At 47.1% G+C, this 233,655-nt stretch overlaps 11 protein-coding genes across 14 annotated transcripts; 3 read left to right on the top strand and 8 right to left on the bottom strand.

Moving 5' to 3' along the window:
• Window positions 1-81,164: 81,164 nt before the first annotated feature.
• Window positions 81,165-84,618, bottom strand: LOC128720100 (DNA repair protein complementing XP-C cells homolog). The gene is made up of 3 exons (XM_053813746.1): window positions 84,443-84,618; window positions 82,299-84,378; window positions 81,165-82,208 (listed from the first exon to the last, which is right to left on the bottom strand). The coding sequence occupies exons 1-3, from the start codon at window positions 84,616-84,618 to the stop codon at window positions 81,285-81,287; spliced, it is 3,180 nt and encodes a 1,059-aa protein (XP_053669721.1). The 3' UTR covers window positions 81,165-81,284.
• A 367-nt stretch (window positions 84,619-84,985) lies between these two features.
• On the bottom strand, window positions 84,986-85,837 carry LOC128731662 (uncharacterized). The gene is made up of 2 exons (XM_053824798.1): window positions 85,497-85,837; window positions 84,986-85,436 (listed from the first exon to the last, which is right to left on the bottom strand). Exons 1-2 carry the CDS (start codon window positions 85,835-85,837, stop codon window positions 84,986-84,988), a joined length of 792 nt encoding a protein of 263 aa, XP_053680773.1.
• A 167-nt stretch (window positions 85,838-86,004) lies between these two features.
• Window positions 86,005-87,147, bottom strand: LOC128731549 (calcyclin-binding protein). Its single transcript, XM_053824673.1, has 2 exons — window positions 86,929-87,147; window positions 86,005-86,848 (listed from the first exon to the last, which is right to left on the bottom strand). Exons 1-2 carry the CDS (start codon window positions 86,950-86,952, stop codon window positions 86,165-86,167), a joined length of 708 nt encoding a protein of 235 aa, XP_053680648.1. The 5' UTR covers window positions 86,953-87,147; the 3' UTR covers window positions 86,005-86,164.
• An 806-nt stretch (window positions 87,148-87,953) lies between these two features.
• On the top strand, window positions 87,954-89,252 carry LOC128720735 (dual specificity protein phosphatase MPK-4). The gene is made up of 2 exons (XM_053814430.1): window positions 87,954-89,085; window positions 89,149-89,252. Exons 1-2 carry the CDS (start codon window positions 87,954-87,956, stop codon window positions 89,250-89,252), a joined length of 1,236 nt encoding a protein of 411 aa, XP_053670405.1.
• Window positions 89,253-93,761: 4,509 nt separating this feature from the next.
• Window positions 93,762-98,126, bottom strand: LOC128722219 (high affinity copper uptake protein 1). The gene is made up of 4 exons (XM_053816074.1): window positions 97,920-98,126; window positions 97,497-97,825; window positions 97,009-97,038; window positions 93,762-95,335 (listed from the first exon to the last, which is right to left on the bottom strand). The coding sequence occupies exons 1-4, from the start codon at window positions 98,124-98,126 to the stop codon at window positions 95,134-95,136; spliced, it is 768 nt and encodes a 255-aa protein (XP_053672049.1). The 3' UTR covers window positions 93,762-95,133.
• Window positions 98,127-113,209: 15,083 nt separating this feature from the next.
• Window positions 113,210-116,861, bottom strand: LOC128721611 (probable serine/threonine-protein kinase cdc7). Its single transcript, XM_053815380.1, has 3 exons — window positions 115,286-116,861; window positions 114,354-115,102; window positions 113,210-114,305 (listed from the first exon to the last, which is right to left on the bottom strand). The coding sequence occupies exons 1-3, from the start codon at window positions 115,404-115,406 to the stop codon at window positions 113,655-113,657; spliced, it is 1,521 nt and encodes a 506-aa protein (XP_053671355.1). The 5' UTR covers window positions 115,407-116,861; the 3' UTR covers window positions 113,210-113,654.
• A 5,211-nt stretch (window positions 116,862-122,072) lies between these two features.
• Window positions 122,073-123,769, top strand: LOC128720289 (zinc finger CCCH-type with G patch domain-containing protein). The gene is made up of 2 exons (XM_053813951.1): window positions 122,073-122,120; window positions 122,191-123,769. The coding sequence occupies exons 1-2, from the start codon at window positions 122,073-122,075 to the stop codon at window positions 123,724-123,726; spliced, it is 1,584 nt and encodes a 527-aa protein (XP_053669926.1). The 3' UTR covers window positions 123,727-123,769.
• A 77-nt stretch (window positions 123,770-123,846) lies between these two features.
• Window positions 123,847-125,711, bottom strand: LOC128720248 (uncharacterized). The gene is made up of 3 exons (XM_053813907.1): window positions 125,626-125,711; window positions 125,325-125,552; window positions 123,847-125,262 (listed from the first exon to the last, which is right to left on the bottom strand). The coding sequence occupies exons 1-3, from the start codon at window positions 125,709-125,711 to the stop codon at window positions 123,882-123,884; spliced, it is 1,695 nt and encodes a 564-aa protein (XP_053669882.1). The 3' UTR covers window positions 123,847-123,881.
• Window positions 125,712-126,406: 695 nt separating this feature from the next.
• LOC128720835 (cytochrome b5-like) lies at window positions 126,407-128,490 on the top strand. Of its 3 annotated transcripts, none has more exons than XM_053814534.1 (4): window positions 126,407-126,678; window positions 126,815-126,903; window positions 127,060-127,116; window positions 128,120-128,490. In XM_053814534.1, the coding sequence occupies exons 1-4, from the start codon at window positions 126,559-126,561 to the stop codon at window positions 128,214-128,216; spliced, it is 363 nt and encodes a 120-aa protein (XP_053670509.1). In that variant the 5' UTR covers window positions 126,407-126,558; the 3' UTR covers window positions 128,217-128,490. The 3 variants fall into 3 exon arrangements, with proteins under 3 accessions (XP_053670509.1, XP_053670507.1, XP_053670508.1); XM_053814532.1 differs by having other exon boundaries at window positions 127,060-127,134; XM_053814533.1 differs by lacking the exon at window positions 128,120-128,490 and adding an exon at window positions 127,337-127,673 and having other exon boundaries at window positions 127,060-127,134.
• Window positions 128,491-129,877: 1,387 nt separating this feature from the next.
• LOC128720833 (fizzy-related protein homolog) lies at window positions 129,878-143,659 on the bottom strand. 2 transcript variants are annotated; one of them, XM_053814531.1, is made up of 6 exons: window positions 143,547-143,659; window positions 143,261-143,457; window positions 143,130-143,206; window positions 132,796-133,029; window positions 132,563-132,697; window positions 129,878-130,799 (listed from the first exon to the last, which is right to left on the bottom strand). In XM_053814531.1, the coding sequence occupies exons 1-6, from the start codon at window positions 143,657-143,659 to the stop codon at window positions 130,107-130,109; spliced, it is 1,449 nt and encodes a 482-aa protein (XP_053670506.1). In that variant the 3' UTR covers window positions 129,878-130,106. The 2 variants fall into 2 exon arrangements, with proteins under 2 accessions (XP_053670506.1, XP_053670505.1); XM_053814530.1 differs by having other exon boundaries at window positions 143,130-143,457.
• A 2,625-nt stretch (window positions 143,660-146,284) lies between these two features.
• Window positions 146,285-231,156, bottom strand: LOC128720101 (uncharacterized). The gene is made up of 23 exons (XM_053813747.1): window positions 231,134-231,156; window positions 229,885-229,990; window positions 229,350-229,802; window positions 228,877-229,290; window positions 228,673-228,809; window positions 228,375-228,524; window positions 228,090-228,275; window positions 227,857-227,930; window positions 206,858-206,905; window positions 193,303-193,412; window positions 193,057-193,222; window positions 162,450-162,669; window positions 161,940-162,197; window positions 161,645-161,756; window positions 161,317-161,509; window positions 161,030-161,238; window positions 159,184-159,314; window positions 158,838-159,082; window positions 149,727-149,950; window positions 149,347-149,650; window positions 149,069-149,284; window positions 148,683-148,999; window positions 146,285-148,591 (listed from the first exon to the last, which is right to left on the bottom strand). Exons 1-23 carry the CDS (start codon window positions 231,154-231,156, stop codon window positions 148,301-148,303), a joined length of 4,587 nt encoding a protein of 1,528 aa, XP_053669722.1. The 3' UTR covers window positions 146,285-148,300.
• Window positions 231,157-233,655: the final 2,499 nt, after the last annotated feature.

Raw genomic sequence — 233,655 nt, 5'->3', positions numbered from 1 at the left:
TATTCGTCGTACGATTTGTTTTTGCTGCTGTCAAAAGTCCGTCTTATCAGACCGGTAAAAATATGCATGTTATAATCCCGACTACATTCACTAGGCAGTCAACCACAATTTGCTTGCTGTTGTATGCAAAAGAAAAATTAAACAGCCAATTTATTTGTGTTCACGTACGAAAGAGCAACCAACGGGATACAGTGTACTCAATAATTATCAAATAACACTTCAACCATTTTTCACATAATTCAATAGAACTGTTTGCGTCAGTGGCGATTGCGTAATCAACTGCTCGCATTGAATAGGTTCCACCCACACGAAACAGTTTGAGTAGCTTTAATCATTTGAATAGTGTAGAGCGACAAAAGAATGGAAATATATTTATTGATTTTCCACCCACATTTCTTGCTACTTCATTCAACCAACGTTTAGAGCTTTGTAAAAGAAGCCACAAAACATATACTCCATTACAGAAGCGTTCTTTGGAATGAGTCATTTACTTCACTGGAAATCATTACAGCACTTTATCACAAAGTTCACTACCCACCGATTCCCATGAATATAGAGTTATTGAGCTGATAGTTGAGTTAAGAGAAACACATTTTAGAAAGTAGAATATACTCTTAGAAATCTTTGGCTTTGGTATAAGTCAGTAAATTAGACTTTGATAGAACAAAAGAATAAGACGCACCCTTATCACCAGTGCTGGTGATATCGATGTAAAGCGCACATATACATAGCCGCACCGCAGCCCATCGGTGCTCCGTCATGAATGCGCAACCGTGGCTGGGGTTTTGTTTTTCCACCGAAAAACCACCATTTTTATTATTGCGACACTTACGCCACAACAACGGCCCAACGCACAGCGGTGCTGCGGATTCCACGCGTAAGGAAAACTTCGTAACACGGCACGATATTGCCCCTGATGAAGCTCTTTCGGCATCTTTCGACATCTGGGGCTACAGCGTCCAAACCGGTCCCCAGACAGTAATCGAAATCGGCTCCCAAGCACCAGTCGCGCGAATGTTAGTTACTACCACACCGTGTACAAGAGACATCTTCCCGTGGGGCGTCGTGACAGAAAGTTGTGCAGTTGTTGCTCATGTTAACGCTTTGTTGTGTGCTGTTCGGTCTGCACGTTTTTTTTTTGTTTGCTCTCCTCGAAGTCAAAAAGTAACGGTCTTGAGTTACAAATTATCTCTCCGGTCCCGCTGTGTCGAGCATGAATGTAACTCCGCGAAAACTCCATTCGCGTGTTGGTGGAAAATTAAAATAACTCTCCGGTAGGTGCGCTCAACAAAGCGCTCCGCTGCCCGAGGCTGACTAAATGTCACAGCTTACCGGAACTGAACCCAAAAGGGTCGATCGCCTTATCGGTTTGATCTGAAGCCCCGGGCGACGGTTCGGGACTCGGCAGCGGCTTAGCTTTGCGCCTCCTTCGGAAAAAGGAGCCCATCCGGAAATGTCCAGCAACAAGCGGCCACGGTAGCTATCGTTGCCATCAACTGCTGGTCCTGCCACCCACCAGTAGTAGAGTGAGAGAGCGAGAGAGAGAGAGAGAGAGCGAGTACATTACGAATCGACCGGTAGATGATCCGCTACGGCTGCCGGAACGCTTTCAGGGTTTTGTCCGGTGTTTGGCTTCCCGAGCCCTTCCGGTACGTGCACTTCGCATCGGGTGGTGGTATTTGCTCAATTCTCCACACGCCAATCACCACTCCACCCCGGCTATGCGAGTGTATTTACATGCTATTTGCTGCTAAATATTTGTCCTTTGTTTCGTATTTTTATCTCCATGCTCCTTCTGCTTGGCACGGACACGAGTCGGACCCGGTGTCGATGTCGTCCTTCCCGGCTCGAGGCTCCCGGCTTTCTTCTTCACTCACACATCAAGCAACAAGCCTGATCTCGGTAAATACGCCACATTGAAGGCAGCTGCTCTGGGAGCAGTGAGATCGGTGCTTCATTCATTTTCCCCCCTTCACACACTTTGGCCGGCTTGGCTTCGGCATTGTGTGGTGAGATTCCCGTTACAGCACTTATCGTCCTTCCCGGCAACCTGGCACACACGCTACGCCCTTCACATGCTCTCCGAATCACGGTTTCCCCCACGGTGCCAAGGAACACGAGCCCGAATCGGCTTGCGGAACGACATCCGCAGCCAACAGAAGCCACCGTGTTCCGGCGTCCTAAGCCGCTCGGTCCGGAATGCTAGATGCTTGTTTCATTTATTATCTCTCACTTCGAGATGGCTTCTGTGGGGGTGGAGAGAGAAAGGCTTTTATTCCCCGGGTGGGCTGGGAACGTACACCATCCCGTGGGAACAGCAAAAGCGATACATCGCTCGGATGCACACGGTGTGATGTTCACGGCGGATGATCGTGAAGTGAAAGCCGGGCCGACGGACACCAAGCTGAATGAAGCTACCAAACAGATGCATTTAGAGTGGCAAATTATGCACCAACCGGTGGGAGGCCAGCACCGAAGATGACGGATGGTGATGGGAACGTACTTCCGTTAACACCGATTGCAAAACGCGCCCACCGGAAGCAGTTCCCATTGGTTGGCACACCGAACACTCCAATTTGGCCGAGTAGTATGACTCTTCGCAGATCATCGTAGGTTATTTGGCCAATATTTAGCAGCAAGAAACGGTGAAACATTGCATGTAACACGGCTTATGACCGCATCAAGCGCTTCATATTTTGTATTTGTTTGGCGAAGGCTACGATTTGAGGATCAATTCGACCAGGTGTTTGCAGCTCGTGGTTGCCTTGTGATTGACACACAAAAATGACATAATCGGAAGCAAATATTACATTTAACGAACAGCAATTTTCTCCACTCCCTCCACTCGAACGTGTGCCAAAGCTTCAACCTATACCCTGTGTGCCGGCATTGAAGCTCAAGATTTTCATTAAATTTAATGTATGCAAAGTAAACCCCATCAGGGTTTTGTCTTCGCTCACTTGCACGCCCCCAGCTACTGCGAGCTGATTTTTCCCCGGGAACAGCGGGATCGGCTGCGCTGGAAGCTGCTTAATTGCATGGAACGTGCCTTACGATGAAGGATAGCTGATAAACTGTCACCGGCAGGACAAATGAAAGGGCCAACAATTTGTGGAAGGGTTAATTAAAATTCGTACCCTCCACCCATCTCGAATCCTTCCTTCGCAGCGAGCACCTGCAGCGAGGCGGTGCTATTTCTCTTTCGTATTTATTTCGGATTTAGAAATTCATCCTTCTCACCTCTGAGCGGGCGTTGGGCAGCATTTTTATATGTTTCATCTCTGCTCTGGCGCCCTCCGTGTTCTTTGCCAGTCGCCCGCATCGTCGCTTCACCAGGCCGCCCTTTAGACTGAGCTGCTAAACACGATCTCGCAGCCAACTGTCCGTCTCCGGGACGTGAACCCGTTTGAAGGTGCAGCCAGAAAAAAAGAAAGCAAGAATGAAAAGAATCACACCCTCCACCAGCTGCCGTTCTCTCCCGTGAGGCTCCCGAGTGGTCGTGTCGTAAATTTCGCCGGCATCCGGCACGATAAGGGAAATAAAACACCGAAAGTTTTCGTTGTTAATTTTCCCGCCCGGCAGCGCTTGGCAACCGTGGGCTGCAACCCTGCAGCATAGATACGGCATGTCCGGTCACAATGCGAGGTTTCCTTGTCGGGCCACCCCACTCGGGGGGTCGCTAGTTCCGCCCTTCGGCATGCCTCCGGCGAATGAAGGATCAAGGGTGAAAATTAAGAAAAGATTAAAATACTTTATCGCCCACTTGCACAAACACACACACACACACCGGACGTCACGACTCATCTAGGGTCCACGTAGGCTCTGACAGTGTTGGTGCAGATGCGCCTGGCCTACTAGGACCTGCCTCGTCCACGAAGTCCGCGAAGGGACGCGCTTCTTATCTGCACAGCGCCCTCTAGCGGAGAGAGACCTGGCACTCGAACGGGGACCTACCGGATGGCTCTAGGATTCCAGGGTCGTGCGAAATTTTCATCGAAGCTCACAGCACCACTGCGATGTGGAGTAAATGGTGGCGAGACGATCGCTCCAGGGCGGATCCTTGCCTTGGCCTGATGATGGATGAAACGAAAACATGACCTGTTTACCTTTTGCGAAATCCGAACCGGCGGAAAAGCAACACAACAAAAACCGAAATGGCACAACTAAAATAAAAGAAAATAACGGCCCACCAAAAAGGGTGCGCTGGGTGTCGGTGCCCTATCAGGGGTTGCGCCGTGGCGGGTGGGTGGCCCTTAAATGAGGAGCAAATTTTCACCGAATTGACATAAAACCTTCCACGTTGTTTTTTCGCGCTGTTTTCGTTCGCACTCGTCTCCCGCGCCTCAGCTAATACCCGAGCCCGTGTACCGAATTTCCATTTCCTTCGAGCAGCATATTGGATTGTGATGCCTTCCCGGGCCGTGTTTCGGTTCGCTCGGAGGCGGGACCGTTCGCCCGCTCTGAAGGGACCGTTTGGCCACCGGGCCCAAAACCGGTGCCTCACGGAGGATAAATATTTAAACAGTTTTTCTCATGAAAAATGAGCAACCGACCGACGGATTAGGTCGGAAGGACCATTGCCACCGCACCCCACCACCAAATAGTGCTTCCCTCTGCCACGTGCCAGCTTTGGGGCGGTTAGACCGGGCAAACACACGGTCATGTCACATGCACACACACACACACACAAACACACCCACACTCGCTAGGCTAGCTGACGAAGGAAAGCGCCGAAAAGATTTGTCTGTTTAGACAGCGCACGATCGAGTGAATGGCTCGGAGGCGAATTCGCCAACGTGTTTCATCAGCTGACATTAGACGAAAAAATGGCACTATTTGCTGGAGCCGTCTGAGGCTTGAGTAAACGGCAAGGTCTGCATTATGAAATGATAACGAAATGTGAGCTTTAGATAGCATCGGTATTTGGTGCTCAGCTATATCCAAAACATATAGAATATATGTAAATAAAAAACTGCGCAAAACAACTGTTTAAAAGGTATGTTTCTAACACTTCCACCTATAGCAATTTTTTTCTAATTTTTCCTAGTAACTAGATAACGTATTTAACTTTTTTATAACTTTTTTTGCTCAATCAAGTCAGTGGCTGGTGCTGATTGAAATCCACTCATCAACTGGAGCTATTGTACACATACACATTTGAAGTCTGGTGATCTGATTCGAAGTGAATCTGATTTGAATTCATTTGAATTTTTCTTTTTCCAATACAAGCTAAAACAATGCAAGCTAATGAAGCGAGGCAAAACTCTCGTACTGTATCCAAGCGTCACTCATCTGAAGAACGTACTTAAAAACCATTCGAACACAATTGGCCTTGAATTACCCTTTTTTGAAGTACTTTTATAGATTCGATGGTGACTGTTTGCTAGCTTATTTGAATCTCGCAAAACATCCTTTCAATACTTCGGTATGCTTCTGTGCTTTCGTTGGTATTATTCCTAATATAATTTCGTTCGTTGGTAGCTAAAGTCACACCCAACACGTGGGCACAGCATGATGGTACGCTAAGCAAACCCGAAAACGACTGCAGCAAAAACAATCAACCTCCCAAGCTATTTTGGGTCATTCTCGGAAAGTAATTCAACAAGCATTTCCGAAACGGTACGAATTGATGCTCCACCTAAGCATCCTCCTAATGAAAACGGATATTTGAGACGGCAGTACCTGAGTATCGTACCACCCACAAGCCAATGTGCCCTGAAGTAAATTGGTGCTTCGAAAACGTTGTCAAACTGGAGCAAAAAATAAATGCACTCTCCTTAAAAAACACCCCTCTCGAGTGCCGTTGTTGGGAGAAATTCTGCATCACGTTTGTTATTGGTTCGTTTCAATTAGACATCCTGCCTACGTGCTGCGTCTTCCACCCGTTCCTCGTTATCCTGTGGCCCACCACTCTAGCTGATATCTTCAGTACGCGCGTGCTCCCTTTAGGTGAGAAAAATCGCTCCCAAGTCGGTATCCTTTTCCGGTGCCGTCAAAACACGCCCCACGTATCCGAGCGTGTTGCCTTGTAATGGGAACCGGCCGTATTGCCACGGCATTGTGGCGACATTGTAGCAGTTAATTTTAACGGGCTACATAATCCGCCCGTAATTATCTAAATAAATGCTGATGTGCTCCCGACGTCGCTCACGGGACGAGCCGGCTTGTCCTTGCCGTTGCCATTCCGTTAACGGCTATGGTCGACGGCCAAGAATATGGGCCCGTTGGCGAGTGGCACGGGACGGAAGGTTCATATCCATAGTTTATGCTCTCATTTGCACTCGAAGCGCTTAATAATCTCGCATCATCTCTGGCACCATTTCGGGTGGGTCCGACTATCCTGGCTGGCCTTTCACATGATCATCTAGACGCCCCTGGAGAGACCTCTGCTTGGGGTCGTTGGTGTTCCTTTCAGCTTCGTGCCATGCTTTTACGACGCTTTCTCGTAGAGCGTGATATTGCACACAGGCTTCTCCAATCTGCTGCCAGTGTTTATTCGCGTTCTAATTTGATATTTTTTTTCTTTATTACATTGCTTCCATCGGCAATGTGCGTGTTCGCTGGAGTTTCGATTTTCCATGTATGAAAAATGATACCCTGTACACGCTTCACATCTTGCCGTTCGGATGAATTATCCATCGATCCGGTGATGGGCTTAAATGTCCCCGGTGTCCCCGTTAATGTCACACGCATGCCGGCACCAGAACTTGAACCGGTGTTGGTTGCGCGCGGCACGTGCGCGTATTCGCGTTCCGCCCGCTCGCACACTGCTAAATGGCGGAAAACGGCCCCAAAGACAGCAGTCATAAATCCACCCTAATTGCCCCCCGAAGCATCATCAATGGCAAAAGGCGCAAAGCGCTCAGGTGGTGGGTGGGCTTGTCGGGGCGGATGAAATGTGATAAATGCGCTAGAAAGAGTGTTGTTAAGCCGATCCAAAGGATTGCTCGACGAGTCGCAGCGTTGTCGCACCGATAAGTGCGAAGTACGAGCCGAAAAAGACGTTTCGTTGGGACTATCAACAAATTTTCCTCCTGTGCCATCGATTGCAAGCTTCCGATGTGGATGTAATAAATTAAGTTTTTCACACGTTCGTTCCAAGCCAGCAGGCATGTATGAAAGAAGCAAGGGATCGAATCCAATGTCTTGGCTATTCTTTACATGGTAACAACAGCGTTGTTACCTAAGTGAGCTCTTATGGCTCTCAAAATTCTAGTGAAATAAACGTTTACGTTGACGTTTTAAACGTTTCAAACCTTGTTTTCATTTCCTTTGAAACATGACACATGTTTGTGTAAAAAAAACAAAATACTACAAGTAAACATTTTACTACTGTGGCCTACTGAAAAATTTGTCATAAATAGCTTACTTTATTACTGGCTATTTGTCATAAAATGAATATTATGAGAAATTTAATGTACTTTTATCCATTCCGGTTATGTGTAACACGACAGCAATTCAAACAAACTGCACAATTATGAATAAGTTTTTTCGCAACGTAAAATGATCTAAAATAGGTTAAATTTACAAAAGTGTAAACGTAGCTTGAATTCACAAACATCCCTGTTGATTTTTTCCAATAGAGCTGGTAAGAACAGATCAATCTTATCAAACAACCAACAATTGCACGCATAGACAAAATCTGTAGATAGTTTTTTCTTCGTTTCTCGATTTTGATTCGATACTCGATTCCATCCTGCGAACATGATAGACTTCGCTTTGGCTTTACTAGGAGTAATGTTATTTGGTATTTCGGCCCTTAAACATTAGCACATAAACGATCTATCAAACAAATATCTTGTGCTCTCATATACTAACGTGTGAAACTTTTCGAAATGCTCCCATCTGCCAATCTTAGGAACCATACAACAAATCGATGTAACGTCCACTAAAGATGTATCTGTCAAAATGTAAGCATCAAATTTGACCATTTCTGGATGTTTTCCTTCGACAGCTTGGAGTAAGATGTAAAGCCATCCCACTTACAAGTGCTCTATTCACCCTACACGTTTCCGGTCCTTGGAAAATGGAATGCTGCCCGAAAACTATTGAGTTGATTGCATTGCTTCCGCCTCACTCACTCGCGCCACTTCCAACCACCCATCGGCTCTGGGGCGACCTTACGAATAGGAAAAGGTCATCCCCACCGGGAAGCCGACGGTCTCAAAACTATCGTCCGAAAACAATCCTCCACAAGCCCTCCAGCCTTCAGTCCGATCAGTAGTGGTCGGTGAATTATTCGGAGCTTTCGCCCCACTAACGGTCACTATTAATCACCGCACCGGGAAAGTTAACGAGTAACGTACCATGGCTCCTACCGGGGAGCTTCGAACGCCAAATGAGCCTGCGCTGCCACCCTCTGCAACTGACATCCTTTTCCTATGTTCTGGCTGGCCTAGCCCGGCTCGGTTTTCTTTTCGCCCGTGGCCAAGGAAAAACTTCGCCTCCGCTATCCCATTTCATCCACTCGGGAAAGTGTCAGATTTTTCCGGTCAATTACGACGTGAAAAAGTGATGCAATAGTTTGGTCAGGATTTCGACCCGGCTGGATCGGGTTGCCGGCAGTGCTTTGCCTGACGTCGAAAATGATGCCCACCGATCGCACCACGGTTGCCCTCGGATACCAGAGGTTATTAATCCAGAGCTTTAAACCGGAGCCGTTCAACATCGTGGTCATCTCTGTGCGTCCCGGAGTCAGCGTACCGGTCGAATTATTTATAGCTCCGCCACGTAACGATGGTGAATGGGAGAAACAAGGAGGAAAACTTTTTCACTTAATTTTTCGCCAAACTTTGTATTTTATTATTCGATTATTTCTCTATCCATCCGACCTCGGTCAAGGTATTTGCTCACTTCTTCCAATGTTTTGTCAGGCAGGTTGCCTTTCTTGTAAGCTGAACAAATAAACAAGGAAGCAAACTGTTGGCCACAGAGGCAAAAAGATCAAGGACTTCAAAGCGTTTGAATAAACAAAAGGCAACCAAACCAATATGCCAACCGCCCTGTAGCTTGTCTGTTTGATTTGCATTGGGCTAAATGGAGCTGACGCTTCTTTGCAAGGATACGGTTACTTTTCGCTTATCGGACAGGAAAAGCAAATAGTTTGAGAGAACTTTACACAAGATTTTGCTAAAGCTCCAATCGATCTAGAAATGGGTCAAATACTGAAAGCCAAAAACAAGCATTGTTTTTTATCTGGCCTTGGAGAGTCTTGCTTCAGTATTTCCACGAATTTTTATACATTGTATCATTGTTGTTGAAAAACGTCACATAGTTTTATTGAAATTATTGCTTTTAAGATACTTGAAAGCGTCACATAGTTTTATTGAAATTACTGCTTTTAAGATACTTTTGTCATGGAAATAATAAACATTTTCAAATATATCTGATGTTTACACCTCGTCATGTAAGAGACGTACGTAAATCAAACGTATTAGAAGGCTTTTTCTTTTAATAACTATCACTCATATTCTTTTCTCCATCCACTCTACAGAAACATGCCTTGGATCTTTCATCCTTACTTTTGGACACGTTATATCAATACCTCCACTTAACAGTAATGAAAAACAGTAATAGCACCAAGATGGTTTTTAGGTGCCATATGGAAAATATTATGTTACAAAAAGTATGACAATCATCAAGCAAAACATTATCATCGTTAAAATATACAATATGATGATACGATACGATATTGATAATATCATATCACAATATAGAAAAAAGGGTGTACAATAAAAGGGATAATAAGAGATAATTCGTATTTAAATAAGAGCTCATGAAATGCTGAAGTTATATTGTCTAAGTATATTGATAAAAATCTTAGTTTCTAAGCACTAATTAAATAATTCAGCTTCAAAGTAATATTTCTGCTGATCAAATCGTGAAAACTACCCTATCCCTGATTCCACGAAATTTACCTTATCAAGGAACAGGAGAGCATACCTGCTTAGAAGGAGCATTTTGTATAATAAACTCGATTAAAATACCCTGTATATCCAGCACGATCTCGAAGAAAATTGTCCTAGATTCCATAATTTGCTTTTTATTTTTCTGTTTTTCTTAGCTATCAAGCGATCCAAGAACATTAACCTTTCCAAAAATCCACCTAGTCCTACAACTGCACCCGGTCTACCTATTTATTGGGTACGTTTATCCACTGACTCACGAAACCATTTCGATGTCAGAGTTTGCTTTCAAACAAGCTAATAATAATAATAATAATAATAATAATAAGACAAGGAGGCTACTGCTGCTGGTACCCGATCGCAAGAGATGTTGTTTGTCACTCAAAGATTATTTCGATAGATGTTTGAGTATCCCTTTTCAATTTCACGCATCTGTAAAGTTTAGTGGCTAGCGCCCTTTAGCGTTATCAGTACATATCGTCGATCGCTCCAGCGCATGATAATCCGCATCCTATCTTTTTTGGCATTGATCCTTATGTTATACGCGCACAACGTGTTGACGGCATCCATCTACGTGTCAAAAAATCGTGTGGTTTAAATGGTGCTTACGTTATTTGAACGCAATGATAATACATTTTGAAAACAAAACAAAGGAGAAAACTATGTTTGATATATTTTTGAGATGATAACATTGAGTATCTTTATTATATGAAACCGTCGAAAATCAAAGCGATTAAATTATGTATGAAAATAGTCTCGTTTTCGATAAAAAAGAATAAAAAGAACCATGATAATTTTGGACATATCTGATTAGCCACATATATAGCCAATTTGCAGATCTAAGCAAGACATTTCATTTTAGTGAGCTTTTTCATATCATCTACACGTTATTTATTGCTGTATCCCGATCTATTTGAGATAACCACTACAGGAAAATAAATGCAAAAAAACAACCGATGAAACATTCCCGTCATGAGACGGGTGATGTATATAAAACATAACACATCAAACAAACGTTTGATCGCCGGTTCTTCCGAAAAGCATTACGAATCACGCTGCTTTCCGACAACGGACGCTCAACCCCGCAGGTTGTCGCCTCTCCTGAAGCATAGCAACTACAGCGCAAAGAATTCGTCCATTTACGACGAATTGAAGCTGGATGGATCCTCCGTAACCGGATCCGTTTGCAATCCAAGAAAAGCTCGACTTCTTGTAAAGCGAGGCAAGAAAATGGCAGCGACCGGAAACGTGCTTCGAAAATGTTTCCCGGCACGTTAAATCGGCTCACTTGCCAGCTAAAGGATTCCACTTGATCCTAGAGATCACTTTTCTTCTCGCTGCTCTTGACGAGCGAGACGAATGTCCAGTGCGAGCAGGCACTGGACAAAAAAAACGGTTCAGGAAAATCGACCGTCTAAAACCGAGAGAATAAAAACAAAGTGAACTTTCAAAGAGAACCCCACCTAAGATCTCTGGTTTGGCACGCTATTGGTTTGTAATATGGCGAATCTCAGTACGAACGAGTGTGAAACGTGATGCCTTCGTACAAATCAAGGTGTGGTTTCGAACGAAAACGGCCAACGAGTCGCTCGTCAGCGATCGTTCACTGTTTGGCAAGCGAACCGGTTGGAAAGGTGTTCGGGAAGGATTTACTTTGAACTTTGTGCTTTTTTCGATTAAACCTTGCTGTGTCCCATGGTAGAGTCGTCGAAGAGATGATTTTGTTTTATTGTCATTCAACATCTCATCGCATTTTCAATCAATTTGCTAGAAGAACGTCGAATTTTTCTGTAACACTAAACCTTAGCTGTGAATCGGCTTACGTGAAAAATCTAACGATTGTACACGGTGTAGCTATGTTTTAGGCCGAAGAGAATCAATTCTAGCAGCTATGCGGTACAATCCAACAGACGGAAAGAGGCCACTCGAACGTGCTTTAACGAATATAGAAAATTACAGATCTCTTGAGATAACGACTACGTTGCGGGTAGCATTGCTTTGTATTTTCATCATTGACGCTCTTCATTGGTACCTTGATTTTGCAATTTTTTTTACGAAAATAATCGTAAGAACTCGCCTGTATATCGAAATGTACAAATATCCATCGCTCAAAACTCGATTCATTATGAAAAAAATTAAAAGGTTCTACACCTAGCAGCAGTTAACATTTCCCTAAAATAAAATAGTGCATCAATCGCGTTGTACAAAGAATAATATGTCTTTTTTTCAATACGTACGATACGATACGATACGATAAACGTGATGTAACTTTTTTTTACTAATGCTATTGGAAACATCAATCCATAACTGTCTCGATCTGTCATGCAAATATAACACCCACACTCAATAAAAACTCAATCTCAATCTTGAATCATCTTCTCCTTCCAAGGGTTCACTTAATACCATCATCACTTAAGATCAGTGTCAAAACGGTGCTACTAATTCAGCAGAGACGACCACGTGTCACTTATTACGGTTGGTCAAAAGTAAAATAGATGCGAGCTTCGATTTTTGCTGAACTTTTTGCGCCATGCATCGAAGATATTTTCTAAAATAGAAGCTTCGCAAACGCTCGGAGCATAAATGTTAAACCTGCTCAGATTCGATCCAAGATCCCTTCACAATCCATCTCACCCTATCCCCAACATTCGCTATTGCATCGGATCATCATCATTCACCTCATCACTCATCGGGTCTCAACGTGTCATCTCGTCGCAATTTTCCAACCAGCACGCCTTGGCACTCGAAACTCATACAATCGTCAATTTCGTATCCCACTTCTCGCGTCAATATTATGTGTCGTGGGTACGTTCGGTGCGGCCAGAGGCACGGGTTCGCTGCCACCATTAAAGTCATTGAGCGCTGACAGCGAGAATCCTTGGGTGGATGAATAAATCTTACCATTTTTCGCCCCCTTTCTTGCATCTTGTGGCGTTTTATTTTATTTTGTGGCTCATCTTTTACGGCTTCCAAGGTGCCTGCTAGGCCCAGGAACGCGTGTGATGGAATTGCTTCATATGCCGACCTCGAACGGCCGTATCAACACCGAACCGGTGGTTAGCCGGTGACGTATAGGGTCGCCCATAAAAAAGGCAATCTATCCTTTCCCGGGAAAAAAAAACACGGCTCGTCCCGCACGAGCAGCATGGAAAAAATGTTCCCGAACCCAAATCAATTCATGGAAGATTGATTTGATGAGCTGCACCGAATCCCGGGACGTGAGATAGGCAGAAATGCCCCGCCCTGCCAGCCGGATGAGCAAATAAATGTAACCAAACGACCGCAACTGACAATTGACAGCTACCGTTCCCGGGATCGGTGGATTACGAAAGTGCGAAAGTGAATTTGGTTTCCGCAATGGCAAACCCCCGAGAGGTTGCTTCCGCTCCGAAGTCCATAAAAAAGAAGGATGACATCTAGAGTCACGATCCCCCGTCAAGTCCTGCTTCGACGAAGGGCTCCCAGCTGTTGGCATAAAAGCGCTTCCCAAACGACGATCCATGCAGCAAATGTTTACGATGGCGATAAGATTGACCCCGGAACTGTCACCGCAATCGAAGACCGATGAGTCCCGGACGTCCCGATTCCTGCCCAAGTCGGTTCCGTGCAGCTCGGCACTCACGCACCATTTGATGGGACTGAAGTTTGTTTATGCTCCGGACGCGAGATCACGTAAGGGCAGGTGCGTATTGCGTACGCTCGGGAAAGGACGTCATGCATGTGCTTTTGGCGGATGGGCGCTCAATTTCCGGGAAAATGTTACAAAACGCGTCAAACTGGGCGCTCGTAAAACGTGAACTCATTTGTGCGCCCTTTTAAACACATACTGCGTGGAGCCAAACATTCCCCGGTAGCGTAATGCGTACAAATTATGTTTATTGGCACTTGAAACCAGAGAGCCAAAGCTCATTGCGAAGCACCGTTGTTGGATTGTTTGTACCAGATCGTATTCAACCAGCGCTGCCAGACAAAATCAAAGAGACTGTTTGCAGCATTTCACAACGCACCGAAAACCGTTTCCAGCGCTAACCAAGCAGAAGCGAACCGAACGCACAAAAAAAGCCAGACTAGCCCACGGTCAATTGAACTAAACCACCGAGAACGTAGAACGTAGAGGTGGGCTCGCCTCGAAACGAGAATCATTTTCCGATCTTAACGAAGTGTGCGGCGTTGTTCCGGCACGGGTTGCCATCGCAATCTCACGGGCTACCAGGCGTCTCCATGGAGCTTACCCGTGCTCTCACGACCGAAGCCGCACAGATCCAATCGAGCGTATAACTTTTATGCGAAGCAATTGCAGGAAGATCAGGCACAATTTGTGATTTGCGTTGATTTGAGCTGATTCGTTCGGTTGCTGGTTGCGGGTTCCATTCGCCTAACGGGCTGCGTGTTTCCTGTTTCTTGCGATAGCCTTTCGTGGGTTACGAAACACGTTTAGCTGGGATCTAACTGCTGACGGTGCTACCTTCCATACGGCGTACGTTTCTCTAGATTATTTTATTGCATACTCTTAATCCTACACTGCTGCTGTTGCGACAGTTTTCGTACGAGCAACAAACTTACAGTGACCGGTTATGGCAAAATTAACCTTTTCCTTCATTTCCTACCGTAAATCGAATGACGTACTTATTCGCATCAAACGGCGAAACGGAGCACCCGATGAATATCCTAAACAGAGTGAAGCAATCGGATTCAGCAACGTCTTACATCATATATCCCGCATTGAAGACAACGAAATGTGGCCCAATATCCATTATGCATCCCACAGCGAAGCGCACAGCTTCCTGTTGACGATCGCAGCTACTTTCCGCGCGCCCTTCGCCACATTGGCACGTTTCGTCGTCGGTCTGCCCGCCGGCGAAAGCCACAATTCATTGAAATCCATCTTCGCCCGTCATGGGAATCTTCACCGCATCCGTCTGGCTTGCAGTGCGATCCAATTCAGGCTCATCTCAGCCTGCCACAGTTTTGGCACGGCGCACAACCGTACTTGTATGCGGATGCGCTGATCCATCACTGAAACGGCATCAAATATTAACACTCGTCCCGGGAATGGTGCCACTTCATCCACTTCCGTTCTATTACGACCGATGCAGCCGTTTGAAGATGCGATGCCAGCGCTATCCCTGTTGGCTGCAGTGGTACGGCGTTGACGCCGAGTTCATGCACCATAACCAACGTTAGAGCAGCAGTGTGTCTTGAGTAGGCAAGTGTGTTTTTTGCTCCTTATTTACCACGCCTTGTACGGTAAGCCACTATTTGAAGACTTCTTCAGGCATATTGTATGTGCTCGTTTGCGTGAGAAGGTGAGCTTTTCGGTTTGACCCAAAGCTTGTGCCATCGAAGGGACAAATGAACCTCCTATCTTTGAAATCTTCCTCCTCTGATCGTGGAGCATGAGGCGTATGTAGAACTTCTTAAAAATGCAAGTTGTTCCCTGGTGTACACGGATTTTGTTTTCCTATTATAAGAAAATGATACTCAAGCTAGGAAGGGTTTTCAAAAGATATGAAACAACGCTTAGCATGAGCCACCAAAAATACTATTTGATACAGTCTCGAATCGCTTCTATTATGAAAGCCATGCTAATATTATTGGAAGCAATTTTCCACTTCACAATCTACATACTTTCCCGAGATGCCACTTTTTCAGCCGATCTCTGTTTCGGTACCTGCACCAGCATGCACCAGCTTTTTTAAACTACTTTTGATATATTGATGGCCCACTAAAGACAGAATCCCTACAGTACGCTAAAGCAGTGGAACATAAATTAGATCTTTATGTTTTTAAGGCTTTTGCTACTATCTGTTGAGGGCACCATATCCCTTATTCAAGATAGCTCTCTCTCCAAGCCCTCTACATTCGTGTTGTCATATGATGTTCAGTTATGGCCATGCCTGTGTTCATGCTAGATTACTACTGGGATTAAGGAACTATTTCTTGCACTAAAAAAGAGTCATATAGCATGGGACACAAATTGAAACGAAAAAAACAATTCTGACCATCCATTTCGTGCCTGCAGCGTTGGATTAGTTTAATGAAGCTGTTAATTAAAAAACACTTCATTCTCAAACCAATCGATCACACGCTAACCGGTTCAAGTATCCATCCCGACCGCGGCTTCGTTGAAAAGCCTCGTACGAGTAGCTCACTCTGCACAATTGGCTTCCAAACTCTGCAGCATTCCCTCTTCAAGGAATGTTGCAGAAATCTTGCAGCCAGTCGCTTTAATGAGCCAGCTTCACCAGCTTCACCCACCGACAACACCACCCGCGCACACCCCACATAAGCACGCAAGAAATGCCACCTTCGGAGGTGGTGGAACAGATCTAAAGCAGCGGCATCGGATTCCGCTTCTTGGTAGGATTAGCATAATTATCGCCAACCAGTCGCAACCACGACTGTGGCGCGCGCTAAGCACGGGAGTATGCAATAGAGCCTGCCAACCGCATCCTCAGCTTCTGCTTAAAAATAATACAGCATCTCTCCCGCGTGGCAGTGGCATGTTACGCGGCATTCCAGCAGGCACTGCCAGCCCACTCGAATCCGGACCATCGAGCGATAATGATAGACTCAGCGGTAACACAATCCAACCAGGCTGGGTGTTTGGAAGGATGGAACCGATGGACGCCGCTCAACTTGTGCCCTTTTCCTGTCTCACTCCACAAGAACGCTCACAACGTCTTAACCTAACGAAAAACCGCCATCGTGCTGCTCACCGAGCGCCCGACGTGTGTCTGTTTGTCATGCTGAACCGTCACACCCTTCAAAATATCTCCAATCGCGCTCTGGGCACGATTTTTCTCCTCCCACAGCTCGCCCCAGAACGGGATCGGGTCTTAAACGTTCCAACTCCGCAACCGAAGCCCCGGAGCTGGCGAAAGATAACCGCACGAAACTTATGCCACACGTTTGCGGTCGTGTAAGTTTCGGTGGAACTCTGGCTCTTGCGGTGCGTGCAGCGGATGAAAGTGGAGGAGTAATCCTACCGAGGTTCATCGTCGTTGTGGTTCGAGGGCACTACGGAACGGTCCTTCAACCTTTCTCCTGCCTGATCGGATCAGATTTGACGATCCAGCCGATATTTGTGCGGCTAATCGATAGATTCCGTCTAAGCGGAGCTCTAAACGACGGCCTGGCTATATAAGTAATCGTAATATCACCTACGGCGTGTTACTGCAAAAGAGCAACGTCATATCTGCGGGTTTCGAGCCAATTTACGGCTTCCAGCTCAGTTTCAGTTTCATCGTACGCTCGATATAATCGCTTTTCGATGCCTGTCTGGCGCCAAGGGTATTGGTTTTCCTTCTTCCATACATCAATCGTCACCTTCATTTCCAATGCACGCATAGAAAGGACATAATGAGAGACAAAGCCCGACCGCTGCATCGATGTGTAATTAATGTTAATAAATATTCACCCACGCTGGTGTGACTTGATAATTATGTGAAACACACGCTCGCGTGTGTGTGTCTGCGTTATCCTCGCACGCGGTAACAAAGAAATTACGAGAATAGTTTGCAGTGTTTAGTGACATCCACACGTGCGTGCGTTTTAGGTTGCTTGTTCCGCAGATTAGAGACGCCTTTATCAAAATGCACCAAGCGTGTTACCCCACCCACGGGCAGTGGTTATAATTCGGAGAATTTAATCACTTTTACGTCAGCCTAAAACAGCTGAACATTTTCCATCGGCACGAGGCAGCAACCAACAACCAACCGGTCGATTCGGTGATGGATAAGGGATTAGATTATGCCCTGCGACGCAGCATCCGTAACACAGTCAGCCAGATAATGCAATCTCATTAGACACCCTCAACCGTACAGCGATGGAATTTCGCTGGCTTTTTAAGGCTCAAACGCATCAGCGAAGCGTTGACACGTGACTCTGAGTAACTTTTTTTTCCATTATTTTGCTCTTTTTTTTCATTTGCTGCCGGCGAGACAAACCGATCAGCGGCTCCCTTCGGAGCATTAATTTATGATAATTGCTCCTCACTTGCGCTAGTAGTGCCGAAGAAAGCACAAACGCGACAGGCGGCGAAAAAAAGCCTCCGCGTGACGAACAACAGCACAAAAATTAGCTGTCGCTCGCGGGGACGCAAGCATTCATGGTGTCACGCTTTGGGTGTACTTTTTTTGTTTTCTATGTAGCCGAGGCAGGAATATCTTTTTTTTTTGCGCTTGCTTGCTTGCTCGCGTATTATATTCGGTTAGGCGCGCCCCAGCACTGCTCTGCCCGGTAAGTGATGATTGACATAATTCGCCCGGACATGTTTATCTGCGCTCGTTATCTGAGCCTATTGAAATTGACAGGACACCGTCGAACGCGCGCCGGCGGCTAAAACCGACAAAAATGATGACAGTCCGGGTGGTTCCGGTGTGTCCCGCGAACAGGACTGGGGGGGGGGAGGGGGGAGAATCAAACGTTTGCGTCCTGAATTTTCGATCAGCCCAGCAAGAAGCCCTGACCGAACGGTCGTGTGGAGGGTGAGCTTTTCGCGGACACTTCGCTCCACCGGCAGTACCTGCCAGTCTTCCTACCGTGTTGCGACTAGTTAGGCATGTATCTGATTAACTTGCTACAGCAAGCATCTTAAAATAGCACTGCGGCCAACGATGGAGCTAGATATGAGCAGTCGCTTGAGGGTGACATGTTTTTCTGGCTCTCGCTCTCTCATTCCGTCTTCTTCTTCTTCTTCTTCTCATTTTTCTTTGCTATAAATTCGGCACAATTTATCCCGCCAGATGGTGAAATGCGCTGCTGATGGAAATTGGAGCTGATCCACAACCATAATTTGCATCCAGTGGGTGGAAATTTCACTTTCCGGTCTAAATGTTTTACGTGTTCCTTTGTCAAGCTTTATCATTAGTGGTATCTGCTTCTTGCAAGAGCTTTAAAATTCTGAGGAATTCGATTCGATTCGTTTCTCTGACACATTTCACAGGAATAATGACAAAAATACAAAAATAAATGATAATGCTGAGTGTTTGATCATCATGTTTGATGTTGTTTGGTTGCTGGATGCACTCTTCCGGAATAAAAAATTAAGCAAGGCCTGCTATTCAGACGAACCAGATAGCCTATCATTATTGGACATTAGGAGGTTTTGAAATGGCATTTGTTGTCACTGATTTAAACCGACAAAAAATGAACTGCAATAGACTTTATCAAGCGAATCAGTCTGACATATTTGTTTAAGAAAAATCCCTAGTTTATTTCAAATTTTCCCATTGGCAGTCAAACGTGTGCAAAAACTGGCAAATACGCCTCCTAATCAACCGTAGAGCACGTCGATCGGTTGCAATTCCGGCGTGCGTCTTCCATTCACCCTGTACCGGTGGGAAACTGTTTTGCATGCATTAATTATCGCCAATGAGCTAATTTACTCCTAACTCATCAGCGCACACCCATCGCTGGCACTGGGAATCGCTCATTTATGCGACGTGGCAGCATGAAGAGCAAAGCGAGCAAGATCCAACACCACTGTAAACCCACCCGTCGTCAGCGCACGCAGCCTAGCAGCACAAATTTATCATCTCGCTATAGCAACGCGAAAATTAATCGAAAGAAGCGATGCCAATGGCCGGTAGCAGACGAGGCCAAGGAACACCGAAAGGGCACGCTAATGCCCCCAAAATGTGCCCCTGTGCCGTCGTACCGTGTTGGTGGGTTTTCTTCTTCCCGGTGGAGTGGAAAATGTTATCGAACCTCACGCTCACACGCGCTGGCTCTGCGTGCTCGAGTCTCGAGTCGCGAGCCGCGGCAAGTCGGAATACTAATTAGCCGCAAAGTGCGTGCCTTCGTTTTGCGTCGTCGTTCGTCGTGCTTGGGCTTGGTGATGTATACATTAGCCGATACCCAAAAATCGAAACCACCGTCGGCATGAGGACCTGGGTGGCTGGGAAAGGGATCAGAATAAATATTATCCTTCGGCACGTCTTGCCACCTCGGCTGGGCGGGCTCGACTACTGCGGCACGGATCAACGGCTCTGCACGCTATCTCGACTGAAAAGGCGTCGAAATCTAAAATCGAAAATGCGGCTCACGTTGTGGGCCACCCTGCCGCCATCACGATACGGGCTGGATTTTCCAACGGGCCGCAATCACCAAACCGCGTGCGAACATCACCCGCCCACCGAAGTTGGCCAGTTTGTTGATCCGATCATGGTGTTGTGGGGCGTTTGCGAAGCGCTCTGCTAATTTTGCACCCAAAATTTCCCAAATTTTCACATTTTCCTTCCATATATCCCTAGCCTCGGTGCGTCTAACTGTGTTACGCATAGGGCTGGTAATATTTTTCGAACGTCAAAGTTCCGCGTCAGTTTTACAGATTGTGCTGCCTACTTAGGTAAGCAAACAAACAAACACTCGTGCAACTATCCCTACTCGCTTTGGCAGTTCCGTACCATTATTCCGCTGTTTCCCAAAAGTCCACTACCATACTGTAACGGTGATGAAAAGTTCATAAAGTTTGCTCCCAATTACCGCACGCACCGGATGAGCTACCGAAGGTTAAATTTTGTTTCAAACGATAACAGCAACTCTTTTCTTCTTGGAACGATAGCAAATGGACAAGTGACATAGGACGTGAATTTAATTAGATCCATTTGGGTGTTTCTGAGAACCGTTTGGGCATTCGATTTTTATGACGCCATCCCTTAACGTCGGGCGACTTGCAGCTCTTTGCTAACCATGGTCCACGTTTGGAGACAGGCTTAAGCACTATGTCACCGGTGAACAGTAAGAAGAATATGAAACGATCGAAATCTCAAGCTCAATCAGCTGACGCACAATGAACCATCATCAGCAATGGATTGACGGGTCATTCCGATTCGCAACGGAGAAGCTAAATTTTCTGTTCAACAATGAATGTAAAAACAATCGGGCAACTTACGAGCTTTATCGCATCATCACCTACCAAAACAGTTGGTGAATCATCAGCCCATTAATCATTAAAAAATATCAATATCTGGGAGCGGAAGACAAATTCAAATAAGAGAGGAGGGAGTTCAACATAAATAGTAATATATAAATGTTCATCTAAATTGAACAATTTGCTCAGAACCTCGGAAGTCTTGAGGTCGGAAGTAGGCCATAAAAATTCTTACTAAAATTCTTCCTTTATTTCCATCGTTTTCCAAAGCAAATCAATTAAACCTTTACCTTCTCAGATGCGTATGGACCTTAGCAACACAATTAGAGCACTTTAGACGACCTGCTTTCGACCTTTGCTTAAGATGGCCACAAAACCAAGCAGCAACACTGGCCCCGGGATCTATCAACACCACGTGCAATACCCTTAGAACGCTCCTTTCCAACAATCCTACTCACTTCGAGTTATTCTAAGCAAGACACGCTACCGGGTACATTTCGCCTTTCTCACCCACTACTACCACTAGCTAATGGAATTAATTTGCATTCCTGTCCGATCTCGTGCGGGGCAAATTCCGAACCGTATGAATGGTGCTGCTCACACGTTTGGATCAGATGTTCAAAGTTATTCGCGAAACGTCGCGTCGTGTGCTTTGCACGGTAACGAGAATGCGGTATCGATGCATCTTCAAAGCAGGGCTGGTCGTCTGCGTTGCTTAACGTTGCCTGAACGCGAAAAATGAGGAATCACTTCTGCATCTTATGACGGGAACAGGATACGCCCAGTAAACCAGATGCGCTTACTGTTCCCTGAAGCACCCGTCCAGACTGAGACGCTTTGACTGAGAAAAAACTCAAATGGTCCACCAAAAGCTCGGCAAATGCGACAAACGTCTGCTCGCTCAAACGAACCACATCCGAGGCGATCTTTTTATTCTTCCTGTGCAAGCCAAAAACACTATCAGGGCTGCTTTGCTGGCATTGGCCGAATACCCGAGTTACCCGCTCGATAACGCGTATGAATTATGGAAGCGATTTATGACTTTGATGTTTTCCTTTCGTTCTCGCTTCGCCTGGCTCTTTCCTTCCGTTGAGTGCGCGTTTGTGTATGTGTGTGTGCGAGTAGGGTATGTGTAGGTGCGGATGAAACGGGAATGCAATTCGAGTGCAATTTGCATTCCCCTTCCGGTGGTGGCCGACGGTGGGCGTCTTGGTTTCAACTCGATTGCGCTCGAAGGTGTGTTTCTGGATGGCCCAAGCCGAACATGGTGCCGCCTGCCGTATCACCGTATCGCACCGATCATCCATAATTGAGCGCTAATTGCATCGGGATCCGGTCGAACGGAAGCTCCACCCGACCCGGATACAGCACTCGCTGGTGCACCAGCAGACGTTTCATCGCCGGGATCTCAGGCTGGTTGGAATGAATTTTGGAATTTGATTCAATTTCCCGAGCGAGCACGTTCCGCCCGCCAGGGTCCTGGTCCAGCATTTGGGAGGTTCGTCCCAAGTCCTGTGTCCGTTATTGCCGTCCGTGCACGTCGCATCGTTCACCGATGGGGTGAAAGTGAAAAAAGCCTTCAACGGGTTCTCTTCCGGCGCGTTGATTTCACCTACCCAACCGAACATCGTTTGATCAGGCCATTTGCGTGCGTCGAGTGGCTAATTGAGTTTGAAATCGATACCCGATCACTAATGACTGCCCGGTGTTGGTGAAATCGCCCCTTGGGAGTCCAATGAAAGGAGCAGCAACCAGGATGCAAGATAGCAAAAAAAAACGTCTCAGGCCAGGCCTGGGGACACATGCAGCGGAAAACGTTCGTTAATTTTCAGTCAAACCCACCGTCGAGAGGATCGTTAAAGGTAATTCTTCTCAATCACTTTGTTCTGGCAAAGAGGCTCGAAAATTCACCCACCCCAAGCGAAAAACGAGCCGTTAGGAACTACATTTGTTCGGCGCATTAACATAAGTCAAAGAAGTTTGCAACGCGCGCACACACACACACACTCTCGAGAAGCCGCACTCCGTCCGGCTCCTGTCAGACCAACTTCATCACGACAGCTGTTGCGAAACCAGTCGAGATCTACGCGGCAGCAGAAACTTTCCCTCGGTGGCCGTGCTTGTGGCCGTACTACCATGTGTTGTATATTTATTTGCCGGTCATTCCGGGTGGGTGGATTTTTTCATCCACTCCACCCGAAGCTCGCCGAACGCCATCCCGAGGCACATTGACGAGCAAACTTGTCGATTAGTGCGCCACAACGACTACAAAGTCCAGCGCTTCCCGAAGCGCAGAACTTTCTGCCCGTGCCGCAGTGAGAACTGAATATGCTCTGTATCGCTGTATCGCAATATTGCGCATTTTCACTGGACGCGTCCGAGCTCGATAAAGCTTGCAAGCGGCGAGACGGCACTCGTGCCCTCGCAGGATGGAGAAAAACTTTCTCCACACGCTGCCACCGTAGAACCGGGGTAAGCCACTGGAGGAGAAAAAAATGCCTCGAACTTTCAGCACCACCGAGCGGCACAATAAGGAATTGTGAAAGCATGCAGATGTATTGACTCATCTTTTCCATGCATTGTCTTGGCTCCATGGGGGAGAGGGAAGGTGGGCGGAAAGTGTGGGAAAAAACTGGCCCACATTCACACGCACAACCGCACAAGCCACACAAGCGTACGTGATTTTCCGCTCATTCGCACGAGCGAAAGACGCATCAGAGCGGTGGAGTATCGGAGTACTTAGTGAAATTAAATCCTTCCTCAACGTCCCGGGGATGCGAAGGGTCCCGGGGATGCCCCAAGGGTAGTTCCGTATGATTTAATCATGCGGGGGAGGATAAGTTTGAGCCGATTACCGAGATTCGAAGTGGATGGGAAAGTTTTTGTTTCCTTGCGCATTTGTTTATTACAGGCAATATTTTGCAACGCAGCGAGAACTTCCTTAGCAAACAAAACCGTAGAAGTACTGTGCATCAGTTGCATTAAAACGAGGAATCTGATCGACCCTGCCGTTCGTGAATCGCAGCGAAGGTTGTCGGGTAATAAAGGAATATTCCGTTGGGTTCATTCCGCGTTTGTTTTTTGTCAATAGTTCTGTTATAATGTAAACTATTGGTTGCTATTTTTCTACCGAAATTAAAATTACACTTGAACTCGCTTCGCGCATGTCTAAGCTTGATAAGTTTTAGCTCGTACTATATAGAAAATATAGCTTTTTTCAATCATAATCTCTGACGCAAACACAAACGTGTACTGTTTAGCGAGCAGCGTCGTTTGTAGAAAAGAAATACAATTTCATGTATATTTTGAGAGTGTGTTGCGTTGAGTGTGTGTTATTCAAGAGTAAAGTCATTTGAAAACCCATTGGCAATGTCGGTACGTAGCATATCGATTTGATTAACGCATTTAAGCGTGCTAAAGAGACTTATCAGGCGCTACATCCCGCGGTAATCTCATTTTAGGTCTATCTATGTAGGAGTTGAAAAGTAGAGCTTAAATATCATACAAGAGGCAATTGGTAAGGCAGTGGAATGCAAGAGGCAAGAGAAAAGAAGAAGTTGAAAAGAATCCATCGTTGTACTTGAACGTTATTGCATTTTGCAATCATACACCACGCTCGCTGGAGTGGGATCCAATATCTCAAAGCTGTTTTTTCAATCCCTACGCATCTAAATTGGTAGCAAAGAAAACGTTCCATTTCCACCTCAGTTCGTTTATAATGCTCCGACCCATTGTCGATAAATATTTGAGTTGAGATCGAGTTTATCTTACTAATGCAAAATTGGTTTTTTTGGCGCTAGTCTTGACTATATTTGACTTGGCCGTTCTCGCTGAAAACTATTAATGCATTTCATTAGCAAATTTCACGCTAACTTAAGCAGTATCTCTCTTTTAAGAGCACTTGGCGGCTTTTGCATCTCAGTGGAGCTTTTATTCCCAGCACTCTGCTATCCAATATTGAAAGCAACGATTGAATAGGCATAGTAACCATTCGTTCTTTCGTACAAACGCTAGCATTCTAGAGGCAAACATTCTTGGGAGCACTTTGCAACAAATAATGCACACGTGGATGGGAATCATCTGCTCGTCGCCGAGTATAAATCCGTACGGGAAAATCTCAGTTCCTGCCTGAGAGCACCCAGTAAAGTGTAGCAAACAGAAAGCTCTCAACCAACCCAAGCACCCGACCAACATTTTAGTCCTCTCGCCTCGTTCTCAGGGGGTCGAGATAGTTCAATTTTCAAGCCATTGCCGACGCGCTTTCGCTGCCGTCCCGTACTGGCGAAAGCAACTTGCCGTTAATTGAAATCTACCACGCGCTACCAGCGAGGTTTGAAATGCATCCGGCTGGTCAGCGCTGTGTGGTGGGCTAGTGGGGTGCACCTTGCATTGGCTACACGGCTGTTCCGAGTGAGCCTGCCATGGCAGACTACCACGATGACGACGAACACCATCTAGCATCGAGGTTATGCCACGGAAGACGCGAGACAGCGGTGAACGTCGTTTGCAACGGAACGTGGTGAAAGCTTGCGGTTGACTTAGAATCGAATCGGAAAACTGCACACCACCTAAACGGTGGAAGAATCCATTAGCAAACATGTTAATTTACGCGAGACATTTACTGGAGCATTGAAGAACCAAGGGTAAGTGCCATTGTTCAACGAAATATGCGAGTACTTCTGGAACATAACATCAAGTGGATCTTTTAACAGTGGTTTTTGAGTCCACATTTGAATTCAGCAAGGGGGCTTTATGAATGCTTTAGAAAGTCTTTGCATTACGTCCAGGATCCGATAAATATTATTCGCTAATGGAAACTCATTCTTTTCGTCTGACTCAATGCAATTTTTTTGGAACTTTTTAACCCTTACAGAATCAGTATCTACTTGGTTTTAAAATGTAATAGAGAAAATAATATTTGTTCTGTGAAAATCAGATACAATCTGAAAATTATTTTATTAATAAAACTCAAAATAAAGAGAAGAAGAATAAAAAATATATTATTCCGCCAGCGTATTTCTGTAAATTATGACAGAATTGTTTTCGTAAAACTATGCTTATCTTATCTTATTTATAATACAAATTAAAAAATTGGTAATTACGTAGCACGCATTACGCCAGCAACATATCTACCATTTCTGTCATCAAATATTACCAATATATAATATATGATTATATTCATTGTAATGTTATATAAACAAAAGCCAATTCTAAAAAAATGAATTTTGCTTCATTGGCCTCAAAAGAAATGTCATCTATCAATTTAAAAATTGGTTCTATAGTGTTTCAATATGTGAATTATTATTCATTTTATTATCAAAACATAATCAACAAAAACAAATAATTACTCACACTCACATGCACTTCACTTAAAGCATGCGCATGCAAAATTCGCAGCTAAGTTCGTTTGGCTCGTCAAAAATGCCTTTCCTTGTTTTTTGCACAATTCAGCTGGCAACACCAAAAAACTTTATCTTTCTTTGGTGGACAGCTTTGAGACAATTCTGTCTACCACCAAACACTCACCGACCAAGCGCACTGACACTACCGAAATTGCAACCCAACCGCAAGGATTCCTTTACTCCATACCCGACATTTACATTCCCCATTCAGTCGGTTCGCGCTGGAAACTTCCACCTAAAGATATCGTGCATATTTTAGCCATAAATTTTAAATGTTTTTCCACATGTCAGTCTGCAAAAAGGCAACGCCTGCCGGTTACGCGCCCCGTTTTCCACCGGCAGGAGTTTTCGTTTTCCATTGCTCTTCCAAAGTACGCAAAAAAAACAACAAAACGCTGCACGACGGAGAATTTTGCGTGGCTGATTTTCGTTTTTGCTCTCACGCACCACACGGTCACTGTGTTCGTAATCGAAACGATCGAAGTGAACGATCGTGAGCTGGTGTTTGCCAGCCGATTAGGGGTTGCTGGGAGGTTGCCTCGTGGTAGGTGTATCCAAAATTATACCCTACGCTCATGCACCAGCCTCATGGTGGAGTCCTCACGTGCGAATGTTTCGACGTTGTTTCACTCGCTCCGTCGTTCGGACGGAAACCTTCGCAAACGAAACGACGAAGAAAAACAGCCACCCCAGTCGAACTTTTCCTTCACTGATATTTTTCCCGCGAATTTTGAACCTCTTGAGAATGGCGCCAAACCACACCCGGCAAGCCAATCATAACGCTACCAACCACGTGCGAGGCAACTTCAAGGCTAAATTCACAAGCCCGATGCTGGGCCCGATTGCTGACGTACCGAAATGAATCATTTCTCGAAGCCGAACCCCACCACATCCGGTGGCTATCGCTTGACAGCAAGGCGACAGAATGAAATGCAAGTTTTGATCAGTTTTCTTACGCCCAAAGTGCGATTGTTGTTTGCTCGCTTCCGAGCCAGAAAGGGTTACCATCGATGCTACGGAACGATGCAACGATGGTGGTTCTGTGGTAAGAGTTTTCCCTACCAGGCGCCCCCACCGAAACACCTCGAACAACATCGAACATCAAACTAGCCCGACACCAACGATGTTCGGAAGCGATTCCTGTCACGTACCGCCTGTCAAGGGTGCGTCGGAAAGTTTCAATGGCTTGTGAAAAAGGTTTGCCACCGGTGCTGCCAATACGGCATTCAAAGCAGCCAAGCAAGATAAACAAAACGGCACCTATGTTGGTGGTATGATTCTGGCGGCTAAGGGTAGCTCGAATGGTGCCAAGCCGGAAGATGTTTACCTGCACCACCTTTAAGAACGAAACTCTGATGTATATGGGTGGTATTATTTTTACGTTCGATTTGCAAGGCATCTCATTATAAGTCAAACTTTGACTGGTATGACAATGTTTTTGATTATCAAATTAAATAGCCTATAAGCATTCAAAAAAACAGCTAAACTCATTGAAACGTGAACAACACACTATGGTTCGTACATTACTTCGTGCATAATTTTGAATAATCAAGCATTTTTACGCACTTATGCAATTCAATCAAAACTCGTTAAAAACGATAACGGCAGCACAGCTTTAACTGTGAAGTACTGATGTTTTGTTAAGGTTTACATAAAAATACACTATTGTAAAGCGTTATTTCATGGTCGAACGTAAAACTCCCAATAATTAATGCAATTTTCATTCAAACGGTACTCGTGTCCTTTCTACGCTACCGAAGCATGCAGCGCACGCGAAATGTCAACTATCCGATCCGCTTACCGGTCATTCCAAAAGAAGACAAAAAATTTCAAAAGTCGTTCCAACGAATGGGTTCCGCTGCCACGGGTAATCAACGAAGTGTGTAAACTCGAAGGCCGGCGTCCGGTTCTACTTCGATTCTGCGGTATAAATTGTCCCACCTTCCGAACGACTCCAGCAGGAAAACGAGCACTCTAAGTGCACTGAATTGGGCTACTTGTGCGCACGAGCTAAAGCTAAAGGACCATAAAATAATTAGTTAGTACTGTAAAGGACTCCATTTGCGCAATTCCGTGACCGAATGCCAAATTCCACTGCTTGCATTCCACGGTGTCGATGTCGGGGAAAACAACGGACCTGAGAAAGTGAACTGGACATTAAAACTAGATAAAAAAAAAGAGACCAACCCACAACTGCACCATGAAACGCAGAGCCAGGAAGTTGCTGGAACGAAAACTTCTCACCGGGATGCCTCCATTGACAGGTCCCGGGCCCATCCCCAGGCCACCCGTTAACCGTAATGGCCAACTAATGTCGTCTTAATGCAAATCATAGCCGACACTGCGGCAGGGTTGTTTGTTGCCATGGAAAGTTGAGCGTGGAACTTAGCGAAAAAGTAATTATCTCCTGCCCACCCGCCTCTTGATAGAGTCATTCTTGTGGCGCAACGGGAAAGGGTTGTTTTCGTTCATTCTCTTCGATCCAACGCTAGGTGAATGCAGCCAGCTGACCTCCCCTCAGGGCGGATATCAGCCACAGATCGGGGGTGGTTGATTTCACACCGGATGTGCTGACCTGAATGGCTGTCAGGGGCGAGAAAAAAAAGGGACAGATAAGTGGGCACCCTCCAAGCGTACGCCAATGATCATTATTTTCGCCCGTAGGATCTCGCAGTTTGCCGGTTTCGGATCGTGCGTCCTTGCTTAAAAGCAGATCCGCGCTAAAAGGCGTGGAAGGGTTTTTATGTTCTTCTATTCTCTATGCCTGCCCAGCTGAACTTTCTCAAGTCATTTCTCTTACACTTTGTGTCATCTTTGCGGTCTCGTAAAGCCTCTGCCTTGCCGTTCAACCGCGTCTTGCCGGCTTCAGTGCGCTCTTGGCCAACCAACTTTGCCCAACTCCTCAGGGTATCGTCACGATCGTGTCCGCGGTGGGTCTGCGTTGGACAGGCTGTTTACGCGAAGTCGGCAAGTCATCTTCGTGCTCTCGGTGCTGCGGTCGCGGTCACAGGGCCGGGCTGCAGTTGCAGCGAAACTGAATTAAAACTCAAAAATTGAAAAAGTTACCAGTGGGTTAAGGCTCCAGCCGTAAGACGAGCTGTCCACTGGTGGAAAACGATGCAATCCATCGCCAAGATATGGCGGTCGTCGATGGCGATGCCGCAAGCTATCGGACAGCATCAAGAAGAGCTGTGTCTGATAACAAAAAAAAGACACTGGCACCGTAGTGCTTAAAACGCCCTTTTCATCCACAAATAAGAACAAAAAATATAAAGTGCATCTCTCTGATGAACGCTAGAATCGGTAGTGCAACTTCGACACCAGACATTACCACTTTCTTCTAGAAGAACTTTAATCGCTTTCGACACTCGCGTGTCATGAATACTTCTGCGCCTCTGGACTCGTTCATTAAACGGATAGTTTCCACTAACAAAACCTGTGGGCGTAATTATCCTTCTCATCACCTATCGCCGCTACACTCTGCTGTCCAGTTCGCCCTCCTTCTGTCGCGCGTTCATGAAATGCGCCCAATAACGGCTGAAACCGGATGCTGATTTGCAACTGATCCTGCAATTGCGGTAGGCGGAAAAGAAACTCTCACACCCACACCCGAGTGCATTAAGGTCAATTGCACGGTAGATCGATCGCCTTGCAAGAGATATCGTTTACCCGAAACCCGGAAAACGATCCAACCGCCGGGTGCGGGCAAGACAAACGAATGCATAAAACCATGGCGCGCGCGTATCTCATTAATGCACTCGCGGCTTTGCGCTATCAATCATCATAAATCATTTAGATCGCGCTGCATTGGCCCGTATTGAATGACAGATCGATGCGAGCCGATTCGGGGGTCTTCTCGGCGGGCTGAAAGGTCCATTACACACACGCACAGCATTACCACCCATCACTGTCCCAACCTGCCCGCTATGGATTGTGCTTTGCGAATGGATGCCAATTGTGCACTAATTAGATTTATTATGCCAGCAGTGCGAACGGCCCGATACGGACGCTTGACACACATACACACGCATACATTCGGTAGGTGGCCAAAAGCCTCCGAATTACGGTGGCACCTCCTCGTTTGCCAGCGGGTAAAGCGCGATCCCATTTCGGCCCGAATCGATACAATGTTTATTCGCGCTAATTTATTTGCCACCGCTCTTAATTATGCCTTAGCAAACAGGACACAATTTACTGGCCACCCGGGCTACGTTTGGCGGGATCGTACCGTGGCGGATCGTACTCGCACATTGAGCTACTGCAGTTTGGCTTGGCTGACTTCGACGATAGCTTCCCACTTTGAGTGCGTTTCGGTTGTCCTTTCTGAGGCCCATGCGTCAGTCGTGCCGGACGGACGGATCGAAGCACGCACATGCAATCGAGTGCAATTGTTGAAACTTTCCTGCGGTGGCCCGGTTTCATCGTGCAACGCAGTTGATTGTGTATGAAAAACCACGGCAGCGGTTGGAAAGCCGGAAAGGCAAGTGGTGCACAAACGGCATTCAAACATGTGTTCGAGATCAGCTAAAAAATGTATGCCTACCCGTAACAAATAGGCTTTACAAATGAGGAACGTACAGCACCACCCGCCCTAAAAGGTTGCTATGGAAACGAAACGCACGGGCGACTCAGGCACCAAACACTTCCGGTAGATATTGGTTTCATGCTATAGTCGGCTTTTTTATGCAAAATGCATTCTACGCTTACAATGCATTTCGGTGAAGATAATTTAACCGCTTCACTAATTTACTGCTATCCATTTACAGTTTCTTGGCAGCTGTTGAGCAGCCCCATGACGTGAAATCATTACTATATGCATATTGTGAGATCGCATTCAATAAAGACGCCTCACAGACTCGCACACTTTGCAGTAGTAGCATACCGAAATACACATCCATAAATCATTGCAAACCACCAGGATACGCTGCACTTGCATTCGACTGGTTGAAAGAGTATTACCACTGTTTGAATAAATAAATGCCAGCCCATTCCCGGTCTCCCGGAATCTCGACATCTTCCGGCAGGCTTGATGAATCTACTTCCACCGCTAGACCGTCTGTCTAACTTGTCTCTCTTCGCTGCAACCCACTTGCGGTGAAACAAGTATCCACTCAAACAGCAGCATTGCATCGTTACAACTGAAATAGAAATCTGCTACAGTGACGATAGTCTGTCTTATTACACAAACACTTCCTCCGGGTCGATCTTCCAGCCAGGCACTATCATTCGTATATTCCTGCTGCTCCAAACGCCGTTCCGGTCGCTGATTGTGATTCGTTCTGCAAAGTTCGCCAATATTTATTGAGTTCGCTTGGCGGGTCTATTTATCTTAGTTTAATTTTCAGCATAACCAGCTTCTTCTGGCACCATTCAAACTAACCATCTCATAGTAAAGCAGCGAGTATTTGCGTTTCAGCTTCGCATGGCATGAAACTGTCGCTTTAGGAGTTTAAAAAATAATTAGTGCCATTTTCATTTCAATGTTCCATCGTCCATTAACAGGATATATTTTATGATTGCAGCTCTTGATACGCTGTTAATAAGTTTCCAAGACGAGCTAATGGATCATCATGACCTTCTTTTGTATATTTTAATTTTCTCACGAAACTCCCCTTTACAGCCACTTAAAAAACGCGTCTGTCACATTTCTGATGATGTTTTTGTCCGTTTGAACGCTCTCTGAAGTTCTATATTTATTTCCTTTGGAACTCATGCATCCAGCTCCCTTTCGACAACGTGGAAGAATCCACGTTCGATTTCTATTTTATCGTCTAAAAATAAAAGACTTCCCAGCTCGCTTATCTTTCCTATCCAGCGATCGCACAACCCCGGCGTTTTGCTATCGCTCGCGAAGCATTTGTTCAGCAGGACTGTTAATTAAGTTTCCCTTCAACCCACAGCTCCGGGTGGCTCGTGTCTTTTCCCTAAGACTCGTTTCGACACGAGCGAAAGACTGCGCCCATTTCTTGTGCCGTGACAAACGCCATCCCAGCGTTGGTGGATTTTTCTCTTCCAAATCACTCCTCGATTGGCTGTTCGATGGACCATTCAATTCCATTTCCAGGCTCCATTCCCTGCTAAATGGCTGACTTACGTTCCTTTCATTTCACTCACAGCCGGCCGACTTATTGCTTCTAGTCTTTGTTCGAGCTGGATGAAATAATCCCGAGGCGGTGGAATAAAACGAAACCAGATGGAGAGCAAAAACAAAAAAAAAAGAAACCACGCCGGGAAGGGAATTTAAATTAAAAATATCATTATCCCCACACATCGTGCCGGTTAGATGATGCATTATCCTTGCCCGACTGCTGGCAGTTGGTTTCAAGCAATCCGCCTTTTTCTGATTCTGATTTAATGCAATCAATAATCCATTTCCAGCCGGGCGCAGCGAGATCGAATTACTCCCGATGCAATATGCAACTGGACGAGTGCTGCTTCGTTAGGCAAGAATTATATTCATTAGAATAAAGCCATGATCAAAGCCACATGAAACCTGGATAGTGCCATACGGCTAATACGACAATTTAAAGCAAATTGAATGAGCCGATCGTCGACGACTAAGTGGCTCTAACCAGCTTCTGAATTTATGGTGCCCGTAGTGCGCACGATTCGTTGACAGTAGTGGAGTAGACGTTGAAACTGCAAGGTATGTTACACCAGTCGAGGCTTTCTTTTCAACGGAGCAGTTTTTTAGCGCCAATAAATTGAATTTTTTCAGTAAATCTTTCTCAAACTTCGATGCATTTTATATTATTTTAAAGTGTCATATATACTTCGATGTATTGCATGTGCAAGTTTTCCAAAAGTTTCCATAAACAACCATCGCTGAAAATCCAACGCGATAAATTTGTTCAATGACAATGCTAAGATAATTCACATTTCTACTTTCATGCCTACAGTAGCGGCTATATGGAGTGCAAAAGTGACCACTTCACGCTTGGTGGCATCCAATCAAAAGCTTTGCCACTAATCTCAAGCTTGCCGCATGAATTCTGAAGCGTGTTCTGAAAGAATTAGCCCATTTGGGTGGGGCATCCACTACGACTTCACACGACTGTGAGCGGATTAAAGCTAACAAATCGCGTCCTATTACAATCGTCACTGCACCGAATATAATCACATCGGATTGAGACCACCCTTGCCAGCTAGCCGCTCGCACCCTTGCGAAACGCCTACGTGCATGCGCGAAAATATAGTGGTATCTTGGTCGAACGCCACGTAGGCCGCTACTTCATGGAAGTGATTGCTGGTGCACACTAAAATAAAGCAATCCCCACGCCATTGCTTTAGCGCGAGGACACAAAAAATCGTTGATAAATGATTGAAGCAGAAAGGCAAAAACACTCAGCGGTCCAAGCTCAGCAGCGTAAGCATAGGCAGCGCTGGTGGGTTGAAAATGGCAACCAACCGAGCAAGCAACATGCTAGCGAACATTCTGGCGATCCGGTTGGCCTCACGCAAAAAAAAAAGTACGTGAGACTTCTTGTCAACTTTTTAGTGGCGAAGAGACAAAACAGAAAAGCAAATTTGCCACTTGCACTCGGCACACAGCTTCAAGCGGCCCATCCTGGCACACAGTATCTCCGCGCCAGGGCAGAACGAAATGCGAACGTGGAAGCTCGTGTACGTGAGAAGAATTTAATTTCGCGGCGTGCATTCCGGCAGCAGACATTGTCCATGTACCGCTGCACAACCGGGCAGCCTCTCAATGGCTCCGTTGGTTGCTTTCGTTGATATTTTTTCTTGTGTTTTCCTGCCCCAAACCACCACTGGGCGAAGGATGAGCATGGGGCTAAGTGTCAGTTTCGCTTACACGCCACAATGAGGTAGCCAACGCTTTCGACATCACCGGGATGGGTGAGGGATAGCGAGAAATGAAATAGTGCCCCAGAGCCCTGCGGAAAACTTCCGAATGGCCCGACCTTCTATCTCGCGGATGAGACAAACGGTAAGACGGGCGTCAACCGTGCATCGGGTGATGAAAAATGTCGCTACCAAGCGCAAGCCCAACCGACTTGGGGCCATTTTGCAGCACCAGTCGCTTCCGACGTAATGGTGCCGGTTGCAGAGCACTTGATTGGGCATCACTCTCTAAAATTTTTCCCGCTTACTGCACCAAACAAGCGGAAAATATTAATCCAAACCAACCCAATCGTGCGAGCACACGAAACTGGCAGAGAAAAATAGAGTGTGATAAACAACGAATTGGATAAACTACGAAGAAAAAAAAGTAAAAATGTAGTGCATGCACGTTTTGCTGTGATGGATAAACCAGACCAGATCACTATATGCTAGTTTGATTCGCATGATATGGTAACATCATCCATCAAATAGCTGGTTGTATAGAAGCTTGATGTGAGCCGATACGTTTACTACACAAGTAAGCTATAATCATTATTTTCACATAATAATAATATCACATTTTTATAATTGTGGAAAAGTTTTATCCATTGATTAACCCATTTGTATAAAGTATATATCAGATTGATTAAAACCAAATATAACTGTACCATCAGACGCACTGGCGTTACTACAAATATGTTTTTGTGCTATGCAATATAACAGCGCACTGTCATGTAAATGCATATAAAAGACGTTGATTTTTGCATGCTTTCAGCTAATCCTATTTAACAGTCATTTTTTTTTCATTTTGAACATGCACATTGTGCTTGAGAAAAGTTTGATAGCTTAATTCGGATCGAGCTCATACGTAAAGCATTCACGTAAATTTGCATATTATGTGCAAAACCATTTGCTTCATTTACCATGTTGCTAGCCGAAGAAAACCCCCATGTATATTTACACCATCAACAGCAGCTGCAACTGCCGATACACGCTTAGCGACTGCGAAAAATATTTTAAAACTTCCAGACAAATATGCTTTGCGATACACCTAGCCATGCATTGACTAAAATTTCACTGATTTGGGAAAAGAAACAGCAGCAACATGAAATCTCATATGCTACCAGTTGTCAACGAATGCCATGCCTAATGAAGGTCGCCCGTCCTTTGAAGCTGCCTGCTGTGACCGTCCGTAGCGAATAATGTTGTTATAAATATGAACGAGCCGAGCCCGAAGCCATTACTTTGCCGGAATTTATGCATTCACATCGCATCGGATACGGTCGGTTCGTACACCTGCAGCATCCGGTGGGCCTTGTCACGGTGTTCTCTCACCAATATGTGCTCGTGTGTGGCAGAGAAAGCAGAAAGTAAAAGGAAGAACCACACAAAAAACACATGTCATAGCAACTACCCAGCACCTTGGATGAAAATCGACCATCAAAGGCCGCTGAGAAAACCATCCAGAGCCCGGTCGGATCGAGGTGGTCCTTCCAAAGTGAAGGAGAATGAGTTTTGAATTCGAGATGAATTCCGGTAGAAGATAAATATTCATCACCGGCAGTCAACGAATCATCGGACGGCGTCCTTCGATCGCCCATTTATGGGGACCCCATTTCCGGTTCCCGTTTATGAGCGCTCGTAATCAAAACGAACCATCCGTGTGGCCAACCGGTGCGCTCGACGGAAAAACGATGCAAACCTAGCGCTAACGCTGCTTTTCAGATTCACTTTCAGTTTTTGCAACCCAACACCTGTGATCGATTAACAACACCATTGTGAAAGGTTCCCGAGATAAGGTCGATCTATCAAGCCCGGCTTTAGGTTGGTGAGGTTCAGAGAACAAATTTTCACATTACCAGAGCATTGTTTATTTATGTAAAATAAAAAATGTAAGAGTTGCAAACAAAATATGATGTAATTCCTGTAATAATTTATTATGTTTAATAAGCATATCAAAATGACTCGCATTTATGATTGCCATTGAAACAATTTACTTTCCCTTGACGATCCCTATCACCATTAGTGGTTTCATTTTTAGTGATTTTATTTTCATATGTTTCGTCTACTTACAGCTACTATTTTCGCCTCCCAAATTTGTTGTTTACGATGCAGAAACAGACTAAAAGAAAACTCTTGTAATCACATAACGACTGTCTTGTAATCAGATAACGACATTTAATAATATATTTCGCCGCATGTTGTAGACAATTCGGCGTGTGCTTGTTTACTTACCTGACGTAACGCACTGACAGGTAGGAGACAAAATAAGCGTGCCGTTACCGAAGGGATAGAGAATAAAAGATAGCAGAATCAGAAAAAAAAATATCGCAAGGAAGACGCGAGAAAAATATGAAAAACGGCCATCGCGAGGGACCCATTTTCAAATTAGCGGGGTTTTAGCCGCGATACGTGAAGAAAGACGTGAATTTTGTTAACTAAACGCCACCCCCACCCCCATCGTCGATTGATTTATTTGGAAAATAAAGACAATCAGTGAAGTTAAAAGAACGCGTCAAACGAATTTTTTTCACTAACAGTGTTCGATGGGGCCGATCTCCAACACCGCATTTGAAATGCACTTCATATTGTTTTTTGACTTGATTGATATCCAGTTACTATACAATATTTTTCATGGAAAACATGATACATAACATTCCATCCGTTAGGGGAATCAGTTAAGAGTATCAATTGCAAAGCAGCTGAATGCATTTTGTTTCAATTTTCTTTAACAAGCATTAAAAACATTTTAAGCAATCACTAACGTTCGATTGAATCCTCTCTCTGTCGGCGAAATAATGCAGATGAGTACTTTGAATTGAAATTTAATTGTACTTATCGATCGATGCAGTGACTCAATGCACCGTTTCAACTTTTCCAATCACGCAATAGCTCTCCGAAACCGATCCATTTGTACTGCAATTATGCTGCACAAACAAAGAAAAAACCGCGCCAATATACCACAAGAAAATGAATCGTGCTATTTCTGCCTTGCGAGCACAAGCATACTTGATGATAACGGCGAAGAAAACGCGATGAACAAAAAGCACCCTGAAACGATTCATCCGATTCTCAATTTCACCAATGCAAACAAAGTGCAACAAATACCGACCGTTCGAAGGGAAAACGATGCCGGCGACGGCTTCTCCGCTCCGGTGGGCGGATTGGATTAGCCAAACTGGGAAAGTCAACCGGTGGAAATGGTGGACGAAAAACAATACTCGAGTAGCGGCCAGCAAACAAGTGAGCGTGGGGGCATGCGGAAAGCGGGACCGTGAAAAAGCAACAACGCAACGAGCGAAGAAACAAAAAATAACCAGCAAGCAAGAACACGCTTGCGTCCCGGGAACGAGCGCGCCGAGATGGAATTTCTTCGAAACGCGATATTATTCCGCATTATCTGAATATATATTATGTTATTTGTACGGATTTCCTTTTTTCCCTAACCACCCACCCACCCACCCACCCGCTGGTGGCACCACGCTCCACCACCGGAGCCCCGGCGGGCCCGATCGGGGAACGCTCCCCTATAAATATTTATAATGCTCGGCAGATTTGCAGCAAAAAGCACTGCCACTGGCTCCGCGCTCGCATAGCTCAGCCACTTGACATCCTTTCCCGGGGATGCTTGCCGTGGGTTTCGTGTGGCTCACGTCAGCCTACAAGGCAGTGGTGGGTAATCCGGCGGCCACGCCAGAGCCGCTGCTTCCGCTTCCGGCCCAATGGTATGTGTGTAGTGCGAGCGCAAGGCGCGAGCGTTCAAACGAGCCATGGCAAACAGGCGACTCCCGAAACGTCCCGGGAAGTGCCCCAAACCAATGCCCTGGCACGGGCCACCATTCCGGGAGGGGCCTTCGAACGAGAAGAGGGCAGAGCAGAGGGTATGAATTTATATATGAACCCCTGAAGTACGGTGGAGAAAAAAACAAGTGGTTTCAGAAGCAAGAAGCTGGTATGTGTGACGCGACTACACCGTTTGACTTCCGCCCTTGGCCAGGCAATCGCATGAAGTCCTTTCGATTCGATTCAATGGCCGTTCCGTTTCGTTCCATTTCAATCGGCCTCTGAATAGCGAGCGGGCAAGGCTCCCGAGGCCTACCGTAACGATGGTAAGCCGCGCTAGTTGATATGGTGATGTGTTTGAGCGACTGGTCGAACTGGAAAAAGCACAAAAAAATATGGTACAAAACGCCAGCGCCGGTGGGATTGAAATTCAAAACATTCCGCGTGGTTTAGTGGGGTTTGAGGAGAGAGCAAAAATATGCTTTACATAAAACGCGCATTACTAGCTGCTTTGGGCATGAAAGAACAACCTCCACGTCAGCGACAACACCACGAACATATGATCGGTTTTAAGAACGCCGAATGATGCGTTTTTTTCAACCCCAAGAAAAGAGTCCGAGTGTAAAGGTAGCAACGAAACACAACAACGAACAAAACGCGGTGCCGAATGCGTTCTGGATGCTCGTTGTCTCAGCCCAATTCATCATATCCACGATGCACGGTTTCTCGATTGGATGAGTATTTGCTTCGGCTCACCCCGCCCGGGGAGATGATAAATTATCATTCCATTCGCCGGAACACTGACATCATTACATTAGCGCCGACGTCATCGCTTCCATCGCCCGTCACACGCATCATCTTTCCGGCGCGTAATAAAGCAAGCACAAAGAGCCCAAAAGCCAACCCGGTCAGTGGCATCGCACACTGGCGTCGGCAACCAGGCGCCTCCATCGAGCTAAGGCGTCCTGCCGGTTGGCGAGCAGCACGCGACCGGCTGAGAAAGCCGAAAAAAAAAGAAACTTGCGACCCTCGACAGTGACCCTCACGAGCCCGATAAGGAGTGGCTTTCGAGGCAGCGCTTTGTTTGTTTCCATGAAGGATGTGCAAGCCGGCCGTGCGCGCTGCTGGAAATAATTGGAATTGGAACCGGAGAGGAGCAACGACAACAGCAACAAAAAAAATAAATCAACCAACTCACATGGCAACCAACAAAAGAAACCGGAAGCCACATACGTGCGCGTGCCACATTCCCGACGCGATAAGAAACGCATGTTCGGCCCAGCGGAAAGTAACACAAACCGGGGCCGGCCGGTCCGGTGATTCCAACCCCAGCTTAGCGCTAAATGATATAAATTGCTGCCCCTTATAATGTACGCCCCATGCCGGGAAAGAGGTATCTTCGGCAAGCCACCTGCTGCCCTGAACCGTACGCAGCTTCACACAGCTTGGTTCCACCGCCAGAACGAAGACGAATCGGCCATTGTTGGGTTTTACCAGGCCGCAGTCTGACTGCGAGAACGAAATCAAGAAAAAACGAAGTATGCTCTACGAAATTCCTAGCTTCCCTGCTGGTCATCAGCATACAATTCACTCGCCTTTTTCGTAATGATTTCACCGGCGTGAAGAAGCGGTCGCATCAGCTCTGCATGGAAAGAGATAAATTAGGCAAAGCTTCCGTTGCCATACATGCCTTACATACACGGACAGGCTATCTAAAATGGACGGAACTGTGACGATAGTGACCACTCACTTTTCGACAAGAACACTTCGCATAAAAGCGGAATTGAATCTTGACATCGAGCAGCTTGGAATCGGGATTTGTACTATTACTTAGGGACCTATAGAAACGCGCGGTAAATATAGATTAATATCGATAATTATTTAGCACAGGCAAAAAAGTGAGATTGCGAACATTACCGACGCGCTACATTTAAGGGTTGCCTATGAGTGCACACCCTGATGCAGCCCCGGCCGGGCTCAACGGGGGCTGGCCTCACAGCAGTGCTTCGTTTCGTAATTATTCGCCATGCCAAATCGAATGAGCATTCTACATGCACTAAATCCTGGCTCCCGGGGTGGTTCGCCTCGCTGCCCATCATCCCCATCGTTGTTCCGCCCCGTACGCTTCCAGCGAGAGTACGGGCGAAGCACTCAGTTAAGATAATTTCCACTCCGTTGCCTGCCCACCATGTGGTTGGCATGGAACCGGCACACGGGGCTCGCACGGATAAGCCCGTGCTCCTATGGACAAAGCGTCCCTTTCTGGTACTGGAGAAGGATGTGCCGGGTGGTGGGAAGCCGTGTGGTCGGCGGTTTGTCGAAAATAAATGTCGGACATCATAAATGAACGCCGGCTGGACGAGGCGGCACGAGAAAGAGATTCATTTCCGACGGAAACCGGAACTTCCGTTTCGCACCGACGGTGATTAATTGTTTGCGTCTGCGTTCGCACAGCTGCCGGCCCTGCGCCCTGCGACTTCACCCTTAGCTGCGTGGTGCGAAGCACAAGAAGTAAGCGTGAAACAAAAAGTTAATAGGAGTTTTCGCTGCGCAGCGTAACGGCTACGCTGTAACGGATGCTGCACTTAGTGGGAGTGGGACCGGAGACGGTAGAGGAACAAAAAATGGTTGGCTTTATGACAAATCTCTGCCCGCAGCGCCTCGGGTGGCTCTGAACTCATTTGAAGGATGTTGGGCAAAAAAAAAACCAGAGTAGAGGAGAAACGATCGGGACGTATAAATTGCTATAGTTTCCTTGGTTCCGGTCGCCCCCCTAGTAGGGATCGGTTACGATGGAAACTTCGCCATCAAAACACATCCATCTAGTGTGCGTTGGTAACGGTTTAGCATCGTTTTGATGTGTTTGGTTTTGCTTTCCAATGCGTTTATAGCACACACTCGAAGGCGATCCTGCGTAATCTGTTGTTTCTGGTTTCGGTTTTTTAACTGCAGCAATCCCTACTGCAACTAACAAAGTTTCCTGTGCTCGTGTCTAATCTAATCCCTGCTAGAGACGCGTTTCAACGGGAAAGCTCCGATTTTATTGCACCATCCCAACGCCCAGGCAAACCCCCCCGGGGGAAATCACATTTGTATTAATGACCGGGTTGGGTCGGGTGGAAAATCGATGATAGTATGCCAGCGGCGGCGAGCGGAGTGAAATCAAAGAGAAAAATAAAACAACCCCCAAAGGATAATGGCCACCACATCGGGCGACGCGGGAATGGAGTTGAGAAAATTCCATCCACCATCCGATATCGCAAACCGTTACGGTCGTTCCCGAATCCGGTCGCTCGGAACGAAAGTTAAGCTCGTATTTAATTACCATTATCGTTACACATACGCCCGAAAATTAATACGGAACCCTTCGTGCGTACGCACCCCGCGTTCACTCGATCCAAAGCCATTTGGAACGGAACGTAACTTAGGACCTCGCTGAGCTATCTAAATCGAAATCAATATCGCGATTGCTGCTGAGCCGAGCTCAAATCGCGCACGAGATCGAAGCTCCTTGTGCGATTGGGCGTGGTGTCGGAAAAGCGAGAAGGATGAAGCCCTCTTTTTCGTTCCACCGATGGTAGACGCGATAAACGCCACGCAACGACTCACGTGGTGCTAATAGCTGCTTGAAGCCTAATTCCTACTGCTAGAAGCCCCCGTACGTCAATGAAGCGAACCAGTTTAATCCAACCGGACGCATTTTCGTGCCACGTTGGTGGGATTTGTTTAATGAATCCTTTCGCTTCACAGCTAACGCTAAAGCAGTCTGAGCGGTAACTCGATGCAACGGAAATCTCATCGATCCTCTAAAAAGGCTTCCTGAGTTTCATTACTCTTAACGTTCCTCCGATAGCTTCGCCTTTGCAAAGTTTTAAAATCCCAGCTCATTGACTAACATCAATGAAGTGTTTGTGAATTACGAATTATGGTTTCTGGTTTTTTAACTCCTTCGTAACGCATTCTTTGGAAATTGAAATATATTGCAAAGCTATAGTAAGTTGTTACAACAAGTAAACTGTTAACAATGAAAAGGACAAAAAAACTTGAACTCCGCATTTCTACAAAAATCAATTCAATTTTCACCACGCGACAAAACGGCACAACTCCCGCTGCACTAATTTGTTCGCCTAAATAGCAAACATAAATTTCCAATCCCAGCCACACCCAGATGATTTACGTTGCAAACCTTCTTCCCGCCGAAAGCAACGTCCTAATGGTGCCACTGACATGGGCGAACATAAAGAAAATATCATTAATTCATAAGACACATTTACATTTTCGTCCTAATTTGTACGCAAATCCGCAGCATCATTATCATCCCCCGTTGCACGTCTCCATTATGTCGATTTTGTTCTGCCTTTCCGCTCGGCGTTGCGCTGCTTCGCCCTTTTCGTCGTTGGGCGGCTGGCAACAAACCAGAGATGACTGTTTTGTTTAGCTTTTTGTTTTCATCCCCATCTTCACATTCAAACAAGCAACGAATCTGTTTTCCAGCAGCAACGCTCCCGCCTAAGCTCTTAACTGCAATCGAAACTTTTGTTTATCTTACTCAATCTGCGCAAAGAACTAAATCAAGAGTGCGATGCCGTACGATTCAATAATAAAGTAATAAACAGATGCCTTTGGGCGGATTTCTTCCTGCACACACGAAATGTTAATGGATGCTATTCAATTCGTGCTGAACAAGCGCTTGTCATGCTTTTGAATTCATGTCGCCTTTCGATCAATTTCTATCGATACAGCTTCGATTTAAATCGCATGTCACAAGTTTGTATGTTCCGGAGCATTCTACTGCAGTCGTTTTCTAGTGCCATTCTTCTCATGAAGGCAACAAGTAAAGTCGTCATCAATCTTTGCTCATTTACACCCTTTATTCACACCACAGCCGCAGTGAAATAGAAATGAAATCATGTTTCATTAAAAATTTTGCGATCGTCGTTAGAGGTCGGGATTTTTCTCAATCAGCAGCTCCACTAACGTCATTTACGCTAACTCACTAGCTTAACGGGAGAATATTAGCCCTGAGCCTAGATACTGGGAATTTTTAGCATGTCATTTCCTGATTCTACGTGGCTGTCTCTGTACTTAACCATTCTTACCATCTTACTTGGCCGATGGTCTTTCGAACGTCACTGGCTCGAGGAAACCTGCCATGCTTAGGATAATATCAATCCCTTTTATGATGTGTCTCCATGGGGCAAAAGAACGACTCATTTTTTCGTTCGACATTCTCCAAACATCGCATTTCATTTTTCTTTTCTATTTCTGAAAACGAAACGTTTCCATTTTCGACCGCGTAACGCTGAAATGCTTTGAATTGAAATTTTCGAATATTGCGCCTTTGTTTTTACCGTCTTGTGATTTTGTGCGTACACATTTTTTGTTCCTTTGCCGCTAACGAATGGGCATGTTTTACAGACACAACGCACACGAACCGCTAATGAAGGCAGAGCCCGCAGCGCCCTGTGATTCTACGATAAATCGGGCAGAAAACAGCACGGCCTAACGAGACCGCACCACCTCTCGGCCTCGTCCATCGGGTCAACCCGCGCTCTGGTGATGACGCTGCTAAAACATCGTTTCAAGGCGGCCATTGCGAATTGTAGGGCCACCAATTGACTTGTCGAGTACGCGCTCTCAATGAGTACGTCGAAGCGGAAACCAATTCACCCTGAGGCGACACCGCATGTGATGAGATGGCAAAAGTGAACAGCAATAAAAACTCGCATGAAAATGCGCACCAGACAAGCGACACGCAGAATATGATCGGTATCTATTCGAATGATAAGCCTTGGAAAAACCTCTTAAGTGGTGATAATTTTACAGCAAAGAGTCCATTCCAAGGCAGGTTCTTTCTTTTGACAACAGTTTTAGCAAAAGAAACTAATACAAACAGCAGATTTATATTGTATAACCAGCTTTTTTAGAGATAGAAATCAAATAAGCTTTGAAAGTGAAATCACATTAATAACTGATAGCATAAAACAAGAGCATCATGGTTTAATAACTTTTAGAATTCAAATACGTACAATACACGGGTGATACGTTGGAACGATAATTTTGCTTAGCAAATAAAATATTTAGTGAAACGAGGTACTATTAAGAATACTACCAAGGAGTCCTAAAAAACATCAGGTACTCTTCTGCATTAAAAAGCTTCCATGTACCACTCCATGGTGTTTTTAGGTACCAACTGCTATAAGCTGCGGCGCTTGCGTGGATAGCCACCGATGGCAAAATTAGCACCAATAATTCTGATTTAAGCATCCAAATATTGTTTGAAGAAATCTAAAATATACCAAAACGTGAACATTAATATTTTATTCTAAAGTAAAATGTACGAGCGCTCATGTTTGTACAATGGTTAAAAAAGCTACTGTATTAAAAAAAGGTTTCTGTAATTTTATTTTATAACAAATGTTTCTATTTCAACCTTAACTCAAGTTCTTGCAACAGCAATCAAGCAAAGCGTAGTACACAAGCACGGCATTCATTTTCACACACTATCTTCATTACTTCCTCCAAATTCAACTCACAGTGTAGTTAATTTGTGCTTCCAAAAAACAGAAGGCTGCCTCTCGAATTCAACCGCTAGTACAATCGCTTCCTCACATGACAAAAGAGCTGGGTGAAACATTGAACGAAGCGAACGAACACAAACAACCAGAGCCTTTGAAATGCTAATGCTCATTAGCAAATCGGAACTGTTCCAAAGCGCTCCACCAGAGGCAACTCTCGACGAAGCAGTTGGGCGGTGACGCCCTCACCGACCACAACGCGTCCGTGCGTTGTTCAGATAACACCCAAGAACGTCACGGTGGTCCCAAACGTCGATTCATCGATTCCGACCCTAGCCGAGAGGCAAAACATTGTTGCCAAACCGCAGCCACCGCAGCCAGACCCAGTTTGGGTCATACTTCGGAGCGCAGAAAAACGCTCATCGGCGCGGTGTGTGTGTTTGTCCAGCTCGGGCAGGGCAACGTGCCAACTGGCTCGGTTCTGACTGGTGCTTCGAGTCCGCTCTGTGATGATTTAAAAGGAGCTTTTCCGGCCCGGCGAAGACAAGCCTAAAAGCTAGAATACTCCACACCGATCGGCCGTGGTATCCGTGCCAGACTGTGTTTTTTCCCGCGTCAGCACGTACGCCATCGCCAAGCTCTTGTTTCTCGCGTTCCAGCAAACCAAACAGCCATACACGAGAGGGAAATTCGATGCCCACTCGGCGGCCGGACTGAGCAGACGTGGAAGGCTTTTCCACACATCTTTTCGAGGCTTCCTTCCGGTCATCGACCAGCGCAGGGAAAATGGTGGCAAAACCCCGATCGTACCAGTCGATGGGTGTATAAATAACGCATTCGCATAAATATAACTTACGCCCGTTGCGCAGCGTTGCGGTCTGATGCCGTGAGTGAGAGCTTTTGCGAAACCCGACCGAAGGAGCTTTGCTTCTCGGGCTGAACAATTTTTGGGAATTAGCCTGATGTAATCCTGTTAAAAGGCCATGGTTGGGCTTGTGGGATACGATTGGTGTGAGCCATTGGGGACGCATAGTAAATGTCTAAATGACCTCTTCTGCACAAGGATTTGACCCATGTTAAGCGAACGCTTTTACGAATGTTTTTGACAATTCGATTACCACTCTGCCATTTGCAGGGGCCTATTCTCAACGAGTACATAACTGCATGGGTTTAAGGTATCGTCGACGCTTACAGTGTTACAGTAATCATTCACACAAATTACATAAGATGAAGAAGAAAGGCCATGGAGGCCATGGTGTAAATTTACACCATTGTGTACTGAACATTGAACATTGTATATTGATTTGGAGCAGCATATATCTCAAAAGGATATGAGCTTAGAAATCTTTCTAATTCATTTTGCACTACCTATTAGATTTGATATAAGGCTATTCTGAATCAGACTTTCAATTTTGAAAACATATTATCATTTTACTGAAATCAATTGCACGGTGTTGTCAATGAAATATTTGACATTAATAAAAACTCATAAAAGTGCATAGAAAAGTGCTTTCAAAACGTAATTGAGAAGATGGCTTATGCGCTGTAGGCTCCAACTTGCCAAACTAAACATTCCGTCCAACTGTAAGCACCCTGAAATATGAGAAGGTACTATCCTCCGTTACCAGTCGTCTCCGCACAATGAAAACTTTCCAAAAAGTCACACCATGCGATTGCAAGACGCTTGCAAGAAGCTGGATCAACATTCCTTTTAGTTGATCACGCAAAATTAGCCTTCATATCGCTAGCACCAGCCAACGACGACAGCAGGAGTGGGGGCAGAATTTTCCGGTCATCCAAAAACTCCTCCCGAAACAGAAAAGTTTTCCCACGGCCATTAAATCTTTCCCACCTTCAAAAGCCCTTCCCCCGGGGCTCGGATCTGCTCTTGCACCCGCGGGTCCGTGTTCCGAATTCCCGGACGATGATGCATTTATGATGCATAAATTAGCCGCCCAAGCGTCGAGGCGGTGTGACCCTGCGCGTCGGTTGACACAAACCAAGTGCTTCTATTATTTTATTGCCTGCTCGACCATCCCGGTTTCAGACCCGTGAAGTCTCCCGTGGAGCTCACCTTCGCCGTGAATATTATCGGTTGAAAAATTGCCCGACTGTTGCCAACTTTTGCCCGCACTTTCCGACTTTGCCGACACACCGGTACACCATTTTTCCCCATACCTAGCACTGCAAAATGGTCAACCGGCGCGAAACGTTACACCGGAGCCAGCAATGCACGAACCTCACGAAGCAACATAATTAATTTCTGTCGTAATATTTTCAACAAAAGATAAACACACTAAATTGTCGCCGGCTAAAAACGACTTGGCGCAACGCAAACTTTGCCTTTCCCGGTGGGTGCGATCTTCCGCGTACGTACCACCCAATCAACAGCCCAAGAGGGTGGAGAGGTAAGTTACTGTACCTAAAAAGGGACTTTTCCGCTCGGGTCCATCCGTTTTCACTACTTTGTCAGCAACACAGTCTGCACATTAGCAGCAGCCTCACAAATGTGGGCAATAATCGTATAGCAGTGAAGCGATCGACCCTTTTCATCCGCGATCCGCCGTTTGGAATTGCGGGCAACGACATTTCAAATCATACCTCATGGGTAATGATGAGGCTTTTAGGCAACCGAATGTCGATCCTCATTTAGGGATAAGCTGGACGTCCCGACAGCCTTTCAGATGCCACCTGAGGGTAGCATCCTGAAACCTTTTCCCAACCGCAATTTTTCTGGAAAAAATATGCCCATCCGAAATGATGCCAATAATTATTTACTGGGAGGTACAAATATCCTAAAAGCTGTCCATGTTCCATTGAAGCTAAAAAATGAGCAGCTGCCTCATTTGGAGTTGCACTTTACTATGATCACTTAACGGGCAATAAGTGCTTTTTTTTTCATTGCCATATTGTTTGGAAGACCACATTCATGGTAGTTTTTAATACATCACTGTGACGAGCGCAGGGTGGCCATAAAATTATTTCAATGACTAACATTTACTTCCTCTTCCTAAACCACAGGATTGATTGAATTATTCGTTTTTTTACACCCAAAAGGGGTGGTAATCGATTGAAGCCTTCTCCCGTTGCGCACAAGAACGACTAATTGAATTGTTTCATCAATGAACATTAATAGTTATGTACACCATTTTTGTGAAAATTGTGGATGTACATTATAATTTTTGCATACACCCTATTATACATAAGCTTCGCGTAAAAAGGTTATGGCCGTATATTATTTATATGATATAATTGACAGTGCACCAATGCCAATGAGAGACAACACGATCAGCGCGAGCCGTCTCTTTTAATGTAGTAAATATTTGAATCACACATGTTATTCGTCGCCATAGCAGTTTAATTTCATAACACAGCAATCTCTCGCTTTGCCACAAACAATTAACTTTCAAGCAGTTTTGTCAAAACGACGATTTTTATCAAACAAAATACTAAAATACTTGTAATTTTGATACAATTGTTCCAAGCTAGTTGTTGATCTCATCTACGATACCTCAAAAACATTTTTTTAAACATACTCGACCCATGAAGCTCTTAAGTGCTTTATCGCTTTTTTAATCATAATGTTACGTACCTGCTGTGCGTTATTTTATAGACGATCAGATTGTTTTAAGCTTGCGGCAACATTTTATTAATTACTCCAAATTCCTCCACATACTCCTTACTAATATACCACTTTTTAGTTTTTGTCTAGTTCTACATCTTTTATACGTTACCGTTGATTCGTTCAGCTTTCCTTTGTGGTTCATTCTCATTTCTACATCGTTTTACCCTTTTCGTCTCAACTTTTAGGTCCACATGGAAACAATTCGATTGTTTCCCAAAATGCTTCCACTCCGAGCCGATTCCGTTTGAGCAGCCTCCGTACTATGACCGCGTTCATGGTGGTACCAGCGCATTCCAATTTACTTCTGTTGATCTTACAATCTTTGCTTTACCCGCAACTTTCCCTCTATGCAATCGAGAACACACCGGTAGCATCATATTCTTCGGCACGATGTCAAGTTAACACAACTACCAAAAAAAAAAGAAACAACGAAAAGACGCCCTGCATGCCTGGAGCTCGTAGAGAAAGAATAGTGAACCCAACGAGCTAGTGAGCAACGCGCAAAAAAACCCCGATTGCACCAGGTCCCGTAGAATGGGTTCGGCACTGCGTCACTGCCAAAAACTTTCCATCAAAACTTTCCAAACAACGGTACAGTCATTCATCAAACTTTCCGGGTGCTTCCTCCTGAGAAGGTGCTCCAATTTCCTGCCATTCAGCAAGCGGTACACCAGGTGTGTGTGTGTGTGTGTGTGTGTGTGTGTTTCCTTGGCCACGTGCGTCTCCATCCGTTCTCGCTACCCAAGCATTCTGCCACGAGTCGAGATGTTCTCCCGTCGAGCGAGAAATCTTGTTGAAAAAGTAATTTATGTTGCTGCACTAGTTTGGCTCCCCGTTCATCTTCTTCTCCAATTCTCGCACTCGCTTTGTTTGTCGCTTTTGCTACCCAGCTACTCGTTCATAGTGACAGCACATCAAACGGAGGCCAGTTTTGATGCTGGAGCTGAGATGGCACCCGGAAAAGAATCACGAATTACGTGCATTACGAGACATTTTACCTCCCACCAACACCTTTTCAGGGTGGGCTCTCTTCTAGGCTATGGTCCACTTTTTAGAGGCTGGTTTGGCCCTTTTCGCAACCACCGTAGGGTGCGCCATAGCATTCAGCCACTTTACCACCAGTTTCTCAGCATGGCATTTTGCTTTTACTGTTCGTCTTTCGCGAACACTTCCAACAATGATACCATTTTTGGTATGAGCTATCTCTTCGGGTTCGCATTTGTTTTAGTTTTTCACGTTATTTGTTTAAGAGAGGTAAAGAAAACGAGAAACTCGAACACTAAATTACGCCATCGCACCCCATACGGATGCGCAAATTGGCGTAACGAGATTAATTTATTTCAAACCCGCATGTAACGAAGTTGAAAGAATGCATCCATTCTCACTTGCGCTTGTGTCGGAAAGCAATGCTCGGTCACCTCTCGGCTATCTCTGGATGTAGCATTCTTTAACAGTCAGCATTACATAAGCGTTTTGGATAATATTAGCATACTGTATGTAAAATAAACGAGCTATGTATTGTGTGGTGTAATTTATTTACTCATTTGGTCATTTATTTTACATTCACTATTTGTTATTTGTTCATTCATACAACTGCAGTTTTGATGCCAACAACGTCGAAGCATTGCTGGCAATCGATTATATTTTTCATTACATTTTCATAATGACATGTTTTTGCCGTTTTGTTGCCTTGCCTTGCTCTAGTTGTATTGTTTTACTCAATTCAAAATGTTCTAAATTTCTATCATGTTTTTTTTTTACAATTGAATGAGCTCATTTACACCACATTGATTTTACTTCCCTGTAGCGATCCGTCAAATGTCTGTAGATTTCGAACAGAATTTTACGTTTGTTGGTGGAAAAAAAAACCCATCATCAAATAATTGCGAGCAATAAAACTAAAGCGCATCGATGAATTCACTTTTATTTGCCTGGCGCAGCATCCTTCCCTCCTTGATCCACCCATCCCACCCACACCCCTCTTTCTCTCACAGTCCTGTGTGCAATGCTTTCGTTCGTTCCAAAGTGCAACAAAATGTTTTTGCTCTCTGGGAAAACTCATAGTCTAATCTTTTAGCCGAAGCCCCCTCTGCACCATTTTCATTGTTCCCGTACGTGCCACTCACACTTCGCCGAGGACAAAAAAGCGACCCCCCTTCGTAAAAAATAAAATAAATAAATGAAAGCTACACATTCGCGATTGCTAGCCATACTCCCGCTCCAGCTCGCAATCAAATTAATGACATGCATTATTTATATTTCCTCGAATAACGGATATAACGCGCGCTCCAAGCGCAGCGTCTCGCCGAAAGGGTTCCGACTTTCGTCATTATCCGCCCCTTGTTGGTTCACCCTACGATGGTTGTCGTTTCGGTGTCCTTTTAAAAATGGCTTCGACGGGAGCCACCGACGGAAACCGCTCGAGGACCGAATGGAGCGAGCGTTGAGATAAATTCGTCTCGCTATTTCCGTGCCGTTCCGGCTGGATTGTTTATGCCTCTTAGCGCAGACAAACTCATCCATTGCCACATCGGCACTTGTCCTTCGGCGGGGCAGCTTGCCTGAACAGGGTTTGGCGCCCGCGGGCTCTGGCAATCGTTGCATCATTGGCCGCTCGTGGAGAGCTGAGCTTGGTTGCCGATGGTTACCGGGCATTAGCTTGCCGCCTGACTGTGCGCGAACTTCGCGTTCAATTTCCTCGTCTTTCGGAAGGAAAGCGATCCTGGCAGGGAAAGAGTGATCGGAAAAATAAACCTCCCCACGGTCGTGTGGGACCGCCTCGCCAGTTGAGCTGGCTGTTTGTTTATTATTTTATTTATCATCTCGTCCCGTCTGCCTCAGGCTTCCCGGCTGGCGATCCTCCTCGATCGTCGGTTTGCCGAGCGCAACAGAAATATAAGGAAGCAAAACTAGCCAAAGCGCACGCTAGAGTGAACGAGTGAAAAGACTAATTCTGTTTCCTTCCACCACACACGACAGGATTCCCAACTCGCCTTTCGCATCCGTTTGCGCGTGTTTTATTTCCACATCGAAGGATAAAAAAATCCCGATCCACACGCGAGAGCAATGCCGCGTTTCCCGCCGGAAATGACAATGTCATCCAATGCATCAGAGCTGTGTGCGTGTAGCGTGTGTATGTGTGTGTGTGCGCGAAGAGAAAGCTACTTTATTGCAGCTCAGATTAGAATGGAGATGAGCAATAAATTTGAAATTGTTTTCCGTCGTTAGTTCACCACTGGACTGAAACATCGAAGCGTTTCCGGTTGCGTTGGTGGCATGAAGACCCAGCCTTACCATCATCTTTTTTTTCCACCCCCAACACCTTTTTTCAAGGCACACATACACACACACACACACACGCATATCCATATCCTAGCTAGCAGGCGGACGCACTCCATCATCCGCGTGGAATGTCACGCGGCTCTGACGCCAAGGATCGCTTTCGAAAATAATCGCAATTGGAAGGGAATGGGTTCGATGCGCATGTAGCTGCATTTTTTTGCGCTTTGATTCGGTCACTGCAGAACGGATGCATTTGTATTTGTCCATCGCACCTTCGCATGTGCCGTTAAACGATCGGAGCCGTGTGCACCGGGACGGCGCGCCATTTTTTTTCCCGTTCGTACCAGATTCGGAATTGTCAGGGTGGTATGAATTTATTTTTACCTTTTCCATTTCTTTTATATTTTCATACGACATTCCACAAAGGCAATGCTAGGTAGAACGAAAATACTGATTGAAATTCAATCAAAACTGAAAGCCGTGGCAGATCCGATCTCATTTTGACACGCGTTTTTAGTTACAATCGATACAATAACTGCGTAATGGTTGGTAAGAACAGGCTGTTCGGCATTCACGTTCGCGAAAAATCGCACTGTTTCATGGGTTCTCATAAGCGTGAAAATAAATACAATGTTAAAATATATGGTTACAAATTTTCATGAAAATATTTCCACGAACCTACCGTTTGAGTTGTCCATCATATTGTCATCCTTCGAAAAGCATTTTTTTATTTCTGGTTTTATTTCCATCAAGTTCAAAGAGTGGAAACTGTTCCGTACCCGCTTGATTATTTTTCATTATTATTGATTTATCATTGATTATTTACGCCTTAAATTGTTTATGCTGATCACAACACCTTCTGATAGGTTTTGCTCTTCTTTACACCTAATTTATATTCAATAGCTTACGAATCCAAATAATTACTGCGATTAGTGATTGCTTCACGACAACTTTCAACACCCGGTAAATAAAAACTTGTCCAAATTTAACTGTTGTGGTATGATTTGTCTCTGAACTGACTAAACGTTTAGCACACTTTCTTCCTCTGTATTACGACTATATTTATATACATTCGGCAACAGCCGAAGCAACGTGAAAAATGGTAATGCCCCATCATAGAAAGTATCTCAAAACTTTCCTTCGAAAAACCGCAACCCATGTATGCACGAAAAGTGTTAGTATCTACACAATTACTGTTAGTTCGAGGATGTCTCTCAGCTACAGCAAAAACGTAATTGCTCCTCGCTTACGCACAGAGGACGATGCTCATCCGCACAAGCCTGCCCATCACCATCCATTTCGGTTCCTGCCTGTGATGCGAGTCGAACATAAAGTAATTTATCATTCCATCAAACAGTACCGTCACCGTCCAGCGCTGGCTACCGGCACCAGGTCCCTTCGCTCGATTTGGCCAACAACAAGCCTTCCGTGGCCCCCCTGACAGTGTCTTCTGGATGGATGCGTTTCAGTTGTGCCATCGGTGTGCCACCGGTTCGCTTCCGGCACCCGAAACAAATCTGATGCCATTTTCCCTCGTCACTCGGTTCCGGCGGGCTCGAGAGCCGGCGTAGTAAATCATTTCACTCATCGGCACGGCGTTTGATGAAGCATTAACGTAATTAGCGTGAACCCGCCTGCCCGAGTCACCGCGAGTGCCGGAAATGGACCGGGGCTTCGTCATCCAACGGACGGTCTCGGAAATTGGCCATCTGCGTGGCCTGGGAAAACTCCCCCAGCGGCAAGCAACGTGTGGGTAGTCCCACCCACGCGCACTAACACACCCAACGACCCAATGGAATTCAATAAATTGTTGGCCGCCACCGGCACGAGAAACCAACGGGTAGAACCCAGGGCCGATCACCGTCCAAAAGGATGCACCCGATCGATGTACCCGGAAGGGACAGCATGCATGTTCTTTCACAATCGCCAGCGGATGTCCCAGAGTGGGTGGAATAAATGCTGCGGGTTTGTACCGCTGTGTGTCCGGGTGGTCGATGCCTCGTTCTGTCGGTGATAGATTTATGCCTTACAAACCCGCTCCCAACGGGAAAACCCCCGCTTCTTGGGGGCCCGTGATGCGCTGGGGATATGTGTTTCCTTTTCCCGGGACGAACGATTTTAGCGTGGATGAGACCGGCGCCATCGGTGCACCGCACTAGCTCTTCGTAATCGTTCGCTTGGGCACCGCTTATCATTCGCAACCGGCAACCGTATAAAAGCCACTAAAAGCGTAGTAGCTCCAAACAGGCCAACGCCATCAATCATAATCCGGGTGCTTTGACCCGACGCTGTATTCAACGTGAATGGTTTCTCTGCATGGCATCGTTGGAAAAACGCAGGTGAAACGTCACCATTTTTCGTAATGAATATGCAGATTCGTTCGATCCATGCTGAAATCTTGTAAATTTCAAACATTTCACGCCAGCAGCTCGACAATCAAGCGGGCGAAGGATTAATTTTCCTCACTACGATGGGAGTGACCATGAAGTGGCGCCACATAAAGCAACTTCATTACATCCCTTCGACAGGGACCAAAGATCCGTTGTCATTTCCACCGATCAAATACAGCTCGACTATTCAGCAAGCCATTTCTGGCTTTCCGTTGCCATGCTGGGATGGCCACTTTGCTTCCCATTACCGTTGCTCACCATGTTCGCTTCATTGTTGGTGGAGACGGTTCGCAAACGCTGATCGGGTCAACGATCAAAAGGTTAACTAGGGAACCGGGCCCCCATACCGGTGATCCATTGGCACCATTTCGAATCGATGCCCTCGAAAGGTTCGGTCACCAAAGGGACCGTGTGATCCCAAACCTGTTCCGATCCGAAACGACGCTGAAGTGTTTTCTTTGTTTCGCTTTCTTTGTGCCCGAAGCTAGGACAATGTTTACCTGGAGCCTGAGATCTGCTCGATACTCACAGGAATCGAGTTTCGTGCGACCGACCGGCAGTCAAATCGTGAGTACCGGCAATCAGTACCGGAGAAGTCAAGTTGTTTGATTGTCGTTTTTCTCAACAGCGCTTCCAGTGCTTTGCTTAACGATTCATTGTTCGGATTCGTTTCAATATCGATAGACTAGGCCACGGTATCTAGGGCGCTATAGAGTCACGTTAAGAAGCGCTAGTACTACTTTTACTTCAGTATGAAAATCGCTACATATTTTCAAACGGTTGGAGAATGTATCAACGCCACCTGGAGTGAAGGGGCTCGAAATGCTCATAAAACATACACTGTACACAATCTATAGTTTACTTTCCGCGGAGTCTCGTATTCTAGTTCGTTCGATTAACATGGGAAAATGTTCTTTCTCCGTTCATAACAAGCGTCCACAGTTGCGTACGGCACACTTCTACAAATTATCCCAAGTTGATGGATTTTCCCCTTTCAAAAACATACATTTGATCGGTACGATTTGTTATTTGGCATATCTACGTCCAAACTCCACCTGAGGTAACAAAGCAAAGCAATGAGCGCCGAATACTATCCAATCATGCCGACCGGATGCTCGCTCGCATGATGCCCGGAACCTGAAAGTCAGCAGCGCCATCTCGAGGGCCCCGGTACCCCATACAGCAGTTTATGCTTATTTCCGGTTGCTTTTAAAACGATAAATCACCAGAAGTATGCCGGCTGTGGCAGCGGAGCAAACCGAACAACAACAACGGCAACAGCACCAATAAAACTCGGGCTCCCCCGCATTCATTTCCCATGCTCGACAGGTTGCTGTGCCTGTCACCAGAGCTGCACGAGCTCTTAGGCACTTGGGCCGGACAGATGAGTGAGAAAAATGGCAACAGGAGATTTCACTCAGCTTCAGCCGGGCTCGTGCCAGTAACAGTGGGAAGGGACAAGAAAACGTGCCCCAAATGGTTGGAGCACGTTTCGAACGGTGGCACAAGTGTTTGGGGATATATTATTAGAAAAGTATGCAGGCCGCACATAAATTAACCCCAACTTATTGGATCGAAAATGTGTTAGGTCTTTGTTTCGTCTCGTCTTTCTTGGGTCAAGACGGCCGGAGCAGCATACCAGGTGGGACGGACAGGCCATCCGGTGAAACTTTAAAAAATTCACCACCAATGTCTCGGCAAGCTTACGGTCCAGACTCGGGTGTCTCGTGACGACATGAAAACTTCCGCTCAAAAGGACCGAAACAAACCACATGTACATCATGTTTCCGGGGTCTCGTAGTCATTAGGCACGAGGCGGAGGGCGGTTAACGAAGAGCAAAAAAAAAACAGCACAACTATGCTGCTATTCTTTCCCAAAAAGTCCCCGCAAGCATGGGGTGCAGATTTATCCCTATTTGTTGGATGGTTCCTGTTCCCTCCAAACCGGAAAAGATTAGTTCGAAATGCGCCTGCATGGTATGCATCACGCTCAACGGGTGATCCTTTTAGCTAGCATCAAGTCGTTTGGGCAGGAAAATGTACTGTTGACTAAGAAGAACGGCTTTGGGTTGTGGGCTACACCGAAACAGGAGGCAAAGATAAACGGAAGAAGCAAAATAACTCACCTAATTGCAACGTCGCCCGGATCCGGTGCGGCCGAACGATGTACCAACACCATGACCCGGAATTACCGCTCGAACCTGCATCGAAACACTTCCGAGCCAGCATGGTAGCAGATGTTGTGGCTGTGTAAACACTTCCCGAAATTTTAACTAATGGTAATGCCATCAGGCTTGCGTCTATCGATACCGAATCATTCGCATGTATCAGGATTTCGAACATGGATGACTAACACACCAACCGGATGGCATTGTGGTTGCGGCAAGGCTTGGGAAACATCAACCAATGGGAAATTGAGCATTCATTTTTTACGCACGATCACACAACAGCTCTGTAAGTGGTCGCCATTTTTCAACAAGTCCTTTCGTTCGTAGAAGTTGGCCCTTTATGGCGTTTTCAAGTGCACGCTTCACTGAACTAGCGATATGCGATGCAAACGTTAATTTTTCACTACTCCTTCATCAATAAAGCAGTTTCGTTTCTCGTATACCAGTACCCAGAGCAATAGCTCTGCAAAATTTCCTCCGTGCGACAATTTTTCAAACTCGAAAGCAAAAAAAAAAGCCTCTCAAATATTACATAGGAAACAAATAATTTGAAACCTCGTCCAGATGTAACGAAACTTTTTGTTTTGTCACACCGGACCGGCTTTCACCTCAGCAAGTGCAATAAAACTGGCGCATAAACTAATTTTCCACATCAACCAACTCATTGCCGAAACGTTTCGCTTCGTCTATAATGTACATTTTGATTAGATTAACTCCACTTCGCCTCCTCTAGGTCTCGCTGGAGCCTCGCGTCCACGGCCATGGTCGCCGGGACGCCAAACGGTGACGTATCTTATTCCCTTTTATGCCGGGCTCGGGTCGTTCGGGAGAACAACATAAAACAAGGCAAACATGAAAAGCACTACACACCGCACGCCCGAGGTGATTGAAGGGATCGAATAAAATCCATCTGCCGGCGCCCAAGATTTGTGTGCGCCGCCGAGCCACCGAGGTGGGCTGAAATTGTGTTAACGTTTTACTTGAAAGCAACTTTTCGCCTCCCGCAGCAGCGTTTGTGTCGCCAGCGGAGCGAGAAAATCGGAAAAGATCAAAGCAGATCAGCGGATCGACAGGTCCGGTGGCAACGCTTTCGAGCGTCCGACTGCTGGGCTTTTCACCAGGAAAATTTCTTCGCTGTTTCACCGTACGGTCGGTCCAGACAGGAGACGGCGTGAAGAAAAAAAAGCAGATCCTCAAGTAAATCGCTCAAAAATGCGGCCAAAGCCAAGCCATAAATTGATTCACTGACTAGCGCCGCTAGTGATCGATCGAAGGGTGCTGTAGTTTTTCCTACAACCTCGAGCAAATATGCCTTCCGCTCGGTTTAATACCTTAAAACCGAGCAGGATCGTGAGCCTCTTACCAGAGGGTGAGCGAATAGCACGTCCCTGGGCCGGATCCGATGCGAAACCGTACCTAATCGTTCGTGGCTTAATTGGGCCGGCATCATACCGAAACCGTCCAGGTGGCGCTCTTGATCTACTGCATGCGGGTGGTCTGCAGACAATCTGACATACGAGTGGCTCGGAAACAGAATATATTCTACTAAATCGTCCCAGGCTCCGATTGCTGGCTCGCATCATTGGGCTACTCCATATCAATTTATCAATTACCGGACGAAAATTGCTCTCCGCAAACGATACGCCTTATTGCAACTAATCCCACAGCCCCGGAGTTTCGAAGCCCGAAAATGGGGGCCTCGCCTGTGACCCAGCTCGGCTGGAAAGCTTTTCTTCAGCTACCCGGCGGCACCGACCGACACCGGGCGCATAAGTTTTCCCTGCCAGCACACGCAAAACACGCAGGCTCCGCAGCGCTTGGCTGGCCCGGGAAAGTGAGTGGAAAAATTATTACTTAAAGCAGATTTTAAGTGCCCTCCTGGTGCCGTTATCCGAGCTGCCAGTACGGGCCCAACCCGGTCCGTCCATTTGTTATGCTGCTTCGCACTGCGTAAGAACAACTTTCCCTGCCACCGGTGAAGCACCGGAGGCACACTGTATTCGCACGCACCAACCTGGTAAAAGGGCTCTCCGGGGAGGAAGGCTCGACGTTGAAAAGCCAAAGAAAACCGACTCCACCGGCACTGCGGAGCGTAACGGCCGCAACAACACCCGAATCGAAGCGAACGAACCGAGGGAATGTGGTGGTGCGCCAAGCCGAGAAGGTTTCCGCCACACTCAGGGCAAGATAAGTAAGAGTAATGCTCTCCGACGCAAACATGGTGTCCGACTATTTGTGCCGCTCGGTTTTGCGAGCTCCTTTTGCCGTTTGCGGATTTTATTTCCCTTAACGTGCCGGAAGATGAGAGGCGGCTTCTTCGCGATGCTGGGCTTCGATGGAGTGCTTTGCACGCGCGGCTGTATCGCGCCGGTGAGCCCTAATGGGGCCTAATTTTACCGCACAAATACAATTAATTCAACAGACAGTTGATAAAACGCTGATGAAGATGGAGCACACATCGCGCCCGCGCCAAAGGCCGAACACGCCCGCAGGAAGCACATTATGTTGAAGCGGTATAATGTGACCATAAGCGTTCGGCAGCCTACCGACTGGGTTGGGTTGATTACTGCTCGCTAGAAGGCCGCGAGCTACGCGGCTCAATTTATATCAATGATGACGAGATGCGCATGTAACGCGAGATGCGCATGAAACTGTACAGCGAAACTGCTCCAAGCAGCACGGGTAACAACATGGAACGCTGAGCTACTTTTTAAATCAACTTTATTTAATCGCAATTCATGGACTGAGCTTACGAGAGAAACATGACAGGTGTACCTTTTTTTTTGCTATTTGCTTAACTGAGCATATTTGTCCGATTATCGTTTTCTGAGCTTCGAAACCAAAGAGCTTTTGCAGTGCATATGACTTTTCGAACTAATTGTTCGAATGAACGCTTTAATCAACTTGCGTTGAAATGCAAATTTCACCTTTTCATGGTGTATTTTATGCATGTAATTTCCATGAAATGCAATATTACGCTTGGATGGATGACCAAATGATGTATGACTTTAATTCGCTTGAAACAAATTCTGACAACTCAAATAAAAAAAAATGTTTCCTATTTTACTTTTATTCGACGAGAGGCTTTTAATCTCTTACGCGGAAATGAAACTCAATGTTCGCGTCTCCACAATCAAGGTTATAACTTCTCAGCTAACAACTTTATTGATTTACCTACCTACCAGGCACCTAACAAAAACACCTCTGCAGTATAGTACTCTTCGAGCAATTGCTTCACGGTTGTACTTTTCCAGAAACATTCCCAGTACCACATGCGATTTAGGCTTTGTGGTCGCCTGGCCTATTACTACTTGCCATACCTGCTACTGTTTAAAACAGGTTAAGGTTTAAGGTCCAACAGCGTACGCAAGCACAGCCAAGTGACTCGAAATTGCTGCCCAATGTTAGGCGTATTTACGTGAAATCATACGAAATAATAAAGTTTCGATTGGTAGCGTTCAACGCCAATACAATACCCATTATTGCATTAGATCCAGAGCATTCAATTTAACATTCCATTTCGTACGCCACGAAACGAATCGACCTCATAGGTTATTGATGACGTTGGTTCTACGGTAGATTTTTTAACAGCTACCAAACACCACTCGTGTACTTCCGCTGACTCAAGAACCGTATGGCCGAAGCTTGAGCCGGTGACAATCGAACTGAATTGAGCCCAAAAACAAAAAAATACAAGCAAACACGATCCCGATTACGGTCCTCGACGGGTCAGTGAGCAATGCTCGACCGCCGGTCTCGGGCCGCCTTTTTGGCGTTACCGTTCGGCCTGACTCCTGACTCTCCATGGTATGGCATGGTAAATAATTAATGTTCCCCAATGGCTGCGCAAACAGTACGCACATTTTCGCGTGGGTGAATTGCCTCGAGAGCGCTCCACGCCACCGTTCGCTGGCAATCAAACAATTAACCTGCTCTAATGGATGCAGTTTGTCTTCGGGAATGAACTGCAAATTGAACGCCGTGAATGGACCGAACGATGATCAAAACGATCCCGTGCCGGGCGATGCCGCCATCGATGGCATAAAACGGATCATTTCTCGCGCGCAACCACCACTACTGGGAGGCATTAAACATTTTCCAACCAAGCAAGCAACACGGACGCGAACGCGTTTCCCGGCCACCGGACTAGCAGTAAAACACCGCTCGCAAAGACGTTTCTAAGATGTTCATAAACCCACCAAACTGGTAGTCAAAGGAAAAAAAAGGGGGCGAAAAAGTACCAGCAAAGAACACAACGAAAAATCGCATAACCCAGCACAAGCACCGGCGTCGGGTTTTTGGTTTCTTCGCGCTCGCAGGTTGCAGGTTTGCTTACGCCCGTGGTGGGGCGCGAAAAAAGCAATCCCGTTTGGGGTGAGCAACAATAACATTAGCAGCTTAATTTGGCGTGGAAAAATCATTAAAACATAATTTATCGAAGTGGCTTTCGAGTGCCACCGGCGCGGCGCACACCGTGCCACCCACGCCCGCCAGAAAACCACCCACCGCCGTGGAAAAGCGCCCCCAGACATGCCGATGATGATGTTGCGCCGCTGGACAAGGATGGGTGGGGCGCATTGTACATTAAGCGCCCGAAGGTACCTAGAAAAGAGGATGGCCGGAAGATTGTGGAGAGAAAAAAAAATGCTGCGCGAAAATGTTTCCATCAACCTGGCTTCGCGCGCGCCCGTCCGCCCGCCAGCGTGTCTTGACGTATGGGAGGTGGGAGGTTGGGTGGTGAAATGATGTTCTCCCCGCTCCACCGGAACGGCCGTGTGATAAAGTTTTCTAATAAGGAAATTATTTCTGCAATATTTTGCCCCTCCCGGGCGGGTTTGATTCTGCTTGCGTGCTTGTTGAACACGGTTCCCTTGCATTGAGCAGAGCAACAATACAAAAAAAACGAACGGACGTGTGGATAGGAGGGTGTATAGATGACGGGCTGGGGGCATGAACGTTCATCTACCCACTGTGGTAAGGAACAGGAAAATAATCAAAACTGAAAGCATAATCGTTGCTCGCGTTCTCCGGCGAGCCGCAACGCGTGCTGTGGGTTTGGTTTGGTTCGTTGTAAAATAGATGCAAGGGCGGAAAATTGAACGCTCGTCGGAAGTCCGATACTGCCATAGAAGCCGTCGGGAGCTAGATGGATCTACCGCATATGATTACAAGGAATCGTGCGAAATTACGTACCGCGCAATTCGTCGCGTATTCGGTTTCGTCAAACATGATGTTTCACCCCACGCTCTGTGAAGTAGAAGCTTCAAAAGCCCGCGGTTCTAACAGCTTCAAATAATTCACGGTACGAGTGATTTGACATAATCAGACTAAACTCAATGGAAGTAATGAGATCAATACAGGATGTTTTCACTGCTTTGATTTGATTAGAAAATGATAGAGTAACATGCTGTGCATGTTTCTTGAAACTATCTTTTTATCACTTTCTACTTTTCATAGGATTTTTGAATATAGCATTTGATGTGCACAAAACTATGGAAGCTACAACAGCTTGTGCGAAGAATGTCACATAAAAAGAATTCTAACCACAAAAAGAGCAAATTTTAAAATACTTTGAACCATGTCTTCTTATGACAAAAAACTGTGAATATTACATCACATTGAACTGACTATTTTCAGAGTCCTTTCAAATAAATAAACCCTAACGAAATAGTCACAATTATTTCATGTTAAAAACACAAATCATCCTCTATAATTTGCAATTGCCATAGATATGCAATATATATTACATATCTAACCGAACGTATAGATATTTCCAAGCTATTTCTTTTCCAAACGATACCTTTTTTCTTCTCAGAATTCCACTATCGACTGAGCAGGATGCAAAAAAAAGTTCGATAAATAGCGGATTCTGGTGGCTACACCAATCATTTGAGGTACTGCTAAACACCGCCTGTATTCTACGCACGCCCTAATTTTCCAGAAATGAAAAATTATAGAGAAATAAGTTTTTATTGGTTGGTTGGCAGCAGCAAGGAAATAGCACCCTTTACGCAAAAGCTACCAGGCCAGACCGCCAGCTGTTCGCCTGCAAATGGCATTTGCTGATTTAATTTTTCCCTTTCCTAAGCGAATCGTTACGATTCGCAGCCGAGCGAATCACTTGTTTACGATAATATTAATCGCTGCTCATCGCACCAGAATCGGTCGTTTTGCGATGAAGGGCAGTTAAAACGGTGAGCGCTTCTTTTGCCCCAGCGGTCATCACACCAACCGAACGATAACGCTCCTTGACGCCTTATTGACGAGATAATTCCGACCGGGAGGGACTCGACCATCCGGACCACACGCCATCGGAATGAATCCGCTTCGCAACGGTTCCGCGCGTCAGATAATGGGCGCGCTAATTGCTACGCAAGCTCATGGCTCGTTTAAAGGACTAGCAGACGAAAAGATGCCCTAGCGCAAGAGTTTAAACCGATGGCCCACCTGTTTCGGTGCCAGCTGCATGGAAAGCATATGAACTGCATTCATTCGGTTCTATCACCGCCATTTGGGGGGAGAAAAAAAAATAAGCGCAAATCAATTCTCGTCCCCACAGGGCTGGCGCTGGAAGTTTGCGATTTTCACACACGCGTGTTCTCTCGCCCATAATGGCCGCAAAGTTAGGCTGCCGAAGTTCGTATCGGTTGGCCACACACGATACAAATTTAAATCATCCTCACACCACGTTTCGATACTTAAACTCGCACCACCCGGGTCCACCGTTTTTCGCGTGAAAGAAAAAGTTGTGCTAACCTCCGGCCCACAAAACCCAGCCGTCGAAAAGGAAAACTTCAATCACTTCTTCGGCGAGGGTTTAAGCGTCGGGAGCGAATTATGCTTCGCCCATTCTCCTCGTCCGTGGGCCGGAAGGATGAACTTTCTGTTCGTTTTACTTTTCACTCTTTTTTTACACTTCCTGCACGCTCCTCCGATCTCCCTTTGGGGGTGTAGGTTCAATCGAACGGAAATCAACCACGGGCTGGCTGAAAATTCACCCCAGCATCCGAGGCACAAGTTGAACTTTTTCCTACAGCGACGCCCAAATCCAGTAGCCGGGATGGGTAGCGTCGGGGCCCCGACGAAAGCCCAAAACTTTCACCCGAAATAAGTCGAATGGGAAGCAAAGTTTAGACACATCGATTCTCACACCCCATCGCCGGGTGTAGAGGGTGAGTTTGTGCCCTTCAGCTCTGGCAAAGGGCACCCTACAATTGCAATTCCTCGCGTTTTCTGAACGATTGGAAAATTCCGCCGAACAACTCCGACGGCAATTGGTCAACGCAGGAGCCAAATAGTTTTGACAGCTCGCAATCGAACGGGCGGTTTCCCCCGGGACAGAAAACGTTTCAACGGAGCATGCCATACGCTGCCATGGGAACCGGAGCCACATAAAGGAAACCCTAAAGGCTTGGATTGCTTTGCTTGGACTCCTAGCTCGATGAAGGGCTACTGCAAGCTGCATTAAATATTTAGCTACCAATTCGTGAGAATTGCAAAGTGCTTCTTAAAAAACAACTGCTTCATAACTTGTTTAGCTAATTAATCCCATTCGGGGTGGGCGAAAATCTTAATGATGCTCGCAAACGCAGCCAACATCATGAAAAGCCTCGTTCATTAGGGGCGCCTAGCTGGCGGGCTTACGGCACTAACGCACTGAATCATGTGGAAAAACGGGTGCAAAAACAGCCGCAGGCCCCAAGCACCACGCTGAACCCTGCAGCTCTGGAGCCCTTTCGCAATCAACTGACCTTTTTAATTCGGGGTAATTTTGTTTTTTGTGTGTGTGTGTGTGTGTATCTTCCCTCAATTCGGTCCCATCGCAAGCAGCCCTCAAATAATTTAACCCCAAAACAGTGTAGTGAAAATTTCGTAATCCGGGCATGTTTCGAGCGAATGAAACCACGGGCATTCTGCCCGAAAATGGCGCATCCCTCCGAGCCACCGGCGGGCATGATTAACATTCGGGGGAAGACACGTGCGGTTTTGCCAGGCTGCTCGTTTTTTTTTTTTTGCTCCGTCCCAGAACATCTTATTTCCATCGATTTAAGGGAGAAGCAAATTCGTTCTAGACCACGTGCACACACACACATACACATACACATACTGTGAAAAATGTCAAAAACAAAGGACCCAGCATTACACTCGTAAGCATCAACCGCACGGCAGTGGAATCCATCCTTGCGGGAGCCCCGCGTTCAATCAACGGGGCCTTTCCTCGCTCTCAACAATTGAACTGGAATCCCAGCCACGCTCGCACCACCCCTTACTTCCGGTTTCCGGTGGTCGACCATGGTAAGAGAAAGTAAGGGACGAAAGTTGTGTCCGGTTTATCGAAATGTTCCGGTTCCGGCGGACCACACCGCCGTCCAGACCTTCCTGACCGTGGAAGCTTCGATCCAAAAAAGCTCCCCACGGTCCTACCCCCGTTTACACTGGCGCTGGGAACGAACGTGAATGGCGAAACGGGTAAGGGGTGGGGGGGTGAGGTCGCTTTCAGATCAAAGTTAAACAAAATTAAATTGTTTTACCCATGAACCATGTGATCAAAGGCAATGGAAGCGAATGGCAAGCCAGCCCAAAGGGTCCGAGCGACGAGCGCGCGGTACACGGCACGGTTCCGAGTAGGAGAAGGAGCAGGCTGCGGTTTCAGGACTGTTTTTTTTTTCGCCTCTCACTGCTGCTGGGTTCAATTGGAGTAAAACTGACGCCCGAAAGCCCCAACGTGGGACCCTTTTTCGGGGGGCTCGATGCTTCGATGGCTCAAAATCCGAAGCCACAAAAACTTTGACACTTTCCACAGCCCACGGGGTGGGCCGAGTGGCCAGGACGGGGTGGCCGAGTGAGACGCCGGGTCGATTCCGATCGGTTCTGGGCACTAGCTTGTATCGACGGACCGCATCTGCTCGACCAAAGCGACCCAAGCGGCAAGATAACGAAGAATTCCAATTAACTTGCCACAATATTCAATTATACTTTGCACTCGCAAGCTCACACGGCCGGTCAGCCGGATTGCTTCCGTTTATTTCTGCCCTGCGCCCTTTAGCCAGCGACACACTGCGCACAGTAATTAAGTTGAGAATTTTCCTAACGAAAACCGGCCCAGACCTGGAAGCCCGTTCCCCATTCACGGTGGCACTTATGCCGATACGTGCACCAGGTTTGGTCCGTCAACTCGGCTAACTCAATTGCACTGCCGTGCACTTGCGATGCAGTCCGATGCACCCCGGACGAATAATTGTTTATTCAATTAGGACGAATGAGTTACTATGTGTTTCTTTTCGGAGGGAAATCCACTCGGACCGGAATCCGGGAAGGAGTCCGTTCGTTCAACCAGTGCAATCTAACGAGTGTGGTCGTATCGAGAATCATGGCTTGCGTAGAGCGAAGTCGCTCACGGATGCGGAAGCAGATACGTAGCGAGGATTTCTTCAATTGGCGTGCATTTGCTTTAACTTCATGGCAAACTTTGTTTGAGCTTAAATGCCGCTCTAAAGCTAAACGGTGCTCAATTCTTGTTGTGTAGGTGAAGTAGTATAGGTGAACGATGTTTAATCTCTTTTTAAACATCATTTTTTGGAGCTGACACCTATTTGTAGCCAACTAACCCAATGCCAAATAATTTTTAAATACATGCATATCACGGATGCATTACAAATTCTTCAATTGCGAGAAACATTCCACTCGAATGCAGTTAAATTTCACACATCCGCTCTTTTGACAACTGGTAAGATTCACGACTCTTTTGTCTTTCTACCTCTGTCTAACGTATCTGATCCGGTCGAAAGTGTTCGCCGACAATGTTTATGCATCTCAAACGCACATAAAAACGCTGCCAACACTTTTAATCGCCACCAAAATCATCGAAACCGGCTGCTTCGTGTGACCCAGCACCAGCACCGGCTCTTGTTCAGCACTGCTTTAACGGCAGCCCGGACGACTAGGTGATTTTTTGTCTTCCTTTTAGTATTTTTTGTTTCGACCCATCATTTCAATAATCGTTTTCCGAACCATTCCACCGAGCTTGTACGCGACGGCGGTGGTGATCATTACACGCAATGAACCGGGTTCCACTGAATCGCCCTTACAATCGCCCAAGATATCGCCCAAGAAAAAAGGACGGAGCATTTTCTTGCTTCACTTTTTCGAACCCTTTGTGAATCTGCCGTCCCGTCGCTTCATTTGAGGTTACAGTTTTACTGGAAATGATCGTTTTTATTGCATCGATTAGATTTGACACTTTTGCAAAAGGTCGCCCGCCCCCTCCAACACCGGTTATGTCGGTTTGCCAATGTGTTTTTTTTTTTCGTTTGCGGTTTTCCCATCCTTTCGTGTGTGTGTTTCGTTTCTACCCTTCCCAGTGGGCACGAAAGGCGGTGGGACAATTTTTCTAGCAGCTCGGGCAAATCAGCCTCGCGGGAATGAAAGGATGCCCAACGGTTCTCGGACAGAAAAGGTCACCGAAACGATCCTTCCCCTGAGATGGTCCACTGATTGAACCGTCGTATAACGAGATGTGTGTGTGTGTGTGTGAGTGGAGTGTTCGTGAAAAAGGGATTTGAACTGTCCCTACCCGTAACGATGATGCCCTCCCCGTTTTCTCATCCTTCATCGACCCTCGCCATGCCACCAGAATGTGGACACTGAATGGAAAAACAATTGTCAAAAAAAGAGACTGGCAGTCAATCCGATCTCATTGCGATACGTAGGGACACTGTTCCGTGGACCGGGGGAAGATGGAGCTGTGTCGTTTGGAAAATACTCACCCTCCTAACCTAACCTCAATTGTACCCACATTGCAGTGAAGCTCACGTCCTTTGCATGGAAAATCCATTTCCACACCACATCGACTGCAATCATAAGGATGCTCTCAGCTGGTTTTCCCCGAGTGCACTGTCCCGGGGGATAGCCTGGCGGAAAATTCCCACGCTCGGACCGACCCGTGCCCGTAACGATCCGCACACTTATCAGAACTGTCCGAGACCGATGTGGCTAGGGTGGTTGCGGTGGCATTTTTCTATATTGTTTTTTTTTCTATCCCACCCCCTCGTGAAGGTATCGCGAGAAATATGGCAATCAGTTTCGAATTTAATGTTTCACCGCTGGCAGAAATATCCCCTCGTTGTGAAGGATGTCAATTTGAAATGTATCGATTGGCTTGAGCCTGAAATAGAGGATGTATTTTTTTAGAAAACATTTTTGGGTCATAAGTGCCGTCTAAATCAAAATATCTTACGAATCACTCAATAAAGCACGCTATCGTGGAAGAAGAGGTACGGAAAACCGATAAAAATTCCGAAATTAACTACCCTTTTGCGACAGAGGGTAACACAGGAATTCGGGTTTATTTGGGTTGTCATTCCTTCCGAAAGGAACCAGAATTGGTTTTAAAAGATGAAATTTTTTCACGCGTTTCTTTGTCGTTAAGCTGGACCAATAATGCGTATGAAAGATCACTTTTACTAGACTGTAACGGATATTTGTGGTAAAGTGGTGTAATAAACCGTTCTTCATATTACTACACAATATAACGTGACAATTCAATTCAAGTATTTTCTAACTGAAGCACGTTGCATAATATGCCCTAGCTATGCATTTGTTCTAATGTTACACAATAATTTAAGGTAGGTATATATATATCACAAATCCATATATTGTGTAATTTATCCCCCACTTAATTATTTGAAGAAAAAATATTCTGCTTCATTAAGTGATGCATGTTCAGATTGCTCATCTCAAGTAATGCTTTGCAGCTCAAAAGCTTATATTCAATTTTTGGTAACTTGCTCAAGCCGTAAAGCCGGCGTGTAACCCCCATTCCCGAGAATATAAAAAGCGATTATAAAAGCATTTTTAATCCGTCAACACTTTTACTGACTAATGAAGGAAAAGGGTATTAGCATCAACTTGAAAAATAAACTCTATGCACCCGTTTTACAGAGAATAATTGATAAGCGCCATAAGAGTTCGGTAGCCACGCGAAGGACATGCAATCGCACCACATTTACGATGACTTCAAGCTTCGCTCACGACCGAACGCCCCACAAGCGGTCGGATTCATGACCATCCACCATGGTTTCCGGAACGAACCGGGAAATGCGGTAAATGAAGTATAAAAAATAATCCGATTCCCCCATCGTCGACGATCCATCTTACGAATGGCCGGCAATCTCCGGGCACCGGAAGTGGCCTTCTCTCGCAAACTTGCAGGATGTATAGTGGCTTTCCGTTCAACTGATACGCCATCCATCGTGGTTCGCTCCGCTTTACGACGGCCAAGTGACCCTCATTCACTGGTCGGACTCGAAGCGCAGTAAAAGCGCTCCGAAAACGAGCCCGATCATCAAATAGATCCCCGATAAAGAGGTGGAATTAAAAAAGGAAAGCCATCGCGCGGAGGCTCAATGGTTGCTCATTTTACGTCGCTTCCCAACACCGCGATGGTGCTAGGGCAGCATGATGAATGATGTAAATGATTAGATAATTTCCAACGGTCTCGAACGGTCACAAAATGCCCGCCTTGCCAAGCTTTAGCTCATTTTTCCGGCACTCGAATTACCACGGCACCAAATTACCCTTCTGGCCGGCGAGAACTGATCTACTGTTGCGTGGCTTTTCTGACGTCACTTGCGTTTGTTGGGCTTTTGTCACGTAGAACGGTTTTCTCCGCGTTTTCTACAGTTTGCGAAACCATCGATCGATTGGCTGGTGAAGGAGCTTCCGTTTCGCAACACCGGTTTGCCGGCGGAGAATGGATTCCTTCCTTCCGGTGCACTTCTACCGTGTCAATACGCTAGGAAGTAATTTCTCACTGTAAGCTCGATTGAAACTGTCGACCTTCAAAGAAGTCGGACAATGATCAAGACTCATTTGGTTTAGTATGAGCATTCAAACCGGCAGCGTTCTTAGACTGTTTTTATTTCTTTCCTGCAAATAAATCATTTCAAATACGCCACTGAATGTATACTTATCACAGTTTTAGAGTTCTTTTAATATTTAATCTTAAAAAAAATTCAAAAAGTCAGATTAATCAGCTTCGTTTGCTGAAATTTTAAGCAAAAAAAAATGTTCCCATCGATCAATAATTACGTTGTGATAATCGACATCAGCAACGTGCTGGAATGCACACCGCGAATGTTATATATAAAACCGCCAGTCGCCACAAATCTCGACAACAGCCGGCTCATGTCATCCTCGTCGTAGTCACAAAGGACGACCAGAGGGTCGCCGAGGGACACCAGGACGAAGAACGAACGCCCTTTCGAACAAAACCACTCCGCCGAACCTGGGGCGAAAGCTGCGGGCGAAACGAAAACCAGCACAAAAATTACAGCATCGCTCCAAAACCAGCTCATTGAACGGCGCAAATGGCTTCGATAACGCAATAACGATTAAATTAAAACAAATGAAGGGTGAATTTTTGGGTTGTCCTGGTTTATTCGGTGATTTATTCTCACACCCCCTCTTTGCATCCCATTCAGCTCCTTGCGTCTTCCCTTGCGTGTTTCGGCATTCATTTTTCCGTCCTGTGGTTTGCAGGGGGTCCATTTTCCTCCCTTACCGAACGCCCATGGTTTGGGCCGTTTCGAGCCAGGCCCTATTGGTTGCGGGTTTGTTTCAGCCCCGCCGCGTCCACTCACACTGCCTTACCGCCCATCATCTGGTGTGAACGTTTTCGCATGTTTTTGTTTTTCCTTTAATTTTCATACCCCGAATCGAACCACTCAGTGAAAAATGTCCTGAAATATGATCGAAACAGATTCACAATGCTTTCGAAAGTGCTGCAGGATTGGCGATAGTCGCTTAATATTAAAATTCAAGCTAATTACACAAATCCTGTGCAATAACCTTAAATTTGTATTTGGCTCAAGTTTTCAACAACTTCAAATTTTTAAGAAATAATACCATACTTTTCCGTTGATTTTTGGGTGGATTGCTAGTGGAAACGGTATCATCGTCTCATTCCACATCGAACCAAAGATTAAACGAGAGAGAAAAACAAAACTGTCGCCACCTATCATGCCAATCGATAAAACGGTACAATCCTCACTCACTATCGGACCAACCTGAACCAATAATGACCGTAATGAAGTGGTATCATAAAGCATTGATAAAAATAACAATATTATTGTCAAACCGATTATTATTTCTGTGTGGGCCGAAATGAAATTGTGGCTCCCGGAAGCCCCTTCAGGACGGCTAGCAGGGCTCGGGAAGAGTGGTTCAAACGCGAAAAGAAGGGAGCTTGGGAAAATGAAATTTTCATCGAAACCACACCATTAGCGAAAATCAATAGTTTCAAAATTAACAAAACGCATGCAAAAAAAATCATACGCAACGACTGTTCACTCAAGCTTTGAGCCATTTTCCATGCTGGATGCATCAGTATGGAGTGGAAATAGCCACCATTTGTTGGTCACATTCCACGAACCCACGTGCCGCCAAAAAGGCTTCTTCAAATATCGCGATAACGATAGCGCGGAACGATGGTGGCCGAAGGATCACGTGGTCTTTTGCAACCGCCTACTCAGTCGGTCAGTCAATTTGTATTATTGGTTTAGACAAAACCCGCCGTCACCACCGATAATGATGCATCTTGGTCACCTTGGTGATGGTCGGTTTGGGCGTTTGATTGGTTTGCCATGACCGGTGATTGCGTTCAGGTGATTGTGTCAGATTAACAGCCCAAAAATTGCGTCACCAGTTGGAGAGTGATTTGGATGAAAGCTACCATCTAGTATTATTGTTTCTTTTTTCTTTCTGCAGAATTGCGTTTCCTCGTTATTACCAATGCCACGTTTGAAAGAGAACCATTATCCTTCATAGGGTGATGCAGTAAAACACCAATCAAACCCTCCGGCCATTTATTACAAAATGTCGCGTCAGATGCGGGATGCTTCAGCTTTCCAATTTTCACACATATCCGCCCTTTCTTCTGCGTAATCAATGTCACTTTATCACCAGCACTACTACGAACAGCCAGATGGAAATAAACAAACGATCGAGTAACACCTTAAATAAACACCCGACAGGGTCTCATCTTATTCGGATCGATTTTCTTTTCTACCATCAGCTTCAGACAGCGGGCATGCCGACATCAAACTAACCCAGCAGGCTCTGATTGGAAGGCAATTTTCTTCAGCTGTGCTGTTATAAGTGAAAGAACGCGCGCGTCCATCCAGCAGTCCATACCCGCAGGCAAGGCGAACGTTCGAAGGAACCTCAGTGTGCAAACGAAAAAGAGTGTCGTCCGTGTTTGGGTGAAGAATTCTTAAAAGAAAATAAAAACCTATTACCTACACCCGCCATCGGCTGGAACTAGCGGGATCCGGGAAACCCACCGCCCCAAAGCAAGGGAGTGCGAGAGCGAAGCAAACTTCCAAATTGACAATTTATTACTTCTGATAGCGCCAATATTCCGCACGACCAGTGAGAGTTGAAAGGCTCAGGTAAGTGTACCGGCTGCACTTCATTCCGATCGCACCAGCGTCAACCGACGGCGGAAGCGATAAAAACAAAAGCAAATCGACGAAATAATCCATCTGCGAACGGATGGAAATTGATACCATCTTTCGATGCCGCCCGTTCCGGTGGGAATGCTGCTGTGGGGCCACGATTGATGCACTGTTTTCCTTTACCTTTTTAGCCTTTTTCCCCAGCCTGCCCCCGGTGAGCGGAAGGAAAGAATAACACCCTGGGCAACCGAGAAAGAACGGGGCAAGAGATTGCGTTCTGGCGTTCCCGCGTTGCCGTGGAAACGAACGTTCCCTTAGGTAAGGCAACGAAACTATCGGTTCCAGCAACGGCTGCTGGTAGGAATATGCCACTCACCGCACACCCTACCGCGGGGCAACCCGGCTTTTATTAACTTCCTTTTTATTTCTTCCCCTCGAACCAGATAATCGGTCTCTCGCTCTTGGCAACCCGGTCTAGGACGACCGGAACGATGGCAGCCGCCGGATCCGTTCATTTTATTGATAGCGCAACGATTTCGAAGCAAATATTTGCCTCGGCGCGCTACAATCTGCCGCTGTTTCTGTGCAAAAGTTAGTGAGAAAATTATCCCTCCTCCACGTTGTACCGCGCCGCACAGGGTGGGCTATTTTTTGGTTTATTTTTTTTTGGGGTTCTTTCAATCGTGTTACCGGCGAATTTGTCCATTCGGTTCGTCCTCCATCCAACGGAACGATGCAGCCATTTGCAATCGGTTTCGCATCGCAACCGAGCCGCCGTCGCTCGAACTCCCCGGGGGACATTGGAAACGAAACGTGAAAAGCAATCTAGTCGGAAGTCGGTGTTGGAACGTTTCGGGGGTGGACAAAAAAAATGGCACTGCCGGTTTGAAGGCCCGTAAAAAGGTGGTGCACACCCTACGAGCCGGCGCGCCACACCTTCGATGAGGCGGCATTTGTGCGAAACATTCGAGCAACAAATTCGGCGGCAACCGTTCTTTGGGGTTCGGGAAAATCCACTCACGCCCTAAAGCTCGTGATTTCGGGCGACGTGAGCCCGGGTGAACGGTGCTCTTTATCACGCTTCTTTCCTTCCGGAACTGCCCGCGGCTAGCCGATTCCGGTTGAGAAAGTTTGTTTTTCTCATTTTCAGCCACGGAAGGACGCGAAAGTGATGCTTGCAGTGGACGAGCGGCCACGAGGGTAGCCACCTCACATCAAGCGCACGGAAGTGCACGAATACCGCAGAATGAAATAGATCTCCGGTCCGGTAGTCCGTCGGAAGGCATCCTACCAGCGTATGTGGGCGCATGGGCGATTCTCCCACAGATTACACGCTTTGTTTAGCATTACGCTATCCGGAATTGCGGCGAACGTCCAAGGCGAGAGCTTACACCGACGGGTGTACGAAACGGGTCCTGCAAGAGGCAGCAAGACGGCAAATAGGCAAACTTTTATTGCACCGTCCACTCGGGGGCGATTTTCATTATTCATCCGCCAGTTCCGCTACCGTGTGGCTCGTTTTGCCGAAGCCACAAATTGCGCCAAACTTTTTCCAAGCGAAGGACACCGTCGTCGTTCGTCTGTTAATGAAATCACCTTGTTAATGCATCGCTGTGCTCTGCTTCTCTCTTTCGCTCTATTTCTTTCTCTTCTTGGGTTGGCGTAGGTATTTTAATGAGGAAATCCGGTTAAAGTTTTTTCTATCTTTTAACTTATATTTCTTTGCTTTTTTTTTTGCTTTTTTGATAACCTGAGCGAAAATGAAAGGGAATCGCTAATAACATGCTTTTATGTTTTCCCATTTTTTGCTTCATGTAGAATTGAGTGTTCCTTCAAAAACTTCAGATAAGGCCACGCAGGCAAAATGTACGCCAGACGAACAACGATCGATGCTCATCCGGCGCATGGCGAAGTATCACGTTGGTGAGCAAAAAGGTGAGGTACAATTTCATTCTTGAAAATTTATTTTGAACCAAACTCCACCTTTAAAATTAAACATGTATCTGAGTGCCTTGTAATTGGAAAAACTAACCAACGAATTTGTGCTCTTGCAGCTATGCTGGTAGGCCCACGCTACAATTCCCATGTCAACATACAGCCCTTTGCCTTTGGCCACGTTCTAGCAAACGATACGAATTCGACATTGACCCGCGCCAGACCATCGATCTCGTTCGAACGGAACTTCGCCACGTCGTGGCCCCGGCGGGATGTGGATACGGCGGCCAAATTCGTCGGAGCCAGCCTGGCTACGATCGGCGTCGGCGGGTCCGGTCTCGGAATTGGGACGGTTTTCGGAGCGCTGATCCTTGGCTACGCGCGCAATCCATCGATGAAGCAGCAGATTTTCTCCTACGCCATTCTCGGATTCGCGCTGTCCGAAGCGATGGGGCTGTTCTGTCTGATGATGGCCTTCTTGATGCTATTTGCCTTCTAGGGCCCGAACCGCCACACTTGAGTGCAGAATCGCCGATTTTGATTTTCAATCGCAATGATTTTTTGTTTTCAATAAAACAACGTTATTAACCCACCCAGCGGGGTCGTTGGAAATTTAAACCACGCTGCTCGTGTTCCGTCTCAAATGCCGATTTGATCCAATCGGATAAAGATTGTATTTGGCCACAGCACTGTCTTCCACATCCAATCGGGCTTGCAGGAATACGTATCACCAAACAGCACGTTTAACTCGTTTTTTAACGAGCCAAATATTGGAACCCTTACTTTATGGGCTTATTTTTATGAGATCATTTTATTTGCCTCCTCCCGCGCCGTTCGTTAGTGGACGATAGCTCAAATTCGGGACCGATTTCGAATACCTCCCCGTGATGGTTCATCATTCGGGTGGTTGCTCTGTAGCCGTACGAATGTTGGTGGCGCCTGGAATGGTCGGTTTTAGTAGTAAATTGCAGCTTTGATGCTCGTTCGCTTGTTTTACGAGCTTCGGCGCTTGGTGATACATCAAATGGTTCGATATCGGGGTTGTACGTACGATGCGGACGTAAAACCAAACGCTTACCCGCTTGCGTTTCCCATAAAAGCTGCTAATTGGCAGCATATCCGGATCAGCTGCCTTGTTTAAATCGCTGGTCAGCTTAAAGAATATATACAAGTTGAAACATCGCATACTCATAGCACCGATCATGAACATCATTGTTAGAGATGTTTAAAATAACTCAGGCTTTTTATTCCATATCCTACTATTAAATATTTTTGAATACCTTACAAACCATGTGATTAATCAAACTTCCTCATTTTCAATTCATATCGATCATTCGCTTTCTACCTCCTGATGTAGATAAGCTTACATTGTCCATTCATGACCTACATCATTCGACCTTTAAAACTCTTCTTTTTGTAGTGATCCATTTCGTGCCACCATGCTCACATTTCCGTACCTATTTTACCACTTTTCCCCAGATTCAGGCCAGCGACCGGTTAACGAACCAACCTGCGCTAATAGACCACAATCCGACCTACACGGTAACGCCCGGCGTCGATGTAATGCGCACCGTCAGAAGTGGCCTCGCTGCCCAAAACCGCTCCGAAACGCACGCACCGAGTGGTCCCTTCCACCGGGCAGGTAAGCATACCGGGCGACCTAATGTATTCAATCGCAGCGAAAACCTACCAAAACCTCCAGTCAACCGTGGCTCGATAGCCCCCACACACCGTAAGGACAAAAGCTGGCTTCCGGTGTAGACGAATGCGACGAAAATCGACACGCTCGGTTCCGCTGCTCCCCGAGGACCGTTCTCAGGCTGCTCACGTGCGGCACTCAATCAAATTTATCTAAATTTTCCCCACCGTTTATTAGCATTTATGTTCTGCCGGATATTTTTATCACTCCCTCCGGAGAGGTGAGATCGCGCAAAGCGAGCAAAAAAACATCTCCAGCCCGTTCTGTTGATGCTAATGCGGTCGCTTCAGCACGACGATCACGGGCGGGCGCGCTTCGGGCGTTTCGAATTTTTCCCCCAAAAGCGATCTTGCGAGCCCGTGTTTGAGCCAACCGAGAGGGGGAAAGATCCTTTCACCCTTAGCGGGATGGGAGAGTGGGCTCAGAAATGAAATTCATCTTCCCTAGCCTTCCGCCGCCCGGGGGCACGTTCGGTTGAATCGATATCCATCATCTTTCCCGGCACGCACCCGGCCCGACCCAGAACGACCAATTTTCCAGCCCGCTGTGGACGAATAGGCCATTTCGGTGCAGGTTTCCCATATCGAGGCGCTCTTTCCCACGACCTCTCTCTCTCTCTCTCTCTCTCTCTCCCCTGGTCACCTTCGAGCCGTCGCCACGTGCTAATGTTTATCACCTTGATCCGATCGGATCCGATTGCGTTTTCTATTCGTCTTTCCGGTCTGGTTGGGCCGTTTGCTTCGAGTGGGTTGCTGCCGCACAACGTGGAAGAAAAAAAAAGCAGCAACGAAAAGCCCTCACTCACGCACACCGAAACGGTCGCACAATATTACCTCTTTTAGAACCATCGCCTAGATTCTTCTTTTCAGAGCCTTCAGAAGAGAAAAAAAAGAAGAAGCTTTGCTTCTTTAAGTGCCCCAGTTTGCCTTTCCCAGGTTGGATCGGGCTTCTACATTTTTATTTCCTGTTTCGGGGGGGGATTTTCTTCCCAATCTCTTCCGCTTTCCCGGTGGGGTCGGCCGCTTACCTGCCCGCAACGACGATGGCGACGATGATGACGGTTTTTGCGGTAGATATCGATTAGGGGAGAATATCGCCGATTTGGCTAAGGTATCAACAGGTTCCGCAGGACGACTGGTTCACCATCGTACCGAAGGTAGGTTTTCCTCGTGCCCACAAACCGTACGGCTCGCATCTGATTGCGTCCCCAACGCTGCCTGCTTAGGGAACCCAATTTGCCGGTGGCGTTGGGTTTCTTCGTTGGCAGAAGAAATAAAGATACGCGAGAGAAATACATGCCCCCTTTTCCCAGCTGGATTTCCGGCCAATTTTTCATTCGATTTATTCAACCAACCGATAGAAGGGTAGAGCTGAGATAGTGTAAAATCGGCTGGATTTAGGATATCTTTTTGCATTCGTTTATTTTTTTTTTGCTTTTTTATTGATCTTTTTTTTTGCTCTTACTAAAAGCTTACTCTCTTTCATTTGGGGAAGAGTTTGCGATGACATTCGATTGGGAAAGCTGTTTGGAAAATTGACAGCAGCCTATGATGGATGTGGGCAACAGGATCAGCCTGTTCGGCGTTGGATGACGGACGGATGTTGGTCCCAACGACAGAGTGAATAAATTTTGGCCCAAGCAAATAACACCGTCACAGAGCATTGTGGCAGTAGCAGCAGCAAATTCAGTCCTGACATGATTAAAGACCCAAATGACCCTAAAGGAGCCATGGGAAAATCGGTTGTTAACGTTAGAAGATTTTTATATACCGAACGCGCGAGTGCAAAATACGTATTCAATTTTAAATGAGAAATTTATATCATCCAACCATCAGGACTGTTAGTAGATAAATATATTTCGCCTCCAGTAGCACAAAATTGCTACAGCACGTGCACGCTCAAACTTCAATAGGATTCAGTTTTTTTTTACCAACTTTCCACCCTCCGTAATGCGTCATAATCCTCAATAAGGATTATGCAACTGTAATTCTCTCGCCCGTCATCGCCAATAATTGCCTAATGGAGTTATTTATTATGCTTCACCCCCCCTGATGTCTCCACCCACCAGCCGGAAAAGCGCGGGCGGCGCTGCACGAAAAATTCACCCCAGCCAGCCAGACGAAACCGTCCGTCCGCCCGGTCACGGCGATCGGCGAGATCAACCTGCCGACGGAGATGAATAAGTTATTGCATCCGCGCAAATACTTTGTCGGAAAAATACGGCCCGGTGAGTACGCTGCCGTGGTGCAGGAGTGTGAGTGAATGCTTTTTATTTCGCGCTTTATTTCCGTCAACCGATCCCCACCAGCCACGGTGGGTTTTTCTTTTACCGTCCTCTTATACGCCGGTAGTGCTTTCGGCTAGCACTCGAGCTTTATGCCTGGTTTGTTTGCGTTTCCCTTCCCGGTGCTCGAACGCTCGAAGCGCTAGTTGGCAAAGGTGAGCAACCCCATCCGTGTGGAAGGATATTTGATCCCATCCTTTCTTTTTTGTGTGTGTTGCAATCGTTCTACATGTGCTTCTTGGCGGCTCAAATTTCCACATACCGTTCGCTTGAGCGCACGCAGTGGTGCGCTTTCGGACACCGTGCATATGCTGATGAGCATGTGTGTGTGTGTGTGTGTGTGATTCTGAGAGCTTTTTGTTCCATTTAGCAATAAGCGGCTTTTCCTGACTAATGGAGCCCACATTCCCAGGCGCTCCTGGTGGTCGGATGTCGGCTTCTCGGTGGTTAAAAGCGATAAAATACAAGCCATACTTTAAATAAACATAAACACAGGCAGGCACCGCAACAGCATAAACTGACGATGCTTTATGTGACTCGCGATATCGACGGCCACGATGCTGCTGGCCGCTAAGTGGGGCAAAGAACGGTTCGGAGCAAATCGCTGAACCGCATGAGGTGAACGGAAGAGTCTGCTTTCTAAAAAGAACGATCGGGCGAGGGCAGACTGGCAGCCCGGGAAATGTGTGACGTAATGGAAACATGCTAAATGGAAAGCCGTGCATCGCCGGGACACGGGGTAGCAGGGACCAGTCTGAGAGAGAGAGAGAAAAAATAAATAAACGAAGGAAAAAAGCCGAGGTTTGATTTATAACCGAAGCAGTATGAATATGAAAGCATTTCTCGTATGTAAGTAACGTTACGGATCCCGGGGAACGTGGCCGGGAGTAACGGTGCGTGCAAACGTCCGACCGCCAGTTCAAGCATACGTACGAGCGCACATACACATCATTGAACCTATTGAATGCCGGTTTCGATCCAGCACCAGCAGCAGGATGAAGGCGTGCCCCAAGGGAGGTTGAAGATCGGGAGGGAAAAACTTCAACCCCCTGTGCCTGCCCAGAGTAAGTAACGAAATGGATTAAATGGCCGGGGCGGAGTGACGCCGAGCGAATGAAAAGTCTGAGCAAATAAAGCATATCCTGGTGCGATGATGTACGAGCACAGCCCTTTGGGGATGAATAGCAAGTGAAGCTGGAGACGAGAATACGGGCCGGTCGAAATTAGACCGTCGTTGGGTACGGTCGGGGGTAGAAAGCGATTAACGTAAGTCCGCCCGGTGAGCTTTTGACTGCACATTTTTCGGATCCTCCATCCATCACTCGCCCAGCGTACGAGATGCTCTTCACGCTGCGGACATTGATATCACGGGTACGTGGAAAATGGCTAATATTTTTGCAAAATTTTCATCGGCATCCCCATCGCCATGCTGTACGCGTCACACACTAATGATCACTGCCGGTTCTAAGCGCCAACCGACGACTCGGCTCACTTTCATGTGTGCCAGGACCGCGCGGATGCAAATAAATTGGAAATCATTACCGATTCCAGTCAGCCACGAGGCGGGGCGCTAAGTGACGCTAGGCTGGCTAGCGCGTACGTGTGCGCCCGAATCGGCTGCGGATCGGAATACTAAATATTTGGAGCACTTAACATCGGGGACGCTAGGATGCTCCCTTCATCCTGCTTCAGCGCACAATCCCGGATTGCTAGCACTCCGTGTGTGTGTGTGTTGGTATTTGCTTTCTTTTCCTTTTTATGTGCGTTGCTTGCAGCCATTAAGACGCCATGCGAGTGCGAATGAAGCTTTATCACCGCTTTGACAAACGCGGATGAAATACGGCGTATGATATTTTCATTGGTTTAAAATTGGCCGTACAAACGCATTTTCAAATCATACTCCATGGAGTCCCATTGAATGGCTTAACTCGAAGGAATTCATGCTTGGGAACGCACAAACAACGGAAAATCGTTTACCACAGCAGTATACGCATCGCAGAAGAAAAAAACAAACTGGACGAAGTGTAACAAATATTATTCGCTTCCGTTCGATCCCTGTTACAAAAACACACACTAGTTGGCAACCATGTCAACTTGGATATGCGAGGCACAAAAAAACCATAGCGTGAAAACAAAAACCCAACCCAGCCCAGTATCGGTTCGTGGACCCGCGAGCCCTTCATTAGCATTCTCCCTTACGCTTCCCGGTGGCGTTGGCAGCCGCGTAAACTTGGTAGTGGAAAGCTCGTTGACGTGAGCGGGATTACTTCTCGCATTCCCCGGGGAAAAGTGAGCTTTGTGTCAAATCTTGCGACAGTATTGTTGATTTATGATTCCTCCTCCGCTATGGCTGCTTGTGTTGTCGTTTAAATAAGGCATACATTACAGACGACATTTTTGGGGGAAGGAAAATTTGTTTTTGTGACCACCAAATCATGATCGGATTGCAAACACGGGCTTTCTCACAGCGAATAATACGCTCGTGGATCGCCCTTTTCTCCCTGCCTGGAGCAAAAGGCAGAAAGGGGGATTTAAGGGCAAAAGGACGATTTTTTTTCCTGATTCAACTAACATCCACAGTCAATTCAGGATGGCCATTTGAAATCATAAACCATTTCATTAGTAGTACTCTTTGCCCTATTCAACGAAAGTCAGCGCTTTTCATGAGTAAACTATGAACAAGCTTACATTGGCTTATTATGATTAGCATTTATGTTGGCAATCATTACACGTTCTTTACATTGTTTATAGGAGAACGAAAGCTTCAATCGGATGAAAAAGGTTCAGATTTCAGCAACTATGTACCACAACAGCCTCCAGTTTTCGCTCGAGATGTGGCGCGGGTCAAAAACCACCCCACACGCTACTACACGTACGACTCGTACTGCCGCGAGCCGTTCTTCCGCCCACCACCAGGACGGTACGAGCTCCGGGCCGGGCTACCCCCCATTCCCTCGAGACGGTACCAGAATCGCAACAGACAATCCCACATCCTAGTTTTGTCGCGCTTTCGAAAGCCATTCGGTGGCATAGGTGGAACGATACCAATGACACGAAAGGTTACGCTTCGTTTGAATTCCATCAATATTTCCGAGCGGCTTCGAAAGGGACGGCGCAACATGAAGGTCGCGTTCTTGAGTGGGAGCGCCCGGTTCCGGGATCGCGACTTCTTCCCCATTGGAGGGCTGGGCTCGCACACGACGGCTGCCAGTGGAAAGCGACACCAGCACCCAGGCACATCAAAGCAATCTCCCGATGCCACCAGCGTGCACCATCCGAAGGGAGGATCGTTCCAGCCTGTGCCAGAAAACAATAGGAACGCTTTAAAAAAGCACATTGAAGCATGGATGTTGCCGTTACTGGAAGTGCCCGAAAAAGAAGCGGATGGTGAAAAACCAGCCAAAAGCGAACATGAAGAATTTATCGAGTTCCTGCTAGCGCAAGGCCAGTACCAAAAGGGACCGTCGCTTCCCAAAAACAGGATTCCGACCAGATTCTTTACGGTTCCTACTCGCACATTCGATAGCAAGTAGCAGGAGCGCGGAAATGATTACGCACGCTCAGCTGGAAGGCATTTATAGAAAATCGAATTGTTGGTAAAGCAACGGAGCTTCGTGCCGTAGTTTCATTTGTTAAACCACTAAGTACTCAAAATAATTATCGTAAATTTCAGTAGCTCTTTCCAAACTATCGTAGTTTTTTTTTCATCATTTGCTTATCGTTTAATTGGTAGCTTTTGTATAACAAGATAAGCTAGCATTCCGTTTTGCAACATCATAATAACAGGGTTGAATTATCGTAAGTACTAAGGCTTGTTATTCCTCTAACGTTAATATTAGATTCACTTGAACGTATTTAAAATAAGCGTATGCTATAAGCATACTGTATAAACGCAATCGAATTTTCAACGGCAAAGTGGATTATTTGTTAGATGTTTTTATTTTCGAATTTTTTTATTTTTATCGAAAATATTTGACTGAGCGAATGTCAGGAATGTAGAATAACGAACAAAGCTCTCTTAACGTAATCTGTTAAGACTTCTGGTTTTGTAACAAAAACAGCCTTGTACCTCTTATTACGCATCCGTGTACATCGTGTTAACACGTACTGCATTCCGTATTTACATATTATCAAAATTATATCGATCTTTTAGCTTTTTGCGTATGCTCAACCCCATTATCAAGCGTCTCCAATTGGCGTATATGCGTTTCTGGCGCCGTTCGTCTTCTTTCCGCTGGAGCTCGACCTGCTCCTGATACCACTCATCCAGCACTTGATCGCGAAATTCGGCGCACACAACGAACCCATCGTACACCGCTTGGCAACCACTATTTCGGTATTCAAATCCAGTAATTGCCTGAGCGCAGTCGATCCGCAACCTCCGGCATATTCGATTTAGACCCGGCAACTGCAGGTGTACCGTCCCCTTTGGTAGCATGCAGGGTTGAAATAGATCTACGTTGCCGTATGCGCTACGCGGTACAAGCCCGTCTTTCGCAACTGGTGGTTCGTAATCTTTCACCTGCCATTCGCCAAACAGCTCCACCGTTTGGCCAGTGATGGCAGCGCCCGTGAACCGGTCATACTTTGCTTTCGCCTTTACCACCTTATACGGTGCTTCGTGCAGACGAACTGTCTTGGCCTGTCGCAGCCAAGCTTCTCGCGAATGCAGCTGATGCACGCAGTCCCGCAGGTAGATCGGTTCCTCACGGATATGTCCAAGAATAGGTGCATCTGGTGGATAGATGGCTTCGTTTCGAAGCAAATATCGCTCAATCGCATACTTGGGGTGGTTTTTAAATTCACTTATTTGCTCTGGAAAGGGTCGTTTGTTGAGCAATCGATCGAATTTAACATCCTCAATCAGATCGCGCTTGTTTCGTTTGCCATGGTAAGGTCGAAGGGCTTTCTCCAGCCACGGATCATCAACGCGAAGCTTGCTCTTTTTACTACCGAGCCGAGAGATGTAGCGTGGAGAGACGTCCTTAATCGAGCCATCGTTGTTCCAGGCCAACACATACACAATGGGTTGGGTCGCTTGTTTCTGAAAAGCAAAAACATGAAAGGAGACGAGAAAGTAGCTATGCGTTAACACCATGCCAATATACGTCTGTTAGCAGTGGGGTTTACTTACTACAATATCCTCCAATTTGTAAACGCTACCGTTCAGCACATCGATAGTAATCCACTTGTCCTCATGCTCACAAAACACCTCCACCCAGTAATCCACCCCCGTCTTTCCCTTTCCCTTTTTAACGTCGCAGCCATTTCGTCCGCTAGCCAACTGTTTATCCTTTTTGCTTGCAAGCTTTGCAGCTCGGGCTCGATAAGCTGCAAGAATTCGCTCGCGCCTCCGTTGTACCTCGTCCACGTGGGGATGTTGATCGTCTTCCCTGCTGGCAGATTGCGCGCTACCTAGTGGCACTCGGACGTCTTTCGATTGGTTACTTGCTACCCTCAAGAAGGAACCTGGCAGGAGTTTGAGATTTCGTTTCTGTTGGGGTTTAGCTGGCTCATCCGCTCCTCCGTCAAGCTGTGGTATGGAAAACCCGGGCGCTCTCCGTTTACCCTTTGCCACTGATGCGTTCTTTTGTTTCGCAATCAGAGAGCGCAGCTTTTGTTTCGCGACGTACACCATGCTGTTTGGGGGCGCCAGCCGGAAGTCTTGCAGTAACTGTCTTTCCATTGCCATTTCCGGTCCCGTCCGTGGGTTCATTTTGTACAGCTGATCGGTCGGGATATGTTTCGGTGGAACGGGGGGAGAAATCACTAGCCGACAGTAGACACCGAGCGTTCGCAGCATTAGAACAAACAGCAAAATATAGTCGCGCTGGCAGTAGGCTGCTTTTTTCGCAATGGCAAAAATGAGAAATTTGTCCAATGCAGGGTGCTGCCGCTGACGATAAAACATCGTATCGTCTTTGAGTGTGATTGTTCGGCGAAAATAGCGTGTGATCTCCTGGAAATATCGTAAATTCGTGAGCCCGTTTGGGCGGCTACTTGCACTCGTTTGGTCCCTCACTCCAGGGAGCAGCTTCTTCTGCGCAAGCCGTATCAACGATGGTTTCCGAAGTACGTTGTTCACGTACGTACCATGCCCGATCCAGCAGAGCAACGAGACCTTATGCATATTCTGTTGACTGGTTCGCTTTTCTCTATTCATAAACCTTTTAAGCGCTGTTAGCACGTCGAATGTGCGCTTGCGTGCACCAGATTTACCAGCAACTTCCGGTACGAGCTTAAGCGTGATTTCGATATCCTTACAACCGTCTGCAAGCTCCAGTGGTTTCGTCGGTACGACCGTTACAAAATCGTTTCTACCAAATCCAGTGGATAACGAATTTTTACCACGATTTGGAAGTTTCTCTCCCGTCACTAACAGGCTGTCGATGTCTTCCTGTTTTCGCGATTCCAATGCAGTGTTTTGTGGCGACCCTTTGGATGTTCCTGCGATAGAGCCATTTTCTTTTGACACCAATGAGTGGGCTGCCTCTGCCAGCCGTACCATGTGTACGTAAGCTTCGCTAGATTGATTGATTTGCTGAATGAGCTTCTTACCAAGCTGCGCATCAGAATGTTCTAGGGTTTTCACAGCACTAGCAGGAGCGATTTTTGCCGCCTTTGATTCTAAAACAGACTGTTCCCCTCTGGTATCCTCCTCATCCGAATCCGTCAGCTCAACGCCTGCGTTGCAGTCAAAGTACAGATCCACCGCTTCCCGTTGTTCAGTTTCCTTCTCGGATGGTCGGAAAAATTCTGAATCTAAATCCAGTTCACTAGGGTCGACAAGATAATCATCACCACTGCTTTCCGAATCATCCCCAGCGTCAACTCTATCGGATGGGTTACGTTTTTTTCGGCCTACAGCATGTTGCTTTGAAGTGCTTGGTTTTTCCGCACTTGGTGTGACAAGGGGAGCTAAATCAGGTCGATATTTGCGATACAATTGCTCCACCGTAAACGTGGTTAGTTTGATTGGTTCCTTATCGGTGGCGGATTTTTTCCGCGCTCGTTTTAACTTCGGTCGGGATACTTTTCTTTTGACTTTCTTCGTCGATGTCTTTTCATCTTCGCTTTCAGAGTTCTCACCACTTGTGTTGGCACCAGGACACAACAACTGCACCGGGTCATGACCGGGTGGGTCTTCGGGCAAAATAATTCCTTTCTTTGCAGCAATGCGACGAGATATCCGAGCTGGTCCGGCAAGAACGAATCTGAGCAGAAAGTATACCATTTTATAGCCATAGTGTACAGCGCAAGGTATTACGAATTACTTACGTCTTTTTTATCGGTTCTGTGGTACGTTTTCGTTTGACTCCTTTCACGGCGGATTTTAATTGTTCACCTTTTTCTGGCGTCCAGTCATCTTCGCTGGCAGAAAAATCTTGCACTGACGACGCAAACGAATCATCTTGATCATTATCGGTTTCTTCCTGAACGCTGTTGGATTCCATTTTAAAGGAAGATGGAAATTTAAACTATATATATATATGGTTTACGCAAAAGTTGAAATGCATAATCCACACATAATACACATATTATCGACCTTTTTAAGCGTTCAAAGTTATTTTCCGATGAAATCCCGATTTTGGAGTATGTAAACAAACATACGCGATCGCCGGTTGACATATAGTCTTTGGAGTCAACTGCAATAAATCTACAGTAACAGGACTCGATATAAGCGAGTAAATTAGTTTAAAAAACAATTAATTTTAACTATCTCTTTTTTATCAATTTTTATTGCTATTTAACACCACATGTAGCTCATGGGTTTTATAGAATCTTTCTCTGTTTTCTCTTTAAATGATAAAACAAAGTGGCTCACTGCTTACGAGCGATTTTGTACACCTTTCGGGCCAGCTCGACCGTTGGCGCAAAACGTGACTTTGCAGATGTAATTTTTTCGTTACTTTCCTCTTGATTTTTGTGAACAAATTCAATCATATTTTCTACGAACGAAGTCAGTCCGTGATGCAAGTACTGGAAAACACGCATTTCATGCTCGTTTCCTGGTTTACCGAGATAGCTGTACAGAGTGCTCTCAAGTGTATCGAGCAGAGCTTTCCTCTCCGGTGTTACATATTTTGGGCGACTTTGTTCCATCATTAAAATCATTTCGGGAATTTTATCATAAATTCTGTTGGCCAATGTTTCGAACGCAACCCGTCGCAAACTAGATTGAAGCCCGTCGTAAATCTTTTGTGAATTTTCTGACACTTTGAAAGTGCCCTTTCCTGCTTCCGATTCAGCATTACGTTTGTTTCGAGGTTTTCTGTAAAAACAACATTTAAATAAATACCGAATAGCAGCATTATATTTTACGTGTGCCTACTCAAGATTGTCTATGAACATCTTTATTCTCTTTGCCTTTTCTTCCGTCATTTGTGATCCAAAATTAGCAAGTGTTTCTTGCAAATGCAGTCGCTTTGGACGAGCTAACTTCTCGACCCATTCCGGCAAAGCATTACTACCGTCATTGTTGACGACGGGTTTACTAGACGCTTGGACAACAGTTGCACTATCATTTTCTAGATTTGCCGACTGTCGCGTTTCGAAGGATCGCGAAATTTCAGAAATTTGTGATATGCTTTGTTCTATGTCTTGTTCATCAATTTGGTTTTCTAGTTCCTGCTGATCTTCCTCAAGTTGGGTATCATTTTCCGAGTTGGCCATAACTGAGCGTGATGTAAAATTTCAACTAAAAATTTAGAAATGACTTGTTCAATCCAGATTTCAGATGATGTTTGATCAATGTTGATTCGTTATGATTTTATCAATGGCTTCTATGATTATTGAGCTCTGTTCAGTGAAAAACAAAATTACAGACTTAAATGATTAGTTTGGAACGCTTTCATGTTATTTTATTATGCCTTGGCTTACAAATATTTTTTCGTTGGCCATTATCTGAACGAGATGAAACGAAGTTTCTTTTCGAACAAAAGTCCTTAACCATTTCCAAATCCTCTGTTAATTTTCGCCTCCTTGAAACACCTGTATCGTTTATTCGAGTGTTGGCGTCTTCTGCTTCGTTTGCGATTCGTGCCATGCTTTGTTAATCATGCGCTTCGTTTCCGGATCGCCAGATTCATACAATTGCTGCATGATGTTCATCAAACCTGAGGACGGATCGTCGGACGATGCTTTCTTGCCATTCGACAGCCGCTCGTCCTTGAGATCCTGCAATCGTTTAGCTGTCAACGTCAAGTGTGCCCATTTTTTTGGAGCCTGCTTGGCGAGGTAGATGGCCACCATGTCCGACTTCACGCGTCGGTAGCTTTTTTCCGAATCGATCTGGTTGAGCAGGTTATTCACGACAAATATGTAATCCTTATTGTTCAGGTCGCTAATAACGAGCTGGAAGGAGTTTTCGGTAAATTCGACGTTTACATTATCCTCGGGTACCTGCTGGACGCCGTTAACAGTGACGAATATTTTGATAAATTTGTCACTCTGATCCCAAGCGTACTCCTTCAGCTCCACCTGATACCGCCGGACATCGCCCGACACGGAGGTCTGAACCGGTCGGGAAATACTTTGTTCGCTGCTGGCCTGAGCCGCCAACAGGTCACGCTGGCGTTGAATGTCCGTTTCCAACTTGCGAATGTCGATGGCCAACATCTGTTGCACCCGGCTTCGTTGAGCGCTGCCAGCAAGTTTTCTCATCTCCTCCAGGTCCAACGTGAGCTATCGCGAACAAAGAACGTAAATGAAACTAAAGATGATGCGAACCAATGCACATCACCTAAATCCTATCTTTCACTTACATTTTCGATGGCTTCACGGGACATTGTAGGGCGGGGCTATTTAGACTGTTTTTTTGTTGTTGTATTAAACGATACACGCGTGATAGAAACGAACTGCGTTTCCTGAGAGTGTCTCACGTTTTTAACTCACGCAATAAAATCAAGCAATGAAACGAAGCGTCACAGGTTTTGACATTTTGGCTTGTTCTCTAAACACCCCTTCTTGACGCTTCGGGAATGTTCTGTCCTACCAGGTCCAACAGCATAAGCTCTAGATTATTCGAGGAGCATCAAAAACAATACATTTCACCATAAACTCACTACTCAGTAAGCGATAAATTGAAAGTAAATCTACATAAATAGATTTTTTATTTCTTTCAGGCTAAATATACGCGTTTTAAATTCCCTCCATGAACCAAAAACGTTGTGTTTGAGTCTTTTGTTCTTTATTTGTCAACAATTTTGACATTCGTCGTTCGTTGTCTTTCGCGCGCGCTGGAACACACGGGTGTACTGATAACAACTGTCAGGACCTTCGAAGGCATCGATTTTCCCCGCGATTCGCTCACAAGTAAACAAAACAAACTATTCGTTGGCGTATCCCTCCCATAGCGTCGTTTAACATCGGAACCGGAAACTGGGTACTCGTGCTCGACGACAATAACTAGGTGCTGATTGACCGATAGAAGAGCCATTGACAGGCGCTTCTTCATTCAAGTGCTCTACGAAACCATCTGGAGGCGTGCGCAATCAGCGAAAAACAGGCGCTAGTATACTTCATTGTTTTCTGCGAACGTGTTTTTTTTTCTGCCTACACTGCTATCGACCAACTTTAGGAGAGGGTCGTGTACGTGTGTTGGAATTGGGGACGGGTTTTCCTGGTGTAGTGTACTCGGTTAGTGGCGAGAAATAGGCTATCATTTTGAGTCTCTAGTGCGCCGACCGAAGCCCGCCAGTACGTCAGTGCAAGTCCCCGTGAGTGCCACTGCCATTCGCATCATCCAGCAAGAACCGTAGTTTAATCCAAGATAGGTCAAACGAGAAGCATGTCCATGAACGAGGGCATCGCGGTCGTAACAAAGGTAGTCCCCAGTGTTCGGCGTGCTCCGGAACCATCCGCGATACTTACACGCGAGGACCTCGATGCGGGTCCGGTCAGCTTGGACGAAATCGAACCAGGGCTGTGGCTGGGAAATGCGTCAGCTGCTGCCGACATTGGAACACTGGAAAAACGCACCATTCGCAGCATCCTTTCGATAGACTCCGTGCCCCTCCCGGTGCACATAACAGACCATCCGAATCTTCGCGTGCGTCACATACAAGCGGCGGATGTACCGCGGGAGGATTTGATACGCCACTTTGAGAACAGCAACCGTTTCATCGCGGACAGTTTGACCGAGGGTCGACACGTGCTCGTCCACTGCTACTTTGGCGTGAGCCGCAGTGCCACGATGGTAATCGCGTATCTCATGCAGAAGTACCGCCTTGGGTATGAGGCCGCCTTTCAACGGGTAAAGGCGAAGCGCCGCTTCGTCATGCCCAATCCAGGATTCGTGAATCAACTCAAGCTGTACGCTCGCATGGCCTACACAATCGATCGTACCAACGAACGGTACAAGTTGTTTCGTTTACGTCTAGCCGGGGATAACGTGCGGAAGGCGAAACGGCTTCCTACTGACTGCATGGACGTGGTTAAGGCTGATCCAGGTGTGACACAAGAATCACCAGAACCGTACGTTTATCGCTGTCGAAAGTGTCGCCGCGTGGTCGCAACCAGAAGCAATCTCCTGTTGCATAAACCCAAATCGGCTATGGTGGCACAATCGCCGGTAAAAATTGGCCGTGAAGCGGAAGCTACATTAGAGGAAAATGCCGGTGAAGAATCAGCCGATCCAAATGAAACCGATGTGAATAATACTGCAGCTGCCATGGATCCTCCCTTGGCAACGGGGACGTTGGATGAACGTGGAGCGAATGAGTTGACAGAAAAACTGCGCCGTAGTTCGATCAGCAGCGAGCATAGCAACCGATCCGCCTCGGAAAAGGACTCGCCAATGTGCAGCAAAATATTCTTTATCGAACCGCTGGCCTGGATGACGGACGTTTACCGCAACACCCAGGGTAGGCTGTACTGCCCAAAATGTACCGTTAAGCTGGGGAGCTTCAACTGGGTGATGGGTAAGTTTTCGGTTCATTCTTTAATGGTTCAATTGTTATAATCATCTATGTTATTTTTTCCAGCGACCAAATGTCCCTGTGGTGCGGAAATTTTCCCAGCGTTTTATCTTGTTCCTTCGAAAACGGAATATTCGACCGTGGTTCAAAATGTGCAAGTTACTGTTTAAAACGGACTGCGCAAAGATTTACTCACCAAAGAGAGGAGAACTGTGATGAAAGAAGCTCGCTCTTCATTTTATTTTCTATTGATATGGATACTATTTATTAGAAACTCATCGATTTCCGTTTGCCTGAAGCGGTTTATCAAAATTACAGTACGTATGGAAAGCAAACTTAAATAATGATCGAAGTGGAGATGCTTTTGAAATAGCTTCGCTTTATCACTGCCATAAAAACTGGAAGGCAGTTTCCACAATTCAGTTACCAATGTCATTTAGATCGATGCATCGATGCTAAAAATAGGTCAATTGATGTATTTACCAGTCCTTGCTCGCTCGATATAAAGCTACTGAAGATGATTCGCATGGCACTGGCATTGAGAAGAGAAACCCGTCATTCTAGTTTGAGTGATGAGCAAACAAGAAAAGATGCCCTTGGCAATGCATGGTTTTATACTTTGCAGAGCAAGAGAGTGCGAGAGAATGAAGCAGCATGCAGTGCTACTATGCGAATGCAAAAATGAACCATAATTGCGCCAGAGAAGAGCATCCAAAGCAGCTATACATCGTAATTGCGAGCGGTACATCATAATTGCGGTGTCACAATAGACACCGAAAGACCAACGAAGGATAAGGAAGGTCTTCCCTAATCGTAGATGTTGGCAACGCGTGTAGGCATATTTTCGTATATCTGTCTTGTTATCTAACTAACCTAGTTACTCTTTTTTACGATACAAAATCACACTACATAATTTGCTGAACCCCGGACCTTCAGGAGGCATGCTGACTTCGTTACTATTTTCCCACCGTCAACAAGTGGGAATAGATACGGCTAGGCTAACAGGGAGAACATGTTTAAATTGCGTTTTTACCCAGGCATTTCTAAAATGGTCTTACATACTAGAAAAAGCACAAAAACTTGAAATATACGATATCATATGACTGGTAACGACATGTAATCAAACGTAGAAAGCATTTGTGCATGATTCATGCAAAACCAATAAATTGGTTACACTTTAGAGTCAAGAAGTGATGAGATAGCGTCAATCGGCGCTTTAAAAAAAATACAATAATCTATACAACTAACTAGTGTGCTTATATCGTTGGCAAACGGATTAAATACCCTGTCGTGTACAAAAACAAAAGTTGCTACAAACATAAAGTCTAGTAAATGCGATATTTGCAAATTTCAAATGAATCTTACGTTTTGAAGCAGACAACATTCCGTTTCGGATATACGGGTTCGCGAGTTGTTCGTACATAAATTGTCGGCCGGAAGCTACAAAAAACTCTCTCGTAAGAAGTGAAGCGTTTAAATACAACACCGTACAAAAAGTTCTCCCATACCATAAAGTAGTGTAACCGAAGCTTCGTTTCAGTTTAGGAACAATTTTTTGAATGCTTATGTTTCTTGAAGCAACTGGTACGGCAATATTTAGATTGGCTAGGAGAATAATCGACTTCGATTCTGATCTCCCGAATTGACCAGTACGAGTGAATTAAAAAACACAACTAAAAAAATGTGTGAACCTTCCGGCTAATGTACACATCGTAGTGGCTCTAATTCATATACATATTTGAAAGAATAATAAAATAGCCAAGCTGTAATTGTAGGACATATTAGCTCCATATTAACATTGACATCTTGCTGCAAGTAAACGACAAACCTAAGCTTTTCTTTTCATCGTACGCCTGACGTAGTGAAAGCAAAATAATTAGCGACAGCTATCATGACTCGAAAACCCAACAACAATCAAAACGAAAATCAAACATGTTCAAATGATAATAAATATACAAAAAATAACACAGCGTCTTGTTTTTGTCTAAATTCAATCATCGTCAACTGCTTTACATACAATCTCAAAGTTGTTGGATTTTTCTGCTGCTGATGATTAGAGCATAGCATAATTCTTGTCGAGCAATGAGTAGATCGACTCCCACACGTGACCTTAACAAAAATTTACAGCTACGACGATTTGCACCAAACTGGGCACATGGATTATCATCCTCTTAAAAAGTTAAATTTCACTCCTACGCAATTCTGTTGTAAAAATTTCGAAATATCGACTAACGAAACCAGATGATGAAAACCACAAAATTCCGGAAACAACGATGTCGCCGGAGAATGGCGGGAGAAGAAATTTTCAACGTTAAATTTTGCAGCCGAAAACCCGACTATTATACCAGGAGGACATGGTTCAAAGAGGCTGCTTTTCGCCTGGTACCCATTCGCAAACAGTGATCTCACTCCCACGCATTTGCCAAATTTGGTTGTTAGCTCTCTCTAGCGTTATCGATATCGTAATTCCATTTCGGCGCACAATTATCCGCATCTTCTCGTCTTTTGCATTGATCACTCATTGTGCTAAGACCACTGTGAGATTTGCAAGCGTTAAGAGTGGCCATAAAATGCGCATTAATATTCCGGTTCAAAACAATTAGCTATAAATGCAAGGTAAATTTTTAACACAAATAAAATAAGCTGTGACAAAAATCTATGTTTTCCATAGCATTCAGAAATTGTATTTGATGAAATGAAATTCAAATTGAAACAGTGAATAACAACGGTATCCGTTAATCACGCCTTGCTCCATAGTGCAGCGTAGATCGATTGGCCCAATCACGTCGCTCGTCGAGAAAAAGAGAGGAAAGGACCTTCTCACTCGTTTTGGGTCAAAGCTTTTGTGGTTTATCGGTGTTGAACCTAATAACGAGATCAGTGCTAAGCATGCCTTGGCCGCGAACGGTTCTCGCACGTGGAAGCATTCAAATAACTGAAGAACTATCGCCGTATTTTATACCGCGTCGCAACGATAATAACAAAAGTCGATCGGCCATGATATTTGTTGAAAGTTTCTTCATTTTTTCATGCCACAAAAAAGAACCCTGGTCATCTAGATATTATTTGAAAACAATGTTCAAAAATACAAATTAAATGTTACACATTTGCTTACTCACGACTGCATAATTTATCCATAAAAACGAAGCTTTTCCTTCCAAACCTACAAGCTCGTACCGAAAACAAGCGATTCAAAAGAATCCTACCGAGTGGCGCGCCGCTGATCGGAGAAGATTTTCGACAACAAATTTTGCTGTCCAAAAACCGACTATAATACTAGGAGAACATGGTACAAAGAGGTTGCTTCTAACCTGGTATCCATGCGCCACCAGTGTTCTCACTCTCACGCATTTGCCAAATTTGAATGCGCGTTCGTATTACCGTTATCGATATCATCAACTCATATTGCCTCTCGTTCTGGTGCGTGATTATCCGCATCCTATCTCTTTGCGATCGGTCGCTTATGGTTTTAACCGTACTATGGAATTTCGAAGGCCATAATTCATGAGGCAATATTGAAATTTAAATCATTTAGCTGGATTGCCAAGATGCATTTCGAACATAAAATCATGTAAAAGCTGAATGCCTTCAATGTTTGGAGCATAAGTGAATGATTAGTATAGCATTCATGGGCTTTGTTTGATGAAATGAAATCAAATTAAAGCGATGAATAATAACAGTATCGATTAATCACGCATTGCTCCATAGTGCAGCGAAAATCGATTGGTCCAATCACGCCGCTCGTCGAGAAAAAGAGAGGAAAGAATCTTTCTACTCGTTTTGGGACTAACCTAGTTAGACGGCTGTTGAGTCCAAACATTGTTAGCAGAGCCGAGCATGCCTTTGCCGCGACCGGGTTCCGTACACGGCAATTTTTGCAAAATGCCTGAAACACCACCGTTTTCGGAACGATTTTTGTACCGCAGCGGGTAACGATAATAACAGGAGATCATGCAGCAGAGAGGTTACATACGCTCGAGCTAAGCGGCGATATGGTTGTTCTGCTCACTCATCGATCAGCTAGTCGTCTCGCACTGCATATAAGGCGATCGGGTATATATCTAGCGCCAAAAAAAAAATCATTAGTGTGACCTGTGGCTACTAGTCAAAGCAGCCTCTTACCAGCCTGCAACCCTGTTACAAACTTCGACAATCCCAGCTCGTTTTCAGCCCACGAAATTTTTCGCTTTCGCTTCAAAACAAGGATGTTGAAAACGAGATTTATTCAAGCAGAAGCACGCGCACACGCAAGAACTGATTTCCCTGTTGCATTAGCAACTAATGAATGAAAATATATGAAATAGGGTTGTAAAAGTTCTGATTTATTTTGAAAAAAGGATTTTAAATGTTCTGATCAATTGAAATTAAATATTCTTTCAACAAATCCATGCAGCTAAGTTCTGCTTGATATGATAAGTAGGAATAAGGATTCAAAGGGCGGCTTGATGGGGTGAATGAGGAATTGGACATCAGAAAATTTAGATAGTAGGTTTTGCGTCTAACAATGCGAAAAAGACTTTAAAATAGAAGGAAAGTTAAAAACAAATTGATCGAAAGACGGCAAAACAGTATGTGGAAGAACGTTGTCCAGGAAACGGCGAGGGAAGAGAAAATTCCATATAAAAATCTCATTGTCGATATAATATTGATATTGTAGTCAAGCAAAAGAGACATTTGTTTTCATCGTGTCATATGTATTTTGTGTATATGTATATATTTTTTGTATAAAAAAGAGAATAAACCACTATGATTTGTTCATTAAAATCTAACAATCTAAACTAGAAGAGATAAAGTTCTCACAGTCGAGTGAGGATGTAATAAAAATGAAACGTTGACGAAAGCATGCCGCACTATACGGACCGAACACGCCGACTGGCATTCAAAACTAACTTAACTTTAAGATGCTTTTAATATCGCTCGCCTTCATGAACGATTCGAAGTTTTTTTGTTGTATGCAACGACTCACAGGAACGAATGAACCAGTAAGAATGTTTTTTTAACAGTACGGTGGTTTTCTATCATTTAGCTTACATCGATTGTAGCTATTGTTTAAAATTTTGGAAGATTGGATATAAGTTTACTATCAAGCAAAGAACTGAACAAAGAATTGAACAAAAAACTGTTATCATGAAGTCAAGCATCAATTGCAGCCAAAAATCAAATAATCAACATTATGAAAAGTATAATAACAAATCCTATCGCGCGCTATTTGTAGTAGCTAGCCAGCAACAACTAGGTTACAGTTGCCCAATGGATTATGCTTCAGGTGAAGATCCCTAAGTGTCGGGTCGGCGAATTATGTTAACAGTTTGAAAGTGTTCTTAACACGTTTCCCTTTTCTCTTTTCATAATCATTACGTAACATCGATGCTTTTTCGTTCGTGAAAACTATCCCCACCAACAGGCGTTCGGTTAAATTCCTCTCTAAAAACGTGTTCACAGTTCGCCACTTTGTCCGATGCTCGTAGCCCTCCGTTCTGTACAAAAAGCTCAGTAATAGGGTTTTCTATTGGCGGTTGCTATAATATGATGCCTCATCTCGATTACGCACTCTGTCCCATCGACGGGGCACCATAGATTATTTATGTATTTACAATTTGATTTCGCCAATTACCTCTGTGCTAGGAAATTCGTTTCGCAACATTTTGTGCTAAACTGACCGCGATATGCCTGCCGTATCCTTTTTCCATTCTGGGTATCACACAATCGTACAGTTCCGCCTGGCAAGGGAGTGGGCGGCAGAGTAGTAAAGTTTCGGATACCAGTAACTGTGCTAGCCTACATTCACCTGTACATTCAACAGATGATTCCACATTGAATTCCTAACTGATGCACGATTGCAATTTCTATCGATATTCCCAGAATCGGAGTCAACGTTCCAAACGCTTGTCTTTTATCCGGTAGATTCGTAATAAGCCTATGCTTGCGAAAAACAGCCCAATGCCTTGCCATTGTCATCATCCCGGCAATAATCTACCATAGCCATTGCACTGACGCATAAAATTCGAACCTTGTGCTACGGTTGAACGCTCTCTGCTGTAGCGATGCCATTTAGTGGCAGTGCTCGGTAACGTCGACGATGACTGATTTCTTCCAACCGAACAGGAAATAACCCAGAGCGGCTCCCAGAACCACCGCCAGGCACAGCCACGTGTTGTACGTCATGAAAATCAGCATCAGCAGGAAGCTCAGTGTAACTTGTAGGATGTGCAGGACCGTTTGGTAAAGGTGCATGAGCGACAACATTGTCGGCCTGAAAGGAAACGAGAACAAATGTAAAATAGAGGTTAATTGCTACCGGTACTCGCCGAGCTGTGCTTTTTCGGTGACATATAATAAAGGCATCCAGTGTTTGAAGTTTGGATTATGAGAAAATTACTATCAATAAGTCGTTGTGCAGCATGCATGTCTCGTTCGTCAAGTGCTATATTTCTGGGTATCATTTAGACCGAGTTACTAGAGCTAGCAATTACTGCAAGTTCCCATAGTACCTAGTGTTGCAGCAAAAACAAGCGCCTATACTACTATCAAATTAACTTAAATTAATATCACGCAACATGAACCGCTTGAACACGACGAAAATTAGCAAATACTGAAAACGCTCGTTTGCGTCTAACCAGAAACGGCATTGAGAATGTTTCATTGTCCAGCCACACTTGCAGGCCCTCCTAATTAAACCAATCCGAAGGAGACTGATGTGATATCACGATTCATGACATTGATGGAGTATCCTTTCGAATGTTGGGAGGCAAAATTAGTGGTTAATCATACATACTCCGGTGGGATAGATCATTTCTACCCATTCCACCTATCAATTTAGCTTCCACCGGCATCCATTATTACAAAATGAAGATGTATAGAACACATCAATACGCGACTTTCGCGAACGAACACTTCCAGAATAAAAATTCAATTCCAGTGCGGTCCTATCGTAGCGGTGACAAAGCTGCACGCTCCACGAGAGGATGCAAGTTTGCTCTTGCTGGTAGCTGGTTGGAAGCAATTTCGTTACCATGCACTTTTTTACGCCCAGATCGCAACCGGAGCAGATAGTAAATCATTTCTAAGCCTCTGCTTGACTGACTGCCGCGGAAGTACGAGTGTCCCAGGCACTGGATCTAATGGCGTAGCTGACATTAGAACCCGTGATGGAGCGAGCAAACGTTTTTTTTATGCTCTTTAATGCAATGGATAAAGTTTCGCGCGCCAAGATTGCAGGCCAACACTGGATCCAGGGAAGGACCAAAGAGGCGAGATTTACGTAACTTTTTTTGAAAACATACAGCAAATAGTGAGGAAGAACGAAGGTGTGGCGAAAATTTTCCGCATATATACAGCAAATAAAAACACTTTTCCTATAATGCGATTAAATTTGTTAGTTATAACTACAAAAAAAGAAAAAAAACCGTAAAACTCAACAAAAACATTCGTACCTGTACTGGTTTCTTGAGATAAGGCAACACAGGCCAACGCAAACATGCATGCAGCATAACCCACAAGAAATAAGCGCGGTACGGGCAGGGAAAGCGATGAAATGAAAAAAAAAGTATGCAACAGGGCAGATATAAATGGGCGATGGAAATGGGAAAAAAGCGAAAAAACATACAAAAAAAGGCTTCGGGAAAAAGCTTTTGCCACGTCCTCGAGTCAGTGGACAGACAACGGTTACAGAATATTGTTATTTTCAACTTCTTGCTGCTCGCTGCATATGAAAAACGCTTAACGAAGAGATCATTCCCACACAATCAATTGCATGTTAGGAGTGTTGTGCTTTTGGGGCACTGCAAAGCGTATTTCACGATTTTTTGCCTAATGTACGACTGCTCTCTTTGTCCAGTGTTTTGAAATGTGCAGAAAGTTTAAAAGAAACCTTGTCCATCGCCTTCCTTAATTAGTGGCGGCTTATTTGAAATGTAGGAAACTTACGGTTGCTTGTGGATGACTTCTCCAACCATGCTGTAAAAACATCAATCGAGGGTTTTTACGGAAAGCCAGGAGAATCGGTTGATATGCCAGGACGATGTTCAATGGAAACATAGCGGGATGTATGTGAATATGTACATAAATGCGATGATAAGCCACGAAGATGTCACGGAGAAGATTGTCGGTTGGTTTTGTACAGCACGCACCGGAACCGTAATGATATGTGTAACACGATGTACAGCATCCCATCGATTGATTCCGTTCGACAGCAGGTACAAGACAAAGGGCATAAGAACGTAGGGAAAAGAACGTAGAACGAACAAAATACGTGAGAAAATGCATCAAAAGCTGTTTGCTGCCCCGCAAGGATGGATAAAAAAGGACAGTTCACTCGAGGGACGTGTCCTTTTCGCTCGCATCCAACCCGGATCGCAATTCAATCGACGGCCATCACCCGTCGATAACAACGTCCAAGCTACGCGTGAACTTACTGCACGATTCGGGCGCTATCTTCGTTTAGACCACTTCCTACTTCACCGGCACCACCGTTGAGCCCATCACCAGCGCCCGTGCCGCGTTCGGCGACACCAGTCGATGCACTGGCCACTGGCACGCCATTACCGTTGCTCTTTTCCGTCACCGTGACTGGGCGATACTGGAGCGCGTTGTACGTCCGCCAGAACAGATGCTCCCGGTAGTACTTTAGTCCCTCGTACAGCGCGGCCATCACGAAGATGACCAGCATCGACCAGAGCAGCCCGCTTAGACTGCTGATTTTCCACTGCTCGAACAGGATCGTCTCATCGTAGCCCCCGTGGAACTGCGGGAGTTTGTAGAAACGAGAAACGGTGTTATTGGAAAATGCAAATAATCAAACGAGCACTCTCATGCTGGCCGTCGTTCTTCTCACTTACCGACATCGACATCATGTGGTTCATCATACCGGCCGCTCCACCCATCCCGTGGTGGCTATGATCCATCGTCGACGCGCCGTGATCCATCGTGGAGTGATCGTGGATGCTGTGGTCCACAATACCGGCGCCGTGATCGGCATGTCCACCACCACTGCCGCCTGACATGTTGCCGTGATGGCTGTAGTCGTGATGCTCCGAGTGATCCATCAACACTGCCGGTAGGTCCGCTATATTCGCTCAATCTGCTTTCACCGGGTCTCTGGTATTTTCACCCAGCAAGCTGCTGAAGCCTGTAATCGGCTAACCGGCTCAACTGGCAGGATAATCTTTTACTCGAGAAATGCCGTCGTTTGAACGCTGCAACAACAGAATGTGAAAATGTTTGATAATTGAAAAAAAAATAGAACAAATTTCGTATATTTGACAAAATCTCAGTCACGTGGGTCTAGTAGATGTCAATTACCAAACCCAATCCAAATGAGAATTATAGTTGTTTGCCAACACCCTAGCATTTATCCGCAAATGTTACTCGTTAAGCTGCACCGTAAGCATTCTTCACAAAACCGAATTTAGGGCTGATTCGGTGGGTGAAATGATGCAGAGGGAAAAATCCATCGCAAACATTTATTGATTCCACTCCATTTGTGTCCTTTCTCGATGGGATGAAAGATGAAGCGGAATTTCGGCTGTTTTTTTTTGTTGTTGCCGCTGGCATTCCTCTACGGGCTGGCATGGATGCATGCAGCACCGTAGATGGCAGAAGTCGGAGCTTTTCACTCTGTTTTGAATTGGTCGATTGCCGAAGTTAAGAAATTTAGAAAAGAATTCCGATCAATTTGGGGCGAGCCAGAATGTTGGAAATCCTGTTTTGCGCACAAAAATTGCCCGTCTAGCGTAAAAAGCAGGAAAGTAGTAGCTACGATGGCATAAAAAGGCGTTAGACGAACAACAAATGTTTTACGAAGCGATAGAACGATAGAAAAACGCAGCCTGGCTAGATATTTCCCTTTCAATTTTTGCTACACCCCGATTCGTTTCGCTTTTTCGTTCGCTCTTCAATAATTCAATGTCCGCTTTGGAGACAAGCTTCATCGGTTTTTTTCAGGAAAATAATTACGCAGTTTTATCTCATTTGCATGCAACCGTGGTTCACTAGTATGGCACTAGGTGGTCACCGTGTATCGTACGGAATAATATGATAAGGAGAAGGGTATCCTGTCGATGGTAGCTTGTCAGCGATGGGTAATCGAAATATTTGGAAAAGAGTTTAGAGAAGGGATTAACATCAATCGATCGGTGGCGACTTTTCACCACCACTATCCGATCGTCGATGGAGTCGACGAAATCATTCAATTATATAGCGGAAAATGCATTCTGTTCGGCATGAGAGAGTTTTTAATAGGTTAATTCACATACGCTGCCTTCGGTAGCATAATTTGCCTGCATACATTAAAATAGCACGACAGCGTCAGTTGGGAGACGGAATCAGGTATTCCGACAATATTGATATAATATGCAGCTACGTACACTCTAAAAGATTATCTCTCTTGCATAATCAGCCAAACCGTGCACCACTTTTTTGCAATTAAATTCGTAAATTTCGAAAAGCTGATGTGGAACTTGATACATATTCGACCATCATACTGCGTTAGATGTAGGAAAATGCTTTACGGAAATGCGTTGACAGAACAGATAGTTAACCATAAATGCCGGTTTATCCATAAATGTATAAAAATGGAATAGTACTTAATATGAATCGCTATCAAATACATAAGCCGTGTTGAATCGATTCAGAGTTGCTTTACACGAATATGGGCGACTTTATCCATTTAAAATAAAAGATATCAATTTTCAATTTGATAACATATGGCCCCCAGCTGTGTTTTACTAGCAAGAAAATTGAAACTCATCCCCAGTTTAGCCAGGTTCAAGCTCATCCGCATCGCACTTTTCGCAGCATTCAAACAATGTTGGGCTTGCTGAGTAGCAGGCAAGTGGCATAAAAAATGGATATCAAAAGACGAATAAAAAGGAACATTCTGCTCCATGACAGGCACGAGGCACACGATGAGAAAGATAAAGCCTTCAATCCCAGCAGGGATCATCGGAGGACTAGCTAAAGCAAACGACGGACATACACCGAGGACGTTCGGTACCTCACGGGCACTAGAGATTACGTCTTTTCTAGGCGTAGGAGTGCAACATAAATTTAAATTCATTAGAGCCTTCCGAGCAAAAGGCGTCGAGTAAATTACTCCACCCAACGGGTGGGATTTGGCTTTTTTTGTCTCGTTGAAGTACAATCCATGGAGGAGTCACGTGTGAATACGCCGGAATACAGCAACATCTACTTGGCGCATTAGACTGCACTGGAAATGAGTTGTACGGATTTTTTTTTGTTGCACATAGCTTTCCCACGACGACGAGAGCAGCACACTAGCACAAAAACATGACACACAGGAACCAAGCGCGACAAAAGCGAATCGAGCCAGTGGTCGAGATGGAATGGTAGGCCTGAGGTAAATACAACGGGCACAGGAATTGTTTCGATTTCGCTCAATTAGGGGCAATTGTTTTGTCAAGCGCCCTGAACCGACGTGCCGTTGACACGGCAGCGACTGTGAGTGGACCGTCGTTCCGTTCCTTAACCACACTTTAAACTAGGTCCCCGACTTTGATTTGAATGTCTGTGATTTTTTTTTTGCGTACGCCTAGCCACTTCCGGACGCAAAGGGCGTGTACGTTGGCTTTTCGCAATCCCGCACATGTCGAAACGTGTATCGTAGCGTCGATAACCCACAATTAATGTGCTCAACGGATGCGTTGTGGTGTAGACCGACGATGCAGGCGGGTCTCCCACCGCGACCACGGAATGCACTATCCGCTGATTTGTACGTGGCCGGCATGAGCATGCACACAAACAAGGTGGCTACAATCAAGGGTGTCGTTTTTATTCGAAATATCTTTTCCTGCATGCTATCGCGGCCGTGATCCATCTGCCACACTGCAGGTTTCATGATCCCCCTCTCCTAGGTGAACCTACGTGCGGAAATTGGATACTATTAATTCAAACTCAATTCCACGTGGTTTTTGCTCCTATTTTCCTACCCTTTCAAACGCCCAGCTGAATCTTCATTTATGAGCGAATTGTTCGACGGTTGCTTTATTTGCAAGGGAAATTATACCGCGTTGATATTGAGTGTGTTTACGGTAATCGAACGTGCTGGTGCTGGAATCTGCATGCTCGAGAGGATATCCGTCTACCACCAGCAGATGTAGTTGTAAAGAATAAAAAAAATGGCACCAAAATGAGCGAATAAACTCTTTGTTATATCTCACTGTTAAATGAAATATATTATTCAAAGATAGCACGAAAGCAATGCAGGTGATAAATGATCGCTATTTTCCCACAAGCTAACCGAGGCTATGTCCAACATTCCGTTGCTATTCCCACCAAAATCAGGGTGTGATCTAGGTTGGTATTCGCCTAATAGTAATCGAACAATATTCAAACCGACACACAGATCCAATCTCTTTCGCCGTACTCAATTTCACATCAACATAGCGGTTGAGTTGGAGCGAAAAAAAAACGTTACTCCCCCTTTCAAACGAGATCGTGCTCCAACCTCGCAGCCAGCATATGCCTAGGAGACGGCCTAGCCGTGAATGGTGGCTCGAAAATCGACCAAACTGGTTGGCCTTGGACGGGGATTGTACCAACGCTGGTGCAGTCGCTAGCGGTGTTACGAAGTAAGACACTGTACAGTATGGTTTCATCGAAAAGCAGAAAAACGGAACAGCCTTGGTTTGCAAAGCTTTTGAGAAATCCGGGAAAGTTGAGGGAAGTTTGGTGTGTTCGCTCGCTGGATTAATTGTGTCTTGTTGGGAGGGTGCAACATGATTCGCCCTTTGCTCTTGGCGGATTCAACCTCATCAGTTACCTATTTGAACATCGGTATGTTCGCGAACAGGTTGTTCCCGATACATGGCTTCTATGCATTTTCTGTACTGCACGCTGCTGTAATTTCATTTCAATGCGAAGGATACGAATGACTCTCATAAGTCATGAATCAAAAATTACAAAACTCTTCGACCTGTCTCGAAAATGCAAATCAATGCCTTCTCACATTAGGATAAGTTAATTACCACTAGAAATTATAATTTTTAAAATACCTGCACTTCCGAAAAGCAACATGTACCGTATTTTATGGAGTATAGTGTGCACTTTTTTTTGTTTCAAAACAAATGCTGATAAAATAGTACCTGTGCACTATTTTCAGTAGTCATCAACTCATCAAGTGAGATTAAGTGAATAATTTTGTGCAAAGAAAGATTTACCGGATGAGACAGCTTATTGAAAGCTGATATAAAATTTTTCCAAAGTTTTTTTACTCTAAATTTGGTTGTAAAATTTAGGTGCGCGCTATACTCAATAAAATACGGTATCGAATTTAACAACAGCAACATATTGGAATTCAACTATAATCCAAGAAGGATTTGTACAAGACCCTATATTGGAAATGTATTTGAGAACCCTATATTATATGAAGTTATAGTTTTGATCTGGTTTAAAGCTACGAATGAAGATTTTTGATTTAAATATTATTTCATTTTGATCCTAGTGTAGCAAAAATTTCAGATCACACAACCACGCAGTAATTAAGATCTTTTAGAAAAAAAGGAAACGGGGAAAATTTTTCAAATTTCCGTACACCATACGACATTCATTATGCTGTCACCGGCTAGGAACATGAAGATCCGTATTTAAGAGAGATACGCCAATCGGGCAGGCGGAAAATCATTTCCTTTGAAATCCGATAGAAAAATTGTATTCCATTACGATTTGTTACATTCACCGTTACGTTATCGAGAGAGTAAACGTAGCCGCCATAACAGCAGCGATATTTTAAATGTGTATTCCGCACTCTTGTGTTTGCTTTAGCTAACCCTGTTTTCCATGCACATTTATATGAGCCCATACCTCTGTCAAAAAACACAAAGAAAACAAACGCATAAAATAAAAAAAATGTAAATCTCGTAACATCGACTATTTGAATAACTTTTTAGTCTATTTTAGCCGTATTGCATTTTATCGTCCATAGTAAGCATGAAAATTCAATTTTGAAGGTATTCTATTCGAGAACAACGCAAACAAATGCATTGCAAATATGCGAAAATTAAAAAAAAAAACATTGTGCTGCATGCGCAAATGCTCGCAAGGTTGTCTACCAAATTTTAAATCACCATAGTAGAATCAAAATTCAAACAACACTAACAAATAAAAACTAAAAAAACAACAACTGCTTTCTTATTGAACTGAGTCTAAATTTAATAGCCTTATTCAGTGAATGGTAGTTGGAAAAATATAAATATTTTTTTACGAACAAGAATCACATGTCTTTAGCAATTTTTTATGAACACTTACGATAAATTTGGGTTCTCTCAAACATGAATAAATAAACTAAAATAATGACGTGCACCATCCGAAAACAGAAAATGCGTCGGTACGTCTGTATCCACCCGGAAAAGAGCTATGCCAACGCTCACGTTGCTATATCTAATGAAAAATTAACATCATTCCTCGAAGCAGGGTGTGTTTGTTTTGCTTCTAAGTTGTGCAATTTGCAGAAAAAGAAAATCTCGCTCCGCCTCCGACGTAATTCGCAGCCTTTCACAGGAGGAGAACGTTGAGAAAACAATGGTCGTTCTTTCGTTCACAGCCGAGCCTCGCTTACTAAGCAGATTAATGAACTTTTCGTAAAGGTAGCAAACCATAAAAATGACATTATCCTACCGTTTCTTGGTCCGCGACGTAAGCACACACACACAAACACACACACAGTATGATCCTACGTTGGGCCGGTTTGAAAGGGCGCCAATTTTTCCACGAACTCCTAACACCTGCAAGAGCAGCGTAACCGTCGCGACAGGGAGGCTGGCTCTTTTATCGCAGCAATTTGTCCGGACACCGCGTTGCACTCGTGATGCGCCGTCCCGTAAAAGATCTCGTACCGAAAGTTAGCTCCCCGGTTGCACATTTAAATAAACTTGTGGCCCTCGGAAGCTGAAGTCGCTGCTAAACACACCGTAGCCTCGGATTACAAAAACACGAGTTCGAGCGGAAGGTTTGCACTGGTTCTTCGCAGAAGCACCACTAACGATGGATTGAAATCCAGCAGCGTTGTTATTTTGCGATATTGCTAAATATCACACAACGGCGCATTTCCCGATGCCGGAAGTGGTCACTCGACGTGGTTGCTTAGAGATTAGAAAGCAAGGTGGGACCGCGGCCTGAACGTCCTACGTATGCCATCGATTCACACAGTCGCGTTCTTGTCCCGAGTGCGGACTGCACGTCGTTGTGGGGTCTTGGCTATCAGTAGGGTTCGCTTTGGAAGCGATTTAGTTTGTTATCGGGTTGTCTGCCGGCCGCAGAACCGCAATACAGTACGAGAAGATCGTTGCCGCACAGCGCTTATCGCGGGGTGCAAGAAAAACAGTACACAATCTCATTCACCCTGGACTGCCGATTCCACCTCCAACGTTTAGCTGCGTAAGGAGATATGACCAACAAAAAAAAAAAAAAAGAAACACACGTTCGACGGACAAGGCAAGAACAAAGCGACCACAAAGCCTATATTTGGAGTGTGGTCACTGGCTCAGTTGGCATGAATTGCATTGCAGTTCCAAATGCCATTAAAATCGCAAAACTTCACCACCGGTGTCATGCGAGCCCGGGGGAGGTGCATGGTTCAGTTGCTTTATTAGAAAACTTGCACAGACCGGTAGTGGTTGATTCAATACCATTCCCGTTCATGCATACAAATGCAACCTTCGTTTAGCGAATCCTGCATACCAAACGTGTCCGGCACGAACAACGAACAGCCATAGAACTGTTATGGATGCCACAGAAGAAGCATTAGTTTGCTGAATGTGGGACACTTTTAGGCGCGGAGGCGTTGCTATTGGCGTTATCGTTCAAGAACAAATCGACATTCGGTTTGTTGGGAATTTCATTAATTCAATAATGTCGCTTACGCTATGGGTCAAGCGCGAGCATTTTTATCAAGCTATGTGTGTGCCGATTCAATTTTTTCACAATATTCACCCTTATCAACATGGTCCATCAAATGGTAAACATAGGCGACACATACGGCCGATGCCTTTTCAGATGCCACGCCACATTTTATCAGAACTAACCCCAAGCCGACCCCTCCCTAGCTGCCCATCCCAGTGGGCAGCACGGCGGTTGGTCTCATTGGTTTCGTTCCGAAATTCCCTTGCAAAACCACTTGAACATTTCATATCACAATCCGTGCCATTTACACACCCGTATCGCTTGCTTACTGTCGGTATTATCAGCTATCCCACCAGTGCAGCACTGTAAAGAGGGATGATCATGTGCACTACACATCGGCTACTGCTGAGCAACGAGACGACTGTGAACGAGAGCTGAAGGTTTATTTGGATGTCCTTTATGCTATTCTTCGCCCCTTCTGGTGTTACGGATTATCGGAACCAGCTTTTGCGGGTTCGATTTGCTGAGCACGCATTTTTGACACGCAAATTTGTTAAAAAAATAAAATGCTCAACGTTTATCGGCTCAGTGCAGGATTCAATTCAAATGGGGGACAGCAAGTATTTTCAAGGGGATGTTTGTTCACGCTTGACGAATGCATTATACTTGCATTTTTTTTCTCAGACATGTAAACAAAATGCTAGTACAACCACATCAGAATGCTTTAGCAGGACTGTTTATGGTCGTTTAACTATGGCGCAAATTCAACTATGGCCAAAAATTTTGACCGAAAACGAAATGTTTATAGCACCAAGGAATATTTGGCACGAATGACACTGGTAGGGATAGTTTTGCAGCCGTACTGTAGCACGTTAAGTATTGCATGAACCATAATACAATAATCCCCATCTCGGACACGGGCAACTGAGAAGAAAACACTCATCCGTGCAAGTATAACACGGATGAAACCTATCCAGGAAATTCCAGGGTGTGGTCTAGTCTTTTTTTCAGTAAAATCAGGGAAATGAAGCATATGAAAACGAATGTTTGAACCACATCTGTTGATTGTAGTTCATTTTATTGCGTTTCTGCTTTCCCATTTGCTCGTACGTGCACGCTAGTAAGCAATCATGTTGAAATTATAATAATTTTTGCTTACACTAGCTGATATATCCGATTTCATTTGCATCAATGATTTTTAAAGGAGGGCAGGACATGCCTATTAGAGACATTCATCTCATCTGAATCCAAACTCCTTGAGAGGAGTAATAAAAATCTATATCAGCATTACAGAATTTAGTTGCTGTGAATAAGCAAGAAAAAAAGTCAACCGAAAAAGCATTCATTTAACTACATATAAATCTTCTTTTTAAACAAAATTAAAACCATGCTATGTTGTGTATTCGAAAATAGGTTAAACTATAACTGAGTCATGTAAAGAAACGTATTTTGAAAACGATTCAGCCATGAGAAACAACAGGGAAAACCGTACTCTCAAATGCAAAATGTTGACGATAAATTAGAATCAAATCCTTTTTAATATACATCCATCCAAACCACACACACTCCTTCCTTTTCTATACAGTCTACCAAGAATAACTTCACTAACAAAGATAATTTAAACCCAAACATTTTATTTCAAAGTAAATCGATTTTAATGTATTAACACTACGTTTTGTTTGGATAAAAGATCTTATTTTAAACAGTATAACGAGATAATATGCCATCATTAATCAACCTTGAACAAAACATCGAAACCCTTTCACTGACCCAGCCCATGTCACAAAATCGAAAGAAACAATCTCTCATTCGAAAACGCGTGTGCCACGGATCGCAAGAAGAAGAAAAATATGACCCAAAAATGGTGCCTCTAAGCGGGGAAAATCAAACTTAAGGTACGCCGAACTTCGCTGTTAAACTAATTTTGTAACGGGTTTTTGAGACGCTCCGTCAGCTACCTTTTCAATTGAGTTAATTTCCTATACGGGTACTTGAACTCTTACGTGGTCAACCAACCCACCTGAATTTTCTTTTTTTTTAGACCAGACCGAATTACTAGTGTAATAAATTACCTGTAAAGCTTTCAGTTGTTAAAGATAACAATTATCAAATTCTATAACGAAAATTTAGCAAATGTTGCTCCATGCTCACCTTGTGGCAAATCCAATCTACGAATCCGGAAGCATCTTAAACTTTCCGATGTAACAGACTTTTGGAAAATACTTTCGATTCACAAATCGCACAAAAAATTGTTTGAAACCTACGTTAAAAACTGATGCGAAGATTAAAGGGAAGCATTGGACTTAGTTATGTATACATCTTTTGTGCCAAAGATACAAATGAATACCCAAATTTATTATTTTGCAATATATATACAGGTGAACATCAATATAACAAATATGAATTACGTAACGAAAAACGCATTTTTTTTTTAATAAGGCATTTTAACCAAAACATATCTAGTAAAGTTAAAACATAAAGTAATCAAAGTAATTTAAAAATATCAAAATCTACTTTCGTAAGCCCTCTTCTACATCAGCTCCTAGCCGTTCTACAAAATAAGGAACTTTTATTAGCTGAATAAACCTGTTTCAAGCTCGTATTAAGTTTTTCTCGTAACTGCTTTTCTCCTAACATTAATAATCGTTCCGTTATTAATGGCTCCAAAAACTTGTCCCAAGGTTTTATTACCATTTTTTTGAAAACGAATGGTAGACTACACCCTGATTTTAGAAAAAATTTAATTATTTTTCAGCTATATATAAAGTGCCGTCTATCATAAAATTTTTGATGAATAATATAAGTCAAACAAAAATCGCACAAATTGATAAAATATGTTTCTCACCGAAATACCCGTGAAAAAGAAGCAAACAATTTGCGAAACCAATTCTGCTGATTTCTGCCATACAACCGGTCAGCAAAGTTTGACCAGTACGGCAAAAACAATCGTCTACTTTTTTGCTTAAGCTTACTTATGTTTTTTTATTGCCTTCAAGCGTGATCCGATTAAAACCCTGCTGCACACGAAAATGGGTTGGGCCATAAAACTCGACACGTTGCGCAAACGGCTTTCAGAGCATTTGCTTGGGAGAAGGTAAGCCTTAAGTACAACTATGATTTGGTTATTTGTTGCTTTTGTCAACTCAAACTTTTCAGTTTAAAAAACTAAAAGAAAAATACCTTAAATTATTCAATTATTCAATCATTCAATTCAATTATTCGACCCGTTGGATTTAGTATAAGGGCAAAAATTGATTGCATACAATATCATGTAGAAACGTTGTTCGAATTGATTATATTTAGATCTTTAACTTATAACATTGATTGTTGAGGCCACTTATAAGAATTATGGTATATGTTTAAAAAATTAATGACCAAAGATAGAACACTTTAAACAAAAACGACCTGTTCAAAAAGAAATCTAAAGAAGGATATCCTGTAAGCATCAGCCGGAAGCACATTTTCTTCGTTCTCAAACTATCTCTCAGTGAAAAACTAGTCATTAAGAAAGCAATAGCTGGCGTACCGTGCCACGAAGAATCAAACTCAGCAAGAGAATCTGTAATATTTCTTGGTGTGCGTCTGGCCATGTAACGCAAATGAACTGCGCAACGCAAAGCACCGTGAAACCGGTTCACGTGCAAACCATTGCATAATGCCAAACACGCGCTTACTTTGGCAACGTGCGTGCGAGTTGACCGGCTTCCCGAACGGGATGAATGCGAACGGATTGCCATATTAACCTGAATTTAAGACATTTTTCAGAAAGAGTCTTCGTTTTCGGTGATTGTAGTTCATTTTATGCACATTGTAAAGCATAGAAAATGCTACAATTAAATATATCAAACATATCCAAGAAAAGGTTTGCCGTACCTATCCCGTGTTGCCGTTGCTATTAGCGCGTATTAGAGTGAATTGTTTGCAGGATTTTATTCGGTTGCTGAATCTAATTAGTATGAAAATAACGATTTGACAACGCTTACGACTCCCCTGGAGCAGCAAACATTGCAATTACCGACAGACATCGCTCGAAAGGAGTTCAATTTTCAGATTACGGATCTGTCCACGTGTGCAGAGTAACGAAACCATTATCAGAAGCAAACATTGGGACGTGAGCTTTGGGAGCAAAGGTAATTGGAGTACTACAATACACGTAGCAACCACGCCGTCTGCTTGGCCGCGCTGTAACCGAACCGGTGGCTCCGTGGAGTGGCCAGAAAATTGCAACGGGCAATTTGCAGCAGTCGGCAGGTTGCATCATCGATGGTGAAGGAGGAAGGAAATCTGTGAAACAAAGTGAAGGGTGGGGAAAAGTGTACTATCTTGAAGCGAGAAAGAACGAGACAGCTGATAGGCACGCTTCGCTTCGGTGACGTAAGAGTGCAAGGCGAGATCTTCTAGCCAGCGCGTATTAGCAGCTATCGGATGATGGAAATTCCGCTCGACAACCGGTTGTTCGCACCTCAGACTGAGCTTCGAGGAGAAGGTTTATGTGGGGCTTCACGTTCATTCGTACCGATCGGGCTCTTTTATTTTGTTCCCTTCTCATCCCGTGGAAGAACAATGTAGACGTCAAAACACCTAGCATCACCGGGTCGCGAAAAGGCAGTCAACGCCGCGAATCCACTATGAGGGAAATTTCCAGAGGCGAACTCATCTTGGCACACTTTGATGTTGCTATGGTGAGGCCCGTGGCGAGCTACCTACCTTACGTGATCTAGGCATCAGATTCCGAGAAACAAGCTCAACACTAATTCAATCGTTGACCAAGCGTGTTCGCTGGCCCGTAATACCGACTAGAATTGCTTGGATGCTCAACACCCGTAACCATTGGAAGTCCATCAACATTCACTTGCTTTAAGGCACTTGATGCACCGCCATACTAGTAAGCATTGTACGTAGCGCCGTGACGAATTAAATCCGATTACGTTATCGCACGGTAAAAGATTTTGGTGTAAGATTTAGCTCACGGCGCAGTGCAAGATTATGGCATTTTCGGGAAGCAATACACTGCGTATTAATCTGTTTCAAGGATAAAATATCCACCGTCGATAACCTTCACCGTACAGGCACATTGCCCATGGGGATAGTAATGTTAATCCCGATTTCCTTATTTGATTATTTATGCTCCACTGCCGCTAATGCACGGGACAAAAACACAGCTGGAAAACTACCATCATAGGCCGAAATAAATAGCAAGGACGAAAATGTGTCACGCTTAATGGAGGCACAGATCTAGCCGAAAACATGTGACAACATGCCTACCAGAATAGGAGAGTCACTAAAAAAACACAACTTACTTTTGGCTCTTCGCCGCACGCTCCACTGAGAGGAGGTCACTGCAGATGCAAACGTAATACGTAAAATCACCGATCACAGTAAAAGTTGTCGGTAGACACCATCGCGAATACACCCGCTGTTACTCAGAACCGGCTACTCGCGTTCGATACCACGATTCGGGGATTTTTACTTCGGTTGTAAATTCCACGCAGAATATTCGTCTTGCCAGCGCTACTATTACAACCAGCTGGCACTAGCCGCACGAAGCACGATTTGACAACTAATCTGCTATTACAATAGGAAGCTGGTCCGACATCGTACGGTTCTCGTGGGATTGGGGAGCTTTACCTAGCGCGCATGACAGCAGCTGATCGGAGAGAATTTGACAGCACTCTACATCGCATGGTCGCGGGCAATGCGTAGCGCTTATGTATCTACCATCATAGAGCCATGCTCAAAGCAGATTTATAAATATTAAAAAAAACCGTTCCTTAAATAAACCACGTGCTCTACTGTTCGAACAAATCAAATGGTAATATGGGTAATACTTATTAGCAAAAAATTTAGCTTTTCATTGGACTTAAATTTGTTTTTCTTTAACACTCATCTCATGCATAATATTGCTTTTTACATAAATTTATTTTTTTCAAAGATTAACTGCATATGCAACCGACCAATTGTGACAATAAAAGTTTTAAATTAATTCATTTTGTAGGGTTAAAGAAAAAATATTGACAATAAAATCGGTATGTTTTTGTATGCAAACACCATTGACATTTTTTTTTCGAGAAGCCACCACATGGGACAAATGACCAATACTTGTGCTAGTCCTTTCAATAATTGCGATAACTTAAATCACGGACCAAAGGCGCACCCATCATGATGGATTATATCAGAGTCGGATAAAACCTCGACCTTCACATTGTTTTCTTTCTTGATAAAAACCCAAGTTTACAACGGAGTAAAACCAACTTGCCATTTCATGTTGTCGATATTGCGTTTAATTTACCTACACATGGGATATGCTCCCGCCATATAGTTTAACGAACATTACGTTTAAAATACATACATTCAAATTGTGCTACTTTTGTCTCCCTGTCTGTAGTAGCATCGTCATGTTTGGACGACGAAAAAACGTGCGTTTTCATTCCTTGTGTTGCAATTCAGTTCAAATTGATTTGTTATCTTGCTTCAAACGCTACGAAACCAATTTCTCCACTGGTCTTGTCATTTCATTTCAGTTCTGCATCGATATTCAATACATCTTAGTTCTGGATCCATTTGCTCAATTTGCCCTCTAACGAGCTCACTATACATCCATACCGAACATTGTTTCATTCACTTGCACATTTAATTTGGAATCTTATCGAACGTATCCCTTTTCTTGCCACAACCGATGAGATCTTATCTCTCAAGAGACGGGATGGAAATTAAAGGTTGCTGCTAAGACCGCAGAAACTGACGCACATGGCGCGCGGAATAACTGAACATGACTTCTCGCAGGAAAGCCGCGAATGAAGGTGATAATGTTGATAATCATATTGGGTGGGTGGGTGCGTGTATGAGTTACAAAAATTAAAACAATACGATTTGCTACCACAGAACGCATAACGCGCAAACGGACAGATAGTTTTCCCACAAGGACAACGGAACGGTTTACAACATGCCGGCTTCGTGTTCCAACGACAACATATACAAATATATATATATAGAGACAGATATACATACATCATAGATACTTCATCTCAGCCACTATTAATTCTACGTTGATGATGATGCGTTTCTCTTCCCAGTTCCCCATTGGCTACACTGCTTGTGAGTGAGTTAGGTTTTATCTTGTTTGCTTGCTTTGTCTTATTCATTTTCCCCCATTGGTTTAATATTGTACTTTTTTTGTATTTATTTTCTGTGTCACCTAGGCGTTGTTGGCAAACACATGACGATTCTTGCTTCATTTGCTATTCTTTTCGTAACGGCTGCCCACTCTTTAGCCCTTGATTCATCTGCGCTGTATTGGCCACATTTTGCGCCTGCTTGCCTTCCCTACGCTACACAGTTGCAGATTACCCTCGTTTGAAAGTACGAGCTTGTGAATGTAAACTTTTTGTACACATTTCCTGTATGATCGAGTAAAGCTTGAAAATTGCATGGAAAAACGAACTAAGCTTTTTAAAAATGCCGATTCATAACGCACGCCGAGAGGCGTGTTGTGCAGCCTCCTTCATATTTGTTCGAATCGTCTTCCTTAATTTCTTCGGTTGCGTTACCACTGGTTCTCCCACTCTTTTGTGTTTTAAAATAAATAGGTTAAAATTGACGCATGAGGGCGTATATATGCTCAGGAATTTACACTTAGCTTCGATTGCCCTTTCGAGATGAAAAAAACATGGAAGAAGTTTGCCATTCCTGGCATAGATAAAAAATAATAAATAACTCACTTCGCGTGGAAGCGTCGCGCTTGCGCAAACTAGAACATTGTTTCCTAAACAAACTTGCCTTAAAAGAACGTTACATTAGTATAAATAATGAAAACAAAATTCAACAAACAAACCCTGCTGCTGCTGCCAGTTCCATGCTACCCTTCCTAAAATCGGAAAGGGAAACCAGAGTTGTGGGGGAGGTTGCCACGGGTGATTGATAAATGGCAACGTAAAATTAGAGCAATTACCATCTACATCTTTTCGTGAATAGTCTCGGTTCATAATTGTTAATGGAAAAAAAAACATTGCTTTAACGTGTGCAAGCTTGCAGGCTTTTCTCGCCATCCCTCCAGCCACGGAAGGGACGAACAGGAATGTAGAGCGCGCGCTTTGTTTTCTCGACCACTTTCTCTATTGCACATCCACGGTCGGGAGTGTTCTGGGTGCGTATCGTATGGGGATTCCGGTTGTTTTAGCCGCGGTGATGCTGTTGCTGGTAAGAGAGCGGCAATAGCGCCGGCAGAATTGCGCGGATGATCAAGAGCGAGCACGCTAAGAACAATAGTGGCCGCGTTGCATCAGAGCGTGTTATCTACTCGGTGGTAACTTAAAGAAGTAGTATACTATGCGAAGATAATCTCTGAAAATTCACATGCTTGCAGCATTTCTTCCATCACGCTCTTAACCGTTTCTCTCTCTCTCTCTCTCTGTCTTTCGTTTGCTGACCTTTAGTTATTTTATCGCTATACTGGCATTAATTGACCGATCACGGTTCAAATTCCACATTATTCTACATTTTGTCCCATCTCATCGGGCATTCCGTTTGTTCGTTCTCCTCTTGCCCGTTTCATTAACCCCTCTCTTCTTTTGTACCAGGTGGTGCTGGTGTAGCGTAGAATGGCTATGGTAGAACCCTGAACACGTGCGGTCTTTATACTCATTTCCACCATGATCATGATGGAAGAAAAAGAGAATGGCGATGATGCATGGTTGGAACACGTCGCTGCTGCGCACCATTCAATACTGCACCTGGAAATAGGGATGCCGAAGTGCGTCGGCGGCGGTGATGCGATGATGCGGGTTGATCTCCAGAAGCCGTTCCAGCAAATCGTACGCATCGTTTCCGTACTCGTCACAATCGGTACTGACTTCAGCGACCCGCTCCTGACAAAGGCAAACGTCCGGCGGTTTGCAGCAGTTGTCGCACGCGAAATTATCCTCATCCTGGCCGGGTGGCGGACTGAGCCCACCAGCATCCGCCTCGCCCGAGGCTGGCGGTTCCTGGTTGCGGCGGTGATACAACCCCCGGAAATGCTGGCAAAAACGCCGTAAGTTGTACGCCCGGCATAGCATATTTTCCGGGTTTACCTGCAGCTTCCGATCGAGGGCGAGCGCAGTTTCATTTAGCCGCTCGTACCCAAACACGGAGATGATCTCCGCCAGCGAGTGCAGATCGTCCTTGTTGCTGAACACCGGATACAGCTTAGCGAGCATGCTACAGAAGATGATACCGACGGCCCAGATGTCGACGGCCGTCGTCTGGTCCGGGTACTTCAACAGCACCTCCGGTGGCCGATAGCCGGGTGTACCGGCACGTGGTGCAATGATTTCGCGCTTCACCAGGCACTGAGTGCACACCTTCGCGTGCCCATAGCAGACACATTGCGACTGCTCTACGGTCCGCCGAGTTGTCACAGCTCTCGGACCTACCGCAGCAGCAGGGATGCGCTGATTGTCTAAGGCGGTGTCGTTGGCACCCGTTTTAATGAGATCTTTCGAGTATGGTGACCGATAGGACTGTGTCGTCGAGCGGCGATGCCTCAGCACGCTGCCAACACCGGCGCCGGGCGACTTCACGAGATCTTTTGGTCTGCTATTCGAGAGTTCCTCCTGCCGACGGCAGCTTTTCGTTGGGTCTCCACCCTGGCGCTGGAAGGCTTTTCCCGGACAGCCTATCTGCAGCGACAGCTCACCGGTACCGGTTTCCTGTGCGAGTCCAAAGTCCACTAGCATACAGGTACCGCCGTTCTCCCGGTTGTACAGGAAGTTGCTCGGCTTTATGTCCCGGTGGATGACGCCATGCCGATGCACGTGCCTCAGCGCGACCAGCAGCTCGCGCAAGTAGTGCTGCACCTCGCCAGGAGTCAGCGTGGCGTAGAACTGATGGAACGGCTTGTGCGGGAAGTAGTTCATGACGAGCTTCGCCGAACCCTGGTCCATGAAGCCCTCCACGATGCCGACCACGTTGCACTTGCCGCCCATCACCTCCATGCAGCGAATTTCGCGCTCAACCCGCAACGGGTGGCTCGTTGGCGTGATGTTTTTGATAGCGAACAGGCGCCGCTTGTCGAGTGGCAACGACTGATCCCTGGATAATGATGCCAGCGAAACCGTGCTGAAAGTGCCCTGGTCAATCTTGCTGTGCAGCACGTACCGACTCCAGACACCACCCTTCTTCTGGCCGTCTGCACGGGTGTGGAGCATCGAACGAAAAAAAAAACCGCGCATGGGAGAGAGCGAGAGAGAGAAAGAGAAAAAAAGGATAAATTTAGTAATGCAGCTTGACGGCGGACGACCTTCGGCGGAAATGCGCGCAAACGCACGAGGATGACAGGAGCACCTGTTCCCGCGGAAGGAAGCTAGCTTACCTTCGGCGTTGTTCCTCGACGAATCCACTGTGTCCTGTTGCTGTCCTCCTCCTCTCTGCTTCTTGGCATCCTTCGCGGCGAGATCTACCGACTGCGGCGGTTGCTGTTGCGTGATATCCATTTTCCCGCCTCACTAGCTAGCCGAACACCTCTCGCTGCAAACACTACACAACAGACAAGTCGACGAAGGACACGAGCAACCGCCGTCACAGCCTGCTACTACTACTGCTACTGCTACTCCTACTAACCAGCAGTGGTTTGCCGCCGTCTTATACTTCTCTACTATTTATTCACGAGCCTCTTAGTTGGTTGTTCGCCGCTGTTGGGAGGTGGCGTTTTGTACTCTTTTATTTTGCAGAACACCAAACCGCCGCGTGTTTTCGTTTTCCAACGGCCGGTGCGTTGGTGGTGGCGGGCTTGCGTGTCACGGAATTGTGCGAATGATCTAATATCACAAGATGAGCGTACACATGCACCTGCAACCCGGGACACGGAACGAAGAGGTGTCTCACGGGGGTGGGGGCCCACGTTCTATTTTGCAGCCGCGTGGTCTTCTTCCTGCGCTTCTTCCGCTCAGCGGTTCCTTCTTCTACTGCTGCTGCACTGGTTTGGTTGGTTGCGATGCGTTTTCCTTTTTAATTACTTTCTTGTTTGTTCTCTCTCTCTCTCTTTCTCGCGCGTGCTCGCACGATCTGTTGCGCACCGACAATCTGGGCCAACGAAGCTCGAACCAACGTGTTGCTTTTATCGGTGGTCGTGTCAATGGTGTCCCGGCCAGCTACTTACTTCCGCAGGTGTTTCGCTCCTGCTTGTCCGTTTTTGCTTCAGCGTTATGATGCACTTTAATTTTTTTGCCTCGATTCTCTGCCCACCCACTGCCCATGGGAAAGTCGAGGTGGAGTTTTCACGGCACGTTTCGCGCTGGTGGTGGCAATTTTAACCGACACCTTCGTGCGTCCTTCACGCTGCTTAAATCGCGCAGAAAACAACAACAAACCCGCTGCTGGGCTCGTTCGGTTGCATTTATCTGTTGCCTTGCGCCGAAGAGCCACTCGCCGTGTCGTCACACGTTGTTTTTTTGCTTTGCTTCAAGCACCACAAGGCTGGAATTCGCTACAATGCACCGTGACTGCGAAAGGTGCGGTGTGCGTTCATAAGTGCATTTGCGTGTGTGAGCGTAGAGAGCGTATCGATGCTGTAATACAGCTTAGTTCACGCTCATATCGGACCCCCTACTGCAACGCCTTGGGAAGTTTGTGTATGTTTGTTTGTTTTTTTTTTACTTTATTGCTCCTACGAGACTTGAGCAAATAAAAACAACCAACCGAAAAAACTCAGCTGCTTGTCGGAGGAGGCATCGAAAAAACAAACTCGCACGTTCTCTCAGTTAGCGCGGAGAATTGCAACGGCTGCGCGCTCTCGCTCGCACACGCGTGCGCCACCTCTCCTTTGACGTTTCGCTTGACGGCTGTTTGTTGTTGGGTTTTGTTTTTGTTTTTGTGTCGTCTCTCTCTCTCTCTCTATCTTTTCTCGTTGGGGGTCGTTTGGTTGGGCTTCGGTTGCAGGCGATTGGTAATGTTCCTCTCATGCAATCACAGGCGTAACAATGCGCCCCAACCGCATAAGGCTGCACAAAATCGGTCGTGATCCTGTGTACGGTCAACGACAATCGAAGACGATGACCACCACCACCACCACCACTACTACTACAGGCGATACAAAACGAGGCTGAGGCACGCGGTTGTGTTCGCGATGCACCGAAGCAGCAGCAGCCCGAAGCGGGAGTAAAGATGCGCGTGGTGGCGAGATTACAAATTCGCACACCACCGAAACTGGCCCACAAACACCACGGCGATCTCGGTCGATCCCCGGTGGGGGCTGGGACACTCTAGCACCAATCGATGGATGCACGGGGGCAGTGGCCTACCAGGCGGACGCGTTGCATCTGTGTCCGACCAGCGCCGACGGTAGCGATAGTGGTGGTGGCGGCAACGACGACGACGGTAACGGCGAACGCGGTGCAGCAGAACCTGCGCGAGAGCAGGAGAGCAAATTTGATCGATCGCAAAACGACGGGAATGATGGAACGCTGGTACGCGTGAACGCCCGCGGCTTGCTTAGCTTCTTGGATGGTGATGGTACGTTACGGGGTACCCGATGGAAGTGAGCGTTCTCAAGGCGTGTTGAGCAACGGAAAACAACAACAGCAACAAAAGAGACTTTGAGAGCTGTCAAGGTCACCGGGCAGCAGTCGCCGATCGAACTAATTCCGCTGCGTTGCTGCTGCAACGTGCCCGTGTATGAGAAAGGCGAGAGAAAAGCGGATGCCGAAAAGCGACGAGCTCATGGACGGGAGCTAAAGCGCAACATAGGTTAGCGAATCTCGAAAGCGATGCGAAATCGAAACTGCACGGGTTTCTTCTCCTCTGCGGTGGTGTTGCACTCGTCGCTCGACAAAAGGAAATACAGACCGTCCGCATGTAGTGTTGCTGCTGCCTGGCTACTGTGTCGATTTCGGGCACAAACACATACAGTCGCATGCACAAACCCGTCCGGAAGAAGAGTTGAAAATTATGAAGCCATCGCTCGCTGCAATCCGTGGTCCATGTGCTTTTCGTACCTCGTGATTCGTACACGTTTCACCGCTGGGTGGTCATGCTGGCCAGGATGATGACACCCGCAACCTGCTGGGGTGGGGGGATGGGCGAGATGGCGAGGGGAATGCGATCGAGAACAATCGCAAAAGGGCTCGTTCGTTCGCTTTTACGACAACTGCACGGAGCGCAGAGATGCCAAGATGCAGTTGCTTTTCCCCACGTTCTCGCGCGCACGGTCACACACACACATGCGCTGTCAAACGTGCGAATGTCCTTTTGGCAGGAGCAAAACGTGTTGACGTCGTTCAACACGCGGTTTCCTCGTTGTTCCTGGAAGCTGCAACTGGAAGAGGACGGGGCAGATGTCACTTTCCTTTTCTCAATCTCTCGATCGATCGTTCGTTGTTATTCGTTCCTTCTCTCTCTGGAAAGCGATCGACAATGTACAGGAAAGCTGAATCGTACAGGTTTCCTCCAATCGTTTTTCTTCAAATCGAAACGGACGAAGCCCAGCCGCTGAGGCTGGCCGTGTGTGAGTGTGCGCGTATCCCGAACGTGTGGCCACAACACGCGAGTGGGTGGTGGCAATTAGCTGGCCCCTTCCGGTTGCAACCGCGAGCGCGTGGTTTGCACTTCCGATCTCTTCTTGCTCGCACTGGCGCTTTTTGCTTCACCACACTCTGGCACGTGGTGGCTGCTGATGACTGGCGTTGATCACTACGAAGACTTAGCGTAAACTGGGGGAAAAAAAGGCTGCAACAATGATACACTGCGGCACGTGGTGAAGTTGGGCACTGTGTTGTCTCGCGGACGTTTATCCGTGCATTGCTGCGTCAGAATGTGCTTTAAAGCAAACTGCAACTCGCAAAGCTCGGCTGCTGGCTTTTCGCTGTCAGTGTTGGACCCGTCGTGTGTCGGTACACTGCTGCTGCTGACTCGGTGTGGCGTGGGACATTAACTAGCACTAGTGCTAGACGTGTAGCGACATAGCTGCTTCTCGTTTACACCGTCGATTACTAGGCGTTACTGCTCGCACACCGATGCGCTTTTCCTTCGCATCGCGGTTTCCACCCACCCGTGCGCCTCGTGTGTCTCCTGTGCTTCCGCGCCCGCAGCACTCCTTAGTACATCGATATCAATCTTTCTTGCTCGCTCGCACTCTCACTCTCGCGCTCTCTCTCTACTCCTTTACCTCTGTGCTCTCGCATCCGTGTCTCTGGCCGCGGACTCACGATTCAAGTACATTCACGAGATTGATTCGACTGTTGGCCGCCGTCTCTGTTCGTCGGCACTGCAAAATGCAATATTCGAATCCCCTCTGGGGGTGGGGTGGGTTTCTTCCCGTTTTCGGCCTTTGTCAATTGTTACACGGTTGCTCTCCCTCGTTGCAGGCGAGTCAATAAGGCAACACGTTCAACACCTGAGCGTAGCTGCGTACCAGTCGCATACGATTGCACTGATTACGATGCAAGCAACACAAGCAAAAGATGCGACCGCACTTGCTTGTTGCTAATGTGCGTGCGTGTGTGAGCGTTTTTTTATATTCTCGCCCAGCCTAGCCTGATGATTACGTACGAAATTGCGGGACGATAACGACAAAGATCGATAAAGTGCAACTGCAATTCTTCCTCCTCTTCACAGCTTGCACCGTACATTCGCCACCGTTGCTTGTTTGTGCACCAATTTCTGCTCGATCTTTGTTAGCCAATTTTTCACGTCCCTGCGTGCCCTTCTCTCTCTCTCTCTCTCTGTCTCTCTCTTCCCCAGGTTGCGACACCCGGAGGAAACCGTGCCGTGCTGGAAAGTCAACAACTCCCGAACACCGTCAGCAGCGGACCGCGTGGTTAGCGAGACATGCGTTCCCGTTGCGCTAGAACGCAGTAGCTGTCAGAAAACGCGCTTAACGCGGGGATGATATCCACGCTGCTTGTTCGAAGTTTTTGACGTTAGCGCAAGCTCTCCGAGCGCGCGCGGTCACAGCCGAGAACAAAGAAGGCTGGTTTTTTTTCTTTTTTCTTACTGTCCACGCCTGCGTTGCGCACGGCGTGGGGGGAGATAACACGCGGGAAGACCGCAGCGTAGGCAAGCGCCCGCCCGCACACGGGAAGGAAGGGGAGAGAGAGAGAGAGAGAGAGCGAAAGAGAGGATAATAGGCGGAGGTTGGCTCGCGCGAAAGAGAAACTCGCACTATTGCGTGAGGGGATACGTCAGTGAAGTCAGCGTCACTTTGGAACTTTGCTGCTATTGTTGTTGCTGGTATCGCTGGCGCTGCTCGATGCGAGCGAAAAGTAAAACGATGCAGGATGGGCTCAAGCAAACAAACGACGACGCATCACTTGAGACGAATGGCTTGTGATGGGAAAAGAAATTCACGTACGCACACCCACTCCGTTGGCTGTGGTGTGGGAAAAAGACGAATACTTAACGCCGTCGCTAGAGCCACTGCCACCCGCTACCCTAATGACGCTTCTTGACAGCGAAGCTGGTAGACTGCGCTGGGCAACCGCGTGGTTTTCTTGCTTCGGGCTGCAGATTTGAAGGGCAGGGTCAATTTCGGTCTGGAGCGTCGACCGGAGGTATATCAACACGGTGATGACTAGATGATGGTGATGCTTGCTTACGACACACAGGACACAAAGGTTACACAAATCCGTACATTGCACGGAACACTCCGGGTCACATTCACTAAAGCTATTGTCTATTGCTATTGTTGCAATAAACAATGGGTGTAGTTGGTTGAAACGCGCAACATAAAAACACGTCCCACGGCTGACGCGCTTGGTAGGGAAATGTGAATTTCCCGTTCAACACGAGAACGGATGCGATGAGGGAAACGTCACAGACACGAATGTAATGAAGAAACGCGCGAAGAGAGTAAGCGCGCGAGAGAGCGAGAGAAAGCCAAGAGATCGATAAAAAAAATAGAAACGTTAAACTATCGCACAAAAACTGTCCCGTGTGCCCCGGAACGGATGGACGTGGTTGGGAGGCAAAATTCGATTTCGAATGTCCTTTCTGTATATCGTTGTGATGATTTTGCTGCTATTTGAACACAGCTGGGTGCTCGGGGAAGAAAGCACCAAGAGAGGCAGAGTTAGAACGCACGGGAGCGGAGAGAAAATAAAGAAAGTTAATGAGAACAGGAAAAACACACAACACAGCGATGACTTCAGTGGTGCGTGATGTAAGCCGCACAGCTGTTGTGCGAGCGAGATAGGGACCAATTGATTTGGAAAACGGAAACGAAACCCAAATGGAGAGCGAGAAATAGTTTTACTCTTACCAAACAAACAAAGCGTTACGAGAGAATGGGAGAATAGTTACTCTCGCGTGTCGCCGTATTAGTATTGACAGCCGGGAAGAGGAAGTTGTTTTTTCTTTCATTTTGTCTGTTCCCGGTTCTCTCCCTCTTACTCTCTCTCTTTCAACAACAAAAACAACCTCTTCCGAAACATCTGACGTCTGTCAACGATGATGCGTTTTGAACAACAAATTTTGCGTAATATCAACATATGTTTTTGCTCCTTTTGTCAACAAACCTGTTTGGCCTTGCGACATTCGTACGTTGGCTATTTGCATTCAAGCGCATATGATGTTCATTGATTTGTACTGTCTGATAGTAACTCTTGAAATTTTGCATTTTGAATTTGATAAAATGCAGTCACGGATTCAAAATTTTCGAATCCGTGACTGCATTTTATCAAATTCAAAATGCAAAATTTCCGAGAAGGAGAAATATCAGAAGCTATAATTATACAAAGATTTATTGACATTGATAAAAAAAAACTAAAATCACTCAACTAAAACTAAAATCACCGAATCTACTAAATCAAGAGCTTACTAACATTAGTCATTGCATTTAAGCTGTGCTTCGCGTTTCCTCGAAGCATGATATTTCTATACGATTGAACGCATAGTCTTATTGCAGGTATTTATAGTTTATATTACGCATGTGATAAAACTCGATTGAGCATAAAATAACTTCCAGTTCTTACAAATTCATCTATATTCTCCAACTGTTTTCTGGAGCTAGAGGAACAAATAAAAAAAAACACAAATGACAGCTCTTAAACGTCAACAAAGGAGTCGAAAAAGTAAGAGAAATACAAAACAATCATAGTTCGCTTATTATTCAGGAAAAATTGTGATTTACAGTGAATATTGAGCTTATATCGACCGTCTAAGTAGCAATGAGCGTCGATGAGTTGAGAGAATCAATACAACAATATTCAGCGCAGGTAAAACTAACAATATACTAATGATTTAGGAGTCTGAATCGACTACTGATTCGGTAATCTGGGTTTTCAGCTTACTCAGATCACACAAGCCTTGCAACTTACCAAAGATGAAGACGAGAAAGATGAGCTGGAGAAGTTGAAGCTTGATCTTACGGAACTACTTAACCTCACCCAGGAAACACTTGAACACACAACTGACGACGAAGTGCATTCAAGACATGAGACCGAACATACAGAACGTAGCAAACCTGCACTAGAATCGACAGCAGGCGGTTCCATTGACGATGAGTTTGCACAGTTTATGAAAGAAATCAACCAGCTTGATACCGACCAGTGCCACCGAGAGGGAGAAAGTCAATGCGTGTCAGATGTCACATTGAATGACTCGTTGAATCTGGATGAACTGCTCGGTAGCAAATGTTTGGCACCACACGAACACACTTGGGGCTCGACTGTGTACCACAACGCCATGGTATGCAGTCTAGATACCTCCAACTTAGCTCAAGCTACCGCGAAGGTCCTATTCACGAACCCCACTCATCGCGAGATGATACCGTGTGCGTACTTTCTAGACGGAGAATGCCGTTTTGAGGACGACAAGTGCCGCTACTCACATGGTGAAGTGGTCCTGCTCAACGAACTGCGTGACTATCGTCAGCCTCAGTTCGAGCGATTACGTCGCAAAGGAAGCCGAGCTCTCGTAAAGCAATCCTCGCGTCTTTGGTGCAAGGGTACTGTGTTGGAGGTGGACTTTGAGGCAAAGCGGTGCAAGATCCAGCTGGAGGATGGCAAACGCGAACACATAGAAGTACCGTTTGAGGATCTTTGGCCATTGGATGATGATGATGATGGCCATGATTCCGAAGGGAAAACTAGCTCCAGTGAGGATGAGGCTGATGAAGAGACCATCTGGAAGGCTCAGCTGGTAGAGAAAAGCCTCTTTCATGCTGCGCCCGACAGGCGGTTGGGCGAGTGGGAGGAACACACGCGTGGTATCGGTTCTAAGATTATGCAAAAAATGGGCTATGTAGTTGGCACCGGGCTCGGCAGAGAAGGTGAAGGGATAGTGGTTCCGGTAAGTGCACAAGTCCTACCGCAGGGCCGCTCGCTCGATTACTGCATGGAATTGCGGGAACAGGCCAATGGAGACAAAAATTTGTTCAGTGTGGAGAAAAAGCTCGTACAGTTGAAGAAGCAGCAGGAAAAGCGTAACGCTAGAGATTTCGCGCGACGAAGCAAAGCTAATGGGGCTAAGGACGTGTTTAGTTTCATCAACGAGCAGGTATTTGCTGGTGGCGGAAGTTCAAATACGCGCCAACATGCGAAAAATCCAGCTTTGACCGGACGCGAGCTGAAGGATCATTCATCCAAGAATCTGAACATAGCTAGCCTGAAGCTATCGGAGGAGATTCGTCGAACAGAAGCCGATGTAGAACGACTAAAAGTAACGCTTGCGAGGCATAAACCGGACACGCCCGCATTTGACAACATTCGGCGGCAGATTGATGCGAAAAAGGCCGAAATTTCTCGCCTGCAGGCATCCGAGTATAACATTTCAAAGGAGCAGCAACTTCGAAATGACAAACGCAAGATGACGGTATTTTAAAAAGTAATTATATGCTAATAAATAGGAACCATGCACTCCAATTTGCACAATTTACTTTTTAGCGAATGTGTTTTTTGTTCTTTTCAACTTTTAATTCTTAATCTAAACAACATTCGCAGATGGAAGAGATCTTGTCGATTATTATACACCGTTTGCTAATTGCTCTCACGTTCCAGCGCTGCCTTTGTTTCTCGTTTGATCGTTTGGGCTATAATTCTCAGCACTTGAGGATCTGTAATTTGGTCACAGAGCTGCTGATAGCATCCGTTCATGATGTCCTTCACCAATGAGCTGCTGGATGCTGCACGTTGGTTGCACTGCTTTAATGTATCGACTTCCTTTTGCAGTTGCTCTAGCTGCAATTTGGCCTCTTCCGACCTACGACTCTCCTGCATTAGTTTTTCCTTTAAATCGTCTCGTTCACGATGGACTTCGTCAAATCGGCCTAGTGCCTCTTCGAGATCTTTGGTCTTCTGTGTATCCGCTTGCCTCACGTCAGCGAGTTGCTTTTCCGACATCTCGAACCTTTCCTTTTGACGCTCAACTTCCACACGGCTCAGTTGTAGTTTTTTCTCTAGGATAACGATATCTGCCTTCAACCGTCTTTCCGATTCCTCTATCGCATGTAATTTTTCTTCTAACTTTGCGTCCGCATCCCGTCTGCCATTTCGTTCTGCATCTTCTAGGGTACGGACTTTACTTTTTAACGCATGGTTGGCGCGCTTCAGTTCTAGTAGTTTCTCCTCAAGCTCCAACACTTCTGCGTCTTTTTCTGTGCTGCAATTGGAACGATCGCTCGAACCCTGTAAACTTAGCAGATCGATCCGATCGAGCACGCGATCTAATTTAGATTCCAGTTTTGTTATGTTCATACGCATTTCCGTATTTTGCATACGATTTTCGCTCATGATTAGATTGAAATTAACATCCGCAACGACTGAGGTGCCCTGCTGTGTTGAGCCCAGCGTAGACGAAGGAATGTTGCTATTAGGCACCATCCCGGTCAATGGAACCATTTGCATGTTAAGAGCCGACACCACATTAGGTCTTCTAATTGGTCTTGCCGGAATCGTTTCTATTTTGGAATCGGACGTATCGGACGAATCCGAACCAGGAGCATTCATTGGAATTGGTGGTGCTTTTGCTCTTTCCGGTAAAGGCATCGCCTGGCCACCCATCCGCGCCATTCGCGCCGCAAGTTCAGTGCGGGTTTGCTTCGATGGCTCGGGATCCTTTTCCGCCTCAGACATTGGTTCCTCGACCAGTGGTTCCCGTTCAACGCAACACCAAGCTTCGACAACAGCAAGCATTGCTTGCCGGTCAGGTTCGCTTTCAAACAGAACGCTCCAGAAATCGCTCGAATCATCTGTGCGGAACTGGATGTAATCCTGTTTCACGAACACTTTTGTTTCACGGCTTAATGTGACTGTACCAAGGACATCCGTTTTCGTACGATACAGCAAGAGCCTGTGGCCGTTGGTAGACTTAAGCATAGCTAACCCCACCTTACCAAGATACAAGTTATCTCCATCGACTCTGTAATCGGTAGCGTCATTTAGTACACAAACTTAACCATCAATCAAGGGCAAACTACTCACAGTTTGTAAGCCGTGACAACGGAAGCCCGCACGATGACCCACTCAGAAGGCTTAGTTGTGTCCTCTGCCATTTCGTCGCCGGTTGGCTCGGACGGAATGTACCTGAAGTTCGAAGGCCCATATCTATCGGAAACTTTTATAGGTTTCGGTGCTTTTGGAGCAGTCGCACGATCAGTGTTGCTTATGGCAGCTTTTGGCGCAAGACCGAATATTTTAGCCAGCGTAGATCTTATCATCAGCGTAAGGGAAAATCATCATAATTAGTCATCGTGTTAGTTGTTTTGTGCAATGAGTTACTCACTTGCCACTGTTATTGTTGGTTGGTTTAAAATAATCATCTTCATCATCCGATTCGTGGACACCAGCCCGACTGGGGTCTCCGAACATTGGGAATGAGTAATTGGCAAAAGAAGTGTAATATAGTTTTAAATTTGCACCAAATGATCACTTATTCGTTTGTTTTGTTTGATTATCAGATGGTAATATATGATGTTTGACAGCATGCTACAGGGTGACTGTTTCAAATGCCAACGCAGAATACATTATTTGAATGCACTATGACGGAGATGTTAAATAGAGCTGTTAAATTTAAGGAGATATACAATAATGTACAGACAATAAGATTATCTGGCCTATAGTAGCCGGGCTTGCAGTTAAATAAGGTTGATAAAAATCACTTCAAATACGGAGTAAAACACAAGGGGCCAGGAAGAAGAAGTCCTACATCGTACTGTTTATAAATATTAGTAAAGAAGAAGAAGGATTTAAAAAATCATCTTCGAATGAAATGATACACTAGCATTAGATAGTATTAGCTAAGCATCCTTGTGACAATTATTTTAGTAGCTAGAAAGGGCAATACACTGCCTGTATGAACTAATCAAGTAGTAAATCGTGTACCATACACAGTGTACTTTCGCTGACAATCGACAGCTCGCACAGAACTATATAAACAAAGCACGTTGCACGTATACAGAGCCATATGATTTTTTTAAAATAAAAACATAGCATAGTACTCAACGAGGGTAAGAGTAGGGCTGCTACCAATTGAGTAGATAGTAGTATCCAAGTTGTGTCAGTAGTATACCGCCATTGTTCGTGGCATCATCGGAAACTATTTAACCGTGTATTGAACTGATTTCAAAGAGCCAAGTGATTTCAACCCTAAATTTTGATCGTTATCGACACGTTTTTTGTTTTGTTAAACAAACGTGACCACCAAACGCTATCAAAAATGGCACCTACGGAACTGAAACAGTACAGTCTTGCGGAAGTAGCCCAACACAATAAGCCTACAGATGTATGGATGGTCATTCACGATAAGGTGTACGATGTAACCAAGTTTCTTCAGGAGGTACGTGTGGTTTTGTTTATTACAATATCATACCTATCGCAAAAAAAAACACGATAGATGAACGATGGCCCGCTTAACCTACTTATCATCTTTTTCTATTTTACTGTCTTCCCTTTTACCTGGTCTTCCCCTATAGCACCCAGGTGGCGAAGAAGTGCTGGTCGAGTATGCTGGAAAGGAAGCAACGGCAGAATTTGATGACGTTGGTCATAGCTCGGATGCGAAGTACGTTAAAGACCCCTACACTGATTTGATATGGTGTTTCACATTCCTTGATTGCCCTCGATATGGACGTTCAAGGACAGCAAGTCACGTGACCTAACGGACGCAAATCGCAAACTACACCTGGTTGTCATAGACTTCTACCAATTTTACTTTTAGAGAACAAATGAAGCAATTTCTCATTGGCGAACTCATCGAGGCGGATCGGAAAGCGAAAGCTAGGATCACTGCTGGGTGAGTAATAATTTGGCACGGCAATGACGAACAGTGTACTCAACCTTGGCCAACCATGGTTGAGAAAAATTCTTTGTTTCACGTAGAAACACTCTGCGCGTTAATGTTTTCTATTTCCACCGATGATTCATTTATTTCTCCCGCATTTGCCTGCAAAAAGAGCGCGGCATTTACAAAGTTTTCTTTGTTTCTTTCCATGTAGTAGGGAAGATGCTGCCAGTACCGTTTCGTCGTCGTCCTGGATCGGATCTTTAAAGGCAAAATTTTTCGGTTAATTCCCGGCTAAAAGCAGGTTTCTTCTTTACCACTTTTGCCGTCGATTGGCGACGTGGCAGAGTCACGCTTGTCTAGGCGTGTAGAGCTAAGCTAGGATAATTTAAGTTCAATGTGGAAAGCACAAATACCTGATAATCTGAAAAAAGGATCGAATTTCTATTGTCAAACATTTTTTAGAATCACATATTCCATTAGCTGTTAGGTATTTCTGGTTTGGTGTATTTTTTGTTATTTTCTCCCTAAGGAATCAAATAAATGTCACTGAGGGGATTTTATGTTTTGGTTTCAATTTAGTTTTTCTTTAATTTAACCATTTCAAATAATACCTATAATGAAAAATGCTTTCGGTTGTTTAAAAATACAACATCCTTGCCGTAATGGAGCACGATTCCGTTCGCCTGTTATATGGTGAAAATTTCGTTATATGGTGAAATTAAAGAATACATTCCGACTCGGTAACTCCAATCATTGGATGCTATAACACAACACGATGAAGTGCATGATGTGGTTGTTGTAGTTTTAGGAATTAAATTTATCGTTCAATGCCGTGTGATTTTTTCGTTTCACTTCATTCATTTCGCGGATATTTGTAGTTTACTTTCATTCACATATTATCCCTTATCGCTTAACGATTAGGGACAGTTATTTTGCATGCTGCAAGTTTAGCTTATACCTGACTTGCGTTTTGCGCTCCTTCCTTTCATTCTAGCTTAACAAAGAATCAACGGACGGCTTTGATCGCCGGTTCGGCCATGGCAATCGGTGCGGGATTGGCGTTGATATTCAAGGTGGGCAACAAGAAATAGGATACCGTCCGTCCCGATCCTTTCACTAGCTGCCGAATATCGACATTCCTCCAAAGGGTGAATTTTCCAGGGAACTTGCAGGCGGTAGCTGTCATACGAATCGGAATCGGAATCCTAGCGGGCACATCCAGTGGCAGAGTAGTCGAATTGTTATCGAGTGTAATGATTAATTTATAGCTTTTTCGAGTGCTTTAACTTGCCCAATGAAAACGTTGCGCAAAAGATCGAATTCGGACCGTGCCGGATTCGACGTTTGAGAACAATAAATATATTTTCCATAGCAAATTGGCTGAAATCATTGTTCAGATGTTCCGTGCATATCTGTACAGCTTACGCTCCGCTTTCTTTTCATAGCATTTATTTCGACCACACGATTTTTTTGCGACCATCCTGCAACTTGGCGTTACTTAATGCTAGTAGAACCTTTCAAGTATCATTACTTCAAAGGTAGGCAGTACAATGAAGACACTTTGCTTCTCCGTTATAGCTTACGTTACATGAAAAACAGTACGACTAATATACAAAGTAATAACACACAAGACATAGTTCGTTAAATTAAATATCGTCGTTTGAACATTCAACGAAAGGATCAATGTGCAGCACCATCAATATTCTGTTTACTGTAGCGTAATCCTTTCGTTTAAGATTCGATAACTAAGATTCAAGCTGCTCAAACTTCCTCCCTATGTTTGACCTCACTTTGTTGATTTTCTTTTGCTATATCTTTCGAAGAATTCCCCAAAAATCATACAAGTCATTCTTAGTATCGTTAGTTATAATAAATACAAACAAGATATCTCTTCCTATGCTCAACAAACAACTATTAATTGGCAGCAGGTATGTTTCATTATGTGATTTGAAATTTTACTCATACGAGACAACCAACCACAGAAAGCAATAAATCTAATTGTTTTCGGGACAAAGAATAAATTTTAAGAACATTTTATAGCTTCAAGAATTTACAGCTTCACAGGTTTAAAATATACAATGGCAATGCAAGCGTGTATTTGGTTCGAAAGATTGCATATTTTCAATGGTGGTTCGCACGTTGTTGCAATTGTTGACCAGGGGAAAAGAAATTTTTAATTACTGCTTGGACTGATACCTTCCACAATCAGTACATTAAATGACCCTCGAACAATGTTGTATTCTTCACTAGATTCAAACATTCAACACGGGAGATCTGTTCTTGGGGCATTATCTTAACGTAGAGCATAGAAGGTAATTTACGTACAAGAATTGATGTATATGATCTCACATATACTCGGTAGTAACCTAAGAAGACAGGAAGAAGGATGAGCTCACGCACAAGCATACACATTGACCGAATTCTAACTCAATTCTATTTAATTCACCAAAAAGTCGATGCGACTGTGCGATATATTACGTATATTACTCCTCTCTAATGGGATGGAACGGTGCATAGAGGATGTAAGTTAAAATGCAACATATCGCCTAGCGAATGCAACATTTACATAATCAAAAAAAAAATACCTAGGATCTATTAGAAGAAAAACGTAGCGAATAACAAATATACATAAAAAAAAAACAAAAAGATTTACATTACGCGCTGTTTTTCATCTATACAATGTTGGCAAGCTTTCTGTTTGCCCACCATTAGGATATACCGAATGAGACAAATGAACATTCCAGAACAGGAAATTTAAAAATGTGCTAATCAAACCTACGCCGCTGCACGTATGAGTTTGAGATATTTCTTAAAACGAGAAAAATACCCTATAAAATAATAGTAGTAGTATGAAAAATAGATTATCCAAAATCGACCCGTGTCGGCAATACGCGTGATAGCCGATTCCTGTACAAAGTGTGCCGAGATCTGCGGTCGGGTGCGTATTGGATCGCAACAATTTAGCATGCCGGTGTCCGGTTTTACCGAATGTTAGTAAACAAGTTGAGAACGCTCTTATTTTCCTTCTGTGAGCGCGCCTTGCTGAACACGTTCCAGAAGCGCAGCGTTTCGTCGCCGGCCCCTGTCACGATCGCCTCGCCGTCCGGGCTTAACGCGAGGTAAAGTACACGGTACGAGTGGCCAGTCAGCTTGGCCACCTGTGTCAGCGAAGGATACTTCCACACCAGGATCTGATTCTGGGAGTAGCCGTGTGTGGACACGAGCTCGGACGAATGCTTCGACCAGGCCAGGTTGCACACCTGCGACCCAGTATCGACACACTGCATCGGTTGGCCGGTGAGCGTGTTCCAGAAGCGGATACATCGGTCGGCAGTGCCGCCACCACTCGCTAGCAGTCCGTGATGATGCGGTGACCACGCGATTGCTTTCACCGCTGCCATGTGCTCCGAGTACGAGTGGACGGGCGAGGATGAGTGTTGATTCCACACGTACAGCCGGTTGTCGTTACCACCGCTGGCCAGGTACTGGTTGTCCGGGGACCACTTGAGCCCGCACACCTCCTGACGGTGGCCGGCTAGCCGCCGTTCCGGAACCAGGGACGGTGTGCGTGTGTCCCGCTGCATGATCAGACGATCCCGAGACCCGCTCGATAGAACGTCCCCGTTCCAGGCCAGCGCTCCTACGCGGGCTGAGTGGCCCTGCAATTTGTTCACCTGTAACAAGACAGCACAAAAAACGCAACACTTAGAAAAGGAATCGTGCGCCGCAGCACCGCATCTAACAACTTTGAAGAAAGACCCTCTCAAACGACTAAAAACTGAACTTGCGGGGGCTAAAGTGCGCCGTGTCTCTTTAATTTGCACAAATAAAACAACAGCAGCAAAAAATCCGGCCCACCATAATGTCCAAAGTAGGTCACACGCACTTTCCGGATGTTCAATTTTGACATGTGCAAAAACTAGCCCCCAACAAAATAAAAAAGAACTTATTAGATTCACGTCACGCCGCGACCGAGCTCTGCCCTGCCGTGCGTGGGTTTGTTCTTTTTCTTGTTCACGCGTGATTCCCGGTGCGTGCCGGTGGAATGGAGGGAATGTTTGCAAATTTTATGTTAGTTTTTGTTTTTTTTTCCACACACATACACACACACATCAACCCTACGCACTTTCCACCGGGAGAAGAGATATCGCACCACGGATGACTGTTGTGCGCAAAACTCAACTAGCGCTGGCCAATCCTGGGGTTGGAACGTGCAGGTGGGTGAAAAAGAAGAAATTCCTTTTCGGTAAGTGGTGGAATTAAAATTCGCAAACTCACGCCCGGTGTCGTGTTTGCGTCTCTAGCTGTATCTCCCCATTAGGAAGCAGTACGGTGAAAGGTGGTCTATTTGCGAATTTTTGCAACTTTTCACACTTTCCTTTTTATGGCCATACAATGAAGATGAGAAAAGGTGGGGGGAGAGATTTTTTACGTAGTTTTTAGTCATCATCTGGACAAACTTACAAAGAGGTTGAGAATGTTACACGCCAAGATTATCACTTTTTTGGCGATCGAGCTATACGACACACTCCCACAAAAACCAAACGTTGAGATTGTTCATTTTATTCAAATGATTCTCTATCCAAAGTTTACCTGCGAAATGGCACTTCTTGAGAATAATGCAACATACGGAAATAAGCTCACACAGGTCCCGAAATCGTGATCACAAAATCGGAACCAACGCGTGCCGTGCAAATGGCGTCAAGAGAAGAACAAAACCCAGCGCCGTCGTGCGCGTGTTGGAATTTACTGTTTGTCATTCGCGGCCTGCCTGCTTTTGTAGCAAGATCATGTTTGCAACGAACCGGTAAAAACCCGTAAAAATTACGCTCAGCTCAACGAGCTCCACGGCATGCAACAGTAAAGTGCAATAAATAATATGCCCCGAACCGAAGCCCGTCGAATGTATGTTGACCCAGTGCAAACAGTACGCGATGCTTCTGCCAATTGTCTCGGGAAGCTGTCCTCAAAAAAAAAACCCTCTCAGCGGCAGCGATGACTGGCAGCTAAAAGTGGACACAAACGAAGCCGCAGCCTGACGAAACGGCCAACAACCGGTGAGCGACGTACGTACACCGCACCGTGAAGTGGCTCGACAAATAAAGATCAATTAAAGCATCAAGCTCACCGGAGACTGGGCGAAAGAAACGAAGCGAAATGTATGTATTTTGCGTCCCGAACTCCTAAAAACCTTTCTATCAGTTGCTCCTCCATGCATGGGGGGGATGGATGCACTTGAGCATCATGCTTGTAGTTATTGGATCAACTCAACTGAGGGCATTAAGCGCAGCCGACAAATAGCTCTGCGCAGCCGATACGGAAGCAGAACCCGCCGGTCGACTCAACAACGGTGAAGCAGCAGACACATCCTAATTGTATTTGCGAACTACTTTGCGAGGACTTCGGTTTTTCGCATGCAGGGAATTCGTGTATTTACCTGTTTGCTAGCGGCCACATCCCAAACGGTGACGTATCCGTGCTGCGTTCCCACCGCCAACTGGTGGCCTCGTTCGCTCCAGGATACCGACGTGATCGTGTTGGAATCGGAGCTAAGGTCGCACAGCCTAGTTACCTAAGGATGTAGACAAGAAAGAAGGGACATGCATGCAGCATTATTAGCAGCGCGCCACCAGCTCGATGTTGGGGAGTATTTTGAACCGGGCTGCTTACCTGACTCGTACATGCACTCCAAAGGTACACGCAGCTACCGAGACCCACGGCCAGCACGTTCTGCGCCGACCAGTCCACCAGGTTGAGATAGAAGTCATCCTGCAGCTCGGGTGCGTCCAGTACTTTGAACGGGATCTTTGAGATCTTGCGTGTTGCCTTGCGGGGTGATCGTAGCAGCTTCTGGCTCTTGATGCTCACAGGTGACAGCGAGTAGGGACACTGTTCGTTGTAGTCCTGGAAAAGGAGTTGAGAAAACAGAATGAAAAAAAAACATGAATGATAACAACACGAAGGTGGAAAGCTACTCTTCTTCTCATTTTTCGTCATCCAAGCGCGAGATCTGGATGTTCGCAAGATTCGCGCCACTGAGCAGTACTCGAATTCGGTTCACCCATTTAGCTTCATCTAAAACTCGACCAAGCAATTTGCCCAATGGAGCAAAAAATCATACAAAAGCAGCGTTAAACGGTGCAGATGTATTGTGCATCACAAAAGAGTACCCCGGCCCGAGTTCTGTCGCCTTCCGACGGTGCTTCAAGCAGTTGAACGTCGATCATCAATTCGTCTGCCATTCGCCCTAACAAGGCTGTACCATCTAGGGCATGCATATGCCCGATGGAAACGGGCGACGATTGCATACCCAGACAGACTCGGCAAAACGATGCAATTGAAAATGAATGCAGCAGCTTCGGGGAAACACGCATTTGCAAGCATTAGCAATAGTGGCTATATTCCGACGGTTCGTCTGGAATCCGCATCCAAACGATGGTGTTTACGTGTCACTGGGCGCCTCTACTAGGCGCGTTTGCTGGTGTAGGAATCGGTTTTGTAATTCCAATAACCCGCACCACATCGGAACAAGATAGGAAGAAAAAAAAACGATTGAGAGCGAGTTATGCAAATATGCGAGAAATGCACTCGATAGCCTGCGCTTTTCTTCGCTCGCCAGCTCAACCGCGTCGCCACTTCCAGTCTAGACACGGTTTTCGGTAACGACGACAAATTTATTGCCAATTTGAATCCACTCCGCTGCTCCGGATAGTCTAATTAGCGCAGGTTCGCCGGGTGTTCACTCTGCTGCCCCTCCGATGCGGTTGCACTTTGCAGGGTCGTTTGCGTCAAAACCCCATTCGCGACTGCCGCCACCCATTAGCCGGCTGTGCTGTGATGAATGTGCTTCGGAAGCATTACTTTTTAACATCCAAAATTGCTAAGCTCGTTAAAAGCGAAGCTCTCTTGCTGGCGTGAGACGTGCCTGGCGAGGATCACTATCCTTATCAGCGCAAAACCCCGACCGGCCGAGCCAAAACATTGCAATTACGCGCGTGCTGGCTCCACGGACGTTTAGATTGTGGCAAGAGCGTGCGTCCAACCGATCAATCTGCAGCAGCTCATAAACTCTGATCCGGCGGTCCGATAACGCGCGCGATGCACCACAAGCCATCCGCTTAATGGCGGTGCTGTAGGATGCAATTAAAAGCAAAACCAGCGAGCATCACGTGGATAGAGAGAACGTGGTTCTATCGCTCGTCTAACGCGGCAGGATCGCGCGACGTGTCATTGCGATAACGAATACCCCGAAAACCAGACATAATCGTGAGCCTTCACGGTTCCCCAGTTTTCCCGACTCGCGATCTCGCACGAATAATGCAGGGAAAAAGTAAAAACAAACCTCCTCACACCAACCGGGGGGTAGATGGACCATGACCAAACCTAACGCGGTTCCAGAAACCCGGTCAGACGGTTCGGGACGGGTGCCAACAAAAGCCAACAACCGAGATTTGGACGAGTTCTCCAGTTTCTCTTGGTGCGTGTTCTCTGTTGGGGGAAAAAACACACACTGCACACCTTTGCTTTGGTGCGGGATCGTTGCCCATCTGATCGCCGGATCACGGGCTAGAGCTGGCTAGTTTGTGTACAAATATTTCCCAGAATGTTCGCGACGATGTCCACATCCCAGCCAAGGAAAACAAGCTTCTCAAAGGGATACCACCACCTCTTGGTTCAGGTTCAGCTGCAGCTCGCGATCGCGATGGAAAACGGACACCAGAACCCGAGCGTCTCATCACATGCTCGCTTAAGTCCGATGGTCGCGAGTAGTCAGCAGGTAATTGTGCTGACATTGGCTCGAATTGACTCCTGCCGAGCGCGACCATTGCATCACTGCTGGGCCCGATGGGTCGTGCAATCGGTCAAGTACCTCGGCCTAATAAAAACACCCTCTAGGGGAGGGGTGCGCATTTTCTTACCCTTCGTTCGTTAGCTTGCTTAATTTGGGCGCGTTCAGCGGGTGCACGTTTTGGACTTTGGAGGGCCATGCCATTGACTTCTCCTTCTAGGCCAGCGACACGCCAACCAAATAAAAGACGCCCGCAGAACGAAGCGATCGTGGTGCAATTTTTGCAATTTTCATTCGTTTCACTCATATCGTTGTTGGTAAGGCTTAGAGAGCTAACCTTCGTTGAGGGGGAATATGCGTTCGTGTATGCAAAAGGCGTGTGCTTTTGGGGGTTTGTTTTTTTGAAGTCCATCGGGAAACACTTGAGACGGGAAAAAGCAGCTTGCATATGCATTTTGCTTGGGGTACTTAACCCGCTGGCTTGTAGATGTGAGGCCCCCTGTGTGGGTAAACTGGCGCACAAGTTCAGGTTTACATATTCCCAACTTCTCGCCGTTCGGGTGGTGTCTAACGATCTCATAAAACCTTTCGGAAGAAAGCGTGCTTTACTGCACCATTTCAGCAAAAAAAAAGCCATCGATGAAGCTTCGGGGTTTCCAAATGAAACCACGTTAATGGAACCCAAGAACGGAATACAAATCGACCCGTAAAAACCTCCCAGAACACGCTTATCGTCGGCAAACAGGTGATAAAATTCCAAAACGAACTGCATCGAGGGCGAAGGCGACCTTACCGCACTATTGTACATCGACTCGGGACACGGCCAACGACGCAGCGAAAGCGTAATTTCGCGCTTAAAATGCAACACCAACGCGTTTCAAATGAGCGCAAATGAGGCGTGGCAGTTGATCCGCGAAGTTGCCGCAAAACTGCTGAATAACTTAGCGCTTCACGTCATCCAGAGCCAGCGGCCTTAGGCCCAAAGGGATGTGACCGTTGGGTCGTGCACGAGCCGCATATAAACCCCTCGACAAGCAAACTTTGCGGCCAGATTTGTTCGATGAGGATTTCGATCGATCACTAGCGATGGAGCCGGAACAAATACCGGGTATCAAAATAACGCACGAGCCGGATCATAAATCGGGACAAATAAATCGCACGGTGCCTATCTGGACGGTGGCCCGCGGATTTTATTTGCCCTCGGTCGCTCGCTCGCTCGATCCGTATGCTGCACATGCAAATTCGGTTATCATTCGCCCGCCAGGTCATCAGCCAATAGATGAGATAGCGTTTTATGTGAGTGGGGAGGGTTTCTTTTTTACGATCACGATCACCGGGGGAATTCTTGGGTCACATTTCCCTTCCCCAATCGGAGCTTTTTCGAGGTGCACTCGAGCTGCAGAGTCGTGGTTTGTGTGCTCAATTTCCCGTTCCACCATTTACTACGCAGCGTCCCTTGCGCAAGATTGCACATTCGACCAAGAAGTAGGCTCTCGTCTCGCAAATCTGCGGCATATTGCACATTGCGGGATCATTAGACTCTTTGCGGTGGTGTGATCTTCTTTTGCGCGACTCCTTTCTTCGGTGCGCGAATGGCCGGCCACTTATCGCGCTGTTTATTTTATGATTTCTTGACCGTTACCTTCGCTTGGCGTTCGCGAAAGAGCCCATTTCACTGCAGCCATTGCATCGTGTCTTCGTTGCACCGGTATGGGCAAGGGTACTACAGTTATGGTTTGCCGCAAAGTCAGCGTGCGTGTATGCATATGCATTTAATACGAAGCCACGGAACCGCGAAATTTTAGCCACACTCGGCCAACGCCATCGAGCCATTCCTTTCATTCCAGTTCCGATCGGGTGTGTTTTGCTGTTTAGCACCTTTCTTCTTTCTTCGTTTCGGTGCAACGGTGCATTCCGCGGTGTTGTCGGAATGCTTTGCTGCGATTTATGCTTCAAGTAGCTGGGCCAATTTGCAATAAGCCGTTAGAGCTTCTAGAGCCTTTGCTACTAGCCCTTGTCGAACAGAACTAGGTGTTTTAACTTTTTTTCAGCTTTGGTCAGGCAGGTCCAGCGGGAATGGTCCATCAAAAATCCATTTTCCCAAGCTCCAAAAACCACGTCCCAAACCGCACAATCTCACAGCAACATACATACAGCAATTACGCCCCTCGTTCGGGACAAGATGCAGCACCATCGAAATGGCCGATGATAAAACGTTGTTTTAGAATGACAAGAAAAAAAAAGCTGCCTGTTTGTGGCGTTTTGCGGTTGGGCGAACGAACGAAATCTCACGCCTCGCTTCAAGTTAATCACTCTAAACGCGTGCGCTTATCGCGCTCATTACATTTCGACGCCAGGAGTCGACTACTCTGGCCATGTGGATTGCGGTCGTGTTTGGAGGCAAAATCAAAATGCCAATTTTTTTTCGCTTCATTTTATCACTTCTCGCGTAATCGGAGACCCACAACCCACAATGGACACTGCTGCCCCCCCGACCAGAGAGTGCCAAATTAAATCTAATTGATCGGAAACTACAAATAACAGCCGACAGGGCGGGAAATAAATAACGGCGGCCGCACTGCTACCACCATTTTAATTGCCGGCCATGTTCGGAAAATCATATTCGCCTCGTTCCTTCCTCAGCGTGGCCGACTAAGCGACTGCTCGGGAAGCATAATTTAAGAACGGCCCATCCAACTCCACCGACTCGGTTCACCGCAAGTGCCCCCCCACACTCACACTCGGAGTTGACTCGACAGCTCGCAATGCTCGAAGGACTCTGACGCCGATAGCTGCCGCACTGTGGCCAGCAGGAATTTGCAAATTTATTGGCGACTTTCGCTCGAGAGTGTCGTAAACTGTAACGTTCGTTGCGCCCGGCTCCTTACGGCAAAACACACGGTGACCGGCGGCATAGGGGGTTGGGAAAAATCAGTAGCAATCGAAAAATAAGGTCGACACGGTCCGGTGGACCCAGCCCGGAAGTGTGTGTGTGTGTGTATTGCGAATCCCGAGTGTCTTGTACAATTACTTTTGCCAGCCAAAAAACCGAAGGGCATCACTCTCACGGTCACGGGCATGAGGCACGTTTAATTAGCAGTGGAGCAGAATCATGCCCTTCCGGCATCCAGATGGCGCAAAGGGTGGTCAATAAAGTAATTTAGTTTCAAGCAATGCCATAGGGCACGCAAGTAGCGTTGGAAAAAAACAGGGAAAAAGGGCGCACCTTTGGCCGCGTGTGATTTGGGCGACAAACCGCGAAGGCACCACTCTAAGGCAGACGCGCCATAAATCCAAGACACGGCATTAGGAAAGACATATAAATTGAAACCCCCCAAAAAAAAATCAGACAAATCTTCCAACACCGACGGGCCGTTAATTGCATGCAATAAAGCACGCTCGCGCCCGCCAATCTGCCGGTGGCTGATTGACACGGACGGGGAATCTAAAAGGAAGGGAGAGAAAAAGCAAAACGAAGAAGCTCCACACCTCTAGCTGGCTCTTCAGCCGTGAAACCTTCACGAGGTATGCCGGTACCTTATCAAACGCGACCCTCAGCGCCGCCCGAAGGGGCACTAGTTTCATGGCAAATAGGACTGCAATATGCGCGCAATCAAATGCGATTTTATTATCGTTTGGCAAAGAAATAAAGCCTACGCTTCGCCGTCGTCGTCCCCGTCGTCCTTTTCTTCGGACAGCCGAGAATGCAGCCACAAATTAGGCCCAGCGATTTGGCGATTCCGCACGCTCAAGGTGGTCTCATTTTCGCGGACTAAATTAATCTTATCATGCACCGCCAGCCACGGGTAACAGCCCACTGGCGCCGGACACGGTGCAGGATGATCCCGTATGCAGTGTTGTGCGCATTTTGCAATCGGTTCACCGACGGACCAGATGACCTAGAACCCTGAGAAGAGCCAATAAATGAGGTCCTCAACTGCAGGTCCAATCGGGTCGGGAGTTGAAATCAAAACAAGCGCACAACGTAAGAGAATCGAGCCAGCTTGCTATCAGGTCGATGCGAAGTTCAGCATCGGCACACGGCAAAAAAAAGGTCCTTCAATCTGGGATGCACCAGATACAGCCGGGAATGCGAATGCGTGGAAAGAAAATACGCTACAGTTCCCATGCAAAAAGTTGATCCCGTGGCTCTTGGTACGTACGAACTGCTGCAAGGGAGGCCATCGGAGCAAGAAATCGTGCCTCATTATTAGCCCCACCCAAACGGGTGACGTGGTATTGGAGCGATTTCCGTACATGAACCAGCGGTGAGCAGCATTTCCACCAGGCTAGTAAATCGCTAGCATTTAATGAACGCCACGACAAATGCGTCACGCCTCACTGGACGCCTATCGTTCGGTAGTACAAAGAAAATCCCACAAACGCGGTACCTGATCGGTGCACCTTTCGTTCTATCCGCGATACCTACTGGAGGGCAGAAGCGACCTCGAAAAAGGTAACCACAAATGGCCCCAGCAGACGCATGCTCCGATAATAAGCTTCATGAAAAATGATGACACTTTAGCGCGTTCGCGAAAGGGGTTGCGATTTTTCATTCCCACCCCCAGATGCGTACGTTTGTGTGTATGTGTGTGTGCTTTTTCTTGCCGCACAGTAACGCATGGGTGCGCCTGGTGCGTGTGCGAAAATTAATAGAAAAAACTCATAAACCTAGTAAAACCCACCACAACTGCCCTCGGGGGTGTAGTTTTTTTTTTTCGTTCGTTTTCAATTAACGGTTACCTCGTGTTTCGGAAGGGGTCTGCAAACCGTTCAAAAAGCTTCCCAACGAGAGCTAGGTGCGTATAATTCTCGCGTGTAAAGTTTGTTGATATATAAATATTCGGCTGCGTTCATGAAACACACGCCGGAAAGCTGTACTGAAACGCCAATTTGTCCGATCGTTTTCGGGCACCGGCGTGCGTTTCGCAGGCCCGCCAGAGAAGGCTTACGGTAATGGATGGATAGGCTGGCGCTCCGGAATTAGATTTGCTACGAGCTACACGCACCAAAGAAAAAAGAGCTAACAACAGCTACCTGGCCTACGCATCTCCCCACCCCCATTAGGCAACGGAAAATCGCAGACAACCCCTTAACGCCACCCCCGCCAGAAAGGCGAAACCATAATGTGCAGTAATTAATTGTCACCCCATTCGCCCGGACAGTTCCAAAACCAGCAGAGTTAAAAGAGTCGCTTCAAAGAGTCGTTTCCTTCGGCGGAATACATTTCAGTTCATCGTGCACGCACTTGCCCTGGACCTCGCTTGGCGGGGGGACGCAGTCGATTTCTTAATTACCGTGAGGACCGTTTTTTTCTGCTTCCTCATCGGCTGGGATTTCTATTTGCCAAAAAATGGGGTTGCAAAAATTTTTGAACAAAACGAACCAACAATAAGGAAGCGCGCTGCTTTCCTTCTGGTTTTTTTTTCTTTAAATCCGCACACACGCACCTTCGAGCTGGGATGGGTGCGTAAGCGGCCGATCGGTCGGGAGGGTTTCGGTTTAAATGTTTCAATCAAGCAATTAGTGGGAAATAGATATGTGCCAACTGGGTTGCGGATACGGCACGATTTTTTAAGCCAAAGGAAAGAAGCGCAAAGGCGCTGCAAAGATTAAAGAAACAAATAAACTAAAAAGCCACAACCGTTTACATAGTAATTGCTGTCAATGAATTTTCCAGCCCATTGGAATATCGATATCTGGAGCGGCCCGTTCCGGGCTTCCGGAAGATGCGTCGCCTCGACCGTCCGTTTCGTTTTCGATACGCGTGCGTGCGTACGCACACGAACAGCCGTTAAAGCGGGTGGGATGGGAAAAGAGCGAAATTTGCAACCACCACAATCAACCCCCGGGGGTGCGTGCGTTCGATGCGTCATGCGATTTCGCGACCGTTTCGCGAATATTTTATGCCTTTTCAGGCCTCTCTTCACGAGTGCCTAACCGGAGCACATTTCGCCCGGCATTAATATGTTAAGCATGCGGTTCCGGCGTGTGCGAAAAGAGGGAGAAGAAGAAGAAAAAAACGCCGACAGTAGATATGCGTTTGCATATTCTTACGCATCTTCATCTTCTCTGGGGCGCGCGCGCACGCGAACAGGGTGGTGGGATGATCCTGTGCGTTGAGCGATATGAGACATTCAATTTGGCAAAATTCATTTTGCAGCTTTCGGCCAAACTGCCCCCATTTTTGCGGTGATTCGCATGATAATTGTATTAATTACCGAACCGGGAATCGAAGCGGCTCGGAAGCTTACTCTGTGGGGGATGAAAGTTTCCCGGATTCGTGGCGCACACTTTCAAGAGACGAACATTCGATTATGTTCGCAGCCTTTTAGTTTTGCATTACCCTTCTGGGGGACAATTTTTGGCCCACGAAAATTAGCTTCCGAAATGCACTACGCTCCCGTGCATCAACGAAACATGCTGGCGAGCCTCCTGGTGAAGCGTTCACACGATCAGTTCAGGGGACAGCAATAGATCGACACCCGGGGGCACGTAACTTATGCTAATGTACGGTTCGCATATTTAACTGCCGTTTTATTTTTTTTTGTTTGGCCTTTTTCTCGCCACCGATCGACCACCCGCCGGTGTGGTGGTGGGGTTCATCACCCAAAATGCTTCTTGCGTTTTATGCTTCGTGCACCTTTTGTGTCTCGCGTGAATTCGCCCGATCTTAGCAGGGGTTCCTCTCTCCTTCAGATGGACCGGTCCGGGTGGGATCGGCATTATCGAACGGGGAGGAATGATTTGACTGGCGTTTAGCGCTTATCTGATGTGCTACTGATTAACGGCGGCACCTTCGTGTTGGTCCGCGCGACGGATTCGCGATTGGGCACATTTGCTTCTTTTTCTTTGGCACATGTTCGCCTTAGCGATGGACGTTTTTCGCCTTACAAGGAGTCGGTTAAGGGAGTGATTAAAACAACCAAAATCACCACCAGCACAGACCGATCACGCCCGATCACCGAAGAAGGCAAGCAAATGTGGCCGTTCTAAATATGGTTCTCGCACATGGGGCGGCGTTGCGGGAAATGGGAAGTAAAATTGAAACTCTACGGTTTCCTTTTTCGTGTTTCCTTCCGATTGCGTGAGCTCGGTTTCGCGCGCTGGATGGGGCGGTTTTGCGACATCGATTAGCAATTCACAGCGCGCACTGAACATCGGGCGTACATCCGATCGATTCCGGTGGGTCACTGCACTAGCAGAAATAGAAGCCAATGCTGGCCAACCGGCGTCCACCTCGTAAGGCCAACGAGGATCGCAAACCGGCAAACGAAAAGAGGGCAATGGCAGCAACAGTAGCAGCTAAAACAAAAAATGATGAAAACATAAAATCACTCCCCAACCACGGCCTATCTATAGCGATCCTTGGCGGGCCGTGAATTCGTAATCTATTAATATACGAAACGTAAACCTGCGGGAAACACATGTGCGAGTGAAAAACCAAACCCAAAGAATGGAATGCGCTCCCGGTCCGGGAGGGAAAGATCGTGTTCGATGCGTTGCACATCATTTGACGCTCGAGAGTGCCTTCGAAAGGAAGACCTGTCATTTATGTGATGGACGAATGATGCTTGTGCTTCTGAGGAAAACCTGTGCGACACTCACAAGACCAGTGGTGGCCTACAATCAGCTCTACCAGTACCTAAAGCTAATCTATCGGTCCAGGCGACTGTCGGCCTCGGTACAGCTAGATATCGCGCCACGTGACGCAACGCATGGTATTTCACGGTGGCAATTGTGTGGCCTCGTATCGGAACAATGAGACGTTAAACACGAGAGAAACGCATACACACGTCTCGACAAGTTTGTTGAGCAACAAATCGCCCGCTTGCAGGGCTGGGCATTATTTACCCAAACAGCTCGAGCCTTATCAGCGACTGCACCTGATATGGGCGTTGGACGAACCAAATGTAGGGCTTCTACCTGTGCATACCGTTTCGAGCAAACGTTAGCACCACGCTAGGCAAGCAAATATAGCACCAACACCGGTTTTACCCGACGTCGATAGTATGCTAACGCTGATAACGAATCGTTTATCAGTGTGGCGGAAGCTAAAGCAAAAGCGAACCGGATCATGATTGCGTCCGACAGGACGACAGGACACAACAGGATATATCGGCCGGCATACCGGTGCAACGATTCACGAACGGTGATAATTAGGACTAATGGATTGCGCGGATCTTCCGCTTGCAGGATCATCGACAACACGTACCTGTTTCGTGGGTGATTGATACTTGAACAGGCCGGTTCGGTTGCTGTTCGCGTGCAGCCCACCACTTCCGCCGCTTCCTCCACTCCCGCTGCCACCACTTCCGTTTACACCACCACCGGCACCTCCACCACTGCCGTTTTTATCGTCCGCCACCAGCTTTACGTCGTCGATCCCGGTACCTAGCAGCTCGTTCTTCAGCAGGCAGCTGTACGCGTGGCTGTCTCTAGCATTTTCACCACAATCGCGCTGTTTCTTCGTCGATTGGGGCGAGTTTTCGTTCGATTTTGTGGTGATCGAAGCAAAGTTGGTCGTCCACTTGTTGTTGGCGCTACGGGAAGGAAGTGTCCGAAACAGGGAAGGTGTTAGTGCACATGCCCGTGGAAAAGAAAAAAAAAACGGCTGCTTCGTGAAACTTACCGACAGGGAATGAAACGGTCGTGGGACGAGGAAGATTCGCCTGACCCGAACAGGCTGCGGGCGGTGGGTGTCCGGTGTCGCAGGAACTGTTTCTCGTATTCGGGGCTAAGCATGATGATGGCACGCCGATTGTTGCTTGGTGAACTGCTTCTTGCCAATCTAGCAAACCCACACGCGCCTTGGACGGACACAATTTTGCGAATGTTGCGAAAGAGCCGCAATTTGTTCTCCTACGCACCGGGACGTTTTTTCGTCGTCACCGTAATTTGTCTCCCACAGTCGCCACGCAGCAGCTGCTCCGGTTTAGTGATCTTTTTGGAACTCTGCCTACGTCGATGACGATTGCGTACCGCAACGAAGGCTGAGTCAATAGAGAACTCGTGGGGTGGCTTTCACCGCAGATACAAAGCCAGGATGGGAGAGATCCCGCCCATCGGTGTGGAAATTGCAGCAACTTCCCAATTCCCAACGAAACTGTCTCGTTTGGACGATTGTAGGTGGCGACGTGTTCCGGAACGATTTCACACTGGACTAGGCGTTTTTCTGACGTATTTATTCTTCAATCGCAGCTGATCAAGTATTCATCGATGCACCGTTGCACTTACGCGCGTCACAAACACAACACTCTCGCGAACTCTAACCGCGGCAGCTCTAACGTTTCACAGCAGGAAAAAAAATCGTACAAAATAAATATATGCACCCCTATTTGAGCTACTGTATCACACAGATAGGCACGCCGGGCTTCACCAGCAGTTGTGGAGTTGTAACCGAGCTCCAGAATTGTACGGAAATCAACCTCTAGCAGCGGGCGCGTTTGCAACACTTGCTCCTGTCGGGAGCGGTCGTCTTTGCAGAGTGCAGTTTGCCAGCAAATTGAATCGAGAAGCGCACTGTCGCGAGCTGGTCGATGAAAACACCACAGCACGCTTTGACGGGATAGCACGCGGAAGAGAGAGCGAGAAAACAAGAGAGCGGCTCGTACAGCGTAGCAGAGCCCCGTGCAATGAGAGCGAGAGAGAGCAAGAGAAATCTGCCCGTGCGAGCGCGCGTAGGTTCTGACAACTGATCTTTAAACTTCGCACACTCGCTTCTAAGGTGATATACCGTAAATACCATACGTAAACATACGCTTGAGGGTGTAACAGGGGTCGCTTTGGCGGCCACTAATGATTCATCGTATTACGGATGAGTAAAAAGGGCCGTGCCTCGGGAAAGGGCACGTCACGATAACGACAAACGCAGCGATGATTAAGGGACAGGAATGCGCATGAAATTGTGCTGCGCTAGATTACACACTTTCGACAAATGCCGGCGATGCTTTTATCATCAAAAATGCATTACTGCCCATCCGGAATCGGACACAGACAGCTTTACATTTTGATCACGGGACACCTATTTATGGCACTCGATAATTGGTTGGGACGATTGCGTGGTTTGTGCATCGACCGAACAGCAGCTGTGTTAGCGTATAGTAGGCGAGTTCAGCACCACTGGCCGCTGGACGGCTGGATTGATAACACCGGATTTAAATTGCCACCAAGTTTAAAGGGATCGGTAGGATTATCAATTCAGTGACCATATAGACGGAGAGAGTAGCGAGGAAGATGCACACAGCAAGACGTATACGCTTTTACTTGTTTAACCAAGTGCCAGGGTGGCACCAGGCGGTGGCGGGGGCACTCTGTGTCGTAATCAGTTTGCCTTATATCGGTGCACACGTAGTTTGTTGAGATGGTATCGTGGTCACACTGCCTGAAAAGACCCGCACTTCTACATATTTCTATTGATGCAGTTGGCAACAGAAAACTCTTGTTTTAGTTGCGCTCTAAACATACTCGTTGCGTTACATTGGTGGCCTCGGCCACATGCACAGCTGCGCACTCTACAAACAGATTTTGCCTGGTTGGGCGTCAACATAGGACACTTTTACGATGATTACTCACGACTCGGAACAGAACACATCATAGGCGCTGCTGAATAGCTTCCAAAGAAGCGAAAATTGTAACATTTCCCAGTGTAACTTTCATCGTCACTACCACTTTTCGGCCACCTGAACTACTGGTGGTACTGCGGAGAGGCGTTGCGCGTTTGATGGAATCGATTTCACTCGCACGTACCGCACTATTTCGACCGAGAGCAGCACATCACACACGTATCCCTCGGAAATGGGTACCGGGTTCACGGTATCACGCCCGTTTTCTCGATTTTTCTCACGGAAAATCGTGAAAAAGCGTCCCGTTTGCACGGATTTCACGTTTGCGTTGTGACGTTTGCGAAATAATTCGAGCTTGTTTATTGCTAGCTGAGCGTTTATACCATACGATCTTACTTGAATTTGGGTGTTCGCAACAAAAATGTATACTTTTACTATAGATAGCTTCATAAAATTGTATGTAATTGCTTGTGTTATTATAAATTCCCTTTAACACACGAATAACGAGCTAAAATGCGACGCGAACAACAAGCGAAGCTACGAAATTTAAAAGATAAGAAACGAATTATACGGAAACGTGAGAATGGTCATACAAACATGGCTGCATGCCGTCTCGTTCTGGCCGTTAACCGTCTTTTGTGTGACCTATTATTTTGCTAGGGCGCCCTCTACTGGGAAAGCTGTGCAACTGCTGGTATAAAAACGGCTTACACTTGGACAATCGCGTCTAGCAGTTTGTCATCCACTGTTGTCATAATTTTGAACTAAATGTAAAATAAAACATAGTTTGATTTTTTTTGTACGAATAGCATTTGTTTGCATTTTATTCCAACATGTTTAATTCACATTTCTTTGCATTTTTAGTTTATATCCATACAACGCTTGGCGCATTTTGCTTTCTTATGTTCAGTTTTAGTTTTCTCCACCATCGCAATATATTAACACTCAATATTTAGTCATGTTTGGTTTCAATTTCTACAACACATTCGACATTCATTCAACATGAATAAAATGGTACTGAATGGGATAATTCACCTTTGGGAGGGATAACACAGAGAATGATAGCGAGTAGATACTGTTGCAGTTTAGAAGGATAAGAAAGGCGGTTGAAAAACGGCGGTTAGATTTGCTATTTCCGGTTGTTCGTTGTAGCTTCACTGTCTATTACGTTCTTCTATGTTGACTTGATAATATATCGCGAGAAATTGGGTTTGTTAAATCAAACGCATTCGAATACAGATTCAACATGTATCATGCTGCATGGATGCTCATTTGCTTTGTCTTAATTCGGGCTCGGTTTATGGACGTGGAGATCGGTATGGGAATTTTCGTTCCTCCCGTTGTTCTAGCTTGTTTGACTATTAGAATATGCAAACGCATCCTTGCTCTCTGTTGTACGATTGCAGAAGAACGCTTGGTTTGTCATACTTGTATACTTATATGATTTTCTTCTATTTAGCTGTTTCACAGGAGTACAGCCTTGTAAAATTTGTATGCTTTACTGCTATAACATTCGAAACCTTCGACAATTGGCGATCAAAAGTGCTTGAATTCGTGTTTGGTTGAATAAGATTTCCGTTCATTCTTCAATGCAATTCTCTCCTAAACTGCTAATCTTGCTCAATCCCACGTCTTGGCACCGTCCAGCACGGTAGATTAATCGTTTGGTGTGGTTGCTTTTACATCTTGAGTTTGCTACTTTGGCATCTGCAACATGTATCAGTTTTGCGGACTGTGCTTGTTCTGTAGAGTACACAATTAACCTGGTAAACGTTTCGACCCTAGACGCGATTATTTGATCTGCATCTTTCCATTTCAACTATGATAAATATATATATTAATATATAATATATAGTATATGTATATCTATGTATGTATATTTTGTATATGTATATGTATATATATATTTATGTGTATGTATGTACATAATCATAATAAATATTACAATAATAATATTTAACAGCCATTGAGAAAGTGTATTTGTGTTTGATTTTTTTTCATCCATGTTTGTTCGCTCTCAGTTGCACTCACGCAACGGCAAGTCCTTGCGGATCATGCTTGAGAAAGCAACGCGTGCCCTCTGCTCGCCCTCAGCTTGCTAGCATCACTTCCCCGAAGCAGATCTCCCAAGGACCTAGGAACACTTATTCATTTACGATGCCGGAATCTAGGCCCCGGCCGAAGGGTCTCGAATACAACGCGAGGGATAACACGAAAGGCGTTCGAGGCAGCGTCAGCTAGGCGCGTTTGCGAGAGAGCGCAGGATCACCAGCGGCCCAGCGCCAGGACTGCTGGAAATGTGGCAACGAAGTTTACTCTACTGACATCGGGACACGGCACGGCTAAAACCTAACGGACACTGGCTCTAGCAGCTGCGGTAGTTCTCGGTAGTTGTTCGGATATTTGGTTGTTGTTGTTGTTGTTGTTGTTGCAGTGTCGTAGCATGGGATGCGAAGTTCAATCACGACCGAGCCCTATCCCACCGAATGGCGGCTAGAGAACAACACCAGGTAACAGCGACTTTTTTTGTTGTTTCATTTTCTAAAACGCAGCCCCCAACAGCACCGCGCTCTGCAGCTGAGAAAAGCGGGAGCGTGGCTGGGATCATACGACATCGAACACTTACGCCTGCCCGGCCGATTTTGGCGACCGGCCGATAGGGGGGATGGAAGCCGGATCAAACTTCCGGTGACTGCTCCGGTGGCATGCGGCCCGGAAGAAGGGTATACGAGAAACGGCGGGGTTTCGGGTGCCGGGTCGGTGGCGGTTCGGCGTGGTTTCAGGATTCTCAGCTGTACCCGTCTTACAGCTGATCCTCGTCCTATAAACCACAGTCGAAGCTTTCGCCCCACTCGCTGTAGCGCGAGTCCTGCTTCTGGAGCCGCTGCTGGCACGCCTCCAGGTAGCTGTCCTGTATCCGGTACATCCCGCTGTTCGCCTGGTACATAAGCGTCTCGAGTATGCGCTCGTTCTTGATCGCCTTCGAGGGAAGCACGATCTTGATCAGCTCCTGCGGCGAGATGCGGTGCAGCTTGAGATCACGCGCCAACCGCTCCATGATGCACCGGAACTCGACCTTCGCGTCCGTTTTGGCGGATGCCTTCGATTTGACCTACGGTGTGAGTAGGAGCAGCAGCAGCAGAAGCAGCAGCAGATAGGTTAGAGCCACCGTGAAGCAGACAGCGGACAACGGGCAGACTTACCTTGTACTTGGCCCACGCCAGCATGGCTTCGAACTTGCGCACCTCCGGTATCTCGAGGTTGCGGCACATGATCATCTGCACCATGCTCTCGCTGAGCGTGAGAAAGTCCGCGTTCTGGAACAACGCGTACGCGCGCGTCTCCACGAACGCCAGTATCATGTTGACCAGCTCCGAGGCGGACGTGTAGCGCCAGTAGTAGTTCTCGAGGGCGGTTAGCATCGTGCACACGACATCGATGCGCAGGAACTGCTTCGCGTGATGGAAGCACGCCTGCAGCAGCTCCGGCAGGTCGTAGTGTTCGGCCGCGCAGATCAGACCTGTTGCGCGTGGGACAAACAGAGTGTCAGCGGGCTAAGAGAGTCACGAACAGCCACGAGAGTACTCACCCGGGATGGAGGTGCACGTTAGTGGACAGCTGCCCGTGTGCAGGTAGTCCAGCAACACGCGAAACGTGTCCGGATCGAACTCAATGATGGTGAACTCGGTTTGGGCGAGCTTCGCCCGGTCGACCTTCTGCGCGTCGGCACACACCGACAACCGTGGTACAGCCAGTTGGCCCGCGTTCGCCTTACTCTTGGAGCTCGGTTCCTTGCCGTCTTTGTCTGGGGTGGAGAAACGGAACCATTACACTACCGAGAACCAAATCGACCCCGTTCGGACTTACCTGAGCAGTCCTGCGACGAGGCCCACTTCTTTTTATCTTCCGCGTTAAGCTGCGACTGCTGCTTGCGGATCGAGCGGCCCCAACCGGCCGTGATGGTGCCGAGACGGGAGAACGCCCGTTTCACCATCGGAGACGAGGGTACGCTCTTTGGGCGAGGTGACTCGATGTCCGGCACCTGCAGGAAGTTGCTGCTCTTGGGGCGCTGGTTTTGTGGCGACAGCAGCGTCGGAGCCGGACGGGCTAGCAACTCGGCCACCGGAACCTGCGGGGATCCGAAGCCGGTCTGTATGCCGTACAGCATCTCCTGGCGGGTGGACAAGAGCACCAAAACGTACCGGTTAATGCGAGCGAGCTGCTTGCGAATGTCGTTGGGTCCGTACCTGAAAGACGCGGCTTCGCACGCCCAGGATCGCGCGGACGCCGATGAAGCGGGCCCGCTGCTTCGACTGCCCCACCAGAAAGACGACATCGAACAGCTGCGCATTCTGAAGACACGATGGTTCGGAATTTAAAAATACTCTTGTAAAATCTTTCGCTAATTGATCATAGTCCTCGAACTGATCTCTAACGGAGTCTAGTAACGGTGACGAAGGCCTCATGTGTCCTGTGTGGTGCCGTGGTGCGGTGGGACGAAAGACGAAAGAAAAGAAAAAAGAAGAAAAAAGCACAAAAGCACAGCCAAGCAAACGGGCGGTTGCGTTGGTGTGCGTTAGTTACGTGCGCGTTGTTATTGTCGTTGGCTACATGAGTGGCGCATTCTAAAGAGCTGGAACGTCAGCTGGACGTGGATGACGCAAAGGGTGGGGAGCGTTGGTGGAGAGGAGAAGGAGGAGAAGCAGGAGGAGGTGGGAAAGGGAAGACCTAAGGGGAAAAAGCTAAGTCTGGCGAGCTTTCGCCCTGGACGAGGAGTCCGTGCTGGGTTGCTACTGGTTCTAAAGGGCACGCCAAGGGAATGTTGTGCATGCAAAAACTAAAACCAATGGACGCAAACAACGACTGGTGGGGTGGGAGAGGGTAAAAGCTAAGGGCATGGAGGGCATGGTCGGGGGAGGATGACAATATGAAGGAGCTGGGTATAATATAGTACGGTTAATCCATTATTTCGATACATAAAAATCATTACAACTCATCACTACTACGACCCGGGCAACGCGCCCGGGGTCTTATGCAAGGAAATAAAACGAAACCAAGCTCAAATAAAAGCAAGAAAACAAGCGAGAAGAAGAAGAAGAAGACGGAAAAGACAAAACAAACAGTACCGCATCACACAAGCAAGCAGAACAGACGCAAGCTGAAGCACGCATATAGCACGAAAGGAAGCAAGAACAAGAAGAGCTGGAAAACTCGTAACACCGTCGCAGGACGGGGTAAGGGACCAGATACTAAAAGCTTGAAAGCAAGGGAGCTTGCGAGCACGGCAATAAAAGCGGAACCAATAGAAAGCGACAGCGACCATAATGAAGTTTGCTCGCCGGTGGAGACGCCTGGTGGCGCTTAGCAAGCGACACCGGGCAAGGAAGTCGGAAAAGAAACTTTAAGGCGAGTTCGAGAAAATCTACGAGCCTTCCATCGCCCCAGAGGGTCGGGCTCCCGAACGGGGTTAAATACTTCATCGCTTTATGGGAGAACGAACGCTCGCGAGAACGTTCGATCCGATGGGTTGTATCGCGCAGCAGAGGGTGACAGGATGATTCCATTGCAAAACGCGCGCCCACAGCTGTCGCCAGTTGTGGGCTTCGTGTTGGAGGGGTTGGGTCCATATTTTACGCTTAATTTTTCGCCCCAACCCCTCAATCCAGCTGGCCGTAAACTGAAGCCGCCTACGGTTGGCCGGATGTCACTGGTTTATAATTTGGCATAAATTAACTTTCGAGTGCTTTAAGCGAGTCGCAAGGATCGTTCTTGCAGCTCGCTGCTTGCAGCTGGCAGTTTGATAGGGTTTGGCATAAACGTAATATCGTGGGCGCGTAAAAACGCCGACTATTTCGTTTCGTCTCTCTTGATTGCTGTCTCTCCGAGTAGATCTCGTCTGTATTGTGTATGGGTGTGTGTGTGTATGTGTGTGGGTCCTGAACGTTGTGAAAAAAGCGGAATATCGCAGAAGATACAACTGAAAAAGTGACCATTTCGAATCGAGACTCCTTTTTCTTGGAAGCTACATTCCGATTGATAAATCGATCGCGTTTGATGTTCAATCGCCTCGGTTTGCCGCATTTCTTCATCATTTCGTACTTGTTCCGTTTCAAAATTGGTACTGTTCTACCGTTTCCATGCCCCATTCGATTCACCATAAATCCTTTCTGCCGATTTAAAGGAAAACGTAAACGATCTGCACACTTTACAGTCGGCACGTTACGGCCCAACGCAAGATAAGCCCACGCGGCTCGTTTGGTTCGAAACGGCATCGAACGATAATGGGTTGCCGCCATCAAACGGTGCGATATCTTAACCAAATTTACCCAACGAACCACCGCCATCGCTGTGGGAAAGGGTGAATCGGTGCTGAGGGCCGGGCGCTCGTGCCGAAAGTGTCGATTTTCACGAATTCTTCGTAGGCTGCCGGCTTCGGGCGCCCTCGTCGGAATGTGCCGATAAAATTTAACGTTCCACCCATGCCAGCGAAATGAAGGAAGCAAAAAGAAAGAACTCGTACACCGACTGGGGGGTGTAATCTGCTTGGCAGGGAGTGTGCGACCGTGCGTTGCCGGAATCTCTAACCGCGCTGTGGAAATTTATTTCCCACTTCCCCAAGCTCGCTGTGAGGGAAGTGGAGAAAACACACCACCCCCCGGGGCAGGGTGGCTTTCTTTTAGTGGTACCTTCCAAGCCAGCTTCCGCTTAGCTTGTTTATATCAATTTGCACCGAACACGACACGATGGCGGTGCTTTTGCGCACATCCGGACCCATTACCGGATGCTGTGTGCGGATGTGTTCACCCTTCTCCGATGGGCAAACCCCGGGCAGCGGCAGGAGGAGGAAAAAGAAGGGATGTTGAATAATTGAAAGCAACACTCATTGCAGCCGCACGACAGATTCTTTTTCTCACCCCACTCGGAAACGCCTGCAAGGTATGCAATGGTATGTTAGAGCTTTCGCCAGGCCTCGAATTGCCACGAGGCTAGTGTTTTATGGGTCCACTCGCACCATTCCGCCAAACGCCAGCCTGCCCAAGGACGAATTTAACCTTTCTCATTATCACTATCGAGCAGCGAATTAGCTGCCGGGTGTAGGTTTCGTCTTCGGGTGGCAACCGTGACCGGACGATCGCTTCTTTCGGTCACCGCACACAGCCACCACTTCCGGTGTTATCAAATTAAAACCGGCCAAGGGGATACAAGAGCAACGTAGAAGGAGAAGGCGTGCTTGAGCCGTGTTGCCTTGAGCCGGTTGACCGCACGGAACGACATCCATGTTGCACGTCGTTATCGTGTCGACGAGTGCCCGATCACACCGTGCATCGTGGGCACGTTTGAAGGCGCCATTTTTTGCGAGGCGCAATTCTACATCGAGGCGGAACGGTAGAGTTGAGGCTAATGATAAATTTTAATAAATATTTAATCTCCATTAGACATTAGCACATTGGGGCGGGGGGTGAGCGAAAAAAAAAAGGAACGAATATCGGTCCGGTTTCGTCCTAGCTTGGTAGCGGGCATGAACGAGATGGCACATCCGTACCGGACCACAGCGCCGACGGGGAATGGCTCGGGCCACCTACATGAACTTACTTCCGTCGGGAGCAAAACAGAAGGACGGTCAAATGCCGGTCCGCTCGGCAAAACCAGAAACTAAATAAATAAACCGAAATGAGATAAAATGAAATAAAATTAAAAAAAACCCTCCCGGCCAGCAAGCTTGCGTCCGGTTTTGTCTCTCGGTGGGGCACAGGGCAAGAGAACCGTATGCATGGGCGGCAGGAATCGGTGTTTGCTTGTTAGCAGCTCCCGAGTTTCATGCCGGGCCTGACCGGAGAGGGATGTGAATTCGGACCAAAGGGGTGTCGGAGATTCGTGCGAAATCCCACCCGGCGGGAAAACGTGCCGAGAGATGGCGCAGTCCGGGAGCGCACAATAAAAGAAACAAGCACCCACACCGGCGTGGGCTGCTGTGGGCACACAGCTATTGGTGGCATTGGTGCCCGGGGGGGACTAAATACGCCCAGCCACCGCATCCGGGCAGGATTTCAATTTTATTTAGCCCTTCATTGCGGAACACACTCCGTACGGGTGTTCGGTGGCGCAGGTGCTTTTTTCCGGGCATCCACCTGCCTGAGGCGCACCTTAAGCGGTCCTCTGCCTGGACCATGGACTAATGCTGGTAAAATTTTCACATCCGCTTTCGCTAGCGAGTTTTTCGGGTTTTGCACTCGTTTCCGGGCGGAAAAACGACCGTTAGATCGTCTCGTGCCCGCTGGCATGGCAGACAGGCAACGAGCATAATAAAAGCACCACACTAATACACTTTAATGAATTAGCCACACGCCGGAAGCTGGTGGGTTTCTTGGTCAGGCTCAACCCGAAAGGGGGAGAGAACGTGCGTGTGTGTGGGAGGGGGGTTCCCGAGGTTTCCGAGTTGCTTTTTTATACCACGTTTTACCCACCGTGGGCTCGGAACTTGTGGCGGTAACTTTGCCGTTGGGGTACACCGCCGTTAATAAGCTTAATGCCCACGTGGCCACGTGGTCCAAGTAATAGCAGCCGGGCAAGATGTTGACCCATTACGGTTAATGCAAATAGGTGGATTTAGGTGGCGATTTTAGCCCACGTACCATACGAGCGCACGACAAACGTCTTCGGGGAGAGAAAGCGCAAGATGAGATGGTCATTTTGTTTCTCTTCCCACGAGTGGGAGGAAAATCTCTGCATCGCCCACCCACAGCCGCATCCGGTGTCATTACGCGCTCATTGAGATAAGTGGCGGGAAAGTTGCACGTTGTTGCAAAAAAAAAACACACACACACACACAAAAGAACGCCCTCCAAAGGCCGCGGCTGGTTGCGCGGAAAAGGCATCTAAATACGGGTAATGGGGATTTTTCTTTTTAGCAAGGGTTTTCATTTCATTTTGTTGTTTTTTTTTCTTCACTAAGGTGATGCACCGTATGGTTGTCGTTTTCATAAAATTAAAACCACCCACCTACGGCCGGATGATGTAAGTGTTGTGCAGTGCAGGTGGAATGCGCACTGAGGCTGAATCCCTGCAAGGGCATGGGCCGGTTGTACTAAGCCAATTTTGTAAGTTTCACTGCGACGGAGTCTTGCGGGAATGGTCTTGTGGGAACAACAATTTTCGAAGGAAAAGAGCAAAAACCAGTAATGATTGTGTGTGAAAAATCTAGCTGGTCGTGGTCAGCTTGCTTGTCGTTTATCGCTTTTTTTTCGAACTTTACACTGAACGTGTGTTGGCGATGGTGGAATTACACAAGCGCATAGAATTCACCCGTTCAGAAATGTGCATGCATTCACAGATGCACATGGAAAACGATCGTGAGATAGAGCGCGATTCCATATGCAAAATGCTTGCTTGTGTAGCCACCGGAAAAGAAGAACATCTGACGCAATGTGCTTTGACTGGAAAGAAAACGTGAATTTCTCGTGTTTGTGAGTTGTTTTCTCACAACAACGATTCGACGGATCTATTTGCGGAGCAATGTTCACGGCAAAATAAAATGTGAGCTTTTTAGTCTTTTTGTAAACGATATTGAAGCAGCTGGAGAGTGAAATGTAAAACACATTTTTACATTAACATTTCGCCGGTGAAACAGATGCCGCTCTCTAGACTGTCAGTCCTGGATACCGCGACGATATATGCGTAGGAAAATATGCTCAGCATCAGTGCGCCCTGGGGGGGCGCTGCGTGTAAAAGCATTCGTATAATGTTTCCCAGCGAGCAGACAGGCGAGGGAGTTTACCCAAAGGTAAACAAAGACAAAGCAAAAGGTTGACAGTTGTTGGTGGTATGTTGTTTTTTTATTCGTTTTTTTTCATTTCCAACGCCCAAAAGAGATCCACTATGGATGGCGAGTTTGTTTTGCCTGCTGAAACGGTATTTGCGTGGGAATGCATAATCAAAATCAATAGAGTCTGGGAAGCGTAGGAAAAAGTTACAAATGGCGAAGCGAATGCAAACGGAAATGGCAAGCGTAATGGAGAAAGTTCGAGAACAAAGCCCGCACCGGTCAGGGCAGCGGAGCGTGACCGGAAGCAACTTTAGAGCGGCGCGCAAACAATCGTCACGAGAATGGCATACAATGGCACACACAATGTAATGTGAACCGGGGCGTACCGCGAATGGCAGTGTGGGTTTGATCCGTCTGCCAAGAACAGTGAGACAGAGAGAACGAGCTTTAATAGCCGGCCTGTTGTGTTCAGGTTTGAGATTTAAAATCACCCGCCAGGCGGGCGTTTTTTGCGAGTCCATTCATGAGTGCCTACAGTCGGTGCATTCTCTTTTTGTCTCCATCTCCAGGGAAGCAAGATACAAGGAGCTTAGTCTGTGAGGAAATCAAAAGGACGAGCAATGGTGCTACCAGTGTTGCATACCTTGCAGGCGCAGTACACGTAGATCGTCTGGACGACAAAGTGTTCGCTTCAAAGTCGAGATACAGACGAATCAAAGGCTCAAAAGTAGGGATGCACACGCACCCACACACCACTAAATAAACCAAAGCGGACATTCTGCCCTCCAGTAAGCGTATCACAAAGCAAACGAGCAAGTGGTATCTGCCAAAAATCCCACCATTCGCTCGTGTAACACACAAACGCGCGAGAGTAAGGGCTACTCCCGAATGGATTGCATCCCCGCCTTTCAGCTTCCGTAGAGATTGGGTGCCACTCCTCTTCTAGGTGTGCACACCACAATAAAGCTGCTGCTGCCGCTGCTGGTGGCATTTGGAAAATATTCGCGCAAACCGAGCACTGCTACGCGGACTTCAGCCCTCAAGCTCGGCCCGGGTAGATAACACGCCCTGGGCGCTTCGTCACCCTGAGGTTTGCCGTTCGTTTTCCCGAACACCAAGAACTTGCCAGAACTGCCCAGTCGTTTCTGGGTGTGTCCGGGCCCACTCTTGCCGAGCAGCGTGCGGGTGAATGTTCAAACAAACCCCCTTCGCCTGGTACGGGTGGAACAGGGAACGCTTCGCGCGTACGATCCCGCGATGCCCTAGTTACAGTGTCACATGCGAGAGCCAACGGCAGTGTCCTGGACGGCTGGGGCTCGTATCTGTGTGTCCCGAAAACGTCCCCGCGAAAAGGTATCAGGTTACGTGTGTCTGTAGCACAGCACCCAGTCGCATAATAGCGACCACCATTGTGTGTGGAGAGCTTTCGTTCGCTCTTAGCCAGGGCCGAGCGGGTGTCGTTTATTTCACGACTGCTCGGTTTTGTTTCTTCTTTCTCGCTTACTACTGTGCGCCATTCGCTTGTCACTGTGGTGCAGCTTCGCACAGACACGTCAACCTGAAACCTGAACGGAACGAGCTTGACCGAAAAGGAGCTCTCGTCTCGGGCAACAGAGTGGCAGAACGGGTTTAAGAGATGAAAACTGACATGCTTATTTAGTTCGTTGAATTCACCATCCGCCTTTCGCACGTCCTCGGGCACACGTGAATGAGTATGTTTACATTACTAATGGTTCGACAGTAGCCCGAGTGACATCAAAGTTCACCGTTGCTACGGAGCGCGAAAGCTCACTGCTATCTTGCAGGTCAGTCCCGGGTCGGTTCGAACCGACGCAGCCTTTCTCGGATGGGACAGAGTACACAGTTTTATGTTTCACTTAGCAGCAAGCCCAATAATTTTCCTAATTTAATTGTCCATAAGCTAGCCAGCTAAGGTGACCGAACGGGCAGGAGGCGATAGATTTCCGCTTTGGATGGACGGAAACCATCGCACGGTAGGAGACAACGACTGCACGCTGCATTTCCGCTTGAACTAGTTGGCTACAGGCTTGGGTTGGGTGCGTACCTTGGAGTGGGTCGAGAAAGTTTGTGGAAAGTTTTGTTATCCGAACCGGCGTGGATGGAAAACGAGCAATGGCTGGTGAAGCAGAGAAAAATGGGCCCTGGGTAAAATGGTCAGTGGGTAGTTTGCTGTGTTCTTTACGAGGTAGCAATAGTCGAATCTCGATGCTACTAACCTAAAACATAGTTTCGCATCCATATACTTTAAAGCTCATCCAACGGATCAAAATTGTAGCTCAAGTTATGTAGTTTTAAGTTATGTCTTTTTCTTATCTTTCTCAGGATTTAGTACGAGATATTTTAGTACTAATTTTATCACTCGTATTTTTTCGGTTGCCTCAATTAATCATAACGGCTTTGTGTAGCTTGCAACTTCAATCTCATCGTAAATATTTCTTCCTCCTTTTCTTGAAGTTTGTTTGGGATAAAACAAATAATACGTCAAAAATAGCCCAGTTCCAGTGCCAGAGCTTGTTACCGCTAGACTTCTCTTGGGAAAGAACTTTTTCCATCCCAGCGGAGAGCAAACTTTCCACGTGAAATATTATCGACGGTAGAGTTCGACGGCCCAACAAGTAGCTGCCCGCCTAAGGACTCGTGGTATCCGCGAGTAAGCAAGCAAGGTAGCAATATTTTTACCATGCATACAACATCACACAGCGCATGTATCACGGTGTTGTAGCGTTAGGTGCTTGTTGCGCACGTAAACAAGCTTTCTTTGAGTTAACTTTATTTGCGAGAATTCTACGGTTACTTGAAGGGTAAGCAAGTGCAAGCTGACTAGCTCAGGGTTATTAAGCAAGAAACTTTCAACGTACTATTGAGCTTTATCATAACACAATTATGAACTTTTTTCCTGTGTATGGCTTGAGCAGTTATAATATATATCAACATTTCGTTTGTCAAAAAAAAAAGCAAGACTTGCCAGGTGCTACTGTCACATAACAATGGGCTATCCTCAAGATGAGTAATATGATATTTGTTTATATTTTGTTTTATAACTAAGCTCATTAACAAGTAGAGCGCTCAGCAAGGATCTTGTAAGCCCTACATGAAACGCATGAAGCTGATACGATCACGCAATGGAGAAGATCTACGAAATAGGATTAACGGCGATGTCCTTTGCATAGAATTGGATGACGAGGACGACCACGAAGCAGAACAAGCCAATTCAGTCGTGTGGGTTGTAAAAAGAAAAGCTATACGAACGGAAAATTACCGTACAAACTGAAACCCGAAATAGTGTATGGAAAAGCGAACGAGAGAGAATGTGATCGAGAAAGGGCGTGTATGTGTGATTGATATGGCGGACTGGGGAAGAAATTGAAATTAAAACGAGAACGAACGAACGTACGTGTGCAATTTCGTGTGAGGAAGACGACTGTGTTTGTGTGCGAGAGAAGGTGCGAGTCTGTGTGCGTGATCGCATCTTTTGTTTTTTTTTTGCAGTAGCGAGAGCACGAGCGCGAGAGAGAGAGAGAAGAGAGAGAAAGAAAGAAAAGGAGAGAGAGAGAGATAGCTTTCAAGTACATACTATGCGGCACATAGAGTCGCATACAGCAACTAATTGTCACTCGTAACATGCAAGGATCCTCACCGATGGGTCTCCACGAACCCCTTCGGTACGGTTTGGGGATTTGTCCGGTTTCGGCGTGGTTCGCCAGGTTGGCCACGATGTCCTCGAGCATCTGCGATCGGGTGCGCTCCTGCATTCGAGCAAACTTGGGCGCCGAGTACGAGGCCCGCTCGCCGTTCACGATCTTCGTCAGCAGCCATTCCCTGTGGCACGGAACGGAGCAATGGTGGCGTGAAAAGCTGTGTTTCCCGATCAATCCATCCGATGGCGCACGGATCGGTGCATGGGGCTACTCGCTACTTACCGAAACATCGGACCCTTCTCGAACACCGACTGCTCCCAGAGATACGGCTTGTAGGCACCGACTTCATCCCGCGTTACCACCGAGACCTCGTAGCGCGTCGGTTTGCGCTTAATGCGAGCCGACACGCGGACCTGTGGAGAGAGATAAATGGTTAGATTGCATAGGAGAGAGAGAGAGAGAGAGAGAGAGAGAGAGAGTGAGAGAAAAAATATTTGCAGTAGTCAAACCTGTGCTGCAGGATTTTGGCGCAACGGAACGCTTTGGATCACGGTGAACGAGCGGAGCGTGTCCAAGATCGGACAGGAGGAGATAAATTTACGGTGAAAAAAGCCACCCTGTGGGGGTGTGTACCGGATCTGACTGCACATCCCTGAGGTAGATCCCTCCAAAAAAGGACCCTATCCATTCGGGGGTGTAACAGATTTCCTTTTTATTTTATTTATTATTTTCGGTTGTTGGCTTGCACGAAGGACAATGTAAAAGGCACCCCCGGTAACGAGGAAAGTGATGGTAAACGAGCTAACGTAGTGAAAAAACTGTAGCGTACACACACATACACTCGCTTGCATCATTATTGACCCCGGTGTTCAACCCCACCATTGGGAGGCGAAGGAAAAAAAAAACAAACTTATGATCATTAAATTTTTGCTCTTCTCGCCATGCTTTCCGGCTCACCGATTCATGACAACATAAATTCAGGGCAATCGGAGGCGTAGTAAAAAAGGGACGGTTGAAAACGTGAGAAAAAGGTGGAATTTGCATCTGCCCAGGCACTGACTAGCCTGGTGATGAAAAATCACGCCATGCCTGGGAACAATATACGCACCATTCAGGGAACTTGCTTCAGTATTTTCGAAAAAGCGTAACCCGATATTAATGCATGAACAAACAACCGACAGCCAACGGAGACGTGTGTGGTTGTTGCTTTAAACGGAACGACATTGGCGCACCATAAAGACCATGGCGATATCGTTGGGAAATCGAAACTGCTTGGCTTGCTTCAGGCGCGTTGAAAGGTGTGTTGCGCGAATTGATTGCAACACTTCGCTACAACACGCACGTAATTGCCGTACCACAATCCTAGCTGCCGACATTCCCATAACTAGGTCGATGCAGTCTGGCTTGGCATTGATAAGGCTCTCGACAGGAGTCGTGGTCAGTGACGGTGGCATAGTGTTACAGCATCAGTTCGCGGTTTGTGCGTGCTTCAGCCGTTGTTGGGCGACCAGCACCGAGAGATGCCATTGCGAGATTTCATCCCACTAACAAGCGTGTTTTGATCGGGTTTAGCAGCCACACGCACTAAAGGTTGCTGCATTGGTGTAACACCGTACCGGTGCGGCCTGTCCGGCAATAGGCGATCGCCGAGCGCCAGTTTCACGAGTTAGCAGTCTCGTTAGCGGGCTGATAACCAACCAATGCGACCACCCGCCAAGCGATGTATCTACTCGGTAACGCATCCCACCGAGTTGCTGTGCAGTACAAACTCCCAGCCAGCAGAGCGTTCGACACCGATCCGAACCCACGCTGGGCCATTGTTATCGGTCGGGTGTAGGTGCAAACAGGCGCACTGTCATAAAAATAATGGCAAGTTCTCTCCCCTCGCCGGGTGGACGAGAACGGGCCAAGTCACATGCCCGGGCACAAATTATGCCGTTCCGGTACGGTAGCCCTCGCAGAACTTTGGCTAGCAAAAGCCCCGGCTGGCTTCAGCAGCCTAGCCAAGCCACGTGAGGCTGCGTGCGACAGCAGTCCTCACCGCTCGCAGCATGTGTCCTTGCGTAAGGCGTGGTGGGTGAGCCGAAGGGCAATAATTTGCTGGCAGGCACCAAGCTTGGCTACTTACCAAGATGAACGTATGCAAAAAGTGGCTCTTGATGCAAGCCGGGCTGAACGCGGTGTTGTCCGCCTCGAGGAACACCACGCAGACGATGTCGTTGCCGATGTGGCGCTTCCGCTGAAGCTTCTGGGGGTCGTGCTTTTCGTACGGAAGCTGCGTAGATACGTGGAACATTATCTCTATCGAACGCCAATTTGTATAAACCGAGTAAAGTCCTGCAAAACCGTGGAGCGAAGTGGAGGCGTTAGTGTCGGTGGTGCTTTCCACGATGAGGGGGGTTGGACCACACCTACCTGTCAAATCGTGAACAGTGTCAAGGCCGCCTTTGTATTTATCAAAACCACGTAACCTAACTTTATCGCCTAGTAGCTGTAAAAACTCCTCAAATAACGGTGAATTTTCATTATTGTCTAAAATTTGTTCTTCGGTATATTGACCCTCCTTCACGTAGATCACGCCCACCTTCAGCTCAGATTTTATGAAAACCTGCGAACGAAAAATTGTGCCTGTTAGCGAAGTGATAGCGGAGGTAGCAAACGAGGCATTTGGCGAATGTGACACCGGGGGAAAAAACGGTTCGCTGGCACGGGGCCAGATCGTTTCCGGGCCGATTGGACGTACCTGATCCAATTTGAGAAGCTCTTCCGGTGTATCGGGCAACTGTCCCAGCGTCAGTGGTGGGTTCAGATTTACTTCCTTACCTAACGATCTAACTACTTCTTCCCTATTGTACCTGGAGGGTGGAATAGATAAAGAATCGTTGTTAAACGAGTGGTTTTGGGCGTCGGCAAACGAAGCGGAAATGGGCACGCCCTACATGGGGCTGCATACGTTCGAGTGAATTGTAAAACGCCACTCTGTCAAAGACATACCAAAGATAGCGTGCAATTGGCACGCTGTGAAAATAAATATTCACCTATCAGCAAAAACACAGGAGGCAGGTATCAGTCCATGCACGGTGTACGAGATGGCCCTCACTAGGATGCGGAACTGATCGCGCCCGTTGATCGTTTCCTGCTTGATCGACAGTATGACCGGGCCGAGGTCTTCGTCGTTGGTGAAGTAGTTCCAGTGTTCGGTACCGTAGAAGTACTTCTCGTACGTCTCTTGCTCGACCGAGGTTAGCTCAAAACCCTGCTGCTGCTCCCACTGCTCCTCGATGGCGGTTTTCTTCCTGTAAACAACAACAAAAAAACACCAACCTCTGTTAGCGATGTTAATTTACCACCGCTTGGTGAAGCGGCATTGCGTGCTTCACGTGCGTGTACAATGTTCGATGATTGAGTGTGTCCTTTGGCGACCGTTTGGGAATAGCGTGCAGTTTTCCTGAAAGGCTCTTCCGTGTTTCACTCGCGAGAAATGTGATGAACCGTAGTAGATAGAGTTCAAAACCGGTTAAATAATTAGCGCAAAAGGAGAAACATACCTTGGCACATTGTCCGAGTCTTCGTCGTCCTCGTAGAGATCGCTGCAGTTGCGCTCTAGCTGCGGCTCGACGGTAATACCTCGGGCGGCATCCTCATGCTCTGACTCGCTGTCGTCCCAGATCGTGTGCTGATTCGGGAAGGCAATCTTCTGACGCGAACACTCGATCCAGTAGCCCGGCGTTGGGATGAGATTGTGCGGGTAGTCCTCACAGAATTCATCTGGCATCGCGACCGAAAGAAAAAAGAAACGATAAAGAAACCGTGAGTTATGCTTTTACTTGTGTTTCGCTCGGCTTCCCCGTTGGTTGCAACACGGTGTTGCGTGTTGAAGATCGATTAAGGACGAGTACCACCGATGAGGCGCTCGGTTACACCCGTGCGGGTGAAGCCTATTAGTAATGGAAATAGCATCATATTTTAGTGCACGTCACAACGCAAACAACCGCACCAGCGCACCCTTTTCGACCGCTTACGAGGATGAGTGATCGCAGGCTCAGCTGGTCGGTGGGTTCGTGCACCCGTGGTCCCGGCAACATCGCTTCAAAGCCACACGATTCGGCGACCAGCGAGGGAAAGTGAGCATTTTGCATGTTAATTCATCATAAAGCAACGCGTGCGTTGGAGTTCGAGGAATAGCGTTTAGAGGAAACAAAAATAGGCTCGGTTTCACGCGGACGAGACCAAACATGAGGCTTCACGTTTGGACGGAAAGGATAACATCGTCCCGTTTGCTCCGAGCGTTCACTCCGAACAGGGAACGACTGGGTGGGAAATTTATGGCGAGTGATTGTATAAAATTACCGCTCCAATTAAAGCTCGTAGACTGACGTAGGTGGGGCTAGCCAGGAGGGTAGCTTTGCCGACGGCGATCCAACCACAGTGAATGTTTGCTCACCCCGTTAAGGCCTGGGCCCGGAAATGCGACCCCCACTGCGGAAGGGGCTTGGTCAGCACAATCCTTTCGCAAACCCTCGAGTGGTGTGGCGTAAAGTTTGCGCGGACTGAAGTGTAATCTAATAAACGCGGCAGAAAACGCGTCCGCCCGCCAAAATAGCGCATTTTCATGTGCGAATCATTTTGCCGGTGGAAAACGGTTCACGGAGGGATCAGCTCGCTGGGTGAGGCCACAATGTTGGGTCTCTAACCATGGGCAAACGAATTAGCGTGCTGGCATTTGGCCGTCGGACCCCATCATCAATCTTTCCGTGAAATGGAGGGTTCAAATCGTTTTTGACTTGTTTTGAGCGTGTGAAAATCCACAGAGTAGAATGTATGCCAAAACGCCGTTTTGTGAGACGCACAGCTAGTATCGATCGATCGTAGAGATACATCATTCCACCATCATGTGGGGTTGTGTAGGGGTTTTTACGAAAAATGATGGCAAAATTAAAGTGAACTAACTTTGCGTAAGAATGCAGCTTGGTTTGAATAAATAATATCACAGCCGTGAGCCAGAGCATAAAACAAAAACATCCGACGTGCGAGAGCTCGCTTGCTCAATGGAGGCGCCTGGTGGCTGGTGGATAATGACCGTGGATGGATTGTTTTCCGTCAGCGTCTAGTGTCCGGCGGCCGTTTATCAGCTGCCTGCCGGTGGTTGCCTGTGTAACTGGGAGCTAAGTGTTGCTTAGTCACGGTAGAGTAATGGTACCGGCATAATGGAACGGAGGCGGAAAATTGATTGTCTACGATCAAGGCTATTTTCGGAGGCATTTATTAGACAGCTCCGCGTTCTGGTAATGATTCGATGCCAAAAGAAAAAAAAAAGATGATCATAAAAACACGTGCAGAATAAACCGAGAACCAAGAGGTGAAGAAAGCGTAAGAATCGACCGCATTTACACCGGCACTGTATTCAATGGAGACGCCTGGTGGTTGGTGGCTTGCGAGTGGATTTTGTTACGAAATCCAATTCTGACGTCGCGTAGTCGCCAAAGCTGCACCGGAAAGGTTTAGTTCTTGAAAGTTACGCTTTTGAAAATCGTGAAACCTTGCTCAACGGTGCACGTGGCAAATGTTTCGACGCCACGTTCAAAACTTTCCACGGCTCATATCCGGGCGCCACAACCGTACCGGGGGGTGGGTCCACGCTTACACCCGCCGGTAGTAAGAGCTAATGAAAACCCTCATCACGAATACGACGGTTTCGCTAGCGACCTTCGTTAGGGGCCCTGTCACCGAACTGATTATATGCCCAGCCGTGAGATTGGAACCGTGCAACCGAAACCGAAACGGAATGCGAAAAACTACAGCCAGAAAGCTACCGCCGGCAAGTGACGTTTATTATTTAGCGACGGAATCGGTTCGAGGAGAGGAGCGAATGTGTGAGTGTTAATTATTTTATTATCACATTGCCTCGCAAAACATCCCTCCGGGCCCGTCAGTCGGTTGTGTCGGTCGTGTGCCGATGGCATTAGAGCGTCGTCGGGTAATTCGACCGTTAGCGGAATGGAATGTAAAATGTCTCGCTCATTGACGGTATTACCTCTTTACCATTCGTGGGATCTCCTGCGTATGGGGGTGAAAAATGGGCGGTAATTGGCTTCCAAAAACCGACGGCGATGCTCCCGTAGCAAAACCAGCGAAAAGCATTAGCGTTAAGGCTATCATCGTTTCGTTAAGTACATTTTTCAACCGGCGTCGCGTGGGACCCGTGGCCTTGGTTGGAGCAACGCTAACGAACCGAAGCGAAACGGCAAACAACAATCGCTGGAAGATGATGGCGATGATCATGAGCACCTTTTTTTTTTCTTACGTCACAAAAAATCCCTTCACTCGCCCATTGCGCCTTGCAACAGGGGGCTGGAAAAATGGCACCACAGTCGGATGTAGTTACTTCGCAGTTGAAGTTTACGCGCGCGGATAAAGGACATCACGCGAAAGGTGCAGAAAGCATTTCCGTTACCGTTACCGAATAAACGGTGACCGAAAACAACGACCATCGCTGGCATCGGTGGCATTCGTTGTTGAGCGTTGGGTTGTGCGGGCTCGAGGACACATAATCCGGTTGTGGTAAGGATTTTGCGAGCGCACAACTCGGTTGATGGGTGACTCCCGCTGTAGCTGGACGCAGTTGTTGTTGTGGGAGTTTCGGAAGACTTTACGTGACGTTTTCAAGGAAACCGACGTTAAGCTGTAAGCTCGCGAGCCACTCTACGTTCATGAAGATGCTGTGTACTAGCTGTATAAAGTTTCATTTCGTCGTGGCACCGTCTCCTTGCGAGCTTCCATTTTGCTCTATCTACCTTCTAGACTAAAAGAAGGTGAACTGAAAACTCCTTTCCACTAAACCAAGGACGCAAAGCGCCATTTGTCTCGTTCGGTTTATTTCCGTAGTTGCGTGCTGACGTAAACAAGAGAGAGAAAAAAAAAGCGAACCCCATCAAGGACCTTTCGCCGCCCGGCTCCGTAAACGAGGGATGCGTTTACGCCGGACCTCTCAGCGGCCATTGCTACTTAAGTGAATCCATTCGCCTTGAGTAGGATCGGTTGACGGAGATTAACAAAAGAACACCGGTGGTCCTCGTGTTCGGTAAACTTCCGCGCCGGATGGTGGTCCTTACTTATCCGGTCGATAAACAAACGGCACTCTTCAGTGCTCTCCGGAGGCAACCAATGGAAGGTATCTATTGATTTCTGCTTAATTTTGAGCCATTCCAGTGCGCGTACGAAGCATAAATGCTGTAACAAACCCGGCCCTTTGTGGGATGTGATGGGCTGGGAAGTGAAGAAACTAAACACAAGATAATGACCATTAAGCAGGGACTGTTGGAGAGTTTTGAGGGTTCTTTTCGAGTTCCACGACCCAAGGTTCCCAATTGTTCGCTGTGGCCAATGGTCGGTTACGGCCGGGTTTCCTTTTTCCTGCCCCGAAGGAGGATTTCTTTTAGCAGCAGCGTGAGCTGGGGACGATTGATACAGTTTCTATTTTGTTTGCGATGTGTACGAGTGCGTGTTTCCCGTTCGGTGTTACGTGGGGTGAAACTCTCGACCCTTGTCTAACTCCGAGTGCGTCCTTCGTCCGCTCGTTCCATCGTCCTTATCGCGTCCTCGAACCGTCAATGTGGACGTGGAACGTCGAGCGCGCGGTAGAGTTATCATTGATCAGCCGCTGAGCGGAAGGGGACGCTTTTTGGAGAAAGAAAATGCGCGAGGAAGCAGAAGCTCACTCCGGTACGCCTCGCGACATGTTGGGAAAGCTGGCCCGACCAAGCCCGACCGTTCCCAGTAATTAACTCATCAATTATTAACGCGCACAAAAAAGGAAGCAAACGAAAAGACACGTAAAGGGCGCATGCGGGAAGACCGGTTGCAGGTGACGGACGTAATGGATAGGACAAACTGCCATACCCTCGTCTGTGCTACTTCCCGTGTGGCCTCGTTCCATTTTCTGGATATTTTCCCGGGTCCCTCGGACGCAATCGTTCACAATGGTGTGAATGAATGAACCAATCCATCGAACCGGTGGCTGGGGACAGGAAGGATGAACGATTGCGAGCGCGGAAAATGATCGAGTTTAGCCGTAATGAAAATTGACGAATGGATGATTGATGGACCGGTGTATTGTTTTTGGCGGTGCGTCCTTAAAATCAACGCATGCTTCGCGCGGCAAACCATCGAACAATGGCTCAACGAATCGTCCTTCGACAATCACTGGAAGGAACGGCTCAGTGTGGGACAAGGCGTGGCTCAAGGAGCGCCATTACATTTTCACTCTTCGCCCACGTGCTGGGAATCTCGGTCTTCGAAACAGAACATGTCTTTCGGCATATCGCTCTCGCTTTCTTTCCCACAAACTCACGCGTACCTTAGCCTTCCCTTGGCTTTAACCGATAGAGGATTGATCGAGTTTTCATGCCCGGGTAGCGTAATTTCGTTATCAGGAAATAACGCTGTTACGGTAGCATATGGTTCCCCCGGGTCGAATCCGGGCACGGTTCAGGATGTATCGCGCACGGCAACGGGATACCCCCGGCGAGAGAGCGTATCCTTTACTTAATGAGCCCGGCAAATTGATGCCTCCATAATGCTTCCCTCGGTGCGATCGCACGCAGCAAGATGTATTATCGGCCAGCGGGATTTCGAGCGGATAAATGAGTTAGATGGAAGGCTTATGAATTAGTCAGCCCCAGGAGTGATTTCAATTAGTGCGAATCGTGCAAAAGCATTGCCCGCTGTGGGCCGGCAGACCTTTGGTTCTCCGTTAATGGTGCGTGTAATGGTGCTGGAGTGGATAAACGACGAGGCGCTGGACAAGATAGGCGATTTCTTCACGATATGTTACACAAACTTGACGGCAAGCGAGACACCATTTTAGACAGTGTGATGGGCGAAAAAATAAACGCATGTCCACCAGCGGGCTTTCGCTGGCGAGCATCGTGCCACCGGTTGGCTTTCGACGGATTATTTTGCGTGAGATCGTACCGTCTTTACGATATCCCGTTGCAGACGGGGCGCATCTTTGGCCGTATGGCACAACCTTCACTAACCATGGGGCTGGAAAACATGCTTAATCTCTTCCCGGAACCCCACACGTGCGTGCGGGCTTCGTAGCGATCGTAAAATGCACGAGTTTATGTCACGACCGTCGCGCCCAGAAAGGAAGGCAAAGACGCCTAAGAGAGCTTGTAAAGTTAGCAGCCGTAGGTTGCGGTTTCACTGGTGGCCACGAACGGTTCGGACGGAGCCCAACACGGCGCTCGCCGTGCACGCTTGGTTGCGTGTGAGAATTAGAACCGAAGCTTCCATAAAGTATCAGGGCGCGAGTTGGGGTGTTTCGTCCGAACCGTTGGGCACATTTTGTGGATGGTGTGTTTTTGGTTTGTTTTCTTCTACAAGGCACCCGACACGAGATGGCAGGGATTTGGGTTGAAATGTATTGAAATTTAACTTGGACGCAACCTTCAATCAAAACTTTACGGTTTTTTGAACCTCGGAAAATGCAAGTAAAAGTTTAGTAAACTGTACGTCATGGTTTTAAGGAGCAGAGTTCTGTCTGTTAAACGTGTTTGTAAACAATGCTTTTAAATGCGTCGCTCACTTTGATGGTTAAAAGGAATATTTGATGATTGGTCTGTCAAGTAGCTTTTAACTATTTATTTTAAAAATCAATACGGTTGAGCTTATTGTAACAGAAAAGCTTTGCTAAATCATAAGCTGCGCAGGAAAGTGAACTGAATGATTAAATAGTGTTGAGTTTGAACGAAGCTGCCTCTGAAATGCTACTTACACATCAGATTAAAAGGAAACCACTCCTTCACTGTTCCTCAACTATTGATAAGCATAAGCTCAGCGTCGGTTGGCTTCATTTTGCACCAGAAAAAATGCTCATTTTACCAATTTTAAATTATTCTTCTCCGAAGCACGCTAGGTACATTTTGCAACGCCATCTAACTTTATCATTTTCCACCGTGAGACCGTAACGGTACGATAATCCGGCTCTCGAGCTCAGCACTAACAGATCGGTTTTTAGTTAATTTTGCTTTCGGCTTTCCACTGTCGTGGCTGGAGCCCGAGTGACAATATTAAGGCAAGCGCTAATCCCGTCTGTTCGTCGACCTTCACTGCACGTGGCTTTTACCTGCTTACGCTTGCTCACCTTTTTACCCATTTGTTTATCCATTCCCATCCGGGTTTCCAGTAAAAACTGGTGCCGGGCAACGGGTACTGGTACGTCGCGAGAATTTTACTTTTCTTGTTTTGCTTTTGATAGCTTCGACCCGTTATCCTGTTGACTTATTTTTCGCCTCCAGTGAACAAATTACGGTCGATTTTAGGGATGCGGTTGGTTTAATACGAAGGGACAAAAACCGGTCAACACAAAAACCCTCCCCTCCATTTGCTTGCTCAAAGCTTTGTCTCGCCGCTTGCCATGCTGTGGTCTTTTTTCCTTCTCTGTGTGCCTTTCCAATTAATGCAGGTGGCAAAAAGCTCATTCCGAACTCGCCCGTGATGTAGTTATAAACACGGGCGCAATGGAACAGTTTAACAGCTAGATTACACAACGAAATCTCTGCCGCTGAGATACGGGCAACGAAAGCTCGCAGCTTAGCCGTGTCTATTTAAATAGGAGGCAGCAAAATGGACCATAGCGGTTCCGTGCGCTTCTTTTTTCTCTTTTATTCCACTCGGTGCACGCTGGCGGCCGTTTGAAGGGTGGTGACCCTTGCGGTTTGCCTCACCATTAGGTGCGCTTTCTTGGGCGGGATAAATTTACATACCAAATTGAAGCAGGCGCTTGAAAATGCGGCTGATTGCGGCCGTCGAAATGGTCCCGAGCTGCGGAAGACCTCGCTCACCTGGCGGAAGCGGGTTAAATGGGCAAGGTTCCGGTGTTTATTTTAACTCGTATGCTTAGCCACAGTAGAGGTGTGGCGTATTGGGTGTGCCGATGGTTTCAAGCGGGAAACAGCGAGTATGAATCAAATTTTGAAACATCGACGAATCTTCGCTGGTTGTGGAGCGTGTTTATTCTCGCAAAACATCCGCATAATTTAGCAGCAATAAAGGAAGCAGAGGGAATCATTTACTTCGATCAAATCCCTCGCTCAGGGTCCATAACCGTTATTTCCATCGAAATAAGAAAGCTACACAGAGCCGCCAACATGAAAATCAAAAATCAAACTAATGCAGTGGCGTGAATAAAATTCTGAATGAACTCGCCATGGTTTTGAGAACCGAGCGAAGAAAGGACCTTTGCGTAGGCGTACGTTTTTCTCCTGTTTGATGTGCGCCTGTTGGGAAAAATGGGCGCCATGCGAGGGCGTGTTTCCCATTCGACGTCAGCATTCAGGCGTCGCGATGCAAACGAATGAAGGCAAATTGGATTCGAGAAACTTTATCAAATGAGCTTTCGTTGAAGTAAAGCATTAATCATAATTAGCCTCACAAAGAGAACGAACGCAGCTTCCGAGCTGTGTGTGTAAGAGTGAATCGGGCCAAGCAAAAAGCATCAGTGGTTGCGTTTCACAATTTGACATTAAAACGTTTACTTTTGGATCGATGTGTTTCTTTCGCAATGTAAACCTATGAGAGAAAGTTGTTTGAAAAGCCACACCATACTCAGCGTTAGCAAATAACATTTCTCCACGTACCAGCTTCCGGAAAATGTTTTTTCTTCTTCTACAGTAGATAAGCATAGTAGGTGAGTGAATCGTTTTATTTACGTTGAAATATGCTCCAATTTTTGGCTACCCGTGGTTTCCCCACGGTATCTACCTTTCACAGCTGGTGGCACCTTAAGCAACTGGTAGGTAAATAATGTTTAATAGGTAAGGGAAGTTTAATCCAGTGCTGAGAATTAATTACACCGCTGCTAACCAGCGTGTGAACAGCCGTCCAAGCTGCGCTGTGAGGGAATCGAAACGATCATTCTCGTTTGTTGGAGCCAGCTGGTCCAGGCGTCGGTTGAGCGTGTACCGGTTTGTGGAAATTTCACCGCACGGTAGCACGACAAGACGCCACATGGAATGTGGTTTTCCCTGCACCTCCATCCGATCTTGAACATTTTTTACCATGTCCCAGCATTTCGCCACTAATCAGCAGACAATCTCTGTAGCAATGGTAGCAGGTGGCAGCACCTTGAAGGCGAGAATGATGGCAATGGAATTTACTCAGACCCCCCTTAGAGAGTGTGATTTTCTTGGTCAAAAGGATTTCAGAAGCTCAAACACCAACGTCTCTGTTTCTAGGTCCATGGAACTCCTCCGTGTGAACGCTCTTGTGCATATCAGAATTAATATCAGGAACCAGAATTGCCTTTTTTTTAAATAGGTACGAACAGACGATAGAAAGATGGTGTGAAGGTTGAACTTATGTATGGCACAACAATATCCGGAAAAAGGAAACAAATATCCACCAGCATATTGTTCGTTTGGTGTACTTCATAACAGCAAACGAACTACACAGAAATGCCTATTCAAAGTCTGTTTAAGGAAAGCGTTCTGGTAGAAGGTCAGACAATAGAGAGATGGTAACAATGCGCAATTTATGAAGAATATTCTAGTATATGTCATCCTTAGAGACGATGTTCTTGAGACAGTTTGAATAATCGCATGGCCTTGTATCAGACATTTATGCTTAATGCATCTCAAAGAAACCACTAACGATGCGTGCTATGTAACCAACCTTCGCTGCGCAACCTGTGGCGTTCCACTTCCATCTTGATGAAAATTCCATTGTATGGTCTTCGTAAAACATTACTGCCATTGAACCGACGCTAGTAAACTGCGTTCCTAGTAGGTCCAACCCAGACGGATATTAAAATTGACTTCACCCCGAGTGGCGGTACGGCTTTCCCACGGTACTATCGCAATGTAGATCCGCATCCGATGGCTTGGGGAGTTTTTGGCCCGTCGAGGGACCGGCCATTCCGTGCACTATGGCGACGCTACCAGCCCTACCAGTCCGAGCAAAACAAGTCCAGGGTTTCCATTTCCGGATCGCATGCTTACAGCTCATACATTCGTGAACACAAACGCCATCGTTTCAGAACGATGGCTGCGTTCCATTCGAGGAGTCTTGTTTTTTTTTTCTTCTCCTTCGGCATTGTTTTGTTTGCTCATGTTAGGCAACGTTTGGCAAATGGTTTTTCCTGCCGGCCGCCTCAGTGGATATCGCAGACACGAACGCAATTACGGAGCAGATCCGTACTGCGGGCGAGAGCATTTGTGGAAACAATTTCCACGGCTCCTGCCGAGCGTCCGGCAGGGGTTCGGTGTGCCCGTGGGTTGGTTTGCACGAAAACGGTGGTCGGTGGGACAGGCAGGTGGCATGCAGCATAATCAACAGTTTGCCTCGCAGCCTTCCGGTGCCAAAAAATATCACGTTTTCCCAGCCCATTCCACCCGGCGGTGGGGTAAGCTGCTATCATAACGGTCGAATATGGTTGAGACTCAATCAAACGAGCGATGGGATTTTATGCTAGAAATCTTATTGATTTCTAAATTGTCTGCTCAAAATTACGGCCGAATGCGAGAGTGTATTTTATTCCCGAAAAAGTATCTGCTTAAGTGCTGAACCCGTCGTTATAGTACTGAACCTAAGCTATCTAGCGCTGTCCTTTCTGAAAAATCCGTTGCTTCCCAAAGCGCTAAGAACCTCGCTAAAATGAATGGTCGTTTTCAATTTGTGATTGAAACAAAAACGAAAAACACACACACACACGATAAAATCAATACATATTTGTTTTCAGCACAGTGCCATGCCTTCGGAAAATGGTTCAACATGCAACCTTTCATAGCGTTTCTTTTTTGCATACCTTTTTCGATCTATCTATCTCACTTTCTCTCTCTCTCTCGCTTGAGTAATCTTTGTGTCACCGTACTCACCAGTCGGCGTGGGCTAGAGTGATTTTCCAATTCCCCTAGAAACCATCCGGAGCGCATTGACATCGCAGTGGGCAGCGTCTTGCGCGTGACCTCACGGTCAGACGGTCAGCAAACAGCCCAGTCGTTTGCCAACCCACCCGATCCGGGGGTCCGTTCAATTTTACGATATTCGTACGATCGATACATTGACTCGGCCGGGTTTTTGGGAGCTATATCGAAACGAAACGGAGTTACTTAACGAACAACCAATTACCGGGCGGCGAACGAACGGTCCGCCCAAAAACGGAATCGAAAGAGCGTGGAAAAATGGGGGGGAAAAAAAAGAGAAAAAGCACTCGGAGCTGGAAGCAATTTCACTAATTACGAAAGCGTCACCCAGCCAGCCGGCTCGGGGGTGGCTATGCAAAGTGTGCGCTTTCCCTGTTTGGGCTGCGACCGGTTGACCCGGTGGTGGTAAAACACCCCCGGAAAAGCTTTCTGCCTCCGGGTTAATATCCGCCCGTCCGAGAACAACAAATGACCAGCCTCAACGGATGCACAGCGACACGGAGTCGTGTTTTGGGTGTGGGGGTTCGCAGCCGTAGTGAAAAGTTTATTATCACTAATGCTGCTTTTATGCACCCGGTCTCGTTCCCGTGCGAGCAGTAGTTTGCATGGCGCTTTCCACCTTTCAAAATCGGTTGGAGACAAATGAAGGGCAGCAAGAGAGAGAGAGAAAGAGAGAGAGAGAGTGAGAGAGCGCGCTCGCAGGAGAACAAGTGACGAGAAATGAGAGCGAGCATGAAAGCGAAGGATTTAATTCTATTTGCCCCAAAATATCCGGCTGCTCGTTGTCTTCCGTTTGAGTTTCCTGTACATTTTGCTGTCACCGTCGTTGTTGTTGTTGTTGTTGGTGCTGCTGCCGCCAAAAAACCACCCACCAGAAAGGCTGACTTTGTCGTGCAGTTGCTGGGCGAAATGGGTGGAATCTCATCAATGGCGAAAATCTTTTGAAATCGCACTTATTATTACGGTCACGGTCGTTTATTGCACTTTTTGTGGCACTTTCTCATCGACCAGCCCGGGCGGGTCGGGTGGAAGTGGTGATTTTTAATTGGCGAAAATAATCGGCTTTCCGCTGGTGTTATCCTTCATTACGACCGTTTCCTGCCCTAGTTCCCGATCCTTCGGTTTCTCGTGCCGCAGGGCGCAATAAATGATGACAGATTGGTGCGGCATATTTACGATCGACGAGCCACCCCGGTGAAGTATTCGAACAAGCGGCCGGGGGTGGTATGAAACGGAAACGACGCACACCCCATGGCCGCCTGCTCCTGCCCGGGATTGAAACCGCACACACACACACACTCACATAAAACAAAGCACCGAGCGTTGGCGGGAGGGATGGCCACCGTTTGATGGTGGCCGATTTGGATACGTCGCTGTGGGTAGTCTGCAAATGGGAAAAATTGGCCAAAACATTATCCTCCGAGTCGTTTCGTCTGCCAGCAGCTGAGCGGCATCCAGTAAGCCCTCGTAAAGAGCGATATTTAAGGCAGCAAAATTAATGACCCTTGCTCTCCGCTTCTGCACGGGTTGCAAGTCAGCTTGTAATCGGGGCAGCGAATGTGCTCCATTGTGGGGCGAAAGAGCGGCTGTTTGTGTGTTGGGGCGGTCACAATCTGGCACCATTTTGCATGTCACGCGCCAATTTGCTCGCTGGAAACGTAGCTGTTGAATAGCAATTAAAATGGCGTTCCAGTTTTTCCGGATATCAATACAATGTTGTTCGGTGGACTTCCATCATCCGAGACGGGTGTTATTTGAATAGCAAAAAATCACCGGATTGATTCAAATCAGCATCACAGTTTATTAAAAATAATTTCTTATTTAAAAGCATTGTGGCCAGGATTTTTTTAACAAGTAACTTGGATACTAATTTCCGAAATACGTTCACGATTAAATCAACCAGTAAAACGTAACAAAATCATGTAATGAGCAAAATATTATCAAAAATTATCTTTTGAAAAATTATCTATGTTTCATAGCACCATAAACGTACGCTACAGTATGCTACAGTTGCTATGCTAGCGCCATGTTCTTCAATTTGTTTCTGTAGCACATTGTACTGTAGACTGGTAATGCAATCAAATTGTGCCTTGTATAAGTTTCTTAGGATGTAGCATATATTTTTTCCTCCTACTTTCCAAATGTGCTGCCTATGAGTAGCCTTTTTTTTCGATGCCGGAAAGACAGAAAAAAAAACGTATGCAACACTTCAAACTATCTCCAACTGCCGATCCATGGTGCTATTTTTCACTGTCTCAACGAGACCTTTTTTGTTCTCCGTCGTTGCTCCATCACCTCTCGAAAGAAAGTTGATTAAGTGTAATTGTAACCGTGCACCGCTTGCAAGAGTGAGTGAGAGAGAGAGAGAGAGAGAGAGAGAGAGAGAGAGAGTCTTTTCCACAATGGCCCCGTGGGGCACACTGTTGGGCCCGTTGGAACGGAATTGCGGAACAGATGCTTTCCGTGCCCCATTCGTTCGTTTTGCTGAGCTCCTCGACCCGGCTCACTGTAAGATATAACACCAAGCAGAATGTCGTGCCGAGAACAGTACGAGCTTGCTGTTCTACTTACAGCCAGCCGAGTGCAAGGCAGTGTCGGTGGCGTTTGTGGGTGTATTTTTTTGCACTGTTCATTCTGCTGCTGCACTTCACCAGCATACACTGTCCACCGAAACGATGTCGTTTCGCTTCGTTTCTACTTCACCTTTGACACGCCGTAGGGCACACTATCTAGCGCACTGGAAACACTGAAAACAAAACAAAAAAAAACATACACATTTCCTCCATTCTCGGATGCACTTTTGAGAGAGAGTTCTTTGTAAGCCCCGCGCCCGCATAAGGATTGAATTAATCTTTCTAGGAAAGGTTTCCAGCAGAATGGGCCATGAAGGAACGTCGGTCGGGGCTACGCCGAAAACTCTACGAGGAAATCTGCGCTCCTGTCTCGGTCTTCTGCCATCCGACCATTTGCACCACCACCGAAGGACATCAGATTCGAAACGATTCGCTCGAAATGGAATGCTCCACCAAAATGGAAGTGTCGAAAAATGCAAAAACTTTTACCGGACCCGGTGCCAGTGCCACCAGACCAATGGTCATCAATCCGCTCGTACTTGCCCATTCCGGCGTGGAAAGACCAGCCTGTGGAGCTGTGGCAACTTTGTCCGGCATCATTTCCAGCGCACGAACGGTACGGTAAGGAGCCCACATGGGGTAGTTTTTCCGGAGTTTTCCCCCACTCGAAATGACACTCCCATTCCGCACGGCCCCTTTGGGAGCGGATTTTGATGAGCTGTACAAAATGAAGCTGAGTCTGACGGAGTTAGGCAGTTCCGTTGGTATGGCAACGGTGCGCCTGCTTTTCTAACCGCATGTGTGCAGAGTCGGCACAACCCACCGAATCGCTGCTAAGAAGCTTGGCCTGGGAAAACTTTTCCTTCGACCGCAACGTCGGATGCGCTCATTAAGCTTGGACCGATGCTCTGCCCTGCCTTGTGCTGTCCCGGGAAAGTGAGGAAATGGCGATGAACTAGTGCGTGCAGGCAAGGGATTGGTTCATCCTTTTCGCTTACGGTGACATCAGTTCCGGTTCGGTTGATGGCCATGCGCTGGGAGGCATTATTTGCAAATTGTCCAGTCGCCACGTACAAACTCACGAACAAACGAAGCGATAGTGGGAGCAGCAAGGCAAGGACAAATTTATTAACGACAATCCGCTCGTCCTGCCCATAGTCCCGCAAGTCATAAATTCATCGAATAAATCAAACAGTTAACCACGGACGCGCTGTCGCTCGGGTTGCTTCGGCAGCTCAAGACACTCCCGGGAACTGGGGCACTATTATTCAGCAAATAGTTTCCCCCACCCATCCCGTCTCGTTTATCCACACCCACGCCGTTGGGTGCATGATTTACGATCTGCAACCGACGTGCAACCGATGAACGAAATGTCGCTTGGCTTCAACCGCACAAGGACACGCTGGCCCCGGCTGTGGTTGCTTCGACAGGCTGACGCTCCTTTTCCGATCCCGCGTTAATGCGCATGGCGATCAGTTACGGTTCGATGGAACAGAATTCATGCTGATAGAACAGCTGAACCGTTACCAGCTCACCTCGTATCGGTTTTCGAACGATGGTTAGAGGTGTCCTTCGCGTGTGGCCGTTTGTAAAGTGTGGGAAATTTTACGACTCAAGCCCATCGGTATCGAACGATGTAGGAAGGGATAATGGATGGGAAGGAGATGTCCGGAAACCTGAACCCGCAGCCGTATGGTGAAAGGCACCGAGACGGTAGACGCAGTTTGAATACGAAATACCGAAACCACCAAATCAGTCGGCATTGGGTGCGTTTAAAATATGCATAAAAACGACGGAACCGGGACGGGCCGGAACAAGAAAGAAAAGCCACACAGAAAACCATGTCACCGACGCGAGACCGAAAGAAGCCCAGACCGGAAAAAGCCTTCGATTGGGACGACGAATGGGGTTTGGGAAAGTGGTTTTGGGTTTCCGGTTTACAAGCGCTCGGAATTTATAGCGACCAAATCGTTTGCTTATCCACTTCTTTCCATGTGCACCGTCGGGGGTCCCCAATTGGTGGTCCACGTCATGTTTGCTGAATGTGTATGCGCGTGTGTGGGAGAGAAAATTATTTTCCAATAAATTGAATCAAGTCCCCGTAGCGCGACACGCCACCCATCCTGCACGAGCGACTGATGGATTTTGATGCGATCGTATGAGTGTTTGAGATGCGATTACAACGAACGTGAAGGAGTTGTAGAGTTTTTATTGCCCACCCGGGACCACGACCCATCTCGATGAAAGCTCCCGGCTTAGGAGCAGCGTCTGCGGAAGGGCACCATCATCAAATGGGCACTTAGGTTGTCTCATTAAATTTGTATGTGAAGGGCTTTGTGTTGTGGGCTTCTTCGCGTATCGAGCGGGCTATAATTGGAGTGGCTCGTCAGTTTACGGTGTCAAAATGTGGCTAACTAAGTGTCGATCAAAGGGTTTATGAGCGCTTTATTTTTCTATACCGAACCATAACCGCGTCCTTGTTACGGTGGGGTATCGTTGAAGTTCGATTGATTGATACTAATTGCGTTAACTAGAACGAACGCTTAAATTGGCTGGAGTAGTTCATGAGCGTTCTTCACGGAAGCATCTGCCTGTAACTGTACTGTGGATTAGCGTGAGGTGAAATTATCGCACAATGCCAGACAAATTGTCAGCGCACAGCCGTAAACGTACATAGATGTAAAAGAAAATCCTTCCGCTGGTCCACTTCTTTTCAAAAGTTTGAGAAATATTATTAAAATAAACTTTGTTGCGAGCTTTTGTGTCTTTGTGATATTATTTTCATCAAACAAACATGAGACCAAATGTTGCACAGGAGATGAATAGCGAGCAAGTAGCAAACAGCTTCTTCCATTGCATTATCTATGGACGACGTGGGTTGACAACACCGGCGTTGTTTGGAAGGAAAACTTTTTTTTTTAATCACTCACTTCGCCGACTAGGACGTTTCACAGTGGGGTTGGCTTGGGTGAGGTTTATTTTTTCACGTCCCTCACAACGTCCCACACCGAGAGCGATAAAGCGTATCGGAAAAGTTTCCACTCTGCGATAGGCAAAAAGGTGCCAACTTGGTTTGAGGGACGCATTTCCCATCGATCGTACCAGCCGCTCCGATGGCAGCATGGTGACGTCCTCGTGCCGGTCGAGCAACGTCCGGATGAAGCCATCGAATCAAAGATTGAGCATCCCTTAAGGGGTAAAAGTTAGTGGATTAGAAAAACAAACTCCAACCCTCCCAAGTGGGATGCTATCTTCCGTTTGCTCGGTCTTCCGCCGCTTCGACACACATCCGGAGGCGTTGGCCACGACGGATCCGTTGGAAAAACAGATTCATCATTTAATTGGGCGTCCGCTGGTGTGGGGTTACGCGACCGTGCTCAAACGTTGCGTCCACTGCGAGAGCAGCCTGCATTGGGGAAAAAATGCGGAAATGACGCCCACAGTAAGTTGATTAACTGGCTCCTTGGCGTCCGAGCGCAAGGACGAGCTCAAGAGAAGGCGCCCGCTGCAAGCAAGATGGATCAGTTTGGCTTGAGTCATCGGTGTGTTTTTTTTTTCGAGCGCGTTCTAGGTTGCGTCTCGGTGGAGATCCAAACCAGCCGGCACCAAGCACCAAGTGGTCTGTGCAAGGGGTGGCTTACAAATCTGGCCCTACTCGACCGGAAATTAACATCCCGGGGCAATGGCGAACGAACCGAAAGGGACGCGTAATCAACTGGACGGCCGAAATAAACGCAAAACCATCCGGAGCAAACATGGGCCCATCATTAATCCCCGGTGGCCCAGGGATCCAAGGACACTGGCCGGAAAAAGGTGGCGGTTTCCCATCAATTTGCAATTTAACGGCACGTGCCGGGAGAAGAATACGTCACAGTGGGGGTGTACGCAGTAAGATGCGGTGGAAAGCTCAAATAATTTCCCCTGAAAATTGCACCATTTCACCGTACAATGACGCTGAGGACGATGCTATCGGACTCCTGTTGCGCTGGTTGTGTGTGTGCGTGTATGCCAACATTGTACCTTTGCTTTCGTTTCGCTTCTGGTCTGTCTTCTTATTTTCCGCTTCTTGTTTTTTTTTCTTCTTCTTTTGCCTCTGTCGCCTTGCACCACCACCGTATTGATATGTTTGCAAAGTGAGCGGAAAACGTGCCCGGACTTGCGAGCAGGATTCCGGCCCCGAGACGTGGAAAGAATTGATGGTGGCTCCTTCGTTCGGCTTGAGCCACACGGGCAGAACTCCTGTGACCACCTCGCGCGGGACGGACCTTTTTTGCACGCAATCTTTAATAATCGAAATATTTTCTTTGCTTCCACCGACCCCTGAGCATTGCGAGGGGGTGGCGCAAATAATGGACGAATGACATGCTTGTGTGGAGCTGGATGCGAAGAAGACTCGGCCGGACGCGGGAAGCTACCGTCCTTTTCGGGCACCAAAACCATTGTTGTGGGTATTTTTTTTTGTGGTGGTTGTTTTGCTTTCGCCTTTCGCCGCAGGAAGGTAAAGTTATGTTTGCATTATTATTGCACGAGAGCGGTCGGGAGGGCGCATCTTCGCGGCCACAGGTTGGCAAAATTTGAAAACCCGTGAGGCTCGCGGCACTGTGCTTAGCTTATGAGATTTTGTTCGCCCCGGTGCGAAGGGGCACCGCTGGTCCGAGGCAAAGCGGCGATAAAAATGAAGAAATATGCGTACGCGCAGCAAAGGGAAAACTTAAATCATAAATTTATCTACCGAATGGAATTATTTGCATTCCGCTTTACGCGCGCGCGCCCGCTTTTTCCTCACGGCGAACGGAAGAGCTTTCTAGAGCAGTATTTTTTTTATTCCGCACTGTACCATTCTATCGCTTTCTCTCGTTCTCTCTGTATCTATCTCTTCCTTTTGTGGTTTGTTCCCTGGTGATGATTGTGCGTTCGTTCTTTATCCCTGTTTGCCACCGGGGAACGAAATCGTGCATGTTACGTTTATATCCCCGAGTTAGTGATTGTCTGTGACGTGGAGATTCCAAACCAGTACAAGTCCGTTCGAATTAAGCAGACACTGGCGCTTAGTAGGCGTTGATCAATGTTGCGAAATACTAGCAAACTCGGTTGCCCAAGAAAAGTCAAGCGCAAGCATGCTGACGGCGTTCGGGGGAAAGCGAATCTACGTGGGCTTGCGCACCGACCGTGCTTGGTTGCTTCAGTACAGATAATGGGCGGTGAAAATGTGCAAATTGGGATGTAAAAATTGATTTTTCCCGTGCCCTTTCACTGGCGCCAACCGCTCCACCGATGGTGCATGCAACAAGGCGTGGAAGGCACGCACCGCCAAAAACCAGGAAAATGGAATTTGAAATATTCACCCCGGCTAAACAAATACACACCCCACTGGGTGGGTGTGGGGCGCACGGCAAACCCACATGTTTTCCATATTAAACGCATTCGCCTCACACAGCCTCGCGCGAGCGATAGAGAGAAAAAGCGCTGGAAGGGCGTGTGGTGAAAATTGTGATTTTTATTCTTCCCCCAGCGGGCTGCTTGCTGTCTAGCTGCCGTACTGGTGAGGGTTTTTTTTTACGTTTGCAATCGTTTTCCGCGGTTACTCTCCTCTTCAGGAGGAGGTTTCACTCACGCTTCTGCCAAACAACCCCCATTATCAACGCCCTGCACTAAGAGAGCGAATTTATGATGGCCACGATGGTGTTTCTCCTTTTTTGTGTGTGTGTGTGTGCTTCGCGTTCAATGAACGACCACGGACAATCAAGCTGATGCGACCGATTGTGCCCGATGGTCGATGTGTTAACTTTGGCCGCGCCACCAGCCGCAAACAAACACATTATGTTGGACGCGCAAAAGCAATGGCACAAGCAAACGTTTAAAAAAAACCCACGGAACCCAGGTCACAACTCACAGGCCGACATGTATGCCATCGCGTGGCTCATTCTCTCGCGTGTGTGTGTGTGTATGTGCGACGTTTAAACACGCGGCGCCAAATAAATGTGGCATGTAGCAGGCATAAATATACATTCCCATGCTAATGTGCGCTTCTGTCGGGCGGCGCTATTGAGTGGCAACTGTTGGCAGCTATGATCGGCGCATTTTCCACCCTGCATTGTGTTGCCGCTTGGGGATCGCTTTCGGGGATGGGGTGTTTTTTTTTGCCCAGCCCCAAACCTCATGGTAGGTTTTTTTTGCTTTTGCTTACTTGCTCGTTGCGGTTGTTGCTATTTTGGCTGGCTGTTTACCCGCTCCACACACCACGGGAGCCCATACCGTCTTGTGCTCCATCGAATGAGAAATGTTATTTCGGTTATTATTTGCGGCACCCGCGGGCCGCGTGATGTAGATTCAAATGAGATGCTCTGTCAAGCATCCCAGCGGAACGAACCGAACAAACAAACAACCAGATCGTCAGCATCATGACACACGTTTTGGGTGCCCATCGGCCAACAGTCGGTGTGTGTGCGTGGGTCTGTTTTCGTAATAAATCAACATCCCATTTTGCAGCGTTCCCACCGGCCGTTGGTAATATTCGCACGTGATCATCCCCATCGGCCGGTGGCAATTCTCCCGAAGCGTTTAAATGTCTTCGGGGTAGCCTAGTGAGCTTCACCCCAGCCAAGGCATATCGCGGGGAGTGTAGGTTTGCATGTCCGATCTCGAAGCACTTCATCATGTTTTGGCTCGGGTGCGGTGACGGTGACGAAATGGCAGCCATGTGTGGCCGTTATATGTGTGTGAATATCCTTGACAGCGGATGGCTCATATTCGCCAGTCATAGTCGTGCAGAAATGCTATTAAATGAGCGCTGTCCCTGACTCGGCCGCTCCATCGGGTGACGCATGTCTTCGGAAGGATAATGCAAACATGAATCCCTCCCGCCAGCTGGAGCCCTAAGGCGCCCGCTGTCGCTATTATTCATGCGCATCCTGTGACCCGTCAAGTGCGGGCGAGCCATTCCACCGAGACTTGCGACCAGCCAGCGCGATGAGTTTGAAGACAGCCATCAAATGGCCACCAGCGGCCACAAAAGGTGACCTCACCCGCTGGAGGCCGATATCGTAAGGAGCGACTACTGGGCGTCTCCATGTGCAGGAATGTTCGCCGTCGCAGTACCGGGGGGTGGGTCGAGTCGATCGATTTGCATTTGGCTCGTGTTTGGTGCTGATCCTTGCTACGTTGAAGCTCCGTGGTGTGTATACGCCGACGGTTCGTCCCAATAGTGGGTGGATGGAGTGATAGTGGGAGGATTTCAGGATGGTTTTTTTTTTCATTCCAAAAGGTCCTCAAAGTGGGCTGTTTAATCGATGCTCAACAACCAGTCAAAGAGGCGGAGAGCAACTGACAGTTCTGTGATGATGTCGTACGGTCCGTCTTGTACCAAGTGAAGTGAACGAACATGCGGGTACACTAAAGAGCCACAAACAAAGCCGTTGCTGGATAAAATGTTTCAATGCAGTGCACGTCAATGTGTGGTATTGTGTGTGTATGTTTTATCTTGGAACTATGAGCTTCTTGAACATACTTTTATTTTTATGCCTATGGATGCCTCCTGGATTGTCGGCAGCAAAGTGCTGATACTAACCTGTAACGAGCATGGAATCGAATAAGAAATCGCCTGTTAGCCGAGTAGATGATGTGTGTGCTTGAGGAAATGAAGCACATAGGGAACAATAAAACAAACTGATAATTTGTGCCATGACCATCAATCCAACAATATGGAGAGAGAAGTTATCAAAGGGCCGATAAAAAATTCATAACGCTCCCGCCCTCCGGCCACACGCCCTCCGTAAATCATGCATCGGACATCGGGCATGCCTGCACGCATCGTTTTTCCAGCTGCTGGAGCCAAAGGTCCCCTACGTTGAGCTGGAGCCGCACATTTACATAAGCCCTCTCGGCTCGGTTTCCCACATTCACCCAGACACACGGGGAACAGAATGAATGAGAGAATGGGGAGAGAGCGGGAATTGCCATTGTGCCAAGCGTATCGTGAAATGGAATCCAATTTCGCTGTCCAAAGCTCGTCATCCTGCACTTTGCTCACAGCATCAGTCCGCCCTCGCTAGTCCGCCTGCAAGGTATGCAATCTTTGGCGCTTTACGAAGATAAAGTTAATGCCATTATCGTCGTTTCCGTTGTTGGCCATTTTTGCACCCTCTACCGTCTCATCCCTATTCAAGGTACGTGAGGGATAGAGCGGGAAATATGGGAAAAGTTAAAGTTATAGCACCGCGAGAGGAAACATCCGTCGGCGGAGTAACAGGGGAGTTTCCAGACCCCAGCAGTTTGGTCGAGGTCGAACTAGGGCTGGGTCGAAAAACCAACACGCGTTCAGCAGAGCAGAGAGCAGAACACATGATACACTCGCACCTAGCGTGGTGCTGATGCTAACATTATCATCATCACCCCCCATCATCAGCGATGGCCTCATTCAACGGGGCCCGAAACACACACGCATTGAGATAAAATCAGCTTCACCGGGGAGCTCTCTGATCGCAACATGTGTGCTTGTGTACGCCAGTGTGTGTTTGTGTGTATCATTTGACCATGCACAGGCGCCACGCTTCCGCGACTCGTCTTCTGAGTGTGTGGGCGTGCGTGGGGCGCTCGTGCGTTCGTGATCTGACGGTGTAATAAATGAAATCGAGTTAAAATTGCATACCAACAGGCGCCACTGTCTAGGTTCCTTTCGAGGCTTCCACTTCATCCGGCTGGCTCGTCTGTGCGAGCGAAATGATGATTATGAAGATGATGATGATGCTGAAGGAAAAACTGTAACCACGAGACCCAGGGCATCACGGGTTGATGTTGTATAAAAACAATACCACCCAGGGTTTATGCGGAGCCGGGAAACTATGGCGTGGAAAGTGTGCGAATTTCCGACCTAAAAGCGAATGCGTACCGTCTGCGGGCTTGCAGGGACGGTGCTCAGCCAGTGCCTGATGATTGTAAAGATAAAGTGTGCTGGCGAAAAACGCTGACGACGTTGACATGAGCGTTCCCGCCCGGTGTGTGGGAATGCTGGCACAACGTGCAACAAGCTCATTCCAAGTTCAAATGTCAAAGCCTGTTGAAAAAGGAAGCCAGAAGTGGTGAAAGCGAGTTCGAAGAGATGCAGAGTGATGCAAAGGTTAGCCTCTTTGTTTGCGGGGCAATTTCCCTGGCCTTAAACGGGATAGAACGTGGATGAGAGGGAGCGAGGAATTGTATGGACCCTAATGCACTTTCTCCAGTGCGGTTGTGAAAATGAAAACCGAACCGGAAAGGATGAGCATGCGCCAACTGGCGCCGGTGATCAAACGAAGTTTTTCGGTGCACTAGCGTAGATGGTAAATTAAAACCGGTGAAACGATGATGAGAAGGAGATCATAATAAAATCAATTAGCAAACGTTTGCCCACCAACACCGAGCGCTACAGTGTGTTTGCAGACAGGCAGTGAACGTTCAAGGATACTGCAAAAGCACTCTCGGCTGGGTGCTTCACGGCATCGTTGCGAAGATAATCCAGACGCTCTGAGTTGGCTTTCGAGACGAACTGCGAACTGGCTCTGTTTGACGAAGGAAAGCGGATTAATTGGATTTTAATAATGCATTTCCAGTTCTCTTGTGCAGCGCGATGTGGACGCGTTGGATGTTGACACATGCGAGAAGGTCGATGAGGACGCTTATTACACGTATTATGGATAATTGATAGTTGACGGGAAATCGGGATCGTGTCGATAGGACGACAGCTGGGATTCAAACACACGTCCCATATTCCGCAGCGATGAAGTACTGGGCGTCTCCATCGAGTTGGAGCACTGGGCGCCTTCATCGAGCTGGCGCTTCTCAAGTAAGTTCTAAGCTCGAAGCTGGAACCAGATTGATTGTTTAATATGCCAGCACCTTTTTTATCTCATAAACCAATCACAAGTAACATCCACGAATCCTAATGAATGGAGTAGATTGCGACAAACTCTTTCAATTTATGATAGCTTCTTCCTGCGGTCAACGAGTGGTCGATGTTTCGCCAGCAATATAACAAAATTAGGCCATCTACATCTTTCTACGCTTCTTACACACAATCAAACATACAATCCTCCATACAGTTTCATTCGGGCATGGGCGACGGCGTGTTTGCACTCTAGCATGTTTACCTACAGCGACGGAACGAGCGCGTTTGGTTCGGTTCGCTAACGACAGGATTAACCGTGGCCTACCGCAGGTGTAAATGGCTCCCCACGAGCCAACCAACCACTCTGGCTACGCGAGGTGACGGTAATTGATGGCGAAAGTTGGAACTAATTAGCGTCAACCGTGAGTGTCAATCGGACGTGTCCGCCGGAAGCTGGCGGGCCGGTGGGATATGCTTTATGTTTGACTAAGCTCTAAATGGATCGACGTTGCAGGACGCACGAGACGATGGGTGTTTGGGTGGATTAGAAGTTGGCCTTGTCGGGCGAAATAGTTTGCTACAGTTTCGTGCCGTGCTATGGTCTACGAAGCTTAGTTTTGTTTGGGTTTTAGATGCGAAAATTGCGCCGCAACCTGGCGACATGTGTTTTGTGGTGAGTCACCCCATAGTGCCCCCGAAAGGACGAACTTTTAGTGCGCTGTGAAAGGGATGAAGCTTCTGTTTGTACTAGCGTGTTTGTAATGAGTTATTAATGGATCTGCAAACAGATCGCGTTTTCAATTATTGTCTTGAATTTTATGGGTTTACGTTTGTTGGCATGATTTGCCTTCTGATGAGAACCTGCTGTATGTGGAATTTCCAATCAGTTTAGATTTAAATTTTGCACGTGAATAGTTTTTGTGCATACTTTTTGGTTAAGCCAAACTTTTCTCTTAGCGTGACTAGCTATAATTTAAAAATAGCTGGAATGACAGAGATGAGTTTTCAGTTTGCAAATTATGAAAGCTTGACTTTCAGGATTTGGCACCGTGTTTGAAATGTAGGACGATCAAAGCGCAAGTAATTTCCATACGTGTTCAAACAGAGGCTCCATTTCAGAATCGTTTATCAAAAAGATTAAAACAACAAAGCGGTTACAAACACACTAACTTCACTCAAAAATTATACCTATGACAAGATTTTTTTTCTTCAAAAACTGGGTTTCTCAAAATTTGACTGTTCAAGAGGATCCAGATTGGATCCAACATCATCGACAAAGGCATGAGAACCGAGAACATGGCAAGGGAGCAGCCCTATAAAGGTGATTTGCATCATCCAAGCAAGGCAGATTATGCCATCCCAGCTGCGCCGCTTGGGGAGTAAGGTGCACAAAAGTTTGCCGGAAAATCACCGGTGGGAAAACCCGAAAGCATCCCGAGTGCTGCTGCGGTGCACCGTGGCCAAGAGGAAGGTTGCTAACGAACCGACATGGGTGTGATTTTCAAGTGATTAACATCCATTATTCATAATTCACTCGATTCAAAGTCCAATTCCAGAGGAACGGAACGAAGAGCGCTGCAAGTTTTCGCCACCTCACTTCACCAAGGCTCAAGTTCGTGAGCTGTGATTTTCCCCGCACGGTAAACTTTGCCAGCCACCATTTTGCGGATGCTCCATCGATCGATCATCGTTTCGCTGGAAAAGCGAAGCAAGAAGCTTCCTTACAGGCAACCATAATTTCGTCACCGGATCGAATCGCCGGATTTTGGGGCTTGGTAGAAGAAGGAAAACTTTTCCAGGCAATGCCGTTTTCTTCTCCCTGGTTGCCTCGATCCATTGGTAGGGCCCGGTGGATCCGACTAATCGTGGTCGATCATTTCCAGCATCAGTCACGCTGTGGCATGTGACGAAATCTCGGTTCACTGGCTTATAGCTAACATGTTGGCTCGACGCAGAATGGAAGTAATGATGGAGTTGCTTGATCTGTCAAACCACAAGAGCCACAGTGTTGAGGCGAATTTAAAATTCGAGATCAACTACTCGGAATACGCAAATGAGCTGCGCTAGTGAAGGCAGCGGAATAAGTCGTTTCGATTAGGGACAGCGTCATTTTGGTACACCGTCTGTCCGTCATCGAATTGATTAGTATAATTTGGAAAAAATCGACAGTAAAGTGAACAGAATTATGCGACACATCTACGATTTGAAGCAGAATGATTCGTCGGAATCGAGTTAAGCTCCTAAATCGAGTTAATTGACAGGTTGCTAAATCTGTCGATGATTAGATTGATTGCCCAACTTTCCTTACATAATAGAAGAAAAGAAGAAAAGCGAAACCTTCAGGAAAAGAGTGCGAGCGTGAAAGAGTTCGTTTTTCCCCTTTCTCAATATATTTATTTGGACAAATCAATTTCAATGAACTTCAGTAGTAGAATTATACATCCGTCTGCCAGTTTGGTACTAATTTCATCTGCTGTCGTCACAACAATTCCATAAAATTGAACCTAAAACACGGTTTTCACTGCCCATCATAACTTTATTGTTTAAGATTAAGTAAAAAACAACCAAACCCATCAACGTATCCGGTATCCTCGGAACATTACGCAACCATTTAAACCGATTCAAATTGCGTCTGCTAACGGGGCCTGTGGTTTGGGAAATATCCCTCCCAAGGGACGCGTTCACCAACCAATCCCGAGCCCCGAGCCCACCGGCAACGGAGCTGCTTTTTAATGGCAATTAAAAATGTATGCAAATCAAGATTTTAATCGTCCATTTCAGGCCGTGGCCGTAACCGTTTGCTTCGGCGTTAGTTCATCGAAACTCCGTCCCCTTTCGGACGGCCTGTCCGGGTTAGCAACCTTCTCGCTTTTCCCGTGGCGTCAAGGGCCGATAGCACGAGTTCCGATTGCGACGCTTTTCAAATGTAAATGAAGTTGTTCGAGCAAGTCGTTAAAGACGCCCTTCCTCTCACCGGTGGGTGGGGTCGGTCGCTTGCGAGGAAAGTTCGCTTTAAGGACACGCCGTTTTGCCGACCGGAAGTTATGCGGCCGAGGGCCCAAAGGGTGGGTTCGGTTGCGCCTAATGGGCGATCGCGAGAGCACGATTGGAAGTGTGACGCGGGTGTCCCGTAAGAGGTGGGAGGGGATGGTGGTTTTTTTTTCAATATTTCCGCGCTTCACCACCGATCGATAGACCATTTTCCGTCGGTACCGGACTCCCATAAACATCAGGCGAGTCGGGACGGGTCGAACGAACGGAATCCATCGATTATCGCTAGGGGTTTTCGCCACGGTTTTCCTCCACATCCGCTGCAACGGGATGTTTGCGCTCTTATCTCTCTCTCTCTCTCTCTCCCCAGTTTGAATTTAAAGGAAATGTTATTGAGAGTGAACGAAAGCGCGCATCGATGGTGAAGGGTTCCGCTTTGGTAGCGTGTAGTTTTTTTCCTTCGATCGCCACGAGCTCTAAGCACCATATAGCCCCACGAGGGAAGCAAAGCACGAGCAGGCGATTTTATTTTATTTCATTTTAATCTCCTCCCCGACCTCGCACGCGCCGATGCCGAAATAATCGCTTGGGTGGCCCAGTTTATGCCGACGCCGGCGGGAAATGCCTGGTGCGATCCAGTGAACCGAAGCAAAACAAGTGATTAATTAGAAATGACGGGAAGTGAAAAGTGGAAATCGCTCCCGTAATGACAGATATTATGCCGCACGCGAAGAAAGTCTTCGTTCATTTTCTCCCTCGTTGCATCAATTTTACCCACACTTTCCGCCTTCTAGTTTCATTTTCGCATTCCGGCGTCTTCCTTTTCTGTTTAAGTTATTTTCATCAGCTCCCTGTGGCAGCGTGCAAACAGGGCTTTTAATTGGACTCATCATTTGTACTGGCGCGATTGGAATGTTCCGCTGGGGCTTCCGTTTTGCATGGAAAAAGAATGTTCCTACCGGATGGATACCTGGAAACGCTTCAGCATACCGGTTTACCGTCTGTTGAGAGGACTACAAAGTGAGTTCAGGTCGTATTAAGCCCGAAATAAATTGTAAGCATGTTCAATGTGAAATGATTGTAGAATACATTTAAAAAAAGTTTCGATTAAACAGCACGAAGAGCTCGATGGTGTTCACTAGAGCACTTTAGCTCAATAATCCACGAGCAGGATATTCCATTTCATTTAATAGGTCGCATTGGGGAATCCAAACCGATAAGTGATACTATAAGCACAGAAACCACCATTAGCACAAAATCATAGAGTTCGGTAGGAATCTCTATGAGTGATCAAGAAGCGATGAATTAACGATGGTAGAGAATGAAAATAGCAATAAACTGCCTCGTTGACTGCTGGCAAACTCGGTTAAAGTTCAATCACTTCTTATGTTGGTTTCACAAAACGGAAAATCGGAAAGAAAACGGAAATCGAAATTAAACCCCTCGATCGGTACTTTTTTAATCAATTCTATCTCTTGAGAGTGCTCCACAAGTTGATGGATCAAAAGTACAGCAAAAAAAAAAACCGGGGACAAGAAGGATATCACGAGAAAAAAACAACTTCTTCAAGAGTGCTGTAAAAACCAATCCATAGAAAACTTGAGCGACGGGACCAACGGCAGCGGTCTCGACATTGATGAGCGAAAGGTGAAAAGTTGCGATTGGAGATGCGAACCATTTGGCTAATAGATTGGCGGTTTCGCTCGTTTGGAGCGAAAGTTTTATTTCATAAAATTTAGTACGTTACTTTCCTCCCAATCAGACATTTTCCTTTCGCGGCATGTTTGAAGCGCAGGACCAGCGTCCTTGTGCTGATATTTTAAACTTGATATCGTACATTCCACCGAAAGGTCGATTGGAAGAAACGCAGGCGATGGAGCTGAAGCTGTTTTAACGAGATATTCTTGCAACATTAGCTTTAGGTTTTTTTTTCTCTTTTCGCTGGATACATCACTACACGCGCGAAAAGTCGGACTGAGTTCGTCCGAAAGACTTGAGAGGACATCATTACAAAAAAAAGGCTCCCGCAAAAGACTAGCGTTGGTAAAAAGAAAATGCTATCAACTACTATTTCCCGGTTTCCAATCAACATTATCATCGCATCCGTTTCGCTTCGCATGGCGATGGAAAATTTCTGCGTTGAAATTTGAATCCAATCCGACCCGTGGCGTCGGGAAAGGAGCTGACCCATTGCTTCCTGGCAAAGGACAAGTCGAGGATCTGTAGGGGTGCAGCCCGGCGGACAATGGTTAAGAAAATTTTCAACAAAATCACCGTTCCGTTGCTGTTCCACTTGCGCGTGAAAGGAAATGGAATTCTTGTTTGTATTTCCTTGCGCATGAACAATGCAAACATGGTAAGAAAAACCACCCGGGGAGGTGTTGTACGAGCAAATTTAGAAAGCATCAGAAATGTCTTTGAGAGAATACAACGTTCAAGAAGTGAAAACACCACCCTTGGTAAACTGCTCGCTAGCTCCCGTACAGGGGAAATCAATTTAAGGCGCCCGCTGTCCAAGGCCAAGGACGATACCGTGGCGCCGTTGCTCGAGTATGATTGAACTTCCGGTGCAAATGGACCACACAGATGGCAGCTCCAGTCGGCCAAACGGAACGGAAAGTATTTATCAATTGGAACATTCCACCGCCGAGATGTCGTTCGGAAATAGTTGAACCTTTCGCTTGTTGCCTGGCCGCGTGCTGATCACTCCGAGGCGACTCGTGCCGTTGTCATTGGCAGTGAGCTGCATGATGCGCTGCTAGTGGCAAAAATTTCAACTATTTGACATTTCGTTTCACTGCCCGCCCAACCCGGTTTGAGGTAGGAATGTTCGTTCGGAATGTCCGTCCAGAATGCAGAGGCCCGAGGGCTCGAGTGTCACTTGGCCGGTGGAGAATAGAAACATCATTCTGCAGCCCGGGCGCACACAATCGGACAGTTTTCAGTCAATAGTACGGGTAGGTTTGTCTCACTCCAAAGGACGCACCAGTAACCCTTGGGAGCGCTCGACCGGGGTCCACTTTTAGAACGCTCGGATGGCGACGGTGATCCTTGTTTGGTGAACGTGTTTAGGAAGTCCAAGCAGCTGGAAGTGCACGTGCGCTAGTTTATGCATGCATGTTTGCTTAGAAAGTTGGTCGTCCTGGCAGTGGTATGGTACGTCCCGAAAAACGCCGCCCAGTGAGGCAAACGGAAGCAACAAAACAAAACTGCGCCGGAAGCAAGTAACGCATCGTTCTTAGTAACAAAAAATGAAAGAGAAAAACTATCCCAAAAGTTTTCGCTAGAAGGGGTTGCGTGTCGTCCGTCGAGTCCTGGGAATCCGGGACAGACATTACTGCTGTTATTCGGCCGGTAGGTTTGACAGCTGCTCTTGGCGCACGGTTGCTAAGTGAAATTTTCCGAATGGACACACACACACGGTGTCGAATGGAGTAGAGGCTTATGGGGTTTGCTTTTCACGCTGGAGGAACCAATTTCGACTACCATCATGGCTCTCGTCTTTCAGTGGCAATGGACGAACATATTACCGAATGGACGGAAATGTGTAACGAGATCATTATCCAAGGGGGTATGGTAGAAAAATATATCATATTTGACTGTTGAAGCTCTTCACTTCCTATATTTTTTAGTTGTTGCATGTCCCTTGTTTTTTTTTGCAATACATTCTCAAGCCAACGTCCATCTTAAGTTGGCACTAATGTATGTAGAAATAGCTGATAGTAATTGTATATAGAGTTTATGAAACGTTCTGGAGAATAAGATGCAGGACTATTAATTTAGTAATATTTTACGTAAAATACTGCAATTCATCACATTCGAGAGCTCTCGAAATGATGTATCGAGTTTTCCGACAAGCAGGATTTCTTCATAAATGCATCGCTTTCCACCGCGCAACTATATCTATTAGCAATCGCTTGAAAACCCCGTTCACCCGTTGCACATCAGCCACCCTGGAGATCCCCAAATGCCACGTTTTATAACGATTGCGTATCGAGTGGGCTACCATGATATTACCAGCCAACACTCGATGAGCCGAGGAATCGATTTTGCATTGGACGGGCGCGTGTTTAGTCCCCCGGTCTGGGTCCCCGGTGCAATGCATTTTTGATACGATTCTACGAAATGATTGCACGACCGTGCGATATGGCGGAAATCGAAAATCGTTCCACGCTCCTCCTGCACAACACACAATTCCGGTTGGGCGTGAGCAAAAATCTACCCAGCACCGGAACGACTGCTCGGTTATGAATTCCACCCCGACCGGTTCCAGAGGTTAATCCGATCGAATTGCGACGCGGGGGTTGGCTCATTAAATAGCAGACCGTTTTACGGCGAAGCTGCCCGAATCCGGTAACGCAAGCACGGAGAGAAGCAAAGTGGGACGAGAGAAGATTGCTTTCAGCGGAAATCCCTGACAAATGTGCCCTGCACATGGGCCGGGACGGGTGGCGTGATTTTCCACAATAAATGGAGGTTGAGTGGAACAAAAAAAAATCAGAGAAACGAGCGCAGCATTTTGCGGCACATAATTAATGATGAGCACGATTGAACCGATTTGTGGTCGGTTGATTCGTCGGAGCCGGTGTTGATTCCGGTGTTCCTTTCCATGGACACGTTACTCCCTTTTCTGCTCGTGCGTCAATGCTGCCAGTGCGGAGCCAAATGGGTTTCTCATCACGAACGCGTAACGGTATGCGCAGGTGTGTTGATTAATCGTGCTTCAATAGTTTGCGAAGGAAGCTCGCCCATGGTTTCACAAGTTAAAAGGAGATAGACCTGCCAGTTCATTCGTAGTGACACTTACCTGAACAAGCTTGCGGTGGCAGTGGGAAGATGAGCGTGGTGGAGCTTTTCCGCCGTGCCACAGCGCAACCCAATGACTGTGGCTTAAAGCTGCGCAGCTGCTGCATGAAATCGGAACACTCCATCAGGGCAACGTCTGCGAAGTGCAGATCGCAGAGGATTTGATTCTGAAATGGAACGGAACGGAAACGTGCTGCGTTTGAAAACGTAAACCGTAGGCTAGAGTTCTTTGGTCGGCCGCATTTACCTTGAACCGTCTTGCTCGCTTCTGATTGGGGCCAGTGAGGTTGAGACCACATGAGTTGCACCTCAAACATTCCTCGTGGTAGTGATTGTTCTCATACAGTGGCGAAGGCTCTGCAAGGGTTTAGAGTAAAAGGAATAGAGTGAAAAAGAGAAACTGTATGAGTGAGTTAGTTAAGGGGAAAATTTCAGACAAATCGGGCTACACATTCCCCGTCAGCGGTAGATGCTGTGGAAGAATTTCGTCATAGAAATAGTCACCATGGTATCAACTATTAACTCCATTCGTTATAGTTCAGACTTGGTAAATGTTGCTCTAATATGGGGCTCGAGTATCGAGATGCAATCGGGCAGACCGGATTCAATTCCTTGCGGGGTCAAATCCGATAAAATGATGAGAAATGTGTGCCGAAAACTACTCTCGCTGTAGCCTCAAACAAACCTGCATGCCGTACGAAAGTAAAAGAGGTCCCCGAATCGACAGGATGGGTAGCTAGGGTCAAAAAAGAATCATAATCGAGCAGATAGTGAGGAAAAGGAAAAACTCATCATAAGCCGATTAAGGATATTTTCCAACTGTTTGCTTTTCGCTTAGCATTTCTTCCGGGTTGGACGGTTTGGTGTCCTTCGAGGAGATTCACTACAATGCCGGTTGGGTGGTGTTCGGTTGACTATGGCCGTTCTCTAGTGTTCCCTTTTTGTGTTGCAGGGTTTCCCGAACCGGGCCCTGCAGCTGCACGGAATGATTCACAATGACTGCACTGAAGAGTGATGCACCGGATGGTACACGGTGAGAGAGTTTATCAATCGATGGTCTGCATATGGACTCGCATTTTTTTCGTTCGAGTGGACCGTTGGCACTCGGCGACAAATATTGTAGTTTTTATCGTCTCTGTTATTATTATTTTTATTATTTATTTGGGGATGGCCAGGCCGTATTGATAAATTCAACGCTTTGGAAAATATGAAATCTACCGCTATTGCTAGTCGAGGTTGTATGCGTTCTGAAACGCTAAATTTGTGCCAGTATTACCGCTGGCCCTGCAAAGCGCTAGGATATGCTCGTTCAACATCAAACCGCTTTCATGGCGAATTTCCTTCAATAATCGATCGTGCGTGCTGGAGGAAAAGTATGAACCTATTCTGTTGAGGTAATTTCGGTCAACCATGGCATGGGGTTACTGGGAGGGAATTATTTGATTGAACCAAGACGCCATCAAGCACGAAGACGAACAGTAAGAGCATTAGGCTCAGCTACAGGCCAACAGCGCGATAGCATCGCTGTCCACCGGGCTTGTAAATTGGAGCGTTCGATCGGAAAAATTGTACATCAAATTAAAGCCCGACGGTGTAAGCGGGTGAAAGAGACCGGAGAGCGGCTCCATTTACAGCGCGTCAAGCTAGTACCTTTCTGTTTCGGGTGGGTTTGCAAGAGAATTGAACATTTTCCTCGGAAATTCACACCATTGTCACGTCATTCGCTATGCCATGGAATGGAATGTTGCGAAACCGTTCGGGCGATGCATCATTGAGCGAGGACGAGCAAATTGAAACAATCGCTGATTGGGGCTCGTTTCCGCTTAACCGATTGGTTGGCGAACGAAGCAATGAAAGCATTTGAGCAAAAAAAAAATATTTACAAGCACGATTGAAAGGTGGAATATAACTCGCAAAATATGTACGTGGCTGTTGCGAAATTACGAATAATTATGCTATGTAACATTCCGGTTTAATAATCTAACAATGTAAATCAGAATACCAACAGAAACATCTCATAAATAACATTTACGATCACCTTAAAACGTAACCAACGTGAGAAGCATTTATTAAGGGGTTTGCTTTTATGCCACGTCAAAGACTCTCCCCCCAGGTGTTTCGATAATGGCGCACGTTTTATGGTATCACATGCCGTATAACTCATCGCACCAACAAAACAAACGAAAATCCATGCAAGCTAATAAGAGTGAAAGTTTCCGAACCTTCCGAGGAGAAAGTCTCGAGGTGGGCCACTCGAGATAGTTAATGGTCGTTTTGGAGATGAGTTCGACAGCTGCTAAAGCGCAAAAGTTTATTATTTATGTATCGCATCTAGGCTCCACCGGCTACCACAAATCCGTTCGACGAGATAAAACACCTTCCATCGGGGCCGTCTTTCTCGACTGAAATCTATTACTCCTCTTAGTTTTACACGGGTGCGTGCAAAATGATTATCAGAGCAGAGCGTGCCATGCTCGGAAAAGGGCATTTTTCTACGGTCGCTCCGAAAACCACCCATTTGTTATGTCTTCGCGCTGTCCGTACAAACCGCACAGATCGATGATAGAAATGAACGATTTATTTGTCGAGTCGATTCTGTGATAAAACTTCTGCCTATTGCGTTGCTTTTCATACGTTGCAACTGATGGAAAAGACTGGCCGGTAAATGAGCGTCGTAAAAAATCCATCTTCACATGTTAATGGAGGCGCCCAGTCGCCCGTTCGCACCGTAATAGGGACCATTTTTTTTCTTGTCCTCTCTCCCATTCAGCTTTGATAGGTGGACTTATTTGTGGGGCAAAATGAAGCATCGATTAGCCACATCCAGCTGGGATCCTAGCCTGAACGAACGAGCGTTACTCAAGCTGTTGAATATTTAACGCGACCGGACCAGTGCGTAAATCATGGTTTGAAGTGGAAACGGCAAGGTGCACTTTTTTCGTATCAAAATCAAACACGGTTTATGGTGCCAAGTTTTCTTCGCTCGAATCGATTGCAAAGAAAGTGAAACGGAGCGCATATTGTAATGCTATTTCGACCACCGCTTCATCATTTGTTCAGTGGAACACATGGTGGACGACAGAGAGACGTAATAACTTTTTCTTATGAAAGGATCTGCGTGGAGCGTCGGTGGATGGAAAATTACGCCAATCGGTGCTCGGCAGTGGTCATCAAATATTGATGTGACAGATTGTGGAAGATTGGCAAGCGAACCCAGGTGGAACTGCGAGAGCTTGAGGCTGAAGCCCTGCCAATCGCAGGAAAAAAGCTCTTTCCTCCCATCCCGAGCCTTGGACGATTAGTCTTGTGCCAGCAGGTGAGCCTCGGATTTGTTATGTTTTTTTTTTCTCCTCACAACTCCCAAGAGCACCTCAAAGGCAGCGGTGGATTGTGGAGCGGGTTTCTTAGATTTAATCAAACGAAACGAACGGATCGGAACTGAAAGGTGACTTGCATTATTTACCTGACCGCCCGGGGTGGACTTCATTTTTGTTTGCTTAGGATCACCAAGACCTGAACCGACGGCAAAGAGTAGCCAAATGCTTATAAAATTAACTTCGGATAAATATTTCAATCTTTGTTTACGCTTGGTGAAAGCGTTTACCGTTTTTCTTTTCTACTAAACGAAGAGCAAATATTTTGCCACCAAGTAATGCTCCTGCTCACACACGTTGCTGAAGTAGCACAAAAAACAAAAACACACGCATAAACCTGGACTAAACCCTCTTTGAAACGTTCTCTCTCGTAGTGCCTGCAGGTCATTGAATTTGATCGATTAAAGTAGCACAAAACTGGTATGATATGGCACTTGAGGGTGAAAATATGTCATATATCATCACGGTCCCACTCCACGACCGTCGCATCGACAATTAAGCTGATGATAAACGACAAAACTTTGCAGCTGGTGGCGTGTGTTTTTTTTTCTTTCCTTCTTTTTATACCCAGTAAGTGTCGTCGATGAGGCAAGCGTCTTTACTTATTTTTTTGTGTTTGGTCGAAACCAACAAGAATATCGAATAACAATACGATCGAAGCAGGCTCCCATTATCTGACGGAACACATCTCGCCCGGGATAAGTAATAATGCCCTCAATGTGTTATTGGTCGAGAGAGGGTTTCCTTTTCTTTCGATGGAAAGAACATTCGAGAATCGGCGACAGGTTGAAAAGAATGAAGGAAAACCGCCACTGCAGGTAATTCTGGTGAAAGTGTCAAGTGACACTGTGGTTGAGTTGATAAAGTTTTTCCCTGTTCCACTGGCGGAAAGTTGAACGATTGAACAACGTGTCTTTCTCCGAACTTTCGGAGACTTTTGGGAACAAAAAAGAAAACAACCACACACAAAAAGGGCACATAAACGAACCACAATTGTTTATTTGCACCGGAGAGCGGAAGGAGTGTTTGGTGTTTGTTTTGTCGTCAAGAATGCGATTGGTTCGCGATTGGCTTTCTCCCAGCACGGACGCGTAGAAAAGCTGGCATTCTTTTGCGATAGCATCAGTGGAAGCTGCTCTAAAGTATTTATTACTATCGAGGTAATTACGGTTTGTTTGCGTCACGTTCGCGGAAGAATTTATTTCTCCGCCAAACCAAAAGCCCAGCTGGTCGGACTATAGCAATCGAACAACGGCGTGGAGGTCAGAATAAAATTTTCGCTCATTAAATCAAAGGCACCCCTGGGAGAGCCAGGCAACCGAAACGGGTGCGCATTGTTTATTTCGGTGCCTGCCAATAATCACTTCATCAAGGCACCGAACGCGAGGCCATAAACCGAAACCGGGATGGTCCGCCAGGTGCTGCGATAATTGTTCGTCCCCATTCGCGCCCTTTCAGCCCCCCACAGAATGACTTAGGGTATTTGTGGAAGTGAACGGGTGGTATAAATTAGCATAATTTCCCTATCCACGCAGCTGCACGAAAGCCACCGGCTAATCAGCGAGCCACCTGAATAATGCCGGCCAAGGTGACGAGGCCATAAAGCACGACGCCATGATGGAGTGAGCGTTTGCCGGTCCATCCCTTTGTGCGGGAAACCTGCGGGAATCCAGGTCAATAAATCGTCCAATCCTTTCTTGCCAGTGCCTTGCGCGGGCATCATACGCATCAAAATACGTCGCTCCAACAATTGCCCGTAATTTTCGAACGCTGTCCGCATGCCGCTCTCGCCAAAAAGTGATCCAAAAAATGAACGAAACCGTTCGTCAACGTCGACCGTCGGGCGAGCGCCTTGACACTCCGATGTTGACGGGTTCTTTTCGCTTGGGTTGAGCGCGTTCTCATTCTCCAAAGTGACACTTTGCAGCATCGGCGGGCCATGGGACGAAAGAGCCAGCTAACGGGTGGTAGGAAAATGGACGAGACGCGCGTACTTTCGAGAGAAAATTCGCCTCCACTGACAACTCCCGTCATAAGGCGAACGGTGTCACAGGCGATGACGCGTCCCGTGACACAACAGTGGCTGGAAAATTGTGACACGCCGCGAAAGAGTGATGGTTCTCTCGACCCGGCGAGTGGCGGGAAAGCGAGCTGAAAAATTATCGCAAAAATTGTGCATCCACTGGAAGAATGTCCACGGGTAGAAAGAAGCGCAGGACCTATGGCAAGGAGCGAAAGGAAACAAAATGGAACAAAACCAGTGGTTCCGTTACATAATTTGTAATTCAAAGAACGTCAGCTGGGGCGAGGCAGCGCGTTGGGTGGAAATTGATGAACCGAGCGAGGTAGAAAAACCCCCTCACCGTTCCAGTGATGCCCTCTGATGAAGTGGCTTCTCAGGTTGTGGGTTCGGGAAGCAGGCAAAGCAGGGAGGTTATTTTCCTACTCCGGCCATCGGTTCGTTGCATCGGTTGCCCCACGTCACAATTACGTACGCGCGAGTGCAAACTTTTCCACGGTTCCGGCACCTCACCCCAGCTAGTTTATCATCATTATATTTGCAAACGGGTCTCGTTCTTCGTCCTTTTGCACTACGCCATTCTGGCTGAATTCGTCTAGGATGCTGGGAACGAACGTTCGGTCTGTGGCGCGAACTGGATGGAAAGTCGAGAATCGCGCCACGCATCCAAGCTCCCATCGGAAGACGAGAACGTTGTCGCCTTGGGATGCTGCATTAAGGCTGCTATTCTTCTGTCGCTTCGGAGAAACACAGTGGGTATTGGAGTGCACGTTTCCTTTTGAAATCCCCTGCATATTTCAGGCTTCCTCAAAGGCTCCTCTATCAGACAGCGAAGATATTCTCGTTTTTTTTTTGCAAGACAGTCAGTCTTTTTTAAGCTGCTTTCGCTCTTTGCGTCCGCTTCGCAATCACTCTGTCCTGTGCGGGGCTACAGTTGATTGAAGATCGCGCAAGGTTTCACTCGACCACTGGTTAAGTTTTCCTACTCTACGAGGGTGGGGTTATCAGGTGCCAAATTGAGAGAGAATCGGTGTTCATTTTCCATCGAGAGTCTCACCTGACCTCAATCTTTCGTAACGTTACATTTAGACTTGATTGCCAGCTAAGACTGACGGCAAAATGGCACCTATCAAAGAATACCTTTGTGGTGGGGCCGGTGTAGGGATCATTTGGAGGAATTCAAGAAGGGCTTTCTTAACTTCAAAACGATGCAAATGAATAATAAATGATAGCATTAGACCTATTATAATATCTTGAAAGTGCGTAGAAAGAAGCATCACAAGTGTGGCTTTATAGTCATGGCATTATATTAATCTGTTCCTGCAAAGAAGTGCTGCATTTACAAATCAATGTAAAGCTAAGCGGTATGGGTGATATTTCTCCAACCTTAAATGTGCTAGTGTTTCCATGGTGAGTAAGTTGCTTTGGCACAAATCACTGCAACGGTTGTCGACGATCACGACAAAAGGATTACACTCCGGCCTTGCCGATAAAATACGCTCCACATGTCAGACGCTGGAGAGCTCTTAGCAGCGCCACAGCTTAGGGACCAGCCGATGGGAGAATAAATAAAAACAACGCCATGTTCGCCTGACAGATAATACCCCCCGGACACGAGTGCAAGCGAACCAAAATGAAAATTACGAGCTAGGAAAAAGGAAAACTATTAATCCTCCTTGTCCGAAATATGTCCCATCGAGCCGGAGAGCGCCAGCAACAAGTGCGCTGTCTCGCAAGTTGGCATTTTTTTTTTTTTGGTAAGCCGTTCTATATATGTCTAGCGGCATGACAGTGGGCAAACAGTGCGCTCATCCCCAGGCGATGGGAAGGATCCAGCAGTGGCAAGAAAACGAACGCTCATGTCAAATTGCTAACACAAACATCAAGGAAGCAATATAATCCCGGATTGAAGAATATTCGAGGGAAACACGTTCTGTAAAAGACTTCTGCCAGCCGAAGCGTCCAATCCAAGCGCGTCTGGTAGCTTGATTTCGATGGGATCAGTTTCGATTGGCATTTCCGTTCCAAACCAGAATGGCTAAGACGAGAGATGTGAGCTCGGTGCGTCATTTCACTACTACCGACGCAAGCGAACGGTTGCTCGTTGCAACGAGTTTTAAATTCAATTTTACATTTTTGATTGCATTACTCTCAAGCAGCAGAAGAGCACCGTGGATGAGGACGACCGAAAAAACTTTCCGTCAGCCATGAGGTGGCACAACGATTGCCGCTTCGAAGATGAAAGGAACGGCAGGAGTCTTCCGCTTCGCATAGTTGCAGAGCGTTCATCCGAATCGTCAAAATCGACGTCTCGATTCGGTGCCAGCCGGATTGACCCGTTTGTTATGCTCTCCAGGCAATCCGGAGTCAGCGTACTGGAACACCGATACATCGTCTCTAAAGCAGACTGTTACTTTAAAGCCTCTGGTTCTGGTTCGGTCAAGGCGCACCTATCTAAACCATCCGCACGCAGCCAGCCCAGTGTCGTGAGGTACTGGGCGCCTCCATTGGCTGCGTTCAAGGTGCCTTTTTTTTGCTGCACTATTCATACCGCGTTCGCCGACAATGGTTGGCAGTGTATTGCGCGAGCTGAGCCGTTTCGGCACATGGAGATTGCTTCGGAGAATGGTTTATACGGAATATGTCTTCTTTACGGCTTGTAACCGGTCTCACCGGTGTACGTTTGTCGGTTTGAGCCACCGAGCCAGCGATTGGGATACGTACGTGCCCCGCACTCGAGCACAGAACCGTGACAGGTATGTGTAGGTGGGTGTGTCGAAGCGAGAGGATTCTTGCGTCGTAACAAGCGTCAGCGGTGGACGCTTTTCACCGGCACCATCAAAGCACGCCCGAGAAGGCGACGCTTTTTATGGTTCGAACAGGTTGTGCGTCGTACCGCATAGGGATTCGGGTTCAATAAGAAACCGGCGATGGCAGCGATTTGTCCAACAAGAAGGTTTACGAGGAGGGATGCCGCCCAATGCCAGCAAGATGCCGCTTCTTCGAGGCATCGTCTTAAAGCTGCATGTCAAACACCCACCCACCCATACGAGAGCATGATTCGTCCTTTGGGACCAAGCCGTTTTATTACCTTCACTGGCCTCGGTTCGAGGGGTTGAAAGCGATTGTTAGGTACGGTTTTTTCGTTTGCACACCCGTATTTGCTATTTTGCTCCCACATTCGGGAAGGCGCCCGAATATGCTAATGGGCTAGAGCGCCAGGGCAAAAGGGAGATTGCCTGCGAGCGTGGCGTTTCGCCCACTTCGTAGAATGGGCCGAACGAATCACCTACATGTGGACATAAAGCTCTCGATCCCGCATCGATCGGTCGAGCCTGGAAGGGTTTGTCCTTGGACTGACGCTTGTGTGCGTGCGCGTAACCGGGAGGCATGACGGTATTGACGAAAATATCCACCGATTTGCCGCTCGACCGTGGCCGATGAACTTTGGGGAGTCATTTTCGGTACGGTGGTGGGATTAACGGCCCCCATCGTGCCAATTTCCTTAAACGGCCGATTTGTAGTCTAAAGCGAGCCTTTCCATCCAACTCGGGCGTATTATTTTCGCTCTACAAGCTGGGTGGGAATGACCATTTGCTGTCGAAAAACCTACGCCCGTCTGCCAGTCTGAAAAAGGGTTCAGAATCAATTATCGATTTCCGGAGCATCGCACCGCCGCCCGGAAAAGCGCCAACCGCTTCGTTCGGGAAAGCGCGTGCAGCTGTACGTTGTATTGTTTATTTTTATGTTCTTACTTTTTATGCCACGAGCCGGGCACAGTGCGAGGATAATCTCGGAAAGAGGGATTTTTGCCCCGGAAAATCCGTCCCCTGTGCCTTTGCCCATTCCTATACCCGCCCAACCGGTGCAGTTTAGTGATATCATAAATTTTTCTCAATTTACGCAAATACCGGTTCGCTTCCCACACCATTTCTCCCCCCCAGGGATGAGGGTGGTGGTCGGGTGGGCGTTCATAAACTATTTATTGCCCCTGGCTCTCCAGTTCGGAAGTGGCCTGACCGGTTCGGAATCGGTCCATCTGGTGGGGTGCGAACATTTTGCTTCGTATTCCAAGCGAATCGAAATCGCGACCGGACCTCACCAAAGCCAGAACTCGCTTGGGAGCATCGGTTCCCATGTTGGATTTCCTTCTGGACGAGGTCTAGCTTTCCCGCTTGGTTCGAGCTAAATTGGAACGCCGGGCCAGAGCGTGTGAATTATAGATTTAATTTGTGACGCTCGTCTCTCGCTGGAGCTTTCGATGACGGTACAATATCCACGGGTCTAAGACTATGGAGCTTTTCCTTCGTCGTATGGACGTCGTCCCTGCGCTTGGTGGTAGGGGTCATGAAGCGATAATAATTAATGTAAGGTTCCAAAAACGAAAGAACACCCAACAGGCGCGTGTGCATCGTTAATAACAACGGAAAGCAACTGCATTAATTCGCAATCCGATTGAATAACGCGTGAAACGCGTCTGGGCTCGGTTGGCGCAAATTGGAGTCGTCAATCTTATCGATGCTACGATGTTAGCCGTTAAGATGTGATTCCTCTCGGGGAGACAGTGAAAGAGACTCCATTCATCACACAAGTTGAGCCGTTTCGAGGCATCAACACGGATAAGCCGGTATTCATCACCCGTTGAGCAGACCAAAAGGCGTGATTCGACGCATGCCAACCAACGGTCTATGGATGAATTAGTGAGAAAACGCCACTAGGACTTTTCCAAGGTAAATGCATTTACTTCGCTCGAAAGCCAAACGCCACCATTACCGACGTTCCATCGGCACTACCTACGACAATCAACGCCACCGGGAGTGTCCTTGAGCTCGAGTCGTTGTCGCAGGACCCGCTCGCTGGCCGAACCGATGTGTTGATCCATTGTTTGCCCACACCGATGGAAATTCTATCCGGAGACATAAATCTTTCCATCCTCGGACCTGATAGTGCGCCTCACAATGGTTACTGTTGCCAAGAGCACCCTCTCCGACACGGAAAAGGGCTAGAACTGGAGCGTCCTTTCGTCACCACCGATGGCCTTCCAACGCTAGTTCCCTTCCGGCTCGGAGCAGCTGTACGCAGAGATCGTACGAAACAGTTCCGAGGATAGGTGAACCCGTACGAACCATGTAAGCACATCTTCCATGCCTACACCCGTTTGGGCGATACGCGGAACATTAATCTTGCCAAGCCGATCGCGTCACGTGCGATAGTTGTAAATTTAATCGCGCGCCCACACAATGTGACGTAACCACCCGTGGGGATGGTGTCCCAAAGAGCCGGTTGTGTAATTTTAGCTCTCGGTTCGTGATGGGTGCGGTAAGACACGGACGCATAAAAGCCCCATCGGGAAAGCTTGGTTCAGTTTGGTGAGCTGATGGCCGATGGGTGGAGTGAACATCCGTTCGCTTTTCCGACCGTGTAAACAGGTGGTAAAGTCATACAGCCGCTTGATAGCGGCCCTTTTTACAGCGTGTTGTAAAGCCTAATGACGGCTTCATTTGCAGGAAATATCCCCGCTACGAGTCGTTACGAGAATGATACCCGAACAGAACATTTAATTTGTCTGATTTATATTGCGATTTGAAACGGCATCGTGGCCATTTTGTGTCGCATCCTTGCCGATTAAGAGTGCTTCTGGAGGGGGTGGAGTTGATTTGGCAACTTCTATCGTACGATGATTCTCAGACATTTGAAGGCGCGATTGCTAGTACATTAATTCACCAAACACCTACCGATGGAGAAGGTGGCTTTTTGCTTCGTTTTCGTTCATCAGTAAGTTATGATTATTGCTTCGCGAAACTCTGGAACACATTTCCACCGGTAGGAACGCTCGCGCTGAATCACACCTCAACACGTGTCCCTTGGAAATGGCACATTTCCACACCGATTGCCGCAATGGCGGGGGAAAATCTAATCGAAGCATAAAATTAAACCAATTTGCATAAAGTTTTTTTTTCTCCCCATATTGCCCCCGTTTGCCGCTTCGTTCGCACCAAACCGACAAAGGTTTCGTGGGGTGGGCATTACCTGGGGCAACGGTGGGTGGACTTTTCGCGCAACGCTTCGACGGCGGTGAGTCATTTTGAAACTTAAATTAAAACTCCCAATCCCTGTTCCGGGAGGAAACCTTCCCGAGGGTACCGAATCGAACGAAGTTGATTCCAGGAAGAAGAAAAAAACGACTCGTAATACCGTACGGTTCTCGCATCGAATGGAACCGTTAGCAATGGTTGGTCGTCACGACGTCGTAATCCTGTCCCAGTGCGATGGGGAAGATATCACGAATTAACTTGCGGTTGGTTGCTGGGAAAGCTTTTCCTCTGACGAAGGAACGTCAGCGTCTGCGGATGTGGTGCGATCACAACCTTCACGATAACTCGGCGCAGTTCTCGAAGAACGCTGGCGCACACAATCACCGATCCCGGTTTTGAGGAAAATTGTGTCGGGATCAGCCAAAACCCGGAAGTAAAAACTAAAACGTTTGCACTCACGCATAACGGCACCGGTTCTGTTCGGAGCAGGTTCGTGGCCGACATTACTGTGTTTCCGCCCTGATCAAAGGACGAACACGGCAAATGGCAAACCAAAGAGAACCCTATCATCAGTGCGAGATGTTTTTCATAGCGGATGGAAACACTCTAGACCTCAAGATTGTACCGATGTTGAGTTTCACCGCCCAGAAAGGCTGCTTTTTCGCTGCCTCACTCCACCAACCACGAACCGAGAAACCCTCTTCCCACGGTCTGAAACGCACGAACCGAAACAACTCACTTTCTGGTGCGTTGCACACAAACAAGCACAACAATAACTCGAAAGCGATTGCAATGGACAGACCGGGATGGGCGTTGGTCGTGGCCGAGCAATCAAAAACCAAGTCACTCGACCAACGAGATGAAGGATTTGACGAAGGATCCGGAAAATGATCCCGAGGACACACTCCCCTCGGCATTGCGTTTTCATCAACCTTTTTCTTTCGGGTGTGGCGTCGAGGGAGCGCTCCGAAATAGTAGAAACGAAATGGCAGCGAAGCGCTTCTGGTCTAGCGCAAAGATCCCCCATTCGGGGTCGTTGGTTCGCGTGTAGGATGCAGCAACCATCGGCTTCGTCGTCATGGTCACCGCAAACAGACCCATTTCCCACCGGTCCAGGGCCAATTATTGCTGGCGGACTTGCCGAATGGAATTTCAGCATGACTCCGTTCTGGGGTAAGAAGTCAGGCGAAGGAATGTTTGTGTGACGCTTGGAGCGGCTTCTTTTCACAGGCGCGTAGAGCTGACCCAATCGAAGGACGGCTTGGGCGATGTAACACAGCTCCAAAAGCCTCCGGTAACTGACCTTTTCGTGTTTCTGTTACGATTTGAAGCCACAAACATTGCGCATATTTTTGCTTTTTTTGTTGTTGAAACCGAAGCCTTTCTATCGCTTGGTTTGCTTCCTGTCGCTCCGACAAACAACCAGCACCCTTAGCCGACCCGTTGGAATGATACAGGAGGGTATGCAGGCCAAAGTCCAAGCCCTTGGGCAAAATGAGCCCGCACAAGGATCTCCTTGGAAGCGAAATATTATCAGGATCGAGGTCAAAGCTAGGCTGGCCAGCTAGGTATCAGTTTTCCGGACCCCGGGTCTTGGGTCGGTTTTGGAAATCCACACTTTTAGGGGCACAAATCCTGCGCAGTCAAACCTTCTCGAACACCGAAGGGCGCTGAGCCGTGGGCTTTGCCTCGCGTAAGCTAGATAGGATTCCGTCGATAATCCCGGGGCACACCACGATGCTCCTGGGGCGTGAACGGGAAGAATTCCTTTTGCCAAACTTCCCTAGAACCACGACCCACTCGGTAGCGATCGAGACGGGTAGCTTCACGCTTCGACACTTTTCACACAGTAAATTGGGAATGATTCATTGACTCGCCCGCAAAACACTTTCTGCGGGTTGGACAGGATGCGAAGAGACATGATGTATCTAAATTTTATGCATATTTGTTGCGCAAAAGCTAACCATGGCTCGATTCGTTTGCGCCCGTCCCGAAAATTTCATTGGCAACTTTTCCCAGGGGCATCCAGTGTAACGCGGTTGGATTTGGTAACGCAAAATATTTGAACGACTAGAATACAGTACGGATAATGCAAAGTTCTCGCTAGGAGGGTTCACGGCCGACAAGCCGCGTCGAAAGGATTTGCGCTAAAAGCTCTGGATTAACCCAGACACCGATCCAAACGCTGGTTTAGAGGTAATTGGCAGGCACCGTTGGAGGCACCACATAGCTCGCTTCGCCATTTTTGTATCCATTTCAGTTTGCCTTCGCGTTAGTAAGCTCCCCGTTCGACACTGGGAAGTGAAATGAAGATAAAATTGCGCCCCAAAAAGTGACGACTCTGAAGGGATTGATTTTAACTACGTCGTGTACCTGATTCGTGTGATTGCTGCGAGCTGCCGTGTAGCCGATGAAGCTTACCTGTGAGAAAGAGCAAGAAAAAATAATCGATCGTTAAACCGTGCGCAAGTGTTCATGTTAATGATTTTGGATAGCATTTCTGTTTGGGAATGAGTTTGTGCGTAGTTTAAAATTAATTTGAGACTGCTGCAAAATGATGCGAGTTATCGCAACGGAGCCACGATTTAGAGACATGTTTTGACGGGAATTGTGGGATTTTGCTTTTCCGAGCATTTGTGAGACGCAATTGACATTTCTTCGCTTGCAACAGCGAGCTGTCCATTTTGCAAAGCCTACTTAGCGTCCAACAGCTGTCAGAAACATTCAGGATCGCTCTGGCCACTCCGTTCCCGTTGCTCGAGCGAATGTGTTGATATAGAGCAAATATAATTTTGCTTCACTAATTAGTTACCTTGAAAGTCGATTCAACATTCGGTCCCTTTTTGTGTTCGTTTTTCCAAGGAATGCCCCCTCCCAAGCGTGTACCGTCTAAAGAAGGTTCCATTTCGGTTCCATTTGTGTCACCCCACATCCGAACCGAAGCGCTTTATGGACATATATACCTGCGCTGTAGTAGTTTCTATGCGAGGCTGCATTTTATGTGACGACATCTCGAAAAGGGACTCGAGAGTAGTACAGCTTCCAGGTAGGGCTCGTTAATTGAAAGCATATTTGCCTTAGTGCGGACAAATACCGCTTCTGTCGCCATACGATTGCTTTGCTCAAGCCCCGCAGGCCTGAGGCGGAAAAAAGGATTTGCACGTGTAATTACGATTGTGGTTTTTGGAATAAAAATCCGGATCGATGTGTTTCCCGAGACTGGTGCCCAAATCTTTTAAATGAAGAAACGATGTGGAATAAATGAAAACATGTTTATTGTGGCGTAATTAAAAATGCCAAATGGCACTTTCGTAATCACAGACGAATAGGCCCCGGTAAAAACATTCTACGAGCTTGATGGAAACTATGATCTTTGGGTGGAAGCGATGGTAGAATAGAATACGTAAAAATACAGGTATAGAATGGCCCTTATCATGTTCGCGATGAAAAAGCATCTCTTTCACCGGGTCCTATTCGGTTCGATTGTGTACAATCATCTCACTGAGGCAAAAAGTGTCAAAGCGCTTGTGAGAAGAAAAAAAAACACATCCAGAGATGGCGTAAAGAATACGCCAAACAATACCGCCCGGACGGTGATCCAACCTAACCGGATTGAAGCTGCTGCCGTGTGGCGATTAATTCAATTCGACCGAACTGCGACAGGCAATGTTGGCCCGGAAAACATGTCAGATCGTGTCCACGCTTCGATAGCCATCGCATGCAACCAACGGATCAAAATCGATACAACGACAATCGACGATGGTGATATTGATGGCGATGTTTCCGGGTCGTGAGGGCAAATTCCGGAACATCGAAGCTACACATGCTTCGTTCTCGTGCGGGGAGAGAAAAAAAGGCAAGATGGTACAAAACAAGCTCGCACAACACAAACCACCGAACCGCATGCTTTGGCAGTCTGACGTGGATCAACGAGATCCACGCATGGTGACGGTGGTGGAATACGAGCTAGTTTCGAAGCCGAAAGGCTCGTTTTTACAACCCCTTGGAACATGGCTAACATGCGTGCATTCAACGGACTAAGCGGGTTTTCCATAAAGGAAGGAAGGACATAAAAGGACACTCACCCATTGGGCGAGAAAGAGAGATAAAAAAGGAGTTTTGAAAATTGAAATTCATATCCTCGTCACCGGTACGTTGGTAAGGTCACTTCTACACGAGTGCCTATGGGGGTTTCGCGGTGCCGGGGCGCACGATGACCGATTTTTGAATCAATATTTAATCAGGTCGCTAGGAGCGCCCGTGTGCCGGTGTTCGAAGTTTTACCGTATCGGGAAAATATTTTCCCGAGTCCGAGGTCTGGCTCTGTAAACACAGATCCACAGTTGCTGGGGGAATTGAAAACACGACCAATTACATCAGCTCGCTCGATCGAGGCGCGTGGGCCACTATTGGGAGGGAATTTTTGATTTGGCCCCGATCACGAAGCGGAAACGTGTCTCTCGCGTGATGGGACCGTTGGTGGGGATAAAATAATCACATTACTCCGTCAAACGCACGATCCAAACACACGGGTGCTGGAAAAAGCCCGTGTTCTCGTGGTTTGGAGGAGCAATTCGTGGGAATTTCGGCCACACGAGTAAAAGCACCGATGGGATGATTATCATGGCGCTGGATTTAGTGGCTTTGTCGTGGGATGGGTCAATAGTTATAAAATCATGTTCGAAATGGTCGACCATGAGAACGCATTGCCCGGGTGGCAACGATATGAATCCCGGAAAAGCCTCACCCCGATGCACCAAAATGGCTCCAATTACATTCCATTTTCCACGGGGAAATATGCGTTGCTTCCCAAAACCAAACGAATGCAACGAGAATATTTTGTGGTAATACGAACACCATTTGCGGTTGTTCACACTGGATGGGCTTTCAACAACAGTTTGGCTCATTGCTAACGTTCATTGCCTGCAGAGAGATGTAAGAGATAATTAAGTAAATTATATCTATCGATTCCGTTTCGCTTGCTGCAGCATAACGTTCGTCCGGAAAGGAATGCAAAAGGAACTTCTCTTGTAAACACATTTAACAAAGCCTGACTGATTAGAGACAACCTGGCTCGATTGTCTAGCCGCTCGGCAGAGAATTTTGCTGAGCAAGCATCGTTTGTAGCATGCCTTCACCCACCGAACAATCGCCGCTCCAAACAACGTCCAATTCGTCCCGTACGAATCAATCCACGCAACGCAATGACGACGCACGGTTCGCGCGGGTTGGGCGCGAATGTAATATATTTATTTATCCACCATCGCAGCCCGGCGAACGAAAAACGGAGATGAATCGCACAGGAAGGTTGGAAACGAACGAATGAAACCACCGCCAGTCGGTTGTGAGGCATTTTCTGCTGACCGAGCGCCTTGCCGTAGCTCCAGAATTTCGGGAACGTAAAGTCATCCGGATGGGCGTGGGAGAAGTGATTAAATCACTGCCTCGGTCGGGTTCTGCGAGCTTACATTCCCATCCCATACGCCACCGTAAGCGCCACTGGTAAGCGCTCTAACAACGCGCTCAACACATCCGCTAACACGCACGGGAAGTGGTGCCCAATTACCAGCCAAGCTTTCGTGGTCCAAACCAACAACTTCTCTGCTGGCTCGGGCTTTCATCGGCTCCAGCAGTGTCTCAAGCACCATGCGAGTGAAAAGTGGCCTGTTTTGGGGGGGGATTTTTATTCAATTCCAGCACAGCGCAAGCTTGTGCGCGCCTCGGCGAAAGTCGCAGCAACCGAAACCCAGCCACGGCAATTTGATTTATGATCTCATCTTCAAGCGAGGGCGCACGAGCAGCCATATGTGGGAAGACCGACCGACCGGCCCGAGCCGGTAAGGATATTGTTTTGATTTTATTGATTCCACGCCGGTGCCGGTGGGGAACGTCACGATGGAGGAAAATGAAAAATGGAAATCGAATATCGAACAAATGGGTGGTGTCGGCACGGTCTCAGGCTAGCAACGGCACGGTCGTCACCTTGTGGGGCTATAGTTTTGCGTCCTGTGAAAAACTATCCACCAGCCACCAGTTGTTTGATAGATAACGACGTGTGACGTGTTACTGTTTCCTGCGCCTGGCGCTTGAATCCTTTCGCGTTTACAACAGCGTCGTCGGGCCGCCAGGATGCGCCCGTAACGTCCCTGGCACGGGCCAGTTATTTATTGGACACGTTAGGTCGTTTCGGGTTTTCCAAGGCCAGGCGTGCAGCGGGTGTGATCGTAAAACGTGGCCACCACCGGACTTGTTTTGTCGAAGCGCGGACGAGAATAGAATTTCGATTCATCGTTTGCCATCGCGTGCGTATGTTGCCGTGTGTGTGTGTGTGTGTTTGTATGTGAGGCTGAAAGTAAGCCGAAAGGGTCCTTACAGCGATCCGCGAGCGATATCGCTTACACAATCGATTTCGATCGATTCGATCGGTTTGCAAAACGGCCGGTTTGGCACAGGATGTTGGGCTGAGGATTTCTTAGAAATTTCGCAATGCAACACGCAAACCTAAAAACACCGCAATCGATAAAACGGTGTCGTTCTTGCTTCTGCGAAAAGCAGTAAAAAAAAGGAAAAACAAACCCTTCAGTTTCCCGCTTCGTTACAGGCCCGTAAAGAACGATGTTAAACCATAGGAAACTGCCTCTTGCCGCCACGTTCGCCATTTTACTCCCCGACTCTCGGGTGCGCCTTTCACTTTCATGCGTGCTTGCCTTCCGCTCCACGCGGTGGCCGGAAATGGGCCCGTTGTTCTCGGAACCACGCACTGTTCCGTCGAACTGAAGCGAACGAAGACAAACAGAAAGAAATGATCGATCGGTGAAGGCGCGCTTTCGCGAATCAAGGCACTTTTCTGGTGGGGCTTTTCCCACCGATCCAACTCAAACGCGTGTGGTAAAATTGTGCGTTCGGGTTAAAAATCGATCACATCCTGGAGGTGGGCGTTTGCGAATGTAACGACTCTCCACGCAGACCGTTCAACGAAGGAACGCAAAATCCGTCACTATGGCAGCCGTTGGGGAAATTTTAATCTTCTTTCTAATTCATTGAGCAGTTTCCAATTTCACGGGTATTATGAAGCTTCCTTCCGAACCATCGCTGGTTTTCTCGAGGGAACAATGGGTGAGTTCGTCTCCCTCAGGTTCTTCGGGTCAGGAGCGCACAACGAAACGTAAAATCTGTGAGCAATTCACCATTTTGTGGTGGTCGATTTTACCCCCATTGATTTAAAATATCGACAATCCTTTATCAACTTGCTGTGAAACGAAGCGAGAACGTCCTCAAGCGTCCAGTTGGTACAAGGTTGGTACTCTTGGCAACAGGCTCTTCCGAAAACTGCCAAATCTGGTCCCAAGTTGACTAGCTTTAGCACTCCGGAAAGCACCGAAACCGCAACACGATTACGAGCTTTTACTTAGGGCACTGTTTTTAACAGGAGCCCTGTCATAGGCCCTTTTCGGGCCAGCTCGCGCTGTCGAACGATAATCGATAGAGCATAAATACCTCCCCACGTTGCTGATCGGGACAGGACGGAACGGGTTGCCACATCACGGCTAGGTGCCCATAAATCGCGTCTAACTTTCCCCATTTTTCCACTCGCCGGTGGTCAAACACGAGCGATGGTTTTTTACGGACGAAGAGTGCGAGGCGAAACAATCACGTTTTATCACTTTCAGTGAAGTCTGTTGCCTTTTTGGTCTTTTTAGTCGTTCCGGAACGATTAAAAAGCCCTAGGCAGGCGAGTGGAACTATGAGATGGGAAAAAAATGTCCCTTCAATTTCAGATCAATCGCACAATGCACATAATCCTGAACTGATGGAAATTGCGTATTTTTTCACACCACACGATGAAACGCTTTTAGCCGAGTGTTTAGACGCGCCTGTGTTCAAGCTACAGCAATCCCTCACCTTCTGTTGAATCGGTTTTGATGCACTAAACCATAAATCGTTCCATAACACTCCCACTAGAGTGCTATAAAAAAGGCTTACAATTAACCCGGATTCAACGAACTCGTACCTCAACTTCTAAGTGATAGATGTTCCCTAAATCTGAATGCGTTCACCGCAAAACTAGACCCAATCGATTTCCTATCAATTGTTTCAATAGAAACGTTTCATCATGCCTTCTTTCAAGAGAATTACGCCTTCAATCATATCAAAACATCTAACGGTTCGTCTGGAAATGGCAGCGCGCGCACAGCTCGTGTTGAATCTCAGCGAAAACGCGCTCATGTCATCCTCCGCTGATAGCAATCGCGAATACACCCCCCACGACAGTGGCTCCAAATCAAGTACAAATCTCGTGCCTTTCCCGGGCAAGCCCGGGCATCAGCGGTCCTTGACCACGGGCGGGGCAAGCGGATGCGAGCGTCCGCAACACGACAAAGGAAAGGATAATAAGATAAGAACGTGGAAAACGTACAAACAACCACATTAGCTCACACGAACCGCAACTCGCGCCCCGACATGGAACACCACGTGATGGTGGCTGCAGGGTGGATCGCAAACTACAACACATCATTATCGGCTCAACATTAGCGACCCTTCCAGCAGACCTCCTCGAGGCATCACACTCCTCCCCGACGGGAGGTCGATTTTCCACCATCGAAAGATGGATGTTCAATGATCCGGCCGAATCCGGCGAAGGACTCCGTGCGAGATGGTTGCACCCGGAGTCTCGTTATAATATCGCGGGCCATTATTCAAACAAGCCCCCCAAACTGACACGATGTCTTCGGTGAGCTCACCACCCGTCCATTAGCCAACTCTCGCGGTGGGGCGCGTTGGGGTGCGTTATCGGCTGACCTCAATCGCAACGGCCACAACGAGGCTGATGCGTGGCCCACGGGCTCGCATGCGGGTGATGATGGTGATTACGCTGTGTGTTGTTTGCTGGTTTTTGTGCACACCAAGCGGGTGTCCTGTCCGCGAGTAGCCCTTTTCCTTTGGGCCGCACTTGGCCACCATCTTACGCCCGATCACGAGGCAAACGAGAGGCACACGGTTTGATGATGATGGATGAGTACGCGCGGGTGGCGAAATCGCGTGTCGATGCATCGCCTCCATTTCACGCCATCACCGAACAGCACCGTGGGTGGAAGCCAATGAGTGACGTAAACATGCTGGCATCGCATCCACATGCCGAGGACTAATGATCGAAGACGCATCCTCTCGACGCGCCCATTGTCAAAGACGTATCCATCCTTAGCGTTGCGTCATCCTTTGAGCCCGCGGTGGGGGTGGGAATTTGGGTGTTGGAAGTACGCTGGTCAGCGTAATGAAATGTATGGAGCTTTCAGCACATCGTGTGCGAGAGAAAAATCCTCCAAACAATTTTACGAGCAAATCCTCCAAACGGTAATTCTATTTTTGTGCGGTATTTCATACCCAACAGGGTTCTATGTATGCTATTTTCCGTTACCAATAGCAATGTAATACTGCTTCTTGAACATTTCTTTTCAATTTTCTCCAAGATTTTCGCAATTGACCAGCTCTCTCTGGAGGCTGTTAAATTCCTTTGCCTTTCCTCCTCAGAGTTTTCTGACAACAATCTACCCGTTTAGTATCATCCCAGCCACCATCGATATGGTTACCATGGCAGCCATGGTACGCACCCATCGACGCGTGAAAATTTTCACCCCACTTACGAACCGGTGGAAAAGCCTGGTATCGTTTTCGGCAGGCGACCACGTAGCGTACGTGTATTGCTTTTACTTTTGTTTTCCCGCGGCGATATTTTTACTCCCGAATACGGGTTGCGCGTTACGGTAACGCAATAAACGCCAAAGGCTGGAACTGGAATGGGGCACTTGCCGTATTGAGCTTTGTACAAGACGGAAATGAATTACAATGTGAAACACATTTGCTGTGAGTCGCCTGATTTCGTTGCTTCACAATGCTAAAGCTTCATATTACACCGTCAGCGTTTTGGTACGTGGGTGTAGTTGAGCTTCAACACGTGCTGGAATGTTGTTAATAACCTAACACGAAAGAAACACCCGCAGAAGTTCAACCCCACACACATATTCAAGCGTTGTACCTGTTTGTCGGCCGTATACACGCGACCCGTCCGGTGGCTTTTCATTGGTGTTGCACCGGAGAAGAAAGACTTTGTGAGGAGTCGCTGGAAGGTGTCCGGATTTTTAAGTCTATTTTTGTGTTGTTTTTTTTTTGCAGGTTCGGGAAACTCGAAACAGCCACCGTTTTCCGGCGACGACCCGTCTCGCTAAGTATCAATTACCACTAGGGGGAAAAGTGGCACATTATGATCCCCAACTACCGAACACCAGAGCGCGCACACACGCACTCACACCAACGCTACACGTTTTTCTAAATACTGGAACGCGTTTTGGATCACCACAGATTTTGGCACCACACCTACGCAGTCATTCCTGGCTGAAACGGGGAGTAACTGCTCAAGAAAGCACGAAAGAGATAAAGAAACGCAAGTTTGTTATGAACGGCGAAAGGATCTAGGACGGGTGAGATTCTTGTCCGATGGCTTCACGGAAAAACGACCCCTCGAGAGGCTACCATTACGGGCTGAATAGTGTCAGATAGTGTCATATTAAAACCCTCACAGCTCGCAATGCTTACGCATAGCAGAGAACCCACGTTCTACGATTTCTGATAGATGGAACCTCGGGACGTAGACAGAGAAGAAAAACTACACTCTAAGCCCTGTAAGAAATAGGACATGAAACAATTCGTGAACTCGAACGAAGGCATACTAGTTGTTGTGCAATTCCGCGACGCATCCAAATCGCCCAGAGTTCGGTGTCCTTTTCACGGTTCCTACGAACCTCCCAAAGCAGGCAATAGAAACCCTTACGATGTTTACATTCGAGCCACCGTGAAATAAGCCCTGAGAAACGAAACAGTTGCTCGCAGTTCCAGCTGTTTCCTTTCACACGCATTCACACGCGCACACACTTCATCATACTCAAGGTATAGTGATCCGGTATCCCATGTGTGCGCGATTTCACGGCACTGAATGTTCACCCTCTTATGTAAAGCAGCGCCTTGTGACTCCGATATTGTGTCTTGTTTCGATTCCCGCAGCACCTGATCTTGTTTTTCTATCACACACACACTCAGGCACACACACACACGCGTGCTTAGATGTTGTCTCTTCACCCATCATCCGCGCGTACTCTCTTGCAGTGTGGGCGCGCGTTTTCCACCCCGTTTGCCCGTTTAGAGGAAGCTTTTCCCGAATAAAGAAAAGATTGCGTCCTGCGAGCGCCCTTTTTCCCACCTTAAGCTGCGTGTCGGCGGACGTCTCGGAGATAACTGAGCCGAGCGTGGTTGGCTCGCGTACCATGGAGGCCACAGCGTTTGCCAGCTCAGCCTCCCTCCATCAGTTTCCTCTGGCTGTATGAGTCATGAGGATTTGCTCCTCTCTCTCTCTCTCTCTCACTCTTGCTTTTGTTTTGTGCTCACAATTTTCCAACCCATGGCTAGCTGGCGTCGTGCTGTGGGAAAGGCGAATCTCGCGGATCTTCACGCTCCACGGGGGTGCTTGTGCGAATGTGTATGTGTCGTGTTACCCGAAAATCCCGACACCCGAGCTTCCCGTGGCGCTTTTCCAACCGTACGCGTCGGTCCGTGTGTCCAACAAGTTTAGGTTCGACATTCCGCACCAGAGGAGCATAGAACGTGCTCGCTGGTCCGTTGGGAAATGGAAGAAGCGAGAGCGCAACAACAAGTGTTGGTTGAAGCGAGTCAACCCAAGCAAACCCTAGTTTTACCGAGCGAGCAGCCCTGGGAGAGAGAGCAAGCTCGTGAGAAAGGATTTCCACGCACTTTTCTCACTGTGAGGTGAAAATCCCCGGCGAGCCCTTGCGAAGGCGCGTGATAGAGTGAGAAAGCATGCTACCGTTTAAATCTAAAAGCAGGTGAGCGTGCAAGAGAAAAAGCATCACTACTCTCGCTCACCAGTGAGAGGCGCTAACTCACCAGGACCGTCTCACTACGCGTTCACAGGTGGCAGATTTCGGCGAGCTGTTGCTGTCCATGTGTTTCGGGCATCCCTTTTTGCGATTTGTTGCTGTTGGTTTGGCCTGATTTTGGGCCCGGGCCCGCGCACGCTCGTTGCTGCGTCTCTGCGTCGGGTGGTGAACGGTGGGGTGGAGCAGGAAAATTCGACACCTCACGATGCACCCCCGACACACCGGTGGGTGTGTTTTCTAACCGTTTATGATCCGCCGGAAGGGCTTCGCGACGCAATGGCATCGGATGCGATCGGTCCATTAAAAAGTGGAGGTGCATAAAAAGAAAGATTCCATCGAATCAATTTCGTCGTTTCACCAGGGTGGCTTTCGGTTCGACTGCAAAACAATCACGTCACCCGCACCCTGGATCGAAGGGTTGGCACCGCAACCCCGCCTTCCAGCCTCGCCACCTCCTCGCTTTCCCCGGCTGGGTTCACGTTACCCATCCCGTTCGCGTCATCAATTTATCGCCCCGGCTGCTCGTTTCTCATTCATGACCAACCGATGATCCCACTTTAGCTGGGCTGGCGCCTGCAAATGGCAGTGGCATTAATTTTCGGGCTCCTGGTCGCTGGCCGTGCAATAAAACGCTCGCACCACGGCGAAGGAAAATCGAACGAAAACGTTGCTTGGGTAGGCGGTGGGAGTGGCCGACGATTTACGATGTTTTTCGTTTGATCGACCAAAGCGCGCCGAGGCGCTCCAGCAAGGACACGCGCGCAACCGAAACGAAAGCGCGGCACAACCAGCGATTGTTGATGCTGCTCGCTATGGCACTGGAAGCTGGTTGCAATCGATTTGCTTCGCGACGGGCGCGAAAACGGAAGCCAAATTTGGAGCGTGATTTGTAGTGCGTCTGAGGGATGGTCCTTGCTAAAGACTGCCGGACGTTCTTGACTCGAAACGTGCACCAATTCCACGGTCTGAAGTACCAACCAGCATCGGCCGGGGGTTGATCATTTTTATGTTTACATTTTATTCCCTTCATTTTGCGCGCTTTCGTGTGCCGCGAACACGGGCGTTAGGTTGCTCTATCGATTGCCTGATGCGCTAGTGTGCGTGCGTGCGTGCGTGCCCTTCGACCATCAAGCGCGCTATTGGGTAGCAATGAATGTAATGTATCATTTTCGGAAGACCCCGACGGCGACGGCGTGATAAAAGATCATCTTTCGTGTGGCATCACCACTCACAGTGCCATCGGGTTGGCGTGGCCTGCACAATAGCACGGTCCGCCTGCATAAATGAGTGATGTTCAATAAGGTACAACCATCACTTCCCCGCCCCCAGGGCTGGGCACGACGGTGGGTGGGTGACAGTAAGTGATCCGTGCCCGGTACCATTTGTCTTCATCAATGCGTAATATGAGCCCGATTGTGTATGCCATAAAATGAAGCCCTCTCTTCGCTAGCTTACCCACCGGGAGCGTGCGCCACCAGGCGCCTCCATCATCGACGGATGCGCCTGTTGCCGGTGTTCGGCGGTCGGTTGGCACGCTTCAACATCCTCAGAAAACGGAACATCCACAGCACGGCTGCAAGGGTGAAACAAAACAACCCAGCTCGCACGGGAAAGTCAACGTCCTGTCGGGTGGAACATTTTTGCACCGTTCCGTTTCGCGCCTCGAACACGCCGTTCCTCACCGGTGCGTTCACCCGCGTTGGTATGCGGGAGACGTAGCGTTACATTTTTAACCTTCAACCTATCTCCTGCTCCCGCTTCCTGGCAGCGTTCCTACGGCGTGGAGGACAACTCTCGGGCAAGCCAGCGTTTGAAGCAGCAGAAGTAGCGTATTACACTGACACATGCGGGTTGCATCGCAACGGCGGATGGATTGCTTGGTTTTAGGTTGCAACTAGCAGCGACACGCAGCAACGAGCACAAGCACATTGCCACGCATGGAACGAAGGGCACATTAGACGCGAGGCGTCAAGTTGCACACGCGTCGATGTTGTAGATGCTGTGCGGAAAACTTTTCCCGGTGTGATCGCTTTCCATCCGAAACCGGGCATCGGCTGGTGTGCAGGAGGATGAAAGTTTAAATTGAACATCACCCTCCGGCACACGTGGGAGAGCGCTATGGGAGCCATTATTTTTCATACATAGTTTTATTTACAACTCGGTTGCCCTTCGGTTTCCCCATCCGACGGGCGATACGGAATGTGCAAAAAGTTTCCACTCGCTTGTTATTAGAATCATACAGCCTTTGAGTTTGTTTTCTTTTTCCGATTTCCATTTTTGCATATCATACAACAGGCCATCTGCTTAAAATATTATTAATAAACTGTACCGAGGAGTCCAGGTGGTCAACCGGAGCACCTCCGTGCTCCATCAAGGGCTTCCCATTATTCCATCTCCATCCGGAGCAGACTGACCGTGAACCATTCCCAGTAGCTTGCTTTGTTTCCACAGGTTTGGATGTTTTACGACGCAGTAAACAGCAAATATATATATATATATATATATATATATATATATATATATATATATATATATATATATATATATATATATATATATATATATATAGATATATATATATATATATATATACATATATATATATATATATATATATATATATATATATATATATATATATATATATATATATATATATATATATATATATTTGCGTTTGGGATTATGACATTCGTGTGAAAATAGCGGACATACGCGACCGCGGCCAGGAAGTGAAACTCTTTCACCCAAGCGGAAAACATCGTTTTCTCTGTCTTTTTGTTGGTGTCACTAATGTTTTGGGACGAGGTACTAGAAAAAGGAGTCCACCGATTAACGGACCCTCATCGTACACGCTTTGGGCAAAAAAGCAGAAAGGGTTTGATCTAATTACGAGCAACACCATAAACTTGCTGCGTATTTTTACGCAAAGCAAGAGCTATCGACGCCTCGAAACAACCAAGTCTCCTTTTGATCGGTCATTTCTGCGTCGCTGAGAAAACTCTGCCTGTTCCATCCAAATAAATTCCTCTCTTTTTTGAGGCGCAAAACTCGCGTCTTCCTTAGGGCTGCGTTTTTTTATAGGTCGATGGCGCGTAATGAAAATGACTTTGAAATGAAGCGGTCTTGTCGTTGGGTTTTCCAGTAAAAAATCGCGGTAAAGAACCACAACCCGAGCATTCCCTTCCGTCATTGTTTACTGGTACACAATCTTTTCTGCGTCATTAAACTTCGTTTATGCGATTTTTAGACACCCTGCGCCCAACCTAACTGGGCGGACTACGCAACGCAATGCGTACCAAACTGTATAGCTGCGAGTTGTGCTTTAGCTTGGTACAAGTGTCCAGATGAAAATAATCCACCCGACGCAAACGGCGCATCAAATGCATTGAGGGTCAGGCGATGTGAAATAAATAGGAAAAAATAAAATGACAATACTTTCTCTAGGGCGCTCGCGCGTATCCTAAATGTGATGCTGATCTGCAGCTGGGCACACTTTAAAACTTGTTTGTTACTCACACATAAACACACTCACACACATACAGTCTCATCAAATTTAGTATTCATGAATTGAAGCCAACGAGCGGATGGAGACGCCTGGTGTTTTGTACGAATCTAAGAGCTGGTGTCAGTTTTGAGAGGCATTTCATTTGAGGAACCCAAAAAGACTAAATCAAGGGCTAAAATGATGAAGGAATCTTCAAGAAGACCATGATTTTTTGGCTACATTTTATCGGATCATGATCGCAAAAGTGGTGCATAAAACAACCTTTTCCTAGCAAAATTGCGCTGCAACCAATAACACGACAGTCTTACTTTCCGGAGCTAAAGTAGAATGTCCGATCTCCCATTCCTGTTTTTTTTCACAATATCGTGCCCCTCGGAATCTGAGCAGTATGATAAGCTTTCTTCGTTTTTTTTTCTCTGAGAAAGTAGTAATGAAACGGAGCTCCGTCATGATTCGCCACGGAAGGACCGCAGGATACGGGCTAGAAAGATGATGATTTATTCATTGTCATTCTTCGGATGACATTTTTTATTTGCTTGTTTGCTTGTTTGAGGACACCTTAGACAAACCATGCACATTGAAGCTAAGTTTGAGCTTGGATTTTTTTTTCTTTCGCCAATACACAGTCACATTCTGAGTGAAAGCAAATGTAAGGTAAGCACAATGGCGAGCGATTCCCGTGACAAGAGCCCCTTCTTTATTCTGCAGCGTCAGGACGTTGGTGTCCTAAACCTTTCGAGTGTTGATAAGAAAGCAACCCGAGGGTCGAAGCTGACGGTGCAAAACGATGACTAAGCGGGAAGAAAATGTGTTAATACATTACGTCGCGCTGGAAAAGCTTGATTGGCGCATCGTGCCGGTATGCGGAGTCTTTAAGTGATTTTCACCGGAGAATCATAACAAAATCATGATGATTAATCTGGGTAATTTACTCGCGCGTGGAATGATAACTTGCGCTCTTTCATTTCCGATGGAATTAAAACGCCCCACTAATTGTGACCGAGCGCAACCGCCGTGTCCCTGGGGCCAGCGAAAACCACTAAAGCGGTATTTTTAATTTCCCACAGTCGCGCTCTCCTACTCCGCTTGTACGAGTGGTACGTGTACAGGACACGAAAGCGAATCCCCCCGGAGACCTTCTTGGAGCCACCCCATTTTCCTCATGCCTGGCATCAGAGTGGCACTTCAGAGCGATTATAATTAAAGTGCAACGTGAATGGTGATCCCGAGTGGTATCGGTTCGACAGCAAAGGAATGGTCGGGATGGAGTGTGAAGAACCATTTTCCCGCATTTTACTGTACCGCACTTCCCGTGTTAGCTCACCACCTGCTTCGGAGCAATGAGCATGCATCAAAATTTATTGTCTTTCTCGGTCATAATTTATGTAGCGCCGTTTAACGAAGCATTAAATTGAAAGAACGCCCCATTCACTTTACCACCGCCAGGGCGACCAGACGGGTGGTTTTCTGGTCCGTATTTCCGTCTCTTTCTGTACGTTTTTGAATGCTAATCATGATTGATTAGTACACCTGCGCAAAGCGCTTTGACGGCCGGGTATCGAAGGATAATTCCTTTCGGAAAGTATTTCTTTTGCTTCACGCCCAACTATCCCGTGGCGCCTATCTTTGTGTCACCGTTGCGAACTGGTGGTACTTGTTGAGCCACCCGGTTGAAAGCCACGCACAGTTCGTGCGTCAATGCACGAGGGATGAAATCCGGTCTCGCGTTTCCGTGCCCAAGGGCCCGTCAATTCCGTTGCGCGCGTTTTCGATGGGCCCCAAAAAAGCAAATAAATCACACCACCTCGCTCTCGCGCTTGAAGCACAAACGGTGCCGAGCGGCATCGCGAGAAATCTGCGACAAAAGCAAGAAGTGGAGCAAGAAGTAAAAAAAAAACGCAAACTCCAACCTAACTCCTGATCCTTGATTCTAAGGTGGAAAGGACGCTGGGGCCGTAGTGCGTGACCGAAGATCGTAAAAAAGGCTTAGTTTGTGTCGAAGCAAACTGCGGCCGAAGGAACGAAAAGGAGCAAACAGAAAAAAAAAACCAGACTCGCAACACCCCGCACTCAAACGCACACATAAAAATAACAAATTTCGCCTCCCCGTTTCAAGCACAGATCGGAGCAAAACGACGGAGCTTTCCAATTCTTCGTTGGCCTTTGGCGCCGCTCGAAGCATGCAGGGCGGAAACCAAAGGATAACGGATCAACTTGTAGCGGCACCGGGCGCTGGGTTCGAGCGGGTTTGGCTTAAGACTTGCTAGCTTGTACGCCCGACCAAACGACTCCGGTGGCACATTTGCGTTGGATGGGTTGCCCTTTTTTTTCTCTCCCTCTCGATCGGGTCAAATTTCCCATCGCGCTCTTTTTCCACCGTTCACCATTAGGCACGTGAGGCATTCAAAACGATGCCCTTGTCGGGCACCAAAGTGTGGAAGCGAGAAGAACGTGCGCGCGAGCGATGAAAGGTGAACGGTGAGACCGTGTTCTTAAGCAATGGCGCCCGGTTTTGGGTGGCGTTTCCGGGCAGTGGTCTCGTAACCTTCGGTGGCGGGGGTTGTGCGTGCCCTGCAGCAAAAACCCAAAGGACGTACGGGTAAATATCGATGACGGCGAGCGGACGCAGAATCAAAAAGCTGTTCAAGGTTTCTTTTCTTGCCGCGCTCACCCGACACTCCGGTTCAATCGAGTTTCTCGGTCGAAAGGGCACTTTCTTGTGTGCGTTTCCTCGGGTTCTTTGAAAACGGGGTGAGTTTTCGTTTTAGGGGTGCGCTTCGGTGAAACATTCAACAGAGCGCCCGACTGTGCGCTTCTGTATGTGTGAGTGGGTGGAAAAGGCTTGGTTGGGAAAACGTGATTTTATGCGATTTTCGATTGAGTCCACCGTACCCCGTAGGTCCGGAGGCAAGCGAAGGGCCTGGGGATGGGATTTGCTCCGAAATTGCGGACCCCGTTTTCGTTCCGAGCAGCTTTGAGCAGTTGGATAGGGCAAAAAGCACGCATGGGAACGTTGGCAAAAAGGAGGCTCGCCATTCAATGACACCCGGCCTGGCTGTAGGAGCCATTTCGAGCCGAAGCGAACCCGTGCAACGACGCCGATCGAGGTTGCAGCTGAAAATGGCTACAGATTAAGCGATTATGAAGCGCCGAATGGAGAAAGTGTGTCCCATAAAGTGCGCAGCAAGCGATGCGAAGCGATCGAAACGGTTCGGTGTTCTGTCTCACTCCGCTTATCCGTCGTTTGGTGAATGGATAAATGGTTCACAAATCGCAGGAAGTTTGCAGTAGCCCTAGCGCACTCGACTCGAAGGGAGATGTTAATAGTTTAGCCTTTCCCTCTCCGTCCAATGAAGAACACTTCAAGGATTGCCCTTTCAAATGATAAGCTGGCTGGTAAGGTCCCATTTTCTCATCGTAGTGATTGGAATGAGAATGATCACTCGTTCCGAGGAGTGGGTAGAATTTTAATTGCGTGCATAATTACATCACACCGCACTCGAATCCGTTCACGCCTCAATAGGGGCATGACGAATGAATTGTTCCATTTCCCAGCACGCAGCACACATTTGGAGCTGGTGTGATCCGTCGGCCCATCTCGTCGTATCTAATTTCGCAATCTCATTTAGAGGCTTAAAAAATCCCGCACCCACCGCATAATGGCCTCAATTAAATCACCTCACACGCGCTCACCAAGCGGTGTCGAAGGCGCGAAACCATTTCCAAACGGTGTGGATTTGAAAATGGCGCTTAAAACAACTTTGTCCCATTAAATTACTGGCGACACCGTCCGCATGCCTGGTTGAGAGAAATGCCAACATTTTCAAGCGTGTCTTTTTCCCTCTTCCCGGTATGCGGGCTTTCGCGTTCGTGTGATCGGAACGTCTCATTGGTATGCAAATCAGATTTGCGTGAACCAGTTCCGGTGGCAACAGCTTGCTTTCACTTTCGGCGGAGGGCGACAAAAAACTTGCCACCTTCCGGGATCGCTCGCAGGCGGCAAGGGAGGAATTAAAATTTTCCCTTGCAGCGAGGCGTGAGCGAGCTCCTCTGCCAGTCTCTCCTGATCATTCGGTTTTTCCTTCCATGCGCCTCGGTTTTAGAAGGTGAATCTAATAAAAATCACCACCGCATGGTCTGCCAAGTGGGCTGAATTAAGTACATTAGCCGCCCAGCAGTGTGTTTGTGCACATTTTAAGGGCCTACAGCTTTACGAAATCTCGTGGCTGTGCCCGTGCTTCATGAGCGGAAGGCTGAGTTTGACATATGCCACCGCCAAAAGCCGACCCAGGCCGATCCGTGGATTCAAATCGATCGTTCGCACGAGTCCTGTTTTTGCAGCCACTTCTCGATTGTCGATTATGTAAACCAAACCAACGCTGCCTGTAACGCACCACATCATTCTAAAAAAGGTTCATCTCGAAGCGAAACAAGCGAGCGCGTAGCGTAATTTGTTTGCCATTTGCGTTGACTATTTCTGGGTAGCCTCTCGGCCCCATTCAAACTCCACAGACGTAGGTGGCAGGTTCATTCATAAGTTTGCTGCTCCCACGAAAAAGCGCGTGCCTACGAAAAGAGCGTTCGTGGGCTCGCGTAACTAAAGAAGCTTTCTAAATTTGGCCACGAGTAGGTAAAATAGCATCCTGTCACTGACAAAAGTGCTGCAGGGAGTGGAGCAAAAAGTTGATCGATTTTATTTCCACACCCAACCCGGTGGGTGTAGCGAGTGAGTGAAAGCTTGCCGTGAAGGAATACGCTCACGCTTGTTCACCGTTGCCCACGCAATGTGATGGAATAAAAGCCAACGCGTGCAAGAGAAGCTGATCGGCGATGAATTTGAAGCTACGATACGTTGCTGACGTTACTCCAAAAGCGCGGGGCTCAGTTCCTTTTGGAAATTATCCAAATTCTCAGAAAGTGGGTTTCCATTTTTGAACCTTCCCTCGACAACTGCGAGAAAACCCGTCGACAAAAACAGAGCGTTAGTAAATAAGATTAGCACGTCTCGTCAGAAAATGACTTTTCAGCTTCCTACAGGGCTATTTCTAGCCACCGCTTAGGTGTAATTAGTAAAAGCCGTTCTTCCGAGAAACACGTATATCTGGGCTATTTAAAGTGAAGCCACGTAAATATATTTTACATACCCACAGTTCAACATTCTCGTTGCTCAGTAACCGAGACCATTCATTTGACGTCTTACGCCTAACTTAACGTAAAAACCAACGAAATGCTTCAAAACAAGATCGTTCGTTATCTTAAACCGGATACCGTGACTCGGAATTCGATGGTTCGTCCGGCGCAGCTGGCTTGCAATGATTTTCGAATGCTTTAACCCGCGCTCGGTTAGCTTCACTTCCTCATTTATTCGAGCCTGTCAGTACGCCCCGGTAAGTTGGTTGAGCGGAAAACCTCTCACCAACAGACTCTGCCCTTCTGCTCGTGACGGACAGTATCCATTTTCGGTTGACCTAACCTTCCACGGTGCACGAAGGTGATTCGTTCTCGAAACGTGAGACATTCTGACCCCGGTGCCCCGACGCGTAACGGTTAGATCCAACCAGAGCCCCACGAAAGACGCGTCCTTTCGCTTCGCACCTCGCAAACTTCCTTGTCCCATGGTGCCTCACCTGCTTCAACGCCGGCCACATAGGCATCGTCACCATAGGCGGGATCGTGACCGGGATGGGGCCGCCAGGTCATTCGTAAAATTTAATTAGCTGCATCAGATAGCGCCACGTGCGAATGGCGCGGGTCGGCCAGTTCGGAAAGACACTAGAGCGAAGGATGTGCCGTAGCGGCATCCGGGCATCCCGCCTTCAGTGCCGCGTCCGCACTCGACACAAGTTTTTCCTGTCCGCAGGGGGTCACCAAGGCGACGGACGGTTCGAGCGACACCGTTTCCGACAGGAAGCTGCGTCCTTTCGGGCTTCACGCGGGACGAAATCGAGCAGCCTAATTGTCGAGTCGCCGTGCTAATGGTGCCAGGCGGTAAGTTGCTTTGAAGTCGGGCGCATTCTTTCCAACGCTCCCGCATCGGTCAGTCACCCGCTTCACCGGCGAGGACTCGTTGCGGGAGTCATCAGTTATTTCACTTTGCACGTGCCGCACCGTTCCATTATCGCGCGTTGTCACATTCAGCCGGAATTTACGCAACAGTGGAAGTGAAGAAAAGAAAAACGCCCAACCAGCACGTTGCGCGCGTCGGTTCATTGTTTTGTCCCGTGGGTCGCTTTATCTTGGATGACTTCACTTCCACACCCGCGTGCGCTGTCTACGCCTTTCATTTTACGCACGGAAAACAAACGTCCTTCGCTCGAGTACGATCTTACGGCTTTACTTTCGTGGCTGCAGTCAGCGTTTTAAGTGGAGAGTGAAGGTTTCTCGACGACACAACCGACCGATGCGTGGGTCGTATTGTTGTGCTTTCACTCTTTTTTTTCTAAAAGCCGATTTTTCCACTCACCGCATGCTGAATTTGCATTTGTTGGGGCTGCAGAGATCCTGATAGTGGCGCCGTTTTTTCGTAAGATTCATTATCGCTCCCGCAGCAGAGCAGAGGTTTGCTGGTTCGTAAATCAACCGTCGTTGAAAAGGATTTAAAAATAATAAATTGTACATCGCGCTTTCGTACGCTCCTTCAAAATCGCTTTGGGGTTAGCCCTGTTTTCTAAACAAGCCACATAAATCATTCCATTACCCGAATTTGAGTGCGTTTTAATTGAGAAGGCTCTAAGCATAAATTGATACCAAATCAAATCAGCTAGCCCCAAAGGCCCCTGAGACAATGGACTAACTCGGGCAACTGCCGCTGTTTGCTAAAGCAAAAGAAACGGCAACCCTTTCGGGCAATACGGCCTCGAGTACGGTTTCCATTCATGACCAGCGAACGCGCGTATCACCACAGCACATCCGATAAATTATGTCCAATCATCGCCCGTCGGGGAGAGAGTTTAATCAGCGCCAATCGGCCGATTAAACCGTGAAGAAGAGGAGAATAATTATTTCCAGCCCCCCAGCCGAGCGCGAACAGCAGCAGCACTGGATCCATTTCCACCATATGTCACGGTTCGCTTTCCACGCGAGTGATTGCGAAATAGCCACGGGAGGGAGGCCGGTCAATCTGATAAATCATTCCATGGTCGTCGGAAAACGGAGGGCCAGGCAGTATTGTTTGGGATGGCAGCTTGTAATCCATAAGCATGAAGCAAAATGGCTCGTGCATGGGATTAGGGGTAAAAAGTATGTCGTCCGTGTTGGCCACCGGAGGGCAGGTGGGGTTGGGAAATGGATGCCGATCCCAACGAAGCTTTCCATCCGTCCACCGGCGTGACATGACAGATGAATGACGTAGGCAAAAAGTCTTCGGCGTGAGGGAAGTTTCATTCATTATGCAGTCCCGGTGATTCTCGCAACGCTTTCGTTAGCCCAATCGTTCGCTTGCAAGGGACCACACATGTCGCTACAGGTAAATTGGAGGCTGTGTGTGAGAGTCCTGCAGGCAGGCAAGGACATCAGGAGATCCTTCAACGCTCATTCGCGCTAGAAATGTAAACAATCGCCTTGCCGTCATCCTTCGGCCGGCGATGATGGCGCACTCACACAAACTCACTCCTCGGAAAATGCGCGTACACTCACACGCACACATGCGCGGATGTGCGCGCGCGTGTGTGTGTGTGTGTATGAGTGTCAGTTTTTGGTTGAGCAGAGAGAGAGAGAGCCGGTTAGGCACCACAGGACGAGTGAGTAGCTTCTCTGGGTCATCCCAACCGACACCTTACCCACACCCAATGCACACGCACACGAAACAGACATGATCGCACACGGACACACACACACACGTACAAACACACAAACACGCACACACACACACACACGCACACTAATCATACCTGTTTGTGTACTAGAATCGAAAAACGTACTCGTGGTTTCCACCGTCATCGTGCCGATGGTGCCGTCGATAATTTGTGCGCTCGAGTCTCGCCTGCCGCGATAGCTGCACACCGTGTCGAAAGCACGATAGAGAGAGAGAGAGAGAGAGAGAGAGAGAGAGAGAGACAGAGAGTGAGATAGTGAGTAAAAGATGGCGATTCCAACTGGCTGCGCTCGCGGGAAAATTGGCGAGCTTTTTTTATTTCGCAATTCGAGCACCTACCGGCTGGTGTCGTCGCTTTGCGAGCTTTGGCGGCGAAAGTTTCGGCAGCGAATCATTTCCTCGGTTGTGCTTTGCCGGCGGAAACCGCGCGCTATCAGGATCTCCTCCGTAGTCGACTGTCGCCGGATGGAGGGCCGCGCGTTGCTTTCCGTTGGTGGTGGAGGTCGAGCGCATGGACTCGCGTCTCTGTGGGTGAAAGAAAAAGCAAGAGGCTCAGAAAGGCTTCGGGGTGGAAAAGTCGGTGCCTGCTGAGCTTTCGGTGGTACGCGAGCCCGGAAAGCTCACCGTGAAGAGCAGCAACTGCTCGAATCGGGCGACCGAGGCTGCCTAGCGGCCGAGGACGATTGTCGACGAAGTCGGCGACTGCGCCGTGGGCTTCCTTCTCGCTCGTGGCTTCGGTCGGGTGAAAGATGCGAACGCGAATCACGACGACCTCTGTCGGGAAGAAAGAACAATGCACACGTTTTAGTACGCGTAAGTACGAAGCTTTCCTGCGCCAACATTAATAGTGCGAGATTTAAATGCACCGCACGTTTCGAGCAGCTGTTGGCGAGGGCAACACATTTCGAGCAATCAACGTTACCTGGAAGCACTGTCCGGGCTGAGGCTGTCACGGCGCGCCTGCCGTTCCGGACCTTCACCATCAGGACTAAGGGCCGGCTGGGAGCTTCTCCGGCTCCAGCCACCCGGAGGCAAACACGACTCGTCATACGCGGTGGCCTGCAAGATCACATCACATCTCGTCAGTCAACGAACGGAGCACACGAAACCCGGACCGGAAACCTACCTGACGCTGCAACTTCGACAGCCGCTGGGCTCGCTCGGGGCTGACACGCGAATCCCGGCGGTTCATCTTTGTGCCACACTGGGTGGTCGAGTCACGTCGGCCCTTCTGAGCGGTCGGACTGGTGGCAGGTGGCGTCACCGAGCTCGTAATGATGGTTGGCGGTGGTAAAGCCTGGCACGCGCTATCCACGTGCCCAACCGCCACAAACAGCGGTCCGGAATCGGACGCGGTCGAGCTGGTCGATGGGCGCTGTTCCTGCCGGAAGTTTGGCATTTCCGCGACAACCAGCGAGTCCTTGCGTTTACGCTGCGCCCCAACCACTTTCGGTGGTGGTGGCGTTGCCGTACCACCAATCGTGGAGTCCCTCCTGGACGCCCGGTCACGGCTGGAATCGTTCGAATTACGACGCGAACCCTACGGCAATCGCGAAAATGAAAATGAAACTTCCCGTGCACAACGCACACCTGACTTACATTTCGATAGTCGCGTTCCGCTGAGTAACCGTAGTCCTCTCGTTCACGTTCACGTTCCCACTCGCGCTCCTTTCGGAAATCGGACGCATGCGAGTCCCGCCGGTAGGACCAACTCTTGACGCCCGAATCGGCGCTGGATTCGCGCCGCTTGCGCAATGGCGGTGCGTGTCCTGAGCCAGCTTGCGTGCCGTATGAATCGCCGCTGGTTGCTTTGTTCCAGGGCAGACTGCGAGCTAAATCGGCGAGCGTTTCGCGTCGGTTCAAAGGTGCCTTTTGGCGCTTTGAACCACCACCGCTCCATTCGCGCAGAATGTCCGTTAGCTGGGCAAGTGAGCTGCGTCGGCGGCGTTGGGCACCCGGTGGTGGCGAGGTACTAGGAGGTGAAGCGCCCGAAATCTGAGCCGCTGAGTCCCGGCGTCCACCCAAACGCTGCCGAATCGTGGACTCTTCGACCTGTTGGCGTGGGGTTAAAAAAGAAACAGTTAGTGAAAAGCGCGAACCCGCTTAGACGGTTGTCCGTCTAACCGATACTGACCTGTTCGCGGACGAGATCGTCCCAGCCATTTCCGCCCTGCCATACCAGCCCCACCTGGTGGGACATGATAGGCAGGTTGCAGACAAAGCAAATCGCCGTCATAGTCCTGCGAGCGGATGAGCGAACGAAAGTGAACGGGAAAAAGCGTGTTAGTCGGGAAGATGTTCCTTTTTTCGAGAGCGCTTTTCTCGAGCAGCTCAACAGCAGCCGTGTTGTGTCGAAACGAAAAGGCATGCTCGTGGGCAGAGCAGAAACGTTTGCGAAAGTGCCGTCTTTAGTAGGCCATGGCTTGCTTTCTACGGGGGGAAAAAACATACACGTACAAACAGATACACTAGCAAAAGCAAAACACAACTACTGTTACACAACCAAGCGAAGAAAGCGTCCCGTCATAAGCCTTAAAACGTCATGCAAAACACGGAAAAAAGGAAGCATGGCTACAGAACCGAAACCATCATCTAAACACAAGTGAGGAGACAAAATCAACGTCAAATGGTGCTCGGTGCTCCGCCTGAAACGCTCCCTTACGGCTGCTCGGTGGCAGTGTAATACGGCGAACGAGGCAAGCTCTCACCAACAAAACCCACCAGCTTCCCCAATCGGTTATGGTGGTCAACGAGCGGAAAATGGAGCGTATTTCGCGTCGTTTCCACCGACGCTTGGTGGGTGGAGAGATGTGACGAAAATAAATTTAAAATGCACGAACAGTGAGCGCGCGACCGCGGAGCTCGTGTTTTCCTGGAAAGTGTTTCGCGCGCGGAAAAGCACGGTAAGAAAGCATTGCGTGGGATGGCAGGCAAAACATTCAGCAACAGGCGACGGCGAGCGAACCGCGCTCGAGCGTGGGTGCGATCTGGGAGTGAAGCAAGCGAAAGCGTTGAGTTGAAAGCGGTGCCGGGAAAGCGAAAGAGCGGGAAAACCTCTAGCGAGTTTAGCGGAAACCCCGCAACCGTTCATCCATCGTGCCAAACCGGAAAAAACTGCTAGCAGAACGAGAGAACAGAAAAGGAATGAAATGAACGAAAAAGCAAGGTGCACCCACCCTGGAAGCGAAAGCGCAAGGTGGCAAGGCAGAGAGCGCACAGCGGAAATAAAAAGCGCAAGACATACGCATATAAGGCATGTGTGTGTGTGTGTACGTGCTCACGTGGGATGCAGTTGAACGACAAAAGCTCGCTAAAGAAAAGCCCTCCCCAAAAACGGCTCGGCCGCTTTGGGAGGAAAAAGAAAAATCGCGTCAAAGTTACACCTGTAATGGCGCAGTTTTGCCATCGTTCATATCTACGGCCTATACTGGAGAGATGCGCAAGATGTCGGAGGGGACTGTGCGTTTCGATGGCGCTCGTTCGTTTCTCGTTCGACTCAAGGACTACCCTGTCCGGGGACACTTTTGGGTATTCGGGGGCCTACGGGACGCTCGGGGATTCGGTGTTTTTTGTTGGCGGTGTTGGTGACGGTGGTGATGGTGGTGGTGATGGTGGTGGTGGTAGTGGGATGGCGCCCTCTGCGCTGCTGCTACCGGCCGCGTCACGAACGGGCGATCGTCTCCAGCCACTTCCGAACCCCGCCCATTCGGCCGTGGGCTGGGAAAACGGCACCGACCGTCGAAGGCAACCCGTTCGGGAAGGAAAACCCACCCCACACGCGTTGCGGCTTCGGATTTGCTTTTCTATTTTTAAAAGTGGGATATTTTACTTTTTTGTCGTTGTCGTTTTTGTTTTTCGTTACTTTCGCCCCAACTTTGCCAATATACGAGCGCCGTTTTGGTGCGCTATCTCGACCACCACCGACCACGGTCCAATCTGATTAGCTGCAAGTACAGAAAGATGTGTTGGATTGTAGTCGATCGTTTCGGGTGTTTGATGCTAGCGCTTTCCCACGGTTCCAATGTGTGCAAAAACACGAACATGAAGCTGAAAAGGTGTATCAAAGCGCTCAGTTAAGCAGGCTCCTTGTCGTCATCATCGTCGTAGCTGGCTGTCGTGGCAATTTGATCGGTTGGCTATTTTAAACATGTACTCTTCGTAAATCGATCACACCGTAGATCCGACGCAATGTGGCAAACAAAACGGATACGAAACACACCGGGAAAGGTACATCGATCCAACCACACAGATATTACAAGAATAATACGAACAGCAGACACGCCGCCGAGCGACCGCTACGCTAGTGAAACCATTGTTACTGGTTGGGATATGTTCATGTTTTCATTCGGTTTTTTTTTGTTTGCTTTCCTTTTTAACACACTACTGAGGAGGAAACTACACGAGGGAAAAGACAGAGCAGCTCTACACAGTTACGAACACGGAAAAAAGGAAGTTAAAAGGGAAACGGGTGAACCGAAAGAGGGAAGCTGGGCGCCACTCAACCAGCCACTTGTTGGCCGGGACACATGATTTCCATCTCCCATTTATCCCCGGTGCAGCAGCCGATGATGGCCGATAAAGCATGTTAATTAAATATTTATTAATACACTCCCCACGGTCCGATAACGGTCGGTTGCAGCCCTCGGTTGAGAGCCCGGGAAAGTGAACCTCCCCTAGGTGGAAATCGAATGGAAGCGCAAAATGAAATTCCCGACCCGTGGTTCCAGCATTACCTCGTGCCACCCGCATCATTACCCATTCAAGTGCAGCAAATATGCGCACACATTCAGGTGAAAAGCATGCGAAAAAGTCGATGGAATGCACCAGGGGAATGCATCGTATCGGGTGCATCGACAGCTGCGAGCCACGATAAAATCGCTTTTAAATTACACTCTTGCCCGGTTATGGGTCTCCCGAGATGCGGTGGAGTGAGGACAGGGGGGGGGGGTTGGAGGGTGGCTTATAAATTTGCACGAAATTTGCAAACCACCAAAACCCCACTCTCACCCACCACAGTTGCTCGCAAATTGACAGGTGGAACAATTAAATGCGTGCCTTGCGTCAACGAAGCAAACCACCCACCGACCCACTGTGTGTGTTTGTGTGTATGTGTGGGAGGTAAGGGAGGAAATTCGCGGGATTTCCATCGGTAATTTATATAATTATACTTTTGCGAGGGCTGACATAAACGATTTCGAACCCCTCGCCGTTTCCCTGCAAACCCAGTGGCGCATTAATTGCACGCCATCATAAAGCACGGTTCCACGGCCACCACCGGCACTGGTTTAATGGGCGCCACTAGGGTGGGGCTCTGTTGTGGGGATTTAAATTCGGACGGCACGGTATGATTAATGCAGACGCCCCAGGAAGCCAGCTTTTTTTCCGCTCACACGATCCGCCCACGATTCATCTTCATTCGCGATTAATGCACGCTAATAAAGCCATCCGCGAAGGAACTGGCCCGTGGGTATCGCAGCTGACGAATTTGTTATAAAAAAAAAACGAAAGCCCCATTTTGCTGGCTCGCTGGTGTCACCGCAAAGCCGGTGCGATAAGCTCAGTGTTTTTCGGATTTTTCACACCACCCTTGGTCATCGTCGTCGTGCTGTGATTTAATCATTCCCGCCACGCTAACGTTCCCGGTGCTGGGGTGTGAAAAGTTTGACGGCCACAACAGCGAGCCGGTTATAATGCTTGCGAGGGTCAACGAAAACAAAAAAAAACCATTGTGTAGCCCAATCACCACACCTGGGCTGGTCGGAGGAGTTATGCGTTTATTTTTTAACGAGTTTTCATTATAACCCGTCATAAACGGGCGGTTGTTGGGTGATGGAAAACTTGACAACCTCCTGGTGTGCAGGAAGGAACGGCCCCCGAGAAACGGCTGCTCGGTGATTTATACCTG

The sequence above is a fragment of the Anopheles nili genome, chromosome 2, assembly GCF_943737925.1.
Source record: "Anopheles nili chromosome 2, idAnoNiliSN_F5_01, whole genome shotgun sequence".
Classification (NCBI taxonomy): Eukaryota; Metazoa; Arthropoda; class Insecta; order Diptera; family Culicidae; genus Anopheles; species Anopheles nili.
The sequence above is the reverse complement of the archived record's forward strand: the minus strand, read 5'-3'. Positions and strand labels throughout refer to the sequence as shown.

Bases quoted from the DNA above. Each gene is read 5' to 3' on its own strand.
- LOC128731662 (XM_053824798.1), bottom strand. From the start codon at position 85,837: ATGGCCAACTCGGAAAATGATACCCAACTTGAGGAAGATCAGCAGGAA. The intron at 85,437-85,496 runs GTAGGCACACGT...TTGTTTTTACAG, and splicing joins ATGTTCATAGACAATCTTGA to AAAACCTCGAAACAAACGTA.
- LOC128721611 (XM_053815380.1), bottom strand. From the start codon at position 115,406: ATGGATATCACGCAACAGCAACCGCCGCAGTCGGTAGATCTCGCCGCG. The intron at 115,103-115,285 runs GTAAGCTAGCTT...ACACCCGTGCAG, and splicing joins GTCGAGGAACAACGCCGAAG to ACGGCCAGAAGAAGGGTGGT. The intron at 114,306-114,353 runs GCTGCGGTAGGT...ACCGTAGAGCAG, and splicing joins ACAATCAGCGCATCCCTGCT to TCGCAATGTGTCTGCTATGG.
- LOC128720735 (XM_053814430.1), top strand. From the start codon at position 87,954: ATGTCCATGAACGAGGGCATCGCGGTCGTAACAAAGGTAGTCCCCAGT. The intron at 89,086-89,148 runs GTAAGTTTTCGG...TATTTTTTCCAG, and splicing joins GAGCTTCAACTGGGTGATGG to CGACCAAATGTCCCTGTGGT.
- LOC128720289 (XM_053813951.1), top strand. From the start codon at position 122,073: ATGAGCGTCGATGAGTTGAGAGAATCAATACAACAATATTCAGCGCAG. The intron at 122,121-122,190 runs GTAAAACTAACA...CTGGGTTTTCAG, and splicing joins TACAACAATATTCAGCGCAG to CTTACTCAGATCACACAAGC.
- LOC128720833 (XM_053814530.1), bottom strand. From the start codon at position 143,659: ATGCTTAGCCCCGAATACGAGAAACAGTTCCTGCGACACCGGACACCC. The intron at 143,458-143,546 runs GTAAGTTTCACG...TCCTTCCCGTAG, and splicing joins GACCGTTTCATTCCCTGTCG to CGCCAACAACAAGTGGACGA. The intron at 132,698-132,795 runs GTAAGCAGCCCG...CTACATCCTTAG, and splicing joins GGAGTGCATGTACGAGTCAG to GTAACTAGGCTGTGCGACCT.
- LOC128720248 (XM_053813907.1), bottom strand. From the start codon at position 125,711: ATGTTCGGAGACCCCAGTCGGGCTGGTGTCCACGAATCGGATGATGAA. The intron at 125,553-125,625 runs GTGAGTAACTCA...GCTGATGATAAG, and splicing joins ACCAACAATAACAGTGGCAA to ATCTACGCTGGCTAAAATAT. The intron at 125,263-125,324 runs GTGAGTAGTTTG...TACCGATTACAG, and splicing joins GTTGTCACGGCTTACAAACT to AGTCGATGGAGATAACTTGT.
- LOC128731549 (XM_053824673.1), bottom strand. From the start codon at position 86,952: ATGTCCCGTGAAGCCATCGAAAAT. The intron at 86,849-86,928 runs GTAAGTGAAAGA...TGTTCGCGATAG, and splicing joins CCCGTGAAGCCATCGAAAAT to CTCACGTTGGACCTGGAGGA.
- LOC128722219 (XM_053816074.1), bottom strand. From the start codon at position 98,126: ATGGATCACTCGGAGCATCACGACTACAGCCATCACGGCAACATGTCA. The intron at 97,826-97,919 runs GTAAGTGAGAAG...AAACTCCCGCAG, and splicing joins ACCACATGATGTCGATGTCG to TTCCACGGGGGCTACGATGA. The intron at 97,039-97,496 runs GTAAGTTCACGC...ATGTTTTTACAG, and splicing joins GATAGCGCCCGAATCGTGCA to CATGGTTGGAGAAGTCATCC.
- LOC128720101 (XM_053813747.1), bottom strand. From the start codon at position 231,156: ATGGCAAAACTGCGCCATTACAG. The intron at 161,757-161,939 runs GTGAATATTTAT...TCCACCCTCCAG, and splicing joins TCCTGTGTTTTTGCTGATAG to GTACAATAGGGAAGAAGTAG. The intron at 149,000-149,068 runs GTGAGTACTCTC...CACGCGCAACAG, and splicing joins AACGTGCACCTCCATCCCGG to GTCTGATCTGCGCGGCCGAA.
- LOC128720100 (XM_053813746.1), bottom strand. From the start codon at position 84,618: ATGGAATCCAACAGCGTTCAGGAAGAAACCGATAATGATCAAGATGAT. The intron at 84,379-84,442 runs GTAAGTAATTCG...CTTTCTGCTCAG, and splicing joins ACAGAACCGATAAAAAAGAC to ATTCGTTCTTGCCGGACCAG. The intron at 82,209-82,298 runs GTAAGTAAACCC...TTTGCTTTTCAG, and splicing joins ACAAATTGGAGGATATTGTA to AAACAAGCGACCCAACCCAT.
- LOC128720835 (XM_053814532.1), top strand. From the start codon at position 126,559: ATGGCACCTACGGAACTGAAACAGTACAGTCTTGCGGAAGTAGCCCAA. The intron at 126,904-127,059 runs GTACGTTAAAGA...TTTTACTTTTAG, and splicing joins GGTCATAGCTCGGATGCGAA to AGAACAAATGAAGCAATTTC. The intron at 127,135-128,119 runs GTGAGTAATAAT...CTTTCATTCTAG, and splicing joins AAAGCTAGGATCACTGCTGG to CTTAACAAAGAATCAACGGA.